Source organism: Gouania willdenowi, chromosome 6 (assembly GCF_900634775.1).
Source record: "Gouania willdenowi chromosome 6, fGouWil2.1, whole genome shotgun sequence".
Taxonomy (NCBI): Eukaryota; Metazoa; Chordata; class Actinopteri; order Blenniiformes; family Gobiesocidae; genus Gouania; species Gouania willdenowi.
The window spans coordinates 31,265,798-31,521,705 of NC_041049.1; the positions used below are offsets into that span (position 1 = coordinate 31,265,798).

General features: G+C 38.4%; 4 protein-coding genes and 17 non-coding genes across 25 annotated transcripts in view; 20 read left to right on the forward strand and 1 right to left on the reverse strand.

Moving 5' to 3' along the window:
- The first annotated feature begins 35,449 nt into the window (after positions 1–35,449).
- On the forward strand, positions 35,450–37,645 carry LOC114466183 (uncharacterized). The gene is made up of 3 exons (XM_028451748.1): positions 35,450–36,189; positions 36,349–36,631; positions 36,769–37,645. Exons 1-3 carry the CDS (start codon positions 35,903–35,905, stop codon positions 37,519–37,521), a joined length of 1,323 nt encoding a protein of 440 aa, XP_028307549.1. The 5' UTR covers positions 35,450–35,902; the 3' UTR covers positions 37,522–37,645.
- A 48,164-nt stretch (positions 37,646–85,809) lies between these two features.
- avpr1aa (arginine vasopressin receptor 1Aa) lies at positions 85,810–90,874 on the forward strand. The gene is made up of 2 exons (XM_028451756.1): positions 85,810–86,844; positions 89,565–90,874. The coding sequence occupies exons 1-2, from the start codon at positions 85,986–85,988 to the stop codon at positions 89,846–89,848; spliced, it is 1,143 nt and encodes a 380-aa protein (XP_028307557.1). The 5' UTR covers positions 85,810–85,985; the 3' UTR covers positions 89,849–90,874.
- An 18,580-nt stretch (positions 90,875–109,454) lies between these two features.
- On the forward strand, positions 109,455–109,595 carry LOC114466251 (U4 spliceosomal RNA). The gene has a single exon (XR_003674403.1). It is a non-coding gene; the product is annotated as a U4 spliceosomal RNA (small nuclear RNA).
- Positions 109,596–111,306: 1,711 nt separating this feature from the next.
- Positions 111,307–111,447, forward strand: LOC114466249 (U4 spliceosomal RNA). The gene has a single exon (XR_003674401.1). It is a non-coding gene; the product is annotated as a U4 spliceosomal RNA (small nuclear RNA).
- Positions 111,448–111,943: 496 nt separating this feature from the next.
- Positions 111,944–112,084, forward strand: LOC114466262 (U4 spliceosomal RNA). Its single transcript, XR_003674412.1, has one exon. It is a non-coding gene; the product is annotated as a U4 spliceosomal RNA (small nuclear RNA).
- A 1,879-nt stretch (positions 112,085–113,963) lies between these two features.
- Positions 113,964–114,104, forward strand: LOC114466252 (U4 spliceosomal RNA). The gene has a single exon (XR_003674404.1). It is a non-coding gene; the product is annotated as a U4 spliceosomal RNA (small nuclear RNA).
- A 497-nt stretch (positions 114,105–114,601) lies between these two features.
- LOC114466263 (U4 spliceosomal RNA) lies at positions 114,602–114,742 on the forward strand. The gene has a single exon (XR_003674413.1). It is a non-coding gene; the product is annotated as a U4 spliceosomal RNA (small nuclear RNA).
- A 1,880-nt stretch (positions 114,743–116,622) lies between these two features.
- On the forward strand, positions 116,623–116,763 carry LOC114466267 (U4 spliceosomal RNA). The gene has a single exon (XR_003674416.1). It is a non-coding gene; the product is annotated as a U4 spliceosomal RNA (small nuclear RNA).
- Positions 116,764–118,638: 1,875 nt separating this feature from the next.
- On the forward strand, positions 118,639–118,779 carry LOC114466265 (U4 spliceosomal RNA). Its single transcript, XR_003674415.1, has one exon. It is a non-coding gene; the product is annotated as a U4 spliceosomal RNA (small nuclear RNA).
- Positions 118,780–119,265: 486 nt separating this feature from the next.
- LOC114466257 (U4 spliceosomal RNA) lies at positions 119,266–119,405 on the forward strand. Its single transcript, XR_003674408.1, has one exon. It is a non-coding gene; the product is annotated as a U4 spliceosomal RNA (small nuclear RNA).
- A 1,879-nt stretch (positions 119,406–121,284) lies between these two features.
- LOC114466258 (U4 spliceosomal RNA) lies at positions 121,285–121,425 on the forward strand. Its single transcript, XR_003674409.1, has one exon. It is a non-coding gene; the product is annotated as a U4 spliceosomal RNA (small nuclear RNA).
- Positions 121,426–123,305: 1,880 nt separating this feature from the next.
- LOC114466255 (U4 spliceosomal RNA) lies at positions 123,306–123,446 on the forward strand. The gene has a single exon (XR_003674406.1). It is a non-coding gene; the product is annotated as a U4 spliceosomal RNA (small nuclear RNA).
- A 1,892-nt stretch (positions 123,447–125,338) lies between these two features.
- LOC114466264 (U4 spliceosomal RNA) lies at positions 125,339–125,479 on the forward strand. Its single transcript, XR_003674414.1, has one exon. It is a non-coding gene; the product is annotated as a U4 spliceosomal RNA (small nuclear RNA).
- Positions 125,480–127,356: 1,877 nt separating this feature from the next.
- LOC114466253 (U4 spliceosomal RNA) lies at positions 127,357–127,497 on the forward strand. Its single transcript, XR_003674405.1, has one exon. It is a non-coding gene; the product is annotated as a U4 spliceosomal RNA (small nuclear RNA).
- A 496-nt stretch (positions 127,498–127,993) lies between these two features.
- LOC114466261 (U4 spliceosomal RNA) lies at positions 127,994–128,134 on the forward strand. The gene has a single exon (XR_003674411.1). It is a non-coding gene; the product is annotated as a U4 spliceosomal RNA (small nuclear RNA).
- A 1,879-nt stretch (positions 128,135–130,013) lies between these two features.
- Positions 130,014–130,154, forward strand: LOC114466256 (U4 spliceosomal RNA). Its single transcript, XR_003674407.1, has one exon. It is a non-coding gene; the product is annotated as a U4 spliceosomal RNA (small nuclear RNA).
- Positions 130,155–132,045: 1,891 nt separating this feature from the next.
- On the forward strand, positions 132,046–132,186 carry LOC114466259 (U4 spliceosomal RNA). The gene has a single exon (XR_003674410.1). It is a non-coding gene; the product is annotated as a U4 spliceosomal RNA (small nuclear RNA).
- Positions 132,187–134,068: 1,882 nt separating this feature from the next.
- Positions 134,069–134,209, forward strand: LOC114466250 (U4 spliceosomal RNA). Its single transcript, XR_003674402.1, has one exon. It is a non-coding gene; the product is annotated as a U4 spliceosomal RNA (small nuclear RNA).
- Positions 134,210–134,705: 496 nt separating this feature from the next.
- Positions 134,706–134,842, forward strand: LOC114466270 (U4 spliceosomal RNA). Its single transcript, XR_003674419.1, has one exon. It is a non-coding gene; the product is annotated as a U4 spliceosomal RNA (small nuclear RNA).
- A 6,496-nt stretch (positions 134,843–141,338) lies between these two features.
- On the forward strand, positions 141,339–192,147 carry ppm1h (protein phosphatase, Mg2+/Mn2+ dependent, 1H). 2 transcript variants are annotated; one of them, XM_028451736.1, is made up of 10 exons: positions 141,339–141,678; positions 159,079–159,244; positions 163,075–163,431; positions 167,813–167,925; positions 169,587–169,671; positions 169,873–169,991; positions 176,586–176,649; positions 183,349–183,456; positions 189,006–189,157; positions 189,414–192,147. In XM_028451736.1, the coding sequence occupies exons 1-10, from the start codon at positions 141,446–141,448 to the stop codon at positions 189,571–189,573; spliced, it is 1,557 nt and encodes a 518-aa protein (XP_028307537.1). In that variant the 5' UTR covers positions 141,339–141,445; the 3' UTR covers positions 189,574–192,147. The 2 variants fall into 2 exon arrangements, with proteins under 2 accessions (XP_028307537.1, XP_028307538.1); XM_028451737.1 differs by lacking the exon at positions 183,349–183,456.
- Positions 192,148–202,601: 10,454 nt separating this feature from the next.
- Positions 202,602–255,908, reverse strand: part of mon2 (MON2 homolog, regulator of endosome-to-Golgi trafficking) — a 54,632-nt gene continuing 1,325 nt past the window's right edge. The window contains exons 2-36 of one of the 4 annotated variants that reach the window (XM_028449274.1): positions 247,123–247,186; positions 244,821–244,948; positions 242,980–243,111; positions 242,453–242,582; positions 242,229–242,326; positions 241,675–241,800; positions 241,398–241,592; positions 240,555–240,679; positions 240,159–240,298; positions 237,649–237,802; positions 236,912–237,102; positions 236,652–236,733; positions 234,834–235,015; positions 233,375–233,487; positions 231,103–231,207; positions 230,040–230,120; positions 229,888–229,961; positions 229,705–229,795; positions 228,737–228,838; positions 228,006–228,008; positions 227,014–227,124; positions 224,979–225,154; positions 224,733–224,895; positions 222,364–222,657; positions 222,069–222,267; positions 218,501–219,144; positions 216,422–216,565; positions 215,916–215,933; positions 215,326–215,454; positions 208,020–208,210; positions 207,881–207,941; positions 207,666–207,789; positions 206,544–206,751; positions 206,024–206,106; positions 202,602–203,301 (exon numbers count right to left, since the gene is read on the reverse strand). In XM_028449274.1, coding sequence (XP_028305075.1) covers positions 203,138–203,301; positions 206,024–206,106; positions 206,544–206,751; positions 207,666–207,789; positions 207,881–207,941; positions 208,020–208,210; positions 215,326–215,454; positions 215,916–215,933; positions 216,422–216,565; positions 218,501–219,144; positions 222,069–222,267; positions 222,364–222,657; positions 224,733–224,895; positions 224,979–225,154; positions 227,014–227,124; positions 228,006–228,008; positions 228,737–228,838; positions 229,705–229,795; positions 229,888–229,961; positions 230,040–230,120; positions 231,103–231,207; positions 233,375–233,487; positions 234,834–235,015; positions 236,652–236,733; positions 236,912–237,102; positions 237,649–237,802; positions 240,159–240,298; positions 240,555–240,679; positions 241,398–241,592; positions 241,675–241,800; positions 242,229–242,326; positions 242,453–242,582; positions 242,980–243,111; positions 244,821–244,948; positions 247,123–247,186 — 5,025 coding nt within the window. In that variant the 3' untranslated portion in view covers positions 202,602–203,137. The remainder of the gene's footprint in view (positions 203,302–206,023; positions 206,107–206,543; positions 206,752–207,665; positions 207,790–207,880; positions 207,942–208,019; positions 208,211–215,325; positions 215,455–215,915; positions 215,934–216,421; positions 216,566–218,500; positions 219,145–222,068; positions 222,268–222,363; positions 222,658–224,732; positions 224,896–224,978; positions 225,155–227,013; positions 227,125–228,005; positions 228,009–228,736; positions 228,839–229,704; positions 229,796–229,887; positions 229,962–230,039; positions 230,121–231,102; positions 231,208–233,374; positions 233,488–234,833; positions 235,016–236,651; positions 236,734–236,911; positions 237,103–237,648; positions 237,803–240,158; positions 240,299–240,554; positions 240,680–241,397; positions 241,593–241,674; positions 241,801–242,228; positions 242,327–242,452; positions 242,583–242,979; positions 243,112–244,820; positions 244,949–247,122; positions 247,187–255,908) is intronic. The other 3 variants (XM_028449275.1, XM_028449276.1, XM_028449277.1) reach the window with 3 other exon arrangements.

Here is a 255,908-nt window from a genome sequence, read left to right on the forward strand (position 1 = left end):
ATTTGCAGTAGTACAAAAAAGGGCCCCATGTTATATCAAATTGTTGTTTATTGCCTTTAGCTGAGCACATTATTTTCTCCAGTTTAATAAATGACAAAGCATCTCATAGCCACAGGGAGGGCACCTTAGAAGATTTCCAAAGAAGTAAAATATTAAGTTTTGCTATTAGTGATATAAAAGTTATTATTTTAGAGTGAGCAGGTTCTGTGAGTGTATACTGGAACCCCCCAAAACAGCCAACAAATGGTTCATGACATTTTGAGTTTTATGAACATTGGAAATAATCTTGGAATATTGGCTCCAAAAGTTGTTGAGACTCTGGCACTAAAAGAACATGTGACTCAGGTTACAAGGGCTGGCATGGCATCTTTCACATTGATCCACGATCTGTGGGTAGATTTAAAAAAGATGGGTTTTTGAGTAGTGAACCCTATAATACCTTAAATTGAATTAACTGGAGCCTTGCGGAGGGAGTACCGGTATGAATCGCGGATATCGCTTTTTTCCACTGTTGGTCAGTGTGCATACTTAACTCGTCTTCCCATGATTTTCTTTCTCATCTTTATCAGTCGATTGTATATCCAAGTCTATGCAAGAGTTGCCTGTATACCACAGATATAATTTACTTTTGATTGGGATCAAGGGACAGCAACTCTTCCCACGGATGGGCAGTTGGGAGAGAAGGATAGGATAAAAAAAGAGAAGATGCACAATGCCAAATATGAAAGTAGTGGAACAAATGAGTGAGTGGAAGTCCCCCTGCTGAGCATAGGTCAGATAAACTGAAAAAGGTACCATTTTTTATAAAGCTGACCAATAATAATACAGGAAATCAGGCAAAGCAAGCCCACCACTAAACATTATCTTTTGTAATAGAGATTTTCTCACTCTGGGGTTCTTGCCATCACATAAAAAAGATATGATAAGATGGTCGAGAGTCCAAAAAAAGTTTTTGGGCAAAAACACCAAAATACATTGAAATAGAAAGAGAAACCAGGGTAAAACGTTCATTTTAACTGTGCAGGGTGCCCCATCTTTGAAAGTCTGCTTTTATTTGGTTAATCAATAGGGTGATATTAGCTGTATATAAGGAAGGTAAAGTGCGGATGATGTTGATTCTTAAATATTTAAATCCAGAGAGGCTAAGTTTGAATGGAATATCTGTCTGGTTCAACCCAAGAGCTAACAAATTTACTGGATAGCATTCATACATTTTAAGTAGATTAACTTTGTATCCTGAGAGTAAACTGAATTTTTCCAACAACGATATAATCGAGGGAACACTAAGAGTAGGATCAGAAACGTATAAAAGCAAATTATCTGCATAAAAGGACAATTTAAGATTCACATTAAAACGAGAGATTCCTTGAAACTGAGGGAGCGACTGTAAGGATGTAGATAAAGGCTCGATGTTTGTGTGGACACTAGCCAGAGGTGAATCATATAATAACCAAATCCATGAAATAAATCGATTTCCAAAACCATATTTACCTAAAACGGCAAAAAAGTAGTTCCATTCCACTCGATCAAACGCTTTCTCAGCATCGAGTGAAATAACAACGTCTGGACTGATGGATCAGGGTTGAGAAAGAATCACATTCAGAAGGGTGCAGACATTATAAAACAATTGACGACCTTTAATGAAACCAGTTTGTTCCTCAGAAATGATCTGAGGCAACATTTTCTCAAGACAACAAGCTGATACTTTAGCCACGATTTTTACATTGAAAAGGGACATTGGTCTATTAGATGCACAAGATGTCAGATCTTCATCTTTCTTTAGAAGAACTATGATTACAATTGCATCCAATTGTTTAGCCATGACAGGATTGACAGTAGGTGTGGCAAGATCTTTAAGAAAGGAGTTCCATTCCAACTGACCAATTGTGGCTTCAGATTCATATAAAGATGATAATACTTTTTAAAAACATTATTTATAGCTATTAGGTCAGCAACCAATTTGCCTGTTGTGTCTTTAGTTTGAGTAATCAGTGTCAATGCTGCTTGACGTTTTAGCTGGTGGGCCTAAATTCAAGGTTAATGTTGGACGAGACAGTTTAGATGAGCCTACAGACACAATAAATTATGTAGAACATGAGCTAAAGGTACATGGGGCAATAACGTTTGGTAAAAGGTTAGTTTTACCCTACTGATGATGTGTTGTCGCAATAGTAATCCTGCAATCCTTTTGCGGATTGCGTTCACGGTCTTGTGGGTGTCACTTATTTTCTTTTCTGAAAGGTGGCAACCCTAGCTGTGAGTCAGTGACAGTTATCATTGCACCCACTACACTTAAAGCTGCAGTAATAAGCTGCAGTATGTAGAATCGTAAAACTTGTATAGAAACAACCATTTTAGTCGGGCAGCCAATAATAGTAACACCCGAAAACAGCTCATAGAGCACTCTTTTTGTAAAAAGATCTCAGTTCGGCTGAAAGCTCACATAATGCTTCTGGATTTCTAAACCCCATACACAGAGCCAAGAGAAGCAGCAAAATTGTGCTGTCCTTTCAGAACACTGGATTACAATATACTCAAGATGATTAGGAATTTTTGACCAAATGAAGCCAAAAAAACAAAACTGGCATACTGCAGACTTTGACTGTGACTTTAAGTAGACAAAAATGGCTAAATGTATGTAGACCTCAGTTGGTTTAAGTGAACTATGGATTTTTAATTCATCATAGTACATTGGCATCTCACCCCATCTGTCAGAGTTGCAGCTAGTCTGGCTCAAACCCTTTGACCTGGCTTGTTTTACCTGCCTAAACTTCTCAGGGAAACTTCTGTGAGACTTGGAGTGTCTGCATAGCTTCACTTTTAGCCAACTGTTGCTAACTCCAACAACACATCTTGAGTAGGGTAAAACTAACCTGTCTCACGACGGTCTAAGCCTAGCTCAAGTTACCAAATAGTGGGTTTACAATGTTTCCCCTCCAATCACAGACACAGCAGAGATATGCCCTGCCGCTGTGGAGGGAGAGATAATCACTCAGGAGTTGTGGGACCCCTCTGTCCTAACATGAGAGCTATTGGGGGAACATCTGGAAAGAATTTGAAAAGCTTCTCATCATTTGCACAGTCGGAAACATTGGCTCGCTGTCAGGAGAGTATAGCAATACCTCAAGTCTAATAAAATTAGAATCAAACTCAGACGACTGAGGGATGGATTGGGCAAATACTCAAGCATCCTTTGATATTTATTGAGCTAATAGTAACAATTACAATACATTTTACGGACGTAGGAGAGCAGAGACTCTCAGGTGTCTCCTAAGTGAGCCAGTATTATCTCCTGCTTTGGAGATGCATTATTTAGAAATAATTTGTGTTAATCCACCAGTATTATTGTTGTTGGCCTAACTATATAGTATCTATGAGCTTAGCATTAGAAACATAATAGTCCTCTATCTTCTTGTTTGTGCACCATATTCAATAAAGCCCAATTTGTGGACGAAACACAGGAATGCATGCCTGACGTATATAATTGCTCCGTGGGGGAATGTATTTTTGTAAATATTTCCCAAACAAAAGTTCTCATGACTTACAGACCCATTTCTAGAAACAAATCTCAGGCAACAGAAACATGCTGTCCAACTATTCGCACCTGTTGGGCAAAGCTCTCAGACTCACTGTGATTTCTATTTCTCAGGAAAAAAGCCATCCATCCATATCTCCATCTTACATTTATTTTCCAAATGATCAAGTGTGGAACAGTTTGCGTGTTTGCAAAAATGTGTTAGTTTGTGTTGGAAAACAGCTCCGTTGGCACCAAACACGTGTTAAACAGTGTACATAACCTTTCTTCACTTTTAGAACACTGTTTATATTGTTTACAATATTCTATTATCATAGTAATCATCATTATTATCAGTATTCTTTTGCTATGTAACTAATGTCTTTTGTATGTACATTGTTCTCTGTCATACATGCTTTGGCAATGTAAACCAGTTTGTCATGCCAATATACAGTAGCTGTTTGGAGAGAGAGAGAGAGTGCGAGAGAGAGAGAGAGAGAAAGAGAGAGAAGGGAGAGAGAGAGAGAGATTTGAGATTTTAATCAACTCTATTTGTCGCTCTTTTATCTAAGAACACATCTCAACATAACAAAAACATCCACATTGTTACTCCCTAGAATAAAAAATAGATAAATATATGGATGAATAAATGAATAAATAAATAGTTAATTTACATGAGCACATCTCCAACCTGCAGTGCGTGGTTTTCCACTGAACACAACACCTGATTAAAACACCAAACCTGAGTCCAAATCTCCTGCTGCTTTGTAAAAGTAAAGTCAATGCGAAGTCTGAATTTCATCATATTAACACACACAGTGACAGGTTCAGCAATAAAACCATCCTCCACCTTCCTCCTCCGGCTAAAATACACCGTCATCTTGGCCTTTAAAAGCCGACATTTGCTCTTGTGTCTGCGTGTGTACTTAAAACCCAGGATATAAGACTTCTTGGTAAAAACCTCTCCACATTTGGTAAAAACAGATTCTAAAAACAGAAACAAGGGTAAAAGACGAAGACATGATAAAAACTGTGAAACACAGTCTCTCTTTGGTCGCAGTAAGGACACTTGTCCTCTACTGCTGGGTTGATTGTGGACACAAAGGTTCACTGCAATGATTCCATGGAGGACTCTCCAATGAATGTCGGCATGTCTCTTGGAGAGTGGAGGCTTATTGAAGGACCTCCACTCAGGTCTGGCTGCAGGAGCCAGCTGCAGATGTTTCCTCCATGGGGTGTCAGCTCATTTGTCTAGTCTGTTTTCACCATTAGTCTGTAAAACGTTTTTCCCGTGGTCCCATCCAGTGGTACAGGGTGTATATATTCCATTAAAGGACCAGAACAGTCTTTAAAATCCGGTGGCAGGAAAATGGCAAGAAAAGGGTCTTGATCAGTCACCGTTTGAATAAAAGGGGAATTTAAAAGCAGGCGGCCGTGTCCCATGAGTCTTTGTCTCCAATGTTCCAAGAGCTTTTGTGTGACTCACACTGACGTCAATCCCAGCTGGGCAGCGAGTCCAGAGGGGTCATCCATCCGGGGTCCAGCCATTTCCACTACCTGCCCCAGAGTAACAACCCCTGCAGTCTGTAGTCTCGAGGCTAGACTCTGACCTGCCCAGCTGGGAAGGTCCAGACAGGTCCCCCACAGGACCGGCTCTTGGAGGATCCAGTACAGAGACTTCACCTGCCCCCTTCTCTCCTTCCTCAGCAGGTTCCACACTCTAAAAACACTTTTAGAAAAAACAGGCAGAGGAGATGTGCTCATGTTCGGTATATTCGTTAAAAACAAATTAAAACCATGACCCAGGCCTTTAAAACCCTGCAGAAACGGGACAGGGGTCTACACAGAATGTCCTTTGGTCCCGTCAGTAATCTCTGGATAAACTGGAGGCGGAAAGCCGCGCCCCGTCTGGCCAGATGGACCAGACCTTGCCGCCGCTGCAGCGGGCAGATCCCCGCCCGGGGCCGCCGAGGCAGGAGCCGCAGCAGCAGCGGTCGTGGTGCCCCTCCGCTCCACAACCAAAACATTTCATTGTCTCTGAGGAAGCAAAAACCATGTAATTAAAACCATCAACTTTAAATGAGAAAGACAGGTTCAGGTCGGTGTTTCTTTCTTTTAGGATCATGTAGACCTGTCTTCTATGACACACAAGACTTACACCCGAGAGAAACCATTTTTATCGGTGACACGAGCTGTTCATATCTGGACAGCTCTTTTCCAATGCAATTCATTTTTAATGAATGGGGGGGCATTAGAAATCATAATTTTCATGGCTGGGTTAACGAAAGGGGAGACAGCAGTGAAGGTGTCACGGATGACCACTCCCTTCTCCACCACATCAGCAACTTTAACTGTGCTATCTAAAAACACCACAATGGTCCCGTTCATCCTCGATGCAGACCTCACACAGTCATATCCGACCACCTTTCCCAAAGCCAGCCCGGCTTCCTCCACCGAGCATTGCACCACGGGGAAAAGTTTGATGGCATGTTTGCGAGTCAGTCTCTCAAACTCCCCGGGTGCAGCCTCTGCCACCGGCATTGTGCAGAGCACGCTGCCCTCACACACACACACACACTCACACACCCACACAAAACTAGCTTTTTTCCACAACAAATGATAAAGAAACAACTCATAAACACGCTCACACCGAAAAAAGCGACAACAGATTCAACATTCACGCTGATTGAATATTCCTGTTGCTATGTTGAATCTCTTGTTGATGATCGGCTGCTTTGCCGCACTGACTGGGCGACTCAGCAGACATGAGCAGGAAGCTACACGAAACTAAATTAGGATTTATATTTTGTATATGACATGTTGAATTTAAACACATGGTGCTCAAAATAATTGATTGTTGCTTATTTTAAAAAAAAATTTAAAAAAAAAAGAAAAAACGAGGGTGTCAATGCCTTAGTGTACTAAAGCGTGCACCTGTATCTACCATGAAATCACAATCTCTGCCCCCTGCATTAATAGTGATCATTGGCTCAGAAAACATTTCTTCATCTCTGGTCGGGCCCCGGAACCCTCATAGGGGCAGCATTTGGAGGTTTGGGGTGACCCGAACAAGACCTCCATGGTTCCCCTGAGGAGCAGGTTTGGTTTGGTCCAGGGCCACACTTATTGGCTCGTCTCCTGAAGCCCCCCCTGTTTGCACCACTGGGGGCACCTCAACCGTAGCCCCGACACGGTTGTACCTACCTCCCTGTCCAAAGTCAGGGCCATGAGAGGTTTGTGTAGGACAATCTCTGATCCAGTGAAGTGGGTCACCACAGATAAAACATCCCTGATCATAATCCTGGCCGGCATATTGTTCCATTTGGTATGCTTGGTAGCAAGGTGAAATACTTACCAATGTTGAGCTTGTTGAGGAGAAAGAACAACAGTTTAGATTTTTCTGTCCCCTTTCGTTTGGCCTCATTTAGTTGTGTGCAACCTTGTTCAAGTTGGACCCGTTTTAACTGTTCTTCAATGTTTTTCTTTTCCTTAAAGGGGACATATCATGCTAAGTCCACTTTTTTAGCCCTTAAATGCACTTTGTTGTATATTTAGAGTGTTTAGAAGTACAGAAAAAATCAAATTAGTCTCTTCAGGTGCTCCGTAGATATCTTTATATTCTGTTTTTCAATCTGTTTCGATTTTTCGATTCTCTATTACGTTTTTTGAACGTCACAGTATTTGCAGCGGAACTGCCAAATTAGGACATCGACTCAGGGCCCAACACTTCGAGCAATCCTCCATTTTTATTTCTCGCTGTGATTTTGTAATCCAAGCTCAAGGATGCCGAAGTTACGAGTGGACAAGTCAAAATGTTCGGTTGTTGGATGTAGTAACCCACACGCTTCATTACACCGTTTCCCAGCATCAGAACCTTTTTGAAGTGCCTGGTTGAGTTTTATTTTTCACCGAAATGTACCCACATCTGTGGGTAAGATCATTTTTGTGTGCGCGAAGCACTTCAAGGATGCCTGCTTCTGCAACCTCCGCCAGTATAAAGAAGGATTTGCCGAAAGACTTTGTCTGATTGAGGGTTCAATTCCTTCTATCTTTGGAGATGACGAACAGAGCACTTTGGTAAGCTGTAAATAACGCTAAAAAGTGTGATGATAAGTCATCCTTGTCATTGTTTTGTTAGCATTAGCAGTTGCACCGTCTTCATATGTTAGCGCTGTGTGCTCGTTTTAGATCCTTGATGATATGGCCTACGTGGTTTAATTTAAGTCTATTTTTCATTAGTCATTTCATTTTGCCGTTTTTGTCTTTGAAAAGACTGTATTAAAATGCATTTCGAGACGTTAGCTTGGCGCTAGCGTTAGCTTGGCGCTAGCGTTAGCTTGGCGCTAGCGTTAGCTCGATGCTAGCGTTAGCTCGGTGCTTGTGTTAGCTCACTTGTTCGGGTTCTGCAGGTTCATCATCTTCATTTTCATCTCGTTCCGCTGGGTCCAACTCTGGCTCGAACATGTAAGGCTGGATGAACAAGTCTTCTGTTGTTGACATTTTGTAAATAACCTCTGAATAAAAAGTTTATGCGCCGCTACATAGTCGTATCTCTTCTATCAAACTACAAAAATGGCCGAGCAGGGTGGAGTTGAACCGAGAGGGGGCGGGGTATGAAGTGTCTCATTTGCATTTAAAGAGACCGCACCAAAACGAGTTGCTGTCAGAAGCACATCAGAAAAGGGGTAGAAAAGGGGCCTGTGGAGCTATAATAATGAGGAATTCAGACCCAAGCATTGCAGTTCCGCTTTATATAGACCACAACTGTATGATTTATATGTAAAAAGGAAGGATTTAAAACCACGATACTGTATAATGAAACTGCAGTCAAAGAATAAAGTTGACGCTATTTATTACAAACACAAACAAGTGAGTATGAGACTATTCAACCCTGGCTTGTGAGTTCATTCACACAAGTGTTTCGGAAGCAGAAAGAGAGAGCAGTCCTGACTTTTCCCGTTTTTGTTTTCTTCGCCCCTCCTCGTTCGCTGGGCCCCCTGCCCCTGACTTACCCTGTGTCAGTGTCTGACCAATGTGATATGCACCACACCGGTGCATATCAGACCCATATGCGATGCTAAGTGTGCTATTTTGTGTTTGTGAGTGTGTAAATAATATCCCTCAGCTACATCATACAGAACTGGCAAAGTGTCCCTCTTCTGCCACCACCACAGAACAGGGTCAAACAAGATGGAAATAGATGGAAGGCCACTGTACATCTGTATTTCTAAGTTGAGATGCTTACCAATGTTCTGGGTCTCTTGGTGTGATATTTGCTGCATGTCTTGCTCCTCCTCTCCAAACAGCTCCTCTAGGGCCGTTTTACAGGTCTGAAAATTAAAAAAAATGCGCAGTCTGAATGGATTATTATGAATACACCATATGGTCATCATTATAATAAACTGTGATTACATAGCCTTCCTCCTTAACCTCATCATCACCAGCTTGTCTGGGCCTGTCATCATCCTCATGATCTAAAATGCATGAAACTGGAATATATATATATATATGTCGTAGCTCGGTTTTATTAATAAAAACAAAAAACAAAGCAACAGTGTGCCAATGCAGGATATTTAATGTCAATGTTAGTAGTTACCTTTGTCAATACAAGTCCCAGTAGAGGTTGTTTGGCTTGCAGCAGCGTGAGCACTCGTACGCAGCAGGCGGTTGAACACATGACATTCTTGGTACTTTGTACCTTGCTGGGTAGGGATGTAACGAATAATCGTAAGGCAGTTAAAAATCGATTCATAGGTATCACGGTTGATATCAATTTTCTGACAACTGAATCACAGTACTTTTCTTAACCAGCAGAGGGCGCTATCCGGAAGTGTTGGCGGCGGGCGGAGTCTGCTAATACTTTCTTTCTGGCCGCCTTCTACTCTTAAATATGTTAATAAATGATTCCTTACCCCTTTAGCACCAAAAGAATATCTGTAATATTACTTGAATATCTGTAAAAGTCACGTTTTTCTATTAGCTCTGTCTGCTAGCATAGCTTCTCTTCTTCACTGCAAGATATCTGCATGCCAACCGACCACTGGGTTACCAGCGCCCTCTGCTGGTCCAAACAAATATGACGTAAATCAGTGCAGTGACGGTTTTTTATTTTTTTTAAAGTCCAATTGTTAAATCACAAAATACATTTTCAGTTGCACTTTTAAAAGAAAAAGAACTATTATGCAGTTTTGCATTGTTTATTATAGAACCAGAATTGAAATTAATAGGCTTCATTTTCATTGTATTATTCCTTTATTTATTTCATTCAAGATTTATTTTTAGTTAAATTGCATTGTTTTGAATAGTTTATCCAGGAATTCTTTTGACAATGAAAAATAAAAGGAAAATAATACAGTATTTTCTAGTATCCATTTGTCTACAGTCCCATTTTGTAAATGAAAAAATCGTGAGAGAATTGTATCGTGAACCCAGTATCGTGAATTGAATCGTATCGGGAGTTGAGTGAATCGTTACATCCCTATTGCTGGGTTGACAAATGTTTCAACATGTTGCTAGTATTTGCACCCTTGCACGATACTTATTACACACGGCAGCATTCTCGTTTTATTTGGTAAAATGCAGCCAGGCTTTGGATCGCCTCCTCCTGTCCATTGTGCACATGGCTGAAGGTCTGAGTCGTCGCAGAGAGTGTGACGCAAATGTACCACAATGCAAAATTTCAGCAAAACCAAAAAAAGAAGGCACGGAATTGTTAAGAAGAATCAAGGAAGTTGGAGGAGAACAATTGCGAAGGAATTGGTCAATTCTAAGTCGGAACCGGTTCTTGATTCCCACCCCTACTTAGGCATTATGTTTCCTGCTGGCTGCACTGGTGAATGTCCACTGCAGTGACGTGCCGTGACCACTAGGGTTGGGTAGGCACATTGCAAATCGAGACCACCAATGACAATTTCATATGTTTCTGCTGGCAAGTGTTATATTTATATTACATATAATATAAGTGTTATATTTATAATTATATTATATTATATTTTACATTTTGCAAAATAAAATACTAATTCATTAACAAATATTACTTTACATTTCTTTTAACCCGGAAGTTGAGATGCACAGTTTCTCGGAGCGCCGCCTCTCCCTGTGTTAGTGCCTCCCATTTCATGACGTAGCCCTAGAGCCCTGGCAGCATGGGCAACAGGCACCAGGTTCCAGAGAATGCATTTCAAAAATAATTTACAAAGAAGTGAGTATGGCTAACATTTTGCTAGAGGTTTATTTTACTACTCTCCATCAATGGGTTTTATTGTGGGAATCACTCTGGTTTGAGGACAAATTTACTGGACAATCCACTTTGGAACTGGCCAAGGTTCACCAAGCAGTTTTCTGTAAAGTGACGGTCACGGACTAACGGATGATGGATGGTGTGTCGCTTGCTCTCAGAGATAAATTCCAACCACTTCTGGCGAGTAGACTCTTCTTTAGGAACTTTGAACAAATTCCGAGGACTTTCACAGGTGAACACACATTTTCGGTTACCAGACATTATAGTTTGGTACAATAACAAAGACTGTTTATTTTCCCTGTGCAGACTGGATAAGAAAGGACAATAACCATCCAAACAGATGTTCTTCGGCCATTTGCATGCCTCTAGCACAAGAGAGAATGGGCGTGTATGTTCACTGTGGAGGGGCAGCACCAGCAGCAGGCACTTCCTGGAGGGGATGGTTCAGAATTCTAGTAACTAGAATTTGAACCGCCCATTTTTCAGAAGAGGGCAAAGAAGCAGCTCAGAGAGCAGGATTATTGAGGATTTCTCAGATTTGATAAGGAATTAACATTGTAACAAGGTTAAAAGCTCAAAAAAGTTGATTTGCATGATATAGGACCTTTAAATTGGAGAAGCATTATTTATGTATCTGCTATTTGTGACACTTAATATTTAAATTTAAATTTTCTACTTGAATACAATATACATTAACCCAAACTGGCCAAGTCTGAGGAGATGGATGTTTGAATCTTCAATCATTTTGTATCCTATTTTCATTTCAAATTTGGCAGTAGGTGGCATTTTGGGTGAAAGGATACAATCCTTGTCATTTCTGTTAATCGTAAAAGAAACGTGATGACTTAAAGTTTGCCAATCACTGTAAACACACTGAGTCGAAAGATGATATGGATATATCTGAGATGATGCAATGAATAATGGTGTTTACGGTGTGTTTCTGAGATATCCCACAACGCTAAGGAGAGCTGACAGGAACCAGTAGCAGCTCTGCCGTGCTCAGTGGTACAAGGTGTTTTCAAACACTGGGTATCTCTCTTGGAAAATGTCAGCTTCTGGTGTGTAAACAGAGTTTGTCATCTTGATCATCTGGTTCTAATTAACCACAGTATCTGTGCAATTTATTCTGGCCTGGGTCGAAGGGCTAAGAAAGCTGGAGCCACTGCTAGCTGGAGGACCTGTGGTGTTAATCCAAAATATACAGTAACTTCCTGTGCTTTGTGTATGTTCATGTTTAGTGCTAGTGTAGAATACTTGGAAGGTTATATTTACAAGCTTCTTTATTTCCCTTTTACCCCAAGGAAAGTGAGTGCACTGATTATAGGATATTAACAATTTTTTCAGCGTCAACTTCATAAACAGTGGAAAAATATAAGTTAGACATTCCTAGTTTGTGTTCGTGCATTTGCAAAACATTTTACTCACAGACAACATAAAACAACACAATGTTAAAAAAATAAAAGTATTTAAATGGCTTTAAATAGCACAGCCTTTTGATTGAAAACAGCTGCTCCATCATTTTCTGTTATACTAATGGAGAAGCAATAACATTGAATTTCAAAGGAATCTTTCAAAGCACCAAAATTGGTAGAAAAACTCCTTAGACCTTACGCAGTACGCAGGCCACTTGAAATTCAAGATGGCCACCCATTTTCAAGATGGCTGCCATATGCAGTACCAAAATGGTATATGTTTTGCAATAAATATGCACAGACTTGACCAATTCAGATTCAGAATACTTTATTCATCCCTGAGGGGAAATTTGGTTCCAGTTACATGCTGTCCAAGAAACACGAATAAACAATCACATTTAAAATGGGAGTACAGGAGCGGAAGTACTACGGGTCGCAAGCCATTAAGGCAGCGCTTCGTATCTTAAATGAGATGTGGAAAAACATGAGGTAAGGAGAGGGAAAAAAGCATGTCCCAGACTGTGCTCCTTTATGGAGCACAGTGTGTTGGAGCAAGTTGGAGCAAGTTGTGGATCTGACTTGCCAACTTCCCTTACTAAAGAACCCACATTTAACTGAACTATCACGGCGATTAGTGCACCATTAACCCAACACGAACTACGGTATTGTACACTTTTGGTTGTAAACAGAGGCGAACTCGTTTCAGCTGCCCACAGCAATGGCGCCGGGTCGAGAAATGCCCGTATGTTGTGACGTCACGTGGGAACTATATACAGTATATATCCGAGCCTGTGGTCATGTGACTGCTGTAAAGTGAAACGTCCTCCAGGCATTCTCCATGTCACATGACATGGTGAAAGACGGTCCATCTGATCCAAACATACATAGTCGGCATTTCAAGAGGGCAGCCCCTCTCGGAGTATTGATACTGTCAAGCGCTGTATATTTGCCTGAAGAATCATTTAAAATAACTCATGTGGGTCAACTCTTTAGCTCAAAAAGTCCATGGTGTGCCTTTAAGTCCGATATGGCGACCAGGACATATAGCAAGGTTTATGTTTAGAGTACAGGTAGTTAATAAAGAACAGCTCTCCAACACCAACAGCCTGATGTTTCTGCATGGTTTCACTTTTATATGAGGTCTCCGGGATTTAACACTGAAGAAGAAGCTGCTTTCAGCTCTGGAGAGTAAGCATCTCCCCTGTCTCGCCCAACCACAGTTAAGAGATGAAAATAGGAAAGGTTTTAACAATATAATTACAACATCACTCAGTCCGTGAATGGATATTTATCTGTATTTGGCTTGCAGTTTTTTGGCATCCAAAAGTTGTCATTGGTTGCTATGACAACTTTTGGCAACTATAGACTGTTTACATAAACTGAATGGATACTACAAAAGTTAAGGGTACATTTTTCACTAGAAATGTCATCAAAACATTTCTAAATCCACAATCTATCTTAAAATAAAGCTTTTTGCCACTAAAATGTATGAGATGTCCTCTATGTTTTTCATTGAGGAGTCAGTAGTCACGTGACCTGACATCAGCCCGTTGAAAAGACTGGGTGGAACACGGGCCCTCAGCGTTGAAAATGAATGCCAAAGGGGTCCTGACCGATCGTCAATATGTGACGAGTTGGGGATCAGACAGTGTTCCTCAAACGTGATAGACTTGCGGCGCCCAGGCTTCTCAAAATTAGTGATAAGTCTCCACGCTTGAATCGATACTGCTGCTCATGTCTGTGTAAAGGATTAGCCAATCACTTAACTAGCTCTGCCTTTTGTGCTTTGATTGACAGACCAAGTCATTCTGCTGAAAAACGGCACTGTGAAATAAAAAGGCCATTTAGTGGAGCAGATAATTCCATGTATAGCCAGAATCGTTCACTTTGTGATACAAGCATTACATTTGTACATATACTCTTCAAACCCCACTCGTCTCAGAAATAACGCTGGCCATGCTACATTCCAAGATGGTGAACCCAAAATCCAAGATGTTCGCCCAACAATGTGTTTTTTCCTTTATAACTCGAAATGCATTGATTTTAAGTCCCAAAAATGTATTGACGTTGAATATAAAGTTGGGTCTTGCAGATATTTTGGTAGTGAATACATGTTTGCATCTATTACGGCTCTAGAGATACAGCATATAGATACTTGTACAGACTCAGGAGACCGAGACATTTGTAACATTGATTGTTATTAAGTGAATATGGTTATATGAAAATGTTATTTTCATAACCTGTTATTTTCAGCAGGGTTATTATGACATAACATTCTATAACCAAGATGGAGTCCAAGGAACCTGCCATTTACTTGAAGTATCATAATTTCAGAACAGTATTTAAACATTGATAAAAGCAGATATTTTGGTACCATGTGCATCTATTACGGTTCATAAGATACAGCATATGAGTTACGTCTCACAGTTGCAACTGCACAGACCTGCACACGTGAGACCCAGTTTATAGCACTTGCACCTGTCACAACAGCCAGATTTACAGCCACATTTGGTGAGCTGTCCGCAAGTCTTGGCTATTGGAGAGTTGGCTGTCCAGAAGACCTGCCATTCCTCACCAACCTTCTACCATCTCCAGTCTGCAAGGTCCGCTGCTTCTGGCTGACACTGGGTTGCCTGGGCCTACATACAACCAGCCTGGTAGGCAGCATGCCTGGTGTGTTGGAACAGAGCTGCTCTGGTTAGTGGGATTGACTCATAAGGCCTCTGCTTTCTGGCAAACATGTCAAGCCTGGCCTCATCCACAGTAACAGCTGTGCTGGATCTGTCATACATTAGGATGACAAACTTCTCCAGAATCTCTAGGTCACAATCCTCCACTGTGGGAGGGTAAATACCCAGTTTGGAGAATACAGGCAAGGCCTCTGGACAAATGTCCCATGTCTGCCAAGCAGTTTTCTTGCCTTTGTTGCAGAAGGCTGACATTGTGTCACATCCTGTAAAGGCATGAACGAAAAGCATGCCTTTGACCTTTTCCTGGCCAACATACTGAAATATGTCATGCACACTGATCCAGCGAAGGCTCTGACCTTGCCCAAATGCAACCCACATCTGCTGTAGCCCAGCCTCTAGGAGACCAATGGAAAAAAACACTAAGAAGAGAACATCTGTGTCATTTGCCTTTATCATGATGTATTGGCTACCATGTTCTGTAGCATGTTTGGCTTGCACAAATATGCGGCTGTCCTCTTCCACGTGAGAGCATTTATCCAGTACATCAAGACCAGTTCCATGAGTACTGAGGACAGCAGGTCCCTTTGTGACACTATTACACTGTAAACCCAAACAACCCTGCCAAATCAAAGTTATTTTATGAACAGCAATCAAAATTGGCTATCACGTTAACTCAACATTAAATGATTAAGTTCTCTGAACAAGTAACCAAGTTTTAATTTAAAGTAGGTTATATTAATTGAGTGATCTTCAGCGCTTTACTCAATACATTTGAAATGCGCAGAGACGTGGTACGTCATCGCGTCATGTTATCATGATGTTGGTGCTCAGTTTCTTTGCGTGAGCAAGGCAGCGAGTCAAACTTTAATGGCGTCGGTGAAGTGAGGAGCGAGAGGATTCAAGAAACCGGTATGTAGAAGGATTAACTATTTAACACAAAGTTGCATGGTGTTTAATTACACAAATATCAGAGCAGATTTGTATTTTTAATTCATGTGCACTTTGTACACACGTAGTTTAACACATGCGTCAACCTTTTTAAGCTGGTCTTCGGCGAGCATGTTTCAAATGGAGTGCAAAAGTAATGATGATAATTATTTAACGTGGATTCTATTCTCAATTTCTAAATGTTTGGTGGTAATGAATGTTGCACTGAAAGTTACAGTCCGAAAAAGCACAGATTACTTCTTTATTAACATTACCACGTGAACCGCGTTATGTTGGGCCTGCTGGGTGGACTTTCACCTGGGGATTTCACTCTTCCACGGAGCACACTTGCACTTTTTTCTTTATTCATTTTTATATTAAAGCTAATAGGTGCACATTTTTAGCAGGGATGCAACGAAGTGTATGTTTCTTGGCCAAAACCGAAAATAAGATAACCAGAAGAAATAAATATTCAAAGTATTTGTACAATTGCATTCATGGCTCTGAATGTGTATTACCTCAGTGAAATTAAAACATTGTAATTGTATAAATTGATGTCAATACTTTAAAGAATAAATCGATGTAAAATATTTATTTTAAACTGACATTCCCACAATACACAAAATAAAAAAGTACTAATAAATACAATTGACTTTTTTAAAGGGAAGTTATTGAAATGAGATAAAGTTCTTCTTGGTAAACTTTATCTCATTTATCTGACTTTGTATTTATTTACATTATTACTTAGTTTTAAAACATGTATTTATTGTAGAAATAAAAAGAAGATGCCAGATAATTAAATTCTCAAATGAAGAACAAAAAATGTAATTATTTTAATTTAATAATGTTCGCCGGTAATGCATGTGTGTACTGTGAGTAAACTTATTTCAATAAGTGTCCGCGTTACACAGTCAGTATTTTACGTTGTCGACCTGTGTGTATGTGTGTGCTAGCATGAAATGAACATGCTAGCACATGTTCAACACATTATCAACATAATGTGTTGATAATGTGTTATCAACACATCATTATGTTGATAACACACTCAACATAATGTGAGTGTGTTATCATGATGCTAACCAGGCCTGTGTTTGTATTTCTTCGTAAGCTCCAGTGTGTGGCTGTGAGATCATCTGTGTGTAGATTTATTGAAGCAGAACAGACTTTATCAAATTACTGATGTGTTGTCAACTGGTTGGTATAATCATGTTGCCCCTCATTCAAAATCTTACACAAATTTGAACTTGTACAAATTAAATTTTGGATAGCCAAAAGTGCAAAACAGGGTTAAAGTGGTTTAGACTTGCAAGTTGTGTTCAGCAACTTCAAATACGCGGGGACAAATATTTTGGCACTATACTGTGCTGCATGGCACAATATTCAAGAGTGTCCCCCCTGCCAAGTTTCTATGACAGTTGCATTTGTACTTTTCCATTATTTGAAGCGATTAAAGCTCATCTGTCAAAATCTCATAAAAATTAATGTAGAGTAGATGCAACTGAAGGAGCATGTGGTTTTTTTTTACATTTCCTTTGTGTAACTTCAAGCAGCCCTTTTCTGAGGAAATTCTATTTGGTCATTTGAGAAGTAATTTACGACTGGCAAGATAGCTGAGGAGCTAGCCAAGTCTATGAGGATTTATAACCTTCAGGTTTATTTTTCAGGTTTGGTGCTTGAAAGATTGTTTCAGTTAACAATCTTTCAGTTAACTGCTCCACTACAAGATGGTGTACACCCTGAACAGGACACCGTTCTGACAAGTCAGGCTTCTACACTTTTAAATCAAACTATATGTGTGCTGTGAGTCAGTGACAGTTATCATTGCACCCACTACACTTAAAGCTGCAGTAATAAGCTGCAGTAAGTAGAATCGTAAAAGTTGTATAGAAACAACCATTTTAGTCGGGCAGCCAATAATAGTAACACCCGAAAACAGCTCATAGAGCACTCTTTTTGTAAAAAGATCTCAGTTCGGCTGAAAGCTCGCATAATGCTTCTGGATTTCTAAACCACATACACAGAGCCAAGAGAAGCAGCAAAATTGTGCTGTCCTTTCAGAACACTTTGGATTACAATATACTCAAGATGATTAGGAATTTTTGACCAAAAGAAGCCAAAAAAAACTTGCATACTGCAGACTTTGACTTCGACTTTAAGTAGACAAAAATGGCTAAATGTATGTAGACCTCAGCCGGTTAAAGGTTAAAGTGGACTATGGATTATTAATCCATCATAGTACAGAGTTGCAGCTAGTCTGGCTCAAACCCTTTGGCTTGTTGGGCTTGTTTTACCTGCCTAAACTTCTCAGTGATCCTTGGGGGCCCTGCATAGCTTTACTTTGAATTTGTTTCGGCCAACAACTGTTGCCAATTGCAACAACACATCTTGAGTAGGGTAAAACGAACCTGTCTGACGACGGTCTAAACCGAGCTCAAGTTCCCTATTCGTGGGTTAACAACGTTTCGCCACAGCAGAGATATGCCCTGCTGCTGTGGAGGGAGAGGAAATCACTCAGGAGTTGTGGGACCCCTCTGTCCTAACATGAGAGCTATTGGGGGAACATCTGGAAAGAATTTGAAAAGCTTCTCATCATTTGCACAGTCGGAAACATTGGCTCACTGTCAGGAGAGTATAGCAATATCTCAAGTCTAATAAAATTAGAATCAAACTCAGACGACTGAGGGATGGATTGGGCAAATACTCAAGCATCCTTTGATATTTATTGAGCTAATAGTAACAATTACAATACATTTTACGGACGAAGGAGAGCAGAGACTCTCAGGTGTCTCCTAAGTGAGCCAGTTTTATCTCCTGCTTTGGAGATGCAATATTTAGAAATAATATTCAATAAAGCACAATTTGTGGACGGAAACACAGGAATGTATGTGTGACACATATGATTGCTCCGTGGGGGAATGTAATTATGTAAATATTTTCCAAACAAAAGTTCACATGACTCACAGACCCATTTCTAGAAACAAATACAGTAAATCTTAGGCAACAGAAGCATGCTGTCCAACTGTTTGCACCTGTTAGGCAAAGCTCTCAGACTCACTGGGATTTTTATTTCTCAGGAAAAAGACCATCCATCCATATCTCCAGAGAGAGAGAAAGAGAGAGAGAGAGAGACTTTGACTTTTAAACATCCCTTTATTATCTCAATGACACACCAACAGTTTGGAGGACTTCTCGAAAACAAAGAATCCGGAACCACTAAACCTAAGAAAAAATTTCAGAAAAGTCAAAAAGGAAGACAATGCACAATATAAAATACACACAACAATGAACTCAGACAACCACATCTGCACACATGCACATCACCAACAGTCCAGACAGAAAGACAATCCCTTAAATTTACCACCAGTTTGTAGAAAGCAAACTCAACTAGGAGTAGAGCATTCACCAGGCCACTGAATATCCTCAAAGCATCATCTGAGCCAGTGTTTGGCTTCTGTTTTGCCAAGAAAGCCAGATGTTCATCTTTGCTTGACCTCACAGAAAATAACAAGACAAACACTTCTACGCTGAGCTATCGAGTATTTTGGTCCAAAAATAAAGAGCGTATAATAGAAGTTGTGACCCAGCCCGACCAACCACAGCTGCAGCAGAGCATAGAGGGAGGTTACTCTCCTACAGCTTAGCCAGAGATGCTCCAGTGTTTCCTCTGACAAAAACCCAATATTTATCAGTTCGAGGATTGAGTCGTGCCACATGTCTGTTCGTGGCCACATCCCCATGTACCACCCTCCACCATACCTGTCAAGTTTTGGATTAGAAAATAAGGGAAATTTTCTAGTGCCCACTACGAGCCGTCCCACCCGCCCAACCAGGCTCCAGTATCCCTTATACTTTAAGATAGATGTACAAGAAATCTAAAATACCCACTTGTCAACCACTTACTAAATACAATTATGTGATTATAATCTGGTAGGTCGACCTTGATTAACATTGAACATATGAACATTCCTACTAGGGCTGGGCGATATGGACCAAAACTCATATCTCAATATTTTTTCTCAAAATGGTGATATACGATATAAATCTAGATAATTTTATCAAATAAAGTCTGACCAGAAAGACAATCCTGGGTTAAATTTGCTGATGCAAAATGCTACGCAGGGACATTTATTAATAAACAGCTGCACAATATGTGCACTCAGAAATTCATCTAACTGAGCTTTACATTCTGTTCTGAGAAGTAAAAGCAGCGACTCTTAAAACTAGTATTTTGATACATAATAAACTATTATATATATATATATATATATATTGATATATGAAATATTATAGTTTTTTTTTATCGCCAAAATAGAAAACTCGATACATCTTGAATCTTGATAGCCCTTTACACTTAGCCCAGGTAACCTTCGCTGAGGAGGCCTGTTCATATAAAGTGAGCTTATCTTGTAGTGTTCTATTGTCTGCTGAAGTAAGTATGAAAACCGTTATGTCATCAGCATAGGCTGACAACACAATGGTTCTCCCCTTTCCTGAAGGCGACAGGCCTGGCAGACTGCTCCGAAGTTGGTTTAAAAGAGGCTCTATAGCAAAAGTATACAACATCCCTGATAATGGACAGCCCTGCCTGATACCCGACTCAGCCCCCCATCAACCTTCATTAGTACAATTGCACTAGAATAAAACAATTTGATCCACAAGACAAACGTTTTTTTTTCCAAAACCAAAAGAACTGAGTGCTTCAAGTAAATAACGGCGATCAACTCTGTGGGTCAATGGAAAACAGTCCAATATTTAATTCTTGCGTTTTTCAAATGGCAATGATGACTCTTAATAAAAACCGATTTTCCATGATAGACCGTTTGGGGACACAGTAAGTTTGTTCCTCCAGGATGACGTCATCCATGCAGTCCCTGAGTCTGTTAAAAATGCATCTGGCAATTATTTTATAGTCTGTGCAGAGGAGTGAGACGGGCCTCCAGTTTTTTAGTAGACCCAGGTCTCCCTTCTTCGGTAGCAGAGTCAGGACAGCCCTCGTACAGCTCAGGGCCAGATTTTCAGAGTCTAGGCAGGAATTAAAAACCTCAAACAGGTCCTTCCCCAGCAGCGTCCAGAAACCCTTTGTAGAACTCTGTAGGTAGTCCATCAATCCCAGGAGACCAGCCACAGCTGAGCTGTTGCGTGGTATTCCTCCAAGGAGAAACTGGACGAATGAGGCTGAGACTGCCATGCTTCCAGTGTTATAGGCCTCAGCACTGAATAGGTTTGAGTAAACCTCTAAGCAGGGTCTGTTGTTATTTTTCCATCTTGATATTTGAGGTGGGTCATTATGTTATTTTTTCTGGCTTTTACTCTAGTTTGAAAAAGTAATGGGTTGGTGCATCATTTTCTTTAATGGAGGTTATCTGGCTTTTTACTAAAGCGTCTTTAGCCTTTAAGTGGAGAAAGTTCCCGTATGCACTTTTCTTTTCCTGTCTAACTTTACTGTTGCCTGTGCCACCGATAATTTACTCTTCAAGTGTGTTAAATTCTTTTTCAAAATGGGAGAGATGTGCTTTCTGTGTTTCTGTTTTTTGTGAAATGTATTGTATACAGAAAAGTTTGATTTGGGTTTTCCCATAACCCACCATTTGGCTAAGCTCACAAAGTCTGATCTCCTCTCCCTCCAGTAAAACCAAAACACAGCAAAAGCCTGACGGGAAAAAAAAAAAAATGTCCTGTATGAGCTGAGTATTGAACGTCCAATATGGGCGTGGCTGTATTCGTGTTGGTAAAGAAACTATGATAATAATAAATAAATAAAATAAATAATGATCAGAAAAACCAACTGGTGTGATGATGGACCTGATGAGTTGGTTATTGTATATGTTATTAATGTAAATTCTATCCAGTCCGGCTGCACTGACCCTGCCATCAGTGGCCTTTATTCATGTGTATTGTCTGTCTGTGGGATGAAGTATCCTCCAGGTATCTATGAGGTCATTTTCAGCTAGATGGGTGAGAAGTACAGATGCTGATGGTGGGTGTGGCTCATGAGAGTTTCTGTCGATAGTTGGATGTGTGGTGCAGCTTGAGTCTCCTTCCAAAACTATAACTGAGCTACTGTTCAGCTTTTTTTAATTTGGTGTTAAGTTTATGAAAAAGCTGGATGCGATTGGAGCCAGTGTTAGGGGCGTACATGTTAAGGAAGATTAAATTATTTTCATATATTGTATCCTGCACTACCTGGACCCTCACACGATGATCCGCCTGTGAAACAAAGGTCAGGTGAAAACAGCACTGCTAATCCTGCACTACAATTAGTTCCATGACTGAAGAAGTTTGTCCCTCTCCAGCCCACGAGCCAGTCTGTCTCAATATCTGCTGAGCTGTATGTCTCCTGGAGGAGGAAAACATCAGTTTTCTTTTATTTACTGAGCTGAAAAATTAGTGCTCACTTTTCTTTGTCTCTCCCTCCATTCACATTTAAGATGGCTATTCTAAGAGATTCCATAAAAAGAGAAGGGAGAAAAAACAGGACAATAAACCACCTCCAAGAAGAACAGATCACCTTTAAAGCAACGTTAATTATTTCATTTTTTGTTTTTTTTAACAATATCACTTTTAAGGTAGAGTTATTCCTCTCTTTTCTTTTCTCAACTTAGCCAGTATTTTCTTTTGTCTAAACCTTTTCTGCATGCTGAGTTCCTCAACGCTAGCACATTTTTTATGTTTGAAGACAGAGTTGATGAATTTATCCATGTCTGGAAAGAATTCCATTATGTCCACTGATCGTCTTCCATAAGTTTCATCTAAAAACGCACTTATTTCTTCTACAGTGTATAAGTTTGATTCATCCTGTGAAGGAGAATCTGAAAACTGGGAGAGGGTGTCATTATCCTCCACGCTTTCATTGTCTGAGTGTCTGTCAGTGACGTCACAACTGTTGGTTGCGTGTTAGTCTGTATGTGGGTTCTTTCTGTCATTGCTGCATGTCTGACTATTCTCTTCTTTAATACATATGTTTTTTATTCTTGTCAGTGTCTATTTCAACCTCATTTTCATGCTTTCTTTTATTACTTTTTTCATCCAAAACCACACCCTGCTCTACCAGTGCATAGGGAACCAAACCACTCCAAGCTGAACTTTAGCCTAAAGACCCTCTTTGTAACAGGATTAACCAAGGAGCCTGTTTCTTTATCACCAACTGTTTACAGAATACTGCTCCAGCAACTTTGAGGTGCATAGCTAACCCCACTTTGCTTCCTTTGAACCCAATAACGAAGCCAAGGAGACTAGCTCTAGCACTTTGAAATTTTCAGTACAGACTCCACACAGGGGGAAAAACCACCGTCTTCTCCCCTTTCACAAACAGATACCTTTGGGATGCTGTCAGATCACAGAACTTGTCCCATTGATCCCTGACCACCTGTGGTGAATTGTCACACAAAGATACATCCCAGACCTCCTCTCAGAGACTGGGTGGAGAAATACTAGTAATTTAAAAAAACTGTACTATGTTTGAAAAGTCACAACAGAAAACATTATTGGAATGGTTCCTGCAGAAATAAAAAAATGCAAATATTGTCTGTCCTATGCTACTCTTTTCAGGTAATTATTCACCAATAGAATGCTATTTTAAATGTTTCATCATTTAAAAAGTGCTTAAAATAACAGACATCATGAAAGTTAGTTTAAGGTATTTACTGCAACCATATAGTAAAGAAAAGGCATAAAAATATTTTTGACATTTATGTTTACATGTAATTACAAGAAAATTCATTAACTGGTTTCTGAAGTAATACTAGGCTATTTTCCAGTTGTGTTTGGTATCAAACTGTCTCATAATACATGACGTTTCAAGATACAATGTTGAAAAGATTATTTGAATATGCTGAACTCATTATTATGGTTTATGTGTAAATCTAGGAATCATCCTTCATGTTTGTCCAGGTCATTACATATACATATAGGCAGCCAGCTGAGATGCTGGCAACTTTAAACCAATCAATGAAGCCCATTCTTGGGAGGTGAGCCTCAAAGGTTATCTTTTAAAAGGAAGAAAGCCGCCCTTTAGTTTTTGGACGCTGGCCGTTTCATGCTCAACGCGGTTCCCTTCCCATCTAATCATTTATTTTAGTTTTAGTTGAAACAGTTAGATTTTTGGAAACGACAGCTTGCTTGGTTCTGACTAATCCAGCATAGTGATGTGCATAACAGCCAAAAAAAGCCCTGCTCGCAACCCACTGTGGGAAGCCAGGAGACATTCTCTAACCCAGCTGGGAAGGCCAGAACCGCCTGGATCGGCTGAAGGGGCTCTGATCAGCAAGCTTGATCCACTATAGATCACATACATACTTCGATAACTACACACTTACATACACTCACAACATGTTCCACACAGTTCATCTCATTCATGTTTGTTCGTTCTCCCATCTGTCTTCCCCTCTTTGTTGTATGAGCTCTCTTTATGATTTTATCTTTTTCGAATATGTATCCTGCATTTTTATTCAATATTTAGTAGACTAGCATTCTCCTAGAATATTGATTTCACTTTATAACATATAATCCTCACTTTTATTAGCCAAGAAATGCATTTTATCATGATTTATCATCCCATTCTAATTGGTATTTTGACTGTTAATTGTTGAATTTTGAATAAAAGGTAAATATAATCTTTGATTCTTGTGATTCATTAAAGCTGTGTATTAAGGTGTAAATGTGCTGTACCAATCTACTTCCCTGGTTCAATATTGGGTTTAGTCAAAAGAAAAACTTCGACATATTTCCTCTTTTTAAGAGGTGGCACCCCGGCAAAAGTTGAAGTAATATTAATAATCATAATTTATATTCTTATTCATATAACCCACTATTAATAACCCTTGTCTTCCTACAAGTGAGTGGACCATCTGTTCTCCCCTGAGAAAATCCACCATGACCTTGTTTATTTGGGAGCCAAACAGAATGTTAGCATGGTCCACTCTCTCATCTACAGCAAGGAGGACCCACTCAACAGCGTACTTGGGGTCAGCAACGACCCAAACCCCGTGTTTGATGGATAAAAGCGGCAAGCTGAGTCCGCCAACCAAACTGATAAAGAAGCTTTCTTTTTGCTCTTCTGATAAATTAAACTTCCCTTACCTTTGTCATGTGAAGCACCAGAAAGTGAGAAAACGTTTAAAAAACACTTCCAAATGTAATTCTAACTTCTCAGGACACTCCACACCTGCTCACGCACACACAACCAGCATGCAATGCGAGAGAGAGAGAGAGAGAGACTGCTGTACTACTACAATACTACTGTCTGATATCAGAGATGTAATTTTAGCCTCAACCAACTGGGTTTTATCTTTTAATGAGGCAGTTTGGTGGAGAAAAAGCAATGCTAGTAGCTTTGAAAATACACTTTTCAATGTTCCTCAATAGGACAAAAACAATGTAACCAAAATAGTTTTAAAGAGTATTATAGCAGCTGTATTTGTGTTAATAGGTACTTGTATTGGTACTTCTTTGGGTGAGTTCTGAACAAAGTATACTATACACTATACTATACCACTGGTGTTGTGCATAATGTGTTGCAGTGATTAATAAGAACTGTACATTTAATCTGGGACTATGCATGTGTAAAAGTGCAGTATGTCAATACCTAGTTCCATATACAGTATTGTATCGATGTGCTGACATATTCTAAACATAAACAAGTTCCCCTGGACATTGACGAGAGTACAGTACACCTTATACTGTATATTTTATAATTTTGTGTTGCTGCCTTTTACAATAAAACCATCATTAGTCTTTTTGGTCCACCAATTCTCAGAACTAAAGTTAGCAATCAACTATTGATACAGATGTTGATGATCACCTGTTTAATAGTTTTAAAGAAAATCATTTGCAAATAACTATTATTTGACCTTTTTTGATCAATTTAAGATTTATTTTCATTGTGTGACTTTCTCTACCACAAAGAGATCCATCCGTACTTCTAATATATGTTCTGAAGGTGTTTTACTTGTAAATATGTTGCAATTCTTTATAAAAGCAATAAAAGTGCACTCAGAGCTAATTTTTTGCTGTTAAAAATCGCTGGCTACCTTGTCACATAAATCTGACATTTCCTGAGGATTAAGTAAAGAAGCACCAAAAGCATTCTATCAATCCAGGTGTTTTCTTTCCAGAGCCATTTGCTGGCAAGTCAGAAGGATTATTATCTGGTCTGTAAATCTCTATTTTTTATCCAAGTCTTGGACCAAATTCAGCACAGTATAAATTTGCCGTCTTTATTTAGGAATAACTTCATAAATGGGTTCATATCATCTATCCACTACACAATAATCTGTCCATGTATTAAAAACCACTGTGACATACAGAAGGAATGCCTTTAAAAAGATAAACAACCACAGATTAAGTACTCATGTAAAATCTGTTAAAGGTCTGTACTAGGAAAAGAGACAAAATGTCAGTATATGGCTAAGATCTGTTGTGACAGGATGGATCAAAGGCATCTGACATTTCTTAGAAAAGGCTTTTACAAGTATAATTTAGTATTAGGATTAACAAAAACATTTACTGTTTTAAAGCATTTTATGGCGAGAAAAAACTCCCTGGATAAAGCCCATCACATTCAGCAGCACAAAAGCACTTTGTTGTCTATAAATTCAACTAGGATTGACTTGTGACTGCATTTTTGAAACAATGCCGAGCCATTGGAGAAAACATTTCCACTGTGATCTTACTTCCAAACAGTAAATATAACACGCACACAATGATAAAAGAAAGAGGTTCGCTGTGCACACATGGCAGTATACAGAGGTACTGAATGTCAGTGATGCTTCGACGGAGTTCCTCATTTTCTTTAAAGCCTGATTTAATTACAAAAAATGTATGAACTATTTTCCACAAACTTCACTTCAATGTTCAAGTGCTAATGTCTGTTTTAAAAATAGCCATTTTTATTACTGAAATGATGAAAGCTTTAATGGGGAAGATGCTGTGAAATTTTTTGATTGGGTGAAAATGGGTGTTTATTGTGGCTAATATATTAAATTGCCTGGAAAACATTTACAGCTGGAGACAATTTTCAGATATAGACATAGTGGAGCCCTCATAAATTGAAGATAATTTGTTAAAAATTGCCACTCAAAAATTTGTTTTGATCTCCACTGTAAACACTCCACTTATTGACATTATCAGAAAAGTTCATGCATTGCATTGCGGGTTGTGAAGTCCCATAGGCGGATGGATAAAAGTGGTTTTACTTCATTCTTATCGTGATTACTTGTTTCCTCCAAATAACACTGCCAACGTAACTTCCCAATACATTTATAATGATTTCATGGACTGACAGTTGTGGCAAAACAATTGCTGATGTTTTTTTTGCGATGACGCAGAAAGATTAAAATCCAGCCGAAATTCCGAAGTTGAACATCTCACGGAGTTAAGTTACATCACGGTTAATATTGCAAACTAGAACTAAAATGGTGTCAAGAAAATCACTGTCCTTGTCTAGTGAAGAATCACAATAAATCTCGATGGACATATAGATGGTTTTCACGGCGCAACCCAGAAGTTGCCATTTTGGAGATAAGCAGCTGGTTCACAAACAAGCAAATCCCAAATTTTGAGAGGAAATGGTGAACTATTGCCGTGTTTTTGGCTGTACTGATCAGTCAGACTGTGAAAAACGTGGAGTTTTAAATTTTACGTCTCCAATGTTGGCGAACAGCGCTGGTATGACACTCCACTGCTGCCAAGGCTGCTGCATGAAGTCTACAAAGCAGCGGAGCCTCGTACCAGCTGTGTCCACCAGCGGAGGGGACATAAGCGGTGTGATCAGCAGCAGGAGCAGGGCTAGCGACCAAGCTAAAAGCTAATCCTAAGAGACCGCTGCTTTCTAATGTCCGCTCCCTGAAGAACAAACTGGACTACCTGAAGCTGGATTTAAATACAAGCAAGAGATGGTGGTGTTTGCATATACATAAATAGCAACAGGTGCATCAATGGTGAGCTAGTCTCATGTCACCGCTCTCCTAATGTAGAACTACTGACTATAAAATGCAGACATTGTTCTTCCCTGATCTGCTATAACTTTTGGCAGTCTATAAAACTCCACGTTTTTCATGTTCTGACCAATTAGTACAGCCAAAAACACAGCAATAGTTCACCATTTCCTCTCAAAATTCGGGATTTGCTCGTTTGTGTGCTGGTAAACCGGCTGCTTATCTCCAAAATGGCCACTTCCGGGTTGATGACTGGCCTCACGGCACACGATTTTGGAGCCACTGGCGTAGAGGTTGATTTGCGTCACCTGGCTTTGACCCGCCTGGCCGCCTCTCATTGGTCAGCCCGTATATGGACCAATGAGGAGAGGGTCTCAGCTCACAGCCACAGGCAGATGCAGAAACACCATCACCGTAAGGGGAAATGTTTCCGAGGACCGTTTATTAGGTGCACCACCCGCTCCCCTCCCGTCCTGACTGCTTCAAACAGTTCCTAAACCACCCAAAACCCCGTATCTACACTTCCAAAAAACTATGCAAATCATCACTGTTTCCTAAACACAGAGCCACCACTTTACTCTGTCTGTGAAGTTTTGTCCGTTTTTCTTGCAGCGCTGCTCCATGAGAACATGAGCAGTTTCACTTGTGTTAACATCTCATCTGTGCTACACAACATCTGTGGATAAAGTTGTTTGTTGCTGTGAACAAGACCATTCATTTGTTGTTGTTTAATTATTACGGCCTGGAATGATGTCATCAGGATCATTTAAATTAGTAGAATTTAAATTAAGTTCATCAAAACTTCAATAATCAATCAATAAACCTGATCAGATTCAATAAACCACTGATCCCTGAGTGGAATTTGCAATTGGGTAATTGACACTAATGCTGTTCTCATACATCTTTATATGACATATAAATAATTAAAAAGGAGCAGTCAGTATAATCCATGTCACTACAACTTACTGTATATCTACCTTTAAGTTGTATCTTACTTTATTTTTGACACAAAAGGATTTAACAACAAAAAACGAAATAAAAAAAAAATTATGTGGAAAACAGAATTTATAGGCCTCTAATTATTGCACTATACAACTACACAAAAATAATTATTTTTTTAATGTACTACTCTATATGCACTCATTTCATAATACAAAATATATTTAATATTGTTTAATATATTTTGTAAATATATATTTCATGAGTAATATAGTCTTCATAACATTTTATTTGGCTTTCATAAATAATTATGCACATTTACATTTAATGTACATATGATATGAGTGATAACACGTGTTATAAAGGATATTTTGCACAATAGATATGCCCTCAGATTTTTACTTGTCCTTTGGTGTACCTTGGGCACAAAAAGTTTGGGAGAAAGTTTGAGAAAAATTGACAGGTTTCCAGATGTTTATGTTTTGCCAGATTATATTGATTTTGATGTTTTATTTTAATCGCATCATATGTGAATAAGGGGCTTTGACAAGCGGATATAGTGGTGCATTTGTATTTCTATGAGCATTTGCACATCTGTACATCAAAATGTACAGATGTGCAATGTATTGATCATTTCAATACATTGTTTTAGATATCTGGAAACATTTGCAGAAGCCATTTATGTTAAACTGAAAATGGACCTTTTTGTATCTTGTACATAAAACCATGTGAAAGCCATCAAGGCATTACTGTATAGCAATATAACTACAATACAACAAGGCATCAAACTAGCCAGGTTGAAATCCTTCTGTTCAGCACCAGTGACAGCATTGGCAAACTTTAAAAACTCAACTGAATCTTAGCCACAAAAGTCTGTTATGTTGAAGCTTAGATGTCCCACGCCACACACGCCAGTGTCCCCTGGGGTGAGTTGTGATATTACTTTTGACTACATGCAAAATTATGCAACACAACCTTTTTTGTACATTTTTTATTCTTTCCTTTGACCAAATATTTCCATATATATATATATATATATATATATATATATATATATATATATATATATATATATATATATATATATATAAACTTTAATCATAAAATATTTACTAGTTCTAGTTATTAAGAATAATGGCTTAGATTTACAGTATATAGCACTTTTTTCAAGGAGACTCAAAGCGCGTATAGAAGCTAATTATTATTCATTAAAACCAGTCACTCACATCAGTCATACCTATAATGTAGCCACAGCTGCCCTACGGCCCCTATGACCACCAGCAACATTTATGCACAATCATGCGAGGCAATGTGGGTAAAGTGCCTTGCCCAAGAACACAATGGCAATAACTTGGATAGAGCGAAATTTGAACCCCCAACCCTTTGGTTACTGGACGCCCTACTCTACCACTGAGACAACGTTGGCATGCATTAGCATGCATTAGATCTTTACAACTGCTCTCTCCACTGTCCTATAAAAAGCTCACAACTCCTTTATAACATTGGAATTACGTATCTTTCAGCTTTTGTTTAGAGAAGGAAGTAGTAGCTGCTGAGAATTGATCTAAGCTTCCAGGACTTCAACCTGCAGCTGCTGCCCAGAACAGGGAAAATAGACTGTTGGTACGGCCCTGAGAAAATAGGGCCAGTAATGACAGTGTGATGGAATGTCCCATTCATAATGAGACACAATGTTATCCCAAAATGCCAAGCTGCAGTACAAACTGTATTCTTCATTTTTACTGACACTCATCTGTTATGTTAGATCACAATAACCTGGCCCTTAAAAAGGTAGATCAGACATAATTGAATGTTGAACAGAGCACATTTAATTTGCAGTTATTTCAAAAAATTAAAACATGGTTATTAATGTGGTGACCCCTAAGCCCGCCCAACCCCCAAAAAGGATAACATTAATATATGATTTAAACAACAAAAGGAGGGAGATGGAACAGGATTGTTTTTCATTTTTAAAGTCATTTAAAGCTATGCTGTGATAATGAAATATTGCAACAATTACAGCACCTGCACTGAGGTCCTGTGTCATCTGCTCCAGCACACTCACAGTTTTAATAACATAGATGTTATTGTAGCACGGAAAAGATGAATGTATGCTCTATAATGATGCCACTGCTTTATTCAGAACAAATGTGATGCTTATTTCCTTCTGTGTGTGTGTGAATCTTATTAGTAAGAGGATATCAGCGAAAGCAAAGAGAGAAAAAAAACTCTGTACTCGTAATTTGTTCTGCAACAGTGCTCAGTGAAAACTTTAAAGAAAGTCTGATCAAAACTAAAATTTGACAGAACAGTCTCTGCGCATTAGTTAGATAAGTAGATTCAATTTTCCTGCCAAAATGGCCCTAAACAATTAAGGCATGGGGTGTGGAGATGTGCTAGCAGCAGCTATGGTATCTGCATTGAGATGCTTTAGGTCCTGAGAGTTAAGAGCTGGAACCGCCATTGCCTAGATTTGTTTATCATGGCTATACTCTAGGACAGGGGTGTCAAACTCAAATTACCTGGGGGCCACAGTAGGCAGAATCTGGGTGAGGCTGGGCCGCATCAGGTATTCCACAAAAAAACTTTGGTAAAAAAAAAAAATGAAATCTTCATAAACGTCATTAATAAAAGTTCTTTAAAGGTACGGTAGGCAATTTTCGAAAGCTAGCATGATTTTGAATGTAGCCTCCCCGACGGCTCTGCCTTTACCGTCTCACTCACATGCATGCGCACAGCTGCTGCAGAAGAGGAGCTCAGCTCATTGCTTGTATTGTGTAGAAATGTTGTCTCATGTCTCATTCAGCAGTAAGTAAACACTAAACTGTACCATCATAAAAAACGTGACCAAAAACTCTGTTTTAACTCATTCAGCCGTGACGCGCTTTCAGTGTGAGCTCGTGCATGTGAGAGATTGAGAACGAGCAGGGAGACAGGGAGACGTGATTGGTTAGAAAAATATTGTTTGTTTTTTTCATTGGTTGAAGTTATTACAGATTTACAGCTGCTACAGATGACAGATTTTCTTCATTCCTTTTTCAGTGTACATACGATCTTATTTTCTGTCAGGACATAAAGACAATTTCAACCCAAAACTTAAAAAGTGTATCTGGAGAAAATCGCCAACCCGAGCTTTAATTTCAGGCATTCCACTAAAAACTTTGGTTAGTAATCCTCATAAATGTCATTACTAACAATTCTTTAATTTCAATGGGTTCTTCTGAACTGCCCTGAACATGAAGGCAACATTGACAAACATGATCATTTCTTCTGAACATGGCTTCTCTTGCCTACTTCCTGCTGCCAGAGACCTGGCAGTGCTTCCTCTCACATAGCTGAGCTACATTTGACTTGAGGGAAGAAATAGTCTGTGCTCATCACCAACCTTTCTCTTCATTCCAGGCTTTGAACACGACATGATGTCAGCTAATTGCTGTCACTCTTCTAATAAAGATTTTCAAGCAACAAAGTTAAAGTCACGTGTTTAGCCAACCAGACGCACGGAGAACGTCATTTCCGCTTTTTACTATCCGTCGGGACATTGGGACATTAGCTTATAGCCAATATAAACCACTGGACGCAGCTACAGAGGCGTTATTTACTGGCTTTTATTTTCTATAATAACCTCATGAAATCAGCTGTACGTTCCAGCCAACACTGATGTTTTGTTGACTATAACCGAGGCGGGTAGGTCCCCTATGAGCCCCCAGCCTCGGAAGCGGGACGGCAGGTGCGAGCTGACTAACCTATTCAATCATCGACAAACCCCACTCTCCAAGCTCTGCACCAGAGGACAGCAAACAGAAGAGAAGCGAGGCACTATGATGTGTAGACTAAAAGGAGTGCAGAAAGCCTAATCCACATACACTCAAGTATTGGTACTGTATTGGTTCCAATGTGAAAGGTACCCATCCCTACCTGTAGTGAATTTTAATTGTAAGCTTCTGTAGAGCAGCCATGAGGAGTAAAATCTACTGGTCTATGAGACGGTGGCTTCCATTATACTCACCTCTGAAACTTGTAGTGATGTCATGATGTTGCATCAGCCCTGGTGGTGGCTTTGCTGAGGAGTGGGCTACATCTCTAGCGGTTTTTCATCCATCCATCCATTTTCAGATCCGCCTGTTCCTATTTTTCAGAGTTGCGAAGGTCTGCCGGTGCCTCTAGCCAGAGGTTTTTCCTCTAAATCGGCTCAATGTCCTTCCAGACTTGTCCCTCGGTAAGTCAACTCCCTGTCCTGCTCACTTGTGTCATACAGGTTGATTTCAGTCATGTCTCCTATGTAATTTCACAGTTCACCAAGACAATTCCTCATGTGTATTCAGTACATTACTTGGTCAATAAAGTTGATTCTGATTCTGATTCTAATTAGTGCAGCTGACTGCAGCAACAAGAGCTCACAATAACAGCTTCATACACGTAGGAAGTTGCTCCAACAAATGTCCTTGTGTTCTGCATCATAATAAAGAAAATTATTATAAATATAAATAAAGAGAAAAATCAAAGAAATCAGTTGGGACCAAATGTGAACACCACCAGAATTACGGACTTGGCGTCACATCTGGACAAACATGGCTGCTCCCCATGGATATTATAATGTATACATCATTCAAAAATACATAAAATGTGTTTCTTAATATGCACAAATTTTGTTTATTAGTAACACATTATCTACATCCACATTGCATATACACCTGTAGCAAACATGCTAAATGATTGTGTGCGGTAAACTAAGTGCATGACAGACACAATCATGATTGTTTGGGGTTAATAGGTGACCTGCAATGTCTACCAACTTGTGTAGTGACGTTTGCCCATGTTTTTACAGGCGCAAACCTTTAGTAGATCAGCTCTTAAGTACTTTATAATAAAAAGTTGCATCGGTCCTATTCACACCTATCCTCCCCCCAAACACATCCCACCTCCACTAAAACAAAAAAGTGCATAGTAATGGGTAAACATTCTAATAAATCACTCTAAGTGTTGGGAAAGTTCACTTTCTACATGAATTCCTTCATTGGTCAATAATAATAATTTATAATTAACTAGTTTAGTTCATTGTTCATTGTGCGTGTAATAATGGTAGTGATATGCTATTAATGCTGGAGGGGATAAATAATACAATAAATAATATACATACATAAAAAGAAAAGGAAATGTATATAGACATATATATATATGATAATTATTTAGATTTAAAACAAAACAAAACAAAAACAGGACAGTAGTCCTAAAGGTGCAATATTTTTCCATTTCAAGAAATTTTAAAACTGGGAAAAAAATTCACATCAAATTCCATTTCAGTCCATACTTGCCAGGTGCTTTAGTTCAATGTGGCGTTTCAGGTTTGCTGTTGACGTTATGGCGCGTTTGACACAAAAACGTAACATTTTTCCCACCTGGATTATCACTGATCTTTTCAAAAACATATTTTAAGTGGTTGTACGGCGATGCTGTTTTAATCTCGGCCACAGAATCTGAGGTAGACATGCTGGTGCTGCAGCCTGCTGCATCTATCAGAATACAGTATGTTTAGTTCATATTCACCCAAAATGTGAATGAGCTCATGAACGATTGTTCATTAAACCCATTCAGGCACAACACTGGAGGTTGACATTGAGCCCTATTAGGCACAGAGGCCAGACCCCACCACAGTGTGAGGGACTTGTTGATGATTCTACTGATGCAGCATGTAACCCCATCCCACTATGGGTGGTCGAACTCAAAGCACCAACCTGAGAAGCCAGAACCAACGTCTGCCACTGTAGAGGGATGCACTTTATACTGCTTGGTGCCAGACACCACAGCTGCTCGGATTAAACTCTTTGTTGGAGCTGTATATGTTTCAGCACTCTTCCATCTGTGATAAATAAAAATATATCCTCACCCCCTCATGACTACAGCTTTGTTTGAACCTACGCCTTTGTTTTCACCTTTAAACTCCACTCACTTCATCATCCTTGCTCCCAGTTGGGGGTACGCTTGCTTGCTTCTATGTATGCTCGTTTTTCTGTAAGCAGTGATGAGGTCAGCAGCAAAGCATGTACATATGCTGTACTCAGCCTAATCTCTTCCATGTGGGCTGGTTGACAAAGCTATCTTTACTTTGGCCTTTTTTGATACATTGAAAGGAAACCTGATCACTTGCGGTTTTCCAAGAATAGAATAAGGGATTTCTAGGAATTTAAAGGGTTTCCAGTGATGCAGATGGACCCTTCTGACACATGTATGTTTAGGCTCTGTAGAGCTTGGCTGCAGTCCATCCAACACATTTTCACCATTCTTTTTGTGTTTTTGAGGACAAAAGCAGAGAGTCCAGTTGGAGGGATAACCAACTGTGGACGAATGCAGAAATTCATAAGATTTTTTAATATAAATTAAAGGGGAAATGGCTCCAATAATTGGAGCAACTAATGATAATATTGATGATAATAACGATGCACTCAAAGTGCTTTACATTGCATTATTGACTGACAGAAGCATGGCTGCCATAGTGTGCCATCAGCCTCTTCGACCCCCACCAAGACCCACGCAAACACAACATTCATACAAGGTAATGTGGGTGAAGAGTCTTGCCTAAGGACCAAATGAAAGATACCAACGCAGTGTCTGAAATTAGGGAGGGCTATGCGCCATTTGGCCCTCAAATTTAGCCAAGAATGCTTTTTTTTGTCAAGCTTATTATTCTCCAGATGTATTTAAAAAGGTTGCAGAGCGCTGTTCACATGAACTCCAGGTGTGTATCGCCGCCCCTCCCGCTCCTCTCTCACACACAGACAGCGCTGCTCACTTTACAGTTTTTCTCGATTGCTAAAGCACAATTTCTAGATCTCTGAGCACAATGACCAGTTGCCTAAACACTTTAATAAATCTGGCCTCTAGTTGGCTTAACTATAAACACATTTCACCTCAATCTCCAATTTCACAAAACTCTGAACACATTTGCATTTGCCAAAACACATGTTGCAGAACTCTAAACACATTTGCACTGCTCTAAACACATTCACACTTATGCTAAACACTTTCACACTTGCTAAAACACACTTTTGCTCACACAATGCAAAATGGTAGACTCAGACATCAAAAGTTGAACACAATGAAAGCACGGGTGTCATTGCTTAAACACTGTGACTCAAAATTGAAGACACATGTGACACCATCCATATTGGCCGCTTGAGAATGCACAACGACTCAAAATTGAAGACACCTGCCAATGATGTGACAACACCTATATAGGCCAGTTTAGAATGCACAGTTTGCTGAAGGTGCCAAACGGCAACAGAATGTACAGAGGCGGAGTTCGTGTCAGAGGAGGGCGAGGAGCAGGCCAAGGAGGGCGAGGAGGGAGAGGAGGAGTGCAAGGAGGAAGAGCAAGACAACCACGTACAATCATCACAGATGAAATGCGAGCTACTGTCATTGACCATGTCATTGTCCATGGAATGTCACTGAGAGAAGCTGGACTAAGAGTCCAACCCAACCTCAGCAGGTTCTCAGTGTCCACCATAATTCGGGCATTCAGACAACACAACAGGTATGTACTGTAGTTACTTTGTCTAAATGTTTGTAGCCCACAATCTAAATTGGTTTCACCACATTACGTTTGCTTTGGGAGACTGGACATTTCCATTGATGTTTGTATTGTAGATTGTAAGTCTTTTTTTGAAGAGTGAAAGCATATTTGTTTCTATAGGGTTGAAAGATTGCCACATCATGGTGGAAGGGCTCCCCTATTTACAGCACAGCAAGAGATCCTCATTGTGGACATGGTCCGGGAAAACAACATCATCAGACTCAGGGAAATAAAGGAGAGAGTCATAGCTGACAACATAAATTTTGGAGGTATTGACAGAGTCAGTTTGGCCACCATAGACAGAGTCCTCCGTCGCCAGAAGCTACGCATGAAGCAAGCTTATAGAGTTCCCTTTGAGCGTAACTCGGACAGAATCAAAGAGCTACGTTTCCAGTATGTGCAAGTAAGTATACATACGGGTATACAATGTTGATTGTTCACAGTACAGTGGGTGTACAAGCTCACTGTACTGCACAGTAGCCCACAGTGTACTGTAGTACTCCTTCTGTGACACTACCCATACTCTATTCATTTCCACAGAGAATCTTGGGGTTGGACGCCATGATGAGACAACATGAATACATCTTCCTGGATGAGGCTGGCTTCAACCTCACCAAGAGACGGAGGAGAGGCCGTAACATAATTGGCCAAAGAGCAATTGTGGACGTTCCTGGCCAACGTGGGGGGAATATCACCCTATGTGCAGCCATGACCTCAGAAGGGCTTCTCCACAGGCAGGCTCTCCTTGGGTCCTTCAACACCCAGCGTCTCCTCACATTCCTGGGAGACCTACGGGACATCCTGATTGACCGTGAGCAGCAGAATCTGGTTCCAGCACAGCCTCCTCCCATCTATGTCATCATCTGGGACAACGTCAGTTTTCACCGCACCAACCAGATAAGAGAGTGGTTCAATATACACCAACAATTCCTCAATGTATGTCTGCCACCCTACTCACCTTTCCTCAACCCCATAGAGGAGTTCTTCTCATCATGGCGGTGGAAGGTGTATGACCGGCAACCATATAGTAGAGAGAACCTCCTCAGGGCCATGGACCTGGCCTGTGATGATGTGGGGGATTACTCAGGCTGGGTCCGGCATGCCAGAGCTTTCTTCCCCCGCTGCCTGGCGAGGGAAAACATAGCCTGCGATGTGGACGAGGTCCTGTGGCCTGACCCCACCCGACGACGTGATGCGCAGGCCCGTGCACAGTCCCCCGCACAGCCCCCCCCACAGGCCCCCGCACAGGCCCCCCCACAGGCCCCTGCACAGGCCCCCCCACAGACCCCATAGAACCTCTTTACTGTAAGAATTTGTGACATGTATCCCCATGTATGCTTTTGTTCTCTTTTGAAATTTGTTTTGGAAAAAGTATGTTTGTACAGGTTGTCAATAAATGAGGTTCCCCTAAAAATAATCTGTGACTTACTATTGATTACTATACAGATGTGATTACTATACAAATGATGGGGTACTGAGAACATCACACCCTGAACATTGTGTTTTCAATTTTTATTGAAGTGTGTGATAGATATCCAATAGTGTTTACATTTTTGCAAGCTGTGAGGACCATTTTGTTGTCAAAGTTTGGTTTTGGCCATAGGAGCAACAGTTTTGTGGTGAAAGTTTGGGTTTTGGAGTGAGAGTTTCGTTTTGTAAAGAGACTGCGAGTTTTTGTGGAGCTAGCTTGAGAAAAGTGTTTTGTGTTTAGAGTTTAGAGAAAATGGAGGGCAGTTTCCTGAAATGTGTCCTGACATTCGAGAAAAACTGTAAAGCCTACCTGAAGTTGCCGTGCTGCGACACATCATGGACCGCTGCTTGATTAAGACATCCACTCAGCAAATACTGTACGTTGACACAAATATACTCTGCCCGCATCAGTTATGAACTGGAAACTCATATGACTTGGTGGGGAAGAGACGGCAGTTGAGAAAATAATTTTCTGTATAGCACAAGCACAAGATTGGGCCAAGCACTAACGACTTTATTAAAAGAGACATATCATGCATTTAAATCCTTCCTTTTTTACATATAAATCATACAGTTGTGGTCTATATAAAGCGGAACTGCAGTGCTTGCGATTTGCTTATGTAAGAGTTAAAATTTGTATGAATGGCTAAAATTACATCAACTAACGTGTCAAGTTGCAATAAATGTTAGCATTAAAATAAAGTCACTGTATTTATCTGAAAATAAAGTCACTGTATTTATCTACCCCAACTTGTGAAACACCAAATACTATATCAGTACTGCTCTCAGTAGATTAATGTTTAAATCATCAAACTTGAAGTGATTTAATTAAATTAAATCAGAGTGATATTTAGCAAACATAACTTTATGTAATCCATTATCAGACATAAAATAAACAAAATAGTTGTGGTTCGTACTCGTTTTTTCTTCTTCTCTTATTTATGATTAAAAAATCCTCTTTGTCTGACTACAACATTTTTCTCATAGTTATATGAAAAACTAACATAGTGATGGAATGAATGAGTGTTAATACAAATTTCAAAGAATCTTATTTTGTAAATAAGTGGAATGAAACAGTAATTAGTTCCTCCTGAATACATTTAATTTGGTCATCTCCCACCTGGTATGGGACCAAGAATAACTCTTGTTCATGTTCTAATCAAGAAAATTTCAGTCATCATTAAGATGATTATCATCACTGGTTTATACTAAAGAGTAAAGACACTATTGTAGTTGTTTTTACTCTTCATGTAATTATTTTTTGTAAAAAAAATGTTATTATAAATAAGAGAAAAAAATAAAATAACACTAATAGAGTGATACACAACCTACTATACTTTTACATTTTCTGTTCACCGATGCTTGGTGCAATCAGATTAAACAAAAGGAGTTGATTTTATTTATTGATTTATTTTTCTTTGTCTGCACATGCTGTCTAAGGTCTACAGTACAAGAAGTGCAATCTTTTTAAGACAGCAATGCATGTTTTGTTATTACAATTAAATAAATGAATTTATTTTATTGCATAATTGTGACCATCACCAGCCCTCACTAAGGAAGGGTAAGAAACACTTTATTAAAGGGATATATAAAAAGAGAGGGCAGTGTTATACCGAGGTGAGGGGGGAGGGAACAGGTAGGAGAGACTCAAGGTAGGAATGGAAAGTGGGGGAGAGAGTTGATTATTTTTAAGTAGAGTGAGACGTGAAGTTGTAGTTGTGCATATTGTGCTTATTGTGTTGTGTAATCAAGCCAGTCTGGTGACAAGTGTGAAGCTTAAGTATAATGGTCGTGGCTGTGGACAGAGGGAAGGAGTGAATGGTAATACCTAAAGCAGGTATTTGGGATCAACGTGTCTAAAGTTAAGCCCAGTACGAGTTTTATTCCATAGCTCAAGGCATGCCAGTGCATCGTAGACCAATGTATGTGCAAGAACTCCTACTGCAAGCCAAAGCGCCGCCCCGGGCCCAAAGATGCTGCCAGGCCAGCATAAAGAGCGGGGGCTAAGAAGCCCCAGCCCACCCCCCCAACAACCAAGCAGTCCCAGAGAGCCTCCCGCCTGAGACCCCAGCAGAGGAGCTAAGGCTGACGCCCAGCAGACAGCCAGAGCCGTGCCAAACGGGCAGCCAGCGGGTGCTGGCCCAGAGCCAGCAGGGACCGGACCCCAGGCCGGAAGGACCCGAAATAGAAGCAGCACCGGCGGCAGCCCGCCCAAGGACGACAATCACATCTCCAGCCGTCTAGCGCACCAAGGGGATGCTGCAAGTCTCCATAAACGGCACACAGCCGGTGCGGTAGAGCAGCTCCCAGCCAAGGGCACCCTGAATCCACCCACCGCACCATCCTGGTGTATCTGTGACAGGCCCAAATGTGTGAACGTACCTACCACCCTGTTATGGTACCTCTCCATTCCCCAATGGAGAGGTACTTCCCTATCCCCTGTGTGAATGTGTGTGTTTAGTGAATGTATGAGGTGCAATTAAAAGAAAGGGGATGAAAGGGAGTGGTTCTCCGCACCCAACCTTTGTGTATATATGTGTATATGGTGCAATAGCTCCGTAGGGTGGAGGTGGTGGTCGGAGCCAATTTTAGATGCAGTCTAACACATGAAGCATGAGGTGTTCAACAGAATGGTTAAGCTTTTCATTATTACATACCACATAGCCAAGCATGGGAATCCCTTTGCATATTCCCCAGCTTTCATCAACCTTGAGAAGAGATATGGTGTGCATCTTGGAGATGCCTATAAAAATCCCAAACAGGCAGAAGTATTTACTTGGTACCTTGCTGGCGAAGTACAGGATGTGATGATCACCAGGCAAATTAGAGTCAAGATACATCAATATCCTTGTGGATGGCAGCTCAGCTTTGGAGAAAGAGTTTATGTACTACAGGTTTATGTATAACCCTATGCCTGTTATGGACTTTTTAGAGTAAAAGATACAGAGGGCACTACAGCTAATAGCATCCTACAGTGTCTCGAGTCACAGTGGACTTCCAAGTGATTGCTTGACTGGAAAGGACACCATGTTAGATTTGTTGCAGATGGAGCCACTGTCCAATTTGGGGGTCGTCGGCGTATCTATACAAAGCTACAGAACGAGATGTCAAGGCTGATGGGCATTAACTGTGAGGCTCATCCTTTAAAACTTGCATGCAAAAATGCATTCCATGGCACCTGCTTCAGCTCCAGAAGTTGATGGTTTCTTGTCCTTCTACACAACTTTTTACAGAGGTTCTGGGAAATTACGAAGAGAGTTGGACCAATTGGCAGATTTTTTTGCAACAAACAGTTATACCACCTACAAGACTTGATGGGGTTCAATGGTGGGACCATCGTAGGAGAGCACTTAAATCGCTGGAGCCCAATTTCCCTGCTTTAATAGCCCATTTGAGTGAAATCGGGAGTGACCAGCGCAAGGACATACAAAAATGTGGTGCAGCAAAAATGAGAGGTTGGCTCAACAGAATTAGAACTCAGAATTAAATTTTACAAATGGGATTCTACATTGATGTTTTAGCTGAGTTGTCACACCTCTCACTTACTTTACAGAAAGATGGTCTCTCTTTCTCCCAACAGCTGTGGAGGCAGTTAGTATCACAGGGCAAGTTTTGAAATACATGGTGAAGCATGATGGACAGACAGAAACAGCCATAATGATGGCATGTGAAACAGGTGTAGGGGCATTGAGCTTACAGGACAATACACTGAGGTTAAACAAAAAAATTAAATTTCCAGAGAGGACCTCATCAATGATCTTGTAACCTTCCTGGATGAAAGGTTTCAGTCAAAAGTATGTTTAGACAGTCCTTCAGGCGATGTTGAAGTTTAATACAAAGCTATGGCCTGAATATAATGATGATTTAGTGACATATGGCAATAAAGAGATACAATTGCTGCTGGAACACTGCAAAAAGATTCTCATTTTCAATGGATGTGATACAGAGTGCGTAACGTCTAGTAATTAAACTAGACTACAGGGGTGTCCCTGAGATCTCCCAAATCTAGTCTGAGCATACCTGTCAAGTTTTGGATTTGAAAATAAGTGAAATTTTCTGGCGCCCACTACCAGCCGTCCCACCCGCCCAACCAAGCTCCAGTATCCCTAATATTTTAAGTGTACAATAAATCTAAAATACCCACTTGTCAACCACTTACTAAAAACAATTATGTGATTAGAATCTGGTAGGTCGACCTTTATTAACATTGAAATGATATGAACTTTCCTACTAGGGCTGGGTGATATTTACCATAACTCATATCTCAATATATTTTCTCAAAATGGTGATATTTGATATAAATCTAGATAATTTTATCAAATAAAGTCTGACCAGAAAGACAATTCTGAGTTAAATTTGCTGATGCAAAATCCCACACAAGGACATATATTAGCAAACAGCTGATCAATATGTGCACTCATTAATCATCTAACTGAGCTTTACATGTTGTTCTGAGAAGTAAAAGCAGCGACTCCTAAAACTAGTATTTGATACATAATAAGCTATAATATATACATATATGTATATGCTGTATAAATATATGAAATTTTATAGTTTTCTTTATCGCCCTAATTCCTATGTTATAAAACAGCCAAAATAAAAACATAAATGTGTATATGAAGCACGTGTTTATTTAATATACTTACTGTTAATTTCACGTTGCTTGTCTTTAAGTTAGACGTTAACATTTTATTTTCATTATATATTTAATTTTAATTTCTCATGCTCACTCATGTGGTTCTCTGGTATTCACTAATGACTTATTAGACACATTTATTACAGACTTTACATCCTTTAACACTTTTTTAAAGCAGTGTATATTTGTGGAGCTTGTGATTGGCTGATTTTTCGCGGTGACTTACGTGGTTCCTTCCGCTGTGGTAGACGCTAAAATATCAGTTATTAATCTAACAGAATGTGTCCCATCCTGCTGCTCTTTAGATAAACTCTCTGTCACATTTTCACAATGTATTTACACCAGTTCTTTGTTTTTTTTCCCGCTGGAACGTCTTCATTCATCATCTCTGTTCTGAGTTGTTTCCGGGTTTGTTGCCATTGTCGGCACTAATCTTGTGAGAACTGTCACTCGGGCCATTTCAGGTGGAAGTTCTGGCGAGGCTAGTGACGGCATTCAGTTTAGCAAGGCATTTTTAAATTATTATTACATTAAAATACGGGAAATTTACGGGAAAATACTAATACGAGAAGATGTCGGTAAAGAGGGGTAAAATACGGGAGTTTCCTGGCCAAAACGGGATACTTGACAGGTATGAGTCTGAGCAGTTTTTTACTTGCTGAATGTCATTGAGATCATTCAGGTCTTGCCAGTGTCAACATCAAACGTTGAGAGATCTTTCTCTCTTCTGAAGAGACAGACTGGAGAATAAACCTCAAATACCATAGAAAATCTCATGCACATCTGTCTTGAAGGATCACATCAAGTAGATGCTACAGTAAAGAAATGGTCCTAAAGTGCACAAAGAAAAGGGTGCCCAATAACATTTCCATATGGAAAGTCATTGTATTTTATATATATATATATATTTACAGTCTGTTATATCTGACTGATTTCTGTCATAGATGCTACTTGCAAGCTTCTCTCTGAAAAAGAAAATGTGTATGTTTTATTCATTTGCATTGGCAGAAGCTGCTGTGCATTTTAATATATAAAAATAACCAAGCTCCCGATAAAAATGCTTTCCATGGCCCCCAATCATTTTAAAAATGCCCCCATTTCTTAGACTACCAGGGCTAAAATTGTCCCCCAAATATTTTCTTAATTGCAAACCAAATATTCGCTTGTGTCTGCACAATGCCTAATATCTCTTTTTCTACTGGGTCACAAAAAGGAACTGAATGCAATTGAGTTGCATTGAGGTGTGTTGAAATTTGGAAATTATCTTTACTACAGCTACTTTGCCACAGGCTTAGACTCAGGTCCTAGGCTGTGAGAAGTTATTTGCCAAAAAAACAATAGTGTTTTTAAGTTAATGCTTCACATTTCTCCTGAAGAAAATATCCTAGTGACATGCTGAGAGACCCTGTGCTGCAATCCTTGCTGTGCAGACGTCTGATAACTAATTTTACAAGGTGACAAACACGGCCTGGCAATCTCTGTACAGAGTCAACACTGATTGCCATAATGTATTTGCACAGGATATAGGCCAATGAACAAAAGGGGAACATTGAATATACACAAAGCCAAAGTATTAATTTGTTCTCACAGTAATATGCGGCTACCGTGATTACCTCGCTGATCAAACTGTGTCTTGCTTTATTATACAAGAACGTTTCATTTTATCTGATTATTTTTAAACTGAATAGCTGCAGTTTCTGAGACGGCTACATGCTGTCTGCAAATTCATTGTGTTCATTCGGGTCAATCTAGAACATTGGCTTTTAGGATTGTGATTATGCCTTTTTTAAGCGCACGCGTGTGTGTGTTATTGAGAGAGAGAAAAACATTAGTTTTTGTGTTGATTGAGGGAGCAGTTTGCCTTTCCTCCTTCTTCTTCCACACTTAAGTGTTGCCCATTTCCTGATTTCCTTTTCTCCATTATTTATGGTGCTTTGTCTTCTTGGTTATTTGATCATGATTAAACAACTCTCTAATTCCATTGACGAAAGAGCAGGTAGACAAAGTCAGGAATTAGACAATACTCGGAGATCTTTTCTGGATGTTAAATATAGTGCAAAGGAAGGAAGCGTAGCTTGGTTCTAAAATCTAAAATAACAAAAAAAAATTACTTCAAATACAATTGATGAATGAAGTAATAAAAGAAGAACAAGATGTCAGTCAATAACAAAATAAATGTTTATCGGTAAGAAAATTGAAGGGTTTTCCATAAAATATCCACTTTTGTCTACTTAATGGGCTATGAATGAGAAAAATTCAAGTAAATCTAAAAATTTCACTGAAATTTGAATAAACAGTCACGTAATCCATGTGAAGGTTGCAGAAAGTCTTTGTGGATTAGAGCAAAAGCCTCATATTTCCATGCTGTTCAGTCCTACAAAAATCATCTATAATTTAGACACGTCGACTTCATATTAATCAGTGGGACAGGCGGGCAGCTTGTTGACGTGAGGCCAAGGCATGAAAAGACAATTATTCAACATTCAGCCAAGACTAAATTGATGTTCAATGGTTAGGCGGAAGGAATAGGGTCTGACAATTTTTTTTCTCTTCTCATTCCTGCTGCTGTGAGCTTTAAAATTTAAGCACCAGCCTGGAGACAGAAATAAGAAAAAATAATAATAATTCTCCACTACCTCTTCAATCCCATTTTCAAACACTACACACACATATATATATATATATATATATATATATATATAAAGATATATAAAGAGTAACAAAAAATGCATGAAAAACATTAATTCACACACTTCAAAGAATATGTTTATTGCACTTGTCTTTTTGGAGAACATTTTGCAGCAGAGACAGAAAAGCCTCTTGTTTTTCTCTGAAAATATTAACCAACTCCTGGCAATTTTCTCACCATTAACCAATGTTTTCTTGAAATACTGGTGATGGCAACTCGTTCTATCACCCTCATTCCTTTGGAAAACAAAGTCAGGCGACAGTTCACTTGGTGCTTTGCAAACCAGCTGGGTGCGAATTCTCAGTCAGAATTGAAGGCCAATTAGCAGGGTCGGTAGAAAGAAGCATAGGCGGACTTTGAGATTCTTGCCAGGAGGGGCAGCAAAAAAAATAATTCTGTTCTGTAACATAAGTTTTGAAAACTGTATTATGTATCATGTTATAGGCTATAGGCTATAGGCTACAATATAGTGGTTTCTAGCTGTATTGTGTTTCAAATGAATATGCCTAGACATTAAATATTTACAATGTCTTTATCATAACTTACCAGACTTTAAGTTTGTCTGCTTTTGTGATTCTGATGGTCATTGTTACTTATTACACCATGAGCCTTCACTGTGCCTAATATATATAGTTGTTAGTCATTATGCTATACCACATCACCCTCCGCTGGATATTGAATCAGCTACAATAAACTATATCTTATCATTTTAGAATGCTAGTCATACTTCTGCAGTTATTTTGGTGAAAGTAACTCAAAAGTAACTCAAAAGTAGTGTAGCGCATTACAATTCAGAGGCAGTAATATTGTAATGTAACTAAATGACAGTAACTACTAATATGTAATGTATTACCGTAATTTCTGGGCTATAAAGCGCTCTGTTTTAATTGGCTGCATTACAATAATTTAGCAATTTTTTAAGAAAAATCCGCACAAATGCCGCAGCATAACATAGGCCGCACCCTATGGCTGATGAAGGTGCCCGTCAGACAACTCGGCCAATCAGAACGGGCAGGTTGTCGGGCTGCTTAAGTTTCACGGAAGTGTCTGTGTTTCAACAGATAGGTTTCCTTTACTACATGAAGTCTCCTCCTCACTGCCCCACGTCTACAAATCAGTCCATTTACAGGTTTTTATGGTCACTTTTTACTGGAACCAGACTGATACACCACTTCATCTGCTCTTCTTACCGTGAACTACCATGAAGCTATCACAGCGAGTCTGACTCTAAGTCAGAATACCAACGCGATCGCTTCTGTGCAAATCCAATGTGGTGATTTGGCAACTTCATGCTGTTATGCTACTATTACAAACTGGTTGATTTTTACTGTAGGTGGAGCAGAGATCAGAACAGCCTAAATACACCCTGTATCCTGGCTGTTCTGATCTCCGCTCCGTCTGTTCGTTCTCCTTACGGCAGCGTCTCCATCAGCTTCAGAGTATAGAGCAACGATCAATCCTGAACAAACCTAACATTTCTCCGAGTCCGCTGGTTCTAGGAACCGCGTATGTTCTACGTGAAGCAGTGTGCACCATGACAAAATTACTGATTAGAATGATTCTGTGCGAGCAGAAACGATTTAATGTTAACTATGTCATTGTTCCACCTGGTCTAATGTGATGGAGCTCAATTTTGTGTCGGCATGAAGCTTATAAAGCCGGGAAAATCCACAATTTAGCCGCGTCATTGTTTAAGCCGCAGGGTTCAAAGCGTGAGAAAAAAGTAGCGGCTTATAGTCAAGAATTTACGGTACATTTTGAAAGTAACTTGCCCAACACTGTCCAAAATGCAGCTTCAAATGTACAGCACCCACTGTAACTTAAAGAAGGACAGAGTATAGTTGGTCAAAATAAGCAGTGTTATTATTTATTATGTTCTACAATCTACATGATATATCATACAATACTCGATACATGTGCATTTATTTGGGGAATATTCTTTAACATAGAGGGATTGACTTGCTGGCAGTTGTAAATCACTAAGTTAAACAACAGGTAGGATATAATAAAATTATCCTTATGGATTAAAAGCATTTAAAAGTCCAGCAACGTAGATTATGGCATTGAAATTCTCTAACAACGTAACTCCACCTTCGCTGACTGTCTATGTGCTCCTGTGGCCGATGGATGCCGATTTTGACAGGGGGATGCGGGCGAGTAGATTATCACAGGAGCAGGATTTGGTAGGGATTCAGTTCCAGGCATTTCTCATGAAGAGAAGAGAACATTGTAATTAGTATACCCATGGTGTTTACAGCATTTCAAGTGGTTGATCACCATCACTCATAGCCAGTACTATACAATAGTCTTATATTTACAAAAGTGAAATGCAAGAACACACACACACACACACGTCTGAAAAGCCAAGTAAGTCTTCATCCAAACAATCAACAGACAGTGACAGTGGAGACAAACCTGTGGCTCTTCCTTGTGAGACTCCAGTACCATTTCTGGAGAGGCCTGTGTGGCTGTGGATGTACAGTACATGAGTCCTCATTCTGACTGATGGCCAAGGGTGCTTCAAAATATTTCAAAAGTGTCCCTGGAGTTATATTAAAATACAACAACTGTATTGTATTTTAATTGTAAGTAAGCCATTGTAAGTCCAATACACTGAACATGCATCACTTGTTATTGTATGAGTTAACTGCAACTTCTGTGGCAAAGAATGGATTGTCCAGTTGATCTTAAGCTTCAAAAACTTTACTGAGGGAATAAAACTGCATCATCTCATCTGTAAAAGTCACATTTTTTCTAGACAGTGGCTATCCAGTTGCCGTATCAATATACTAACATTCTATCTGTACGCAGTGCCCCTATTTGGCCAGTTTAGGTTGCATGACTAAACCTTACCCTAAACCTAACCCTAACCCTAAAAATTGTTGCGATATTGGGTTATGACCTAACCCTAACGCTAAACCTAACCCCTGACCCTAACCCTAAGGTGCTACGTACTTGTACTTTGGTAACCGTACCAATAGACCTTTTTCAAGACAACCGGATGTAGCGCCTCCTGGTGCAGAGTAACTTCCTGTTATTGCAGGTCTAAGGGAAATTGGCTCTTGTTTTTTCAACAGCATTTCTCAATTTGCCAGCTTTTTTGTTCGCTGATGCGGAGGCAATCGCAACGACGAATACCCGAACAAATAAACTTGATAAGGGGTATAAGTTATTCCATGAAGAATATATCCACAGCTAACAAGATAAGAAAAGAAGTAGCTTCGTGAACCAAAATATAATCATTGTAATAAAGAAACCTAATTTAGTCTTCTAAAATATTCAGACTTTTAAATGATATTTTAACATTCTGATATGTGTTTGTCTTATTTACCTGTGGGTGGATGTGCTGTAGCAGCTTCAGCCTGGCTAGCTTGCTGTATAGGACATGCTGCCATTTACCAGCGCCCTCAACTGGTCGAAACAAATATCTGGTCGCTACAACTGAAGGAAAACTATCGTTCCCAACTCTATAATAAATCTTAACATTCACAACATTAATTAATTCAATTACATTAAATAAACATTATCTTTAAGAAAGAGTCAACATTACTAACCCAATTAGAATGAACATACACTCTTTTTTGAACTTTTAAAATACACAGCACGATAGTTAAAGGTCCCGTATTATGAAAAACACATATTTTCTGGTCTCTACAGCTATAAACTGGTCCTCCCTAAACCTGCCAATTACCACAATGATGAAAACAAGCAAGCGATTACTGGATGGTCTCAGGCTGTTCAGATTTAGCGCCTCTCGTACGTCACCGAAGGACTCATTTACATTGGCCGACGTCCTCTGAGTGGTGATAGGAGACCAGACTGTGGTAAAGTTACCGCAGTGACATCCGAGAGGGTGGCGTTCATCCCCGAGGTGAAGTTTGGTGTGTCCAGCGGACTATAACCTTGAAAAGACTATTTCTGTAATCACTAGACGGGATATTGACAAGAAAGTAACTTAGCAGCTTTGGTAAGTGTTTGAAGTGTGTTAACTCCTCTGCTTCTGCTGCTGCTCTGGCTCTGGCTCTGCAGACATATAATGCTGGCACGCGGCGTGCACACACTTCATTAAACAGTGTATTTCTGACTCACAATCACAATAGCTGCTTAAATAGCCATGTATTTTACTGTAATGTGCAGTTTTTTGCTCTACAGACATGCCTACTCATGAAAATGCATAAGGATGGCAGCAAATCAGTCCATTTTCAGAATTGCTCAGGAAGTCACTTTTCAGAGGGCTTAAACTCCAGAAAACAGGCAAGTTTGGGAAAATAAACTTCAAATACTATGTTGTTGAAGTTCTTAGAACAAATGGGGATGGGTGAAAAATAGCATAATATGGGACCTTTATTAATGCCCAATTACCTAAGCATAACACACTCTATCACAATTAACAGACCTTACAAAATGTATATTAGATGTAATAATATAGACAGGTACAGACCAAAACGCTATTTTTTATAATTAAAAAGTTTTAATGTAAACAGCTAATTCATAATGGAACTAATAAAACTAATGGAACTAATAAAATAACGTTATAATAAATAACGCTAAATACATTATTTACCTCACTATTAGATTAAATCGGCTTTACACAAAAAGTAAACAAACCAACACATTATCTTAATCAAGCCCTAGACCTTGTTCTAACAAATGGTTTAGATATTGACCACCTCACAATATATCCTCAAAATCCTATTCTTTCAGATCACTTCCTGTTATCCTTTGAATTAAAAAAATCAGCCTGCTTAAACTCTGAGAGAAGAGTACACTATAGTAGATCACTGTCTGGAAAAGATGTAGCTAGATTTAAAGATTTAGTTCCATCATTGCTTACCTAATGTCTAACAACAGAAAAAATAGATCATCTTGTCAACAGTGCAATGTTGTCACTGCACACAGCTCTGGATGCTGTTGCTCCGCTTAAAAAGAAGACAATATATCATAAAAAGGTTGCTCCCTGGTATTATTCTGAATTGCGTTTTTTTTAAAACAGGCATCACAAAAACTGGAAAGGAAGTGACTCTCTTCAAACATGGTAAAAGTTCATATTGCTTGGAGAAAGAGTTTGTTAACTTGTAAAAAAAAAAAAAAAAAGCATTTCGCAAAGCGAGAACCTCCTACTACTCAATTTTAATAGAGGAACACAAAAATAATCATTAGTTCCCATTCAACACTGTAGCCAGGCTCACCAAAATTCACAGCTTTGTTGAACCCTCTTTTCCTGTCAACCTGAGCAGTGATGACTTCATCAACTTCTTGACTGATAAAATTCTAACAAAAAGAAACAAAGCTAATGCAGCTTTTATTTACATAGTTTTACTCCAATTGGTCTATCTGAACTGACCTCAATAGTTAGTGCTTCTAAACCAAAAACCTCTCTTTTAGATTCAATCTCAACTCCACTATTTAAAGATGTTCTCCCACTAATTAGCAATAATATGGTGAACTGGATTAACACATCTCTAGCAAGAGGTTATGTGCCACAGGCCTTTAAAACTGCTGTAATCAAATCTCTCCTTAAAAAACCTTTTGTTTCCAAAATTCTTGAAAAAATCATTGCAGGTCAACTATGTGATCACCTACTTAGGAAGAATTTATACAAGAGCTTTCAGTCTGGCTTTAGAGCCCATCACAGCACAGAGACTGCCTTAGTAAAAGTAACCAATGATCTCTTCTTAGCCTCAGACAGAGGGTTGGTCTCAGTTCTGGTGCTCTTAGATCTCAGTGCAGCTTTCGATACAGTGGATCATCATTTATTACTGCAGAGACTGGAAAGGGTTTTTGGGATTAAAGAAACAGTGCTGGGTTGGTTTAAATCCTACTTATCAGACAGAACTCACTCTGTTCATGTTAATAATCTATGCTCAGCGCATGCAAGAGTTAATCAAGGAGTTTCACAAGGTTCAGTTTTGGGACCAATACTCTTTACATTATATATGCTTCCATTACGTAACATTATCAGAAAACATGATATAAATTTCCATTGCTATGCGGATGATACACAGCTCTATTTGTCAATGAAATCAGACGAAACTCATCAGTTATTAAAACTCCAGGATTGTCTTAAAGACATCACATTCTGGATGAGCCGTAATATTCTCCTTTCGTGATTTTATTTGGTCCAAAGCACCTCAGCGATAAATTATCAGAGCAAATAGTGTCTCTGGATGGCATTACTCTGTCACCCAGCACCACAGTAAAAAAACGTAGCCGTTATCTTTGACACTGACCAGTGGCGGCTGCTGGTCTTTCATGCAGGGGAAGCTCATTTTCTGCCTACTTCAGAAAATGTATCTGTTTATTTAAATGTGAATTTTAGTAGAATTCACATTTTGTTGTCAACAACTATTTGTAGATTATCACACACGCACGCGCGTAGCTGCTGCGCGCTGGAGTGTGAGTGTTTGGTCAAAAGTCTCACAACACAAGTCTCCGTGTCAACACAGAGCAACGGACTGAAATATTTGAAAAACCCGCCTGTGTGCTTACAACGTCATACTCTCTGATTGGCTCATTTCGCTGTCAATCAAAATTGAATTAGCCTGAGAGAGATCATCCAATCATCATCCATTATTCCAGCGTCCGGAACAGACAGATCCAGCCCACTGCTCCATAGACCTCCTGTGAAGCCCGGCGTCCGATGGGCGGGACTAAGTGCGTCATAATCGAGCATTTATCCAATGAGCGTCTAGTTTGACTGCAGTGGATCAACCCCTAATTCCTCTCCCATTGAAGTCAATTGAAGCTGAACTTCACCACTGTTTATTAACACTGTGACGCTGCGGTAATGAATGAAGAACGTCACGCTGTCACTGTCAGTTTCCTGTTATAAGAAGCTGATTCTGAACTAAACATACATGTGTTCTGTCATATATTTAGTCAATGAAATGTACACACAACACTACATATTTGACCACTAATTTTAGGGGAAGCTGAGCTTCCCTTGTAGTCTTAAAGCATCCGCCACTGACACTGACTTATCCTTTAACTCTCATATTAAACAAATCACAAGGACAGCTTTCTTCCACATCCATAATATCTCTAAAATCAGGGATATTTTGGCCCAGAGTGATGCTGAAAAACTAATTCATGCATTTGTTACATCTAGATTAGATTATTATGACTCTCTACTTTCAGGATGTCCCAATAACTTACTAAAAATTATTCAGTTAATTCAGAATGCTGCAGCCAGATTATTAATAGGTACAAACAGGAGAGAGCATATTTCTCCAGTATTGGCTTCCCTTCATTAGCTTCCTGTAAAATCTAGAGCAGAGTTTAAAATCCTCCTGTTAGCATACAAAGCTCTGCATGATAAAGCTCCTGTATATCTTGGAGACCTGTTAGTGCCCTATCGTCTGGGCAGATCAGTTGGCTCTCAAAAATTCTGATGTAGCTGGTTATGATTTACAGTCTGCATAAACAGGACTGAACCATAACATAATCTAATCGCTAGAGCAGACATGGACTCATCTGTAAACAGTTGCATTTACTGGTTCAATAAATGAGAAGAGATGCAAATTCTGATGACAATGGTTATGATTTACAGTCCGCATGAACAGGACTGATTACATAACCAAACCGCTATAGTAGATACGAGCTCGTCTGTGAACGGTCACATTTACAGACCTTGGAGTCACTGTTAGCTTACCAATAAACGGGAAGAGATTCGTCACCTTTATGATAAGTGTTGACTAGGCCACTGGGAGTGAGGCCCAAGGCCAAGGCAGGCTGACTTGATAATACTGTATCATGTTTTTTCTGCAGTCAGTGCCTTCTCCTCACCCTTCTCTCTCTGCTCTGTTTCAGGTTTCGTGAAGCTGATGATGTTAGTTCCTGATCTGTGGTTCACGGCTCAACTAGTCTGGGACATGTTCTCATGTTCTATCTCTCTATCCTGTTCTGTTGGTCCTTCTGTCCACTAACCCCAACCAGTCGAGGCAGATGGCTGCCACCTCTGAACCTGGTTCTGCTGGAGATTTCCTCCTGTTAAAAGGGAGTTGTTTTTTCCCACTGTCGCTAAGTGCTTGTTCATGTGGATCTTGTTGGGTTTTTTCTTTCTTATTATGAATTTTATATTTTGATAAGCGCATTAAGATGACTGTTGTAAAATGCGCTATACAAATAAAGTTGAATTGAATTGATTTTTTGCCACACAATGCCTTCATCAGAGCTTGCTTAACAAGAAATTAACGTACAAGTTCTAGCAACATGACAAGAGCATTATTACCACTAATTCACGGAGTTATGGCTATCTGTTTCATTGCATACATGGTCACCAATTTGCATTAAAGATGACATTAAAGCATTATGCATACCTTTATATTTTGCCCTTTTCTCTTCTTGTTCTCTCCTCTTTCTGAACTCGTCACCTGATAGCTTTTTCCACTTTCCACACGCGCATCTCAAATATCGGGGACCAGCCGCTCTGACATAGTCCATGCAGGTGGCAGCTGACCTCAAGCAGTGTTGCCAGGTTGGGTTTATTTGCATCCAAATATACTTCCTTGGATCACGTTGGGCTGGAAAAACGGAATCTGGCTGGTTGACGGGATGACTGTCCGGGTCAAATTACAGTTCTTCTCTATACCCACAGGGGAGGCACCAAAAAACCATATCTGACACGGTGGGGGTGGCGCAAGTAATTTTATTAGTTTCTGGTATAGACATTTTTTCCCCCCTCTTGCGCAAGATGCGCCCTTTCGCGGATTGCTCCCTTGGCAACTGCCCACTTTGCCCATAGCAAAATCTGCCACTGGTTGTAGGGCTGGTTAGTTTTCGATTTATCGGGTTGGAATTTGGAAGGAAATGCACAAAAAGAAATGCTGACACAAGTAAAGTTTCCTTCAGGAATTGTATTTGATGGTTCTCTCTCTGACTGGATGACTGAGCACCTTCTTACTGGATGACCATGACTCAGGTGGAGATACGTCTCAGAATGTTATGGTTGGGCTTATTCCAAAAGTTTAGGTTTTGGAATTGTACCTATAATTAATTAGGTTACGACCAATATCAAAGTTCTACAAATTGGGAAAACTTTCTGTTGTACAATTGGATAAATATAAAAGTGTGTTTCTAAGTTTTTCAAACTAAGAATAACAGAATCAAGATTTTAGTGTGAAAGTGTCCTTGGGCAAGACAATGAATGAAAGATTAGCTCCCTGCATTGCAGCTTTGTTGCTCTTGAAGTGTGAATATTGCTGAATAAAGCAGTGGTGATAAAATGCTTTTTAAAAAAAAAAAAAAAAATATTAACTTTAAATTTTTTTTTTACACCATTTAAAGAATAAAATTGATGCTCCTTTATCAACAAACATGACCCTGATTCGACTGTCACTGCTCAGATGAGTGATTGCTGTTTAAGCACTTCCTGTCCACTCAGCACTCACAGCACTCAAGTGCATGAAGTGAGCAGCAGATGTAGGTCCTGATTATAAGAATAACACCATTGTTTGAGGGTCTTTCACTGTAACCCCAAGGCTTCTGTTCAGCTCTGTCATCAAGAGATTATAAAGCACTTAACTGAACATTTTGGAGGAGTAAATGCACAATTCTGCCCCTGAGGAAAAAAACATTTCTTTCCATTTTTGGGATCATTTTAGAAACTTTATTTCTGACTAAATGTCACAGGAGAAACTGAACATCGCTTTTCTGTCATCTAAATAGTTTTTTTTGTGTGTGTGTGTGTGTGTGTGTCATCTGCACTGACAAATGAAATGTTCTTTGGTTTCTTATATCTCACAGATATTAAAATAGCCTGAGGTCACAGCCGCTGAGATCTGCTTCCTGATGTTTATCAAATCACCTTTCTTTACAAGAAAAGGCCTTTGACTCAAGCTTTAGATAAACATGTTATTATATAAGGAGTATTGGGGCCATTGACACTATAACTCTTTTTTCTCATACCAAGCCCAGCACACATTTGTGATATGTAGCAGCTAACTACTCTGCACTGGTCACCAACCCGTAACACACAGACACAGTTATAGGCTCTTATCTCATATCTGTCCTTCATTTGACAGATTCCTTCTTATGCAACCTCTTTAGAAAGACAAGGTTGTTAAATGCCACATAAACCATGGATGAAGGATCAATATTAGCTGTTCTTTACTGCGTTTGGTAATTGACTGCAGGATATGAAACTGAGTTTGTTTTCTGAGATGTCTGTCCCAAGCTCTGGTGTCTGTAGGTCATAAATTGTGAGGTGAAAATCAGCTTTTTGTGTCCCAGTTTTAATTAGATCCATATTAAAATTAGTCAAGCATGCATGGCCAAGTTAAGAAACAACTTGGTACTCCAAAATCATGCTGTATTTACTATGTTGGATACGTGTCTAAATAATAACTCACTGAATAGCAACACAAATCAATTTTATTCCCAGTGGCTGACATGCCAATTTAAATAATCACCTCTTCGGCTGTCATATCATTTATTACCCTATTTCACAAGAGATGCATGTGTATTTTACATGCAAGCAGTGCCTGGTGCTAAATTATTTAGTATTGCTTTTTAAATTAACTCAAAGACACCTTGACTGCATCACAGTGTGGTGGTAATTTAAATGCAGTTCATTAAAAGCATGTCATCTGTGAGGATATGCAGGGATGAAATGTATTTAGAAAGCACTTGTGATGTAAAAGGGAAAAAAAATGGTTTTGATCACTTTACTTCCCCATGCCTCACTGCCTTCAATAATCATGATGAAGCTCAGTAGAAGCGATGAAATGAACCTCTACTCCAGGGGTCACCTGGAGTAGAGGTTCCCGCAGGCACCAGGTGGCCCAGATGGACCATGTGAGGTGCCCTCAGCAGCTCTAGTCAGCAATGAGCTTTCCAGGTTTGAAAATCACAGAGATTAATATATATGAGAGACAGGACACTGTTGATAAAGTTTTAGTATTAAATTAACCATCTTTAAATTATTTTCACTGAAACACTTTGACAAATGTTTTTAAGCATTGCAGATCTGGTGTATGGTCAGTGGTATGTTATATGTAATATGTGATAAATTCAATAAAATTAAAGGAAAATGAAAAAAATTGTACAAATTAGGAGAAATAACGTGTTTCAAAGTGAAACCGTGAACATTTAATATTTAAGAAGAGGTTTTCTAACTGGTAGTTCTTTGGACTAAACAGTATCTGTGAAGTAGCTTAGTAGCTCAGAGTTTCAGAAAGGTTGGTGACCCCTGTCTACTTGATTGATTAGCCATCACTTTCATTTAAAGTCAAGAACACAATTGGCTTTAGGCTGCTTTCACACTGAGATACTTCTGGTCATACTTGGGCTGAGTTGATTGCGAAAAACTAGGTATTATGTCACCTTGATTTGGCTCCATGTGGGTTCACAGCACACTTTGTCCTCTGTTCCAAAATGAGAGGAAAATCCTTGTCTGTTACAGAGCTGCTTGTTTTTGATGCACTATAATACAGATTGGATTGTACAATGTGGATATGACTCTCAGCAGTAAAAAGCAGAAAGAAGAACAGAGTGAAGGTAAAGTATGTCAGTGACTGACTCACTCGCAGCCACTTGTTCCTGCAGGCATCACTCAGGGAAAACATAGTTGCATTGTCTGCCTTAAACATGTAAGAACCTGGTTTTTGCGGTGCGCTTCTGAAATAACCAGGTTATTTTGATTGTTTCAGAATTCGCTGACGGAAACCAGGTTGTTGCTTTCCGTCTGCCCATGAGTTGTTTTGAGGGACGGTTTAGGGGTATTAAAACGTGTGCAAACATCACTCCACGCGCAAATAAGGGGTACATGAATATGTAAAGGAGGCGGACCTTATAAGGGACGCAAAAAAATGGGAGGAGGAAATGCAAATAAATTAATACAGTGGGCGCAATGCAATTCATCAAATCTGGAACTGTTTGCAGTGATTGTTTTAGCACCGGAAAATAGTATGACTGACAAGCAGGTACAAACACATGCAGAGATCATCGCTGCACTGAATGTTGACACAAAACACAGCGATGAAAAAAATGCTCCAGTTAACCTTTCTAATATAAGAAAATAACGACTAATGTGCGCTGATTATTTCTGAATGTAAGAAGTTAATAAAATCAGGCTTTCCACACAAAATCATTATTCTGTCGTTACTGTGAGGGGAAAAACAGATTATTTAACTGTGGCTCAGACAGAAAAATGAGGCCGATCTTCACTGCAATACATTGTGACTTGTCTTTTGGAGCAGCCTAACGAGCAGCATCTTGACCAGATCCTGTTTCTACACAAAAACCTAGACACTCCAAAACACTTGATGAACATTAAAAGTTTCAGTTGACTAACTTCAAAAAGTTATGCACAAATTAGTTTTTTTTGTACATGTTGTTTACCTCCTTTCTGTTGGAGGTTTTATTTAATTTATTTCAGTATAAATAATAATAAATCTTGATAAATCAATGAATGTCTGAATGTGATGTGATGTGAATTGTTTTTTGGAACTGTGACATATTTCTAGAAGTTTAGGATTCAACTTATGTGTTTGGATAAGGACAAAATTGTGACAATCGTCACTGTAGAATCATAATACTTGTAAAATCAAAATTGCAATTTAAATCAAATCGGCACCCAAGAATCGGGATTAAAATCGAATTGGGACAAAAGGCTTTTGTCTCAACCCTAATTGACAGAATCTGTTGCAACAATAACTCAAATCAATGGCATCGTGTTTGTGCAGCAGACAGAGAAGTCCACCTGCCTCCAATTGAACTTCTGCAAATGTCATTTTGTGCTTCTGTGCACTAACCTCTCCATGTTAAACGAGCAAAATGTCCATTTAAATAGGACGGTCTCAACCACGTCTATACGAGCGCCTTTAAGTGCTGCAATGTTATTGAATTCCCCACAGCAGGTGAGCAAACAGCGCTACCAAAGGATTTAGGGACGCATCTGGTTTAACACCCTTTATTTCAGATCTTAGTGAATTCGCCCCCTATTGTTTTATGGTGTTTTGTTCATGTTGTTGTATTCATCCATTGCAGCGATCCAGCTGTCAATTCAACTGCAAACACACAGAGACTGGCCAAAACAAATGTTCTGTTAGTGGTTCTCAATTTGGGTTCATGACTGACCAATACTCCTTTTAAACCAGTTATGACTAAAATGGAGGGATTTTTCCAATACTCAAATGTAATTATTGAAATATAAGTACAGGTAGAATTTCAGTTCTTTGAATACTAGTTTGAAAACGTACATCTTAGAGAGTTCAAAGTCGGCAGCAGTTTTAACCCATATATAATACATTAAAACTAAACGTGAAATAAATAAAATTAAAACTTAATTTTTCTGTAAGTGAATACTGCAAAAATATTGTTTTTGAAAGTTTGCACCAAATTATACAAATGTAATTTATTTTTAGCACAAATACGTAATGAGTCCCTGCAAATGTTTCCATGATTGGAAGCCAACTGTGTACCCCTATGGCAGGGTTCTCCAACCACTGAGCCACAAACCAGTCCTGGCCTATGGACCATTTTGTACCGCAAAGGATTAATAAAATAATTTGTTTCATTTTTCTGTATCACAACCCCTTCACTTGACACACAGCCACAGCATCGCAGTCTTTTGCTATAGATAGTATTTAATCGTCTTCACAGCCCACGTGACCACACCCCCAGTCGCCCTTTTCAGGGGAAAGCAGCATTTGCTGTTTACCAGCAAACAAATGACTTGTGTCTTAAAAGCTGCTAAACACCTACGGATGAGCAGAATGTTGACACTAAATAATGCTGCTAATTGGAGGGAACATTTTTCAGTTTCAGGACCAGAAGTCAATGGAACTCTGTGATTTAGCAGCTGTTTCTTATTCAGACATTGTTAGCTACTAAGTAAACACTGGCTGATTTAAAAGCTTACAAAATCCTTGGAAGATTGAATATGTACAGGTGCACTGTATGCATAATGTATGTTTTTGAAAAGCATGTTGTAGTATTTGTTTGACAGAACATTATAACTTACCTGTGTGTTTTCCGTGATCTTTTCATGACATTTTATGTAATTTTGGCTAATTTTCACATTAGACCCTGTGGGCTACCAGAGCTACAAAATAAAATAATTTATGTGCAAGTATAATAATGATTTGGGTTCCTTTGTCTGCTTTTCTTGTCATATACAGTAGCACATATACAAAAGGATTCCAGTGTAGAAAGTAAAGTCCCTTTTCATCATCTGAATTACATGCTATTTTAATGGAAATTGATGGTTTAACATAATTTTGCTAATTCAGTAGCACATTTAACCAACACCTTTATTATCACTCGAGGCTGAAAAATTGTAGAAAATAATAAATCAGGAACTGAATGTGAAAAGTTAGAGGTGATATATTTTCAAAATTTAGTTTATTTTCCCTAACGTTTAAGATATTCTTAATTAATATAAAACAACATCTTGTATGTAATTGTCCACAATAGACTTATGTAAACTATGGTTTTAAATATATCTAATTTTCAAAAGAAAATCTAATGTTTAAAAATATTTAAATTTATACAGTATTTAACATCTCTTTTTTCACATGTAAACATCTTGTCAAAAGTTACTGAAAACATGTTGTTTTACATATATTTATGTCTTAAATGTGAGGAAAATTGGGGTAATTGAAAAAAAAAAGAAGTAAATATTTACTTACAATGCGAGAGTCTATCTATAAGTGCTTGATACCATTCCAGCCAACAGAGGGGACTTTTTTATTTTATTTTATTTTTTTGGGTGGGGGGGTTAAAGAATAATAATAATAATAATAATAATAATAATAATAATAATAATAATAATAATAATAATAATAATAATAATAATATGGGTTTTTTTGTCTGCATATGCTGTCAAAGGTCAACACTACAAGAAGTGAAGGAAAAAAAAGAAATGAGTGGTGTTTCCAGGCTGACTTAGCAGGCATGATTCAGGGTTATTCCGAGCCTCTGTGTGTAAACATTCCGTTTGTGTGCTTTGCCAGCTCTTAAACCTCTACATGAATCTGGATTACATAAATCTTCGTTATCACACATATCACACACTGTAACTCTTGGATACACAATGGAGTGTTAAACCAACAAAGCTTGGGTTCAGAGCACAGGCAAACTGTCTATAAAAGATCAACCTGTTATCAGCAGACAAGATTAAAACCTTCCATGAAAGATTAAAAAAAAAAGCAGTGATTGGTGCAAGTTGAACCTTTCAGTCAACACAGAGGATCGGCTCTGTGAAAATACAGCTGGTCTGGGCTTTATCTAAATCAATAAGCCACTTTCAGCGCATGTATACCTCATCATTGTACAGAATGGAAATCCCAAAACCATAGTGCTTGACTTTAAAAAAGAACTTCGGATGCATTAGAGTTAATATAACTGAAAAAACAATGCAGGTAGTTAGGAGTAATTACTGACCAAAAGTCTATTCAAATATACGATAACTCCAACTAGAAAAGCACATCAAACGTCCAACAGGGACACGACCACTGACAAACTGGGAGAGGATGACAAAGTAAAACACTCTGGGCTATGAATGGAATGTTGCTGATTGGTCTCTAGGTAGCCAGTATAGCAGCATCCAGTGTTCTCTGCATCTGGTCCTGCTTGTCACAGGACCAGATGAGCAGTTTTGATGGGCTTTGTTGCTGTCAAGTAAAGACAGTTTGGCCTGCATGGAAATGTGGATGGACTCTTAAAGCTTCCATTGCCCATCACGCACAAAGATCCAACACAAACTGGGATATTCTACTTGAAAGAAGTGTCTTTTGCTTGAGTAACATCAGTTCAGGTAAAGGCAACACATATAGATCCAGGCTTGTCGGAGGTTATGGATATTGTGACTGATGGCAGGAGGGGCAAGAAGGCCTAAAACCCTTCTTGACCAGGAGAAACGATCCCTTAATCCAGTTGTTTGCTGATGTGTTATCATGTCATAAATCCTCCACCAATAAATACCTTGCCTCAGTTGATAACCAGCTTTGTAGTACAGCTGCTCTGGGTTTGTGAATGTTTGGTTCAGTGAAGAATGCTAAGGGAGCGATATCTCAGATACATTTACTCAGCTTCATAGTGTAGGCGTGAAATGACTGGTTGTATTTGTTTCTACATATAAAGGTGGGTTGAATAGAATTGAGTGAGTGTGCGTGTGACTTTTTACCAGGGTTTCCTCCACCTTTCCTTCTAATCAGCTTTGCTGCAGACCTGAAAAGTTTTTTGTTTCTACTTCCAGATGTTTCAATAAAATGGGACCTGTAGGATGGATAAATCCTCTGAAACGGCACCTGTGCACCACATATTTCCTATTTAGCATTTTCCCTGCAGCAGACTTTTCTCTAATTGGGAAAGCTCATCTTTTTTTTTTTTTTTCATCAGCTTCTGGTAAAATCTTTATCGAATTTTCAGTAAACAAATGAATCATCCTTTTATAGATTTGTATTTTTCTCTTTAAGCATGCTGTCCTCTGAACTTCTGCAGATGTAAGCCAAAAAGCTGTTAAGCATCTTAAAAAAAACTCAACCTCATCTCCATCTTTAATTCATGTGGAGAGACTATTAGTGCCAATATGTGTTTGAAAGACTGGAGTACAGGGCTGTACAAAAAGATAATACAGAATATTATTACAAAATAAGTAAAATATCTACTACTTTACGAGTCAATCCATAATCGGCTGCTTGTGTGTGAGGTGGAGGAGCGGCTGTGACCCTCTTACTGTCCTCACAGCAGTGAGTGATACGTGCTTTCATGTCTCTAAAACATCTGAAAACTCTCCAATGACAAAAGAAAAAGTCCCTACATTTGTTACTGCTCTCTATGAAGAAAACAGTCACAAAAGGTTCCACAGTGTGCGTGTTCACAAAAAGACCAGTAAGTTTCATTCAGGAGGGGAGGGGGGAGCGTTCCATACTGCAGCTTTAACTAGTCATCAAAACAATTTTACGAGGTTACATGTATGGCAGTCACACCATGTCACTGGTTAACTAGTTTCATTATCTTTACTCCAACTAGTTACGTACTAACTTGTTCATATTTTTAGATCCATCTAGATCACATGTTGGGTCCATCTAGTTTAGTAGTACGGGCAAAAAACTAGTAAGCATTTCAGTCTTCATTAGCAAACTAGTAACATAAAATTATTTTCACTAGTTAACTACAGACCTAAATTCATGATTGACTAGTTAACATGCCAGAGTTTTTTGCTGCTGACTAGTGAGCTAGTGTGTGTTTTTTACATGTGATACCAAGGATATCTAATAAATAATCACTCTTTCCATATGCATGCTTGGAAAAGACGAAAACACATTTTCTGCAGCGCTTCCCTCATGTACATTAGTTAAGGAAAAGGTTCAAGTCATTAACATCGGTAATAGTGGAAAAGTCTATTTAGATCACTGATATGTCCTTCCTGTATCTGTAAATCAGGTTAGCCTCATTTATTTTTAATGTGATTGATGTTCTTTACATGTGATAGAGAGGAACCATTGAGAGGAACAGACATTTGAGATGCTTAATGTGGAATGTGTGCTCAGTTTGACAATATTTCACTTAACCTTAAATCTGAAACGTATTTATTCTGTTCTGAACAGACAAACTACAGCTAAGTCATCATGTTTTCATTGGCAATCTTTTCTTTTACTTTAAAAATGTCCTCCCTGGTTTTTTTTATTACATGAACACACAGCAGAGGATTTGACTCCCAACAGTGAAATCTTTGAAGAATGTATCACATGAATCCAATGTTTCCTGATGGATGGTTTGAATGTTGATGAGCTGTTAATCGTTTGCTCCATCACCTCTGTGTTCATGCACCATGAAGAAGGTTAAGACATCTGCAAAAGAAGAGAGAAAAATGTCCTTGTCAAAATACCAACTGACTAGATTGATTATAGTGAACACAATTAAATTACATTTTGAATATTCTATACTACCAACTATTCATTAGCCACAGTGAAATCAAACTACAATTTTGTGTGCTGGTATATAACTAATAAACCTAATAAATGAAATTTAACCACGTTGTTTCAAGAGAAATACAGCTGAATATAAATTCCATTAAATAGCGGCAGGCTAAATCATACTGTGTGCCACTGCACATATAACATGTAGCAACTAGCCAAAATAGTGTTTCTGGTGTAACAACCCACAATATACCCCCAAGCTAGAATATACCCGGGGTATCATCTGGCCTGGGGCAATTCACGTGTACAAGGTTCAGACTAGCGGTTACAGTGTGGTCAACTGCTGCCTCATATTTATATGTTATTGTTATTGTGCTCTTTTTTGCAGTTAATTCTGCGATTCGCTAACCGTCATTTACTGGCAAAGACTAAATAAAAAAAACAGACAGAATAAAGAAAAGCTTGTTTGTGCCACAATTGCATGATGCTACGTTCCTGGTTGACAGGTTGAGCACTATATTAACCGGTGATGTCCTGGAAAAAAACAGTAGTATAGGCTAAAACAAAAAAAAGTAGAAGGCTAAAACTCGCAGCGAGAAATCACTGCGGCAACGGCGACTCAAATTTTGCAAAAATGATGCTATATAGTAACTTTTGGTGCATTATGTTTGTAAAACTGTGGCTTTTCTCTTGTCTATTTTGTAGCACTTTTCTTAGCATGAGGTATTTTCTCACCTAGTTTTTGTTTGCATGATGCATTTACAAGTTGAAATCGCTAGAGGTGAAACACACAACAAAAAATGTGTTTTTGGCTAGGGGCCAAATTGCTCCCGCTAGAGGCCACGGAAGTTTGGTGTGCTTCAGCAGCAGGGTCGGGTTTATGCTAATGATGGCTCCATTACATAATGCGGCTATGATTTCTGACCCCCCCATTAAATCCTGAACACAGAAATTTGAAATTTGAAGCCTAGCACCACAATGAAATTACAAATGGTTGAATGACTTTTTACATGTTTTAAGGAATACATTTATGACCTGTTTAATGTGTTCAGAATAAAATTGCTGAATTTGCTTCACACAGCCTGTAAAAAAAAGAACGCACGATATTCAATTTCATAGAGAAGAATTAAAAACTCCTTCAAAATCTACTTTTTGCGTGAGATGAACTCTCACAAGACTTTGCGCGAGATTCAGAAAATGGCCATCGAAAACAGCGTTGCAAAAGTTGCTCAAAGTGTGGAAAACTTCAATCTTTCATGGATTTTAACGATTCTTTCATGCTAAAGGGACAGAATAATTTATGAACATGTTAAAAGAGTAGAAGGCGACCAAAAAGAGAGTAGTATGCGATTACGCCTGCCACCTACACTTCTAGACATCACTGATTAACACAGCACACGTGTCATGTCTAAATTCAGTTCACCTAGCCTTTCTATTGCCATTGGCCAAAAATAGAAAGGACCTATCCATGCAATAAGAAGGTTAATGCATGGCTCAGAAATGCAGTTACTTAATCATGTCTCACAAAGTACATGGTTGTTGTACACCAAATCTGTTGGAAGATATTAGCAAGTATACTGTGTAAATGCAATCAAAATCTGGCCTAGGCTATTTTACACACCAGGAATTATCTGGGCAGGGGTTCATTTGGCCTGCTACACCTGGCTAAACTGAGCTAAATGAAGGCTGACTTAGACATAACAATGCCTGTGGTTTTCAAACCATTCAGAAACAAGTTTTTTTGCCAAAGTGTGTCAAATCACATTAAAAGTTAAGCCTGCTGTCCACACAGGGACAACCAAACTGTTTTAGGATGTTTAAGTGGTTCTTTGTCACTGTTGTGGGGGTTTTGGTAAACAAGACAGAGTCAAGCTTTAGGGTTGCTGGTCATATGCGGACACAGGATTTATTTGGTCAAAGGATTTTGGGGAACAGACCTGTCTAGGATTAGGGGGTAAATAAACTTTCAGCGTGTGTGCCTCAGTGAATCTGCTGCTGCTCAGTGCTCTCAGGGTCATGTATGTTGCTGATAGCAGTAGTCATAACGTAATGGAGCCTCCTCAGGCAGAGACCCTGGTGTGTGCTATCAGTGTACAATGGTATGTGGCCTGCTTAGTGCAGAACCAGGATAGTGTTCTGTAATTACATATCAGTCACTGTTGTTCAATCTGATGACCAAAACATTTGCATACATGCATTTTGAATACGTGTGTTGTTTTGAGCACCTCTCATTTACTACATTGAACAGGAAGTCTACTGTAAACATCTGCAAATGTCAGTGGTTTGCTCTTCTGCAAAAGCATCTTCATTATAAATCCTGTATCAGATTTATCTATGATGTCTGCTTCACTTTTACAACTGTAAACCTAAATGTCTTATTTACTGAAGTACTGTTTTATGGTCTCACTAAGGAACATATATGATCCTTGGTGTATACAGTATGTGCAGCTTCAGTGGAAATCTCGCTCAAAGTAAGCATTTATTATATGTTTTGTTTGTCCTTGTGCTGGAGTTGTCCTGGAGACAAACAGATCCGTTCGTTAATGATGAAAAAAAACAACTCTGCTCTGTCAACCTTTGACGTTGTCCACAGAGGTTTATTCCAGGTCTTCCTTTCAAAGGTTGTTTTTTTGAAAAGGCTCCCGTTCACCCACACATTCTTTATGTCAGTGTGTTTAAAAAACAGCCTGTGCCCAAAGGCGAGCATGATGAACACACACGGCATTATAATGCAAAAGGTGTTGAAGACATAAGCCAGACGGAACACTGTACAATCTACAGGCTAGACAAAGTTCCTGCGACACAAGTAATGCACAGCGTTAAGGGTTGTGTACAGTATGCTGGTGAAGGAAGAAAAGTAACACCATGAAGTTACAGTAAAACATATTTGTGTTGATAACATCTCTGCATTTAAGGGGACGTCTGCGACTTCACATTCTTGATAACTACTTTTCTTGTTTATAGATATGGATCACTGAAACCATATGGTTACATTGTAACCGTGGTTCTCTGAGTGAAGAGACTGTCTCTCCACACAATTACATATTTCATCTGTATATAGCTGGAGAGATATAGATATAGAACAGTATATGCTGCACAGGTTCACTACAGGGCCAACACACACCATGACAGACACGCACACACCCACGTACTCCTGCAGTCAATTCAGAGCCTGTCGCTAACCTAACACACATGTCTGGACGCTCAGCAGCTTAATATGTTCAGCTCTGGCTGGTTTGACACATCATGTAGTCTGTGATCCCTCAAGACATGCAGTTTGTAAGCATGTGATGCCTAGTATTTCAGTCTTTATGAAAACACCAGGCGTGTGCTCAAGTTGTGCGAACATGCACTGGAAAACACACCCCAATGGATGGGGATTTGTTTGATTTGTTCTGTACTAACCTGCAATGTTAATAACTGTAAGGGGAATGTAGGGGAGGGGAATGACACTGCATGAGTCACCTCAGGTTTATGACAAGTGGCTGCTTCTTGCATGTAGAGTCCTCTAAAAGAGCAACAAAGTGGGCAGTCATAAGGGACCCCAAAGCTACAGGAAATTTACAGAAAGCTGCTGGAGCCAATAACTAACTGTGGCAGGTCTGCTGACCAGGAGAGGATTCAGAAGGCATGCTCACATACAGGATTCCAGGGTTGAGCTGGTTTTCATTTTCTATCAGTTCACTTTCTGTCTTGTTAGCTTCAGCAAGCATTAGGTTCATACGCAGTCTGCTCTGCTACAGACCGATCCTTACCCTGGATTTCCACTGAATCCGTAACTGCTCCATAACTGCTGCGAAACAGCAAAGCAGCTGATAGGTTTCCATTAAAGTTAATGTGTCAATTTCGACCGCATGCGAATCTGCTCCAGCACAGCACCGTAACTGCTGCAGTCCTCTGCTCTAAATATGCAGAACTTCTATTTCTGCTGGACACTGGAGCTGTGCTGCAGCAATTTAACAAAAATAATGCACTACTACCTGTGTGGGACAGGTAGTAGTGCATAGACACAGAATAAAATATTCAGATTATTTTCAAAATAAAATACTCAAGGCGGATTGTTCAAGGCGGATTGTAATTCTATCCATTGATTCATTTGTACAAAACAGGGGACGGGACCTAGATAAGCAAACTGCTTCTCTCGTCTCCTTTTTCGGCATGTACAAAAAAAAAAAAAATGTAAAAAAAAAAGTGAATGTAACCATGTCGGAAATAAACTGAATAAATAAATAAAATAAATAAGGTTACCCCTGGTAGAGGAAAACACCAACCTTCTAGGACCTCCAGCAGGCCCAACACATACAGGTATTCGGACTCAGGAGAATAAAACCTTCTGCTGATACCACATTTTTGAAAAAATTACCACTTTTTTTCAGCCCGAAAATTGTGCCTTTCGGCTCTAGCGGGCGCAATTTGGACTCAACCCAAAAAACCAAGCACATATTTGGACTCATATTCGTTGTTCACATATAAATATTACATTTATCCATGGCTGTATCACACACGCGATTACACATGAATTGGCAGGATCTACTGAGTCCTTGCTGCAACAGACACACAGTAAAACAGGAGGCGGTGGGGATTGCTGGACAGCAGATTGCACTGCAGTAACACAGCAGATCAGTGGAAATCCAGGGTCAGCTTCCTTGTTGCAGCCACTCATTGCAAGATGAGGGCAGGGACTTGATCAGTTGAGTAGCCACACCTGAACTAATTAACCTGACAGTTCCCTGACCCACATTCCCCACAGATTAAGGCTGTGTTCGAAATTGCATACTACGTGCAAATTGCGTACTACTCATATTATGTCTGACGTCAGAATTAGAATATAGTGCATTCACATTAGACAATATGAAAAGACTGAGTAAGTGAGAAATACCCGTTTGTATACTATATGGGGACATTTAGTATGCACAGTGGGCACACTAGTCATACTCAATTGCCTCATGATGCATTACGGGCAGAATGTGAAATCGTCCCAGGACCGGCTTCAAGAATCCTAAAGAATTAATAAAAAAACATTTTTGTCGAACGAAGCGTTATGCTATGATCAGCAGGAAACAAGGGAAGGCTGCAGTGATTTTGGTGACGCTGCAGTGAATACCAATAATGTTATTAGACATTCTTGTAGCGTCTGCTTTTGTGTCTGTAAATGGAATTAATCTTCAGCAGATACCACATTACTGCTCCCTAGTGGATGGTGGTGCTATACACACGTGGATCAGCAGCTCTGTGTGTGTGAATCTGAGCGAAGCTGCGTTACCACTAGGGATGTAACGATTCACTCAACTCCCGATACGATTCGATTCACGATACTGGGTTCACGATACGATTCTCTCACGATTTATTTTACAAAATGGGAATGTAGACAAATTTTTTTTTGGGAAAAAAATCCCTTGATAAACTATTCAAAACAATGCAATTTAACTAAAAATAAATCTTGAATGAAATAAATAAAGGAATAATAGAAATGAAAGTGAAGCCTATTAATTTAAATTCTGGTTCTATAATAAACAATGCAAAACTGCATAATAGTTCTATTTCTTTTTAAAAGTGCAACTGAAAATGTATTTTGTGCCTTAACAATTGGACTTTAAAAAAACAAACCGTGATTACACTGATTTACGTCATATTTGTTTGGACCAGCAGAGGGCGTTGGTAACACAGTGGTCAGTTGGCATGTAGAAATTCTTGCAGTGAAGAAGAGAAGCTATGCTAGCAGACAGAGCTAATAGAAAAACGTGACTTTTACAGATATTCAAGTAATATTACAGATATTCTTTCGGTGTTAAAGGGGCAATGAATCATTTATTAACATATTTAAGAGTAGAAGGCTGCCAGAAATAACGTATTAGTGGATCTGAAAAACACCTGTGAACATTTTTGAGACAAATTTATCCGCATAAGAATTAATTGATCAGCTGCGTAATTTACGCAGCGATGACACATTGTTCACAAATGAGAGTGTGCGTGACAAGCGCTGCTCAGGAGCTCTGACCTTCTAAATGATGCTCAGTAGATCATCTTCAAATGGTGCAGACAGTGACTGATTGACAGACTCTGTTGCAGCATTAACTCAGATCAGTGGCATCAACAGATCAATAGGACGGTTTCTGTCCAAATCTTCCTGTTTTCCATGGACAGATAAGAGCAAAGTTACAGGACCTGGTGGAGCACCCACATTAAATTAGGGGGGATATCTCATTAGGTTTTACAATTATTTTAAACAAATATCTGTAATTGTTTATTTAGTTTTCTACAATATTAAATGATTGTGCTGAAGACAGAGAAGTCTGCCAGCCTCCAATTTCAGTTCTTCAAATGTAATTTAGTGCTTCTGTACACTCACCTGTCCACATTAAATGAGCAAAATGTTCATTTAAATAGGGCGGTCTCAACCATATATCTATACGCGCACTTATTAGTGCCGCAATGTTAGTGAATTCCCCACAGCAGTTGAGCAAACAGCACCACCAAAGGATATAGGGACACCCCTCGTTTACCTCTCTTTATTTCAGATCGTAGTGAATCCGTCACAATGTATTTATCTGTTGTTTTTTAATCATCACCAGCAGCATTAATGCAGTTTCAATCATGATTTTTAATCACTATTCTTTGTGAATGAATTCATGCTCATACACACACTCATGCTCAGAGAGCACAAACCTAGGTCAACTCCAAATCTTCTCTTTGCCAGATATTGGTAGTTATTTTAATCAATGATCCTGATCATTGTTCAATGATCATTCACACTTTAAAGGCTTGGAATAAATTTGTATCCCCAATAATAAAAAAAAATAGAGTAGATCCAAATGTATGGGCACCCCTTTTTTCTCTCGAAAAGTCACAATTAAATGCCTAATACAGATCTGATCCACATTAAACTCTGTGAGGTAATAATTGAGGAACCAAGACGACGTAACTGAGTCAAATTAAATAAAAATCAGTCATTATAAAAAAATAATATTATGCCAATGAAGATAGATAAGGATCTTTCCCATTTCTGAAATTGATACAGAATCAGTACATTGATCCGTATCCCCCCTGAAGAACAAAAAAAATTAAGTGGAATCATCCATGGCATAAGGTCTGTTTTTGGTTAAAATTTAGTTAAAATCCAATTAGTACTTTTAACATAATCATGCTAACAGACAAATTAACAAATAAACAAACAGTGGTAAAAATATTACCTTCTTAGCGGAGGTAAAAATGTAGCAATGCCCACAGAAAATATTGACAACTAAATAGAAAAATAAAGTCCATGCACCTAAAGAATTAAATAAACCCCAGAAATTTCTCAGGTCGTGCAACCGTGATAAAGTGAGTAATTTATGTGTTCAAGTCTGCTTTGTTTTTTGTGCTTCAAACATTTTGAATAGAGTTCTTCATCCTTCCACAGACTCAAACACTGACATATCATGATCTACAATCCTCCCCACTTACTCTCTGACATTCCACATTCAGAAAACAGGAGCTCAGAACCTTTGATCACAGAACCTACTGTTTATCTTCGTTCCAAAAGTCTAAAGTGAACTATGGACAACAGCTTTACATGTTCAGCTCATCCTGTGTGGAACAAACCAAACAAGGACCGAAAACTCAATGAATTAGGCACTTAGAATGTTTTTAAAGCGGATGTTGGCAAATTTAGAGGCATTTTCTTCTGGAGACACGTTTACTTTGATGTAAAATCGTTAATTGTGGTGATTGATTATAGAAATGACCTTGTTTAAAAGTGAGTCTTTTATGTTTCTTGCTGCCTTTATTTCTGATTCCAATCCCATGATTCTCTGGTGAAGACTTACTTGCTGCTGGCGTTAGAGAACACTGAACAGGGTCTTCGTGTTCTGTAGACAATGAGACAAATCAAGCCTGGAGCTGTAATAACAGCACAAGACATCTCTGTCGAATGCAGCAAAATACAAGAAATGAGGCAAATGTAGTTCAGCCCAGCGTGAAGGGAGGCATCTGTCATAATGTCCTTGAAACCTCCAGGACGAGACACCATGGAGCTGGACAGATAGAGATCAGACATTTACTCAAACCCCTGCACAGGGAGGCCATGTCTGTGGTCAACAGCAGCCCAAGGCAGAAGAAATGCTACTTGCTCTCACTCTGATGGGAATATTATTAGAGATGGAAACAAGGATAACTAAGAAAACTTCATTAGAGCCTCTCAGCGGAAAGTTTCAATACACCTAACTTAGTGAGAGGTCAGAGGGAAATGAAAGGGAGCAGATGTGCAGAGGCTCCTGAGATAAGCATCCTCTCGATCAGCACATGGAACAGCAGGACAGCAATCACACTGCCACTGCACACAGTGTGAGGCCCTGTGCCTGACAGCGATCAAGCATCATCAAACATAAGCAGGGAATTGATCCCAAAGCCACTGAAAGCATTAGGGCAGGGGCCAAATAATGATCTCAAACGGGCTGCAGATTATAGGTAGGGAAATTAGCACTTTCAGCAGATTTACAGTCTGCATAAACAGGACTGAATTATAACATAATTTAATCACTCGAGCAGACATGGGCTCGTCTGTAATCGCTTGCATTTACTGGTTCAATAAACGGGAAGAGATTCAGATTCTGATGTAGCTGGTTATGATTTACAGTCTGCATAAACAGGATTGAATCATAACATAATCTAATTGCTTGAGCAGACATAGGCTCGTCTGTAAAAGGTCACATCTTACAACCAGAGTCGCTGTTAGCTTACCAATAAATGGGAAGAAATTCGTCACCTTTATAATAAGTGCTGACTAGGTCACTAGGGGTGTACTCAACTGGGGCCGTTCCAAGCTCACAGCAGGAATCCCCCCCTCCCTGTCCCTTTTCTGGCACGGTAGAACAGACGTGATCACCAGCTCAACTCGGTTCCCACAGAGAAACACATCATCACGTTAATTTATGACACACGTATGGCGTTACGTCACCATTAAGCGACTCTGGGTTTGTTGTTGACAGTACATTCTGTTAATTTCATATTTTCTGTTGCGTAGGGTAACTATAAACCAAGATTTACCCAGACACGTGCTCTATTCACGGACTGGGTTTCCCAGGGCCCCTGAACGCATCACATTAATTTAAATGACCGTAACTCTGCTCATATTTGCTCTATCGGAGAAATTCCACCAGTTTATGAAAGATAATAAGTTGCTCTTTACAGCCAGTGTCGGTACATTGCGGTAATTTTACTCACACGTAACGGAAACATTAAAGATGCTGCTTTGTTTTGACGAAATCGACCCAAGGAACAGAGAGAACCAAGTGAGTGAGAAAGAAAGAGATTAAAACAGACCAAATAACAGTGGATTTATTAAAAATGAAAGACTCTCTCTGACGATAAAAACCACCATAAATGGAGGTTCAAATGGATTTGAAAACAAAGGAGGAAACTGAGCCTATAAAGGTAAGATCAGTTTAATTTCTGGATCAATAAATGTCGTTCTGATTATGTGGAGCTAGTCTTTGTGTACATTAATATAAGTGTAAATAGATGCTTTTAATGTGTGAGACAGTTTAGGACAGAGTATTTGTGTTTGTTTAAACTTTGTGTGTCTGTGTCCATCTGATCATATTTATCTCCATCACATTCAGTTTTCCTTTTGATGAACATGACATGATCTAACTCTTCTTTTATTTCTTCTTCTTTAAGTCCATGCAGAGTGGACACGCCCCTCCCTGGACATCAAAACCATGAGCTGATCCTAGTTTCCATCATCTGGTTGAGATCCATCACTTCCACAGACAACAGACAGAATAAAGCTCAGAGTCAACATGGGATGCACTTATTTATTAAAATGTATATTAAATGATTATTTAATTTTCTGTAATTTTATTTTTTAGATGTTTTTAATTGTTTCAATAATTTAGAGACTTAAGGAACAGATTGTTTTAATGCATAATAAAGGTGATTTACTTGAGTCATCACTAATTTCAGATTGTTTTTAAGTCTTTGTATAAAAATACTTTAACAGGACAACAATGATGTGCAGAGCTGCAGTAATGTTGGCTTCATACAATAATAATAATAACAACAACCACTGATGGTGACATTGAGATCTCAATGTCACCATCAGTGAACTTTTTTTTTTTTTGTAAATTATTCACTGGAAGCTTAGATATTGTGTGACAAAGATATCAAAGTGTGTTGTTTTGAGTATAGTCATATTTATGATTAAAAGTTATGATTGTATTATATTCTAAAGTTTAGAATTATCTGGCTCATCTTCCTTTCTTTCTGTTCGCAGCATAACTTTATATTTATTTCTAAAAATGTGTTTACAGCTAATTTTACTGATTATTGTTACACATAATCCTGCATGTGCATTATATACAGTATAAATGTGTAGATTTAACCAACTGTTGGAGAAACCATTTTATTAAATACAAAGGTAGAAATAGTGTATTTAAATTATGAAATTAGTGAGTTGTTAAAGTGCTGAGGTGCAGCGGAGGGTCTTCTTCTGCAGAGACGTGATGATGAGGGGTCTGAGTAAAACCCAAAATTCCATGGTAATTTTGAGGGTATAAACATGCATATAAACACATTACTGGTATATTAACCCATATAAACCAAAAAATATAGAAATGGGACATTTTACGGCTGCAAATGTGTAACATATTACTGGTATTTTGAGAACAGGACACATGTAGATTTCTGAGCAATTCATTATAGTTAAGCAGACTAACAGGAACTCCACATACTGAAAATTGGTATTGCCACATGTGCACTAACACGACACGACCTAAGAAGAGAACTAAAATAAGATTAAAAATAAATAAATAGTTGCAACATTTTGCAGTCTTGTTCCAGGTTCTGCTGTCATAATATTCCCATCCTTGTACTTCCAATGTTTAAATGTTTTGTTTTTAAGGTTCATGTTACATTTTGAAAAAAGGTTGCACTTTTTTTCTGGCTTATTGATTTTTGTTTGGAAAATTATTACCCTTTCTTTCAGACATTTCATTTATTTAGGCTTGTATTTGTGATGTTCTGTTTTTGGTTACATTTAGATGAATAAATTAATACACTACATTTTGCTCCCGAAGACACTGTGTTTGTTTTCATTCTACAGAGTTTGTGAGTATGTGTCCCAGAACACTGAAACACCATATATATATTTATATTATTTATACATTAGCAGCAGTACAATGTCCAATTTCCATTTTTTTCTGGGTTATATAATAGCCAACCACATGTGTCCTGTCCACAAAATACCAGTAACATGTTACACATTTGCAGCAGTAAAATGTCCCATTTCCATGTTTTCTGGTTTATATGGGTTAATATACCAGTAATATGTGTTTATATGTATATTTATACCCTCGGAAATACCCGGACATGATGATTAGCTGCTACACTCTGTTACTGTCCCGCTGTCGGCTGAACAACGAGAAGTCCTGACGGTCATGTTGTCCTCTTCCTCCATGAGTTCTCTGTGGTGTTGTTCATATATATATCAGGTAACGCCAACTCTGAACTTTTCATCAGGTAACGAGCACTTCTGACACCGCTATCATTGCCGTAAACCGTCGCGCGGTACCAACGTCATCACATTTTGCGCGCGGGTCGAGTCGAGTTGTGCGTGCGCATGCACGGCCAACCGTGCCAGTCTGGCACGGTGTTTAGACCACCTCTTCTAGCAGGACCATCGGGTCGTTAACCCCCCTGCAGTGCAGTTCACACCTACGCAGGCCAGACAATGGCCCCCCATGGTTTCACACATGCACAGAGCTGGTTAGGAATGGCCCTGGTTGCCAGTGTGAGTACACCCTAGTAGTGAGGCCCAAGGACAAGGCAGGCTGACTTGATAATACTGTATCTTCAATCAATCAATCAATCAATCTTTATTTGTATAGCGCCAAATCATAACCAATGGTATCTCAAGGCACTTTACAGTAGAGCAATCTTAAGGACGGACTCTTCATTTTATGGATACACACATATGCATAAATACGTATATACACATACATATGTATCCCACACCCAACATGAGTTCATCATGGCGGCAAGGAAAACCTTCTGTTAAGCAGCAGGAACCTTGTGTGGATCCCATTCCTATGATGAACAGCCATCCACGTTATGCTGTGTTGGGTGTGTGCAGAGGAAAGGGTGGAGACAGAGCCACTGAGACTCTGTAACTCCACACTGAGGATCCCACGGACCTGCAAGACAAAAGCCAGAAGGAGTACAGGAGCAAACACACAAGGGAAGAAGCAGACAGAGGGAGTGTTAGAGAGAGGAATGGGACCCTCTCCGGTCCCTCTCTAACCTAAATGACCTCTCTCTTAACGCCCTCTCCAACCTCTCTCCAACCGAGCATGCCAGACCCCCCCCCCGGCAGTCTATGCCTATTGCATCTTAACTATGAGCTATGAACTGGTTCCTAACTAAAAGCTTTACCAAAGAGGAATGTTTTGAGCCTAACCTTAAAGGTAGAGAGGGTGTCTGCCCCCCGAACCGTGGTTGGTAGATGGTTCCAGAGAAGTGGGGCCTGATAACTGAAAGCTCTTCCTCCTATACTACTTTTAGAGACAAATGGAACAACGAGTAGTCCAGCGTTTTGAGAGCGTAGTGTTCTGGGGGGATTGTATGGCACTACAAGCTCCTTGAGATAGGCTGGTGCCTGTCCATTTAGGGCTTTATAAGTGAGAAGAAGAATCTTGAATTCTATTCTATATTTTATGGGAAGCCAATGCAGAGAGGCTAATACAGGAGTAATGTGATCTCTTCTCCTAGTTTTAGTCAGTACACGTGCTGCAGCATTTTGAACCAGCTGAAGTGTCTTAAGCGACTTGCTCGGGCAGCCTGCTAAAAGAGAATTACAATAATCCAGTCTAGAGGTAACAAAAGCATGGACTAGTTTTTCAGCGTCGTCCTGAGACAGGATAGATCTGATTTTAGCAATGTCACGGAGATGAAAGAAGGCAGTTCTTGAAGTTTGTTTTATGTGAGAGTTGAAGGATAAATCCTGATCAAATAGAACCCCAAGATTTCTAACAGTTGTGCTTCGTGCCAGGGTAATGCCATCTAGGGCAGTTAGGCTAGCATAGGTTTCTCTAAGGTGTCGTGGGCCCAGTACAATGACCTCAGTCTTGTCTGAGTTGAGAAGAAGAAAATTTTGGTCCATCCAGGCCCTAATGTCCTTTAGACAGGCCTCAAGTTTAGATAGCTGATTTGTCTCACCTGGCTTCATTGATACATACAGTTGGGTATCATCAGCATAGCAGTGAAAGTTAACAGAGTATTTTCTCATAACATTACCAAGGGGGATCATATAGATACAGAAGAGGATTGGACCTAGCACAGAGCCTTGAGGAACCCCGTAGCTTACTTTAGTGTACACAGAAGACTTATTATTCACGTGTACAAACTGGTACCTATCAGATAGGTAGGACTTAAACCAGTTTAGGGCAGTCCCTGTGATTCCAAGTAATTTCTCTAATCTCTCTAGTAGAATATAGTGATCTATAGTGTCAAAAGCTGCACTAAGATCTAATAAAACCAGCACTGAGAGTCGTCCTTCATCTGAAGCCCAGAGTAGATCATTAGTTACTTTAACTAAAGCAGTCTCTGTGCTGTGTTGAGCTCTAAAATCTGACTGGAAGTCCTCGAACAGGCTGTTGTTTTGAAGAAATTCACAGAGCTGAGCCGCCACAACTTTCTCACGAATCTTTGAAATAAAAGGAAGATTAGATATAGGCCTGTAGTTTGCTAAAGTGCTGGAATCAAGAGTTTTTTGAGAAGGGGTTTGATTACAGCTACTTTAAAGGACTGTGGCACGTAGCCTATTGATAGGGATATATTTATTGTCTCCAACAAAGATGGGCAGACCAGGGGAACAACTTCTTTAAACAGCTTAGTTGGGATCGGATCTGAAAGGCAGGTCGATGGTTTGGAGGATGAAATAATAGAGTTAAGTTCCTGAAGTCCTGTATGTATTGTTTTTCTGCAGTCAGTGCCTTCTCCTCGACCTTCTCTCTCTTCTCTGTTTCAGGTGCAATGAAGCTGATGATGGCTCAACTAGTCTGGGACACTCTCATGTTCCATCTCTCTATCCTGTTCTGTTGGTCCTTTTGGCCACTAACCCCAACCAGTTGAAGCAGATGGCTGCCACCTCTGAACCTGGTTCTGCTGGAGATTTCTTCCTGTTAAAAGGGAGTTGTTTCTTCCCACTGTTGCTAAATGCTTGTTCATGTGGATCTTGTTGGGTTTTTTCTTTCTTATTATGAATTTTATATTTTGATAAGCACATTGAGATGACTTTGTTGTAAATTGCGCTATACAAATAAAGTTGAATTGAATTGAACTTAACTATATTGTGCTCTAGTTTGCACTTTCACGTGTTAATATATAAATAACACCAACAATATCCAAGCAATAAATGACAGATTCACATAAACTAGTTATTTAATTAGGAGAAAATGTGTGAAACCATTTGAAGAAAATTACAAAACTGTGGAAACATTGGAAGTTCTTTCAACAATTTGAGATTAAAAATGCCATCATGTGATATAAGTACAGGAAAACTGCGCCCTGTAAATACAGTGAATTGTTATTGAATTTGTGTGTTTGAAGGGGCTAAGATACAGTTGGTAAGTTGGGCCTAACTGGATTCTCTAAAGCAGAGCTGGCCCTAACCAATTTGCTGCCCGAGGCAACATCTCATCTGATGCCCCTTTTATTACAGCCATTTCCTACACAGACATCAATTTTTACACACTTAAATACAACTGCATTACAGCTTTATGTCTTACAGATTTTCTTTATCTCAAATTTAAAAAATAAACACTTTAAATGAATTAAAATAAAATACATTAAATTAAAAACGAAAAAAACAACAGTATTGCAGCCAAAAATATAACTTTGAACTTAAAGGGGACATATCATGCTAAATCCACTTTTTTAGCCCTTAAATGCATTTTGTTGCATATTTAGAGTGTTTAGAAGTACTGAAAAGTTCAAATTAGTCTCTTCAGGTGCTCCGTTGATATCTTATATTCAGAGTTACTGGCCTCTAATGGTTGAACGCAGGCTATTACAAGTGAATTTTGCTAATGGTTAAGACAGATTATTGTGACCATCGCGCATCACCAACTTTCGCTATTGGCCCCGCCCCTCCTATAAAAGCTTAGAGGAGGGGGGAGGGTTTCCTCCAATCACAGTCGTCAGTGAGCATTGATTGACAGCCCCAATGCGGAACTCCACTGCTCCGTGTGATGTTAGTGACTCTGTGCTTCTATAAAGAGCAGATTGAGCGCATCATGTGTGTATTCTGTCTCTGTGTGTGCTCGAGGTGGTGGGAGAGTAGGGCTGTTTGCCCCTGAGTCGTGTCTGTGAGGCTGTGTGTGAGCTGTGATTGTAGGGACACATCTCAGCTGTGAACTCACTGTGCAGAGCTGACTGGCAGCCTGACTGGGCGTGTCTTACTGCTACAGGAGTAACAGCCACAATCAAGGCATTTTTTAAATTTCCCTCCTGCTTTAAGTGCCTCTAGCATTTGCCTATACCACGGGCTGGTCCTGCTCTAAAGGGTATAGATTTGGACACAGGGCTTGAGTTTGATATATCCAAATAAGTGAGAATGATTTAGAATCATTCATTTGCATTTTCTGCTCTGGAAACCAATCAAAGGTTTTTCATTTGGTCAGATTATTCTCATTTTACCTGTATTTTCCAATTTTTCCGAAAAGCTTAGAAATGACACATAGTTTGGTGACAAATAATATCAATATTTTCCTTTGCCCTTTCTTTCCCAATGACTTTATACTCATTTAAGCCACTATTCTGATATTCTAACCCCTCTTTCATGGCCATGGCTATTTAATTGCATTTGTAAAACCTGTGGTGAGAATGAAATTTGATAAATGTTTTCCCCTATTATTGTCTGACTAAACCTGAAAGGAAAAGGGCTGTGATGCAGTTATTAAAGATAATAAATAATAATGATTTCCTTTAAAACAAAACAAACATCTGAGTAGTCCGACAGTGGCGCATCAAAAGTAGCATCAAAAATATAAAGATTAAATACACTTTATTTTCAAAAGCAAATGTAGTTACCCATGCAGTTCTTTCTTAATGATGGTGTTTTTTCATCTACTTGTGGTAAATTTGGAACAATATTTATTTAGTTTTCTCTTATAATGGGGAAGTGGCTAGTGTTTATTCAGTATATTTAAGCTGTTTGGAGTTTATTTTTGCATCATGTTTTTGCTTCTTTTTTGTAACAAATGTGATCAAATCCAAGTCAACAAAATCAGGAAAAATGTCCACCATAAAAAAAACAAACACTTCCATTTTGAGATAAAAGTCTTCAAATATAAACAAACATCAACTTTGAATAAATTGACTATTTCGTTTTCTGTTTTCTGTTTTTGAGTTGAAAAAGCATTTCACTTAGTTATACATCCTGCTTGGGCAGACCTACTTTTTAGTCTTGCCTTCCATCAATAGATGATGAAATTTATGTCCAATTTCATAAAAACCCCCTCAGGCACATTGGGTGACATTAGTTACACTACAGGAATGGATGATTAATGGCATTCTCTAAACCATTCGTTCTCAATTATTACGGCTAGTTTTGGAACCTTAAAGCATCCGTTAAAAACCAGCTGACCTTACAGCCCAAATTTACAGGGCGAATCAAAACCAGGTTCGCTTGTAGAGAATAACCTCTACATATTTTTATTGATTGCCTTTCATTTTTAACTAACAATTTAACTTAGTTAGGCAGCAGATTGTATTGCACAGTCGTAACATAGTTGCTAACTCTATCACATACATTGGGTTTGTTGACAAATGGTCAAAGTTTTGTGCATTGGATTGGGGGATAGTAAACCACATAGAAGAATGCCAAGATTCGGCAAGGATAGGCATAGTCTGTGCTGACACAGAGGAAGTGAAATCTATTATTTTCTGTGGTTTTACCGCATGTTAAATAAAATGCCTCACCTCATCACGCTAAATTTACGACACACGATAAGACTACGATGTTTGAAGTTATATTTCTGATATTTAAGAAGGGGGTTACTTCATTCCTACAGTGATTTCTTGTGTTTCTTCACCAGACAACAAAGACAGTGATTCGATTGATGCCACTTCTGTTCTGGGTTGTTTATGATATTCACCATGACGTGAAAAAATTATTACATTTCTGCCATATTTGGGAGATACTTTAAGCAGAGTTTTCACTGACATTAGAAGTGGATGAGAACAACTTTTTGATTATATAATCAAAACAAACTAACTTCTTATGATCTATGCACAAAAGTATGTGTTTTCTTTGGTGCAGACAAACTACACTAAAACTGAGGTAAGGGAGGTATGTGTTCCACAGCCATTTTTACAGTCCATCAGAGCGGAGGCCCTGATTTAGGCATCACAATGGTTTGGGACGGCTAGTGTGGATTCTGTTTTTCTTAAAGTTCCCATGTCATGCTATTTTTCACCCATCTCCATTTGTTCGAAGAACCTCAAAAAACACAGTATTTGAGGTTTATGTTCCCAAATTCACCTGTTTTCCAGAGTTTTAGCCTCTGAAAAGTCACTTTCTGAGCAACTCTACAAACAGGCTGATTTGTGGCCTACTTATGCGTATTCATAAGTGGGCGTGTCTATAGACGGGACACTGACTTCCCTGTATGTCTCGCTCTGTTACGAGGGGGATCAGTAATCACCAAAGCAAATGTGTTTTTGCTATCCACACACAGCTGTGAATGTTTTCTGCCAAAAAAAACTGCACATTACAGTAAAACACATGGCTATTTAAACTGCTGTGGAGTGTGAGTCCGTCTCTCCTCCTCACATGGTGACGTAGGGCCAGAGGACGGCCCGCCCTTCTCTCACCCACTCCGTAGCTGTTTACATGTCAGTCATGGCAGAGAGCTTCCTGGAGGTGCGAGTAGTATCCAGCTGCACCCCCGGAGCGGAAGCCCCTGTTACCCCTGTACCAGTAACCCTATTCACTGTTCTGGCAACTTTGCAATACTTATCTTCCTTTTTTACTAACCCTAACCGCTAGCGCCTCCACTTCTTGGCTATACATACCTTCCTTTTTAACAAACTATAACCGCTAAGGCCTCCGCCCTCCTGGCTAAATTTGAGGTTTGTTGCATTGATAAATAGCTTCTGTACATAAATTCTAATTTAAAAAAAAAAAAAAACATCCCAGTTTCTTATTTTGGAAAAACGACTTTATTCTGCTTGTCCCTGAAAACATTGAAAAATTAGTCTGCACTGAAACTCTTTACACTGTTAGACCAATTTATGTTAATATAATTTAACTCATGTCTTGACCCCGGTATGCTATTTTTGATACGTTATTAGTGTTACTGGAAAACATGTGATACTATTCTATTTTACTTTTTTTTATTAGTAGTATTTTCTCATTTATCTCATTTTATTCTCTACCACTTTTCAATAATGTATATATGTTCAAATTGTGAAGATTGCATGCTTAAGTTGTTTACGAATATGTGCCTATGTTTGTTTGTGTATAATGTTCATTAAAAAAAAATTGCTTCCGCTGGCACGTCAGGGGCACTTCCGCCCAGCCAGGGGCTTGTTGTTCGTCAGGAGCTTCCACACAGGGGCTGCAGCTGGCTATACTGGCGAGACGCGGCTTCTCTTGCTCAGTGTCGTGTCAAATTCATCATCAAAGTGGGAACGCGTCATCAAATTAAAGCGAGGTGTTTGGCTCGCCCTGCAGTAAGAAAGGAGCAAATCACCCTCTAACTAACGATTGAGGGAATCAATGAAAAAATCCCTTTAGGCATGTGTATGAAGCCCTAATAGCACTTTTATGATGTTTAAAGCACAGAAAAGTTGATTTAGCTTAACATGTGCCCTTAAATGAATATTCACTAATACAAATTTCACGGTGGACTGAGGGGGAAACAAGCAAATAAAACACATTTCTTTCAATGCGAGCTGGAGATATTAATTGTTGAAGTGGACACACGCAGGAGAGCGTAGTTTGGTGACACAGTGAACATAATGAATGCCAGAAAGGCAGATCACGTTGCGTTGCCTCAGAACGTTAGACTGTGATTAAGGTGAAAAAGAAATGGTCAGCCATAGAAGCGGAGGAGAAAATGTGTATCACTCTCCATATGAAGAGAGTCTGTTCAACAGGTGGAGGAAAGAGCACACCGGAGCTCAGCCTCCGACAAAAAGCTGGAGGATCATTGAGGAACCCCTCTGTGTTGTAACGGAGGCTGAGGAGAACACAGATGCACTATATGTATCAGAAGCATAGAATTAAATTGTATTTCCTTGTTTGAAATAATAAAAATGAACAGGTGGTAAAACATAGTACTGCAGGCATCAGTATAATTTTTTTCTCCTTCGTTTTTGCAAATAAATCCTTCATATATAATATGTGATGTGAAATGTTCAATGTGTTTGATTATTTCACACAAACTCTATTCATTTCTCTAGATTTTGTGCGTACGGCAGGGTTAGCGCTGCTGTGGAGGTGCGCACATTATCTCGCCAAGTTTCTTTTTTTTTTTTTATAAGTTCCGAACGTTGCTTATATGTGGTGTACGCTTTCTTTTGTACGTACGCAGTGTTTATAAATGAGGCCCCAGGAGAACGGGGGTAGGAGGGCATAGCTTTGGCCTTGGTCTGCAGCTGTTTTTTGTGTGTGATCTCATGCTGAGTACTCAAATAAACTCACCCACAGTGCTGATATTCAAATCTGCCTCTTCATCTTCAACTCGTCTCCTCTCCGTACAAAACCACCACAACAATACAGGTACAGTTTTAAAATTGTAAGAAATAATCTTCACCAGCAGCTTAGGTACAACGTCACCCCACATGCATAAGGTAATCTCCTTCAAAATAAAATCACAATGCAATATTTCAAATTTTGGGTCAAGGCAAAACCTTAAGACCCTGGAAAAGAAAAAATCAGGTCAGAAAATGGATGGATAGATTGATAGATGGGCCAAGGATACTCCTACGCCGCACTAAAAACTGACCCCGACCCACAATTTAGGAACACTATGTCATTCAATAAACATTTTCTTTAGGCTGTGGTTTGAGTGACTGTTCAATACAGAATGGATCCCTCTAATGCAAAGGTTCCCAAAGTGGGGTACGGGTCATAGAGGGTTCGTGAATAGAAATGAAAAACATTGTAAACCCTAATTAATATAAATAGAGCACCAGCCAGGAGCCTCCATGCATTGCCACAAATGACACATTGGCTTCCATAAGACTGCCCTCTAGACCAGTGGTTCTCAACTTTGGGGTCAGGACCATTTGGGTTTGCGAGAGACTTGGAGGGGGTCACCAGATGCCTTCAAGAAACTAAGAATACTTTTTATAGAATTTTCCAATTTTGTTTATTTTTACCCTTTTTCTACACCAAACAAACCCTATTTTAACCTATTTTCATCACTTTTTAATGCATTTTTACTACATTTATCCCATTTTTGACACTTCTCCGTCAAATTTCAATGCTTTTTCTGCACATTTTTTCCACTTTCATGACATTTTCAGCATTTATAAACCCTTTCCACCACTTTTCCACCTAATGTCACATATATGTTGACCCACTTTTTTTTTTTACCTCTTTTTATATTATTTCATGCTTGTTTTTGCTAATTTAACCACATTCACGAATTGTCATGCCCATTAATTACCAGTTTAAACACATTTTTCCTACTTTTTAAATGACATTACCCAATCTCCAATGAACCTCTTACATTAGAGATTGTTTTTCAATGGAAATGCCCGTAGGCTAAATATCTGATAATTCAAAATAATAGTTATTTTTAAGAGTGCAGGAGTTGGGGGTACATTGTTTCAGGTTAAATGTCTGAAGGGGTACGGGACTATGAAAAGTTTGGGAACCACCGCTCTAATGGTTAGGATCATTTAAAACATGATTACATGATATAGTGATAATAAAGAAAATGCAATGGTTGTGCTCCCAGCCTCCCTCTATGCAGCAATCCCAGTTTGCACACAAATTACAGCCGTGCCTGGTTGAGAAACTCACTTTAGATAAACAATTTAGAAGGGGTGCACGGCATTGCGCTGGACTTGCAGTGAATGCAAACAACATTCCAGTGTTGGTCAAAGAATTCAAGCCAGATCAGACAATATATTATGACCACTGACAGGTGGGGATAATAACACTGTATGGGACTAGTGATGAGCAACCCTGTCTCCAACAAATTAGAATCCAATGAGCTCCATCTAAAATCTGATTTCCTTTCATGCTTTAAACCCACAAATATAAATAAAGATAACAGATGGAGTCAGTGCTTAAGTAGAATTACATACTGCTACACTTGTTTTTTTTCATTTTGTTGAATTAACCTTCTTCACTGAAACATTGTCTGAAATGTTATTAAGTGGCACAGATTTTTAGATATGATTTTAAATAACGCGAAGTGGATTTTTGTGAAATATTACATGTTCAATTGTACAAATGTGACATGTGTTAGGATTAGTTAAAAGCAGTTGTAAAAGTGGCTCTTAAAATAGGAACATGAGGATTTTCTGTGAAATGTTATTAAAATGAAGCAATTGCATAAATTAGGAGAGAAAAGTGTTAAAACTTACAACCTTTTTTTTTTATTTTTTTTTTTAAGTGCTTCCTGATAGCTGTGGCCTTTTTCACTATGCTCCCCAACACGACACAAAAAGGATTCAGGAATGATTTGAGGAACATAACCAATGTGAAATGTTGACTCAGCCTCCAAATTCCACTTTGTACTGAAGTCAATGCCTTGATTGGTTGAAACTGTGTGGCATACCAAGAACAGGCAGGAATTCAGGATGTGAAGGTAAATCAGTGTGTTTGCAGGGTCCTCCCTATAAGGGTGTGTTACTGTGTTAGACTTTGTGTGTAACTGCTTCAGAGAGAAGTCTGGTGAGTTTTTCTGATTACTTTTAAGATGTAACTGAGCAGAAAACAAAGTGACCTTCCTCTTGCTTTCTGATTTGCTTTAAATATTAATAATCTATGAATAATTGAAATTCCAACCCAAAGCCAATTATCTGACTACAAATTACTCTAAAGTCAAAGTTCAATATAGGTCTATTGTGAAGAAAAAAGTTGAAAAAACTTTAGTGAACAGTCAAAAACTCCCTGACGTGCCAAAAAACTCTGGAGCTGTTTGGAAGCCTTTGAATGTGGTTTCCAATGTGTGTATAGCAGCCTTTTTAGAAATATTAGTCTATGTCAGTGTTTCTCAATCGTGTACCCCTATATGTACGCAATGGCATCACAGGGGATACTTGAGAGAGAAAACGGAAAATTAACATATGAAAGCATGAAAATACATGAGGTTCTATAATGTTTATTTTTAGTTAAAAATGATAATCATAATAAAGATAGAAATGATCTTCATTAGAAAATGAAACTGAAAATAGTAATACAAGAGTCAGTCTTGGTCCCACACCAGACAGGAGATGACAGGAAATAAAAACTATAGAATACATCTATTAAGGAGGCATTAAATACTGTTTCATTACACGTATTTACAAAAAGAGATTATTTAAGTGTGAGTTATCACTCATTCTTTCCATTATAATGCTCTGGAGTTGTTTTTTCACAGTATTTTGAGCAAAATGTTGTAGTCGGACAAAGGGGGTATGGGTTCAGAAAGGGGGTACTTGGGCCCAAAAAAAGTTAGAGAACCAATACTGTAAAAGTTACAATTCGTTGAACTGCAAATAAGGAGTTGTGATCAGTACCAGACCCCCACAAAGGGCTGCTGTCCTATTGAAATATCTCTGAATTAGGACTTCTATTACTAGTTTTATGACATTTTTCTAATATTAAGTAGTTCTTTATCTAATATTTATAGCTTTTGTATCTCAATTTTTATTGTGTGAGTGGGGGATCAACTAGCCATACTTTTTACAGCGTCCCCACCTTTTATGCGCAGGAGGTCTGAAATCTGAGCCACGTTTAAAAGCTGCGGGAGCAGCAGCCAGAAACCACAGAGCAGCAGGTTCCAGTCCGTGCGCACCAGATCCAGTTGTGCACGCCTCTCTGGCACTGCATCTACACCAGCGCGCACAGAGTGGAAACGTTTCCTTGACTTTCAGTCTCGCTGAGGACTCTGTGCTGATGGAGACTATGTGGAACGGCAGCGTCCCTGGGAACCACTCGGACCCTTTTGCGAGGAACGAGCACGTGGCTCAGATGGAGATCCTCGTGCTGAGCGTCACCTTTGTGGTCGCTGTTGTCGGTAACGTGAGCGTCCTGCTGGCCATGCACAACACCAAGAAGAAGATGTCCCGGATGCACCTTTTCATCAAACACCTGAGCCTGGCGGACCTGGTGGTGGCCTTCTTCCAGGTGCTGCCGCAGCTCTGCTGGGAAATCACGTTCCGCTTCTACGGACCAGACTTCCTCTGCAGAATTGTGAAGCACCTGCAGGTGATGGGCATGTATGCATCCACCTACATGATGGTGATGATGACCTTGGACCGATACATCGCCATCTGCCACCCACTGAAGACGCTCCAGCAGCCCACGCAGCGCTCCTACATTATGATCGTCTCCACGTGGATGTGCAGCCTGGTGCTCAGCATACCGCAGTACTTCATATTCTCCCTCAGCGAAATTAAGAACGGCTCGGAGGTCTACGACTGCTGGGCCAACTTCATCCAGCCGTGGGGCGCAAAGGCGTACATCACCTGGATCACTGCAGGGATCTTCCTGGTTCCTGTGGTCATCCTGATGACCTGCTATGGCTTCATCTGCCACAGCATTTGGAAGAACATCAAATACAAGAAGAGGAAGACGACGAACAAGAGCGGGGTGTTTGGGAAGGACTCAGTTAGTAGTGTGACAACGATATCCAGGGCCAAACTGCGTACAGTGAAGATGACGTTCGTCATCGTTTTGGCTTACATTGTGTGCTGGGCACCGTTTTTCATCGTGCAGATGTGGTCTGTGTGGGACGAAGACTTTCAGTGGGATGGTGAGTACACTATTGGTTCGAAATCTAGCATTGAACACACGGGAAATGGCCAATTCATTCTAATAACCCCATGCGTAATAGCCATTTTACGCACGAGCTTCGTGCAAAACGAATGAACTTAAAAACAAACGTCAAAATTTGCTTTACCGAATGTGCTATGAACACACCACTGTGAATGCAACAACCATGATGCAGCAAAGCTAAGAGTCTGATAACATGCCAATAGTCTGTAAACACTTCAACAAGTGACATTTCAATAATATAATGTTGCTTTCTGAGAGAAACTCAAGAATTCCGATAGACACAGGGAGAAATGCATTTAATAAGGAAAACAAATGAGAAATGGTTTTCTAAAAAATCAAATAGAAAAATGCATGTGCACAAGTGTTTTTGTTTTCCATTGGATTTAATATTAGGATATTTAAGGGGAGGGGGGGCTCTCTGGACCAAATCAGAGTGTTTATTTGGCTGGGTATTTTATGTTTGAAAGTCTTCAGTAGGGTTGTACCAATCCGATATTAGCCTGAAAACAAATATCGGATTCAAAATTCCAGATTTTTCTATTTATTTTTATTATTTTTTTTCCCAATTAATTTTTTATTTATTACATTCAATTGTAGAATACTGTAGATATTATGTTGAAGGTTAGAATTTATATAACCAATTGGTTAATAATAAATGGCTGTTTTTCTCATACCTACTGTTACTGACTATTATTCTCTGTTTGAGTGACATCACTTGATCAAGCCTCTAACATTCCATTCTACAAAATAAGTAATTATTAGGGATGCACCAAATATTCGGTAACTAAATATATTCGGCCGAATATTGCAGAAAAAGCCACATTCGGCCTTCGGTGGAGTGAGTTAAAAGCGAGGTAGAATAGTAGCGTGTGACGCAATGATGCAATCAAACAACGTGCAGTGTCGTGGTGTCCGACACACAGATTTCTTAAGCATTTTATTTGGGACTTGACATACACAGACAGAATCAAGAAATCGACCAAAGAAAACGGTTAAACGCGGAAATGGACAGAATCGGGCAAAGAACTTTTTTTTTATGGAGAAATGCTTCCGGGGACCGTTTATTAGGTGCACCACCCTGTCCTGGCTGCATTAAGCAATACAAATCATCACAGACTTCTAAATACAGATCCACCAGTGCCCGTTTAACTTTGCTGTGCCTGTAAAGCTCCGTCCATTTTTTGTGTAGTGCAGCGGTGCTCTGAGAGAACGAGATCAGATTTAATCATCTTCCCCTGCTCAGTGTTCGAACTGTTGTGTCTGGTTAACTAAGAATAACTCAGTCCGTGTCGTCTTTTAGTTCTTTTTATTCCAGCCTCGCAGGTACACATTCACAGTCAGCAAGCTACCTCAAGTACAACCGTTTCAGTGGGAACTTATGGTTTACAAAATAAAAGTTAGTTAGAGCATCGTTATTAGAATGTTACATTCAAACAACATCTCATCAGAGCTGCAGAAAATCCATGGGACAAGTTGTTGTGACCGTCGATGCCAGGGATTGTAGAGTCTTAAACATCGTAGGTTAATAATAACTTCTGATACTGTAGAATATTCTGATTTCTAGTTATGAAAAAACTGATGATTCCTTGTGTCTATTTATTTTTGTTTAATCATTAGGGTCTGGAATGATGTCATCAGGATCATTTAAATTAGGTTAATTTAAACTAAGTTGATCAAAACTTGATCAATAAACCTGTTCAGATTCAGTAAACCATTGATCCCTGAGAGGAAATCAGGTGACATTAATGCTGTTCTCATGCATCTTTATATGACATATAAACAACTAAAAGGAGCAGTCAGAATAATCCATGTCCCTACTCCTTATATCTACTTTTTTGACATGCATTTTAGTTTAATTATTATTATTATTATTTTTTTTTTAATGTATTAGTATTTATCTTGTTTCCTCACAGGAGTTAAAAACTAATATTTTCTTTAAAAAAACAAAGATCAGTATTTAATTAAAAAAAAAAAAAAAAAAACGGAAATTTAAAAAATTAAAGTGGAAAGCACGGAAGTTGGGGAATAATTTTACGGAATTTGGAAAAAAAATGAAACAGATTTTATAGGGCCCTAGGTTTATGTTATTAACCTATCTACTGTGACTAAGCAGACTTCTGCCAAAAGGATAATAATTCATTTCTTGTGGGTTTATCCACTTTAATGCGCCTTAGTTTTTTTGGAATGCATGTTTTGTTTTATTTGAAGGACTAATATAAATGAAAAACTTTGTTGTGCTTTTTTTGAAAAGCAAAGGCTACTGGAATATTTTTTAAAAATGTCAGAATATTCAATGAATATTTACTTTCTTAAAAAAAAAAAAACATGTCCAGAAATGTATACTCGGCTATTTATGCACTATAAAAAAAGTAGTGACAAACTTAACCGCAATTGATATCCAGTATTCAGCCAAGCGTTTATATTTTTTATTCGGCTTCGGACACAAATTTACATTCCGGTGCATCCCTAGTAATTATCATTATTTTATTAAAGAAAAAAAAGTAAAGAAAAGAAAAAAAGTATGTATGATTTATGCTGGTATCTGATCAATATCGGTATCGGCCTATATGCAAGGCTGCAATATCTGTGTCATATAGGAAATGAAAAAGTTCTATGGGGACACACCTAATGAAAAGCAGCCTTCATCATCACATTCGTCACCCTCTTCGTCGTTCCTTCCTTTCTTTCTTTCTCCAGACTCTGAGAACACAGCAGTGACCCTGTCGGCACTCCTGGCAAGCCTTAACAGTTGCTGTAACCCGTGGATATACATGATCTTCAGTGGTCACCTACTGCAGGACTTTGTGCACTGCTTCTGCTGCTGGCACAGAATCAACAAAGACCTGAGGAAGGAAGACTCAGACAGCAGCCTACGTCGGACCACGCTGCTCACCAAGAATACCAACCGCAGTCCAACTGGAAGTGTGGGTTACTGGAGAGATGTGGACAATTCTCCCAAAACCTCCCTACAAGCAGAGTGAACTGGCCTGGTACAGAAATGCATCATATCTTCTGTTAACAATAGAATGAAATGTGTCCGAGAAGGAAGTGCAAAGCCAAGATGAGAAATAAACAGCAGTTGCGACACATTTTTTGAAATTCTGCCTAAGTTATGTCATAATTTGCACATATGATAGTAAACTATGTCTGGAAAAACAATCACATAATCTTATGTTTTCTCATGTTTTATTAAATTCAATGCTGTTTACCATCAAACAGCAAACTGTGCAAAGTGCCCCTTTTTTTTTTGCATACTCCCAACATTATTTGGTTTCTTTTTTTCATGAGAAAACATTATTCCTGGAATGCTGAAATGTTAAATGATGTTTACGTCTCCCTGCAGAGCTGCTGCAGACCTTTTCCGGTTCCATGTGTCAGAGATAAAAGCTAAGTGGTAGCCATGTGGTGTGTATCGTGCCATAGGCAAGCTATTCTCCACACTTGGAGTCCTTGCGTGAGTCCGTATGTGTAATGTATCCAAAGACTTGCTCTCAGTCACAGCTTATGTGTTCTGTGTGTTTTTTTTTTGAGTTTCTGTAAATTACATCCCCTAGGAAACAGCTTGACATTCCCACACAAATGCTCTCACACACATGCACTCTCTCTCACAAACACACACACGCTGGTTGACAGTTGAGTAGGGAGAAGCTTTGACTAGGTGAGCACCGCTGGGTAAGCCAACAGAGCCCCTTTCACTTTGTTTTTGTGGCTTTTCCTCAAGAAGTTCATGAAGAAAGTCACACATTCTTCTCTTAGTACGTCAGCCAGCTTCCTATTTTCTCCCTGATATCCTGCACCATCAACGACTTTGTGTTTGGGCTTCATTTGGGGCTCCAGACTAAAACAATTTCCTGTAAATTACCGTGATGTGCAGCACTATAATGGTTGTCAGACCCTGGGAAAACATCCAGGTTGTGCATATGTACTGTGTAAATATGCATAAATGTGTCCTGTGTTCCCACCTGTATAGTTTATCTGTATATAAAAGTCACCCAGATGTCTGTAAATAGGAGTAATATATGTAAGGTTGCTAACATCTGTATATGTTCTTGCACTAAATAATCACAATATTCTATTCGTACTTTATTATGAATACAAATGTTAAAAAAAAAAAAAAAAGCCTCGGTCTCTTGTTTTCCAAGCACAGCATGACTTCTTTGTCACTTTAGCATTGAACAGTCTGCAAAAACCACAGAAATGTGTTGCATGTTATTTTTTAATGAAAATTAGCCAATCGTTCACCTTTTCATCCAAACAAAGCACTTCGTAGCTGCCAACAGCAGGATTACACAACAGGATGATCTGAAAATAAGGTTGAGAAAGTTTTGCTCCTTAAGTCACTTCAGGATACACTGAAAGACTGTAATTTATTTGCATCGTCAAATTCACTTTAATCAAACCATACAGTACCTGCTTTTTCAGATCCAATGTATACACCTATTACATCAACTTTATCCTTTATTTTTATATTTTTTTGTCTAGGAAATAAGTACAATACTTTTATACTGTATCAAAAACCAGAAAGTTTTCAGAGTTGAAAACTTTGCTCCCAAAGCTCTGTGATAATACATCATGACAGAAACTGTAAGTTTATTCATCATATTTTATTCATATTTTAGAACAAATCCACAAAAATATTCTGGTGTGTTACTTTTTCCTACAGTTAATTCTAGTCATAAAGTATAAAAATAGTTGTAGAAAAAGAATATTGACTGAGATATTATTATATATATTTTTTTTAAATCAAGGCTAACTAAATTTTAACTCTGAATTGATTCACATACTGCAAAGACAATGCTCAAAAGGCTGTGTTAGACTTAATAGGAAACACAAGAAAAACACTTGATGTTGTGCAATCGCCTTCAGTGTAATTTAAGTGTAATTTTTACCAAACGTTTCCACGGACTGAACATATTCAAATACTAATTTTTGGCAGCTTTAATATTTGTTACTGCTCCAATCCAACACACACAAATCTATTCAATGAGGTATCATATTTTTTTACAAACATGTGGGATGGAGCAGCAAGACATCAGAAGCCTCAATGGAAAGTTTGTGCATGTACTGTACAAGATATCAACCACAGAGAAAAATATTAACTCTGCTATGAAAAAAACATCCACTTTTCATGGTTGGTCTGAAGTAAATACATAAATACCCATACTATGGTGTTGGGTTATATTCTTTACATATGCTCTGGCCCAGTCCCTAGAGGATCTACACACATGATGAAGTCAAGGAATGGATTTAACACAATTTATTACAGATACGATTTACGAGTGAGTGAGATACTATTCGGCGCCGGCTCTGAGTTCCTTCACCATGCAGGGATCCAGAAGAAGAGCGTGAGCGTTGTCTTTCTCTCTGGCTTTATCTCCTTCGTCCCTCCTTTTCCGTCGGGCCCCCCACCCACGTAACCTGCATCAGTGATCAATGTGTCTGGGACGGGTGTGTCGCACTTAGTTACATGACTTGCTTTATGTGAAGCTAAGTGTAGTGTGTAAACAATGTCCCTAAATATCCCTCAATGCACACTGTAAGACATTTCAAGTCAGTTAAACTATCAAATGAAAGTCCACCTGCTGCCTTAAAGACGCATGTCAACTGAACTTGAGGTTAATCTTTGTTTGAACTCTGAAATTAAAGTTTAAAAAGTTGATTGTACTACATTGTTGTAGTTGACACAACTATAGGTTTTCCTTTCTAAAACTTGTAAAGTTGCGTTCAAAATCCAAGCCTTGTCAGAGCTCTTTGTATTAAAGAGAGATAGCAAGTGTACATAACTAAACGGGGCTGCAATGTTTTACAGTGCATTTGCAATGCTGTGTTCAGGGATGCACCTACCTCAGGGCGACCAAACTATCCATTGCACACTAAATAAAATATTGTGACATGCATTTTTGCATGTAAAATTTTGTTGCATAATTGGGGTATCAAACTGATTTTAGATCAGCTGTGTTTTTTGGCCAAGTGTAAATGCAACTGGGCCCGGCGACCAAAATCCGGAATATATATATATATATATATATATATACAAGCGTGCAGCTTGTCAAATCTGCTTAATAGAAGTTAACAACGGGAATCAGCATCTGATTGGGAGCTTATTAGTTTTAGATTTTCAGCCACACGTGTGGCTTGTTTGTTTTGGAGAGAAAGTTGTGACTCCAAAGGTTACTAACTGTAATTGAAGGTGCAACAAATCTATTAAGAAAGAGGAAGGGGACAAGCAGTTCAATCACTAAAAGATGAAGAATGGAAAGGTAGCCAAACTATCACACAACCCTATCATCACATCAATATAACAGACTACAATCATGAAATCCTGTCATTGGATATCTTATACTGATTCATATCTGAATATCCTCTTGACCCAGGAAGAAAAGTGTGACAGCTTCATGGAGATGTATGCATGAAGCTGGAAATCCTGTAGGAAGTTTTAATGAGATTTTATTGTGTACATTAGGTCAAGATCTGCCATTTAGCAGGAGAGTGACTGAGATCTAACTGAATATAAGCTGAAGGCTGTATACAGTGATGCTATCATTGCACTGCAATCTAACATATGTTGAACTTTTTTTGCACCTTAAATGTTTGCAGAAGTATTGCCCAGCTTCTTGTAGGGCTGTCGTCAACCAAGGAAATGGTTTGTCAACCAAGACTTTGGCACACATAGCGATTAGTCAACCAAAAAAAAAAAAAAAATTGGACAATGAATGAGCAGGTGCAGAGGAGGACAAGAAGAAAAAAAAGAGAAACAAATATTTTGTTTTGGCTTTTTGTGGTGCTGATTTGCTTTTAAACGCAGACCGTTTATGATATGAATCTTATTCAAGCTTTGACCAGAACCCGACCAAGCAAAAGTGAAACCTACAGGTCCGACAGACATTTGGTATTTATATCAGAGCCCGACCTGAAACCGGCAAATAAAACCTATTTGTTTCCTCATACAAATGATATATTTGCATTTGTTTTAGTGGTAAGCCTGCTTTTATTAATAAAGTGTTAATATCAACATCAGATTGGCGCACGTCAAACACAGGTGCACAGAGACAGCAGTGGATCTACATAATCCACGTATCAAATATAAGAATAATCCATGTTATTGTGCAGAAAAAGGGATGATTCAATAGCGGATGCTTGTGCGTCAAGCAGTCATTGACACTTTCTTTTTTTTTTTTTTTTTTTGCAGCTAGCACTCATTCACACAACTGTTGCTGGATATAGAATCATGTTTAGGCGTTAAAGAAATTACATTTGATATTCAATCCTTATCACATATGTAAGTACAATGCATTTTTTTCTTTTTTTTTAAACGGTATTGAAACTGATACCGTTGCTGGTCGACCAATGAAAATCTTGGTCGACCACGACAACATTGACCATTTAATCGACTAAACAACAAAAGTTGGCAGCCCTAGCTTCTTGTTACCATTATTATGAGTGATGTCATTGCTAAAGGAAAGATGTGATTATGAAGGTTTGTCTCTCTCAAGCATGTGTGACAAACTTTAGGCCTGCAGTTCAAATCCAGGCCATCACTGAATGTATTTCCTGCCTTCAGGACAATCGCGGGAAAATACCCATCATGTGATTAATCTGAAAATAGTTCCCTTTCATAAATCTGTAAAGTAATGATATTATTAGATATTGTACATGTGTAAAAGCTAAAACTAGGGCACAATAATATTATGAGTAAAAAACTTTTACTTAAGTAATGTCTTGAAATAAAAAAAATATTGAAAACTTATCTTTTGTTAGTTCGTGTATGTCAGCGGATGCATCAAAGTCTTTTTCCTTCATTCCTACTGGTCATGGTTACATGATGTTTTTAAATTCTGATTTAGTTATTCCGAATTAAATCATTCGGAATTAAAGTGTTCTGATTCATGTTTACATGGAAATAGTAATTCCGAATTATAGTTTACATGGAAAACCGATTTATTCGGCTTTATTCAATTCCGCTTCAAATCTGGGGGTTAGGAAGGCTCTGATTGGACAGTGGCGAACATGACGTGTCACGTCTATCAGGGAAAAACCACAACAAACCTTTTATTTTCAGCTATACCACAGAAGACCACACATGAGAACTGTTTTCACTTTTATTGTGACTAGTACAGTGCCCGTCGGAAGTATGCATTCATGTGGGTGCATGAGGGTCGAGGGTGCATTTTTCCTGGTTAAATTCTATGGGACATGTGCATGACTTCATCATCACTTTTATAATTTTTTTTTTGGTGTATTTTTCTGCAACGTATGTTTTTTGGAGTCATGTGTATTTGTGTATTTTTCTTTTGTCTTTTTGTGCATAAATGTTTGCTTTTTTTTTTTTTTTTTTTTTTACATTTTTTTTGTAACGTATGTTTTTTGGAGTCATGTGTATTTTTGTATCTTTCTGTTGTGTTTTTGTGCATTTTTTTTAAATTATTATTTTGTTGCCATTGTAGTGTGATTCTAGAGTCAATTTATGTGTAAATATTTAGTTTTATGTATTTTTAATGTAAATATTGAGTTTTGTGTATTTTTAATGTAAATATTTAGTTTTGTGTATTTTTAATGTAAATATTTAGTTTTGTTGTATTTTTCTGTAATGTATGTTTTTTGAAGTCATCATTATGTGTATTTTTTTATCTTTCTGTTGTCTTTTTGTTGCCATTGTAGTGTGATTCTGGAGTCATTTTGTGTATTTTAGTTTGTTTTTTTGGTTGTAGTTTTGTGCATTTCCGTTGTCATTTTAGTGTATTTTTTGTATAAGTATTTAGTTTAGTGTATTTTGAGTCATTTTCATATTTTTGTTGTGGTGTATTTTTCTGTAATATATGTTTTTTCTCTTTCACACACACGCTGCAGAGAAATGTGTAGCTTTCAACACAGCAGCCATTGCCGTCAATCACTTCCGGGTGAGGTCCTTCCGGTCTAAATATCGAACGGTCAAACTAACGTTTTGAAATGACATCATCACCAAATAAAAAAAGGGGTTAATTTTCGGGTGCAAAATAAAACAGCGTGTGCGATGTCCCTGGTTTATATCTATAGGACATGAACATGATAAATGTGTTTGTTGTTTTTTTGTTTTTTTTTTTATTCACTTTTATATTTTTTTGTTTGGTGTATTTTTCTGTAATGTATGTTTTTTTTGGAATCATTGTGTGTATTTGTGTATCTTTCTGTTGTGTTTTTGTGCCTTTTTTGTATAATATAGTTATTTGTTGCCATTTTAGTATGATTCTGTTGTAGTTTTGTGTATTTTTTGTATAAATATTTAGTTTTGTGGAGTCATTTTCATATTTTTGTTGTATTTTTTTTAAATGTATGTTTTTTGGAGTCATGTGTATTTTTTATTCTTTCAATTGTCTTTTTGTGCATTTTTTGTGTTTTATTTTACTCATTTAGTATATTTAAATAAATAAATAAATACTGTGTGTGTGTGTGTTCCGTGAAATGTTTGAGACGCTGATAACCAAACTCCATAGACATTGTAGGTAAATTAAAGTATTATCTACAATTCGGCTGTCTTTTTTTAAAAAACTAAAATATTTTTTTTACCTTTGAACCGAGTGGTCAGAGCTTAGCTTCCATGCACGGCACTACAGAGAATCCGCAGTTTTCCAGATGGAGAATTGAACGGGTTGGGAAACATGTCTGCAAAAGACTCACCAGTGGCTGACGGTTTCAAATGATCTATTCAGAGAGCTCCTGTGTCTCGGTCTAAACTATCTTCTTCTCTATCGCTCGTGTGTTTACAGTCCCTGTCTGCTTTGCTGTGTGCGCAGCGATTGGCTCTGGCCGCACACGTGACTCTTGCTCGGGTGAGGAGCTGTGCAGTGAAATAGATATTGAAGGTGTGCTACCGCCCCCTCACACGTGGAGGTCAAAAGTTGAATAGGTTTCATTTCGGGGCCGTCCAGAAGTGAAATTAAATTAAAATAAACATTTTTAAATGACCAAATTACTCCAAAATAACAGATACACACAATTGGGGTATTTGGAACCCGTTGACCAAGTTTCAGGTCGAACTCGCACCGCGTCGGGGAGATATTTGCTCCACACACACACACGCACACACACAGACGTCCCTTGCTTTTATAGGTAGATTGTAGTTTTGAAGCAGCAGCTCAACAATAACACAGTTTCACTTTGGTCCACAGAGCTGAAGGAGATATGAACTAATCACTGTAAATAAAGCCCAGTAAAACACCAGAAAATAATAACCAGGAATAAATAATTGCTCCCTGGTAAAGATAGTAGCTCTAACAACTGGTACAATTATAAACTTATTACAGTCTGTGAATGCAGTACGGGGACGCATTTACTCCGTCTCCAGGTTTTAGTATAACCCGTCCGATGAAGCCTGTTCCATTTGCCGATTTCCGTGTGTGTGCATTAAGGCCGTGTGAAAGTCTGCACGTTTATGCTTCCGTCCATCCACTATTTTCATTATATCCATGTATTCCAAGGCTCATTAAATAAATAGTCTTGGCTCTAGTCCGGGCCGCCATCTTGGATTATGTCAACACCAGTGCAACATCAGGGCAAATTGCACATGTGCAGAATAACTGCAATTAACTTAAAGCGGAATTAAGTGTTTACAAGATAGAAAAATTATTTAATTCAGAATGAAAAACGGAATAAACCAGCCACCTAATTCGGAATTAAATATGCATTAGGAAGGTAGTGTTTACAAGGTTAGTTTAAAGAGGATTCTATTCTGAATTAAAAAGGAATTAAAGCTCACATGTAAATGAGGCCACTGTGGTTTCTTGTGTTTCTTAGGACACAGAGAACAGTGATTTACTTCATACCATTTTTGTTGTAGTTTGTTCCAGATTCGGAACTTTCCACGTAAGCTCTAAAATAAAAACACACCAACTTGGATTGTGGGAGGAAACTGGAGTATCCAGAGAGAAAATTATCTGCAGATAAGTCCCAGGAAGTCTTGCTACCTGGGCATCGCACCCAGACCTTGCTGTGAGGCCTGGTGCAAACCACTGCTCCACTATACTGACATTATTTTTCTTTTAGAGCACTAGAAAAAGAAAACACATAGACATTAGTTTGCATTGTACGATAAGATGCTGAAAGCAGCTCTGTGTCTGAAAATCTCCATTGTGAAGGAAATAAACATCTTTCCTCGAGTATTCCAGCTGTTAGGACTTTCTTTGCTTTAGTATTTGATTTTCTTGCACTTTATGTTTCCCACATGTTTGAAGCTACTCATCCAGTTTATACAAGTAGTTTGCGTGCAACACTTTTTTCTTCACTTGGTTCTTACCCTGGTTGGCCAAGGTGGAGCTAATTATAAACAGTTTAAAATACAAAAAGTTTTGGCACAACACTTGACTAAGGCTTCCAAAACCCAGTCTTGTAAAACTTCTGAACTGAATCATCTAAAGTTCTCCTTCACACGAACCAGGTCCAGGCCTTAAATGCAACCATTAGGGTGATTTGAAAATGTAAATCTCAGGAGATGCATACTGATGGTTCCAAAGATTTTTTTAATACAGCATTTTATTATGGATTAATATTTAGATGTATTAAAGCTGAAAGGTTTTAAACAAGTATTTTATTACACAACAAAAGCTCTTCATTCTGAAGGCGAGTTCAGACCTTCAGTTTCCACTTTCTTGCATCACCTTCTTTTTATTTTTGATGACTCGATCAAATGACAACAAAGGTTTGAGTATGCTTTGTGTTATCCATCAATGCCTTGGGTTGATAGATGCTCTGCTAAGCAAAGTTCAGTAGAATTGTGAAAGCATAAACATTGTTCCCATACTCCATGCTCAAAACGCCTTTCACAATTTCTTCACTCAACAATAATACAATAGAATAAAGCTTTAAAACAGTGATCCCCAACCACTGGTTCACAGCCTGATGGATGGGGACCACTGTGTTAGAGCTAATGATCTGTGGACTATTTGATGCCAGGCCGAAAAGACAAAATAAAGTTTTTAGAATATGTGTATATATCTAATTTGAAGGTGTTTTATTTTGAAAAATTCCATCTGTACTTCTGTGATTGATGCTGCATGCCTCAAAACCACTTTGATACACACACACACACACACACACACACACACACACACACACACACACACACACACACACACACACACACACACACACACACACACACGCACACACACACACACAGACACTTCTCAAACAAAATACCTCTTTTAGTAGTTTTTCTGGCCATTTTTCATTTCAAACGCCGGTTCCTTCAGTACAATTACAGTAGATACAAGTCTGCTGTTTGCTGTATTCTCAGGTACACGTGTCAGCTAAGAAAAAACTCCATGATTCCATTCATGGTGTATAAACAACTACGATAATGTTCGCCTTTCAGAGAAAGAGTTATGTTTTGTTGTTATCTTGCCAATTGTGTCCACAGCTGACTTCCCTCCACCTGATATTGTGACCTTTTCCTCTGACCAGAACCAAAACTGTGAGATCGGACGAATGTAAACATGCTAAAAACAATGAAGTTTATTTGTGATCTATGGAGGAATGGCTGGCTATGATAGTACTGCGGCTGTATTCCACAACCCAAAAAGACGCATGTTGACAGATTGAAATAAAGAAGGTTTTGGTGGAAACAGAAGATGAACAAGAACGAATGATTACGTTCTGCAGCTGCTTTAGTTTTTAAAACCGTGTGTGGTTGATTAGAGTTGCAGGAGTGTGTGTGTGGGGGGACCGCAATTGTCTGCTATGATCTGACAGATGGCAAATGAGTCTTTCTCCATTCCTACACAGCGTCTTCTTCCTGCCCCATTGTTTCCTTAATGACCTTGAAATTTGGTCAAGTTCCTATTTACTATTGTGAGGTTTTTAATTACTCTCTTGGGGTCAACCATTGCATGTCAATTCTATGGTTTTCCTAATCAAAAGGCAGGGAGAAGAAATATTGTGACTAATAATCATTTGAAGATGAAGAAATAAATATGAAGGAATTTACAACATTTTTTTTTGCTTTCTAAAATGAAATATTGCCCAAATTCCATGGCTTTAACCCATTATATGTTTACAAAAGGTTTATTCAACTGTTCAAACCTGCAACAGCGTATACTTCCATCTCTATGTGTCAGCCTAAGGCTACCATAATTCTCTTATCCGGAAATCCCGGTTGTCAAATAGCTGGGAATTTTTAGCAACCATGAACTAAATCGGGGAAATTTCTGGAACATTTTCAATAGCGGTGGCTTAACGGTTAAGTTAAATTGTAATTGGAGAGTCACCAGTTTGAATCAAAGATGGGTCATCACTGTGGGATGTTGAGCAAGGCCCTGAACTCTAACTACTCATGTTGTGCGTCGCTTTGGATAAAAGCTAAATGAAATTATAATTTGTGAAAACACTAATTTCTTTATAGAGTACTTTAACTTAACCCCTAGGTTTTAGCTGATGTGAGTGCAGGCTGGAAATTTAAAAAAAGGCCTTAATCCTGGAGCAGTTAAAGGTCCCATGTCATGCTATTGTTCACCCATCTTCATTTGTTCTAAGAACCCCAAAAACATAGTATTTGAGGTTTATTTTCCCAAACTCGCCTGTTTTCTAGAGTTTTAGCCTCTGAAAAGTAACTTTCTGAGCAACTCTACACAAACAGGCTGATTTGCGGCCTACTTATGCATATTCAGGAGTGGGCGTGTCTATAGACGGGACACTGACTTCCTCCTCCCCACACGGTGACGTAGGGCCAGAGGACGGCCCCCACCTCCTCCCACCCTCTCCGTAGCCAAGCTCATGCTGCTTTATAAACACGAGACAGAGCGTGGGGGGATGGGGCTTTTGCCGATACATACATTGTAGAAAATACATACTGTACATAGCACTGTGCGAAGGACGCTGAAATGTTCACCTTCACTTCATGGGCGTGTCTGTTTACATGTCAATCACGGCAGAGAGCTTTCTGGAGGCACAGCTTCTCCAGCTCAGTGCTGTGTCAAATTCGTCATCAAAGTGGGAACGTGTCATCAAATTGTAGCGAGGTGTTTGGGCTCACTCTGCAGTAAGAAAGGAGCAAATCACCCTCTAACTAACGATTGAGGGAATCAATGAAATAAACACTTTGGGCATGTGTATGAAATCAACATAGCACTTTTATGAGGTTTAAAGCACAGACAAGTCAATTAAGCATAACATGGGCCCTTTAAGAAGAATTCTGTCAATTCAACCCACTCCACAGATTTTAGAGTCCACAGGTGCGAGTTTTCATAGGAGGGGCGTGGCCAACAGTGGTGGTAAATGGTTTTAACCTGTAGAGGGCAGACATTTTACATTTTAAAACAGAATACATCAAATTGAAATACTTTGACTAATTCGTCAAGAGTTGAACTAGTATCAATCAACAACATTACTTCATACCCAAATACATTTATTTTCATCAGACAAAAGTGGTTTGGGGGTTTAGTCACTCTTTAATGATAGATTAAGAAAGTTCTGAACTCAACTCTACTTAATAACATACCTTTTTCCCATTTCTGGGATTCATTGGTAGACCTTGATGGAGTGTTAATCAAACAACTAAGACCATTAATATTATTGAACTGTATGCTTTTATCTCGACAGTGATTTGTCTGTTAGACTGAAAAACATACACAGCTTATAAACAAAAACTCTGCGACTTCCACAGTGGGAAAGTTTTCAAGGACTCAGAATGCCCCCGAGTCCAGCTTCCAAGGAGGAGCTAGGACTCTTCTAAATTTGCATGTTCCCCAAATGTTTGTGTAGGATTCCCAGGGTACTCCGAAACTTATCCAATCAGCGGAACATTTATAGGGTGTAACGTCCCCTTATGCCTGATGTAAACTGGGATCGACATCAGTGGACATCATGAGCCAAAAGTGAGTCACTGACCAATTTTTACTCAACCGACAATGACAAGAAGAAAAAAAATAATTTTTTTTTGTTTTTAAGGGGTTCTAGAATAGCATGCTATCACATATGGAACTATTAGTAATTGATCAATTTTCTTTAAAGTAGAGTGTGTTAAGTGTCTACTGACCAGGTGTATAAAAAAACTAAAACTGTTGAATAAACTTGTCAAAGAAGGTTTACATTTGTTCTTTTAGTATTTGTGTATGAAAACTGCTGATTAACCCTAAAATGTGTACGCAGTTCAGTGTAATCTGGATTTAAAACTGTACTTTTGAGGCATTCATTGTACTTTTTTAATAGCCGTAGCTTACAGAACTGTTATGTACAGAAAGTAATATTACTTTCTGTTTATTTTTAAATATACAAGTCCAAGCATTAGCACCTGTTACATATTAGGTTTCTCAATAATCTTTGATTTAGGTCCTGCTGTAAGGGATAAGCAGGTATAGAAGATCCATGGATGAACCATCATGTAGTAATACATTTGTTATGGAGCTTTAACTGCACAGGAACTTCATTCTTTTTCACACATGTAGGGCTTTGATCACTTGTGAAAAAAGTCCCAAATATGCAGTAAGCAGGAAAAAGCATGGCTCACTAACATTTAGGTGGAGCAAATATTGAATTTTAATTGCTAACTTCGTCTTAAGCTTTGATGTTATACCTTCACGTGCTCTCATACGTTACATTTCCTCTGAAGTTTTCATCAAACAACAGCAAAGGCCATTTCCTTGGAAGTTCAAACAGCTTCTTTAATGCATTGTGGGATCAGAGCGTGGTCTGGTTTGAAGGCCGTATATGGATGATGGATGTATGTTTGAATGTCCAACACAGAGATATCAAAGACAGACCGAGGGGAAGAGCTGTGATGCTGCTGGCTTCTTCTACTGCTTGTTCTTGTATGCCATCGCAAATAGATCTACACTTATCAATAGGAAGCACAATACCTTAATTATACTGATGATCTCATTATTATGTAAGCTGCCAGTGAGTGGGATATATTAAGCAGCATGTGAACATGTTGTCCTTTGAGTTCAGCAGAAGTTATCAATCCCTTCATTGGCACCAGCTCCCTGACAACAAAATCACAATCATTAATACAAATATTTACTGTCCTCTTGTAAAGAATCCACTTCTTATGTCACGCTTCTGCAAAAGTAACTATACAGCACACACAAATTTCAATGTATTTTTCTCGGTCTAGGCTTTAGATCCAGAAGTGTGCCACAACCAAAAAAAATATTTTATTTTCTAAAAACCCTACTTTATTTTGAAGGGAATTTATTAGGGCAGAGCATTATTACTTCACACTTCTAACAATAGATGACAGTAATCATTTCCATAATTACTGACTGTTGAGGTAACAAGAAAAAGAGAGTAATTTCAACTGTAAATTTTAAATGAATGTTTTTATTTGGTTTACTTTGAGTTCAATGATAAATGTTGTTGCTATTTAGACATTTATTTAGTTTTAAAAAGGCTGAGTTATCAGATAAACCATGTTGAGTAGTGCACTTGTTTTTTTTGTCTAAATACAGTGTTACAAGTAAGGTGGGAAAAGCATTTCACTTTCCAGCATTATTACCTGCTAGACATGTCTTTAATTTTGTTGTATTATTTCAAGTTACAACTGTTTAACATTGTATTGAATAATTTGGAGAAACTAAAAAATGACTTGGTTTGGGTCACAGGTGGTTATTAGACAATAATCATTGGTCATAAAGCAGAACCAGTTGAGTCCACTATTTAAACTACCATGAGGTTACTTTTACCTGATTGATGATGTGTTGGTGAACAGAAACAAAATTGCCTAATAAAAAAATGGATTTAGCAAAAGGTGTGAGAATAATCAGGTATGATCAGTCAGTCAGTCAGTAGCACAACCAGGTGGTTTGTAAAGTATTTACAGCACTAATAATGCCATTTATTTTGGCCTCATGATACATTAGATAAGAGATCCACCATAGATTAATGTGTTCATTGTTTTGGGCCCATGACTTTTGACAAAAGAGAAAAGAACAATAGCTAATTGACAAACTTTTAATGAGAATATTTGAATCAAATGTGCTGATGCCAGTTGTCCTAGTGTTATGATTGGACTTTATGCTTTATATGTAACATGCTGAACAGATATTGAAAGGAAATACATTTTACAGTGTAATACAAATATTAATTTGTGTCTGGAATGTCAGATGTTTGGAAAGCCATTGGCGCGTACATTAGAAATCAGTGATCTCAACCATAGTTAAGCTCTACTCGTACTCACTTTTAGTTTACTAGTCACGAGTACACTTTACTAGTAATGCAAAGTGTCACTAGTACTGCTACTGATATAAAATTGTCACGAGTAGTAGTAGTAGTGAAGCAAAATGTGTCAATGGAGAATTATTTGAGCATAAATTGGATAACAGTGATATCGGCCATAGTAAAGCTGTACTAGTACTCAAATTTGGAGAGCAAGTACTCAATTTCTCTTCTTCTGCACGAGTACACTTTACTAGTGAAGTATAAAGTGTCGCCAGTAGCACATAAGCAAAACGTGTCACTAGTATTCCTATTTAGCCTCATAAGCTAATGAGGGGGCAGTAAAGAGCAAATTCAGGCAAATATTTTACCTCCCACTTCATCTGCATTAGGTCTACTATTACTACTAGGAAAACTTTTGGCTTTACTAGTTCTGCCAGTTGACTGAAAACTGTCTACTAGTACTACTAGTGAGATTTTCAGTTGTACTATTGAACAGAACTTTTGTTTTACCTGTAAAGGTTTTTTTTCAAAATTGTCTAATAGTAGATGATCTTGTATTACTAGTAGTACCAGAAAAGCTTTGTGTTTTTACTAGGAACATGTTTTAAATCTACTAGTAATACTAATGATACAAAAAAATGTCTACTAGTAGATTATGTTTTGCTACACTTAGTTTTGAATTTGATTTTTTTGAATTTGAAATACTTTATTAATCCCTGAAGGGGAATTACATACTACTAGTGACAGTTTTCACTTCGCTAGAAAGAAAGTGTACACATGTACTCCAAATTTGAGTACCAAACTCGTAGAGCTCATAAAGCATGATATCACCAATATCAAACCATGAATCAAATGTAAAAGAGCTTGATTTATATAGTGCTGTTATGACTACACTAAGTAGTCCCAAAGCGCTTTACAATATCACCTCATTAACCCGTTCACTCGCCAATGGGACTGAGCTGTCATGCAAGGCGCTGGTCAACCACTGGGAGCAACCTAGGGTTCAGTTCATCAATCCCCCAACATCTCAATCAGAAGACGACCCCTCTACCACCTGACCCACGGTTGTCACACATGCCCAAAGCTTCTATTAAGTCACACTCAATAGAAGTGCCTGGCCAGGAGTAAAAAGATAAATGTCTTCATATGAGGGTTGATGTCTGGAAACTAACCCAGTCTCTATGGGATGTGATTAACGGTCTGCTCAGCTTCCTTCTTCAGGCAGGTCAGCGGAAGCATGAGCTTCACTATCAAATCCCAAACTCAGTAGAGGATGAGGTGTTGATTTTAAGGATGTTGTTGCTTTTCTTTAGCCTGTGTTAAGCAATGACATCTGATTTCTCGGTAATCAATTTGTACAGAAATGAGAAATGTACAAAAAATGTAAAACTCCCCCAAGGTATTCTTTCACAAACATATGGTTTGCTGCAATCTGTAAAATATATGGAACCTAAAGTAATAGTGTATGCTGCATGTCTTTACAATTTTTGCAAATGTGTCGAGTCAATGCATGTTTCAGTCATTGAATTTTCTGTTTAGAAAAGGAAATGATAAAACAAAAAATTAGTGGTGTTTTGATTTTTGTTTTATTTCAAAAACGTCCACTGAAATTCAAGATTTACTGTTATATGTAGAAATAGGGGTAGTTTTGTTTTCTATTAATACATAGTGAACAGCTTCACATTTCTATCATGGTTTTAATTACAAACAAATCATGTTTACAGTACAAAGATCCTTTATAACATAAATCACATAAATCTCCAGTTTATCCAGTGCACAGACAGAAAGCTATTGAAATGTCACACACGTGAAATTGAACATTTGTATCTTTTGTACTAATCGGTAAAACTAACAGATTTCTTCTGATGCACATTTGCTCATTATTCTGAAGTTAGCCTTTATTTGCAATTTAATTATTATTACAATTGTGACACTTTTATCAAAATCGATATTGGTTTTGAAAAAATAAAATAAAATTAAAAAAAACTCATGCTATGGAAAGCAGAAATGTTGGTTTGACCACTTTCTATAAGTGTTTGTTGTTCTGTAAAAGGCTGCCCCCTCGTGGGGAAATGGAACAAGTGTTTCAAAAAGACAATTTTGTCATTAAAATCAGTACACATTAGGAAGGTAAAGGTATTGTAAATAAAACGTGTTGATTCTTTTGGCATAATTATGTTATGCATTAATATGCATTAAAGGTTGTGCTGTTGTGGTTGTGCTTTTTAAAGGCGTGTAATGAGGATATTATTGGTAGTGACGCAGGCTGAGATATGTTAGGTAGGAACAAAGATACTTACAATTTCGGTCGGATATAGCAAAGTATGTATTGTAGCATGTTGAAAAATGACAAAGTAAAAGGCAGTGTGGTGGATGGGCATGCATGGCTGCTAGTGGCACAGTGTCACTGGTGTTTATTGATGATGTGACACAGGACAGAACCAGTCAGACGAATTCTGAGGCGTTCAGGGACATACAGTCTGCTGAAATCCAGCCAAATGCAGCCAAATTGATTGGGCTTCACATTACAGAAAGACAATGACCCAAAACACAGAGCCAAAGGAACCCAGGACTTTATTAAAGCAAAGAAGTGGAAAATCCTTGAATGGCCAAGTCAGTCACCTGTTCTCAACCCAAATCAGCATGAATTGTATCTGTTAAAGACTAAACCTCAGAAAGAAAGGCCCACAAACAAACAGAAACTGAAAGCTACTGCAGTAAGGGCCTGGCAGAGCAATAAAAAGGAGGAAACCCAGTGTCTGGTGATGTTCATGAGTTCAAGACTACAGACAGTCACTGGCAATGGCAACAAAGGGTTTTCAACAAAATATCAGGCTGCGTCCGAATAGTCCCTCCTATCTCCTTTACTATCCACTCTTCCTTCACCCCCGGAAGTGTTTAAGTGGTGGCCATGATAAAGAGCGTTCAAGTTGTCTTTAAGCTAAGGAAAGGAGGCTCAAAGCTTTCTTTATAACCTCCTTTAGCCTTGGAAACCCTCATGCATCCTTTACCAAAGTAGATGAGATAATGCTTTCTAGGGTTGGGCATTGTTTTGAATTTTAACGATTCCGATTCCGACTATTATTTTTTATTCATATTCTAAACGATTCGCGATTCCGATTCCTTAAGTTGTGCAGGTCGACAGGTCACAGATTTCACAGGATATTTTTTTCTTTTGAAAAAGCCTTTACACAGGCCATTTTAAATTCATTGACTTTGTTGATACAGTTTAATTTAATTGTTGTACTCTAATTAGGGTTTTCAATTACTAGGGTCCCCTACTGTAAGTGTAAAACTGAAAATGAATAACGCTACAAGTTGGCAGCAGTCTAAAAAACAAAGTGCTGCAGCACAGGTGGATGTATATGAAACAAAATAAAACAAACCCAAACCCTGGAGCAGTCGTGACAAATCAATCAATAGTTCTTGTTGAGGAAGATTATTATTATTATGGCAACTATAGGTCCTGCGCCACGTAGTCGCTTAAAGTTGAAATTTTGGTCACATTATGTTTTATTCAACATAATTCATGTTTCTGAGTGGATGGTGAGTGTGAGCAACCATTCTCAATGTGACATTATTTTACTTTCACTTTTGCTCCTCATAGCATGGTAGCCTCTTTTCCTTTGATTTACATATAAACTTTGCGATATTTGAGATTATATCATCGAAGAGCGTTATAAATGTGCTTTTAGTCCATTTTTCCACCATGACAGACGTAACTAACCTTCGCGGCCGTCAGATTATTCCGTCACCTAGTGGAAGTGTGTCTTTGATTGTCAAAACAAACGTGATGGCCTTTTCCTAACTCCTCTCCTCACACCTTTCCTTAACCCCATGATGTCATTTACGGGGTTATGGAAAAGTGGACAGGAAAAGAGATAGGAGGTAATATTCCAAAGCAGCCTTAGAAAAGAACATTTTATCTTCAGTTATTTAATTTGTCCAATCACTTTTGTTCCTCAGATTTGTATGCAATCCTTTTGATCAACCCACTGAGTTAAAGCTGAAAGTCTGCACTTCAGCTGCATCTGAATTGTTTAATTTAAATTTCATTTTTGTATTGTAAATGGCCGCTTTTTTCAGTATAGTGTAGAAATGAAACAACAGACAAAAAAGTTTTGAACAAACATATATCCACTCGAAAATGAAGCAAGATCTCTGAATTTCTGCTGTCACCAGTCCACCAGGATCCTGAGCCACACAGTGTTCCCTGTCAGTGTGTCTTGGATTTAAAATAATTTTTGTAAATTCATATCATTTTATTATACACATTATGCACATATCATAAGACATTATATCATGAATCATACATTTAAAAAAAAAAAAGGTTTTGTACATTAACATTTAAAATCCCAGTCCTAGAACTCTGTTCTCATTGAACAAAGAAGTAACAGAGTTGAAAATACCTCTGAAACTGTTTGATTAAGATTTGTTCATTATAAAAGTAGTCCAGACTACTAAAAAAGGCCCAAATTTAACGTTTGATTTAGTAAATTATTTTCTAAATGGGGTAAAATAGGGAGTTTTATGTATTTTTAAAAAATATATTATAAAATCAAAACAGAACCAAAAAAATAGTGGATTAGTTTTTGAGTGTATATTATGCATGCTGATCTAAAGACTGCTGTCAGTGGGCTAATACACTGGCTGATAGAAACTATCCAATAGGAAATGTAAATGCATACGCCCAGGTCAAAATCAAGAAGTTTACAATATAACAACACAAATGATGGAACAAAGAACAGAGTCCGGGAAAACAACGTTTAAGGTTTGTATTATTATTTTTTATTATTATTTTGATGCGTTGAAAGAATTAAGAAAAAGAAAAAAAGATTTCGGGGACAGCTTTAGCCAGGGAAAGGTAAATAAAACGTCACTTCCGGGTCATGTCGCGACAGCTCGTTGAAAACAAGGATATTGATCGTGTTTGCTGCTAATTTACGACCACGGAAGATTAACAGTAAAGTCCTGTAGCTTTGAGCAACTAGCAGACTGAAAGCAGCAGATGATAGAAGTGTGTGTGTGTGTGTGTGTGTGTGTGTGCTGCGCCATGACCTGCGCAGAAACCTCACATCCGGTTTAACTCCCGACCAACATAATAGTAGTTTTATAGATTGTGTTGTATGATGTTAAAAGATATTGGCAAAGTTCTAATTGAAAACAAGCATAAATCTAACATTTGCTTGTTAATGTGTGTTGTTTATGTTCTTTAAAATTTAAAAATGTAGTCGTAGTAGACAACCCCTATCCCATGATGCACCGCGCGTTGGTTATATTTTTAGTAACAAAAGTTGAATATTAGTCAATAACCAGTTAAATTAATGATTGTAGACTGTGAACACCGTTAATGATAGATATCATAGATTAGAACCAGCTGATCATCTTTAATGTGAATTTCTAAACCGTAAGTCAATATAGTTTCGTCATGAATCACTTCCCTGATCAGCGCGTCTTTTCGTCAGCTTTGCGCAGTGGCAGTATCGTAGCCTATGAGGTTTATCCGAGGCGCGATTATTGCTAGTTGAAAACTTTACCCAATACCCCGCCATGACGGCTTGAAATATAGCCGGCTACGGCAATTTTTGACGGTCTCTACGGAGACTAGCAAATGGTGAAAAAAAAGCTGTTACTATCCCTGTATACATTTGTTATATCATATCTTGATCCATTTCATCGATCTTTCTGTAATACTTGTATTAAATTTAATACGTATATAGTTATACAAAAAATGTCAATGTTGTCACATTGGGTTTGTTTACTGTAAACAGAATGACCTGTTTTATTTTGGTGGATATGCAAACGTTGTATCGTTTCAAAACCAGATAAAAAAAATACACTGTGTGATTATATTTGTTTTATTAGTTTAAAAGAGAAACACAAACAACCAGGTGAGCAGCGTTTTTTACTGTTTTAAAATACAATATTTATGGCGAAATCATGTTTTGTTTGTGTGATATTTGTAGTTACCGGGTTCAATTCCCTACAGGAGCGGCTACTGTCATCAATAAAACATTTGATTTTTAAACACCACATTTTTCATTTAACAGACATTATTCCACATATTTTAAGCTACGCGCTCTTCAACATGAGTTCATGTTTAGTTCATATTTGATTGTGTCAGTTTGAAACCATACAACCATGTAGTGTAGTCGAACAGGAAATCAAATCCCAAACAATAGATGAAGCAATAAATGACAGGTCTCAGATACACTTCATTTTATTGACCACTAGATGTCAGAAAATCACTGTACAGTAGTTGTCTATCCTGAGGTCTGTTACCCTTTGTTAAGGAGGTTAAAAGTGACCTAATATTGTATGATGTGCAAAGCAATGATAGATTAAATTTTCTGAGGAAGTGTTGTATAAATTGTAAACTTACAGGAGAACATCAGTGTAACCAACAGGAGACTGTATCACTAAGCATTGGATGAAGTTGTGTTATGATATTATCATTATTGCCAATCACAATTGTTGATTGACAGGTTAATGGATCAACCCCCTCCACTATTAAGAATCTCTGACCTTCAGAAAAAATCCTTAAAATCTATGATTATCATAATTATGCTATCATTAATCTGTTATGTTAACCAGGTTCATTTAATGCACACATTTTGACACTTTGTTCTGCCATAAAAAAACATTTAAAGTTCGAAAAACTGTATTCTGACTGAGATTGAGATACCTTGTGATCATAATTGTAGTCAAAATAATTCATAGTGTCTGCCAAATTTGACACTAAAACAAGGCACAATATCATGTAAATGAGGCATATAGACTATTATGTAAAAAAAAGTGTTAAGAAGTAAAATAAATACAATTTAACTGAGCATACACTTAACACATGTATTTATTTAAGTAACAGTAAGTGAAGGTGCAATAAGGACCAAACACTAACAAAAAACACACTTATGTATACACTGTATTTACACAAGTAACAAGGAGACATACAACATATGATAATTAAATAAACTCTCTCTCTCTCTCTCTCTCTCTCTATATATATATATATATATAATTGTATTTAAATTTTGTATATATTATTATAGATAAACATGACAACACAATTATCCTAAATATTATGATAATAATAATGATAAAACATCAAAAATAACAAGACAATAACGCACGTTAGTTATATCAAAAGTTGGATATTAGCCAATAAACAGTCAAATTAATGAGTGTAGGCTGTGAACACCGTTATTATTCATATCACAGATTAGAACCAGCTGATCATCTCTTATATGAATTTTTATACCGTAAGTCAATATAGTTTCATCATGAATCACTTCCCTGATCAGATCGTCTAATCATCAGCTTTGCGCAGTGGCAGTATTGTAGCCTATGAGGTTTATCCGAGGCGCAATTATTGCTAGTTGAAAACTTTACCCAATACCCCGCCATGACGGCTTGAAATACAGCCGGCTACGGCAATTTTTGAAAGTCTCTATGGAGACTAGTTTATTTGTGAGATTAAATATGTATGCCTAAAGGTGTGTGTCATAGAGTACCATGTTACTTTATATTGTTCTCGGAACCAGAATTGTGTTCAGTAATTAATTTAAGCTACATTCAATCATTTAAACAGTGTTTTTATATGCATATTTAGTGTTTAATTTTCTTAGATGGCTAAATGCTTGTTCATGTGGTTCTTGTTGGGTTTTTTCTTTCTTGTAATGAATTTTATAGTTTGATAAGCGCATTGAGATGACTTTGTTGGAAATTGTTTTATACAAATAAAATTGAATCGAATTGAATTAACACTTGCCAGCAGAAACATATGAAATTGTCATTGGTGGTCTCGATTTGCAACATGCCTACCCAACCCTAGTGGTCACAGCACGTCACTGCACAGGGTAGAACCAGCTGATCATCTCTTATATGAATTTTTATACCGTAAGTCAATATAGATTCGTCATGAATCACTTCCCTGTTCAGATCATCTGATCATCAGCTTTGCGCAGTGGCAGTATCGTAGCCTATGAGGTTTATCCGAGGCGCGATTATTGCTAGTTGAAAACTTTACCCAATACCCCGCCATGACGGCTTGAAATACAGCCGGCTACGGCAATTTTTGACGGTCTCTACGGAGCCCAATTTAGTTGTGAAATTAATTATGTGTGTATTACAGATTCTCTTGTTACTTTATATTGTTCTCTGATTCAGAATTATATTTAGTAATAAATTTAAACTACACACAATCATTTAAACAGTGTTGTAATAGTCATATTTGGTGTTTATTTTTCTTAGATGGCTAAATGCTTGTTCATGTGGATCTTGTTGGGTTTTTTCTTTCTTGTTATGAATTTTATATTTTGATAAGTGCATTGAGATGACTTTGTTGGATATTGCTTTATACAAATAAAATTTATTCGAATTGAATTAACACTTGCCAGCAGAAACATGAAATTGTCATTGGTGGTCTCGATTTGCAATGTGCCTACCCAACCCTAGTGGTCACAGCACGTCACTGCAAAGGATAGAACCAGCTGATCATCTCTTTTATGAATTTTTTGCACCGTAAGTCAATATAGTTTCGTCATGACTCACTTCATGATGCAGCCTTTTACAGTTTTTAATATAAAATATTTATGGTGAGATCTTGTTTTGGTTGTGTGATATTTGTAGTTACCAGGTTCAATTCCCCACAAGAGCGGCTACTGTCATCAATAAAACATTTGATTTTTAAACACCACATTTATCATTTAACAGACGTTATTCCACATATTTTAAGCTACGCGCTCTTCAACATGAGTTCATGTTTATTTCATATTTGATTGTGTCAGCTTGAAACCATACAACCAGTGACGTGCTGTCAGGGTAGGCAAGGAAGGCAGTGCCTACCCAAAGGGTGAATTGATATTTTAATTATTTGTTTTAATTTTAATATAATTATAAAAAAAAATTTCATTTCCAATAGCCTACAGTACCTATAAGATTGAAAGTGTCCGCATTTTGTGCGTTTTATAGAACAAATTACTAAACAGCGCTATTTCCTGGAACAGCTCCACAGTCTCATTCCGCTGTACGGCAGAGGGAGGCCACGCCCCCTCCCAAAGGCAAGTTGCTCCACTGCCTCCGTTTCCATTACGCGTTTTTACGTGTTTGCGCATGCACAGTCAGGTCCCCAAGATAACAACCATTTAAGTCCAAAGGCAGTGTAAAGAGCTGCCTTTGGACGTAACCACGCTATGCTAAATGCTATATGTAGGTTCACAGTGCATTAGTGAATAGATGCCATGTGACCGCTGCTGCTACGTTCTCTAGCTAGTGGGTGGGATAACACTACAGTCAGGATGACAGCACCAGAGATGATAGAGAAACTTTTTTTTGAGGAAAAACGACAGCTTTTAAAAGATGGGAGACAAACACCTGAGTTACCAGAGCTTCAGCAAAGGTAAGGTCAGAAAATGTTTCATACTTTCCACAGTGAATGGTACTAAAGGAAGGATTGGCTTTGTGGATGCTACTCACTGAGGTTGTTCTGAGTTGTTGTTGTCATATTCTCCGTGTTTCTGTGTTTGCAACACAAACAACAGAGTTGCTGCCGTGTCATGAGATATATTTGGTTGGGAGAGTATGGAGGCTATATTGAATAATTGTTTATGTTTCTTTTATGGTGTTTATGATGTTTATTTTTCTTAGATGGCTAAATGCTTGTTCATGTGGATCTTGTTGGGTTTTTTCTTTGTTGTTGTGAATTTTATATTTTGATAAGCGCATTGAGATGACTTTGTTGGAAATTGCTTTATACAAATAAAATTGATTTGAATTGAATTAACACTTGCCAGCAGAAACATATGAAATTGTCATTGGTGGTCTCGATTTGCAACATGCCTACCCAACCCTAGTGGTCACAGCACGTCACTGCACAGGGTAGAACCAGCTGATCATCTCTTATATGAATTTTTATACCGTAAGTCAATATAGTTTCATCATGAATCACTTCCCTGATCAGATCGTCTAATCATCAGCTTTGCGCAGTGGCAGTATTGTAGCCTATGAGGTTTATCCGAGGCGCGATTATTGCTAGTTGAAAACTTTACCCAATACCCCGCCATGACGGCTTGAAATACAGCCGGCTACGGCAATTTTTGAAGGTCTCTATGGAGACTAGTTTATTTGTGAGATTAAATATGTATGCCTAAAGGTGTGTGTCATAGAGTACCATGTTACTTTATATTGTTCTCAGAATCAGAATTGTGTTTAGTAATTAATTTAAACTACATTCAATCATTTAAACACTGTTTTTATAGTCATATTTAGTGTTTAATTTTTGTTAGATGGCTAAATGCTTGTTCATGTGGTTCTTGTTGGGTTTTTTCTTTCTTGTAATGAATTTTATAGTTTGATAAGCGCATTGAGATGACTTTGTTGGAAATTGCTTTATACAAATAAAATTGATTCGAATTGAATTAACACTTGCCAGCAGAAACATATGAAATTGTCATTGGTGGTCTCGATTTGCAACATGCCTACCCAACCCTAGTGGTCACAGCACGTCACTGCACCGGGTAGAACCAGCTGATCATCTCTTATATGAATTTTTATACCGTAAGTCAATATAGATTCGTCATGAATCACTTCCCTGTTCAGATCATCTGATCATCAGCTTTGCGCAGTGGCAGTATCGTAGCCTATGAGGTTTATCCGAGGCGCGATTATTGCTAGTTGAAAACTTTACCCAATACCCCGCCATGACGGCTTGAAATACAGCCGGCTACGGCAATTTTTGACGGTCTCTACGGAGCCCAATTTAGTTGTGAAATTAATTATGTGTGTATTACAGATTCCCTTGTTACTTTATATTGTTCTCTGATTCAGAATTATATTTAGTAATAAATTTAAACTAGACACAATCATTTAAACAGTGTTTTTATAGTCATATTTGGTGTTTATTTTTCTTAGATGGCTAAATGCTTGTTCATGTGGATTTTGTTTGGTTTTTTCTTTCTTGTTATGAATTTTATATTTTGATAAGCGCATTGAGATGACTTTGTTGGATATTGCTTTATACAAATAAAATTGATTCGAATTGAATTAACACTTGCCAGCAGAAACATGAAATTGTCATTGGTGGTCTCGATTTGCAACGTGCCTACCCAACCCTAGTGGTCACAGCACGTCACTGCAAATGATAGAACCAGCTGATCATCTCTTTTATGAATTTTTTGCGCCGTAAGTCAATATAGTTTCGTCATGACTCACTTCATGACGCAGCCTTTTACAGTTTTTAAAATAAAATATTTATGGTGAGATCTTGTTTTGGTTGTGTGATATTTGTTGTTACCAGGTTCAATTCCCCACAAGAGCGGCTACTGTCATCAATAAAACATTTGATTTTTAAACACCACATTTATCATTTAACAGACATTATTCCACATATTTTAAGCTACGCACTCTTCAACATGAGTTCATGTTTATTTCATATTTGATTGTGTCAGTTTGAAACCATACAACCAGTGACGTGCTGTCAGGGTAGGCAAGGAAGGCAGTGCCTACCCAAAGGGTGAATTAATATTTTAATTATTTGTTTTAATTTTAATATAATTATAAAAAAAAAAATTCATTTCCAATAGCCTACAGTACCTATAAGATTGAAAGTGTCCGCATTTTGTGCGTTTTATAGAACAAATTACTAAACAGCGCTATTTCCTGGAACAGCTCCACAGTCTTATTCCGCTGTACGGCAGAGGGAGGCCACGCCCCTCCCAAAGGCAAGTTGCTCCACTGCCTCCGTTTCCATTACGCGTTTTTACGTGTTTGCGCATGCACAGTCAGGTCCCCAAGATAACAACCATTTAAGTCCAAAGGCAGCGTAAAGAGCTGCCTTTGGACGTAACCACGCTATGCTAAATGCTATATGTAGGTTCACAGTGCATTAGTGAATAGATGCCATGTGACCGCTGCTGCTACGTTCTCTAGCTAGTGGGTGGGATAACACTACAGTCAGGATGACAGCACCAGAGATGATAGAGAAACTTTTTTTTGAGGAAAAACGACAGCTTTTAAAAGATGGGAGACAAACACCTGAGTTACCAGAGCTTCAGCAAACGTAAGGTCAGAAAATGTTTCATACTTTCCACAGTGAATGGTACTAAAGGAAGGATTGGCTTTGTGGATGCTACTCACTGAGGCTGTTCTCAGTTGTTGTTGTCATATTCTCCGTGTTTCTGTGTTTGCAACACAAACAACAGAATTGCTGCCGTGTCATGAGATATATTTGGTTGGGAGAGTATGGAGGCTATATTGAATAATTGTTTATGTTTCTTTTATGGTGTGTATGATGTTTATTTTTCTTAGATGGCTAAATGCTTGTTCATGTGGATCTTGTTGGGTTTTTTTCTTTCTTGTTGTGAATTTTATATTTTGATAAGCGCATTGAGATGACTTTGTTGGAAATTGCTTTATACAAATAAAATTGATTTGAATTGAATTAACACTTGTCAGCAGAAACATATGAAATTGTCATTGGTGGTCTCGATTTGCAACATGCCTACCCAACCCTAGTGGTCACAGCACGTCACTGCACAGGGTAGAACCAGCTGATCATCTCTTATATGAATTTTTATACCGTAAGTCAATATAGTTTCGTCATGAATCACTTCCCTGTTCAGATCATCTGATCATCAGCTTTGCGCAGTGGCAGTATCGTAGCCTATGAGGTTTATCCGAGGTGCGATTATTGCTAGTTGAAAACTTTACCCAATACCCCGCCATGACGGCTTGAAATACAGCCGGCTACGGCAATTTTTGACGGTCTCTACGGAGCCTAATTTAGTTGTGAAATTAATTATGTGTGTATTACAGATTTCCTTGTTACTTTATATTGTTCTCTGATTCAGAATTATATTAGTAATAAATTTAAACTACACACAATCATTTAAACAGTGTTTTATAGTCATATTTGGTGTTTATTTTTCTTAGATGGCTAAATGCTTGTTCATGTGGATCTTGGTGCGTTTTTTCTTTCTTGTTATGAATTTTATATTTTGATAAGCACATTGAGATGACTTTGTTGGAAATTGCTTTATACAAATAAAATTGATTCGAATTGAATTAACACTTGCCAGCAGAAACATGAAATTGTCATTGGTGGTCTCGATTTGCAACGTGCCTACCCAACCCTAGTGGTCACAGCACGTCACTGCAAATGATAGAACCAGCTGATCATCTCTTCTATGAATGTTTTGCGCCGTAAGTCAATATAGTTTCGTCATGACTCACTTCATGACGCAGCCTTTTACAGTTTTTAAAATAAAATATTTATGGTGAGATCTTGTTTTGGTTGTGTGATATTTGTTGTTACCAGGTTCAATTCCCCACAAGAGCGGCTACTGTCATCAATAAAACATTTGATTTTTAAACACCACTTTTATCATTTAACAGACATTATTCCACATATTTTAAGCTACGCGCTCTTCAACATGAGTTCATGTTTATTTCATATTTGATTGTGTCAGTTTGAAACCATACAACCAGTGACGTGCTGTCAGGGTAGGCAAGGAAGGCAGTGCCTACCCAAAGGGTGAATTAATATTTTAGTTATTTGTTTTAATTTTAATATAATTATAAAAAAAAAATTCATTTCCAATAGCCTACAGTACCTATAAGATTGAAAGTGTCCGCATTTTGTGCGTTTTATAGAACAAATTACTAAACAGCGCTATTTCCTGGAACAGCTCCACAGTCTCATTCCGCTGTACGGCAGAGGGAGGCCACGCCCCTCCCAAAGGCAAGTTGCTCCACTGCCTCCGTTTCCATTACGCGTTTTTACGTGTTTCCGCATGCACAGTCAGGTCCCCAAGATAACAACCATTTAAGTCCAAAGGCAGCGTAAAGAGCTGCCTTTGGACGTAACCACGCTATGCTAAATGCTATATGTAGGTTCACAGTGCATTAGTGAATAGATGCCATGTGACCGCTGCTGCTACGTTCTCTAGCTAGTGGGTGGGATAACACTACAGTCAGGATGACAGCACCAGAGATGATAGAGAAACTTTTTTTGAGGAAAAACGACAGCTTTTAAAAGATGGGAGACAAACACCTGAGTTACCAGAGCTTCAGCAAAGGTAAGGTCAGAAAATGTTTCATACTTTCCACAGTGAATGGTACTAAAGGAAGGATTGGCTTTGTGGATGCTACTCACTGAGGCTGTTCTCAGTTGTTGTTGTCATTTTCTCCGTGTTTCTGTGTTTGCAACACAAACAACAGAGTTGCTGCCGTGTCATGAGATATATTTGGTTGGGAGAGTATGGAGGCTATATTGAATAATTGTTTATGTTTCTTTTATGGTGTGTATGATGTTTATTTTTCTTAGATGGCTAAATGCTTGTTCATGTGGATCTTGTTGGGTTTTTTCTTTCTTGTTGTGAATTTTATATTTTGATAAGCGCATTGAGATGACTTTGTTGGAAATTGCTTTATACAAATAAAATTGATTTGAATTGAATTAACACTTGCCAGCAGAAACATATGAAATTGTCATTGGTGGTCTCGATTTGCAACATGCCTACCCAACCCTAGTGGTCACAGCACGTCACTGCACAGGGTAGAACCAGCTGATCATCTCTTATATGAATTTTTATACCGTAAGTCAATATAGTTTCATCATGAATCACTTCCCTGATCAGATCATCTAATCATCAGCTTTGCGCAGTGGCAGTATTGTAGCCTATGAGGTTTATCTGAGGCGCGATTATTGCTAGTTGAAAACTTTACCCAATACCCCGCCATGACAGCTTGAAATACAGCCGGCTACGGCAATTTTTGAAGGTCTCTATGGAGACTAGTTTATTTGTGAGATTAAATATGTTTGCCTAAAGGTGTGTGTCATGTTACTTTACATTGTTCTCGGAACCAGAATTGTGTTTAGTAATTAATTTAAACTACATTCAATCATTTAAACACTGTTTTTATAGTCATATTTAGTGTTTAATTTTCTTAGATGGCTAAATGCTTGTTCATGTGGTTCTTGTTGGGTTTTTTCTTTCTTGTAATGAATTTTATAGTTTGATAAGCGCATTGAGATGACTTTGTTGGAAATTGCTTTATACAAATAAAATTGATTCGAATTGAATTAACACTTGCCAGCAGAAACATATGAAATTGTCATTGGTGGTCTCGATTTGCAACATGCCTACCCAACCCTAGTGGTCACAGCACGTCACTGCACCGGGTAGAACCAGCTGATCATCTCTTATATGAATTTTTATACCGTAAGTCAATATAGATTCGTCATGAATCACTTCCCTGTTCAGATCATCTGATCATCAGCTTTGCGCAGTGGCAGTATCGTAGCCTATGAGGTTTATCCGAGGCGCGATTATTGCTAGTTGAAAACTTTACCCAATACCCGCCATGACGGCTTGAAATACAGCCGGCTACGGCAATTTTTGACGGTCTCTACGGAGCCCAATTTAGTTGTGAAATTAATTATGTGTGTATTACAGATTCCCTTGTTACTTTATATTGTTCTCTGATTCAGAATTATATTTAGTAATAAATTTAAACTAGACACAATCATTTAAACAGTGTTTTTATAGTCATATTTGGTGTTTATTTTTCTTAGATGGCTAAATGCTTGTTCATGTGGATTTTGTTTGGTTTTTTCTTTCTTGTTATGAATTTTATATTTTGATAAGCGCATTGAGATGACTTTGTTGGATATTGCTTTATACAAATAAAATTGATTCGAATTGAATTAACACTTGCCAGCAGAAACATGAAATTGTCATTGGTGGTCTCGATTTGCAACGTGCCTACCCAACCCTAGTGGTCACAGCACGTCACTGCAAATGATAGAACCAGCTGATCATCTCTTTTATGAATTTTTTGCGCCGTAAGTCAATATAGTTTCGTCATGACTCACTTCATGACGCAGCCTTTTACAGTTTTTAAAATAAAATATTTATGGTGAGATCTTGTTTTGGTTGTGTGATATTTGTTGTTACCAGGTTCAATTCCCCACAAGAGCGGCTACTGTCATCAATAAAACATTTGATTTTTAAACACCACATTTATCATTTAACAGACATTATTCCACATATTTTAAGCTACGCACTCTTCAACATGAGTTCATGTTTATTTCATATTTGATTGTGTCAGTTTGAAACCATACAACCAGTGACGTGCTGTCAGGGTAGGCAAGGAAGGCAGTGCCTACCCAAAGGGTGAATTAATATTTTAATTATTTGTTTTAATTTTAATATAATTATAAAAAAAAAATTCATTTCCAATAGCCTACAGTACCTATAAGATTGAAAGTGTCCGCATTTTGTGCGTTTTATAGAACAAATTACTAAACAGCGCTATTTCCTGGAACAGCTCCACAGTCTTATTCCGCTGTACGGCAGAGGGAGGCCACGCCCCTCCCAAAGACAAGTTGCTCCACTGCCTCCGTTTCCATTACGCGTTTTTACGTGTTTGCGCATGCACAGTCAGGTCCCCAAGATAACAACCATTTAAGTCCAAAGGCAGCGTAAAGAGCTGCCTTTGGACGTAACCACGCTATGCTAAATGCTATATGTAGGTTCACAGTGCATTAGTGAATAGATGCCATGTGACCGCTGCTGCTACGTTCTCTAGCTAGTGGGTGGGATAACACTACAGTCAGGATGACAGCACCAGAGATGATAGAGAAACTTTTTTTTGAGGAAAAACGACAGCTTTTAAAAGATGGGAGACTAACACCTGAGTTACCAGAGCTTCAGCAAAGGTAAGGTCAGAAAATGTTTCATACTTTCCACAGTGAATGGTACTAAAGGAAGGATTGGCTTTGTGGATGCTACTCACTGAGGCTGTTCTCAGTTGTTGTTGTCATATTCTCCGTGTTTCTGTGTTTGCAACACAAACAACAGAATTGCTGCCGTGTCATGAGATATATTTGGTTGGGAGAGTATGGAGGCTATATTGAATAATTGTTTATGTTTCTTTTATGGTGTGTATGATGTTTATTTTTCTTAGATGGCTAAATGCTTGTTCATGTGGATCTTGTTGGGTTTTTTTCTTTCTTGTTGTGAATTTTATATTTTGATAAGCGCATTGAGATGACTTTGTTGGAAATTGCTTTATACAAATAAAATTGATTTGAATTGAATTAACACTTGTCAGCAGAAACATATGAAATTGTCATTGGTGGTCTCGATTTGCAACATGCCTACCCAACCCTAGTGGTCACAGCACGTCACTGCACAGGGTAGAACCAGCTGATCATCTCTTATATGAATTTTTATACCGTAAGTCAATATAGTTTCGTCATGAATCACTTCCCTGTTCAGATCATCTGATCATCAGCTTTGCGCAGTGGCAGTATCGTAGCCTATGAGGTTTATCCGAGGCGCGATTATTGCTAGTTGAAAACTTTACCCAATACCCCGCCATGACGGCTTGAAATACAGCCGGCTATGGCAATTTTTGACGGTCTCTACGGAGCCTAATTTAGTTGTGAAATTAATTATGTGTGTATTACAGATTTCCTTGTTACTTTATATTGTTCTCTGATTCAGAATTATATTAAGTAATAAATTTAAACTACACACAATCATTTAAACAGTGTTTTTATAGTCATATTTGGTGTTTATTTTTCTTAGATGGCTAAATGCTTGTTCATGTGGATCTTGGTGCGTTTTTTCTTTCTTGTTATGAATTTTATATTTTGATAAGCACATTGAGATGACTTTGTTGGAAATTGCTTTATACAAATAAAATTGATTCGAATTGAATTAACACTTGCCAGCAGAAACATGAAATTGTCATTGGTGGTCTCGATTTGCAACGTGCCTACCCAACCCTAGTGGTCACAGCACGTCACTGCAAATGATAGAACCAGCTGATCATCTCTTCTATGAATGTTTTGCGCCGTAAGTCAATATAGTTTCGTCATGACTCACTTCATGACGCAGCCTTTTACAGTTTTTAAAATAAAATATTTTTGGTGAGATCTTGTTTTGGTTGTGTGATATTTGTAGTTACCAGGTTCAATTCCCCACGAGAGCGGCTACTGTCATCAATAAAACATTTGATTTTTAAACACCACATTTATCATTTAACAGACATTATTCCACATATTTTAAGCTACGCGCTCTTCAACATGAGTTCATGTTTATTTCATATTTGATTGTGTCAGCTTGAAACCATACAACCAGTGATGTGCTGTCAGGGTAGGAAAGGAAGGCAGTGCCTACCCAAAGGGTGAATTGATATTTTAATTATTTGTTTTAATTTTAATATAATTATAAAAAAAAATTTCATTTCCAATAGCCTACAGTACCTATAAGATTGAAAGTGTCCGCATTTTGTGCGTTTTATAGAACAAATTAACTAAACAGCGCTATTTCCTGGAACAGCTCCACAGTCTCATTCCGCTGTACGGCAGAGGGAGGCCACGCCCCCTCCCAAAGGCAAGTTGCTCCACTGCCTCCGTTTCCATTACGCGTTTTTACGTGTTTGCGCATGCACAGTCAGGTCCCCAAGATAACAACCATTTAAGTCCAAAGGCAGCGTAAAGAGCTGCCTTTGGACGTAACCACGCTATGCTAAATGCTATATGTAGGTTCACAGTGCATTAGTGAATAGATGCCATGTGACCGCTGCTGCTACGTTCTCTAGCTAGTGGGTGGGATAACACTACAGTCAGGATGACAGCACCAGAGATGATAGAGAAACTTTTTTTTGAGGAAAAACGACAGCTTTTAAAAGATGGGAGACAAACACCTGAGTTACCAGAGCTTCAGCAAAGGTAAGGTCAGAAAATGTTTCATACTTTCCACAGTGAATGGTACTAAAGGAAGGATTGGCTTTGTGGATGCTACTCACTGAGGCTGTTCTGAGTTGTTGTTGTCATATTCTCCGTGTTTCTGTGTTTGCAACACAAACAACAGAGTTGCTGCCGTGTCATGAGATATATTTGGTTGGGAGAGTATGGAGGCTATATTGAATAATTGTTTATGTTTCTTTTATGGTGTTTATGATGTTTATTTTTCTTAGATGGCTAAATGCTTGTTCATGTGGATCTTGTTGGGTTTTTTCTTTCTTGTTGTGAATTTTATATTTTGATAAGCGCATTGAGATGACTTTGTTGGAAATTGCTTTATACAAATAAAATTGATTTGAATTGAATTAACACTTGCCAGCAGAAACATATGAAATTGTCATTGGTGGTCTCGATTTGCAACATGCCTACCCAACCCTAGTGGTCACAGCACGTCACTGCACAGGGTAGAACCAGCTGATCATCTCTTATATGAATTTTTATACCGTAAGTCAATATAGTTTCATCATGAATCACTTCCCTGATCAGATCGTCTAATCTTCAGCTTTGCGCAGTGGCAGTATTGTAGCCTATGAGGTTTATCCGAGGCGCGATTATTGCTAGTTGAAAACTTTACCCAATACTCCGCCATGACGGCTTGAAATACAGCCGGCTACGGCAATTTTTGAAGGTCTCTATGGAGACTAGTTTATTTGTGAGATTAAATATGTATGCCTAAAGGTGTGTGTCATAGAGTACCATGTTACTTTACATTGTTCTCGGAATCAGAATTGTGTTTAGTAACAAATTTAAACTACATTCAATCGTTTAAACAGTGTTTTTATAGTCATATTTGGTGTTTCTTTTTCTGAGATGGCTAAATGCTTGTTCATGTGGATCTTGTTGGGTTTTTTCTTTCTTGTAATGAATTTTATAGTTTGATAAGCGCATTGAGATGACTTTGTTGGAAATTGCTTTATACAAATAAAATTGATTCGAATTGAATTAACACTTGCCAGCAGAAACATGAAATTGTCATTGGTGGTCTCGATTTGCAACGTGCCTACCCAACCCTAGTGGTCACAGCACGTCACTGCAAATGATAGAACCAGCTGATCATCTCTTTTATGAATTTTTTGCGCTGTAAGTCAATATAGTTTCGTCATGACTCACTTCATGACGCAGCCTTTTACAGTTTTTAAAATAAAATATTTATGGTGAGATCTTGTTTTGGTTGTGTGATATTTGTAGTTACCAGGTTCAATTCCCCACAAGAGCGGCTACTGTCATCAATAAAACATTTGATTTTTAAACACCACATTTATCATTTAACAGACATTATTCCACATATATTAAGCTACGCGCTCTTCAACATGAGTTCATGTTTATTTCATATTTGATAATGTCAGTTTGAAACCATACAACCAGTGACGTGCTGTCAGGGTAGGCAAGGGAGGCAGTGCCTACCCAAAGGGTGAATTAATATTTTAATTATTTGTTTTAATTTTAATATAATTATAAAAAAAAAATTCATTTCCAATTGCCTACAGTACCTATAAGATTGAAAGTGTCCGCATTTTGTGCGTTTTATAGAACAAATTACTAAACAGCGCTATTTCCTGGAACAGCTCCGCAGTCTCATTCCGCTGTACGGCAGAGGGAGGCCACGCCCCCTCCCAAAGGCAAGTTGCTCCACTGCCTCCGTTTCCATTACGCGTTTTTACGTGTTTGCGCATGCACAGTCAGGTCCCCAAGATAACAACCATTTAAGTCCAAAGGCAGCGTAAAGAGCTGCCTTTGGACGTAACCACGCTATGCTAAATGCTATATGTAGGTTCACAGTGCATTAGTGAATAGATGCCATGTGACCGCTGCTGCTACGTTCTCTAGCTAGTGGGTGGGATAACACTACAGTCAGGATGACAGCACCAGAGATGATAGAGAAACTTTTTTTTGAGGAAAAACGACAGCTTTTAAAAGATGGGAGACAAACACCTGAGTTACCAGAGCTTCAGCAAAGGTAAGGTCAGAAAATGTTTCATACTTTCCACAGTGAATGGTACTAAAGGAAGGATTGGCTTTGTGGATGCTACTCACTGAGGCTGTTATGAGTTGTTGTTGTCATATTCTCCGTGTTTCTGTGTTTGCAACACAAACAACAGAGTTGCTGCCGTGTCATGAGATATATTTGGTTGGGAGAGTATGGAGGCTATATTGAATAATTGTTTATGTTTCTTTTATGGTGTGTATGATGTTTATTTTTCTTAGATGGCTAAATGCTTGTTCATGTGGATCTTGTTGGGTTTTTTTCTTTCTTGTTGTGAATTTTATATTTTGATAAGCGCATTGAGATGACTTTGTTGGAAATTGCTTTATACAAATAAAATTGATTTGAATTGAATTAACACTTGTCAGCAGAAACATATGAAATTGTCATTGGTGGTCTCGATTTGCAACATGCCTACCCAACCCTAGTGGTCACAGCACGTCACTGCACAGGGTAGAACCAGCTGATCATCTCTTATATGAATTTTTATACCGTAAGTCAATATAGTTTCGTCATGAATCACTTCCCTGTTCAGATCATCTGATCATCAGCTTTGCGCAGTGGCAGTATCGTAGCCTATGAGGTTTATCTGAGGCGCGATTATTGCTAGTTGAAAACTTTACCCAATACCCCGCCATGACGGCTTGAAATACAGCCGGCTATGGCAATTTTTGACGGTCTCTACGGAGCCTAATTTAGTTGTGAAATTAATTATGTGTGTATTACAGATTTCCTTGTTACTTTATATTGTTCTCTGATTCAGAATTATATTAAGTAATAAATTTAAACTACACACAATCATTTAAACAGTGTTTTTATAGTCATATTTGGTGTTTATTTTTCTTAGATGGCTAAATGCTTGTTCATGTGGATCTTGTTGGGTTTTTTCTTTCTTGTTATGAATTTTATATTTTGATAAGCACATTGAGATGACTTTGTTGGAAATTGCTTTATACAAATAAAATTGATTCGAATTGAATTAACACTTGCCAGCAGAAACATGAAATTGTCATTGGTGGTCTCGATTTGCAACGTGCCTACCCAACCCTAGTGGTCACAGCACGTCACTGCAAATGATAGAACCAGCTGATCATCTCTTCTATGAATGTTTTGCGCCGTAAGTCAATATAGTTTCGTCATGACTCACTTCATGACGCAGCCTTTTACAGTTTTTAAAATAAAATATTTTTGGTGAGATCTTGTTTTGGTTGTGTGATATTTGTAGTTACCAGGTTCAATTCCCCACGAGAGCGGCTACTGTCATCAATAAAACATTTGATTTTTAAACACCACATTTATCATTTAACAGACATTATTCCACATATTTTAAGCTACGCGCTCTTCAACATGAGTTCATGTTTATTTCATATTTGATTGTGTCAGCTTGAAACCATACAACCAGTGATGTGCTGTCAGGGTAGGAAAGGAAGGCAGTGCCTACCCAAAGGGTGAATTGATATTTTAATTATTTGTTTTAATTTTAATATAATTATAAAAAAAATTTCATTTCCAATAGCCTACAGTACCTATAAGATTGAAAGTGTCCGCATTTTGTGCGTTTTATAGAACAAATTAACTAAACAGCGCTATTTCCTGGAACAGCTCCACAGTCTCATTCCGCTGTACGGCAGAGGGAGGCCACGCCCCCTCCCAAAGGCAAGTTGCTCCACTGCCTCCGTTTCCATTACGCGTTTTTACGTGTTTGCGCATGCACAGTCAGGTCCCCAAGATAACAACCATTTAAGTCCAAAGGCAGCGTAAAGAGCTGCCTTTGGACGTAACCACGCTATGCTAAATGCTATATGTAGGTTCACAGTGCATTAGTGAATAGATGCCATGTGACCGCTGCTGCTACGTTCTCTAGCTAGTGGGTGGGATAACACTACAGTCAGGATGACAGCACCAGAGATGATAGAGAAACTTTTTTTTGAGGAAAAACGACAGCTTTTAAAAGATGGGAGACAAACACCTGAGTTACCAGAGCTTCAGCAAAGGTAAGGTCAGAAAATGTTTCATACTTTCCACAGTGAATGGTACTAAAGGAAGGATTGGCTTTGTGGATGCTACTCACTGAGGCTGTTCTGAGTTGTTGTTGTCATATTCTCCGTGTTTCTGTGTTTGCAACACAAACAACAGAGTTGCTGCCGTGTCATGAGATATATTTGGTTGGGAGAGTATGGAGGCTATATTGAATAATTGTTTATGTTTCTTTTATGGTGTTTATGATGTTTATTTTTCTTAGATGGCTAAATGCTTGTTCATGTGGATCTTGTTGGGTTTTTTCTTTCTTGTTGTGAATTTTATATTTTGATAAGCGCATTGAGATGACTTTGTTGGAAATTGCTTTATATAAATAAATTGATTTGAATTGAATTAACACTTGTCAGCAGAAACATATGAAATTGTCATTGGTGGTCTCGATTTGCAACATGCCTACCCAACCCTAGTGGTCACAGCACGTCACTGCACAGGGTAGAACCAGCTGATCATCTCTTATATGAATTTTTATACCGTAAGTCAATATAGTTTCATCATGAATCACTTCCTGATCAGATCGTCTAATCATCAGCTTTGCGCAGTGGCAGTATTGTAGCCTATGAGGTTTATCCGAGGCGCGATTATTGCTAGTTGAAAACTTTACCCAATACCCCGCCATGACGGCTTGAAATACAGCCGGCTACGGCAATTTTTGAAGGTCTCTATGGAGACTAGTTTATTTGTGAGATTAAATATGTATGCCTAAAGGTGTGTGTCATAGAGTACCATGTTACTTTATATTGTTCTCAGAATCAGAATTGTGTTTATTAACAAATTTAAACTACATTCAATCGTTTAAACAGTGTTTTTATAGTCATATTTAGTGTTTAATTTTCTTAGATGGCTAAATGCTTGTTCATGTGGATCTTGTTGGGTTTTTTCTTTCTTGTAATGAATTTTATAGTTTGATAAGCGCATTGAGATGACTTTGTTGGAAATTGCTTTATACAAATAAAATTGATTCGAATTGAATTAACACTTGCCAGCAGAAACATATGAAATTGTCATTGGTGGTCTCGATTTGCAACATGCCTACCCAACCCTAGTGGTCACAGCACGTCACTGCACGGAGTAGAACCAGCTGATCATCTCTTATATGAATTTTTATACCGTAAGTCAATATAGATTCGTCATGAATCACTTCCCTGTTCAGATCATCTGATCATCAGCTTTGTGCAGTGGCAGTATCGTAGCCTATGAGGTTTATCCGAGGCGCGATTATTGCTAGTTGAAAACTTTACCCAATACCCCGCCATGACGGCTTGAAATACAGCCGGCTACGGCAATTTTTGACGGTCTCTACGGAGCCCAATTTAGTTGTGAAATTAATTATGTGTGTATTACAGATTCCCTTGTTACTTTATATTGTTCTCTGATTCAGAATTATATTTAGTAATAAATTTAAACTACACACAATCATTTAAACAGTGTTTTTATAGTCATATTTGGTGTTTATTTTTCTTAGATGGCTAAATGCTTGTTCATGTGGATTTTGTTTGGTTTTTTCTTTCTTGTTATGAATTTTATATTTTGATAAGCGCATTGAGATGACTTTGTTGGAAATTGCTTTATACAAATAAAATTGATTCGAATTGAATTAACACTTGCCAGCAGAAACATGAAATTGTCATTGGTGGTCTCGATTTGCAACGTGCCTACCCAACCCTAGTGGTCACAGCACGTCACTGCAAATGATAGAACCAGCTGATCATCTCTTCTATGAATGTTTTGCGCCGTAAGTCAATATAGTTTCGTCATGACTCACTTCATGACGCAGCCTTTTACAGTTGTTAAAATAAAATATTTATGGTGAGATCTTGTTTTGGTTGTGTGATATTTGTTGTTACCAGGTTCAATTCCCCACAAGAGCGGCTACTGTCATCAATAAAACATTTGATTTTTAAACACCACATTTATCATTTAACAGACATTATTCCACATATTTTAAGCTACGCGCTCTTCAACATGAGTTCATGTTTATTTCATATTTGATTGTGTCAGTTTGAAACCATACAACCAGTGACGTGCTGTCAGGGTAGGCAAGGAAGGCAGTGCCTACCCAAAGGGTGAATTAATATTTTAGTTATTTGTTTTAATTTTAATATAATTATAAAAAAAAAATTCATTTCCAATAGCCTACAGTACCTATAAGATTGAAAGTGTCCGCATTTTGTGCGTTTTATAGAACAAATTACTAAACAGCGCTATTTCCTGGAACAGCTCCACAGTCTCATTCCGCTGTACGGCAGAGGGAGGCCACGCCCCTCCCAAAGGCAAGTTGCTCCACTGCCTCCGTTTCCATTACGCGTTTTTACGTGTTTGCGCATGCACAGTCAGGTCCCCAAGATAACAACCATTTAAGTCCAAAGGCAGCGTAAAGAGCTGCCTTTGGACGTAACCACGCTATGCTAAATGCTATATGTAGGTTCACAGTGCATTAGTGAATAGATGCCATGTGACCGCTGCTGCTACGTTCTCTAGCTAGTGGGTGGGATAACACTACAGTCAGGATGACAGCACCAGAGATGATAGAGAAACTTTTTTTTGAGGAAAAACGACAGCTTTTAAAAGATGGGAGACAAACACCTGAGTTACCAGAGCTTCAGCAAAGGTAAGGTCAGAAAATGTTTCATACTTTCCACAGTGAATGGTACTAAAGGAAGGATTGGCTTTGTGGATGCTACTCACTGAGGCTGTTCTCAGTTGTTGTTGTCATATTCTCCGTGTTTCTGTGTTTGCAACACAAACAACAGAATTGCTGCCGTGTCATGAGATATATTTGGTTGGGAGAGTATGGAGGCTATATTGAATAATTGTTTATGTTTCTTTTATGGTGTGTATGATGTTTATTTTTCTTAGATGGCTAAATGCTTGTTCATGTGGATCTTGTTGGGTTTTTTTCTTTCTTGTTGTGAATTTTATATTTTGATAAGCGCATTGAGATGACTTTGTTGGAAATTGCTTTATACAAATAAAATTGATTTGAATTGAATTAACACTTGCCAGCAGAAACATATGAAATTGTCATTGGTGGTCTCGATTTGCAACATGCCTACCCAACCCTAGTGGTCACAGCACGTCACTGCACAGGGTAGAACCAGCTGATCATCTCTTATATGAATTTTTATACCGTAAGTCAATATAGTTTCATCATGAATCACTTCCCTGATCAGATCGTCTAATCTTCAGCTTTGCGCAGTGGCAGTATTGTAGCCTATGAGGTTTATCCGAGGCGCGATTATTGCTAGTTGAAAACTTTACCCAATACTCCGCCATGACGGCTTGAAATACAGCCGGCTACGGCAATTTTTGAAGGTCTCTATGGAGACTAGTTTATTTGTGAGATTAAATATGTATGCCTAAAGGTGTGTGTCATAGAGTACCATGTTACTTTACATTGTTCTCGGAATCAGAATTGTGTTTAGTAACAAATTTAAACTACATTCAATCGTTTAAACAGTGTTTTTATAGTCATATTTGGTGTTTCTTTTTCTGAGATGGCTAAATGCTTGTTCATGTGGATCTTGTTGGGTTTTTTCTTTCTTGTAATGAATTTTATAGTTTGATAAGCGCATTGAGATGACTTTGTTGGAAATTGCTTTATACAAATAAAATTGATTCGAATTGAATTAACACTTGCCAGCAGAAACATGAAATTGTCATTGGTGGTCTCGATTTGCAACGTGCCTACCCAACCCTAGTGGTCACAGCACGTCACTGCAAATGATAGAACCAGCTGATCATCTCTTTTATGAATTTTTTGCGCTGTAAGTCAATATAGTTTCGTCATGACTCACTTCATGACGCAGCCTTTTACAGTTTTTAAAATAAAATATTTATGGTGAGATCTTGTTTTGGTTGTGTGATATTTGTAGTTACCAGGTTCAATTCCCCACAAGAGCGGCTACTGTCATCAATAAAACATTTGATTTTTAAACACCACATTTATCATTTAACAGACATTATTCCACATATATTAAGCTACGCGCTCTTCAACATGAGTTCATGTTTATTTCATATTTGATAATGTCAGTTTGAAACCATACAACCAGTGACGTGCTGTCAGGGTAGGCAAGGGAGGCAGTGCCTACCCAAAGGTGAATTAATATTTTAATTATTTGTTTTAATTTTAATATAATTATAAAAAAAAAATTCATTTCCAATTGCCTACAGTACCTATAAGATTGAAAGTGTCCGCATTTTGTGCGTTTTATAGAACAAATTACTAAACAGCGCTATTTCCTGGAACAGCTCCGCAGTCTCATTCCGCTGTACGGCAGAGGGAGGCCACGCCCCCTCCCAAAGGCAAGTTGCTCCACTGCCTCCGTTTCCATTACGCGTTTTTACGTGTTTGCGCATGCACAGTCAGGTCCCCAAGATAACAACCATTTAAGTCCAAAGGCAGCGTAAAGAGCTGCCTTTGGACGTAACCACGCTATGCTAAATGCTATATGTAGGTTCACAGTGCATTAGTGAATAGATGCCATGTGACCGCTGCTGCTACGTTCTCTAGCTAGTGGGTGGGATAACACTACAGTCAGGATGACAGCACCAGAGATGATAGAGAAACTTTTTTTTGAGGAAAAACGACAGCTTTTAAAAGATGGGAGACAAACACCTGAGTTACCAGAGCTTCAGCAAAGGTAAGGTCAGAAAATGTTTCATACTTTCCACAGTGAATGGTACTAAAGGAAGGATTGGCTTTGTGGATGCTACTCACTGAGGCTGTTATGAGTTGTTGTTGTCATATTCTCCGTGTTTCTGTGTTTGCAACACAAACAACAGAGTTGCTGCCGTGTCATGAGATATATTTGGTTGGGAGAGTATGGAGGCTATATTGAATAATTGTTTATGTTTCTTTTATGGTGTTTATGATGTTTATTTTTCTTAGATGGCTAAATGCTTGTTCATGTGGATCTTGTTGGGTTTTTTTCTTTCTTGTTGTGAATTTTATATTTTGATAAGCGCATTGAGATGACTTTGTTGGAAATTGCTTTATACAAATAAAATTGATTTGAATTGAATTAACACTTGTCAGCAGAAACATATGAAATTGTCATTGGTGGTCTCGATTTGCAACATGCCTACCCAACCCTAGTGGTCACAGCACGTCACTGCACAGGGTAGAACCAGCTGATCATCTCTTATATGAATTTTTATACCGTAAGTCAATATAGTTTCGTCATGAATCACTTCCCTGTTCAGATCATCTGATCATCAGCTTTGCGCAGTGGCAGTATCGTAGCCTATGAGGTTTATCCGAGGCGCGATTATTGCTAGTTGAAAACTTTACCCAATACCCCGCCATGACGGCTTGAAATACAGCCGGCTATGGCAATTTTTGACGGTCTCTACGGAGCCTAATTTAGTTGTGAAATTAATTATGTGTGTATTACAGATTTCCTTGTTACTTGATATTGTTCTCTGATTCAGAATTATATTAAGTAATAAATTTAAACTACACACAATCATTTAAACAGTGTTTTTATAGTCATATTTGGTGTTTATTTTTCTTAGATGGCTAAATGCTTGTTCATGTGGATCTTGTTGGGTTTTTTCTTTCTTGTTATGAATTTTATATTTTGATAAGCACATTGAGATGACTTTGTTGGAAATTGCTTTATACAAATAAAATTGATTCGAATTGAATTAACACTTGCCAGCAGAAACATGAAATTGTCATTGGTGGTCTCGATTTGCAACGTGCCTACCCAACCCTAGTGGTCACAGCACGTCACTGCAAATGATAGAACCAGCTGATCATCTCTTCTATGAATGTTTTGCGCCGTAAGTCAATATAGTTTCGTCATGACTCACTTCATGACGCAGCCTTTTACAGTTTTTAAAATAAAATATTTTTGGTGAGAACTTGTTTTGGTTGTGTGATATTTGTAGTTACCAGGTTCAATTCCCCACAAGAGCGGCTACTGTCATCAATAAAACATTTGATTTTTAAACACCACATTTATCATTTAACAGACATTATTCCACATATTTTAAGCTACGCGCTCTTCAACATGAGTTCATGTTTATTTCATATTTGATTGTGTCAGTTTGAAACCATACAACCAGTCACGTGCTGTCAGGGTAGGCAAGGAAGGCAGTGCCTACCCAAAGGGTGAATTGATATTTTAATTATTTGTTTTAATTTTAATATAATTATAAAAAAAAATTTCATTTCCAATAGCCTACAGTACCTATAAGATTGAAAGTGTCCGCATTTTGTGCGTTTTATAGAACATTAATTAACTAAACAGCGCTATTTCCTGGAACAGCTCCACAGTCTCATTCCGCTGTACGGCAGAGGGAGGCCACGCCCCCTCCCAAAGGCAAGTTGCTCCACTGCCTCCGTTTCCATTACGCGTTTTTACGTGTTTGCGCATGCACAGTCAGGTCCCCAAGATAACAACCATTTAAGTCCAAAGGCAGTGTAAAGAGCTGCCTTTGGACGTAACCACGCTATGCTAAATGCTATATGTAGGTTCACAGTGCATTAGTGAATAGATGCCATGTGACCGCTGCTGCTACGTTCTCTAGCTAGTGGGTGGGATAACACTACAGTCAGGATGACAGCACCAGAGATGATAGAGAAACTTTTTTTTGAGGAAAAACGACAGCTTTTAAAAGATCGGAGACAAACACCTGAGTTACCAGAGCTTCAGCAAAGGTAAGGTCAGAAAATGTTTCATACTTTCCACAGTGAATGGTACTAAAGGAAGGATTGGCTTTGTGGATGCTACTCACTGAGGCTGTTCTGAGTTGTTGTTGTCATATTCTCCGTGTTTCTGTGTTTGCAACACAAACAACAGAGTTGCTGCCGTGTCATGAGATATATTTGGTTGGGAGAGTATGGAGGCTATATTGAATAATTGTTTATGTTTCTTTTATGGTGTTTATGATGTTTATTTTTCTTAGATGGCTAAATGCTTGTTCATGTGGATCTAGTTGGTTTTTTTCTTTCTTGTTGTGAATTTTATATTTTGATAAGCGCATTGAGATGACTTTGTTGGAAATTGCTTTATACAAATAAAATTGATTTGAATTGAATTAACACTTGCCAGCAGAAACATATGAAATTGTCATTGGTGGTCTCGATTTGCAACATGCCTACCCAACCCTAGTGGTCACAGCACGTCACTGCACAGGGTAGAACCAGCTGATCATCTCTTATATGAATTTTTATACCGTAAGTCATTATAGTTTCGTCATGAATCACTTCCCTGATCAGATCATCTGATCATCAGCTTTGCGCAGTGGCAGTATCGTAGCCTATGAGGTTTATCCGAGGCGCGATTATTGCTAGTTGAAAACTTTACCCAATACCCCGCCATGACGGCTTGAAATACAGCCGGCTACGGCAATTTTTGAAGGTCTCTATGGAGACTAGTTTATTTGTGAGATTAAATATGTATGCCTAAAGGTGTGTGTCATAGAGTACCATGTTACTTTATATTGTTCTCGGAATCAGAATTGTGTTTAGTAATACATTTAAACTACACTCAATCATTTAAACAGTGTTGTAATAGTCATATTTGGTGTTTATTTTTCTTAGATGGCTAAATGCTTGTTCATGTGGAACTTGTTGGGTTTTTTCTTTCTTGTTATGAATTTTATAGTTTGATAAGTGCATTGAGATGACTTTGTTGGAAATTGCTTTATACAAATAAAATTGATTCGAATTGAATTAACACTTGCCAGCAGAAACATATGAAATTGTCATTGGTGGTCTCGATTTGCAACATGCCTACCCAACCCTAGTGGTCACGGCACGTCACTGCACAGGGTAGAACCAGCTGATCATCGCTTATATGAATTTTTATACCGTAAGTCATTATAGTTTCGTCATGAATCACTTCCCTGATCAGATCATCTGATCATCAGCATTGCGCAGTGGCAGTATCGTAGTATTGCTAGTTGAGAACTTTACCCAATACCGCGCCTTGACGGCTTGAAGTACAGCCGGCTACGGCAATTTTATGACTTTATCTACGGAGACCAATTTATATGTTAAAATAATTATGTATACCTGAAGTAATGTGTTATTGATTACCTTGTTGCTTAATGTTATTTTCTGAATCGTAATAAGAATTAAACTTACATTACACTCAGTCATTCAAACAGTATTATTGTAGTCACATTAGGTTTGTTTACTGTATACAAAATGATTTGCTTTATTTTGGAGTGTATGTAAACGATAGGTACCGTTTAAAAACCAGATCAAAAAACAAATACACTGTGTTTATTTTTGTTTTATTATTTTAAAACCAAAACAGAAACACGAAAACCAGGTGAGCAGCGTTTTACTGTTTTAAAATAAAATATATCAAATCCCAAACAATTGATGAAGCACTAAATTACAGGTCTCAGATACACTTCATTTTATTGACCACTAGATGTCAGAACATCACTGTACAGTAGTTGTCTATCCTGAGGTCTGTTACACCCCCGTCCAGCAGAGGGCAGCAGTGATGTGATACTGAAACAGTCTCTGAACTAAACACCGGAAGTCATTGTAGTTCTAACGCAAACAAATTGATGTATTTTGATCTTCTGTTTTCGACACATACAAACGTTTGGATTACGGTGGCTGGGAAGTGTCAGGTGAATGCATTTACAGAAACTAACACAAATGCAAACAGGTCACAACACGAACGCAAACCGGCTACAACGGAAGTGTTTCCGACGGACCGGTATTAAAGACGGACACGTTTCTGGTGGATGTTTTTAACCCACCAGAACAGAGAAGAACAAGAAGAAGACATCGAAACGCGTATGAAAGTAAGTGAAAGTTGATTAGGATACTCTTATATTTTTCATATCAGGCTATCATATCATAATACCCGTCCGACTGTAATACCGGTCCGTCGGAAACACTTCCGTTGTGGCCGGTTTGCGTTCGTGTTGTGACCTGTTTGCATTCGTGTTCGTTTCTGTAAATGCATTTACCTGACACTTCCCAGCCACCGTATTTGGGTCGATCAAAGTGTTTTAGTTAAAATATTACAATTTGACTCACATATTTGAGTGTTACCCTTTGTTAAGGAGGTTAAAAGTGACCTAATATTGTATGATGTGCAAAGCAACGATAGATAAAATTTTCTGAGGAAGTGTTGTATAAATTGAAAACTTACAGGAGAACATCAGTGTAACCAACAGGAGACTGTATCACTAAGAATTGGATGAAGTTGTGCTATGATATTATCCATCCATTTTCAAACCCACTTGCTCCTGTCTCACAAAGTCGCAGGGGTCTGCCGTTGCCAATCTGCGGCTCTCATTGGGCGCTGGGCGGGGGTACACCCTGGACAGGGCGCCAGTCCATCGCAGGGCTATGATATTATCATTATTGCCAATCACAATTGTTGATTGACAGGTTAATGGATCAACCCCCTCCACTATTAAGAATCTTTGACCTTCATAAATAATCCTTAAAATCTATGATTATCATAATTATGCTATCATTAATCTGTTATGTTAACCAGGTTCATTTAATGCACACATTTTGACACTTTGTTCTGCCATAAAAAAACATTTAAAGTTCCAAAAACTGTATTATGACTGAGATTGAGATACCTTGTGATCATAATTGTAGTCAAAATAATTCATAGTGTCTGCCAAATTTTACACTAAAACAAGGCACAATATCATGTAAATGAGGCAGAATCAGAATCGTGTTAAGTAACAAACTTAAACTATACTCAGTCATTAAAACAATTTTATTGTAGTCACATTAGTTTTGTTTACTGTAAACAAAATGATCTGCTTTATTTTGGAGGTAAACGTTCCCTGTATCGTTTGCTCTTTGGATAGGTACCGTGCAATAAGGACCAAATACTAACAAAAAACACACCTGTGTATGCACTGTATTTACACAAGTAACATGTAGACATGCAACATATGATAATGAAATAAACAATATATATATATATATATATATATATATATATATATATATATATATATAATTATAATAGATAATTACAACATAAAGTAATAATGATGATAATAATAATAATGAAAATCAATAATAAATATCAACAAAGTGAACGAGCTTGTTTATGATTTTATACCTCTCGACCTATGACCTCCCAAGGTCGTGCATGCGCAGTTCCAGAGTGTGAAAAGGCTTATACGGATAGTGTTCATGAGTTTCAGCTATGATCTTGCTCCGATTATTCGACGCAGTTTTGATACACTTCTCATCGTTTTGCCAAAAAATCCAGTATTTGTTCTCTTTTTATAGATACCAGGTGCATATAGCCTGTTTTTGATGGTTGTTGTCATGTTTTCCTCCTTTGAACTGCTGGAAGATTGTATATTGGTAGCAGCCATCTTGGTTGTTTACATGTGACTCACAACTGTAGACTCTCGACCAATGAGCGGCAAGAAGAGTCCACGGTGGCCTTCACACTGGTGGCGCATACATCACCATGATGTATATTTGTAGAGAACTTAGTGTCAACATTGTTATCAACTCAAATCCATTTCCTTCGCCTATTACAATCAAAACAATTAATTTGAGGTAAAAATGATCATTCAAGGACACAAAGCACTACATAAGAAATAATTTTCTACATTTTTAAGGAATTCCACCAACAAGTTTAATTGTAGACACTGAAAGAAGGTTAAGGACATTAGCTGTACATTAAGTCTGTGTGAAATTTGCATTTTCCCATAATATATTGAGGTTTGGGTACAGTTGCTTAAAACCAAAAACACTGTCTCCTGCCCTCTGTGGCAGATTGATTTTCCAATAAATGCTGTTTGACCTTAACTGACTCATTGCCAGATAAGGAGTAAACAGAATTGTTGCTCATCAAGATCAAACACATACAAATTTGGGTTTTTTTGTTTTTCAATTTTGCACCAAAGTTGTGACTTTTCCACCATAAAACAAAGTTTCTATTTCTTTTAATTCTCATTCAACATTAACATGATAACCTGAGGAATATGGAAGCAAAGTCTGCAGTAAATAATACCCTACATAAGGTACACAATTACAGATATGATTCTTCAGGTCATTTTGATTCAGATTTTCTTTAAACAGGTTTCACTTGTAATCCAAAAGGTTTATTAAATTCTGAAACTGACTAGTTGGAAATCTATGATTAATACTGTGATGATAATTGGTTCATTTTCTGACAAATTAGAATAATAATGTCAGGTGCACTTTCCTCACTCACAAATGGACTTGTTTGACCTCATTAGGTACTGTTTAAACCACCTTGTGAACAGTTTTTTCAGCTGCAATTTTCACTTGAGTATTGTCCGTGGGCTAGAGTTAGTACTAGAAAGAGCCAGATTGGGCCTCAGGGCTGTACCTTACTACAGTGGTTCTCAACCTTTTCAGCCCGTGACCCCCACTGTACCTGAAGGTGGTTGAACAGAGACATGATCAAAGAAGAACAGTCATGTGGAGACAGAGCCATCTATAAGGAGGAATAAAGAAGATAACTTTTTGGGGCCCATCAATAAAGTAAATTGTTCCATAAATCTGTGATAACCACATTTATTTATTTATCTAAATAATATCCACTGTTATCCAGAAAGTATATTATTATTTGTGCCATAGTATATAGTGGTGAAATGAGATTTTAAAAATTACATAAATTGGTTAAAAGTTGCAAATTAGAGTGGTCAAAACGGACAGAACGTGGAGAGGGGGGCTGGGGTAATGTAAATTTAAAAGTAAGAACAATTTGTTTAAACTATCAAACAATGGGCATGAAAAATTGTGAATGTGGTTAAAAGTGACAATAATGGGTCAACATATGCGACAGTAGGTGGAAAAGTGGTGGAAAGGGTTTATAAGTGCCGAAAATGTATAGAAAATTGAAAAAACGTGCAAAGGCATTGACATTTGATGGAGAAGTGGCAGAAATGGGAGCAATGTAGCAAAAATGAATTAAAAGGAGCAAAAATGTGGCAAGAAAAAGTGATGAAAAATAGGTTAAAATATGGCAAGTTTGGTGTAGTTTCAGAAAAAGGGTAAACAATAATCAAAAATGGGCTGAAATTGTTAAAAAAAAAAATGATAGTTTCTTCAAAGCATCTGGAGACCCCTCCCAGTGTCGCTCGAGTCGACCCCAAGGATGAGAACCCCTGCCCTACTAGAAAAAAAAACAAAATCAACGATTGGTTAATATAAGAATAAAAATAAAGTGCACAGTGAGGATTATGAACCTGTTTCTCTGTGACAGGTTCATTCACAGCCTGCTGTGATCATTCTAGAGTAGTGGTCCCCAATCTTTTTTGTCCTGTGTGCCCCTTCACATTTTTGTCAAATCATGTGCATCCTCTTCATATCATAAGTACCCTCTCTCCATAATTTCATATGCTTTTTTCATTTGTGGAATAGTGGGCTCTTCTAAACCCCTGATTATGTATCAAACATTGGTTCCCTAAGACAATCTACAAATTCAAAACAACGATTGGAATTTATAGTAGAATTTAGATAAACTACAACTTATATGTGATTACTTCAATAGTGAGTATAATAACATAAGTTATTTGTAAAATGTAGCTAATTATTGTCTCCTGTTGTCAGAAGTGTGATAAAATGGCCTCAACAGCATCAAATAATTCTGTTTCAGCAAATTGCAAGAAAAAATAGAAGTTAATTGAGCAATGGTACTGTTAGTTTGTGGTGAATTTGTCCAAAAAATAGCCTACAAAGGAACTGGGAACATTTCCCGATTATTTTTACAGTTTTTTTTCTATTGCTAACAAGCATTGGTCGAAACTGAGTCACATGTTCAAAACTCTTAACATAGTCTGCATGTCTTTCAGGCATCTCAGCTCAACAGTAACTCTCATTCCCAAAAGTGTTTCTCACCAACAAAACACTTCATACACGTCTCAAATGAAGCTCATTCAACCACAACACTAGCAAATAGTCTCACTTTGGAAACACACAGCGTCACTCTGAGCACACTGAACTACATGAGAATTACATAAAATACATCTTATCGTTCAAGTATCAATGATTTATTACACAATAAGATCTTTGCACTTTGATGGTTCTAAATTATTGTATATGCTGTAACATATTGCAACAAAGCTGAATCAGCTGGGCAGCAATTTACAGTAATCAAGAACGTTTGTGCTTTTGGACTTCAGTGTTTCAGGACCTTACAAAAAACATAAAGATTACTGTAAACAATTATAATCTCAGAATTCCTTTGCATCCTAAATATACAGTACAGTAATATAAAACACAAAATACAATAATCAATATATTTCCCAAACTTTCAGCTGATGTAAAAACATAGATTATTTTATTTTGTGAAATCTGGCTCATTACAGTAATTGTTGGATGCATGTCTTACTGTAACTGTTGTTTTGCAGGAAAATTATAGTAATTGAAGCAACTGTTGAATGCTGAATGTTTGGCTGCACCTTAAAGCTGATATCCAGAGTTTCTGAGAAACATATCAATGTCCTGCCCTAAACCTCCTCTCTTCCTTCCCTGCCTCTGCAATCTACCTGAAGCCACGCCTCTACTTCTCTGCACGCGCATTGCGGAACATAACAAGGTCGCATCAGGTAGCATTGATATAGGTCTATGGGTCAGGTAAGAGCCAAAATCATATTTACCTGTTTGCTGTTGTGACGCATGGCCTTGTTTTCGTGCACAGTTCCGCATTCACTTTGATTGACAGTCTCAAAAACAGGAAGTCAAAGCCTATTGGCTGGGTGCACTCAGCGATTGTTTCCATTTGTATAGTGGTCTACAGGACAAAGACAGGACTTATATACATTAATGTATATGAATGACCACCGGCAGGAGACCATAGTAAAAGACTAATTAGGTATTTTTTCGCATTTTAAAAGAATCATACATAAACATAGATTTCTCAGCTTTAAACCACTTAAACCAGCCTCTATAAGAGAGATTTAGTAAATAGTCACTCACTGTGGGCCTGATTTTATCAGAGAACACAGCTCTTGGTCTTCCTCTCCTGGCCACTCTTCTGTCTTTACCAACATCACCCACTGCTCTTTGATCCATACTTGCAAAAAAAGATAAGAATCAAAAGCCACTCCTTTGTTTTTGATGAGGCCAAACACTCTTATTTTGTCAACATTTTGATAAAATTTTCAATAAATTTCAATGTGGCTGCAGCAGAATTTCACTATGTTTCCCCAACCTATCATTCTGTTTTGATTGTGTTTTGAACAAAGTGTGTTAGCGTTTGAAAAATGTACTGAAAAAGTTTAGTGTTTAGCATGTGGTGAATGGTGATTGTGGCACTGAATGCATTTAGTGTAAAAGCAATGAAAAGTGATTCACAGTTTAGTTCACATGGACTTCTGTTTTGCAGGTTGTGTTAATGGGAAAAAAATGTAAATGAATTGTTAAATGTTGGGAACCTATAGGTCCCAGAGGGATTAGAAACTTCTGACCTCCAGCACAGTTAACACTAATCTGCTCACAATCCACCAGTAGCACAAGCACCCGGTATGTCACATGACCGCCGCGAAGCGTGTGTGTGTGTGTGTGCGTGTTTATTTCCGTGTAGTCTGAGCCCCGCTCCGCTGCTGCCTCTCACGCCGCTGATCAGGACCGCTGTGCGGGCACCGTCACAGACACACACTCCTCTCCTGGACCGCAGCACCATGCTGACCCGGGTCAGGTCTGTGGTTTCCAGTTTCATGGGAGGTGTGATGGCCGGAGGCTCCAACGGAGAGCCCACCGGAGGCTCGGATCTGCCGCACCGGTTCTTGTACAGCCGCCCGGAGTTCCTCGGACTGTCGCCGGATGAGATCGAGTGTTCAGCGGATCACGGAGCGAGGCCGATCCTGATCCTGAAGGAGAACCGGCGACTGCCGTGGTGCAGCGGATACGCGGAGTGAGTGTGTGTGCTCCGAGCATCCCTTTATTTTTACACACACACACACACACACACACCTACCTGCCTGCCTGCCTTTGTCTGTTTATTCACGATGAAAAGCAGAAGAGGAATGTGGATTTAAACCAGGCATCATCTGTTGTGGTGGGGGTTGTTCACAAATCAGGGAAAACATTAGGAGTTCATCAATGGAGGTGTGCTTTGTTATCTGCCACCAATTCCTCCTAAGGCAGGGGTTCTCAAACTTTTTGGATCCAGGTCCTCTTTACAGGGCAGAGCATGTTTTTCGAGGACACCCCTGTAATCCTCATGTCAATTAATCACAATTCACTATTAATGCTATAGATCTATACTTTGAGCGTTTCAACTTAAATATTACTCCAAGAGTATCTAGTTTTCTATATAACATAAATGTGTTTCAACCAATAAACAAAATATGTGCACATTTATTTGAAAAAATAAAATAAAATGAAGTACTTTTTTTGTATGATTTTATAGCCATTGACACACAGCATCACAGGTGTGTGTGCTCGTGTGTGTGTACTATCTACAGTATATACTATACATGCAATTTAAGTATGTTGGTTTTATTAGTAGGGCGCGTGGGGGTTTGTGGTTAGCATGTCCACCTCACAGCAAGATCGTCCTGGGTGGACACTTGGGTCCTTTTTTTGTGGAGTTTGCATGTTCTCCCCATGCTTGTGTGGGTTTCCTCCCACTGTCCAAAAACGTGACTGTTTCTAAATTGCTCATAGGATTGAATGTGAGTGTGAATGTGAGGGGTTGTCTGTCTGCATGTATGCGAAGGACTGGTGCCGTGTCCAGGGTGTACCCCTGCCTAACGCCCATTGAGAGCTGGAGGTAAGCACCAGCAGACCCCCACGACCCTGAAAGAAGGAGCAAGCGTGTCAGAAAATGGATGGATGGTTTTATTGGTGCATTGGTCCCCACATGTAGTTATACACTTTGTAATGATACCACAAGAATATTAGTTAAAAAAAAAAATATATATATATATATATATCACGGACCCCCAAACTACGGCCTCAGTTTGAGAAGCACTGCTGTAAGGATTTTTTTTTTTCTCAAGTGGTCTGACTTCAGCACTCATAGAACATTTGATTTGATTTTAGAACAATGAGTTTTTGATGAGGAATTCTGGAGTTCAGGATGCTGTTTTTTTTTAGCTAAAAAGGTTAAGATTTCCTCTCTAATTATCCGGGAAGGTGTATATTTTAGCACATCCTCAGGTCTCAGCGTGAGGTATCAGGAAAATTTCTGACATTTGTCAGACCAAACGGACGCACGTCTCAGCCAAACCTCCGTCAGATGAAACGGCGACACTTTTCAAACTAAACGCCGTCAAATGAACCGTCTTCAGGGTTCAACATAACAGTCATCAGACTCAGGCTGTAAAACAAGACAGGAAGTACACATGACAAAGTAAAATGAAAAGCCGGTCCTTCCTTTCATTTTTTAAAAGTTTAGGTATAAACGTATTGTTTGATTAATAAATACATAGTTCAATGAAACGTTGATATATTATCGTAACCTTAATAATAAATAGAAGATAACAGCTTTCAACTTACCCTCATATCCGAAGCAGCACATATCGATGACGTCATGTGTTTTTCCGGTTTCTTCAAAATACTTCTTTTTTTTTTTTTTACGGCCTGAGGCGGTTTTATTTAAGTTCTTTAGTCTGATGACTTTTATTTTGAAGCCTGAGGCCTTTTCATGTGATGGAGTTTGGTTTGACAAATGAATCTGTTTGGTCTGATAAATGTCAGAGGTTTTCCATGTACCTGATATCTCACTCTGAGACCTGATCATGTCCTAAAATGTACACTGTAATCCAGACATTTTTCCTGTTTTTTGTCATGATATCTAGCTACGGTTCAGGTTTCGCTAAAGAATTGGCATCTTTTGCACCTGAATGTGCATGATTTATTTTGGAACTCGTGTTATTTGTCCAAATGTGTGTGCAGTTGACTGATGTTCTTTAGGTATATTTGACAAGTCAGACCTTATGTCAATCAATCAATCAATCAATCTTTTATTTGTAAAGCGCCAAATCATAACCAATGGTATCTCAAGACACTTTACAGTAGAGCAGTCTTAAGGACGGACTCTTCATTTTATGGATACACACATATGCATATATACGTATATACACATACATATGTATCCCACACCCAACATGAATTCATCATGGCGGCAAGGAAAACCTTCTGTTAAGCAGCAGGAACCTTGTGTGGATCCCACACATACCCTTATGTAGAGTAGTATTGTTCAAACATCTTGTGGTTTTGCAGTCATTAGGCAGACAATAAAGCATTTAATCTGTGTTTCTTTTTAATGGTTGGGGTACAAACAACTGCTGCTGCTTGGTTAAGCAGCTGTAAACTGAACTTGGCTGAGGATGAAAACAAAATGTTCCGGCTTGATGAAATGTTCATGCCAAAAAACAGAATCTGAATTTGCATGCAGGTGCATATGAAATGAAAATCATGGCTTTGAAGGGGGAAAAAAATCTGTTTGCTTTTTATTGTGTGCGTTTTATATTCTTCTTTAGCAAGCACGAGTCAGAAAACACCCTAAACATGTCAGACAATGCTTCATCTTAGTGACCTGGATTCACAGCTTCACCAAAACGTTGCTCCAGTGTGTTTTGCTCTGACACAAAGTCTTCTGTTCATACTAATGTAAGAGGAGCACTTGATTCCTCCTCCATATATTGTATAATCAATGATAATCAGCTGCTGCCTCAAGCAGAAACACTCAGTGCATCTCATGTGTCAGGATGAGCCTCACTTTGCACTCTGCACAGCTTCAGATGTCGCAATAAGATTATCCCACAAGCTTTTAGATAAATACAGACCGGTGCATGAGTGCCATTGAGGATTAGACCTTTATGTAGACCCTTTCCAAAAAAATTGAATATCATGGAAAAGTTGTTTAATTTCCATAATTCCATTCAAAAAGTTAAACTTTCATAGATTATAGATTCAGAACCCAAGCTGCTTGAGGTCCAGTGTGAAATATCCACAGTCAGTCATGATTTGGGGTGCAATGTTCTGTTCCTCACCCGTCTTCCTCCAAACCCTTGGACCTTGATTCCCGAATGAAAGGCACACTTTACTTTCATCAGAAAAGAGGACCTTGAACCACTGGCCAACAGTCCAGTCCATCTTCTCATCTTTTTTTTTGTTGCCAAAACTGAAAAGTAAATGGTGATTTCTTTACAGTATTCTAATTTTTTGAAATCCTGTTTTCATGGGTTTCATGAGCTGGAAGCCCAAATTTTGTAAAAATAAACAAATTAATACTTGAAATTGTTTAAATTGTGGGCCCTGAATCTATAATCTATGAAAGTTTAACTTTTTGAATGGAATTATGGAAATTAAACAACTTTTCCATGATATTCTATTTTTTTGGAAAGGATCCGTATTAGTTGTATTTATTTTTTGTCTGTTGTTAATTTGTGATATTTCAGACTTTAAGCTTAAAATAATTATTAGCTATACATTCTTCGATATTCAGGCCTCACCTTTGTGGTTCTAAAACGTAACAGCTGCTGAATACATCTGTACAAGGTTTTTTTGCTCCCTGAAGGCTGTAGCACTTCTGGAAGGCTGCTAGTTCTCCTTCATGCTTCTTTTTTTAAATTTACCGTGAATCATTTTTAATCCCACGACTAAAAAGGAGGAATCCTCAGACGGCCGCAAATGCTTCAAACACTACATACATCAATATTTTCCCCCCATATCTATATCTGTTTCATTTTAAGAGAAATTATGTTTTTATTGCTTAAAGACATAAGGTGAAATAGCTTTATTTTCATGTTGGAAGAAGATGGGGCTCTCTTGCCAGGACTGAGCCCTACTGGGAATTTGTCAACAGCTGGCTGACCATAAGGCGTCCTGTTATGGACTATTGCTGCTAGCTGGGAAAGCCCTTTTCCATTGGAGAGGTTGAACAACACTGTTGGATTACCCAAGATTCTACTAAACACAGAATAAAATCAAAATAATATCGAAATGTAAAACATTTTATTAATTTTAGGATGAAATAATTAAGATAGATAATATAATAATCACTTTTATATGTATATATATATTTATAGGCACATGCTAGGACTGGGTGATTATGGAAAAAATCATTTACAATTAATTAAACCATCTCCCTCGATTTCGGCTAATGCACAATTATTCCACTCTCAACTCAATTTATTGTTTGAATATTTATTAAAAACATATTAATAAGAACGCGGGTACATTTACTGGCAGGCAAACAATGAACTTGTTGTCTTATGTGCAGCCAGAGATGAAATGTAGCCAGTTGTTCATTTAAAGCAAACCATAATAACAGACACAGCAGTTTTACGTCTCAAAGAAATGCTAAATGTTGGTTTTGAATTTTGAATATTTTTTGTTTAATCGCCCGTCTCTAACACACAGATGTACTCACATGTGATATGTCCTAATAATGATATAAAGGCCCTATATTTTAGAGAATATAATATGATGGACCTGGTGTTGTCTAGGTCAGCTGCTGGTGACAGTCTCTAACATTTTAATAACACAAATAAAGATACAGTGTAGGCCTCATTGATTAATAAATCAAAGGAGTTTCTTCTGAAAAATAGTAGACTTCACTTTCAAACAATTGTCAAATGTTGAAATTGCTGCTTGTAATATTGGTTTTGACTCCATCGCAAAAATTGGGTTTGTTGATAATCATTCGTGGGATTGGAATCCCTTAAAGGTCCCATGTCATGCTATTTTTCACCCGTCTCCATTTGTTTTAAGAACTCTAAAAACATAGTATTTGAGGTTTATTTCTCCTGTTTTCCAGAGTTTTAGCCAGCTGATTTGCGTCCTACTTATGCATATTCATGAGTGGGCGTGTCTATAGATGGGACACTGACTTCCTCCTCCTCGCATGGTGACGTAGGGCCAGAGGACTTCGGATTTCTTGTGTTACTTTGCCAGACAACAAAGAAAGTATTTGCTTGACGCTATTTTGTTTTGTTTGTCTATGGTGTTCCCCGTGTTCAGATGTCACTCCGTGAGATATTTCATTTCAGTTGTTTCCATGGAAGCCACAAAACAAAGTTTAAGCAAGGATAGATTTCGCAACTGCTACGGCACCCAGACATGAATCTCTCTAAACTGGGCCATAGTCATCAAATCCACAGTGATCTTTAAGCAATTAGCTCCTGCTGAACTCTCACCAAGTGACAGTGGGTGGGTAAACTAGGCATATAAAGACAGGGACATGAGCTGTCTCACTTCTGTCCAAATGTCACTGAAAGGGCTGGAGAAGAGTTGCTATATACCTTAGATGGCAACTTAATTTCAGAAGCCAAGGCCCTTTGATTCATGTGTGGCAGAAATAGGCGGTGATGCCGTTAAAAGACGCTACACAACTGTCTTTTGCTATTGTTATCATGGCTTTTTGGTTGTTTTTCTAAAGAAAGCAAGCAAGAGATTGGCTGACCAGCAGAGCTGAAAAGTCAAATTATAGTGTTGGATAGCCAAAGATGAGTCACACAGCTCTGTTTATTCTCCTTTCACATACAAACCTTTCTCCTACTTGGTCTCAGTGAAACTCAAGGGGTCTTTGTGGATTGTTAGATGGCTTCGACTAGAGACAGTGGGAGCAGTGCATCTTCATAATGCATCATTCTTGAATGAGTGTGTTCTCTGGTTCAGTGAGCAAGACCGTTGCAATGGATCACTGCGTGTTCCTCACATCTTTGTTTTACATTCACTGCAATTGTTTACACATTTCACAGTTCCAGCCTTTAAACATGCTGATTTCTTGCAATATTTACTATCTACGTCTTAAAGTATCTTTCTTTCGCATGAGTGTTGATTTATGTTGCAGTCTTTGCTTGGCCAATTTATCGGTCAATAATTGCTTATTTCTTAACAACTTTATTATTGTTGACCTGATAACAAAGCCCCAACCCTTTACCCTTTTGACTCTGTTCAGCCAGCGTCGCGATGTAAGTCTCATTAGGGGTGTGAAAAAAAAATGATTTCACAATATATCGTGATTTTTTTTTGGGTGCCGATTTTTTTTAATCGATTTAAAATATCTAAATATATATATATATATCCTCATACTTTTCAGATCAGTATGTTCAGTAACATAGAGCACATATACAATATATATGCACAGATCAGTGTTCAAACTGACACAATAAGATAAATTTGTACTTATTTTTGTGCATTGTCAGTAACTCAGGATACTTTATCCTTTATGTTCTCACTTACAGTTGTTACAATGCTTTCAATGTGTTGAAATTGTTACTTGTTGCGCTTTATTTTACGATGGCAGTGTTTAAAACTGCATTTTCTTTTTTTTCAGTGAAAATGTGCAAAAACTCTAATAATAAATAGGATGTTTTGAAGCAAATAGTTTTGACTCAATTTGTCCTCTGAATGATCAATATCTTCTGATGAACATATACAGCAACTTGATTTTTCATCTCTACGTATAATTTTGACATTATATCGGTAGAATATCGCAATATATCGTGGTAATATTGTATCGTGATACGTATCGTATTGCAGCATCCTTGCCAATACTCAACCCTTGTAATCATTCATTGCAGTTCTCATCTTTACAGTGAGACCGATGCATCTAAGTATTGGTCACTGGCTGGATTGGAAGGAAATCTATATATGTGCATCGCTCTAATTAAAAAAAAGTATTATTACACTATTATGAATTCAATATAAATAAATGTATAAATCGTGTAGTTGCACATTAAATATATCATATTTCAATTAATATATGCAAAATCTATTTATTCAAAAATTCAATCGAAATTATTAGTTGACAAATTTAAAATGACAATTTGTTCTTTCTCAAAGAGTTGAAATAAATTAAGGTGTGATGCTGACAAAAGAGGGATTACATTATTTTTAAAGTAACAATGTAACTAACACATGGGCTCTGGATGGAAATCTCAGGTTGAATAGAAACTTTCTACTATGTTGGCAGTGCATGTTTTCTTGCTATGTTCTTCTTGCAGCTCTATCCTTTTTTCTTTTCCTTCCACTCTGTGATTGGCACAGGGAGTCATTGGGTGAGAAAGAGTGGTGAATTATCTAGATTTCCCATTTAACAGCTTTTGTTTTTTTCTAATCACCACCATGTCATCTCAGCGGCAGCATTACCCAATCGATGTGTGTCTACAATTCAGTTACTTACGCAAAAACAAACTGTTGCAGCATAGCAGATACAAAGAGTAAAAACATGCTTTTGAAGGAATAATAATGTGTGCAACTGAGTGTCAACACTTTCACTGTGCTTATTTGTGCGAATCAAACAGTCAGATCATCAAATAAGTTTGAGCATCAGACCAAGAAAATCAGAGTAAATCAAAAACAAAAACCTCTAACTTATCCCCTTGAGGCAGCACTTCACATTTTCACAAACATAGAATTGGTTTTATTTAAACATGCCGGTGGCGACCCCCATCATGTCTTTTACACATACAGACAAAGACATGGGGCGGATTCATTAAAGGTTTAGGGGTATTAAAACGTGTGCAAACGTCACTCCACGCGCTAATGAGGGGTACAAACTCCAGGGAATCAGGACTGCGCTTCTTCAGTGCGTCACAATGCGCCCCCCCCAATCCATTTAGTGTGTTTCCCTCTGATGTAAATATAATGTAGGCGGATCTCATAGGGGCGCAAAAATGGGAGGGGGAAATGCAAATAAATTAATGCAGGGGACGCAATGCCATAAATCAAATCTGGAACTGTTTGCGGTGACTGTTTCTGCTCCGAAAATAGTACAACTCACTTTCAGGTGTAAACTCACACACAGACATCATGGTTGCACTGAATGTTGGCACAAAACACAGCAGAGATGGGAAAAAAATGCTCCAGTTAACCTTTCTAGTATAAAATAATTAAAATAAAACAATAGTCAATATTTAACAGCCACTTATTTAGAAATTGCAGAGTAAAGTGTGTTTGAGGGAGAGAAAAAGCTGATCCATGGATGTCACTATGGACGCACCGCTCCAGTGATGTTTTGATCGTCAAACTCTTGTCGCGTTGATGGAAGGAGCATCAGGCCAAAATCAGCTGATCAGATGCATAATTTATGCAGTGATGGCACAATGTTCACATATGAGAGTGTGGTGACACAGCGCTACTCAGGAGGTCAGACCTGCTGGATGGTGGTCAGTAGATCATCTTCAAATGGTGCTGATCGACTGATTGACAGACCATGTTGCTGCATTGACTCAGATCAATGGCAGATAAGGAGGACAGTTTCTGTCCAAATCTGTCTGTTTTTCATGGACCGATCAGAGCAAAGTTACAGGACCCGACAGAGCAGCCACATTAAATTAGGAAGATAAAAATATCATTAGGTTTTAAAGTTGTTTAAAAAAACATTTTATTTGTTTATTTAGTTTTTTACATTATTCAATATTTGTGCAGCAGACAGAGAAGTCAATCTGCCTCCAATTTAACTTCAAATATCATTGTGTTCTTCTGTGCACTCACGTCTCCACATTGAAATAGGGCGGTTTCCACCACTTCTGCACATGCGCTAATCATTGCTGCAATCTTAGTGAATTCCTCGCAGCAGGTGAGGAAACTGCATCACCAAAGAATTTAGGGACGCAACTGGTTCTTAGTGAATCCGCCCCATAGTGTAGGCCTCATTTCTTCCCCAAAACAAGATGATTTACTCAAACAAAGGTTGAAATAGATTTTTTGACATTTGATCATGTTAATTGAATTTTGGAAAATACATTGCATTGTTGGAATGACAGTCGTGTAGAAGAATCCAAAGCTGAAAGGTTGACAGACTCGACAAGAAAGAGAACAAGTTTATTTCAAAAGTGACTAACGCATATGAAATGCCTCACACTATAAATTTACGTAAGGCTCAATTGTAATGTTTGAAGTTACATTTCTGACGTTTAAGTGTTTTTACTTCATTCTTACTGTGGTTTATTACGTTTCTTCACCAGACAAGAAATACAGTGATTCACGTCATTTTTGTTGTGGTTTGTATATGGCATTCCTCGTGTTATCACGTCACTCCGTGAGACATTACATTTCTGCCGTGTTTCGGCGTTTCCGTGGAAAACAAAAATATAAACATCCGCCATGGTTTTGGTACAACTTTCTTTTCTTTTTTTTCTTTGTCTACACGTGATTTTGTACAACTTTCAATACGTGAAATTAGCAGAAATGTGTTTGGAAGTCACTTTGGCAGAAATGAATGAGAACAACTTTTGGATTAGATAGTTTTTAAAAAGTAGGGGATCATCACCATCTGCTTTAAGTACAGGTTCATTTATGATTTTACCTCATTCAACTTGACTTTTACTTCAGATTGGTTTATTTATCACCATATCCAGTGTCTTGTAAGTCACCATTATAATTTTTTTTTGTTCTAGTCAGATTTTTCCTATACTCAAACGTATTAAATGATCTAAAACCTTTGCTTGGAGATGATGTATTTTCATTGCATTTCACACTGAGCAGTGAACTGGAGGTCATTCCTTGATAAAGCTTTGAGGAAAACATAACCTCCCGACCACAGAAACCACCTCCTCCACCTCACGGCTGTGCCAAGAAACTCTGACCGTAAAAGCTTTGAACAGATCAGTGAGTGACACACTGATTTACTGCTAGTTACATGGATTAAACCCCTGCTCTGAAAGGCCTTTTCTGCTCAGAGTAACACAAACAATGAAGGAAGCAAATGCATTTTACAGCTCAGTTTTCTCTGCTCGTCTTCCTCCTTTGTAAGTAAGAAAAAGCAACAGAATGTTAAACTTTTCTGTGCACACGAGTGTCCGTTCAAGCACTCACATCAGCTTCTCAGTGCCCAGTCACATGATGCAGGTCATGTTCTTGTGTGCTTTCTGTTAAATCAACATGAACTGCTATAATCCTACTCCAGTATCCGCCCACATTCCCTAATCTGCCAATGAATTATGAGGAACTCCTGCAAAAAGTTCTGTTTAAACCATTTTAATCCAAACAATATCTTAAATGTTTTAAGTGCTTTTGTGACTTGATTTATGTGGAAGGAAAAGCAGTTGATGAACATGGGCGAACAAAATCTGTCAAAGGTTCAAAGAGAGGAACACACACACAATGCTCAAATTGTGGTTCAGAAGAAAACCATAAACCTTTGATGTGGATTTGTTTGAATGCAAGAAAAAAGGAATGAAAGGGGCGATAAATCGTTCAAATCCTTCAAAAGATATGGTAGTCAGCAGCTGAGCGGAGAATCTATAATTACTGGCATTTATTGCCTCCAGGTGGATTTTTTTTAATTCTTTTAAACTTGGAGTGATTTATGAGCGCTTAACGTTGTGCAACAGGTTATTGACAGCAAATGATTTAAGCAGCTGAGGAGATAATAAAGCTATTATTAATAAATGATACTCAGTCTATAATATTTGCAAAGTAAGGGGTATAAAAATGTTTTACCTTTTTTGCTGTAATCCTAAACATTTTCAGCTTAAGACTCAAGAATCAAGATGAGAAGAAATCAAACCAATTCAGAAATATTTATTAGAGCCTTTTTTGTTTTGTTTTTTTGCCGATTCCGGTATTTGGGGTTTTGACAATCCGATATTCAATGTTTCTGCCACAAACTGATATATATTGGCCGATATATGAAATTGGAACATTGATGCACAAAGGATATACTGTACATGAAAATACATTCTTATATTACCCAAAATATGATTCAAGACAAAGAAGCAAAACACTACTAAATTAAAATAAGAAAACTTAGGATGTTTCGGTCCATCAGGACCAGAACCTAAAGACACAAAAGCAGTTTCTTTCCATCTCCACTTGGCAAATAAAACTTTTCTCCCTTGTATGTTTGTGCATGCAAAGGAATTGACAATAAAGCTGACTTTGACTTTGACTTTGATAAAGCCCCTGATTAATAGGAAAACAAGATTGCGCAAACTTTATTTCCAGAATACAATGTAAAAAAAAGTCAAAGTCAAATCCCAAATAGTAAACATTGGAAAATTTAAATGGACTAATGTAACTGTAAACAATGAACTAGTGACTTCTCTCACTCATTACTGCTGATTCAAAAGTGGCAGCTGATAATGCAGAAAGAACAGCACAGAGCTACATAATCTCCACACAGCAAAAAGTTAGTACATAAGTTACATTAAGAGGCATTAAAAACATGTCTGTTCGCCAGAAGTGCCTGAAGCCGGTTGTCATGGCATTGACGTGACCAGATCGTTGATCTGTCTTTGTGGAATTTGATCCCAGTCGGTCAACAGTACGTGTTGGAGCTCCTGGTGAGTTGTGGTTGGCTGATGTCACTGACTAACTCTTAATTCAATCCAGAACATCCCAAAGATGTTTGATTGGGTTCATATTGGGTGAGTAAGGAGACCAGTTTAACTCATTTACTGCCAGCCCTTTACAGAGCAGCCATCCCCATATTGCCAGGCGTTTTAGATAATTTTCATTGAGTTTTTTAAGACCCACAGAGTATTTTGTACTATGACAATCTGAAACCAGATTCTGAAAGATTAGACTCTCTAGACTCACAGTTCTGAGGGATCTGGCTGTGTGTGTTGAAACATTATTGAGCATGAAGATCACATGACAATGTTGGTGGATGCTTGAAGCAGTCGTGCTATCTTTGCTTTTGACAAACTAAAATTTTTTAGCAGGCTTTTAATAGCCAGGGGTTCCAATTGAGAACAAGCAAACATGTTTTGATTTCACGCTCCTCTGGATTATTAATGCAATTGCTAAAGTATTGCACTTGTGTTCATGCCACGTGCTCACACTAAGATTGGACATTTAGTTTTACTCAGGAGAAATTTGTGCTTGTTGTGTTTTCAATGCCTCTTAGTATATTATAGCCCGACCGATTAATTGACCGAGCTATTGACCAATGTTGATTAATCAATGATATATAAAATCAGCCCAGTTAATCGGTTGCACTGATTAATCAGTCAGGTTCTAATATTTATAGAATATTTATTAGATGGCACATTAAACCAATGGTTTCAACTTCTTTACTAACTGGTCAAGAACCTCAAGTATGTTATGGTTCTGTGCCCAAACCTAAAATGTAAACTATATTGTGCTTTTATTTTTAAGTGATTTGTCGATGAAGAAAATTGCTATTCATTCTCAGTTTCAGCAATAGGTGGGACGCTATTGTGTAAAATCTCAGAACTCTTTGTTACCTTACTTTTGGCCTAATTCTCAGAGGCAGTATTACAGGGCGATGTACTCCAAAGCGAAGCAGAAACACTTGCAGATCAAAGCTCACACAGGCTAATTAGGGCTGTTCCTCAGAAGTGAAAGGAGGGGAGTGAATGTGACAGCTCTGCTCTCGGACACGGTGTGTGCGCCTGGAGCTGTGGATAACATTCCTGCTTCTCCATTATCAGAGATAAAAGGCTCCAAAGATCAACTGTCAGTCATGTGATCTTTCAGGGTTGAATGAATGGCTCTCCTATCACAGTTGAGTTTTGCTTCCAACTTTATATATCTAAAGTTGTATTTCTTTTTTATCAGATATTGGAAACCATCTCGCCATCTCTGATAACGGATTTTTGACGTACAGCTGCTGCTGGAAGTTTAATGAATATTGCCAAAGATAAAGATGAGAGTGGACACTCTCGTCTGGTTCTCCTCTGCAGTGTGAAGCTTTGAGATGTTATTTTATTGGTGGCTATTTTTGCCTTTAATATATAAGGTGGAGATTCACTGGATTTACCAAGAAATTTACCAAGGACAGCAATAAGGGAATGACTGTCTGTTCTTTTCCTGCATCAAGTGACAGAATTATTCTTTCATTGTTGGAGTTCTGTGCAATGTTAATTAAAAACTAACAAGTCATCTGACATTGTTTGTGGAGTGCTTTTTTTCATTAGATCCTATTTGGTTCTCGTAGATGATTGATTGCAATACTTTTTATTATCTGGAAGTTTGTACTTTGGAGATCATTTTGATGTCTGCGTTAATGAGTGAAATAGGTGGGTAGCTCCGAGAAGGTAACATGGGTTGTTTGTCTGGTTTAGGTAATATTCATGTGGTGTCCTACATACATTTCATTTTTAATCTGTTACTACCTTGAAGAAAACTGGAGCCAGCATTTACCAGAAGTGTTTCAGGAATTCAGCAGGGAACCTATCTGGTCCAGGTGCTTTTCCTGTCGGCATACAGCTTAAAGAGGCAGTGTGATGAAAAAAATCACTTTATAATGGTTTTGTTACAGTGATAAACAGTGCATCCCTTTATCCTCATTCAGAGTGCCAAAGTTAAAAAAGTTCTGTTATCTTCCCTTGTTATTCCACATTTTGTAAAAAGTCAGCTCCAAATGGGCGAGTTGGATTTTTGCCCCTTTATGAGTCATAAGGCGGAAACTCCTCCTACCCTATAAGAATGTGAGTTCCTCCCTTTCAAACTACTTCACAGGTAAAACAAACATGGCGAAGGCAGGTTGACATCACAGTTAATTTATTTACCTACAGTATATAGATAATCCGAAGCACAGTGTGAGTGCTCACAATCAGTTTGACTTTAAACAGATATTATACTGCCTTGTATTGTCTTTAACATGACCCAACACGATGCAGCGGTAGGACAAAACAATGGACTATCATCTCAAATGGATTATTCCTGTAGTCAGAACAAGGGAGGAGGAGAAGAAAGAGACTGAGCAGCTCCGGTGAGTGTTTGAAATATCTGACAGTTGAGAGATTACTTCCCAGTGACGAAGCACATGCGCTCGCAATCAATTTCACTTTTAGCAGTCGTTATAGCGCCTCGTATCACCTTTATTGGAGGATCTGACTATTGTCTTAAATTGACTATTTCTGTGGTCAGAAGAGGTGAGGAGGAGAATAAAGTGACTGTTAATGATTTACTCTCCTGCTGCTTATAAATACACATCCTGGAGCGGAGTTTGTCGGACTCACAATTACAATATCCACTTAAATAGCCATGTGTTTTACTGTAATGTGCAGTTTTTGGGCTGAAAACAGTAACAAGAGTGTGTGGATAATACACTGGATAGCAAAAGACAATCGCTATGGTAATAAAGCTGTGGCGTAGAGTTGGCGTTCACAGACATGCCTTCTCATGCATATTCATGATTGCCCCAAAACAGCCTGTTTTTAGAAGCGGTCTGAAAGTGACATTTCAGAGGGCTTAAACTCCAGGGAAAAAACATGCGAGTTTGGGAAAATAAACCTTAAATGTTGTTGGGATTCTTAGAACAATTGGAGATGGGTGAAAAATGGCATAATACTGGACCTTTGATGTGTTTTGTAATTCATGTAAGATTAGTGGGGTTCTACGGCAGGGTTTTCAAAGTGTGGGGTGCCAGAGATCTTCTTGGAGGGCGATGCTGAGGTATTAGTGTTAGCTTCGGGAGGTTCAGGTTATTGAGGAACCTCTTAACATAATCAGGGTTAGGTATTAAGGTTGTAAGTATAGTTTTTTTTTGGTAATATGGAATACATTGTTGATTTCCTGAGTCAAGTGTGAAGGTTAACCCGATTTATCTAAGATTGCTGCTAAAAGTTTTTTATGTTGTGTTTAAGCTGGTTTGCTAGGAGTGTGTCTTTAGTAAAATGACTACAGGTCTCCATTGCTGTCAGAAAATGTTGACCTGCTAATATTGTTGAAAAAAACATGTCCATATCTTAAATATTGGCTCTATGAACTGTTCTAGTTTGATGATTTAAAAAAAAACGCAGGATTATTTGTTTGAAGAATGTCATAATGATGACATGATTTGGTTTAAATTTTGGATTGGCGTTGAATTGAGAGAACACTCTGTTTTGCAGAGACACTTTTATCAATGTAAATAGAAAGAAAATATTTGTTATTTTTGAAATTTTATATTTACTGGAGTCAAAAAGGTCATAACTAGAGTAAGTATGTAAGTGTGCCCAAAGTTTGACAAATAAAAGCACTGTTATTTTTCATACTGCAGTTGATTGTATTGTAATTTGTCCCTTTCCAAGACTATTATCTCGTAGCCTTATCATGAGCCCAGTATTGTACATCGTCTCATCTCATGAACTTTGTATATTCTCCCACCGCTGATTTTTATAATAACAAGAATTATGGTTAGGATTTATTTAGCGCTTTTCATGACACAGCGCTTTACAGAAACCTTTATTCATTGACATTAGCCATATATTTGGACTCTGTGTGAGTTAGGACGGAGACTGTCTTTCATTTAGCACAAATAAATAGTTTAGACTTCAGACACATTATTGTGTCTGAAAGAAAATGGAATGAAGTTTACTCATTTCCATCACCTCCACCATGTACTGTAGTTCCTGAATATTTGTCTCTCCCTGTTTTTTTGTTTAAAAAGAGGGTGCACCATCTGGTGTCACATGTGTAGTAAATCGTCATTTACTTCTAACTATTTTCAGGTCTTAGGTGTGCAAATGCACGTTCCAGCATTTTATTTAGTGCACATTGGCCATTTTAGTCAGACCTGCACACCACTTACAGCATTACAGCAGTGGTTCCCAAATGTTTTGTGCCCAAGGATAAGTAAAAATCTGAAGACAGGCACACCTATTGTGCAAAATAGCCTTTATAACACGTGTTATCACTCATATCATGTACAATATCTGTAAATGTGCATAATTATTTACTAATGCCAAATAAAATGTGACAGACAACTATATTACTCATTAAATATTTATTAACAAAATATATATTAAAAAAACAAAATAGGTATATAGTTTGCCTCTGTATTATGAAATGAGTGTATACAATGTAGTAAATTAAAAAATAGATATTTTTGTGTAGTTGTATATTGCAATAAATGTATGGTTGTCACAAAATCCCACGACACACTTGCCTGGTGTGCCATGTCACACCATTTGGGAACCACTGACTTACAGTATGTGCAGCCCTGGGAAGAACTAACAATGAGGCTGTTTGGTGCTGAATGTTAAAGAGCGGCAGACATAACAGTTGTATTATTTAAAAGCTGCTGGTTATCCTTGGTTTAATTAGACCAAACATCTCCTACAATTGGGCAGAATCCAGCATGCCTCGAGTATTTTTACACCGCGTGTGGTCGTCCATGACGACAGCAGTTCACAGCGGTCGTGCACCATCTGGCAGGTGTTATTTATGTGTCTCTGTCCTCTGCCCTGCAAGCCTGGAGGCTCAAAAAATAATGTGGCCTTTAGTCCATGTTGCACTTTAGTCCACTCCTTTGATATATCTTAATGTAGAAAAATGGGAAAGTATTGCATTTTATTAAGTTAGTAAAATATTATGTGGAAGAGCTTGAAAGACCTTTAGAATCAGAATCAGAAATGTTTTAATGGCCAAGTACAGTTTTTAGGACAGTACAAGGAATTTGACTTGGTAGTCGGTGCGTGAAACAAAAAAAACAAAGAAAACAAAGAACAAAGAAACAAGCCAGCAAAACAAAAAACAAAGAAACAACCCAGCAACAATAATAAAAATAATGATAAATATAAAGGATGAGGGAGAAATAAAGGATAGATAGAGAATAAAGGATGCATTTTATATATATATATATATATATATATATATATATATATATACAGTGCAGCAGGTAATGTCTTGGAGGGAGGGCAGATTGCAGCCGATTATCTTCTCTGCTGAGTGGATGATACGCTGCAGTCTGGCCTTGTCCTAGGTGGAGGAGGAGCAGAGGATGGACTGGATGATGGAGCTGTAGAAGTTCACCATCATCTTTGTTGGCAGACTGAACTTCTTCAGCTGCCGCAGGAAGTACATCCTCTGCTGAGCTTTTTTGATGAGGGAGCTCATGTTCAGCTACCATTTGAGGTCCTGGGTGAGGATGGTCCCCAGAGCTCACTGTAGAGTCTCCCCACAACTGCAACACACCTGTTCTTGGTGTTCCTGGTCTGCTGTAGTCCATATCAAAGTATCTATCAAAGGTAATCCAAAGCTCATTTTGATTTTGCTATGGCCACCAAAGCCCACCAGACTACTTAACACCCAAATCAAATCGCTTGCGCCTTTAAACATCTTCTGTTCACATGCCTAACATACAGCTCCTTTTTAAGTTTTATAGTCATTATACTACCGTATGTATATTTTTTACCATTTATTTGTATGTATTACTGTTTTGTATATTTTTGCTTTTGTCTTTTTTCCTTATATTTGCTGCCCTACACACTGGATGACCCTAATACCCAATACTCTAAATGGCCTTTTCCACCTTATTTATATTGTCTGTTACGAAGGACAAGTTTTTCATAGTTTTCAAACTTTAATGATAATACATGTTATATAATAGTGCTTTCAGTGTCATCTTCACAGTGTTAAGTCTGGATTGTATGATTTTTTTTATTGTTTCTTCTTTAAGGGTCATCAATGCAGGAAAGAGCACATTAAATGAGGACCAAGCCTGCTGTGAAGTCTTGGTGGTTAAAAGGCGACCTGCTGAAGCCTCCACTGCCAACCACACCCCCCCCACTAGGAGACGCTCCTCTTTACCCAACGGAGAAGGCCTGGGACACCAGGAGAGTCAGGTAAGACAAAACCAAATGAAAATTCTTCATATTTCCACTCTTACTGAAAGTTACAAAATAAGCATAGCCATGCATGCTGATCAATAGTTGACTCAACCGGCATAGCATAGTTTTGTATGAAGTAAAGATTGACAGTGACTTGACATATGATATTTGCAAAATGTTTTCATGTTATTGTTTTAGTGTCAACATTAAGTTTTTTTTGCAGCAAGCAGTGGCTGAAATAACAGGTCATTTATTTTATATAATTTTAAAAGAAGACGTAACAAACACTTTTTAAATAACAGCAAAGCATAACAACAGGTTACATGGATTCTGTTTTTTTATATTGCAGAAATGCTGTACTTGAATTAAATTAACAGTAGCATAACCAACTTAGCCTCTGCATTGTTTCTCCCCATGGAATTAAATTCAGCTCTTATAGTGGGGTCTCCTAACCCTCTTCCCCTGGTCCAGGGTCTGCAACCTTTACTCTACAAGGAACCATTTAACCTCATCTCACCTGGATTAAAGTCCTCCTGGAGCTGAAAAAATACCTTCTTAATAAAGACAATACAGTGTATTAAATTCTATACAGTTAAAATTATGGGGAATAATGTTTGATTTAATTTAATTTAATTTAATTTATATTGATCATGTAAATGGCAACTTAAAAACAGTTTAAAATAAAATAAATTAACATCAAGAAATAACAACAAAAAAGTATCCTGCATCTTCAAAGTATCAGACATCTCAGTTTACATGAACACAATGTTATGTAAAGAAGATTCTGATGAGGTCCTCCTCAGTATCAGTGTGAAGACTGGCCCTCATATCTGACTTCATCCATTTTTGTGTTCAGAAGCATCTCTCGCAGACTGCACTTGATATTGGGAGCTGCGATGCGCGTGTACGCTCTCTAACTCTGCTCGGCGAGCTCTTAGTTGCTCCATCCTCTCCTCTGTCCCATCAACAGCCTATTGGAGCGTGCATCCCAGCATCCTTCATGCTCTGGAGATGCTTTTGACAGCACTGGCTCACAAACAGGCTTCAAAGTCAGACACGTTTTAATCTAAAGTGCACTCTGTCCGAGGCAGAGCAAAAAACACAATGGTCACTCCCATAAACGCCCTGATCAGACACTCTCATCTCTCCCCGCTGGAGCTGTTTGGATTATTGTTTGATAAAACACGCCCCTGATCTTTCAGCTGTCTAAGGAGACAAAGTGTTCTAAGTAGAGCCAGGCTTACTGTTTAAACCTGCTTTTCCCAAGTCGTCCGCAACCATGCTGGCTTTTCCTTATTCATCAAACTGTTCTCAGCTTGAAGAGCAGCAGCTGAGCCAAGCCAGCTGACAGTGACAGATTTAATAATCAGAGACGTAAGGGCGCATGCGCTGCAGCCTTCACTCTGATTAAACACCAAATAGAAACCGATGCTGAGACTAACAGGATGTGACGTCATCTGTTACTGAGCAGTGAGAATAAAGGACGGAACATGTTTGAGAAATATGTGTTTTAAACATTTTAAAAGTAGTAAAGGGTTGAAGTTGGTTTGAGTTTGTCTGTCAACGTTTTAGAAAGATGATGCTGTAACCCACAATTAAATGATATGTAATTTATGAGACTTGTGAATGTTTGATGAATAGTTTCTTGGAACTCAGCATTAAACAGAAATGAACAGAGGGAGCAGCGGTGCTGTGTGACGATGCTGGATGTCACGTCCAACACTGCAGATGCTCCCGGTGCAGAGTGCACTAATGCCCCATGACTGTGCCTGAACAGCCTCTCCCTCCCTGTATTCAGTGCTCAATTTCTGGATCCTCAATGACCTGCCATGTGATAAACGGAGGTGATGAATACGCACTTATGTTCTTATATAGGGCACGATTACTATTGCAACAACACATCATCAGTAGGGTAAAACTAACCTGTCTCACGACGGTCTAAACCCAGCTCACGTTCCCATGTGCCATTGTCCTTATTTTAACCCGTAAGTCTGTGTGTGGTGGGCGGGGTTTGTACGAAATGGGTGTATTTTTAACTTTTTAAAATCACTTTGAGCTGCATTTTTCTGTATGAAAAGCACTTTTTATAAATAATGATTGATTTGATTTGTTTTAATATAGGCAATATACTGATGGTTTAAAACACATGGAGACTGTAATTATCTCATTACAAAGTATGGTACACAAAATAAGATTGTTCTACAATCATTGGATCAATTTAAAATCGTATTTAAACATTTACCATGATGTTCTGTATAATTTCCTTTTAAAATACCGCATTAAAGCCGTAGATGATGAGAAAATGTAGAACAGAAGTCTTTTTCACTCATTTGTCCTTTTGTAGATCTTTGAGTGTTTTAAAGCATCATATAATAACATCTTTCCAAAGATGTCATTCTTTCATATAAGTGCATTTGCAGCCTGCAGCAGGTAAACCAAGCCTGGTCAGGACCACGGACTGTGTTAACTGTGGCAACGACGGTGTTTTCTCTTTGATGAAATGGCCGTTCCAGTTAGAACCCATTTTACCTGAGCCGGACTCTCAGGTTAAACCTGGACTTAACCCTGGGCTGGGTTTGATGATATACCCCCCAGGAAGTACAAGTTTTTATATAGGAGGGCGGGGCTAGCAGACATCAACAAGTCACATACCACCATTCTAGGCTAATGACAAAATGTGGTTGTAATAGCTGTGTTTTAACCCATAACGGGCAGTCACTATTACATTTTCACAACAAAATACACCAAATTCCCAACGACTTTGAAAAAAGGAGCAAACGGGTCAGAAAATAGATCTATGGAATACTCCAAATTGAAATAGATAATTGAAAGCTGACAAATAATAATTTGACTAAAATGTCAAGAGATGGACTAGGATCAGCTAGGAACATTTTTACTTATGCACTCAGCTCAAAAAAGTTTTCATTGCCTAAGTTACAGGAAACCGCCCGGCTTTTAAACGTGTAGTGTCAAAGTGACTCTCAAACTCCACGTTTTCTATTAAAAGTGAACAAGTCTAGTTTAAAGTGTTTTGCAAAGGCACAGTAGAAATTCTGCAGCATCCTATTACATACATTAAAATACAGCAGGCTCTCAGTAAGTGCACATGTGGTTGAGTCTTAGATCCCACTTCGTCAGAATGTCAATAACAACTCCGTGGTAAGGGTTGTGTGCAAGTTGTTTTGCTCTTCATTCCTTTTCTTGTTTCATGACCAGTTAAATCAAGCTACATTAAAGAGAGAAAACCAGCAGCTACGTCATGTTTGGATGCTTCACATGTGGAATTATGAGCTGAATCTGAGAATGTTGGCAGCTGCATGTGTGCACACATCTTTTGGTAGTGGGTAGATTTCAGTGACCCTAAAAGGTATAAACTGGCACCGAGGTTGGATGATAACCGATGACTTTATCTATAAAGCACTTTAAAGAGTAGATTCATTCTGCTTTGACATTTCTAAAAGAGACCGCAAAAAAATTGAAACAAGAAACTGTCAAAAAACAAAGATTTAACATAGAATTAAAGCCTCAAATGAAGTGAACAAACCAGAAGAATAACAAACTGGAGTGCAGTTTAGAAAAGGAAACAAAAATACTCACACAAAACAATCACATGAAAAAGTAATTCCTGACTAAAAATGTTTTTATACTTTACAGAGCCTACATAGCAGGTTTTAGCCAGGACTTAAACCAACTGTAGGTACTGTGTATTTAAATATTAACACTGATTTTGAACCATGTAAAATAAAATTGATATCAAATCAGCATGAATGTGTTTTTTTCTAATTCAGTTGTGTTGCTGTAATGTTACAACCTGGAAACTCCAAAATACTTTTTTCCTGCTCCAGGGTCTCTCTGAGGATCTGACCTTCCACTACTGGGGACTGTTTGATGGCCACGCTGGCTCTGGGGCAGCCGTCGTGGCTTCTCGTCTTCTCCACCACCACATGGCCTTGCACCTTCAGGAGGTGATGGAAATCCTCGGGTCTCCTGACCTGTTGCCCCCCACGTGTCTTGGCGAGCAGCCCATCAATCACCACCTCAACGCCACGTCCCAGCGTGCTCTCACCAGGGCCGCGTCGCTCCGAGGAGCTGCAGGAGCGCCAGGTTCTCAGGGAACGCCGGTAATACGCTTCTTTACTGAGAAGAAAGTGTCACATGAGAGCCTGGTGGTCGGAGCCATCGAAAACGCCTTCAAAGACATGGTGAGGGCCATGTAACACACTTTTAGTCAGAATGGAAAGTTTGTTGGCACTTTTAGAAATCTTTTAAACAAATTCTTCAATTTTTTATATATATTCAGCACATTTCTTCTCCAAACTTAATTACTCTCCAGTTCAAGCTTTGTGTTTTCCTCTCTTGCACCACTACTGGAACCAATACCAATAGGAAAACATGGACAGCTTGGTGAAGTAGTGGTTGGAAAACGCTCAAACAAGTCACATATGGATTTTTGTTGGATACATTTGTTATGCAGGAAATATTTTTGAATGAGGGTGAAATTGAGTAATTCTACCTAACAGTTTACCTTTTAAAAAAAATGTGTGCTTTGTGCCTTTGGCCACTAGGTAGTGGTGTGGTGCAAGGAATAGTAAAGTAAGGGGATGACTCTTTATCTCCTGGCCACAACAATATTTGTCAGACTCTACACTCATTTCAGCACAGATATTAGAAATATGACGATGATTACTAAAAAAAAAGAAAGGATTTTGTTTTTCTTAAATTGAGTATAGTTATTTTTTGTATTTTGCAATACAACAGTCTGAGTGTTAAACATTTTATAAGCAACAATCAGTTGAGGAAATCACTGCCCTATACTGAACAATGAACAAACAAACAACAATCAGGATGGACCAATATGCACATAATTAAAGCTACTAACCCTGAACATTTTTATTTGAAAAATGAAGACTTAATGTTGGCTTCATAGATCATCAAATCAAAGGTATTTCTTCCGAAAAATGGAAGACTTTAATCACAAACACATGGGAAAGGTTAAAATTGCCACTTGCAAGTTTGCTTCTCACTTCTTTATAAACAATCCATTGGTTGACGATTAGTCATGTGACTTGAACTTTGGGAAAGTTTTGCGCAATGGTCTTTTGTAGAATGTTTGACATTACGTTTCTGATATTTAAGAAGTTTTTTTTCTGAGATTTCTTGTGTTTCATCATCAGACAAGGAAGACGGTGATTTAGCTTGAGGCCAATTTTGTTATGGTTTGTTCCTGGTGGTCTTTGTGATATGATGTTACCTCGTGAGACATTAAAGTTTGCTTTAAAGGAGACACATCGTGCATTTAAATCCTTCCTTTTAACATATAAATCATACAGTTGTGGTCTATATAAAGCGGAACTGCAATGCTTGGGTCTGAGCTCCACAGGCCCCTTTTCTACCCCTTTTCTGATGTGCTTCTGAGAGCAACTCGTTTTGGTGCGGCCTCTTTAAATGCAAATGAGACACTTCATACCTCGCCCCCTCTCTGTTTAACTCCACCCTGTTCGGCCATTTTTGTAGTTTGATAGAAGAGATACGATTATTTAGCGGCGCAGAAAACGTTTATTCTCACGTTATTTACAAAATGTCAACAACAGAAGACTTGTCCATCCAGCCTTACATGTTCAAGCCAGAGTCTGACCCGGCGGAGCGAGATGAAAATGAAGATGATGAACCTGCAGAACCCTAACAAGTGAGCTAACACAAGCACCGAGCTAACGCTAGCACCAAGCTAACATCACAAAATGCATTTTAATACAGTCTTTTCGGAGACAAAAACGGCAAAATGAAATGACTAATGAAAACTTTAGACTTAAATTAAATCACGTAGGCCATATCATCAAGGATCTAAAACGAGCACACAGCGCTAACATATGAAGATGGTACAGCTGCTAATGCTAACAAAACAATGACAGGGACGTCTTATCACACTTTTTAGCATTATTTACAGCTTACAGAAGTGCTCTGTTCGTTGTCTCCAAAGATAGAAGGAATTGAACCCTCAATCAGACAAAGTCTATTGGCAAATCCTTCTTTATACTGGCGGAAGTTGCTGAAGCAGTCATCCTTGAAGTGCTTCGCACACACAAAAATGATCTTACCCACAGATGTGGGTACATTTCCATAAAAAATAAAACTCAACCAGGCACTTCGAAAAGGTTCTGATGCTGGGAGATGGTGTAATGAAGCGTGTGGGTTACTACATCCAACAACCGAACATTTTGATTTCTCCTCTCGTAACTTCTGCATCCTTGAGCTTGGACTACAAAATAAAAGTGAGAAATAAAAATGGCGGATTGCTCGAAGTGTTGGGCCTGGAGTCGATGTCCTAATTTGGCAGTTCCGCTGCAAATACTGTGATGTAATAGTTCAAAAAATGTAATAGAGTATAGAAAAATCGAAACAGATTGAAAAATATGACCAAAACAGAATATAAAGATATCAACGGAGAACCTGAAGAGATTAATTTGAACTGTTCTGTACTTCTGAACACTCTAAATATACAACAAAATGCATTTAAGGGCTAAAAAAGTGGATTTAGCATGATATGTCCCCTTTAAACAACAACACATTCAACAAGTAAAAAAAAAATACAACAAAACTTGTTTGGTGATTCACACCAATCAGCAGTATTATAGTACAGTTTGGAAGCATATTGTATACAAAATAGTATAAAAGAACTTAAAATAGCAAAGCAAGAATACATACATGAGAACCTGCATGGGACTATTTCTGCAGTATGACGACAGAGATTATGTTTTCAAAGGCTTTAGGTTGGGATGGAGACAACCGCTCTGCGGAAGAAGGTGTTTGGCAATTGTTTCCAAAGTCCTGTTGGTTCTTTCTGAAAGGAGACGGGCCATGTCCTGGGTGGCTGGGTCCCTGGCAACACTGCAGTCCAGTTTGGGAAGCTGTGCAGCCACAATGTACTGTATGGCTTTTACTCAGATAGAATGCTTTCTATCAAGGTTCTGGAGAACTTTCAATATCTCTTTAGTCTTGGATTGCTTGTTTAAGGACAAAATGTATTATAAAAGCAGTATTTCTGACAATAAAACATATGATTGTTGGTGATTGAGCATCGAAACTGAGAAACAATAAAATGTGAACATTTGAATTAATTAGCTAATGCTAGATGGCTTTTACTTTTGGTAGAAATCCAGAATCCAAGTTTTTCTCTTTGTTATTGATGCTCTTAACCTTTCACCTGTTGTTTCCACTATGAAAAGGATTGGACCTTGAAGTGGTTAAGCGATTTTTCAATGTGTGTTATTGACATCAGCAATTTGTCTACCTCACTCTATGCTTCTAGCCTGCCATTCAAAAGTGCTGATAACCTGAAAACATCTGCTTTCAGCTTCCTGGGACTCTCATCCTATAGAAGATTTTAAAAATAAATAAATAAATTCAGCCCACAGGGCTTTTTTGTTGTGATTTAAAAAAAAAAAAGAAAAGTGACTGTTTGGGTAATTACAAATATTGATCATTTCAGTAATTACCTGCCTCACCATCCATCATTAGCTCTCCTTCTTTTATGGAGTCTTTCCACTCTGGCCATTTCCATTTATTTCCAGCTTCAGGCGTTTTTGTTTGGTGTAGTGTTTGGGTCCTTCTGTGATGATGATGATTATGATGCCTTGCTTGGTGGGAAGCCTCCACACAGGCACAAGGGGGACTCGCCCGGGCAGCTTTCTGCCTTGGTGTGACAAATGACCTACCAAGGGGAGTGGGGCAATGTGGGGTCAAATCGTGAGGGGAGATGCCCAAGAATCCACCGCCCACAACAGAGGGGGAAGGAGCCAGCCAACCCAGACCCCTCTTTAAAAACCATTGCAAAGTTCACCACCAGAGGGGCTGCATGGTGTGGGATCCTGTGTGTGTGTGTGTGTGGGGGGGGGTTATGTGCAAGTCATGGACGGGGACCGACGGCCCAAAATGGAATGGGAATGGATGATGATCATGATGATGATGATGGCTTTTTTGGCACAAAAAACAAAAGGGAACTTCCATCTTCTAATCTATATGCACACCCAGTAAGAACATGCAAACTCAGCACAGAGGAAACAGGAATGTGAGCTTCTGTCATATCACAGCCTCGCCAAGTTTACTGTGGAAGAAACCTAATTACCGCAATTAATTGAAGCTCAATTAAACATCAATTTAGTCCGTGCACACTTTAACGTGTACAGGGTTGTGGGTGTGGGATCATGTAAGGGTTACACATAAAACGCGCTCTTTGCTTCATGTTTGCAGTTCAGCTTGATTAATGCAGTGACAGGTTAATCATTCATTTGGTTAATATACAGTATATGTGGTTTGAATCCTTGCTTTAATTAGTGCTAGATTAATCTGCTGTTGATTAATTGGTGTAATAACCAGAAACCCTTTAAATCGTGGGCTTATTTTATTACTGCTGCTTGGTTTATGTTGCCTTTGATAAATTAATTAATTCTGCTTTCATAATTGACTAAGGCAACAGGGTAGGTTTTAGGCATCAGGGAGAACATTTACTGTAAGCATGAGAAATGAATCTGTGTGTTGTTTGGGAAGAAATGATTTCTGAGAGTAGTCCCTCTCGTGTGTGTACAGGATGTGCAGATAGACAGGGAGAAGGAGGTCTACAACATTTCTGGTGGCTGCACTGCACTGGTGGTTGTGTTCTTACTGGGGAAGCTCTACGTTGGCAATGCTGGGGACAGCAGGTAAGACACACACACACAACTTGAAATACAGGTATAATTTGAACAATGTCAGGGATTGTCCCCATCTACTTTAACATTTAGTAAACAATGTTGTCAAGAATAGTTGAATAAGAACTAATGCTAATGAGTAATTAAAAAGTCTAAATATATTTCTTCACCAACTCTGCACTGAAATAGGTCTCACCCTTCCAACTTTCAACTAGTTCTCCTCATACCTCACTAACAGGTCTGAGTATGTCAGCTTTGGTAAGGCTGAGTCTAGAACTGTCCCTGTCTCCTGTGGTGTCCCACAAGTGTCTCTTCTGGGCCCTCTTCTTTTCATCATGCACATGCTGCTACTGGGCCGTGTCATTAAGCAGTATGGAATTTTCTTTTACTGCTATGCTGATGACATGCACCTGTATGTATAGACCCAAAGTCAACTTCGCCATTACCGTCCCCTCTTCCAGTTTTCATTGACTGGAGAAGGTAAAGGCATGGATGAGCATATAGCTCTGTCAACTAAACGGCTCCAAAATAGAGGCTCAATGGGTTGACACTCCCCACCAAGTCTATTCACCCTCTCTTTCTCCAGGCAACACTTCAAATACAGTGACCAAACTTGCACCCTCACCTCGCCGTCAACAACCATGTCAAATACCGGTCTAAAACGTTTTATTCCACCTCGAGAACATTTCTAAACTCTACCCCCTCCCTCACACTCATGAATGTCATTGTTTCCTCCAGACTTGACTACCGCAATGTCCTGCTGTTTGGAATCCCTGGCAAAAACCCATCAAAGCATTCAAAACACTGCTGCACAGATTTTAATGAAAGCATATAAACAAGAACCTCTATAAACCTCAACTGGCTCCCCATCACTCACAGATGGGGAGAAATGGAACCGTGGGAGACGGGGCCTTGTGCTTAGCTGTCCCCAACGTCCCTCCCTGATGACTTGAGGATTTAAAAAGCAACTGATGTTCTTCAGAAGCAGCTGAAATTCCATCTTTTTTAATAAGGCTTATCCCAGCTCTCTACTTTGAACTGTCTGGAGCTTACTGCTATTACTTTACTTCTGTTTTATTGCTACATTTTATATCCTTTTAAGTGGCACTTTGAGATTTTGTTCCGAAAGTGCTTTTCAAATAGAATTATTTGTATTATAATCATTATAGTATATTTCTTTAGTTAGCTATGTGATCGGTGAACAGTATGGGCTTGTTACATTTTCATTGATAGGTATTGGTAAATATACACAATATTAGACTTCAGGAATGGAACAATAAGATTACTATCATCATAATAGCAATACTAAGTATATAATATACTAATAATGAGTAATGTTACATGGAAGTTTAGTTTTTTTCAGATGGTTTTAGAGAGACTATTGTTGTTCATGTTGACAAACTGGCTAATGATTCCACACCACTGCTTAAATCTAGTGGGTGTCGGTGTGAATTGGAGTTCCAATACTGCTACCTGTGTTAGTTATAGAGAAATAGGACAAAGACACATCTTTAGTTCCATGCTGTTGTTTGGACCAAACACTGTTGTTTTGATCAGTAATTGCTTGACTATGTTCAGCATTTGTAATTTTTCTTAGCTGTGAGATGGACTGACCGTGTCTATGATAAAACAAGCCTATACATTGAATCATCTCATTCTCGTCACTCATGCAGAGCCATTATTATCCGGTCTGGAGAAGTCATTCCAATGTCAGCAGAGTTCACACCGGAGTCGGAGAGACAGCGGCTGCAGTTCCTGGTAACTTCCTCTCCTCTTCCTCTTCCTCACTGGTAAACACAGCTGTCACGTATTAGCTGGACAGGCCTCTGTCCAGACGATGCTTGACACGCTCTAGCACAGCCTGCTCTGTCTGGTACTTGCATAATCAACTGTAGAATTATTTTCTGATCCCAGGGCCATGTCAGACCATGTATTGTTCTTCCTTGTCTCCTATGAAAGGCCTACATGCAGCCTCAGTTATTGGGAAACGAGTTCACACATCTAGAGTTTCCAAGGAGAGTGCAGAAGAAGGAGGTGGGGAAAAGAATGCTGTACCGGGACTTCACCATGTCAGGATGGTAGGTGGACCGAGGACATGAGATCAATATAAAATGTGATGCATTGACTATGATCAGTTTTTAATGCTCTTTTTTCTCTGTTCTCTACTGTTAAATGATTAAAAACAGTTTGAATGACTGGGTGCTGAACATATACATATTTTTACAGGACTAGTGTAAAAACAATGCACAAATCCTACTATTGACTGTAACATTGTGATTGTTGAACATGACTCATCAAGATTAAACACAGAAAATACATATATACAGATTTCAAAAGTTATTGTTGCAAAGTGGTAGTGAATATTTCGGAGTTATTTTTAATTCATTTTCAAAATGTTTCCTTCTTTATTCTTTAGCTGTTTTGTCTTATAAATGCCATGGAGGAAGTGTGCAGGGACAGACAGTTACTTGAGTTGCTGAGAGAAAAAGAAGTGGCTTCTTGATGAGGGATGAGCTGTATTTTGTCTGACACCTTTTTGGAGCAGTTGTTTGGGGCTGGGTTCAGCAGATGTAGGTCAGGTGGCGGCTGGAGAACTTCCAGCCTGTTGTCTGAATGCCCTCTCTGCAGCACAGACAGACTGCCATGTATTTTTAATCATCTTCTAACCACAATTCAGGTCCCCCTGTTTCACCCGAACTCGGTCTCTGCCTTAAATAAGCAGGCAATACCTAACTGTGTCACTGTGTGCTCAGATAAAGTGAAACTTGCATATTATATTCATTCATTACATACAAACTGATATATTTCAAATGTTTATTTATTTTAATTTTGATGATTATAACTGAAAATCCCAACAAAAATTTGAATATTACTTAGGACCGATACAAAAAAAAGATTTGAAGAAATGTTGGCCAACTGAAAAGTATGAACATGAAAAGTATGAAATGAAACGAAACACAGTGGACCAACACCAGCACATGACATGGCACCCCAAACCATCACTGACTGTAGAAACTTTGCACTCAACCTCAAGCAATGTGGATTCTGTGCCTCTCCTCTCTTCCTCCAGACTCTAGGACCTTGATTTCCAAAGGACATGAAAAACTTACTTTCATCAGTCATTTTTGGCTTAAGCCCAGGCAAGACGCTTCTGACGCTGTCTCTTGTTTAAGAGTGGCTCGACACAAGGAATGCGATAGCTGAAACCCATGTCTTGCATACGTCTGTGCGGTGTGATTCTTGAAGCACTGACTCCAGCTGCAGTCCAGTCTTTGTGAATCTCCTCCACATTTTTTAATGGGTTTTGTTTTACAATCCTCTCCAGGGCGTGGTTATCCCTATTGCTTGTACACTTTTTCTACCACATCTTTTCATTCCCTTCACCTCTCTATTAATGTGCTTGGACACAGATCTGTGAACAGTCAGCCTCTTTAACAATGACCTTTTGTGTCTGGCCCTCCTTGTGCAAGATGTCACTGGTTGTCTTTTGGACAACTGTCAGGTCAGCAGTCTTCCCCATGATTGTGTAGCCTACAGAACTAGACTGGAGACCATTTAAAAGCCTTTTCAGGTGTTTTGAATTAATTAGCTGATTAGAGTGGGGCATCAGGTGTCTTCGATATTGAACCTCTCCACAATATTCTAATTTTCTGAGATACTCATTTTGGGGTTTTCATTAGTTGTCAGTTATAAGTTATAATCATCAACATTAAAATAAATAAACACTTGAAATATGTAAGTCTCTGTGAATTAAATGTATACATTATACAAGTTTCACTTTTTGAATGGAATTACTAAAATTAATAGACTTTTTCACAATATTCTAATTTCATGACCAGCACCTGTACAGGTGCACGCAAATAACCTTCAACTAGAAGTTCACAGACTTTAGTCTTATCAAAAAACACGAGGGAGAAAAAAAGACCTTGAATTATCCTGAATTAGATAGATAGCACTTTTTTTTCATAATTAATACAAATACAAGTACTCAGATTTGTGTACTTTCTGATACCATGTACTGACACAAGTAACGATTGATACATGAATAATGAAACTCAAATTTGATCATATTGCTCTTATCACTTTGTCACTCTCAACAATCCCAAAGTATTCACACAAAGCTGACATTGTTCTTTCACAATCAAACTGCCTTACTGATCAACCAAATCGGATTGGTTGAGGCTACAATTGCATGGTACAGGACTGTGGTGTTCCTACCTAAAAGCAACACCACGTAAAGGCACAGACCACACATGATGTCCCACTGGACATTGGTCAATAAAGACAGCTTTTTAAAGATCCCTTCATCTTAAAATGACACCCATAAAAATCATCTACATACGTTTGCAGGGGTGAAAACACGCTGGCATTAGTGTTCTAGGGTAAATGGCTGTAAAAAGGTTTAAAATCTGTCCCGATTACAAATGTATATGAATATATATACTGACCAGGTCTATAGGATCCTTTTATGTCTCTCTGTTCCCCCATTCTGTGTGCTGCATCTAACATGCCTCTGAAGGTACAGCATGTGAAATATCTTAGTGTGTGGATTGACTCTGCTCTTACCTTTAAAACACACATTGATCATATCATTAAAAAAGTAAATTTGAGTGCTGGTGTTTTATACCGCTCTAAACACTGCTTCACATCCAATATTAAAAAGAAACTTGTTTCACAACTCATATTACCTATATCTAAAACTGATCTTCATGCCTTTAATGTTTTATTTAATAGACTCTGCAGATTTATACTGGGTTGTCCTTTTTTTTTTTTACACATCAATGTACAATGTTAGATACACTCAGCTGGCTGCCTCTTACTGTAAGATGTCAATTTCACTGGTATCAATTTGTTTTCAAATGTATTAATTTTAACTATTGTTACTGTCTTAAACTATTTTTTTTGTTATTTACACACCATAGTTCCCTCTGTTTCAAAGGAAGTCGTTAAAAAAGCTTTTATGTTTTGTTCTCCTTCCGATGACAATAAGTTTCCTTTAAATCTTCGTTCCTTGTCATCATTTCACTTATTTAAAAATACTTAGTTTTCTTATCTTCAAAATGATTGTTTATGCTTTTAATAATGTCAACACTGTTAATTTCTCTGTGTATCGTCTGAACCTCTCTTCTAAAGGTGTCTAGTCTAGAGCTGTAACTGTTGTAGTTTCAGTGCTGTATCTGTTCTCTGTTGCATGTATTACTTTGCTTGTTTTGTCTGTAGTGTGTTATGTTTTGTCCTTTCATTACGATGTTGTACTTATGTATTTGTAAATATGTTCTGGGACCTCCTTGAAAAAGAGGTGATACATGTATTATATATTGGGCTTATCCCAATATATAATACATTTCAATGAACATGTAAAGGCTGCTGATGACTTTCTACAGGCCTGCAGCACATACTCATCATTTATTTTACTTTAGGTTAAAACAGAGTAAAAGCTGCCTCAATACCCAGATTATAATCTGTGTTTAATTAAGGTGGTAATAGAAGTTGAATTTATAATTACTAGTACAGTGCCCGTCGGAAGTACTGTATGTATTCATATAGTGGGAGCTTAAGTAGAGTTGTTAATTATGGTCAAATGAGTATGTGTTTGAAGGTTGGATGTATAAAGAGGTGTACTTACTCCGTACTCTGTAGTGTTTTAAAGGGATTTATTTGCGGGTGCAAAGTAAAATAGCGTGTGTGATTTCCCTGGTTTAATTCTATGGGACATGAACATGATAAATTGATAAATAAAGATTGCACCAATGTTCGCTGGACTTAAGCAAATGGATATTAAATGTCATCCCCTGTCCTTAAACCAGCTCCTTTGGCAAGGAAAAACTAAAAGAACCCAGTGGGAAAATTAATTACACACAAACATGTCATGTACATCTGATTCCCTGGGGTTTTGTACCCCATTTTAGCACGTTTGCACACATTTTAATACCCCTAAACCTTTATAGAATCTGCCCCTATATGTTAGGGTGACACACTATTCACCTGAAAAGTGTTAGTTTTTCTGTTAGCTCTGTGTGTGTGTTTCCTCCCTCAGCTTGGTTTAGAACTGCTGATCTCAGCAGTTTCTTGCTCGCCTAAGGTGGAAACAGATGGTCTCTCTCAGTGAGGGCAACGGTGATGTAGAAATCCTCATAGTTCACTCGTGTCAGCTGTGCAGCAGCTGAAAGTGATGGGCTTGTGTCACAAACATTTAATTATAAATCGGCCTCTTTTTAAATATATTATTATGATCAACAGGATTTAGTAGCCACGTTCTCTGCAGGTCTCAATGCACTGCTAAGATATATTACTGATTATAAATGCAAATTGCTTGACAGCAATGCTGAGACCAACAGGACGTGACATAATCTGACTGAGCAGTAGAGCTGGGCAAAAAATTGATTTAATCAATTTATCGAATTTGTAGATAAAAACAATTTTTATTTTGCAAATTCGAGTTAAAAAAAAAAAATAAGAATATTAATTTTTTTTCCCCACCAGTTTTTTTCGAACTTTTTTGCATTCCGTCCGCGATGTGAGCCAGCCCACTCTTTGTTTACATGTGTTTACCCTATATATGTTATAAATTATCAGAAAAGTGAAGCTACCATGAAGTTGCTGTTGCACTTTTGCTTAAACCTGGGTTAAAGCTTTAAATAGTGGAATGACAGAGCCTCATTTACTATTTATTTTGGGATTGTTCTATGCATTTTAACTATTGAGGACAATCACAGCAATAAAGTTGCACTATATAGTTGACAATATATCTGATATCTGCAGTCATTTTAAGTGCATTGAAGAAAAAAAAAAAAAATCGAAAATCGAATCAAAACTTGATTTTTTCTCTAAAAAATCGGAGATTTTTTTTTTAGGTGAAATCGCCCAGCCCTACTGAGTAGTGTAGTGAGTGAGAAGAGGACAAAGACAGAAAAAGAGGAAAAAAAAAGGTCAAACACGTTTTAGAAGTTGTCGTAAATGGTTAAAGTTGGTGTTATTTAGTCAGTTGATCCATGTCAGTTTGATGAGTTTACTGTTTTTTTTTTGTTTTTGTTTTTTTTAAATATGATGCAGTAACTCAGAATTATATATTATGTCATTTATGAGACTTGTGAGTGTTTTGATGAATAGTTTCTTGGAACTCAGCACTAAACATTAAATTCAATAGAATGGTGAGAGCAGCAGTGCAGTTGGATGCTGCTGGATGTCACATCCAACTGCAGCCGCTCCCTTCAATGCACAATGCTCACCTCCCGGAAAACTGATACTGTTCATGGATTTTGCCTTCACTGTGCCCTGTGACTGTCTCTGAACAGACTCTCCCTCTCTGTGTATTTAGAGCTTTATTATTATGAATCTCTGGATCCTCAATAAACGGACCTGCTGTTGTAAACAGAGGCGTATCCTTATATAGGCATATTATTACTGATGGTTTAAAACTCATTGAGACTGTGATCATCTCATTGAAAAGTATGGTACACATTAAACATAATAAGATGACGATTATATCATTATTTGTATAGATTTAAAATCATAATTAAATAATTACCAAGATAGTCTGTTTAATTTCCTTTTGACCACATTAAAACTGTAGATGGTGAGAAAATGTATAGCAGAAGTCTTTTTTACCTCGTTTTCCTTTGTTAAGTGTTTTAAAGCATCACAAATTAAATCTATCAGTGTGATGACGTACTTTCATATGAGTGCGGCAGGAGGTAAACCAAGCCTGCTGCTTAAACGTGGTCAGAGACAGACACTGTGTTTCCATGGCAACTAATGTGTTTTCTCTTTGATGAAACGGACGTTCCAGTTAGATCCCAGTTTAACTGAGCCAGACTCTCAGGTTAAACCTGGAAATAACTCTGAGCTGGCTATGATGAAATACCCCCCAGGGAACACAAAAACACAAGAATCAAAAGATGATGTACAACCATGAACTCTAATACTATATACTGAAGTTCTCCAGTTTACATTTATATATTTTTTTTGTATGACCACAGACGATAATGTATTTATGTGTTATGCTTCTCAGTTTTTTTTGTTTTTGTTTTTGTTTTGTTTTGTGGATATGAATTGAGTAAATACAGCACTATAAAATGAAGAAAGAAGGGTAGGATTTCTTGGAACTTCCACCTACTCCTTTTGAGTGGCAACTTTGTATTATTTTTCTTCTGTAATCTTTGTTTTATTCATATGCTTCTCAAAATAAAATATATATATATAAAAACTGCAAACTTAAACTGCACAGAGATTCATAAACTAGGACTGATTGAAGAATAACTTAAAGAGGACAATAAAGGATGTGAAAAAAGCATAACAGTGCAGGCCCTGACAGTTTCATACACTTTTCTTTGTTCTTTAAGGGCGTTGTGTGTATTTGTGTGGTCGTTTTATATATTTTTCTTATATATTTGTTTTATTTATTTATTTTTGTTGTCTTGTATGTTTTGGGAGTAGTTTTGTGTATTTTGTTGTAACTTTGTTGTCCTGTTGTGTATTTTTGCTGTTTTGTGCATTTTTGTCAATACGTGTATTTTTGTTTTTTTGTGTACATTTATGTGCATTTAGTTTTTGGGGCCGCACAAGAGAGCAGAGACTTCTCCCGTTCTGCACCTTAAAAGCACAAAAGGCACACATTTGCTGCCTGTCGTCAACAACAACAGTCTATTAAAGCGTCCCTTTCTTCTGCACAGGGCCTATAAAACCGTAGAGGAGGACGACTTGAAGTTTCCCCTTATCTATGGCGAAGGGAAGAAGGTAAGGACTAGTGCACTCTGACACTTTTACTCCCACAGCCTGGAATCAGAACTCACTAGGACAGCTTTATCACAGTGTGCAGCTGCCAGGCAGACAAAGGCACATAAACACATTCCAGTCCTGTATTCTATAGGGAAACCACATTCATGTATATTGCACTGCAGGTGTCTGCTGCTTTCACTGTCAAAAGAACTATTAAGCCAGAAATGATTTAAGTTGAGCCAGATTTGAAAGCTAAAAGTAAATTAAAAACAAATGTATGTATTTAAGAAATGAACTCATTATAAAAAAGTAATTAGAAAAATACAATTTAAAAAAGCTGTAACAGAGAAGAACCTGTGGACCTTATAAATAATAATAATAATAATAATAATATATCTTAAAAAAGCATAAACGAAATATAAAGTTATTTCCTCTCACAAACAGTAAGTTAAATGTGCTGGTACATCACTAAAGTGTGAATAAAATATTAAAGTACATTTAATTCCCTAATGTCAGGTTAAACCTATTTTCTTTGTAAATTTTACAATTTACATGTATTACTTATTGTGCTTTCACTCTCTTTACTCTTTTTTTTATTTTGCTTTGTATATGTGACAGAGGCATACAGATCACTTGCATTTTGGATGAATATATAAAAACCACAACTATCTAGAAAAAAAGGGATATTTCAGTACATATAAAGGGGTAGATTTTATTGATTTTTCACCTCCACCAAAGAGGTAATATTTTCACTAGCATTTATTTATTTGTTTGTTTGATTGTTGGCAGGATTACATTAAAGTACTTCAAACTAAAAATAGACCATTCAATTTCACAAGGGAAAAAAAAAATTAAAAATTCCAAGGGATCCAGATCTGAATGTGGATCAGTTTGAAAAATGGAAAAATCCCTCTTTCATCATTGGTGAAATTTCAAAAATTATTATCTTGGTTTGAGATTTATGAGCGACTTCTCCGCTCCTTCAAATACACAAGATATAGACGCATAGACAAATGGGTTACACACCTAATTATCACCTGACTCCCATTCTAAAGGTGAATATTTAACCCAGTGTGTGTGGGAGAGCAGAAAAGGTTGAAAGTAGAAGCTTTGTACACTGAAGTGCCTGTGCAGATTATTGGGTAGATTAAATACATGCAGACATGTTCATAAATCTGGACTTGTTTCTAATATCAGTCACATTTAGTAAAAAGGAAAACAAGCTATAAAGACTATGAAACCTTTTCTAACCTGCTTGTATTGAGTTGATTTATTTTCACTGTGGCAGAAACTGGAGGTTTCATGTGACATTTCGAGTCATTTTGTGTATAATTGTTGTTCATTTGTGTATCTGTTGTCATTTTGTACATTTGTGTTGTCGTTTTTAAATTCTGGAGTCATTTTGTGATTGTTCTGTGGTGGAGGGAGGAGGGGAAGGTTTAACGAGAGGTAGCACTGGTGTTTCCCAACCACTACTTGTGACTACACGTACGTGAGCAGATTGCAGGGGGTTAGTGGACACATTAGTGAAAACTACTAATACTATAGACTTCTAGTCCACATTTTAGTTTATTAAAGTATACTTTATAAGGTCATTTTAAGTTTACAAAAGTACACTTTCAAGTATACAACAAGTACACTCATCTATATACTTCTAATATACTGTATTGAAATACACTTAGAGTTGACTTGTTGTTATACTTTAAGTATACTTGTACATTTGTTTAGCATATTACTTGTAACATACATCTATACTTGAAATATACTTCTTAAAGTATTCTTAAAGTTAACTCATACTGTACGTACACTAGACTGCAATGTGTTTACAAAATCACAAGACAGAATATTGACAACAACTTTGATATATTTGTATAACATACCATACAGTGTATTTACAAATACCCACTTAAATCATTAAAGATGTGCATTTCGAAAACAAAGATCCTCTATGAAATCAACTCCTTCTTTGCTGAAAAAATGAAAGGAAAAAGTGCACATTTGCATGTAAAAATGTAAACATAATAGTCTCCCCAAGATCAAGTCCATCTTTGTCAAATATAGTAAAGGAAAAAGTGTGCGTTTGCTTTTAAAAATGTAAATAAAATAGTGTCTCCAACTGAGAACTGAAGTTCTTTCTTGTCAAAAAAAATGTTCACATCTTTATAACAAAAATGAATAACTACATAAAGATAATCCATTTGAGCACACAAACTATTTACTGTAAACTTTTAGACTCTAGCACTATATGATCTTCAACATGTAAGTTTATAACAGAGGTAATACCTCAAAGCTAATGTGTGTATCAATCAATCAATCAATCAATCTTTATTTGTATAGCGCCAAATCATAACCAATGGTATCTCAAGACACTTTACAGTAGAGCAGTCTTAAGGACGGACTCTTCATTTTATGGATACACATATGCATATATACGTATATACACATACATATGTATCCCACACCCAACATGAATTCATCATGGCGGCAAGGAAAACCTTCTGTTAAGCAGCAGGAACCTTGTGTGGATCCCATTCCTATGATGAACAGCCATCCACGTTATGCTGTGTTGGGTGTGTGCAGAGGAAAGGGTGGAGACAGAGTTGTTGAGACTCTGTAACTCCACACTGAGGATCCCACGGACCTTCAAGACAAAAGCCAGAAGGAGTACAGGAGCAAACACACAAGGGAAGAAGCAGACATAGAGGGAGTGTTAGAGAGAGGAATGGGACCCTCTCCGGTCCCTCTCTAACCTAAATGACCTCTCTCTTAACGCCCTCGCCAACCTCTCTCCAACCGAGCATGCCAGACCCCCCCACCAGCAGTCTATGCCTATTGCATCTCAACTATGAGGAATGTTTTGAGCCTAACCTTAAAGGTAGAGAGGGTGTCTGCCCCCCGAACCGTGGTTGGTAGATGGTTCCAGAGAAGTGGGGCCTGATAACTGAAAGCTCTTCCTCCTATACTACTTTTAGAGACAAATGGAACAACGAGTAGTCCAGCATTTTGAGAGCGTAGTGTTCTGGGGTGATTGTATGGCACTACAAGCTCCTTGAGATAGACTGGTGCCTGTCCATTTAGGGCTTTATAAGTGAGAAGAAGAATCTTGAATTCTATTCTATATTTTATGGGAAGCCAATGCAGAGAGGCTAATACAGGAGTAATGTGATCTCTTCTCCTAGTTTTAGTCAGTACACGTGCTGCAGCATTTTGAACCAGCTGAAGTGTCTTAAGCGACTTGCTCGGGCAGCCTGCTAAAAGAGAATTACAATAATCCAGTCGTGAGGTAACAAAAGCATGGACTAGCTTTTCGGCGTCGCCCTGAGACAGGATAGATCTGATTTTAGCAATGTTGCGGAGATGAAAGAAGGCAGTTCTTGAAGTTTGTTTTATGTGAGAGTTGAAGGATAAATCCTGATCAAATAGAACCCCAAGGTTTCTAACAGTTGTGCTTCGTGCCAGAGTAATGCCATCTAGAGCAGTTAGGCTAGCATAGGTTTCTCTAAGGTCTCGTGGGCCCAGTACAATGACCTCAGTCTTGTCTGAGTTAAGAAGAAGAAAATTTTGGTCCATCCAGGCCCTAATGTCCTTTAGACAGACCTCAAGTTTAGATAGCTGATTTGTCTCACCTGGCTTCATTGATACATACAGTTGGGTATCATCAGCATAGCAGTGAAAGTTAACAGAGTATTTTCTCATAACATTACCAAGGGGGATCATATAGATACAGAAGAGGATTGGACCTAGCACAGAGCCCTGAGGAACCCCGTAGCTTACTTTAGTGTACACAGAAGACTTATTATTCACTTGTGTAGTAAAAAAACATTTTTATTCTGCTAAATTAAATGTAAGCACAAGTCAATGATTTCACCTTATTCTGTACTTGGATCAAGATATACTAAATATTAGTACTTTGTGGCAGAAAGAAGTAAATAATTATACTAATGTACAAGTATAAGCTTTAGTGTTAATAAGTGTAAGTCTAAGTATTAATGTACTTAGTCTTAGACTATTCTTTATACTTTTCAGTATGAGCCAAGTATACTTCACTATACTTTTCTTAAGTATATAAAAAGTACACTTTAAGTATAATGCCTCAGTGTTGGTACAAAATAAGTGTACTTGTAGTACAGTTGAATAAACTACTTTTTGCTAAGACTACCTAAATGGCCTAAATTCTTTGTTCCTGATAATAATAATATTAATTCCTTGGATTTTAATAGCGCTTTTTCACAGAAACTCAAGGCACTTTGCATTGATGTGCATCATTCTTTCACACCACACTTAGTGGTGGTAAGCTACTATTGTAGCCACAGCTGCCCTGGGGCAGACTGGAAGAAGTGAGGCTGCCATAGTGAACCATTGGTCCCTCTAACCACCACCAACACTAGTGTGCATTCATAGTAGGCAATGTGGGTAAAGCACCTTGCCCAAGGACACAATGACTTGGATAGAGTTCGAACCCCCAACCCTTCGGTTATTGGGCGACCCACTCTATCACTGAGCCACAGTCGCTTCATTATAGGTGATTTGACAAAAAGTCTACGAAGGTACATGAAACAAAGGTTAGGAACCACTGCTCTACACGTGTCTATTCACTGACATTATGTGTGTTTAATGTCAAAGGCAGAAGTGTCTCTTCTCAAAGAATCAGCAGCTTTTAGTTAAGTTAAGTCAGCATTTTTCATCGTTCTCTGAGCCTCAGGTGCTGTCAGGCTCATTCATTTGCATTAGGCAGAGTGAATTATGTTGGCCTGCAATGATCTCTACTTCTGCCTCTAAAAATGGATGCTGGAACAGGATCTGGAGAGAACTAGGCTAATTGAAGTTACACAGCATGCTGATGAGGGCAAACATGGTGTGGCCTGAATGAGCTCAGAGGGATCAGTGTGCTACTTCAGGGAAAGACACCAGAATGTTGTTCAGTGGCTGCAACGCTTCACCAGTAAAGGATGGGAAAACATTGTGGGGTTAAAGCTGCCGGTGAGGATCCCTAATATTTTTTTTAAACTCTACCTGTAATTGGGCTGTGGGATAAAACTCATACTAGGCTTAACCTTAGACACGTTGATCCCAAATACTACTACTGTTCTAGGTATTACCACTCACTCCTTCCCTCTGTCCACAGCCACCACCATTATACATAAGCCTCACGATTATCACCAGACTGGCTTGATTACACAACACAATAAGCACAATATACACAACTACAACATCACATCTCACTTTAAAATAATCAACTCTTCCCCACCCTTTTCATTTCCCACCTTGAGTCTCTCCTCCCAGTTCACTCCCTCAGTTGTTCCAAAACAATGGAAATAGTTGATTTTATGGCTTTCCACGAAAAGCACCCGAACGCAGCCGAAATGTAATGTCTCGCAGAGTGAAATCATATAGGAACAACATAAAGAAACCAGAACAAAAATGGCATCAAGCCATGATTTTTAAAACTACTTGGATTGATTGGCAACGTGCCTTTCAACTATCCTAGCTCTCTTTTTTTGCAGAATCTATCATGGAACTTTTCCACTTCTGCAGTATTCCCAATATAACAACACAATGTGTAAAACTTTTCCGAAGTTCAAGTCACATCACTATTTGTCAAGAAACGCAAAATTTGTGACGGATTCACAAACTTCCAAGCGACAATTTCTCGATTTTCAGAATACCTACAAGTCTACAATATGTCTTAATCTGTGTTATTACATTTTTTTTGTGATATTCGCCAGCAGCTTTAAATATTGACACCTTAGATGCAGGATGTACTTTGGGCATTGAAGTACCACAGCATTCCACTGCCTCACACAAAGCACCGCTCACACTTTAAAGAGACTACACACAATGTGGATCCCTGACTCAGTGTGCCAATACAGCCCTGACATATTGAGGCATGTTTACCTACACACCTCTGAAAGTGTGCTGTGGTTTCTGTGATCAATCTTTTCTGTCCAGGGAGTCAAAGAAGTGGAGCCTCCAAGGTGTAACACTGTCACAATCATGCATACTGTATAATATGCAATATTATCTTTTTAAAAATACATGAGAAAAGATGCATCTTGGTTAGGAAAAGATGGCACTATATGGAGTGTCAACCTAAGGCGACAAATGCAGACATGGACCCAAAAAAAAAGGAGTCTCCATGGATCAAACTTCCTTGTACAAAACATCCTACAGATCTGAGAATGTACAATACAAGTCCACGCCTCAAACTGGTTGTTGTGTTCCTTAAACCATTCATACACAACTTATTTTCTCAATAAAACCTGTTATGTTGTAATGTTATGGACAAATTGAGTCACGGCTCTTGCTGTTGCAGCTTGTCAGCCTTTAGCAGGAAAATACAACCACAGCATGATCAGAAAAGGCATTAGTTCTTAATAATTTACTCCACATTAACTGATGCTAACTCCCTGCCTGCATCACAATACTGCTTATAGCTTTTAGCTTTGAGTGAAGTTGTTGTTTCCAGAGCTTTGCAATTTATTAAGTGAGAACTGGACGTTCATTGCCCCATGCCTGTGTCTCCTTTTATTACCCAAATGGGTCACATACACTACTCTGCTATAAAGATATGACCACGTGCCAAATATTGTCTCTGTTGCATTTTAGTAATATTTACAGTTAATACAACTCTAAATAAAACTAAAGTTGGATAAGTATCATAATGAAACCTTATGGGGAATTAATTCTTCTAACGCAGGGTACTGGTTATTTTTGCAGGCCCGTGTGTTGGCAACTATCGGTGTGACAAGAGGTCTCGGGGATCACAACCTTAAAGTGCACGACTCTAAAATTTACATCAAGCCATTCTTGTCCTGCTGTCCAGAGGTACGTAAAACCCTGACCCTATTTTAAATGAGTCAGTGTATATGTAAAAGAAGAAATAACATTTCTATTTGAGCTCTACTTGTTTCATTGTCATGCACTCTGTTTTTAGTTCTTTATTTCTTTTTCTTTGTTCTGTTAATTTATTGGCAGTGGATGTCCGTACGGTTGCCGTATCAATATACCGACATTCTATCCTTACGCAGCGCCCCTATTTGGCCAGTTAAGGTCACATGACTAAGACTAAACCTTACCCTAAACCAGGGGTCTGCAACCTGCGGCTCTGGAGCCTCATGTGGCTCTTTGACTTTTTTTGCAATGGCTCTTTGTGGCTTTAAAACAAAAAATTAAATAATGAATTGTTATTTCTTACAGAGGGTGTTGATGATTAATGATATTAACGTCAAATAGAATAATGATAAAACAATTGGTTAACCTAAAAATAAATTGCATTGTGCAATAACTCAGCCATCTTCCTACTTCAACTCCTACAACCTCTACAGACCATCAACTGTCCTTGAACCTGTAGGTATCCTTAAGTTTTAAATCCCTTGTAAGATAACTAAACTAACAAAAAGACTATTTTGTGTGGGGAAAGATGTATTGAATTGCCAACATGCCGCCTTAATATGCACGTTTAATATGTTGCAAGAAATTAGCAATTAGCATGTGTTGACCAAGATGATCATGTGTTCTCAAATTCAAATAATTTTTTGTAGCCCTTCAAATCCATTAACTCATAAAATTATTCGATATTATTTTAACTGTGTAGAATTGTATACACTGTATTGTCCTCATTGAGAAGGTTTTTTTTTTTTTTGGCTCCGGAAGGACTTACCGTAAACCTAACCCTTAAAATTGTTGCGATATTGGGTTATAACCTAACCCTAGCCCTAAACCTAACCCTAAGATGCTACGTACGTGTACTTTGGTAACGGTACCAATAACACCGGGGGTTGTTTGTACGGCAACCGTACAAATAGACACTTTGTTATTTATTTGATTTTGACTTTAGAGTTGCAGTTATGTCCAAAGAGAGTTGACCTAACAAGTTGTTTTACATGTAACCTTTTTTATTTTATTTATTTATTTTTTTAAAGAGCAAATGTTGAGATTATACACTTCCCCAGAGACCGCTACATAGGGGTGGGAATCTTTAGGCACCTCACAATTCCATTACGTTGATAGGGACTGTGATTTGATTAACAATCGATGCATCTCGATGCACTTTTTCTAAAGCATTTCTTAGTTTGTCACCGTGACCACTGATGAATTGCTGTTTTTAAAAACATAGCAATAGTATTCACCCTCAGGAACATCAAGCAAACCAGCAGACTAGGAGCAAAGGTTTCTGATTGGACTATAGAACCATCCTATATCTTTAACATATATTGGAGCTTGAAGAAATTTCCCACTAATTTAATTTGATATAGTCTTAGTACCAATGCACTATTTTAGCCACTGCAGAACCACGCAGAAAACATGTAAACTGTGTGCAGATTTTCATGGTTTCCACCGACCTGCTGAATTACTCCCATATCACTAAAATTCCTCATGGGTGTGAATGTGAGAGTGAATATTTGTCAGACTGGCGGCCTGTTCCTTTCATCCGTTGCTGCTCACCCGATATCACCTTTCATCCAGTGCAGCAGCCTGGCATCGCTTACAGATGTGCAGATAATTTGAAGTGGCAGATTTTCACACAAGAAATGATTTGATGCAGAAACAGGTGATGTGAAGATGTTTCAATCCAATAATTAGCATATACTTAAATTCATCCATCCACCCACCCATTACTCCCAACAAAGAGAGCCAGTCTCTCCAGGGAATCCTGGGAAAACTCTGTGGTCTCATCGGGGGTGACCAGTATCAGATCCTTGAGAACTGCCTGTTGTCGATGGTATGAGGCTGAACTTGTTATGGTGTTTCATAGAGTGGTCATCGGCACCATCAGTTAATATTAACTTTCAAAGTACAAATAAACATGTTACTTGGGCCAAAAAAGTGTTATTGAAGAATAAGATAAGATAAACCCTCATTCATCCTATACAATGTGAACATTTACAGAATTACAGTAGCAAACAAGCAAGTGTACAGAGCAAACAAAATAACAAAAGGGATATATAAAGATATGAGAATTGATTAAGTTTAATTAGTAAAAGATTATGTACAGAACACTTTCATTCTGAGAAATATATACAAAACCATACAAGAATGAAATGCGTAGGAACACATAAAATACATACAAATGTTTACTGAGGTTTAAACTAATATACTGATTATTTACAAGTAGTTAAAACATACTATATTATAATTTCCCTTAGACATTTCCCCAAGAGCAGTGGAAATCACAAGGAGTTTGGCAGGAATGATGGTGAAGGACTGACGATAGAGGAGTTTTTGTCGTCACATTTAACCTTTGCCTGTATTCTCGCCTGAACTTTAACAAAATAATCCAAAGGAAACGTCACTAAAACACCTAAAGGTCAGCTGTTTGATGATACGTCAAAATCAGAAAAAATAAATTATCGGATCGGGATCAGCGATACTGGTCCTGTATTTACTTGGTATTGGATAGATACCAAATCTTGCAGTGTTGCACACCTCTAGTGCCCACTGACTCAAATTATGGCACAGACGTGTTTATGCACAGTTACACACCTGACACATCTGTCACATATGACAGAGCTGTGATACTTCGAAACACAGACAGGTGTGGTCTTTAAATATAACCCCTAACCTTCCTGTCAAAAGATGTCAGTTCTAAACCCATGAGCTACAGGTGCATTGCTAATGAAAGCCAGGAGTGGAAATTGCAATGATTCTTGTTGTGGGACTAAAGTGAAGGTTCACAATAAAGCTCTGTGCTATGTGGTTAACAAAGTGTAAGCAGGAGGCTGTCATGAAGCAAAATGGAACCGTGGACCCTAATGCAATCAGAGTAATTCCCACATGTGAGTGATGATGTAATGAATGCTCCGCTGCACCTGCGGCAGAGCTTATGAAGACATAACAAAGATTTTCCAGGTTTAAACATTCTGGATTAGCGCTCTAGTCCTTCCAACACACTCTTTGGGGCAGATTCACTAAGATCTGAAATAAAGGGTGGTAAACCAGGTGCTGTTTCCTCACCTGCTGTGGGGAATTCCTAATATTGCAGCACAAATCTGTGCGCGTGTAGACGTGGTTGAGATCGCCTTATTTAAATGAACATTTTGCTCATTCACTGTGGAGAGGTGAGTGCACAGAAGCACAAAATGACATTTGAGGAAGTTAAATTGGAGGCAGATAGACTTCTCTGTCTGCTACACAAACATTCAATGATGTGGAAAACAAAATGAATAAATAAAAGTGTTGTTCAATAAGCTTTAAAATCTAATGTTATTTTTCCCTCCTAATTTACTGTGGACTCTCCGTCAGGTCCTGTAACTTTGCTCTTATCAGTCCATGGAAAACATCATGCAGCAGGTCTGAGCTGCTGAGTAGTGCTGTGTCACCACACTCTCATATGTTTATATTGTGCCATCGCTGCTAATTCTGGCCTGACGCTCTTTGCATCAACGCAACACGAGAGTTTGAGTCAAAACATGTTGATGAAGACACAGGAGCTCCCTGAAGAATCCAGCACGTAGCCACATCCGACTCTAGCTGTTTCTCTCCATCACACACACACTTTACTTTGCATTTGACACTTTACTCTGCATTGACTATTGTTTTATTTAAATATTTTCTTTATAATAGAAAGGTTAATTGGAACATTTTTTTTTTATCTCTGCTGTGTTTTGTGTCAACATTGAGTGTAGTTGTGATCTCTGTGTGAGTTTGCAACTGAATGTGAGTCGTACTATTTTTCTGCACAAAAACAGTCACCACAAACAGTTTGTGGTTTGATGAATTGCATTGCGTGCACGGCATTATTTATTTGCATTTTCTCCTCCTCATTTTTTGCAACCCTTATTAGATCCTCCTACATAGCTCGACACTGCAACCAAATTGGTCGCATATGCGACTAGTTTTTCAGTGTGTGCGAGTGAAAATTTCATCTGGTCACATCTGTGCGAGTGCGTGGATGACCTTATTTTGGACGGAGCGGTAGAGCGCTTCGTCACGTCCCACAGAGTGCACTTTTCTCTCTCTCTCGATCTCGCTCCGCGGGTGAGAAGACATGCTAACGCGTCTTGGTTGCGGGTAATGCAACGTGAATGCGCCGAGTATAAACACCAATGAGCTCTTTTGGAGTGCGCGCGGTCCACGAACGGAGCCAGGCATAACGAGCCCTTCACTGACAGTGCCCGCTCACATTGAGGGCAGCAGTAAAAAGGAAGAACGTGCCGAGCACAGCAACAGAGCATACACGCTCATTAGAATCAGCATGGAGGGACCAGAACTGATGGACTATGATGCCAGGACAGATGTTCAATTGTGGTTCTCTCAGGGCAGGGGTCTGCAACCTGCGGCTCTGGAGCCTCATGAGGCTCTTTGACTCTTTTGCAATGGCTCTCTATAGCTTTAAAAACTATTGAAATAAAGAGTTTTTTTTATAGAAGCTATTAATGATTAATGACAAATAAAATCAAGATATAACAATTTGTTAACCTTAAATAAATCACGTTGTGCAATGACTCCAAAAACTTGCAGAAAAACTTAATATTGACACTAAAACCTGAAAACATTTAGCAAATATATCTCGAGTCATTGTCAATCTTTACTTCATACAAAACTACAGTGCGCCATTTAAGTCAACTATTCATCAGCATGCGTGGCTATGCTGTACACTTGAGTGCAGGGTTTCTTTTTACTTAATGAGTAAACTTGGATAGAGTTCAATCTAAACAGATGTTTATCGCCCTACAGCCACTAAAACATAGAAACTGTCCTTGTCTATGCTCAGGGTATCACGGCAAGAAAAGTAGAATTAAACATGAACTGTATGTCAGAGGATTAATATTATTGCTATTGAAATCTCCCAGAGGACTCTCAGGGTTGGTGAGCGTCACTTACAGTATGTTCTTATTAGCAAGGCTTGAATTCTTTCAGGGTTGCCACTCATGACCCACTCCTTCCTTTCCCTCTGCAGCGTCTGTGCTGCTTTCACAGTCCTCTGCAGTAGGTTGGCGTTTGTGTTGTGAAAAAGCAGCTCCTCCACCCAGCTGACAACAGCCAACTACAGATATCCTGCATCCAAGGCTGCAGGATATTTGTTCTTGTTTGGTTTTTCAGAGAACGTTTCTTTGTTTCGACCGAGTTGCCACAGTAACATGTCTTTGATTCAGACAGTCAATTGTTTGCTAAGAAATATACAAAGAAAGAAGAGGATAAGGTTGGACAGATTTATAGATATAGCCATAATGTGATGGCAGCTCAGGGTAATAGCCTTGACCCTTTGTTTGTCATGAATAGATGTTTGGTTCTATTCTTTGAATGGAACCACACAGAGCAGGTGTAAAAGCTCTCAAATGTTTCCAGCAGCCTGTCCTCACAAGTTTTGTGTGAATGATGGAAATCATCCTCTGTTAATGATTTGTTATTGTTTCCTCCATTGTTTCCCTTAGGTCAGAGTTTACCCATTAGAGCAGTGCAAACATAGTGCTGATGATGTTTTAGTGCTTGGAACCGACGGCCTGTGGGACGTCCTCTCCAACCAGGAAGTGGCTGAAGTAGTAAACGGTTTCCTGGCAAACTGCGACGCAGACGACCAGCACAGGCACGTTCAACTTATCGCACAGTCCCAGTCAGTCAGGCCTGAACTTCCTCTCACTGATGTCTCATTGGAGAGAGTTTTAACATTTAAATACATATCTTCACTGACATAATGTATATAGATGCTGATGCTCAGAATGTCAGCCTTTTGTCAGTTGTTTTTTTTTGTTTTTATTGAGCTGCTGTAGAGTTACTGTCATAAATGACTAGACTGATCTTTTTTTTTTTCTGAAAGCTGCGCATGCCTTTTATTGCCTCAGGTACACGATGGCAGCTCAGGAGCTGGTGATGAGAGCCAGAGGTGTGCTGAAGGATCGAGGCTGGAGGATTACCAATGACCGATTGGGTTCTGGAGACGACATTTCTGTGTTCATCGTCCCCCTCATGTACGGCAACAAGCTAAACTCACTGAGCACTTAATCTTCTATTTGCTTTAGTATACTATTCAGTTTTTCCTCAGAGGTTTCAGTTTTTGCCAGGGATGGCATTTTTCTTCATTTTTTCCAATTTTTTTTCTCATCATTCCGAGAATCTTGTAACATTCTGAAAACCAGAAGAGCTCCTCAGCTCGGTTGGGTTATGGCAGTGGTTCCCAACCCGTTTTTGGGTCGTGACCCCATATTTATATCACAAATTTCTGGCAACTCCAGAGACATTTATTTTTCAAGAATTACAAACCTCCTGCATGAGGTTAATAATCTCATGCAGGATTACTATTGCAACAAGACATCATCAGTAAGGTAAAACTAACTTGTCTCACTTCAATCTGGAAGAAGCTGCTGTGAACTTCAGCGTGGTGCTGAACTTCAAAACTGAATTTGCCGTTCTTCCACTTTTATCTGGATTAGAATCAAACTTCCAATGTTTCAAGCAGGTGAGGTAATGTTTTGAGTCTTTCCTGACAAGCAATCACACATTCAGGATGAAAGTACACCCGCACGAGCTTGTCACACCTTAATATCCAGGCACTACCGAATGTCCCTGAGTTGTTTAACTTGTTAAAAAAGCTTGGTTGCTCTTAATCCATTAGCTAGAAATCTTTGTTTGAAAATGTCTGGTCAAAGCAATCAACTGCAGCATAACCTAAGAAGCCATAAGCATCATTTGCATGTTGAACAGTTGAACAGTCATTTGTAGAAGACAGAAAAATTATGGATCCACTGCACAGAGGCCTGATTGGCCAGTGCTGCCATGTTAGGTGCAACATGAAGTCATGTTTAATACGTCTGCATCTTGTAGTTTGTAGATTTTTTGTGTTTTTTAGAACTTTAAGTACTTTAGCAAATATGTGTATTTTATTGTAGTTCAGTATTAGGTCTTGACATGGTGAGGCCAAAATGATTGGGAAGGGGAAGAGGTGGTGATTAACATGTATTCTAATGATTAAAAGCCAAACCTTTATCAGCTTTTCCACAATTCCTGCCTCTCCAGTTGCCTAACTTACTCATACGTTTCTGAATTTTATGGAGGTTGTATTAAAGTAAGTTTTATTTCTCTGTAAACACTACATAGTAGCAAAATCTGACTTTTTTCAAATACAGATTTCCTTTAAACGTTTATTAAATGATTTCCTTACATAAGTGAACATCATTTGTCCACTGTCCACATCTTCCCTTACATTAGCTACTTTGGCCACAAGCCATCCATCCATTTTCCAACCTGCTTGCTCCTTTTCAGGGTTGTGGTGGTCTACTGGTGTCTATCCCAACTGTCATTGGGCGCTATGTGGGGGTACACCCGGGACAGTGAGCCAGTCTATCGCAGCATTGGCAAGAACTTAAAAAAATGAAAATAAGGGTTGAACAGCACAGCAACTGTTAAAACAAAATACAAAACATTTATCTGGTTAGTTACTCATTAATTTTCCTTCATCTTTGTTTCTACACTAGTTTAAAGTCCCTGGTCAGAAGTCTTTCATGTGTAACAGATGACACCATTAAACTGCTGCCTTCTACTTGTGATGATGCGTCATGTATGGACTCTGTTGCTTTGGACTCCAATGCTATTAAAAAGATGTAAATGAAAAAACTGAAACTAACTAGTCAGTCATGCAATCAAGTCAAACCTTATAGACCCACATCACAAGTGAAAGAAGACAAATACGATCATTTTCTGCCTCGTACCTTAGGTCATTCCTGATCAATTCCCTGCAATGCTGTCAGTCCCTCTGAGGACCTGGGGCCTCATGTACCAAGACTCACATGGAATTCTTACTTAAAAATCATGTACGCTTAAATCTAGAAAATGTACGCACAACAACAACAACAACCAAATGTTTGAATCTGTGTAGATAGATCGAAGTACATTTCCCTTCAACGTAGAGTTGAACACAGATCTTGGAGTACCCAACCTCAGGGCCCCCTCCCTGTCCATGCCCAGGTTAAAGGGCCTATTTAACTGCCTGGTCAGAAAACTAAAACCCTTACCATGAGTAACAATGGAAAGAAGAAAAGGTTAAGAGAATGTGAATTAGAGACGCTCCTCACTGAGGTGGAGATGTGTAATATTTTACTGCTGTATGGGTTGTTGTCCAGACCTCAGAAAAAAGGGCAGATCAATATGTCAACCCAGGAAAAAAGCACATGGTTAGCCCTCCCATCGCTCATCTGCAACCCAACTTTGCTGTAATGTTTAGCAACTTTTCAGACCCAGACCTAGAAACGCCTTTTTCAACAAAGCAGGTAGCGACAAATCTTTCAACCTTTTGTTGTGTTATTGGCCCCCGTTGGATCAATGTCTGCAGAAACATATATACGTACACAATCAATGCAGTTGGTGAAAACCACTGCACATATCCATGGTCATTTTCCTCTTGAAACTTGTTGAACTTTGTTCTGGAAATGGACGAATGCAACCTTTGTACACGCGGCCTCTGGTGTCTGTTGAAATGTTCTCAAGTCTACTTCTTGGACTTTACCATGTGTAATATCTGAGACTATTTGTACCTCCATTGTAGGAAACTTTACTGTTTTTACTATTTCGTATTAAAAATGTTTCATGTGCAGCTTTCTGTCATTTTTCTTTTTATGTTTACATAGTTATCTTTCTAAAAAGCAAGGAACGTCTGTGTGTGTGTGTGTGCGTGTAGCAAATATCTCCCCGACGCGGTGCGAGTTCGACCTGAAACTCCGTCAACGGGTTCCAAATACCCCAAGTGTGTGTATCTGTTATTTTGGAGTAATTTGGTCATTTCAAAATGATTAATTATCTATATCCCAACCCGTTCAATTCTCCATCTGGAAAACTGCGGATTCTCTGTGGTGCCGTGCATGGAAGCTAAGCTCTGACCACTGATTTTAGTTTTTTAAAAAAAGGCAGCCGAATTGTACATAATACTTTAATTTACTTACTCACTCATGTAGTTTGGAGCTTTATGTTTTGTTTTGCGCAGTTTTGTTACTTTTCTGATTGGCGCTACAATGTCTATGGAGTTTGGTTATCAGCGTCTCAAACATTTCACGGAACACACACACAGTATTTATTTATTTATAATAAAGATATACTAAATCAGTAAAATAAAACACAACAAATGCACAAAAAGACAACTGAAAGATAAAAAAAATACACGACTCCAAAAACAAAAATATGAAAATGAGTAAAATAAAACAAAAAACTAAATAATATTTATACAAAAATACACAAAATGACTCCAGAATCACTCTATAATGGCAACCAAACACAGTTGTATAAAAAGACAACTGAAAGATAAAAAAAATACACGACTCCAAAAACAAAAATATGAAAATGAGTAAAATAAAACAAAAAACTAAATAATATTTATACAAAAATACACAAAATGACTCCAGAATCACTCTATAATGGCAACCAAAAACAGTTGTATAAAAAGACAACTGAAAGATAAAAAAACACACATGACTCCAAAAAACATACATTACAAAAAATATAAAAACAAACACATTAATACAAAAAATGCACAAAAACACAACAGAAAGATACACAAATACACATGACTCCAAAAAACATACATTACAGAAAAATACACCAAACAAAAAAATATAAAAGTGAGTAAAAAAAACAAACACATTTATCATGTTCATGTCTCATAGAATTAAACCAGGGAAATCACACACACTATTTTACTTTGCACCCACAAATATACACCTTTATAACACTACAGAGTATGTACACCTCTTTGTACATCCAACCTTCAAACACATACTCATATGGCCATAATTAACTCTACTTAAGCTCCCACATGAATGCAAACTTCCGACAGGCACTGTACTGGTTCAGTTATATGAGGGCTCTGAAACCAGGTGCCATCAATCTTATGAAAACCCAAAAATTCACACCCACTGACTGTATGTGATGGCTCCATCACACTGGTTGGTTTATCTGGTAAACTTTAAGTCATTCAACTGGAACTGCTTGGAGTTTTTCTACAAGACAATTGACCTGTTAACCAAGAGAAGTAGAACAACTGAAAGGAAACAGCTGCATCCTCTGCTACCCTTACTGAACCCTATGTGTATCATCTGATCCAGCCTATCGACGGTCATGTTCACTTTTTCAGTCTTTTATTACAGACTCCATATTACTTACCAAACCCAACCTCTGTCACATGAAGAAATATTTTACGTTATTTTAAAAGTGTTTGAAAGTCCACTTTTTACTCTATTCAAATGTTGGTTGTAACCAGCTTGTTTATGTATCTATAGTGCAACCAGGCCATGAGTAAAGTAACACAGGAATATGTTTCACAGTGCACTGGGTAAAAAGGGGGGTATAAACACCCATTGCCTGTACTTAAAAAAAAAAAAATACATTATGTACATTAAGTATTTCAATTGTTCAGTTTAAATATATTAATTTAATTTGATTATTAATATTGTTTTATTTACTTTCATTTGGTATCAGTTTTTATATTTGCACATGTACATTTACCTAAATAGTTTTAGAATGTTATTAAATGTGTAAAATATTAACTCTAATTCACCAAATTTACATTGTATTGTTTATGTATTTTAATATTTAATTATGTTCTACTCAAATTCTATTATTTACTAGATGTATTGTTGTTTAGGTATGCTCTAATATCTACTGTAATTTATACTGTAATACAATTTACATGGTTGAATTAACAAAAATGTAGCTTTTTTTAATAATTGACTTACTATTTACAGTATTTCCTATAAGTTGTTTGCTAAATTATGGGTGTGTCTTTGTGTATTTAATAGTAATAATGTATCACTAATAATGAACTGATTAGAATGACTAATAGTTGTTTATAGGGTTTGATAGTATTATCTTGATAATACAAAGCAAAAATGGCACTAATTTTTTTTTTTTTTATTTAAATCTAAAATATGTTGTTTTATTGGACACAAATAGTAACTCTTTGTAAAAGAAAAAAGCTGTATTGGCTCACAGAAGAGGTTGATAAATGATGGAGAGTCAATTTCAGGGAGTGTGACATTACACTGAAATAATGCGTGCAACACCTGGATACCTCCACACAAAAACACTGCCCTTGCATCTCACATTAATCAATACATGAATGAACAATGACATCAATGGGAGGATGGAGGTGGAAGGATGAGGCGAAGGAACAAATTTGCTTTTCAGTGAAGTTTCTGCAACTCAACCCTGTTGAGGTGATGCGATACCAAACCCTGGGAATACCTGAGAGACTGAGGGTGTAAATGAAACCCTGAGGTGATCCTCCCTCCTCCATAACTCAAACAAAGGAACCCCAGTGAAAAGCTGAGTGAGGAGGTAAAGAGAAACCTGAGCAGATACATGGACGGTCATTAATAATTCAATAGATCAGACTTTTGACAAAGGTCCAATCCTTGTTACCTCACTGGGACTGTCTTTGTACCATCACACAATGAGGTTCTCATGCTGATGTGTGAGTCTACCATTTAGTTTTCAATGTGTGTATAATTGCAGTGGTTATATTAAGTATTTACTGTTTTAAGTATGATTTTAAACTAAGCTCATTGTTTCTCTACTTGGCTTATGACATAAACCTGTAGTTGTGTCCAAACATCTTGAACTTGTGATGAATTCTTCAAACAGCTGGGTCATTGGGATCCACCGTTGTAGATGGAGAAACCCATGTATGACTGGCATTGCATTGGCGTTTCCATCCATGGTGCAGCCTTACTTCTCCTCCCTTTAAGATAATCTTATTTCTATTTGACCTAATTGTATATAATAAATGAATAAATGGACTTAAATAGAGATACATAATATTTCAACCTCTTCATAAGTTGTGACTGTAAGTGAGAAAAGTATTAAAACAGAAGTGGAGAATAAACTACTGCAGGAGTTGTGTTGCCAGGTTGGGCTTAGAGTGTCCAAAGAAGGTGGTGTAGGCTAAGGACAAACAATAGATAGATTTGCGTGACGTCACACAACCGGGACATTTGACCTCGTAACTCGCCCCGCCATTTTGAGGGGTGCCAACAACTACATAGTTACTACTACTGAAAGCGACACACAAGCTCTCACATTTCTCTACCTTTTTGAGCCCCTGTAGAATGTCTATCATGCCTAAAAGGTGTGCTGCTTTTGAATGCGGCAAGGTATCGTTTTTCTTGTTCCCAACAGAGTCGGAAAAACAATCGAAATGGGCACAAGCTTTGAGAACAGTCAACACCGACGGAACTCGATTTGAAATGACTTATATATGCGTCAATGACAGTCAATGAGTTAAAAATAGCCATGGATTTTAGTTTTACCTCACAAAAAAGATGTATGCCTCAATACTTTTGTATGTTTCTCTTTTGTAAACACACCAGGAGACTCGACCAAGTACTCGTAAATAGCCAGCCACTCCAGATGAGGCCACCCAGTTGGGTTTTCTTTCCACGAACCAAGAGGAATTTGGTCCAAACCGAGCAAGGACAGCTTCTTTTCATACTTCAGTCTTTCTGGGGGATCTAATCCCAGTCTATAGTCGTAAAACATGGCATTTATTCACCTGAGTCGAGTGTGTTGCTAGCTTGTTTGTTGGCACCTCTCAAAATGGGAGGACGAGTTACTAGGCCAAGTGTCCCGGATATTGACGTCGCTGTGAACGGTTCTATATGACAGATCATTAGATCGTGAAGAATTAGAATGTGATGACAATCGGCCATAACACAGATGGTAAAACCCTCGCTGTGCTGCCAAATCGCACCATTTGCTAGTCCGCTTCATGACGGCCCTACACAGACACACTGATGAACCAATCAGAGGGAGCTGTAGGGCACGGCTTGGTTTCTTTGCCTTTTTGATCCTTAACTATAGAGTTGATAATAAAAGTGAAATAAAAAGTTGGGGCCCGCGTTCTTCAATGAAGGTATGAGAAAAATAAACGAGAAACATTTGTGGTAAACGTTAGTCCACAGAGGGGAAGAATTAAAGTGTTATGGTCACAGCCTCTATCCACATCTTTAGAAGCTTCCTGCCTCTGCTCCTCAGCTGGGTTGAGTTAAGGCAGTGGTTCCCAACCCGTTTTTGGGTCGTGGCCCCATCTTTATGTCACAAATTTCTGGCAACTCCAGAGACATTTATTTTTCTAGAATTAGCTTTTGACAATATTTGTTACAGTGTGATAAAAATGCAGAGTAGGCCCAGCTTAGTGCACAAAGTGATCAGATGTGCCAGCTCAGATAGTTGTATTTATTTGAACTAGATTTATATTTAAGAAAGTGAAAGTATAGAATATAGCTCTTTAATATTGTGTGCAGTGTTATAATTTGAGAAAGAATAATAAAAATTTGTTTTTAATCTTTTTTTTTCCCCCCTCGCCAAATAATAGATATTTCAGGTGACCCCACATGGAGTCACGACCCCAAGGTTGAAAAACACTGGGTTTGGGTTAAGGTGTTGTGTCATGTCTATGGGGGCGGACAGTAGAAGTGATGAAGCTGTAATAGTTGCACTATTATTTAAGCCAAGGTTTGTTAATGACATGTTATTCAATTTGGTGTGTGGATGAATTATTTGGACACAGTGTAAATAGTAGGTTGGGTAACACTTTATATTAAGGTACACCTATTCACCATTCATTAGTTGCTTATTAGCATGCTAGTTAGCAACATAGTGGCTCTTATTTAGACATTTTTAGGTATGTATTGCCTTATTATCACAACCAGTTTCCTCAACAATAGTAGGTTGATATAATAGGATTTTTTTTTATTAGTCCTACTTGTGAATAAATTGAGTCAAATGTGGCATAATTATGTTTGTACTGAAGTCTGATTTATTGAATACAAGTGAATCCTTTAACATGCACAATAGAGTCATTCTAGGGACTTTTCAGTTAAATCATCTGTAAAAGGTTATTGTAAAGCTTTATACCATGTAAAGCTGTAATTACAGCATCTCATTCTTATTCAAAAGGGCTGTAAAGTGCTGCCGTAGGAGTCTCACACTCCTGGTTCCTCTACAGGAGCAGGAGGACCATCTGGTCCCAGCAGGCCAACACTGCATCCTCCTCCAGTCCAACCAGCAGCAATCTGGCACTGCTCTCCCATTAGCGCGTGTTTGTGGTTCAGATTAGATGACGCAACGATGACACAGCCGTTTCTGTGGGCGGCTTGTTTTTCCAAGGTCACAGCACTCCCACCCCACCAACAGACAGATCCTCTTCCCAGTGAAACACTGGGTAAGCAATGCAATATAAAGAGAGCAGGACACATATAGCTGGTTCTTTTTGTTTGTTTTTATTAAGACTTTTTTTTTAGGAAATGGTTCACAAGATCCAAACAAAAGCACTTTAAAACATGTATTATCTTGTAAAAACGTCGGTGTCGTCTGGCTCTTACTGTAAATGTGATGACTTGCTGATTCTAGGTCTCACATTAATTATGAACCAAACAAAGAAAAGCTGTTGCGTGTCACGCTGCACACGTGTGAGGAGGCAGATGGTCTCTGTTAGGACCAATGTGCATCAGGTGCCCCAGGGGATGATTTATCTGGCTTAAACACTCTCCGACAGTAGATGGATGGAGTTATTGATGCACATTGCATCAATAGGCTGGATTATTGCATTTCTAACAGCAAACAGATGATTCCAGGACAAACCGCTGCGTATTTTCAGCCCAACAATGAAACATGTGAGGTGAGCTCATTGCAAATGTTCTCAAAATTTGGGTCGGGACCTACAAGTGGGTTACAGACCCATTCTTATTTTAGCAAAAAGGGTAAAAACTAGAAGTCTTGTGCTTTTATTTTGAAAGGGACATGCATTGAGCAGAATGTCTTCTGTGAAACATTTATTAAAACAAGTACATTTTTCTGATCGTTTTGTTTTTTACCTTCTGACTAAGGGTGCAAGAAAAAACATTGATTCTGCAATATTTCACTGTGTGATTATCATATCGATCAAGAAATGTGCAAATTCTGTGTTAACTTATGCATAGCACGTAAAAGCCTGGTCTATAGGTGTCAGAACCACATCACACATTCTTCAACTACATCATTCCGAGTCCTCAATGCATTTCAGCTTAGAATTCACTTTGATTGACAGACTCAAAAACAGGAAGTGAAAACCTATTGGCTGTGCGCACTCGCTGATTATTTCCATTTGAATAGGGGTTTATAGGACAAAGGACACACTTATATTGTAGGGGTGTCCCGATCCGATATTAGCCTGAAAACGAATACCGGATTCAAATTTGCGGACTTTCCGATTATATTTTTCAAATTAATTTTTTTATTTATTTAATTCAATTGTTGAATATTGTAGATATCATGTTGAAGGTTAAATGTATGGAACCAATCTGTTAATAATAAATGGGTCAGTTTTTCTCATACCTACTGTTGCTGACTATTGTTCTCTGTTTGAGTAACATCACTTGATCAAGACTTTTCTAACATTCCACACTACAAAATAAGTAATTAGTATTTTTTCAATTAAAGATTTTTTTTATTTAAAAAAAAAAAAAAAAAAAAAAAAAAAAGCATGTATGATTCATGCCGATATCGGATCAATATCGGCATTGGCCGATATCTAAGGCTGCAATATCGGTATCATATCGGAAATGAAAAAGTTGCATCGGGACATCCCTATGATATACATGAATGTATATGAATGACCACCGGCAGTAGATCATAGTAAAAGAATAGTTAGGTATTTTTGTGTATTTCAAAAGAATGATATATAAACATAGATTTCTCAGTAACTCCTGATATCTATGCACAGCCCTACTACTGACTAGTTAATCAGAATAAAAATGCTTTTTGTTTTACTTTAACAAAAATACTAATCAAATTCACACACAAAAAAAGTGAATGTACTGTAATGTTTGTTCATGTTATAGTCAGTGCTATCAAAGGGCAATGGTGAGTACTGATCCCAGTCCAGAACCACTGAGTTATGGTATCCAGTTAGAGCCTAGATGCTGATGTGCATGATGAACATCTGTTCTCCATCGTCTGACACTATCTGGTGGGATCTCCTCAATATGGAAATGACAGTGTTGTAGGAAGGTTAAAGCAGGATTCAGCCTGTCTGTGATTGGCTGCTCCATGTGTGCACATGGCTGATATTCACGCACAGCCTGGAGGTGTCAGGTCACATGACCAGCGCACACACATCTGTCTTTGGGACTCAATGAGATGGAAATTAAAAAATCTGATGCAATCACAAGCCACAAGAGGCGTTCAGGGGCATCCGGAGAGCACGTCACTACCTAACCTATAGGATTACTGCTGTAGGCACGTGCATGAATGAACGACTTATTAATATTAGTACATCACAAACACAATTATGCATGCGCTGGTTTAGGCACAACAATGAAAAAGTTATAGGTGTAAAAATGAAGCATGACTGTAATAAGGTGAGGAGCAGTACCTGCGGGTTCAGCAGCGGAGGCACCGGCACTAGCAAGGCAGTAGCTTGCGCAGTCATCTCCAAAGCGGGTACAGTCTCAACCCGACCAACAGCACAAACTACTACCTCAGCCAGTGCACGGTGTAAAACACACGGTGCTCGGAGACACAGCGGGACGCAGAGAGACACAGTCCGGTCTGGAGTCTGCAGAACTAGAGCCGGACACGGTCCTGATAGCACAGCACGCCTGAAATACGATAGAAAACCCCGCCCAGACAGAGGCTCCTCCCCCTCCTCCTGCAGCACAGTGCATGTGCTCCTGGACTGAACCATTCACTGTTCATACCAGCACATCTCAGCCTCTCTTTAAGCACATGCACGTTTGGATTCAAAGTAACACAAGGAAAATAAATAGTTTAAAAAATAAATTCAAACTGTTGATTCAACTCAAAGGTTAAATTCATATTCAAGGGTGTGAATGGAACAATAAACACAAACACAACCAATAACTTTCGTTGTGTGACTGTGCGACCATTAAAAACAACTTGTCCTGCTGTTTTATTACTTCTTTAAAAAACACTATATTTTAATTATCATCAAAATCATTCAGGCCACTGCACTTTCACAAGTGAGATGTTTGATCCTTTTATTGTTGAATTAAATGTATTATTGTTGCACATTAAATTGCCTTGTGTATGAATTGTGCTGGACGAATAAATTCGCCTTGCCTTTCAACAAAAAGCTATAGTACAAAATAATGATGAGGATCTAAATAATTAAAAATATAAAAAAAAAAACATCATAAAATTAATTGAAAAATTTGATAAAATTATTCAATGAAATTTACAAAAAAAAAAAAAAAAAAAAGTATTCGAAATACAATCATGATAAAAATTAAAACTCGTCATTAAAGTAACAATGGCTAATTAAAGTAGATAAACTGCATATTGTATCTATGAGGGTACACCCTGGACATGGCGCCAGTTCATCGCAGACATAATAAAGGTATTCATTGCAAAACCTAAGTTCAAATTTAAACAATATCAAAGTAATAAAACAAAAGGATATTTTTTTCATCCATGAATATTGCTGTCCCTCTTGTGTGTCACAATGGTTTGGTCCTAATAGTGTCCTGGTGTCTTTTGGTCTCAGTGAGTGAACGTGTGCTACGAGTCCATAGCTGACAAGTTCCTCACACTTCACCAATTACTATTATTATTCTTAATAAAACATGTTTAAATGGAGCATACGCCCCTTTGTACATATTTGTTCTATGAAGTTGATACACAGGTTTTGACTGTTCACTGAGTAAAGTCTCCAGTATTTTCACATCCCTGATCAGACTCTGTAAATCTGAGATGTACCTCAATCCATCACCAAGCTGTAAATGCACACCCATCCTTAACAGTGACACCTATGTCTGAGCCCATTGTTTTCAGTCTGGGGTGGGGCAGGATCCATCATGTAACCCTGCATGCTGTCCTCCATCACTCAGCCCAACCATCACCAAGGAAACCTGTCCATGTCCTTTGTCTCCCTTAGTTTGGTCAGATCCCTTCAAACAGTGCTGCAGGAGCATTAATTGCACTTCAATGACATCACAGCAGCTTACATTTAACACTTTGTGCAAGAGCTGTTTTCTCATCATTGGTGCACTCATGCAATTTATGTAAGGTTTCATTATTTGATTCAGCGGTTGTTTTTTTTTTTGAGCTGGTGTTAAAGCTGCAGTATGTAGAAAGAACTAGTATAGCAACCACACTCCACCCCTCCCTGTTTTGCAACCTATCGTCCCTTACTGCTGCTATCAGCTCTTCTCTGCCACAAGTTCAAACAGGTGGCTGTGATCTCAGCTGCCACTCAGAGCAGAGTGACAACCACCACTCTGCATCCAAACTGTAAATTAATTGTGTCTGTTCTCTCCACCTTGGATACGTTTCTTTTAAATTTACATGCAATTTATTCCATCTGTTCTCACTCTCCCCCAGGAACCAGTACGTGGGGCAGACCCTGCACAATCTCGGAGGTCCGTGCGGGCCCAAACTGGACCTCCGTGGAATCCGTTTTTCCCGAGTATGTTTGTACCTTTAGATTGTAGCTTCTCCACGTCGGTCTTCTTTTTTCCGCTTGCTTTACCGTGTAACTGTTGTGCCCAACGCAATGGGGACTTCTCCTGGAAAATCCTCCAATGTACTTTTACCACAGAGGATGTAAACGTGCATCATCTTCAGTCAGGCAGCCAGTAGTAACACTCCAAAACAGCTCATGAAACACTGTTTGTAAAAAGATCTCTGATTGGCTGAAAAGTCATGTCACACTCCTGGTTTTCTAAAGCTCAAATACAGAGCCAAGAGAAGCTGACAAATGTCACTGTCCTTTCAGAACACTTTGAATTACAACATGCTTAAAAGTGATTATAAATTTTTGACCAAAATGAAGCCATAAAATCTTACATACTGCAGCTTTAACAATAGGCCATAGTATGTCCAATTAAAAAAAATACCAACAATTTCCTGCGCAATGCAAACTTGTGTGTTCCATTGCCACCTGACACCAACTGCATACAGGACAGCAGTCCCTCAGTACCATAGTAAAGCTGGTAAAATGACAATATGAACTTACTGTAATGCATGCAACTTCAACATTGAAGTGAAAACACTGAGAGCACAAAGCTGTCCCATTTATTTCATACAGACACATACATTCCTTCTCTGATGGCTGGCTAATGATGACATGGAATGTTACAGTAAGATTTGTGTTTTTTTTTTTGCATAAAAGTCTCACTGTGTGAAAATGATGCAAAAGTATTAAATTTAAAGATCCAAGCTCCAGTTTTTCTTCATTACATCATCGACACAATCACCACACACTGTACATCAACGCAGCCTATTCAGTTGAGTAAAACAAACTAAATTTGGGGGCAACACCGCGATTTGTTTTCAGCTTTGTGTGGGTAACAGGTGAGAACAGTCAATCAGTGTGAGAATGGAGAAAGTTAATACCAAATCAGCTGGCGTGAGAAGCAAACGAGGATGCGTTTGAAGGTTCATCTCCGTTAGTTCAGAGTGGGTTGATTCATGTGAACCGTCGATGGGGCTCATGTGGAGCTCACATGGAAGCACACAAGTCAACAGGAACACATTCAACATTTCTTCATCTTAAAAAAACCAAATCTGGATACGACAGCGAGCCTCGTCAGGACTCTCCATTCTGGACTTTGGAGATAGGTGGCTGCATAAAGTCTTTAAAGGGTCCCAGCGCCTCCTTCAGGGCACAGCTCACCTCGGACGAGGAGCAGGTGATGCACTCCACCAGGGTTGGATAGAGAGCGATCACCTGAGCCCATGTGTTGTCGTCCACTGCAGGTGATCAACACAAGACAATGAAGAGAGGAAGAAAGATTAACGTAAATTACATTATTCAGGGGAATTAATTTGCAGTCTAGCAGCTGAGAAGTTTAGAGACTAGGCAAAATTAGTTTTTTAAAGTGTAAGATACACCCAGGTTTTTGCTGACCTGCCATTAAGGGGATATTCAAAAAATGCCTTGATAATGGGCGTTACTACTGTAGCAGTAAGACACGCCCAGTCACAGCAGCCCCTCCCCCACAGCGCTGCAGTTCCAGATGGAGCTGTCAATCATTGCTCACTGAGGGCTGTGAGAGGAGGAAACTAGTCCTTCCTCCCATCTTTCATAGGAGGGGCGGGGCCAAAAGTGATGGTTAGTGAAATCACTGATCCAAAAAATCATCACTGAACTAATCTCAGCAAATAGCAAAATGTGAAGAGTGGGACTAGGATCAGTATATTACTTCATACCTAATCATAAATGTATTCAGCATAAAAAGTGATTTTAGATATACTTACAGCTTAAAGCTGCTGGAGACATTTGTTTTTTAGATAAAGACATAGTGTAGGCTAGAGCTGAAGATTGGCTCAGGCGCTGCACAGGTGCAGCACGGTAAATGACTGGTCCAGTGATGAATGTTGATTAGCGTGAAAAAGATGTACACATTTATTGTGAGGAGGTGAATCTTAGCCTAACCTCTGGAAAATGAATAAATTACCCACACAATATTTTGTACAATGACAATCTAAAATCAGAAACCAGATTCTGAAAGAATACCCTCTACTTTCATCAGAAGAATTTTGTCTCTAGCTTGTGTCATTCTTCTATAATCAGCAGTTGAATATAGGCAAGTTTCACACAAACACCAGTTTCTGAACAAAAAGCTGAGAAAACAGCCTTTTTCTGAAAAAACCTGTCAGTGACTTTAAGGCTAATTTTTTTTTTAGCTTCAGTGACACCTCAAACATCTCAACATTGGTTTCCTTCTACAAAACTACAAAAATAACACAGACCGGGCTTTTAATGGCAAAATTATTTTTTTTTGCTATCTGAGTCAGAGTTGTATGGTTCCCTTACCAAAATGTTGGCCTTCCTCCAGGTCTCCCTCCCCCCTCAGTTCCCACACACGCAACTTCCTCCTCCTCCACGACATCCGAGTCTACCGTTTGACCCGGTTTGTTGATCGGTTTCTCTCACCATCGAGACACTCTCAATAGTCCACTTAGTTTCACACGTGCTCTGCTTGACTGTGAGCTGTTTTGAGCAGTTGAATACTTCACAATATCCCTTCATACCGCCATTTTCTGTCTTGTAAACTCTTTTCTTCTGCCTCTGACCTCTGCCCATCATGGCTAATCTCTCATCCAAAGGTGCGCTACTACCACCTACATGCCACGAGTTGGTCACTACATCATAGTACAAGGCTGATATTCAGAAACTCCGTCACATTGTCTCTTAACAACACCAGTCAAAAAACACAATTGACGCATATATGCGTCAATGGCAGTGAATGAGTTAAAAGCACATAAACAGCTTGTTCGGGAGCTGTGTGTGTGCACACATTGGAATAGTGTTGGGATGTAACAAGTTCGGGCTTCAAAAAATCTGATAATTTGACTTTGGACGAGTTCGGACTGTATTGTATTAGGCTCGGGCAGTGTCGGGCCCAACATTTTAGGCCTAATTCAGTTTTAGTGTCGGGCTCATAATTAAAATAATTGAAGATCATTTGCTCGACAAAAAAGATGTGAAAGGTTGAAATTGCTCTTTGAAATTTTGTCTTGATCCCCACTGGTTTGTTGACATTGTTAGAAAGGTTTGAAGAAGTGTTTTTACTTCATTCTTACTGTGATTTCTTGTGTTTCTTTGCCAGACAAGGACGACAGTGATTTACTTGACACCGTTTGTGTTCTAGTTTGTTCCCAGTGATATCACCTCACACTCCACGAGACCTTCATTATTGGCTGAATTTGAATGTTTGTGTGTAAACCCCAAAACAAACATCTGCCATTGTTTTGTCATGAAAACAACAGAAATGTGTTGAGAAGTATCTTTGAAAAAGTTTTTGAGGTCAAACACAAGAAATCACAGTAAGAATGAAGTTAAAAACACTTCAATTCTTCTGTCTGGGACTTCACATCCCACAATGCAATATGCAAAACTTTTCAGAAAATGTTAATACACTGAGTTTATAGTGGCAATCAAAACAAAATTCAAGGAGCAATTTCAAACTTTTACATATTTTTTTCATTGAAATTATCTTTAATTTATTGATCTATGAGGCCGACAATATGTTTTTATCTGATACATTTATTGTCTCCAGCAGCTTTAATTGTTAATGAGATAAGATTAACAAATGTGAAACAGCCATTTCCACCTCTAGAATAATAAATATATTTCCATGGTAAATCATAAATATGAGATAAAAAGTCATAAATCTATAATTAAAAGTCAGATATAAACCTCGTAATAATTATTTCTTGAACGGCAAAACCTCTCCCTGCTGCTAATCCTTTAAAAGATGCATCTTCATTCGAATATATTTCATTATAAAAAAGAAAAAAATGACATAATTATGACTGATAACTTAAAAAAAATATTATGATTTTTTTCCCTCTTGCAATGATGACTTGGCATAAGAATGGCATTTATTTCCCAATGGCAGAAACAGGCTCAGCTTGCTCCCTGTTGCCAATGTGAAAAGGTATTTATTAACAAAGTTTGATTACGCACCATTTTCTGGCTGGGTCTTTTTAAGGGAATCCATCAAAGTGCTGATTGCTTTCAAAACAAAAATGATCTCTGTCACTTGTTGCCTGGAAACAAAATGAACAAAATGAGTACATTAGCGGGTAAATGGCACAAATAAATTCCAATAAAAGAGGAAAGATAAGTATCAAAAACCATGCAAGGATGTCAGCTGTAAAAGATTATTCAGTAACAAAAGTCAGTGACCTAAAAAAAAATCAATTAAAAAAAAAACGAATGAAATGAAGGAAAATTAAATCAAGTACTGTGGAAGTAGGGAAAACAGATGGACAACACACACACACAGGTCACAACGTTTCATTCCAGTTTTTAAAATGAGTGCATTCCACATCCTCCGCACTGCTGCTCATTCTACAAATTTGATATGTTTTGCTAGAAAATATGTAAAATGTATAACTCTGAGTGTGTGATCTGGGCAAATTTGACGCACTCGTGATATTTTGTTATAAAAACTTTTCAGGCCAAAGTGAAATGACTTCCATACCGCGGCAGAGGGCAGCGTCCACTCAGCCTCTCGTCCTCTACGTAGCGCCGGAGGACATCTTGCGACCTCTTGAGGAGCACGGAGAGTGCCATGCGGGAAATGTAGCCCTCCTGAGGGGTGGACACCTTACTGCTGAAAGAAAACTGCAACAGGGTTTCGAAGCACACTTTGGAGAACTCCTCCCTCATCCGCTGTTCAATCTCTGCCTCTGTGGAGAAGAAGCCATCCAAACATCATTACACTGATCCATGACCATCAACTTCTGTTACACAGCAGTGCCCGAATTATTGCTCTCTTCTACACAGCACCATACTCAAGAAAACTCTTACTTGGAAAAAAGCAACTTCCATTTGCACAAAATAAACAAAAAACTGGATTTTTGGGGGGGTTTCCAACTTTTCTAACAATTCATTGATTTTGTTTTAAGAAAAATAATTTTGTTTTCTAGTTTTACATATCCCTTTTATTTCCCTAAAATGAAAATCAAATAAATGGTAAATTTACTTGATTTATATAGCGCTTTATCCCCACACTGAAGCAGTCTCAAAGCGCTTTACATATCAGCTCATTCACCCAATCACACACCAATGGGAGAGGACTGCCATGCAAGCCGCTAGACGACCACTGGGAGCAACTTAGGGTTCAGTGTCTTGCCCAAGGACACTTCGACACAGTCAGGTACTGGGATCGAACCCCCAACCTCTCGATCAGAAGACGACCCTCTACCACCTGAGCCACGGTCGCCCGTGGAAACTTATTTTAGTTTTTTTTAATATCCTATTCTGAACAAGAAAATCCAATGAGCAAAACATACAGTGATACATGCACAAACATACACTGACTGTTTTTCCTGTAGTGCAGAAGGTAAATGTGCTGTCTTACTGGAGACTGTGAAGGAACTCATATCAATGAGCAGTCCCACGTTTTGGTTAGCTTAGCATGTAAAAGCTTTGGCTGACTAGGGTAAAAGGGGTGGGGCCATGATACAGGGGTGTCTTATGGTTGAGTTGTTTTATTGGGTAGATAAAAAAAACAAAAAAAAAACACCATTGTCGACTTATAACCAACATGCCTTCCTAACTCGGGCAGGTTACAGTGAAAGGTCAGATGGTAGGAAGTTACCTGTGAAAGAGACAGGCTGGGAGTGGATGGAGCCTTTATTGAGCATTGCCATAATTTGAGCGACAAAGTCTTTGGGGATTAAATTGGAAAACGGTAAAATCTCTGTGCTGATTAACTTGACCACCTGAAACCAAGAAGACACCAGAAGGTTGACAAAACATAATTCATAAAAACAGATAAGCTGAGTTACAGTATTCGTGGAAATAAATGCTGACCTCAACATCAATAGCTTCATTCTTCTGAAATTCCTGGATGGACAGATTATCTGGAGGAGTGCTGAAATCAAAGAGAAACTATCAATTTGCCTGAAGAAAAATAAGAAAAACCACTACAACCCACACAAAAGATTTTTACCTTTTGGTGAAGAGGAAGTCTTCAAAAGCCTTGGCCAGCTCTGGCCACATGGTGTCAAACTTTCCTGAAGAGGCATGTTGGCGTGCCACTGGTAGACCAATAGATAGGACCTTTAGTAACGAGGAGACAGCGAGCTTCCAGGTGCTCTCCGATGGGCAGGCGTACTTCAAACCCAAGGGAATCCTTAAAGTCTGAAGAAGGCAAGAAACAAGTATAATGAAAAACTTCAAAGCTTAAAAAGACAAAGTACTAGGTAAAAGATTGAGATATCTGCATCGATTGTTACAGATGACAATTAGCAAAATTTTCGGATAGCTTGTTATTTGTTTACCCTTCCTTTTAAAATTCTAAATGAACCATGAACACAAACGCAGCAAAACCAAGCAAACATATGATCAATAAACACAACAAAAGTCCATCAAATTGCAAACATTACATTAAAGGTTGTACTGCAGCTTGGCATTGTGAGGAAGCGGATGTCTCCGTCTAAATGGGAATAGCACCATTCCTTCTTTTATACTTTAATCTTTGTTGAGTTTTATTGTGGGTCTTTACCAAGTGTCTATTTCTCATTAGTGATTATTTATATATTATTATTATTATTATTATTATTATTATTATTATTATTATTATTTTTATTATTATTATTATTATTATATGCTGACATTGCCCAGTTGGATAAAAATGAAAAAAAACTACAGAATCATCTCACAAAATAGTTTAAATGCTTCAATAAACATCGACTCATACACAATTTAAAAAAAAAAAAGTTGTGCTCAGCAGATACTAAATAACTGATATTAGACTTGTAGGTACAAGGATAAAACAAGTAGGAATGTTTAGGTATCTCTGCAGCCTGCTGTCTGAGAATGGACTGATAGACTTCGAGATCAATGAAAGAATCATGAAGTTTTGGCAAAACCTGGGATTCCTCTATAAGCTTCTCAAAGAGAGACATGTTCCAGTAAAAGCCAAAAAGATTATACAGACGGGTAGTGCTGTGTTCAAGACCACACTATCCGAGACCAAGACTTGCCCGAGACCAGAATGCACCGAGACCAAGACAAGACCAAGACTTTCGGGAGCCGAGACCGAGTCAAGACCAAGACCGAGACAAGCCGAGACCAAGACCAAGACCATAAACATTTTTTTTTCAATTTAAAAAAATATATAAATAAATAAAATTATGACAAGGTTCGACAGTTAAAAAACATTCTCTCTTTAATTTTAGTTTATTTTAAATACATTTGACGGACAAAAAAGGTGCCTGCAAAAAATTAACTAAAATATTAAAACTACTACTGCTACTGATAAATTCACAATTATTCTACATATTTGAAAACAAGATTTTTATGTCAGCTGAATGTACAGCAAGTGTTTAAAAGCATTTCTACCAATAAATAATGATTCTTGATTCTGATTCTTTCAGTTGTTCAGGTCAACAGGTCACAGATTTCACAAGATAATTTTTTAGTTTGAAAAAGCCTTTACACAGGCCATTTTTATTAATTCACTTAGTTGATATAGTTTAATTTGGTTGCTGTAATATAACTAGGATATTCAATTAACAAAGGTTTCCAGCTGTAACTGTAAAAGTGAAACTTTCTGAAATAAAACTACAAACAAGTTGTCAGCAGTGTAAAAAACATAGAGCTACAGGTGGATGTGAAACTAAATAAAACAAACTCAAACCCTGGAAAAGTCATGTAACAAATTAATCAATTGTTCTTGTTGAGAATTATTATTATTATTCTGGATACAGTGGAAACAGAAACTATACAAAATAATTATATTGTGAACCTGTTTATATTGTGGGGAACATATTATATACATAAATGTAATTGGAGTCTAAAGACACAAAAAACACCACTTTAAAAAGATAATAGACTAATATAAGACCTCTTTACAGTTATTTGACTCATTCTATGCTAGTGCAACTCTGCGGCGATGACGCGCTGGTGACGATATAAACCAAGATGGCAGCGGCCCGGACAACAGCCGACATTATGTAATAAAGCCTTAAAAGACATGGATATAATGAAAAGAGTGGATGGACAGATGCATAAACATGCAGACTTTCACACGGACACACACAGACTTATTAAACACACACGGACTTATTAAACACACACGGACTTATTAAACACACACAGACTTATTAAACACACACGGACTTATTAAACACACACAGACTTATTAAACACACACAAACTTATTAAACACACACGGACTTATTAAAAAATTATTAGCTTAATAATATAATTACTTATATTATTTTAATCCTTAAGCCTTGGGGTGTAACTTTTCATTGTGTGATTTCTCATGTCTTCAACTTTAACTTGTCTTCACTCCAGGTCAGAACGCCTTGTTCCCAAACAGCCACAAGGCTACACACACTCACATAGTCACATGCACTCCCCATACACACCCATTCACACACACACACACGCACACACCTCCGTTTCCATGACAATCAGATAACGGGGAACGAACTGTTTTGACTTAAAGGAGTAAACTGTCTCCTTTTCCATCCACTGCCCTCCCTCCTCCCCCTGTCTCTATCCCTATCTCTCGGGGGGGAGGAGGGAGGGGGGGACTAAGGGGAGATATACGTGGCTTTAATATTGTGTCTCGGCACTCTGTCTTTGGATCGCCTGGCAAGGTGGTCACCATTTTTTGTTTCCACTCTGTATTCTTTTATTTAGTTTAGAATAAAATCATTTTTTATTAATTCACCAACTCTTCAGTCTGGTCGTCATCACTTGCCAACGCAGAGGGTGTCATACAGCCAAAATGAGGTAACCTTCCTTTTTTCCACCCTAACAGGACTTATTAAACACACACAGACTTATTAAACACATACAGACTTATTAAACACATACGGACTTATTAAACACACACGGACTAATTAAACACACACGGACCTCAGTAAACACAGTAAAAACAGGCTTCACCGCTCGGCTGGCACTAGGACCCAGAAGCAGAGTAAGTGCGTCCCCTATCCAGCCTTCACAGGCTGTAATATCATCAGTTTATCATTTTACCAGTTGTTAAAGCTACTGTCTTTACCAGGGAGATAATATTTATTACTGGTGATTGTTTTCTGGAGTTTTACTGGGATTTTTACCGGTGATTAGTTCATTTCTCCCTTGTGCTCCGCGGTCCAAACTGACACCGTAGCCACACACGTATGAGTGTGTCACACACGTCACTCAGTCACATTAAGGAAGGTTGTGGTCATTATACGGGGTGGATTAAATAATGAATAAAGGATTATTTTATCCCCTTCTTCTCCGTGTTATTATCACATTATAAAAAAGTTTAAAAATAGCAGGAATTAGTGCTGGTCTCGAACGGTCTTGACGGAAAATCTTGAGTCCGGGCAGCCCGAGTCCGAGACAAGACCGAGTCAAAATGCTTCAGAGTCCGAGACAAGACCAAGACCTTTAAAATTTGGTCTCGAGACCAAGACCACCACAACACTACAGACGGGAATACTGGGCCCTATCCTGCTTTATGCTAGTAAAACATTTAACATCAACAAAAAACTCATGAAGAAGATTACAGCCACAGATGTGAAAGTAATGCATAGGATAAATGGTTAAACTAGAATGGACAAAATACCAATTGCTAATAAGATTAAGAACAGCCAAACAAGATGGTTTGAACACCTACAAAGAAGACCACCAGAGCATTCCATCTCCATGGCCTACAACTACACAGTGGAAGGTACTTGACCAACTGGGCGGCCAAGGAAAAGATGGTTCGAGTACGTGAATGAGTACCTAAATGAGAAAGGTACAAGTCTAGTCGACGTAGAAAAGAAGATAGGACTGAATGGGACAAACTGATAAGCGTTCCTGACTGACAGGCATCTGCCTACCTGGAGTTTGGTAAGAAGGATCTTTTTTCCCCTTTTCATTATTGTTCAACAAAGGTTCTTGTTTTTGAAAATACATGCAATTGCTACCTGGCATAAGCATTTCAAAGTTAATCATTGGTGAACTTTTTGATAAAAACAGCAACCCCGTTTTCATATGAGAGAGCTTCAAAACGGTTGTGCAGAGTTTTCTGTGTTATTCTGTCATCTATGTCCGCGGACAACTACCTCAGCCCACGATGGCAGGCGTGGTGTGGAACAGGACAGTCCTGGACCCGGATTCTCAAAGGGAACTGTGTTGTTGTCACATGAAATATTATGGAGGAAGGACGACAGCGCTACTGACTGCTGTACGACCGTGTCTGTATGCTTGGTGAGTAGTACATCTTTCTTTTTTAGCTTGTTAGAAAGGAGACAAATCTTTTCCCGTAGTTTGGTAATGTCTTTGTTGGCGTTTAGTAGCAAAATGTCTTTCTCTGACGGCAGGTGAGGAGCAGCGTCTCTGCCGTCTGTAGATGCGTTTGTAGATGCGGCCATCTTGCGGTGTTCAGTCAAAATGACAACTTGTGCTGCTTTGGGTTGCTCTAAAAATCAGTAAAAGTTAAAAAAGTCGATGTAAACCTCTTTTGTTCACCGAAATTTGATAAACAAAATCCGTGAGTTGAAAAAATCTGTGACCGTAGGGGGGCAACAGTTTCAACTCTGTTGTTTTGCAGACGGCATAGAAGAGAACTTTTACTGATTTTTTTTTACATTTGTAAAAACAGTGGAGGATCCTTTAAAGCAGGTATAGTGCAGATGGTCCAGAGTCTAAAGCTCTGCTCCAACAACAAAGAGATATAGTGTTGGGTATTACTCTGTCAGCTCTGAATTAATAACTACGTAGTTGTTAGTTTGCTCACGTCCCGCGCAGAGATCATCAATCATTCTACTTCAAAAAATAATGGTTGTAATTTCTAGCTCAGTTGTTGTAATGTGTAAAATCAACCCATTATGGTTTATCAAACTCATTTAAGCTTCCGCTGATCCTCTTGCTGTTGTGATCAAGCTTTAATCAAACAAATGAAGCATAGAGTGAATGTAATGGAACATTTTGCAATAAAACTGGTGAAATAAATGATGGTGATGTTTTATCTGAAAAATAATGTAGCATTTATTCATTCTTTCTTTTGTGTGGTACAGATTGAGTTTTAGCACATTTTAAGTCAAACACACAATATCAGTTTAATACCATGATTGTTACTTTATACCAAATACCTGATTTATCTTAGATTTTATGTTGAAATTCATAAAATATAGTGTGCTCCCTATTACTAAAGGAATACATTTATTTTACAAGTACTGTACCCATTCAAAGGTTATTGCAGTTTTCTTTATAGTGTAGTATATTTTAAATAATATTTGACAATGTACAGTAGTTTTAATTTACATCTGTTGATGCAATAATAATACTGTTATTCATTGCTTAGCATATTTACAATGTACACATTACATTATATTAGGGTGGGAACCTCTGGGTACCGCACAATACGATACGCGATAACGATTATCTCATGGTATGACGATACTGCGATTATCAATATATTGGTCAGAAATCAATCTACGATAATCTATGACATAAGAAAAAAAAAAGATTAAGTGAAAAAATAAAATTCTTACTTTATATCTCTAAAAGACATTCAATTGAAAAAGTGTCCTATGAACAGTGACACTATTTTAGTGCAACATTTCTGTAAATAAGTGTCAACATACCAATGTAAACAAATAAGTATCTCCAATAGTGCTTTGTGTAAACAACAAATAGGGTCTTTCTTACCAGTGACACCATTACAGTGCAATATTCCAGTAAACAAAATATTGGTTAATTCAACAGTGACACAATTTCTGTGAAAACCTACCTGCACATTTTAGCGAAAAAGCAGAAAAGGTTTTGAAAAAAAGAAGAAAAAAAAAAAGAAAAAAATCCAAAAAATAAATAAATGAATAAATAAATAAAAAAATTAAAATAAAAATAATAATCGATACTTAGCGCAAGCATATCGATAATCGATCGTTCGAAAAAAATATTGCGATACATATCGCCGGATCGAGATATCGTCACACTCCTACATTATATATACTGTACATACACGACTTGTCTGAGTGCAAAACTGGACAAAAATGCATCAAAACAAATATATCCATGATCCTTCTATGAGGGAATTCCTTTCACTAATTAAAAATGATTTCTTTTTGTGTCACAGACAGGCACCAACCAGGCACCACATTTTGGGCCCTGGGCACAAACCATCTTGTTGGGCCCCTACTGTAAGTTATGTAAACTTTTTTTTTTTTTTTTTTTGCCCAAAAAACTGAGCATTTTATTTAAACTAGATTTATATTTGAAAAAGTGTAAGTATAGGATTCATTTATTTGATGTACTGTATAATAATCATTCTTTTTTAAACCAATAACTAGACATTTTAACCCATTTTAATTTCAGGTGACCCCACATGGGGTCCTGACCCCAAGGTGGAAAAAAACTGCAATAACCTAATTACTCCATATTGCTTGTACTGTATTTTATAAATCTATTCTACTATATTTGAGTGGTTTATTGAATACTGTGTTTGTGACATACTTTCGCCACAATTTAGGAGCAGCTGTTATTATTTGGTCTTCAAAATCATTTTTTTTAAAAATATAATTTTATTAACGAAATAAGATGTAAACGTGCATAAGATATGTTCCAGCATTTAAATGTGCTAAAGAGTGTACGTAGTTCATTTCAAACTAAACAAAAAGACAGTCATCAACATCCCCCACCAGATTAGTTGTCATTATAACTCACAACCTTTTCTTAAATGTCCTAAATCTAAGAACTTAGATGTATACATAAGAAAATATTATCACATGAGAATATAAAATTACTAACTATCTTAAACGGTTTCTGAGAAAAGCTGTCCCATTTAACTCGGACGGACGGGCACACGGAGCTCAAACCTATATCCCTCTTCTACACTTTGTGGTGCGGAATAATAATATACTGCCTCAAAATATTGTGTTTTAAAGCTCACCTCTGAAGAATTGAGTTAACAGTTGCTTTCCCTCATTTCATCTACTCTCCCTCTCCTTTTCATTTTTTTGCGTTTTTTTAAACTGTTAAAGTGGGTAGTAGCTAGGGTCCTGATGCACCATGAATAATTGTTTTAGTGCAAAACTGTGCTTAACAACCAGCTTATGTTGACACAAGGCCCTTTTCATTCCAATATAAATAATCTATAAATGTTTAAAATGCATTTTCGTACATATATATAAAATAGACTTCTGAGCACCCCCCCGCCTTAGGCCCTGGGTACTCAGTACCCGTTACTCCCCCAGTCCAACGCCCCTGGCACCAACTAGATACAAAGTCCCAAATAGTTTAAGAAGAACACGAGATCATACCTTGATGATATTCTGCAGGACCTTCTCATTAATGACAGCCTTGTGACATGCCGTTTTATGGTACAGATCCTCCATCACCTCCAGGGACCGCTCGGCAAAGGGCACATAGTTTAAGGCAACCCATTCAGCCTGTGAGTGTAGAAAGAAGAACAAATAAAAAAAGGAAGACGTGGTAAATCAATCCGCGAGAAAAACTGTGCACAACTGTTCGGCAGAAAAACACCAAAAGCAGGTTTAAAGGCACACTTTGTATTAATAAAAGCATACAAATGTATTAAAAAAATGTTAGGCTGTTTTCATGTTTGATTGAGTTGAAATGCCAGTGTGAAAGAAAACAAACCAAAACTTGATTATACAAAGTGTGTCTTAACACATCCACGATTGTGAACATGAAAAATCACCAAAAGTCACAAAATCAACCGAGCATGAGCTCCACAGGGATTGTGCACACAGAGGCATAACCACCAGTTAGTGGCAGGCACGGAGGGAGAGCAGGGAGTGAGTGAGAGATGCGAGAGCCGACCATGCGGAGCGACATCTCAACACAGCTTAGAACATCTACAGGAGGGGGAGGACGTGAGGACACTCACCGGAGCAAACAGCTGGATCTAAAAAAGGTGTTCCAGGAAGTAGATCCAGGACACAGAATGAGAGAAGATGCAAATGAAAGTGTTGGTTTCACCCTGTGTCCAATTCATTGCCTTATTTAAGATATGACTGTTTATTCTCAGTCCCACTCTTTTCTTAGGAGTGTGAACACTCCATCTATAATCAGTCAACAATATTTTCCTTTGTCTGTCAACCATTGGACGGCCTGTTTCACATCACACCTCCCTCCATGAGCAAAGCCACGCGTTATGACACGAAGGTCATCAATTCAATTTGTCTCACTTCAGAATAATTCCTGCTCGCTTTCAGGAAGCTTTGTCTTCTGCTAGGCAGCAGTAAAACATGATTTTTCTTTTGACATGGTTATATCACAATTGTCTTAAAGATCTCTACAAATAAAACTTGGCTTGTTAAAGCAGAAAATAGCACAAATAAAAAGTGCTAAACTTCCCATAAAATCCTACAGATCACCTAGCTTGGTGCATACCTGGTTGTATTTGGCGTTGGCCACATGTTTGGTGTCCATTCGGCCATACTGAGGAGGCTTGCAGGAGAACTTCACAAAAAGTAGCAGCTGTTCAAAGATGGCCGGGTACATGACCTGCAGGTTCTCTGGGCCCACACAGATGGCCTGTAGCAGGGAGGGAACAAACACTGCTGACATACGCCATGGGAGACCACGTATTGCATCATTTAGTACGCTGCCACAAAAATAGCAGTATGTATACTGTGAGCTGTCTTAATTACAAAATAGTAATATTGTGATATTAGAACATAACAGATCCCCCATATGTGCTAAAGATTTGCAATTTTCAGCAAAATGTAGTCCCAACACTGAATAAACTTTTGTACATTTAAACCTCCCACAGTTTTTTTTTCCTAAAAGGACACCAAACTTGCCACAGCGTATCTTCAGACTGTCCTACAAAAACTATCCACACAGATTTTTGATTCAACAAAATTGATCCTACAATGCACCTAAATGTTTGACTTTAAACAGTTTTGTAAAAACATATTTACAAATTTTTTCAAAAGATCTTTTAGGAGTCATGATAGATGACGTTTGAATGAATGCAAAAAATTTAAATTTTAAGCATCAGTTTGGAGCAAATAAATAAATATTCAAACCCAATTACCAACATCTTCATGCCATGCCATCTATATTCAGAACTTTTACTTAATAAGTGCATTTTTGACAGTCATTTGAAAAAAGTTGTGTAAAGTTGTTTGTTTTAAGTTTAGAATGTGATTAAACTTTTGCTTTCAAACCTTTTTCACCAGGTCATCGACATGGCAGCAGACAATTAAGTCTTATTTCCTAAATCAGATAATCTCCTTGATGTTGCAACTCATAATGTAATAATGGCTCACAGTGTGAATAACGACTCATAATGTAATAAAATCATGAACACTTAACATAAACAGCTGTGCAAATAATGCAATAACTTAGCATTTTTAGTTTAAAAACCTTTATTAATTAGGTATTAAAGAAAAAATTACCTTCTAAAGTGTGACGTTAGCTCATAATGTAATAACAGCTCACAATATAATGTTTTTATATTCTAAGTTATTACGTCATGAGCTGATTATTACACTATGAACTATCTTTATATTATGAGTTGCTACCGACTTCATCATCCTCTCTACCTGCATCCCAACCCTGTATTAGTTATTGTTCACTCACATGCTTAAGTTTCCCATGCTGCTGTGGAGGTTTTAAGCGGTCTCGTGCAGTTTAAGATATGAGCGAATAAGTGATGTAAAACATCTATCAATCTATCTATAAATCAAGGAAGGTCTCTCTGTGTGTGTGTGTGTGTGTGTGTGTGTGTGATGAGTGCATATATTCCTGACGCAGTGTCTGAACGACCTGAAACTTTAACAGTTTGCACATAGTCCGAGTGTGTGCATCCATTATTTTGGACTTATTTGGTGTTGCAAAACGTTTATTTTAATTTTATTTTGAACGCGGGTTAGACCGGACATGAGAGGGGGGAGGGGCATCCGGAAATTCTCTGGCTCTACTGTGTGAACACATGCCACACACATGCGCACCTTGGATGTACATGACATGTTGTGTGTAATTAATTTTCCCACTGGGTTTTTTGAGTTTTTCCTCACCAAAGGAGGGTTTAAGGACAGGAGCTGTCATTTATTATCTATTTGCTTAAGTCCAGCAAACATTGGTGCAAACTTTAATAATTTATCATGCACATGTCCCATAGAATTACACCAGGGAAATCGCACACGCTATTTTACTTTGCACCAGCAAATATACCCCTTTATAACACTACAAAGAGTATGTACACCTCTTTGTACATCCAACCTTCAAACACATACTCATTTGGCCATAATTGACAACTCTACTTGAACTCCCACATGAATACATACTTCCAACAGGCACTGTACTAGTTGTGTAAAAAAAAAAAAAATCCATCCATGTCCACTTGTGAATGTAAATATTTAAATACTATAGAAAGAGCTGAAACAGGACACATGCACTGCATCATGATGTGTTACTGTATTTCTTCTTCACTCCATTAGTTTGACCTTTTTCAATTCCTACCTTTTGCAAAACATCCAGTGCAGTGAGCACGGCCTCTTGCAGGCTGGTGAGCACGGCCTCTGTGTAGGACGGTAGGATAAAGGGTGAGGCGTCGCTGCTGATAGGCACTGACACGGCCCCTTGAAGGATCACCCCCAGCTTCTTCAGGTCCTCCATGCTAAAGTTGGATTTGATGTGCTGGTAAAGTGCCGGGAAAATCTGGATCAGAGCCGTGAGGAAAGGCTGGCTGGGGATGAAGGAGAGTTTCTCAATGGGGCCTGTAGGAGGCCTGGTACTGTCCGTCCCGGTTCGATACCACGTGTTCCATGCTGACCACCACAAAGCAGAGTCCTCCAAGGCAGACTCCTCGCCTGGTGGGGGCACCTGCAGTTCTGCACCGTTGTAACGCGTCAACCTCTCGATGAGAGAATCTGACCTTACCAGGGGTCTGCCAGGGCCGGATGCAGACAGGGGGTCAATGAGCACGGGGGGGACAACCATGGCAGCAAGGGTGTCCACTACTTTGTCTGAGTCTTTAACAGGTGTGACGATCTGTAAAATCTCCTGAAAACTCTTGAGGGCAGCCAGAGAGACCTCGTTGTTTTTGCTGAGAGCGGCGGATTGGATGTGGTTGAGGAGCACCTCCCACGCCTCGAAGAAATCACCTGCACACATGCAAGGTGGGACAGTGTGAGACTAACAGTTCCACAATGAGTCTGATAAACCTTCATGTGTGGGAGAACGGCAGTTTGATTAAAGGCTGGGATACACTGTGCGATTTCGATCGTTGCACTCAGCTCAGCTCAAACTGTGCGACTCAGACGCAGGGCCCGAATGTGCGCAGCTCACGATTCATATTCTCACACTGTACGGACAGACACTCTGACTGCTCACACTGTACGTTCATACACAACACGTCTGGGTCTTGTTTCCGGAAATGCAACGTACAAATTAGAAGAAGAACACTGAAGCGTCGCCATTAAAACAGACGAAGAAGAAAAACCCAGAAGTGGAGAGACACTCGCAAATCTCAGCAAAAAGAGCTTTAAAAAAGAAAAGACGGCGATGTGATGGACCAGGAGCTGGCTGGACAGACGTGGGCAGTACAGTTTTATAGCCGTCCTACGGTGTTCGCGCATGCGCAGTGTGAGGGTTTACGGTAAGCCGGTCCGTGGCACTGCTTCAACAGTGATACCCTCACGAGGAGCGACTGGATTTCAAACATGTTTGAAATCCTTACAACCTACGATTGCTGACAGGGAGCTGGTCATGAGGTGTTAATCGCTTCTCCTCACCCGATGTATACTACACGATGCACGGTACACGATCCAGCAGAAACTCGCACGATCCCACAAAATAGTCGTACGAGTCGAAAATCGGCTCAAAATAAGCCAAAAATCGCACAGTGTATGCCTGCCTAAAGACAATGATTCTCACACTTTTTTGGGTTTCCCCCACTTTGAACAAAGGTGAACTTTCAAACCCCACCTGCACCCACTAACCCCCAAATAATCCTGAATAACACAATTTCAAATTCATTGAATTAACAAGTAAGATCATAATAAATCCAAAATCCCAAACCAAATTAAACTAATTACCTAGATAAAGAATAGAGGTGTCCCACTCCGATATCAGCCAGAAAACAAATATCGGATTTTATCGGACTGCATCTAAAATCTCTGCGATATATTGTATTATATTTACTAAATTGTAGGATACTGTAAATATTATGTTGAAGGTTAAATGTATGTGACCAATTGGTTGATAACACATGGGTCAGTTTTTCTCATACCTACTGTTGCTGACTATTGTTCTCTGTTTGAGTGACATCACTTGATCAAGCCTTCTCCAACAATCCACACTACAAAATAAGTAAGTATGATTTGTAATGATATCGCAACGAATCGATATCGGTATCGGCCAATAATCAAAGCTGCAATATCGGTATCATATCGGAAGTGAAAAAGTTGTATCGGGACATCCCTGTTAAAAAACAAATAGTGGTCAAAAACAGGAAATAAAAATTGCGATCAGTGTCAAAAAAGCATAAAAAACAATGATGGTGTGAATCCAGGACAAAGATAGATTTCATATTTTATTTTTGCTTTTCTTTTTTGATGACTCAGGCTGTCAGTGTGAGGGCGCTGGCACGCAAGCATTTGTGTTGTCCTCGTCACAAATGTATCCATACGTCTGAGCTATTAAATGTTTATTTATTATTCGCTCAACTTCAAATGCTCACCTCAATCATTACTTTTGCACTTTAGTTCCATGTTACACTTTGTTCCCAGTTGCATATCTAATGCATTATTTCATGCTCTGTTTATTTCTGCTACATATTAGGCTTCTCATTATTACTTACTTTGTGTGTAGGCGTTTCATGGTATTAATGATCTTTAATGTCAATGAAGAAAGGTTTTTAAGAAGAATGGCATCACATTTAAAATGTCCTTCTGGGGGGTGCACACTACACACTTTTTAAAGCACTGGATTAAGGTAACAAATCTTAATGCAAATGTTCTCACATGCATCACAAGTACAATTTGATATTCTCTGGTAGAGATGGGCAATATTATCGGCCGCTATCTGCCAAAAAATGTAATATCAGTGGACATCAATTTTGTTTTTATCCACAGATATTGAAAAAACTTTGTGTTAATGGTGTTATTTTGTTTATGGTGTTAGAGTGCCCACCAGTGGTGGAAAAGAATATTGTTTGGGTTACCTGGCCTGACCTTTCTATATGGTCCATTTCCTGTCAAAACCGGAAGTCACATAACGTATTCCCCACAACGCGACCAGGACCTACTGAGGAAGGCTTGGTAACCTTCATTCTGTGCATTAAAGCAATATATTTAACAGTTTTCAGTGGGTAGACAGTGTTCATGATGTGTTTTCAGTCATTTTGTGTAGTGATATAGTTTCAATTACTGAAGTAAATGTCCTGACCCCACTGAAAATGAGTCAGTGACCCTTTTTTGGATAGTGACCCAGTTGAGTGTCCGTTCTCTATAGCAGTAGCTATAACACATTTCAATCATTAAATAGAAATAGAGAAATAGGGATAGAAGGCTAAGATGATTTAGTACTTACTTTATTTATTGTATGAATGTTGCCATTATTACAAGCTTTACATTTTCTGTTACTTCTGTCCCGTCACACATTTTCTTTCCCATGATTGTTCCAACTCCAGTAACTAACAATATAACTCTGTTGTGGGATTCACACTATAGTTTGTTCAGATTTCCTGCTAAGAAAGAGCAGGTTAAGTTAATTGCTTCATTCAATGAGATTGTAGGATTAAAACTGTATATATATCGCTCCTTATTTATTCCCTTTGGATTGTATGAATTTTTATGAATATATGATTATAGAGCATGTTTGTTTTATTTCTTTTTTACTGTAAAGCCCTTTGGTCACCACCTAAGGTCTACAGTGCTATACTAATGAATAAAAAATTGATAGAAGTTAAATATTGAGACGTTAAACGCTGAGATGAACGATCAAAACCAGGAACTTTTTTAAATCATGTCTTAAGATTTGTTTCCGTGTGTAGCCCAGGAAAGACTGCAGGTCAGTGTGTGCACACCTAATTGTTGGAGGAGATACCGCCTGGTGTTGAAAATGCGAGCCACACCAGCTAGCGTCAGCACCCACGTCTCTGCCCACTGTTTCTCTGCTGTGTCGCGAGAGTGGTGAATTAGGATGTTTCCACCTCCAGACTCGATCTTCTCCTTGTCTGCATTGGTGGAAGACGTCCTCACACAGTCCAACAGTTGGAATAGGACCTAGAATCGATAGCGGGTTTTTTGATCAGCACTGATCTTTATCCTACAGAGCAACAAAGCACACAAACAAAAAAAAACCAGAGCCGTCTAGTTTACCTTCCAGACAACAATATGCCAGGTTGGCTGCTGCAGCAGCGTCCCGTGAGCAGCAATAGTGGAGAACAGCGTCTGCCCTGCACTTTTACGCACAGCAGGCCGCGGGTCCACACACAGCTCACCAAGCTTGGCATACAGACACAGCCAGAGGCAGTCAAAGGGAGGGGCGGGGTGGAACGGTCTGTTGAGGGTCTCGCCTTGTTCTCGAGCCTGCTTCTGCATTAGCTCCTCCTCTCGCTCAAGCTCCTGTGTGATGGCTTCTCCTCTCTGGAAGAAGTAGTCTGAAATGTTCCACTGTCGGAAATGAAAAGAAAAGAAATGGGCATCAATTTCTGACAAACTGTAAGAGCTTTTGATATAACACCCTCTGAGAATTAACCCTTAGGAGTCCTAAACACATAAAAAATTTAAGACAACCCCACAGCCTCACAAGTGTCCATTTAAAATTATGTTGAACGTGAGGCATAAAAACTATATACCAGTTATTAAATGATCTTAGTAGTCCAAGTAGAACAATAGTCATGATCGATTAAAAATGTTGCACTTTTACTGATTATTTCTGTCGCGTTTCTGTGAAGAAACAAACTGTAAAGACGGGCTGTTGTGCCTTCTCTCGCAAAATGAAAGTGTTTGCAAGCAAAAAATACACCAAGTGTTAGGCCTGTGATGTGTCCCTCTGTCTTATTATTGGACAGGAACTGTTTCTTGCTGTAGCACAAATAATTTGTGGCATGTAATCGTGAGGTTTTGTAAAAACTTGTATTTGATAATTTGGGAAAAACACCATATAGCTTGTTTTTTGTAAACTTGTACAAATGTTTTTGATAATTACACTTTATATTTGCATTTCCATTTATCAAATCAGAAAATCCTACTTGGATTTGGTGTTTGTGTGTGATTTTAAGTCCACTGTGTTTATACAGTACGTCAAAATGAACAATTAACAGGAACATTTTACACCTGAAGTTGTGCTGAAAAAACAAAAAACAAAAGGCAAGCTAAAGAGTTTTTATGGTGAGATATAATGATGAAATCAAAAGTAGTCAAAAATGGCCAGTTATACACTGGACTCCAGAGGGTTAAGGGGAATCCTGCCTATGTTCAGGCTGAAATATAGAGAGCATATAGAGGACTTCACATTGCACAACGTTGGCTAACCAGCACTGACACGTTGTTAATTTAATTACATTCAACCTGATAAAGATCAGTGTCTGAGAAACAGACAGAGAAGAAAGACATGGTGGGAAGTTTATACTGAGAACGAATTGTAATTGATTTTCAGGGCAAAAATAATCATTGTCATTTTAATTTATTTGAAAAAAATGGCGGTGATCTTAATCTTATTTGAGTTGTAATTGAACATGAATAATCTAAGACGTATTTTTAATTGAAAAATGTAACTGACCTCAATCCTGCCAGCAATGCTGGTAAATAGGGTTTTACATCATCACAATAATATATACAGTATATTAGGGATGTAACGATTAATCGTAAGGCAGTTAAAAATCAATTCATAGGTATCACGGTTGACATCGATACTCTGAAAATTGAATCGCAGTACTTTTTTCAAACAGCAGAGGGTGCTATCTATTTATCCTTCTCTTGTCCAGAAGCGTAGGCGGTGGGCGGAATTGCCTACTACTCTTAAACATGTTCATAAATGATTCCTTACCACTTTAGCACCGAAATAATATCTGTAATATTACGTGAATATCTGTAAAAGTCAGGTTTTTCTTTTAGCTCTGTCTGCTAGCATAGCATCTCTTCTTTACTGCAAGAATAACTGCATGCCAAATCGACCACAGGGTTACCACCGCCCTCTGCTGGTCCAAACAAATATCTGACGAAAATACAGTGCAATTTTTCATTTTTTTAAGTCCAATTGTTAAGGGACAAAATACATTTTCAGTTGCACTTTTAAAAAGAAAAATAACTATTATGCAGTTTTGCATTGTTTACTATAGAACCAGAATTTAAATTAATAGGCTTCTTCATTTGTATTATTCCTTTATATTTTTCATTCAGGATTTATTTTTAGGTAAACTGCATTGTTTTGAATAGTTTATCAAGGGATTCTTTTGACACTGAAAAACAAAAGGAAAATAGTACAGTATTTTCTATATATATTATATTTTTCAGTCATCATTTGTCTACAGTCCCATTTTGTAAAATAAATCGTGAGAGAATCGTATCGTGAACCCAGTGTCGTGAATCGAATCGGGAGTTGAGTGAATCGTTACATCCCTACAGTATATATATATATAAAAGAAAAAAAAAAATTATAATGTGTATTGTATATACACACAATGCCAGCATGTGATGAAATGCATTGTCCCACAGCGTCATAAAGTGAAGCTCAAATATCTCACCAGTAAACCAATGGAGGTAAGGCTGATGTTCAACTCCTGGTTCTGCAGGCCGAAGCTGCCCGCTACATCCACGACAATCTGGAGGCAAGTGCAAGGCATTGTGGGTAGGAAGTCCGTCACCACCAGCTGCAGGCACTGAAAGGCTGTTCGGATCAACGACTCGCTGAGAAGACAGAAACAGATTTGTTGCGTGTTCCTTCAGCAGACTTTGAGTCTGGTTCTTAGTTTCCTCTCCTGAGTTCTCACCCCTGATCATTGCGGATGGCTCCTATGACTGCTAAAACCAGGGGCCAGCCGGGCCCCAGGCAGTCGCCCTGACTCTGCAGGATCTGCAGGACACTCTCCAGCTGCTTCTGCCGAATGTCAGCATGCAGCACATTGGACAGCTCCTTCAGGGGATTCAGCAACAGAAGCTGCAGCCGCTTTGGGAATAAAGGAAGAATGGGGTTATTTGTTTGGTTACCATCAGCAGCACAGAGGGCTTGGATTGTTCAGTTGCATCCAAACAGGATTAAAGTACCTACATGGACTTATGCTGACAATTTACCAAGGAACACATATATAAAGTAGAAATATTTTGATTTCTCATGTCTTTCCTCTGTGAACTAAACACAAAGGATATGAGTTCTCCAACTGCTTTTGTGTTTTGGGCATTCTCTGGTGTTCCTTGGGCGGAATCCAACTCCTCTACGGAGGGACCCTCCATGCTGACCCTTATTAACGCATTCATTAAGTCTGCATTTAAAGCACTAAAGAGTGGAAATGACAAAGTGGTTCTACAACAAAACTTTCTATTTTTTGTTGGCCTGTCACCTCTCGTGCATTATTAAGAACAACTACAAAAAGATCGGTGCATTGTGACCTATCATAGATGAAATGACTTAGTTGCATTAACTTTCAAAGGTCACTTGTCAAGTAGGGCATGAAGGACATCTAAGCTAAGCCATATATTAGTGATGGAAATGGCTAACCATTCAGTCATCAATGATTATATAATACAGTGGTTACCAAACTTTTTCGTCACATATAAGCAAAGTTTTGGATTTATAAAGAAAAAACCTGGAAAGGTAATGTGCGCACCTTCACGGCAGCTCTGACCCTGCAGTACGCACAAAATCATAAGAAACAAGAAACTCAAACACCAACAGGAGAAGGATGGAATTAAAGACAGCTTTGTGAAATTAATAGAAATTGTGTGAAATAATCAAACACATTGAACATTTCACAAAACATTATTTGAAGGATGCATTTGCAAAAACGGAGGAGGAAAAAATTATTCTGACGCGCGCAGGGAGTGAGTGACGTGCGCACGCCTACAAATACAGTTTTATATTAATAATAATATCAATAATAATAATTATTATTATTGTAATCAAAATCACATGATCATTGCGCAAAACTGCCGATCAATTGGCTACAACATCGGTAGCTGTATAAAAAGGAACACACTCTAATGAGTAAAAACGCACAATGGCTTATTTGGCATTGCTGGAGGACGAGGTGCACGCGAGACTCTGGAGGGGAGGATCTACAGAAACCACCAATACCTATGGGCAGGACCCCCGTGAGGACGAGGTGCTGTGGAATGGGAGGAAGACGAGCTGCTGCGGAGTTTAATCCCATGTTTTTGGTGCATATATAGTGCATCTGTGTGTGTGTCCCACCTCCATTACACAGAGGGAATCCCCAATCCCCACTGATCCTCTAGCATTTTGTGAGGCTGAGCTCCGCCCCTTTCCTCCACCTGTTGAACATACATTCTTCCTATGAAGAATAATCCATATTTTCTCCATCGCTTTTACGTGTGATCGTTTATTTTTCACCTGTCACAGTCTGATGAGGCAGCGCAACGCGATCTGCCTTTCTATCATTCATAGTGTTCACTGTGTCACCAAATTACACTCTCCTGCGTGTCCACCTCAACAATTATTACCTCCACCTCACATTGAGTGACATTTGTTTTATTTGCTCATTTTCCCTTTCGTTTCACCATGAAATTTGCATTAGTGAATAGTCATTTTTTATTGGCACCAAATGGGCGGAACAAGGTGTTTCTTCACATGCGCCAACCTTCAAGTTCATTGTGATTTATAAACGGAAACAGGCGTGGGATGTACGTGCGCCCTCGTTTATAAATCGTAAATAAAGATTTGTACGCACTTCCTGGTTTTTTGCGTATGCCAGCTGAAGTGTGCTTACTGTAACTAGGCGCACTTTTATAAATGAGGCCCCAGGTCTTATATAAGATCCCCATTTCATGTGGATGCAGTGACACACCGACCTGGTTTTGGGCCAAAGGAGGATCATGTTTATATGAAAGACCAGCTTTGATGAGAGCCGTTAGGGCCTCGGCCCCCCACTCCCTCATCCTGGAGTTTGGGTGCTGGCAGACCTGCAGGACACAAAGCAGATGAAAAACAACAAACAAACACAAACACTGATGATCTGAAGCAGAGAATCGGCCAAACTTTCACACTGGATTAAAGAGAAGCTGCCAACTGGATGACATAGGCCTCTGTGATAAGCAGTATAAGACAATATCAATTAATGAATAAAGATACACACAGACAGATGGGTCGAGCAGACAAAAGTACACGTGGGATACAAATCCTGAGAAATTAAAAAGAAATTGTCCCAATTGTGAAATGTTGGTTTTGAAACAACATGAAACATTATACCTGTAATTTTAAATTATATTGAAACTATTTCATCATTTTCTGCACTATTTTTTGTCAACCAATGCTGGAGGACTAAAACAAATTAATATTGAAAAAAACTAGATTAAAAAGCTATTGAAGACAAAGAAATAACTTTGTCCAATAAGTAGATAAATTAAAGGCAGTAGAGAATTCACGTAAAGTTGAGTCATTCAGAAGTAATCTCTGTATGATATTAAATCACAACAACCCCAATTAAATAATAAGTAAATCAATAATAAATGTGAAAATTTGTAATTTGGTTAAAAACTAAATCAAATAAAAATGAAAGCTGATGACTACAACTGAAGAACATTTTCCATAAAAACTGAGACGAAATCATAATTACAGCTTGAATCCTAGAAGTGATGGCATGAAATGTTGGTCATTTAATTAAAGTAGTGACTTAAATAAAGAATCACAGAAACAGAAAACATGTCTTAAAAAACTTGATTTACGATGAACAACAGTGCACAGTGAGGCAGGACACAGAGCACAGCACTGTGGACAAATCAAAACACACTTGTAACTGAGGAGACATCGAGGACACAGAGATAGAAGTGATGACATAGCTTACCTTCTGCAAAACAAACAGGAGTGCAAAAAGAGAGAGGAGATAAAAAAAGAATGAAGAGAAAACTTTCAAAATATGCATTTGAGCAACAATTTAACAACATATAAACACACGACTGTTTGAGAAATGAGGAGCTAAAATGGGAAATGTAAAAAACATGTAGAGGGAATATGGAAATAAGTTTGTAAAGTTTATTTTTAGCCATAAATAAATACATGCACAACAGAAGAAAGTGGAAAGTTAACTCCAAGGCATTAACTGTTTCACTGGGATTACAACCGTTTATAGCCATTCATGCGTCACAATAAAAAGAGAAGTTCATGCAGCGAGAGTCAAAGTGAGTTTGCTAGAAATGTGTTGAACACTGAGCAAAACGTGCTTTTGTGACACTGCATAAAAGTAAGAAATAATCAAGGTTTAAGTTTCTTCATCGACCTCATTCATAGCTATCATGAGGTAATCTGAAATGGTGGTGAAATAATCACCAGCTGGGTAGTGACGTGCACAGAATCAGGATGTAATGCAGGGAAAAACAGCAACTATTGTAGAAAACCACTTTTGGAAACCAGAGAGGTTGTGACAGAAAGTGGAACAAGCCATGTGTTGCTCAGGGACTGAGGATGTAGAGACCTGTTACACACACTACAGTGAAACGTCTACATCTCGCTCATCAATTGTTTCAGTCAGTTGACTAGATTTCCATCTTTTCATTGCAAGTTTGAAATCAATGTTACCTCCAACAGGTGGCCTGTCAGTGGCCTCCACAGGATCTCTATACGATCCATGTTGACCAGGCCGGTCTCCAGCAGCTTGGCAACTGCAAACAGGGACGGCTCCTGAAGAACGAGCAGAAAACTGTCACTAGATGTGAACAAAACTATAAAAAATACAGAGAGGCATGATAATCATAAAGGTGTGTTCACACAGAACGCAATTTCAGCGACTCTGGAGACTAGATTATGGCAAAATCAAAGTAAATGACGCGACGTCAAGCAACCTCCCTTCAAGCGAAGCGACTCACGCAACTCAATCAGTTGCTGGAAGTCGCTCAAAGTTAAAACATTTTAACTTTTCAAGCGACTTCGAGAGACGCTGTGTCGCATCATCAAATCGGCAGAGAGTATCTCCCCATGCCACTCCCCCGGTCGTCACGTCACTGGGGTAGATGAAGCGAGCAAAAAGCGTGACTATGATTCAGCAACTATAGTCGCTGAAGTCGCCTTCGGTGTGAAAGCACCTCAAGTATGAATGCTAATTGGCCAATGACATGTTTCGTTAACACTTTACTTGAAGTTTTATACATAAGGCTGACATTATGCCATCATTAGCATAAATAAGGTGTCATGAAGGCGGTCATTAAGTGTTGCTTGCTAAATCATGACACCTTTGGAGCTATGTTGACATTTTTGGATTTAGGTGGAAAATCTAGTGGGGTTAGGCTAAAGGTTAGGGTAACGAAAGGACACATAATGACAGGCTTCATGACACCTTATTCATGCTAATGACAAATATCAGGTCATAATAATGGCAGTGTAATGTCAGCCTTTATGTATAAAACTTCAAGTAAAGTGTTACTAACATTTCTTGTATTATAATCGGTCTAAGAGAATTTAAACCAGTAAGTCTCCGTTATAACATAGCCCAGCCTGTTCATCATTTATCCCTGCTAGGCTAACCAAAACATGTGAGACACCCTTCTTACCTTGTTGTTTCCATAGGCCAATTCCATGGCTTCCAGAGAGAGGGAGCAGAGGCCATTGATCAGGTGATGCAAGGACACATCATCCAAGTACCTGGGTGACAAAAATTCATTTTCGTCATTTAAATATCAATAAGTGGGTTTTAGTTAAAAAAAAAAAAAAAAGAAAAGAAAAGAAAACCTTACTGGGAGCTTTCAAATAATCTGGATAGGATGTTGGAAATTATGGGCAGGTCCGTCATCACGGCAGTGGTAAGCACCTGATGTGATCCAAACATTAAAATAAGCCACAGCATATGATGCACGTTGAAAAAAAAAAACAGAAAGACGATACCCACCGTACTGGGACCCTCTACAACTCGGCCAGGCTTTAGAGCACCACCCGCACTTGGTTTCAGTCCCAAGATCCACACCAGATGCTAGAGAAACCAAAGTAATGCAGAAATACGTCCAACATCTGAATAGAACCATTGCATATGAAATATACTACTAGACCAGCTTTCAGCACAAAGATCTACAGCAAGGGGGGTCCAAATTCAGTTCAGGGGGGATGAAATACAGGTTTTAAATTGTGTAATTGTACACATACTTGTAAAACATGCTCTGATACCACAGACATATTATAGCCTGCATCAATGATGCAGTTTGGTTTTGAAAGAACTATGCCAACTGTGTAAAAATATGTTATGGTTGTTAAGTGTGAGGATTCTAAGGTGAACTGCAGCTCGTGCAATGCTAAACTGTCCAGAGGAAGTTCAAATTAAGGTCATCTAATAACTAAAGATGAGTAATGGTACAGGGAAAAAGTGTTATCTATGGAAAGCTGAGTGAGTGTTCATTATGTATCCTTGATATCAAGAATGTCAAAAAAACACACTAGTGAGCTGCAAAAACTCAGATGTTAAACATGTTAATCATGACTTAAGGTCTCTAGTTAACTAGTGCATACATACAGTACTAGCATAGTGTATTTCATCAGTTCATTAGTGAAGGCTTATATGCTTGCTGGTGAAGTAGTTCAGGCCCTTATTGCCCTTGATAGTAAACTAGATAAACTAAACATGTTCACTAATGAACTAGTAAAAGTAATATATCTACTAGTTGACTAGTAAACCTTTTTGCAGTAGCACTACTAAATTAGTGGGGCTAAAATGGTTTACTAGTGTAACTAGTTATCTAGTTACAGAAACAATAATGATGAGGAGCGTACAAGTCCAAAATGAAACATGACAACCACTGAATATCCCATTCTTATTTTAAATGTGTGTGTGTTGTGGAACAGGTAAACATCTCAAACCTGCAGGAGTTTGGACACCTCTGACCTACACAATACTGTGCAGAGGCTTTTAATGGTATGTATGATTACAATTTTTGCAGTGTGTGTGTGTGTAGCTGTACTACCTGGAGTGTAGCCAGCACCAGCTGCCAAGAGGTGCCCAGCACGGCTCCGTGGCAGTGAGCCAGGTTCAACAGGGTGCGCATGCATTGGATGTTCTTGGCAGTCAACTGACAGAAATACATACTGATTTAGTACCACACCAGAACAATGCACAACAAAACCTAGAGTAAAACTATGAGAAATTTAGTAAAAAAAGACCTGTACATTTACCACAATAATTAATGAGGCATTTTGAAATCTATAGTTAGTTTGATTAAACTGGAGAAGAGAAAAAGAGAAATAAATATGCAACCATCTAAGAAACAGAGAATAATTTCCTCTGGTTAGGTTCCCTGCATGCTCATGGGTTTTAAAAGGCTCTCAGGGGAAATGTAGATGTACAATCTATGCAGTCACTGTCCCACATCAAGATAAACAATGCCATGAAGAGGGCATCATACCTGAGTGAACCTTAGAACCAGCACTGTTAACCTGTCATATAAATCTATGAGTGACTTAGCTCGTCTATTATCTTTCTGTCTGTGAGTCAGTCCACTGCTTAGGTGGCAGTGAATAGTGCTTGGCTCTACCCTCTGCACTCATGCTTGAAGTTCATACAGTCTGTATAGTCATGTAGACTCCTGTGTGACCTTTAGCCTTCATCAGTCTCCTCATCGTCATCTGTGTCTCCATTTCCACCTGTTTGACACTAATGAACATTCTGATCTGTGTTACGGCCATGGGTCTCTGCACTGAAGTTAAAGCCTGATATATGGTTCTGTGTCAAATCAACGCAGTAGCAGCTCGTAGCTCTAGATGTAGACCCCATCGCCATAACCTGACGTGCACCTCTAAAAAATCCTGACTGCTCGTCGAGGCAACGCGAAATGTAAGGGCTGTGATCGATCCACTCCAAACCTCAGCCCTGATCCCTGCTTTCCCGGTCAACACCGCCATTTTTCTACTTTTAGCTAGCAATACAAGAGTTGTTTCTACAGTGGATTGAGTCAAAGAGAGAACCGAGACGAACTAGTGCCAGAGTCTTATTATTTCCTTTCATGGCTGCAGCACGTGAAGCACCGCCAAACGGGGTCAATCACAGACAAAAGGTGTGTGTTTACTGTTATTATCGCTACTACTGCCTCATCTCTGTACCTACAGTGTGTGTTTCATTAACAGTAAACAATGACCAATATGCTTTGGAGGCGGCCAGATGACCATATATGAGGTTATCTATAAAGCGAGTTCCACAGCGCCGCTCCGCTGCCAACTCGCCACTTCCCGGGTGCCTTGTTGTTCCCTCGCCGCTCTACGGTGGGGTCGGGGCCCCCTCGCCCCCAGCGTGACTGTCAACAGTCCGCTCGATACACCTTTGTACTTTGTATGTTGCATATGTTTATATTGAAAAAATAAAGCGCATGTTTTGAAACCGTTTCTTTCATGTTTGTGTCCTACAAAACACAGTTAGGTGGGTAAGTAATAATACTGAAATTAATTACATTTTAAGATGCTTAAAAAACATAAAACATTGTTTTCTGCCCTTGTGAAGATAAACAAGGGCATTTTAATGCTCCTCTGAAACCATACAAAGCCACAATCCCCTAGTGCAGGGCTATTCAACTCAAGTCCTCGAGGGCCGGATTCCTGTGACTTTTAGATGTCCCTCTGCTCCAACACACCTGGTTGAAACCAATGTGTTGTCATTAAGCTCTGCAGAAGCATGATAACGAGTCATTAATTTGATTCAAGTGTGTTGGAGCAGGGACACATCTAAAAATCTCAGGAATCCGGCCCTTGAGGACTGGAGTTAAATAACCGTGCACTAGGGGGATGGCAGCCAATCCCATAGCGATGCCTTCTCTCGATGCAGAAGTACAGTCCTCTGCGTCACGTTGACAGTGTAGGTCCTGACGCAGAAGCATATACCCGGCTTAAGTCTTTCTGCTTCAGTCTGGGTCCTGACACACTGCATTCAAGTATATAGCTTGAAAAACTCTCATAAAGCAATTGTAAAAATAAAGAAAGACCACACATAATGAATGAAAGAAGTATATGTACAGTATCTTGTTCAAAAATTGTATAATAATTACTTTATAATTTGTAATAAATACATGCAAATGCATTGGCGGAATTTTAGGACACATTTGTTTTTAACTTTCAAATTGGAAAGAAAATATTGGTTATTGTATTGGTAGGAATTCAAAATCCTTATTGTTGCATCATTAATAAACACACACATATATAGCTGAAAATAAACTTAAACTGAGAAGAACTGAATCATGTGTGTGTTCTTACCACCACTGTTCCCTGAGGCTGTGCGGCTAGGGGCTGCCCAACAGCCACCACCTGTTGATGAGACTCACTGGAGGGACTGATAATCTGCACGGTCTGGCCCTGGATGGAATAGGCTATAAACAAAAAACACAAAACACTGCCATTCCCACAGGAGTCAAGTATTTCCATAAGGTTGTGTGACTAGCATGACATGCAAGAAAAAGTTTGCTCATTAACTCCACAGCAAACATCAATAGTAACAAAGAGCCAGTACGTCTGCTTCATCTCTGCACGTCAACAGTGAATGTCTGAGCAGCGGTGTGAAATAGTAGGTGTGTGTACAAGGCTACAGTGATCCTAATGAGGAGCTGTAGAATAGCGTGATGGGAACAGCATGCCAACAGTTACAGAGTGCGTCATATGGGATGATTGTGTGTGCAGTGGTATTTATTTATGCACTGCTCATCAACAGAAAGAGATAATCAGCCTATTGCCATTTCTGGTTGTCTAAATTGTTGGTTTCACTAACAGGCTTATTGCCTGTTAGTGGGTTTTTCAAAAATGTTTATCTACTGGGACTGTCACCCAACCATTTCCTGGGTTTCCAAATAATGGTCTAATAAAGGGAAACGAGCCAGTGAGCAGCAGCTCAATGTTCCAAAAGATAAAAGATCAGCAAGTTTTTAACAACCCAAGTCTCTAGAAATCCATCCCTGAGCAACAACGTGTTAAACCATGAAGCAGCAGAAGACCGCATCAGGTGTTACTCCTCAAACTGAGGCTCCAGCCAAACCACCAAAACTGAACCATCAAAAAGCTGGAGAAACATTGGCTGGTCTGATGAGTCTGGAGTCAGATAGTTTGTTCAGATTTTTGTGGAAACAAAATAAAATCAGGGATATCTTGTGAATTTTAGGCTTGTGGTCTTTTAACTAAGTTAAACTGATGGGCTGTTGAATCCCGATGCTTCACTCATAAAACAATGCAAAGGATTCAAACATGGATTCATACAGTTTACATGCGCTGAAAATCTGAAAAAGTGCTGCACCAAAAATGTTCTGATTTATCAAACCTTGCTGAATACACCTGCATGCACGTTTCCCTTTAGCCCAGCTAGAAGATTGTGCATTTCACGTGCCGTCCATGACACACGATCCTTCAACCATAAATGATCAAAGGACCTTAAGAGTAGTTATTGCATTGAAATGAGCTGCTGACCAATGGGATTTTACGCTCAGTCATGGCAGGAAATTAAATGAAAAGGAACTTCAGAAAAGGAAGAGGAGCTTTTGCGTGACAGGCCTGAAAAAGGATATATTTATATACAATGATGATCCAAGTGGCATCAATATTAAATGAAAAGCAAGTCATATACAGCAGTCGTCAGTGCTGCAAACAGTGTACATACTGTATAAGAGCGACGAAGCAGAGAATGAGAAGAGCATGTATCATAACCAGCCTCGACCACTATTTGCTCTACCTTTGTTAGAGAGGTTTGTGGCATTGCTGCTGAGAACAGTCAGGGCATAGTGAGGCGGTAGAGAGGCCTTGCAGATAGCTGTGATGAAAGCGTCACGAGGCGTCACCAGGCCGAGACGGCCACACAGCGAGGCCATGGTCAGCTCCGCCTTCAGGATGTTCTCTGTGGCTGTCTCATCAGTGCTGTGGATACAGACACACCAGGGAAAATGAAATCATATGGATGTTTCTTTCATCTAAAAACACAGGATTTGTAGAAATATAAGACAGTTTAATAATAATAATAATAAAAAAAAATAACTTCTAAGTTTTGCATTTTGACTCCACTCTAAAGTCCCCGAGTTACTGTGTATACGTAAACCGTGACGTAAAAAACAGCAGCAGAAGAAACATGTTGTTAAAGCGTCAAATGCCTAAAGAAGGTAACATTAAAGGGCCTATGTTAAGCTAAATGAACTTTTCTGTGCTTTAAACATCATAAAGTGCTATTTGGGCTTCATACACATGCTCAAAGTGTTTTTTGATTGATTCCCTCAATCGTTAGTTAGAGGGTGTTTTGCTCCTTTCTTACTGCAGGGTGAGCCTAAACACCTCACTCCAATTTGATGACGCGTTCCAACTTTGATGACGAATTTGACACGGTGCTCAGCTGGAGAAGCCACGCCTCTAGGAAGCTCTCTGCCATGATTGACATGTAAACAGACACGCCCACGAAGGTGAGCATTTCAGCGTCCTTCACACAGTGCTATGTATGTATTTTCTACAGTCTATGTATGTACCGACGAACGCCACGCCCCCACGTCTGTCTCGTGTTTATAAAGCAGCATAAGATCGGCTACGGAGTGGGTGGGAGGAGGGCGGGCCGTCCTCTGGCCCTAGTCATCGTGCGGGGAGGAGGAAGTCAATGTCCCATCTATAGACACGCCCACTTATGAATATGCATAAGTTAGCTGCTAATCAGCCTGTTTGTGTAGAGTTGCTCAGAAAGTGACTTTTCAGAGGCTAAAACTCTGGAAAACCGGCGAGTTTCGGAAAAAGAACCTCAAATATTATGTTTTTGGGGTTCTTAGAACCAATGGAGATGGGTGAAAAATAGCATGATATGGGACCTTTAATGTAGAGTTTGTAAACATTATATGAATACATACATAAATCAAAGACTGAATGAATTCATGGGTGCTGCAGCTTTGAACATGACGGAGGGTGACCGCTTTTTTGGTTATGGTATTTTGAATTGTATGTGGTCCTGTTTAAACATCCTAAGTCCCTCCCTCACTCGCTTTGCCATGTAGCGGATCCACCTGCACGTATGCAAAAGCTAGGTTACTGGAACTCAGACTGGGCAAAAACGACAAGACCTTATTGCATAGATCTGTTCCTGTTCAAGTTAAATAACTGAAAGTACAAAACTATAATCAAATAAGGCAGCACATTGGACAAGACTTTGGTAGTATTTTAATGGTAAAACAAACACCTTCTTGGTGAGCTTATAAGGCCAAATGATCAAACAGAAACACAGACATGTGTTATATATAACACTTAATGAGATTTGAGTGGTTGATAATTTATCAATAATAGTTAGGTTTTCTAAGTAAAATCTGAACTTGCCATTTGAAAAGTAGATTAGATGGTTTTTGATGCCCAACATTATAAGTGATCTTTGAAAGTTAATGCAGAGCCCTGCTTTTATGTGGGTTTGCCCCCAAAATTGGGTTGCAGAAAGAAAAAAAACATGCATAATTGAATGTTGAGTTTATGTAAATGTACATTTAGAAATGGATCATGTAGATGTGACATCAGAGCACAGAGAGGTATTTACCTGGCATCCAAGAGCAGAGACAGAGCTGCAAGGAGGCCACACCAGCAGGCACTGACCATCTCCTCCCAGACCAGGTGAGATCCTTAAACAACAGAACAAACAATAAACCTCTTTGAAGAAAATATTCCTACTAGTTTCAATATTCTACTCTTTTTCCTGTCCCTAATTCCCAGACATCTCAGTAAAAATAAGTCTTTCCTGGTAATGATGTTGCAGCACCCATTCCACTAATGCCATGTACTTCCTCCCTTCATCCTCACCCGGCTGTGGCTTCCACTCTTGCTCAGGATGGGCCTCTCTGAATTCAGCAGCTTCCTGTTCTTCTGCTCCCAGTTCTCTTTCGATCATGGAGGTGATGCCTCTCACCAGGTCTAGCAGTGCGCTGAAAGCCACAGACATGGCGTAGCCCTCGGGAATAGAAGGTGGTTCTACCTTATCCAGCATCTCCAAACTAAAGGAGAACAAAAGCAGAAAACAGCTTTTTACATTCACAATGAATTAAGAAAAACTGTCATAACAGTAAATCTGAAAACAGGTTAAGTCATATCCTGTTGGAGCAATTTTATAATTACCCACCTAATCATAAAATGACTTAATTTGCTAGAAATCAGCTGAATTTAAGGCACGAGTTTCACCAACACTAAAGTGGATATCACTTACCGGTATGTGCCAGGTGTGAACCACACCCAAAAATTAAACATCTGTTGGCTCAACAGACGACGACAGGAAAAATCATTCCAAAAGGTATGTTTGTATTCTGACCCTTTGTTTCCTGTAATCTGCTGCAGACTAATGACAGCAGCAGCTTTAGTCTATAATTTCAGAGTGGCACTAATAGAATGCCAATCATTATAATATTCCTGTTTAGTGTGTTTGTGTTGTTTAGTGACATAAAAATCAATCAATCTACACATCAAAATCCACATACACCTGGAGACAACAGGTGGAAAACAGTTGGAAAGCTGACTGTAAAGCTTTGGTGTGATGAAGTCCTTACTAGGTGGCCTTGGCACTGCCTTGGACACTGACAGCCATTAGGGGGATCCAGGTGCCCCGGTACTCAAAGGCAGCCTGAGTAGTCATGGTGCCACCAGCACCTCCAGATCCCTGCCCATTCTGAGCTGTGCCTGGGGTCCCTGAAGCAGAGCCACCTGACACACAAAGGTAAGAGACAGGATATGAAACGAGTGAATGGAAACAATTCCTTCTTCTTCTTCCTGGAAAAGTGTTTGAGAGGGTACTCGTCTCAACAAGAGCTTTTAAATCAGATTTGGTTACAGATGTATAAGTAGAGAATAAGTGTTGTTTTTTTATTTCACTTTTTATTTCATTTATCTTAAGTTACTGATTATGTTAGTTATGAAATTACTTACTGAAACGTAACTAGCATTAAGGGTGTAAGAAGAAATGTATTCGGCGATATATCATAATATTTCACCATACAATAATCGCTTCGATCCAAAAAATGTTAAAAATCAATTTTCTTAATCATGTTTTTAAACAAAAAAAACCCCATTAAATTGCACTAACATGAATAGCATGTAAACGCCCAGTCAATAGGTGTCAGTGAACCGCATTAGACCTTGTTAAACTACCTCACTCCTCAATGCATTTTAGCTGGAAGTTGATTGCACTTTATTTTCATTACTGGACACTTTATAGATGTATGTGGTTACTTTTTTTTTTTAAAAGAATTTAAGAACTTAACAGAATCAGAATCTGTTGAAGAAGCAAAAGCCTTTTTTTGAAAAATGTAATTTGACAGTTTGTTAAACATACCATTGTTTTTGATATTGGTACTTGAATTAGAGTTAATTTAAAAAACATGAAATAAATTGTATTTCAAACCATTTTGTAGTTGTAAAGGTGAAATTTGCAATTATTGATATCACGATATATCGCAATGTATGATGTATTGTTTTGTATCAGGAAATATCACATTGTGACATGCAAATTGTATCGTATCGTCAGAATCATGGCAATGCACAGCCCTACCCAGCATAGTGTATACAATTCTAATAAGTGTAGTACTTTCAAACAGGGTGACTACAGGTAGGAAGAAGTTATATTTAAGTCTTTTTAAGACCTTTTTAATACCACCTTAAAGAAAATGCAAGACCAAACTTACAATAAAAAATACAGACCAAAGGGAAATATATTATTTTACAATTAAAGGCATTGATGTCAGGTAATAATGTACAATAAGGAAAAATGAAACTAATCAGTTGTTCAAGAACATTCTTCAAATGAGTTTATTAATGTGGAAAGAGAACAAAAATTATATTTATTGTAACACAATTCTCACAACATTTAATATCAGTGGACAATAACCCAGAAATCTAAATTGACTGAAACCTGTGAGCCAATGTTGTTTTTGGCAGCCTTTTTAGTTTAGTCAGTCTTATGGACAAAAATGCTTATTCGTTTTAGTCACATTTTAGTCATTTCAAAATGTGATAGTTTTAGTCGATGAAAACTCAAAAAGGTTTTAGTCTAATTTTATTTTCATTTTTTTATTTACTTTTTAAGTATTAGTCTTAACATTAATTTAGGTCAATAAATGTTTGAAAGTGGAATGAAGGTTTACAGGCTGTACTGAAAGTTTAAGTACGTGGCTCCTTTAAGGCTTTAAGAGAATGAGAGCCCTGCGTGTGTGTGCGAGTGAATGTGGCAGGATGCGAGAATTGATTAGAGGAAAATTGTTTAGTTTAGCTGCAAATGTTTAGTCAGTAACAGTTAATGTAATAAAGGCTGCAGCATTTCTCAGACAGACCCGTGTGCTGCTCTAACGCTTCTACTTAAGTGAAGGAGGTTAACCCTGGAGTGAATGACAGTAACTTCAGTCCTGTAGAATCAACCTCCCTATGCTCTTTGACCACCGTCAGACTGCTGAACAGGAACGGTTAAACATGGCTCATTTAGTCGCTTCTGACCACCAACACCCTTTGTTGAGGCTGTTATTATGCTGAAAAAATTGAATTAAAATACTCAATTGCATGATGTGTGACTAGTGACCTCAGCGGTGGGTGTGACCGAACAAGGCATTGCTGATACATTGTTTTGGCTTTTGACAAACAGGTTACCCCCACAACAGGTGGAAATGTCATGCATTTTGAACGTCTGACAGGTCAGTCACTGATGGTCAGGTTAGAGTACAAGGAGGAAGCAGACTTCAGTCTGTGCTAACCAGAAATTATCGTGGTGACGTGACTAAAGCACATTTCAGACCTATCTGATTTGAATTTAAGACAATTTAATACTTAAGGGCCCGCGGTCACCCTGTCAAATATATGTCTACATGAAAACATTGTTGGGACTGGAGTTCAGAGGTCAAAATCAAAATATCAGTTGGAATCCAAAAATTGGTCAAAGGCATTTGCTGTGTAAAAAAAAACACCCTTTGCTTTTATTTTGTAGGAGATTTTTAATCTATTTAGGTCACAGCTTGTTAATGAAGGTTAATGGTGCAGACAAACCAGTTCAGAAACACTTCCCTGAACAACTCACCAGCAGGTGCACTGACAGCTGCCGAGTTGCCAGCATTGGGCACAATGAAGAGCGACTGGATGAAAGATCCCAGAGCGTTGACAATGTCTCTGAAGACCTTAGTGGAGTGCTGCTTCATGTCGTAGGACTGACAGAAGGAACTGGATAATAAAAGACAAAAGTCTGAGTGGATATAGGAGCTAAGTGAAGAGAAACTCAACAATCAGATCTGGACGCGTGCATGTTTAGTTTGAATATGTACTTCATTCATCTCAGGAGGAAAATCCTCTTTACAAAAGCAAATAAAGAATAATAAGTAGAATGTTGCGGTTGTTTTAAGAGGAGCCAATAAATATTTACTGAAAACATTATTAAACAATTACTAAGAATTTGCACCATGCAGTTGTGTGCGTGTACCGTAATAAATGGGGCTGCACACAGAGCCGATGGACAGACTCCACTGCCACTGCTCTCAGCCACTGAGGTTTCTCTCCATCCAGAAACTTCACCAGCAGAGACAAGAAGATCTCACACTCGGTCACCTGCAAAAAAACATTCACATCCAACACTTGTCTGAGAAAATAATGACCAGGAAATTCAAAAAATGCCTTGATTCTGATTCTGATTATGGGCGTTGCTCCTCGAGTAGTTGACACGCCCAGGCACAGCAGCCTCGCCCCCACAGCACTGCACAGTTCCGCATGAAGCTGTCATTCAATGCTCACTGAGTGCTGTCAGAGGAGGAAACCAGTCCCTCCTCCCATCTTTTATTGGAGGGGCAGGACCAAAAGTGACGGTTAGTGATGTCACTGAGCTAATCACAGTCAAAAGTAAAATCAAATTGTAATAGCCAGCATTCAACACAGAGGGCATTCACTCTGACATTTTACAAAAACACAAAATTTAAATACTTTGACTAAAACATGAAGAGTGGGGCGAGGATCAATAAACGATATTACTTCATATCTAATCATATATGTATTCAGCAGAGAAAAGAGGAACAGAGAGCCTGATGAAGTCCAGGCCGCAGAGGTTGTGACTGCATAGTTTAGGTGTCATGTAGATAATGTAAGGACAAAATGACTTGAATGATTTACGATTGAAACATGACATGGGCATTATATATTAAACATTGCCATTGCCTGTTATTGTACCTGCAATGCAGAACCAAGACAAATAGCACAACATAAACCAACTGCTAATCAGACCATGACATGATTTATCCAACTGCCAAAACTTCACTGCAGATCAGCCTCTTACCAGTAAGCTGTAGAAGTGCTTGATGAGGACTGAGACCACACGCAGCAGCCTCATGCAGATAGGAAAGTATGGTTTCTCCACAGGTGCTGGTGATGCTGAGCTGCTGCTTCCCTGCCTGAACTTGATGTTGGGGGAGAAGAGCTTGATGACGAGGGGACAGACTCTTTCTTTGAGCAGAAAGCTAAACTCCTGGTGCTAAAAAAGAGAAAAGAAGACACTGATGTGACATATAGCATTGCAACTAAAAATAACACATTAAATTTATCCTAAAGTGTACCTGGAGGAATACCCCAGGAAAATCATTAAGAACCGACTCCAGGAGCTCCAGGCCAAATGTCCGTGTCATTTCTGTCATCCCAACAAGCCAGTAGGGAGCATCAGCATTAACCAGCTGGCACAAGTCCTGCAGGAGGGGCAGAAAGCAGTCAAACAGAAGCTGAAATGTGCATGCAGAGAGTGCGGGCCCCTCGCCCCCTTCCTCTCTACATCTGTCAGACTAATACACTTTTGTCTTTTGCATTTATTTCTCCTGTCTCTGTTTGACCTTGTATTTGCTATATTTTATCTTTATTTATCCTCTCTATTTTTGGCCTTATAAACTCCTGATCAAAATTTTAAGAACTTTGAGGAAGGAAACATTTTACCTCTAAAGAAATGTTTTATGTAGTTATTAAGGTAATTTTTATTTTCCTCTTATAAACTAGTGGTATACTGTATGTTCATGGTCCTCTGAGTATCGTACAAAATGAAACTAGGTGTAATGTTTGAAATTCTACCACTTTCTGTGAATGGTAAGGTGTGTGGACAGCTGCCACCCCCTGGTGGACCAACCTGGAACAGCATGTATGCATCCTTTGCACTGGGTCTCAAGGTACTGACGGATCTTCGGTTGCTATTTCCCTGCACAGGAGGAGGCTGCTCCACAATGCCTTTTCGGGGGGTAGAGAAAGAGGGGGAGACAATATTTAAGCTATTCTCATAGCTCAGCAAGAGCACATAGAATATAACTGGATGCTCACCCCTAAATACTATTTTTTTTTTTTTACAAATGTTACCTTTGAAACGCTCATCTTCAGCCACCATCCGCTCAAACACCACAGTGACAACCTGTCTGACGGTGGCAGCTGCTGTGTTGTTGGTGATGTTGTCTTTGGTGAAGTGAAGACGGAAGCAGAGGACAATGGCCTGCAGGAAGGGAAAAATACAAAAAAAAGAGTCACACAAGATGCAACTGAACTTTCATCAGGGATGAGAAAGTTTAATTTGTAAAAAAAAAAGAAACAAATAAAGAAAATCAGTACTAATAAAGAACTTAAAGGCACATTTGAATGAAACTACTCATCAGGATTTAAAATATAAATAAAAATAAAGAAATATTTGATGTCAAAGATAAATGTAATAGTACAGTTTAAGATACGAAGAACGAGTCGAGACGGCTGCTCTACTGCACCTCAGGCAGCTAAGCAAACGTCTCCTGGCTTTCAGCTGGTTTATGAAGACCAGCAGGGTGAGTGCACAGCTGAGTGATGAGAACATTAAGATGAACTGTATATATGGATTTCAGAGTGCGAGTTCTCCTTACCTTGGACAGTACATCGTCATGAACGACCGTGTTGGTGGTGAGCAGGACGAGCACAGTCTGCAGAAGTTTCAGCTCCTCCAAACCGTTCTCCATCAGCTGCCACAACATGTTGATGATGTTTCCTGCTGCTGCCTGGTGGACACACCAAACACACGTCTTTAGTTAAAGTGCAGATAAACTTAGATATAAACACAATGCCCAACGAATAACCCTGGATCTGCAAACAGACTGGTTTGAGCACCTGGTGATTTGATCCTCTGCTTTAGAGAAGTAGTTCCCAAACTTTTTGTACCCAAGTCACACCAAAAGACAAGTAAAAATCTGAAGGCACATCTATCGTGTAAAATAGCCTTTATAACACGTGTTATCACTCATATCATGTACAATATCATGGGCGACCGTACAAGAGAGCTCTCCATTTTCCCTCTCACTGTTTCTCTGTTTTAATGTTGTCTTACAGCCTTTGTCACAGTCTTATAATTCCCACCTATGCAACCGCGGGAACAGCGAAATATTGTGTTCTCTCTTTTTTTTTTTTTTAGGTATATAGTTTGCCCCTGTATTATGAAATGAGTGCAAACAAGGTAGTAAATTAAAATATAATTATGTTTGTGTAGTTGTATATTGCAATAATAATGTATGTGTCAAGTGTCTTTATAATTTAAATATACATTTTCATCAAACAAGGTAAGTACAAAAAAACACAATTTCAGGCAAGTACATTTAATTTGGCAAGAGCATATTTTAAACTTTATTTTATTAAACCCACGCAGTAATCGGTAAAATTAGTTATTAACCAAACAGAAAACAAAGTCTACTTTTATAACCATACCAGGCCATACCAGCCTGTCATTGCTCGATCCCATTAGATCTCGGAAGCTAAGCAGGTCTGGGCCTGGTTAGTAGGTGGATAGGAGACCACTGAGAAGTCCAGGTGCCACAGTGGGGTGGCAGTCACCTCAGTGGTATCTGTCATTGTGTCCTTGGGCAACACACTTCACCCACATTGCCTAGTATGAATGTAGAGTGTGAGTGAGTGTTGGTGGTGATTGGAGGGTTCGATGGCGCACTTTGGCAGCCTCGCTTCCATCAGTCTGCCCCAGGGCAGCTGTGGCTACAATAGTAGTTTACCATCACTAAGTGTGGAGTGAAAGAATAATCCCTTAATTCTGTAAAGCGTCTTTGAGTGTCCAAAAAAAGCGCAATAAAAAATTAATGCATTATTATTATAACCACAAACCATTTTCCTTATGGTTATATCAATTATAGATATTACAATTTCAATTTTAATTTCACAATTTCTCAACAGAAATACTTTTATATTATACTATTTTCATACATGAATGAAATATGTTCACTCTGAATTTTATGAAAAAGAAATTTGCTATATTTTACAGACTAACTTAAATACATAAACAAGGTTTTAAGCAAATTTTAACTTTTTTCCTCTTCTCATATAAACAACTTAATTAACACAGCAAATAATTGAGCAAATTAATTATATAATGATGAGTTCACATTTTAACAGTCCAGTCCTTATGAGCTCACCAGTAGCCCTTCAATTGGTTTCAGTCCTTTTCCAATGCATATTGTGCAGTGAATGTTTCTGGTGTTCTCAGCTCCGTTGTGCACAGCCAAAGGCCGTTTATAGGGGGACTTTCTCATCAGTGCGATTGCGCTCAACTGATGAGATGCACCGTGGAGAATTCAATTGAATTATTCTGACCTATACGTTGTCTTGTTGTTTGTACATTCTGTTGGTGAAATGATTTAATATGTACAGTCAAACATGTGACAATAGCAGCAGGAACATGGTGATAGATGTGACTGATGCTCCTTACCTCAGACACCACCTCATGGGACATGAGCCGCTGGATGGCAGCCAGACACAGCTGTGTGATCTTTGGCTCTTTGGTACCACAGCCCATCAGGAAAGGCTGGACCACCTCAGAGCTGTTCTCTTTCAAAGCTGCAGGAAAACCACACAAACGACACCATTATTGTCGACTTTCAACGTGTGAACATGGAAGTAATTTTCCCATTTTCAATTCCTTTAGTGTGAAAACTAAAATAATACACTGTACTTTGTGTAAATGGAAAACACTTTTAAGAAATTTGTCAAAATTAAACTTTTTGACCACAATACTATATAGTTTAAAAAAGTGGGGGAAAAATAAAAATAAATAATAACATCCAGATCAAGTTTAAAAAGTCACTATCAAATTAAGCAGCACTTAATTCATGCTCCTTCATCAGGGTTTTCTCTAGCTCAATTTTAGGCAGAGGTGGGGCTGATCTGATCACATACAGACCATCCTCAGCTGGTTCAAACAAACTTTCAACACACGACACATTTTGTGCTTTAGAACCCCTAAAACATGAATGAAAAAAATGATTAGTTACCACTAAAATGTTGCCAACTCCTCAATAAGGGAAGTGGACATTGGCTGTCCCAAAAGTGGCTAGATGACATCGACATCAGATCCACTAAATCTATTTTGTCAGCTGCAGATTGCGCGTTCCTTTCTACACAATGTAAATTAGGAAATAACTCTGTCCAAACCCAGAGCTCACACATTTATCCCACGCTCTACAGTCTCATATATAGAGTTTTTAGACTTTCCAGATAGTGGAGCGGAGGCTTTAAACCAGGGGTGGGCAAACTTATTGGCTCAGGGGCCACATGGACTTTTAAAAATTGACAGACGGGCCGTGCCAGCACCTGATGCATACATACATTCTTCTTCTTCTTGTCTAAAGTTCAAATTTATAAAACTTCATAACAAATCAACCATATGCGTTACAGATTTGCAACTTTCACCCAAATTTAGCCCCAATTCTAAAGAAACGTTTGTACATTTAAGGAGAGACAGGCCTTCAGTAAAAAGTATTTACTTGTCCATTCATTATTAAACACTCAGCACTCACTGTTGACTCCGTCAATCTCCACCTGGCTAGCAAGGTAGCATAGCGTGCCTTGCGAGCCAGGTGTATTCACGCGACACCAAGAGATCCCACAATAAAACATCAACAAACAGCATACTTTGATTATCCAATGTGGAAAAACTGTTTGTCTGGCCAGCTATCCAAGTTTCCGCTTCTACCATGAGTAAGTTGTTGTTGTTCTTCTTCTTCTTATTATTATTATTATTATTTCTGGGTGTGTTATGGCAGCAACCAATTTAACTCTGCTTTCTTCCTCATCTTACGTTTTCTGTCCATACCGAGCAGGATGCCAGGCATCACAGGACTAAGTCAAAGGAATGCAGTCATAATTATGATATTGTAACAGACTGAGTCCCAATGTTCCACATGTAGTTTATTCAACGAGTGTTGTGGTTTCCCATGGCTGTGAAGGCATCATTGTTACGTGCAGCTTTCTCTGCCAATGTTCGTCTATGTATACATGTGTTCTGGGTGTTGATTGGCTGGGAGGCTGGAAAAGGGCGGGTGTAAGCGGAGAATGGGAGAACATTTGGTTCCCACGGGTGTTGAGGAGATAAACAACGGAGTAAGACGGTTCATTTTGTGTTTTAATTGTTTATTTTGGCTTTGGCGGGCCGGATTAAAAAGACCAACGGGCCGGATGTGGCCCACGGGCCGTAGTTTGCCCACCTATGGTTTAAATCTATATACAGACAGGATGCCCAATAAAGGCTGTAAATAGATGGTTCTGATGGCTCTGATGATGGGACCAAAAGGGGGATTTAGTAGTAAATTGTAAATTTTTCTCTTCCTCTCACTCAATCTCCTCACTAAAACACACCATCAAAAACCCATGATTAAGTCCATTTAGTTATTGATTAAACAATATGTGCATTAAAACAAGTATATTATATTTCATTTATTGAAAATATTCGTAATTTACTTACTTACCTGTGTTCTGCTAAACTCCCCAATATTTCTTCATTTTTGCATAATTGCTGCATGGCGTCACTGGTTGTAATGCCAGTTATTGCCCAGCATCCCCCCACTTTGTTGACAGTTTCTTGTGTAAATTATACACATATTGAATAGTATTTTACAATTCACTGAGTTGGTTTTGCCAGCACTCCCCTGTTTTAGCAGCTTGATGTTTTCTCTCTACAAACCTGATAATGACAGCTGGTTTGTCACTGGTATTCCTGCTGGTTTTTAACTCACCTGAAAGGATGTCTGTATTCCGAGCTGCAATGGTCTTAATTTTCACAATCCCAGACTCTGCAGCCTGAAGGGAGACATAAAGGTATTTGGGTTAGTAACCACGTAAAGAGCACTGGAAGATGATGTTGCAGGTTCAATATTCCATGGCCACAAGAGCAGTGAGGAGGAGAAAAGTGGTAAATGTGCTTCTCACGAGCTTCAGCTGGAGATGGGATGTGTAACAAACAAGTGTATTTCCCCAGTGAGGAGTAAAAGATGGGAACAAATACACAGGGGGCAGGAATGGACTGGGAAAGCTGGGAAGACTTTGGCTGTGTTTGAAATGGCATACTCCAGTCCATACTATGCACTACAGTACAAACTCAATGAGTATATACTGACTACTATATACTATACGAATGATGAGCATTCCCATTGAAGTATACTTCCAAATTTCCCAAGATGCATTTTGAACCTACAAAGAGAAAAACCTGAAGCACACAGAGGCTAAATATCTCCACTGATTCTCCAACTTTGAAAGTTCTGAAATTATTATAAGTGAGAAAGTGACCAAGTAGAATATCAACATATGGTCATTTGATCCATAGAACACAGAAACTCATTTCATGCTGACATTTTGGAGATTTTTGTTAACCAGCCATCGTGCTACTGACTAAAGTTTCGGTTAACTTTAACTTTACAAAAGGGTTAAAAAACTAATGGAAGACAAGAAGAGATGCTTTTATTTTGAAAAAGGGATGTTTGACTTTTAGCTTGAAGCTGGTCTCAGGACGATTTTACGTTGCGTATGACTCGTGTGCTCACCGTGCATATTTAAATCATGTCCTGATATAGAATACATCCGGATACCGGTTATTTCTTGCGTACTCAATATTTCCATACTATTTATTGTGAATGCACTACATATTCATTTTTATGTCAGACATAGTGTGAGTAGTATGTACAGTATACTTAATATGCAATTTCAAACACAGCCCTTTTCTCTTAGTCAACTTTGAGTTGATGAGGCTGATCTTATACAGTTTCTCCACATTTTCAACCAAAGTCAGTGCTAACGTGTTCACCATTTTATCTACTAATAACAAGAGTCAACTTTATCTACCAAATTAAACTGACATTTTTTTAATTGTAGCTATATTTATTAACTGTGGATTATAAATTGCTGCTCCAGAAATGGATTATTCTATTGTTCATTGAGATTACATCAGTTAAGTATTTTTAGAGCAACATCGTTAAAAAATTACGCAGTAGCTGTAATTTCATGATTATGCATGACTGCCCTGTGGCCTACTAAAAAGACTGAGGTTATTGTATTGAAATGTACTGTTGTTTTGTATCCTGCATTTTTTTTTAATAGTAATCTTTGGAGCATGAGTTTGAATATTTTATTATTAGCACTGCTCATCATGTTGGTTTACCATTCAATCCAGATTTTCATTAAATAACTTATTAGATCAAATTAAGCATTGTCAGCCATTTAGGCCAGTTTTTTTTTTTAAAAAACACACCAGTCGAGAAACACTAATCTAAATTGTATAATTATGTGTGTGATACAGTAATGCATAATATTGGGAGGGAAAACAGAAAGAATCAACTGTTGTCAGTTTTCTTAATATTTCACGACACCATCATTTAATTCAACTGATTACATTTAGTAAGCTGTGTTTTTTTTTTTTTTTTTTTTTTTTTTTAATAGAATGATACCCTTTTGTCCTGATTCGATTTAATCCCAATTCTTGGGTGCCGATTCGCTTTAAATTGAAGTTCCAAAAACAATGCACATCACATCACATTCAGACATTCACTGATTTCTCATTATTTATTCAGTGATTTATTAGTATCTATACCAAAATAAATAACAAAATAAAACCTCTACCAGAAAGGAGGTAAACATGATGTACAAAAAAACTAATTTGTACATAACTTTTTGAGGTTAGTCAACTGAAACTTTTAATGTTCATCAAGTGCTTTGGAGTCACAATGCATTGCAGTGAAGATCGGCCTCATTTTTTTGTCCGAGCCAAAGTTAAAATATCTCTTTTTTCCCTTCATACTAATGACAGAATAACGTTTGTTTGTGTGGAAAGCCTGATTTTATTAACTTCATACATTTAGAAATGATCAGCGAGCGCACATTAGTCGTCATCATAATCACAATCAGAATCAACTTTATTGACCAGAATACACACGAGGAATCAATGTTACACTTGCTATTTACTCTGTAGTGTGATCAAACTGTGGCCTTACGCTGGACACTTGCAGAGCAAGCAAACTGTGAGGACTTTACAAAGACTGCATGGTTTAACTCTACACCTCGAGTATGTCACACGTCACTGCAAGTCTCTCACACTGTTTGTTCAGTTGTGTCATCAACCACATCCAAAACAAAGTAGGAGCACATTCAACTGAACTCAACTCCTTATGGTTACAAGCATTTAACACATAAAAGTAGATTTTTAAGTTATTTAATATTTTTATCCATGGCCACCCCAGAAACTGGTCTCATTCCACCTGCATGTAAACACTAAGGGATCTATTCTCCCATGTGTCTAAGTCCAAAAATCCGTGCAGCGGCGCTGTGTGCTATTCTCCCCAGCGCCTTCATCCTAGTTACGCACTGTGGGTGGAGCAGCCCTGAAATGTGGGTGTTCCCATTCAAATCTGGCTTCACGCGCATTCTCCGGTGTGAGTAAGTCCTTTTCCTCCTACGCGCTTCTAACCCTGGAATAAGTGCAGTGCCCCGATAAGGTGAAACGTTATATTGCACTAGAAATATGGACCTAGTTAGATTTGAAGCCACACAGACTCGTGCGTCACTCAGCTGCTGCTGCGTGATCAATTAAGACTCTGACAGACGCAGACTTCTGTCCACGTTGGTCAAAGTAATTCAACTATTTTCATACTATGTCCAACGTAAAGTCACAGTTTGATCCACTATAGAGTGAAACAAGCTGTCATATGCAGATAAGGATGGACCACAAACTGTTCCCACACATATTTTAATGAGGCTCAGCTCAGGTCACTTTAAACTATTTATATTTAAAACTGCATATTATGGAATAAGTTCTGTTTCACTGCAAACATCACCCTGTATTAAAGCAGGACGCTCTGCTGGCAGGTTACAGTGATGATGATGATGACAACGACGATGATCAAGTTTATCATTTTCAAGGATTTCAATGACATTTACAAGCGTTGGGAAAACTCCAGGTTCTATGACTTCTAGACATCCCAAAAACATGACATCACCGCCTCCTTTCTTTCAGCCCGCCTTCATTCACAGACTACGCGCTTTTTGGCTCCTTACATGCAGTGGGCGTGTCAGCAGCCTGGACCGGAGAATACGCATAGGAGAGAAGCGCGTAAATGCAGGCGCGCAAAAAAGTGCTTAAATTCAGACTGGAGAATAGACCCCTAAATACTTTAGCTCCTCCTTTAGCACATCCATCTTTGCAGTTTTCCTCTTCTTCTCTCCTCTCCTGACAGCTCCATCCGCAGCATCCTTTGTCCAACATAGCCTTCACTGGACAAAATAAATCCATCCCAACTAAATGTGACATGATCATCTCTAATGTTCAACCTCAGTAGAGAGAGCAGGAAGAGCTATGGTGCCTTTCCTTTCATGTATAGTGTATGAACTACATTGAGACAAGAAAAAGGGTATTAAAGAGAATGTTTCAGTTCTCCTTTGAAGCTGTGTTTTTCAGGATCTAAAAGCAGAAGTGTCTTCAAAACAGCATGAGCCTTTGCTAGCAGCCATAGTAGAAAAGCCTCTGAAATGCCCTGAGTGTATACTCAGCAGTTTTCCTCAGCCTGACTGAGTTGATTGTGTAAAAGGCTTTCTTTAGTCAGGACTAGCCCTGGGTCTCCTTTTATCGATTCACTAAAATTACTTAGTTACAGCTTCAGCAAAAAGAAACCCAAGAACATTTACCAGGTTGTACCTTGACTTTAGACTGTAGTGTAAAGTCACAGTGGCAGAGGTGTAAAAGTACTGATATATCATACTCAAGTAGAAGTACTTTTACTTGATTGAAATTGTACTCAAGTACAAGTAAGTCATACATAAAGTAAAAGTTACTAGTTACATTCACCCCCCATGTTTATTTTTGGTAATAAATCTTGCCACGGTTCCTTTGCACACTCATTTATAAAATCTTGCACAATTGGAACTTATTTTATTTTCCACAAAGGCATCTGTTTAAAATAAAAGGTTTGTCAAAATGTGAAATTATTTTAAAAATAAATAAATAAAACAACACCAACTTATTTAATTCAAAATAAATTAATTAATCAACCAAAACTCACCAAACAAACCTAAACCAGGTTTGACACAAACTTTTCCAGTGGTGGCACTGGTCGCACCAGCACATAATTTGGTTGCACCCCTTTTTTTAGCGTGGGGGGGGTGTTTACAGCTTAGCCATGCATGCTGACGCATAGTTGACTGAACTGGCGTACCGTAATTTTGTATGAGCTGAAAATTTAGCATCAATATTAAGTTTTTCTGCAACAAGCAGTGGCTGACGCATTTGTGTTTTTTTTTGTTTTGGGTCAGTGTACAGTTATGGTTAAGGTCTATGGATATTGTTTTGCGAATCAAATAACATTATTTTGTTATGTGTTTTTGAAAGTAAATGTACACACTTTTTGAATGTGATTATCCTGTTGGGTAAAAATTATGCATAAAACACTTTAAGAATAGAGTTTATCATCAGTATTTGCTAGAAACAATTATAGCAACAAATAACAGAATAACTGACAATGAAAAGAAATGGAATGTTTGCTTATGGAGTTAGAGATATAGTTATTAGGTGTACTTTCTTAAAGGTGTGCCATTTGTTATGTTATAAATGTTTGGTAATTGTGTTGCATTTGTTTATTGATTTTTGATTAGTATTATTGATTTTATTTGATTTTTCATTACGTTAAACATTTCTGTTTGCTTTGTGCGTACGTTTTTATTTCTATTCCTATTTCTATTTATGTTTTGCTTTCCTGTCACACCACTATGAATGTGTCCGTTTTGTTATTTTATTCTGTAAATAAATAAATTAACAAATAAAAAACAAGCGGTGGCTGAAATAACAGGTTGTTTTTTTTTTTTTGTTTTTTTTTAATATAATTTTAAAAGAAGACCTAACAAAAATATTTTATATAGCAAAGCACATCAAAAGGTTACATGTATTCTGTTTTTTTTATTTTATTTTGCAGAAATGCTGTACTTGAATTAACTTAACAGTAGCATAACCAACTTAGCATCTGCATTGCTTCACCCCATGGAATTCAATTTTTGATTTAATGTTGCCTTTAACTCATTTAGTGCCAGCTATTTTAAGATCTTCTACCCCCCTCAGTGCCAGCCGTTTTTGAGCATTTTGACTGGTTTTTAAAGAAATCTGACACCAGATTCTGAAAGATTGAAGCCTCTACTTTCATCCAAAAAAAAAAGAATTTGTTTCTGGCTCGTTTCATTCTTTTGTAGTTTCAGAACAAACTACTGTGAACCGATCACCATCTCAATGGCCACAGAAGCAGCACATGCAACAGATGACTTCATCTAATGGTGGTTACTTGTAGGGGTGTCCCGATCCGATCTTGATCTAGGATATTGGTCTGATATCAGGCAGAAAACGAATATCGGATTTTATTGGACTGCATGTAAAATATTAGATATATATTACATTTATTCAATTGTAGAATACTGCAGATCTTATGTTAAGGGTATAATTTATGTAACCAATTGGTTAATAATAAATGGGTCAGTTTTTCTCTTACCTACTGTTGCTGACTATTGTTCTCTGAGTTACATCACTTGATCAAGACTTTTCTAACATTCCACACTACAAAATAAGTCATAAAAGTATGTATGATTCGTGCTGATATCGTATCGGATTGATAAGTTAAAAAAAAAAATAGTTGTATCTGGACATCCCTAATTACTTCTCACAAGAAAACATGGAGTGAGCAAACTGTGCATTACTGTAGAATTATACAGCAAAGTAAGTCCAGTCGGACAAACACACAATCAGCAAAGGCCTGTGAAAAAGTGATGTCATAGAAGCCAGACTGACTGTCCTTTCTGTGTAATTATGGCAACACCCACACTCTCAGTCCAACACAGAGTCCTTCTTTGTCATAGGAAGGCAACACAGTGTGGAGGTCCATGCTTGCCTCTTCTCTCCTGGCCTTTGTGGGTGTCTATCGGGTACTTCAGTTCCCAAAATGTTAAAGCAGGCAAGCTAATTGGTGAGATTCTGTAATACATGTGGTAGTAGTAGGTTACTTTGTGTTGCCCCCTATCATTGACTGGTGACTACTCTAACACTGTATAGAGTAACTGGTTCCAGAGCTCAGACCCATATGTGTGAATGGGAAAAACGATGCACTACAACACAATGAAAATCAGGTAGAGGGCACTCAGAAATCATCACTGCCATTTAACAGGCTCGCAAATCAGTGAAACAACATGCACAAGCCAACAAATCCATTTGTAGGAAAGCACACTTTGTTGCATGTCAATACAGATCAGCAAGCAACAAAGTGTACTTTCATAATGTGTTTTTGTAATGAGTACCTTGAGATGACGTTGTTATATTTAGGCGGGCTATATAATTAAAGTTGAAAAGTATTTTATCTTAAGAGGTTTTCTTCACCAGTTGTAGCACCTGACGGTTATCCATCCTAATATGTTAATGTATAATTCACAGTCATAACCGGCAGATAAATAACATGAATACAAATCTTAATGAAAAAGCCACTTGGACAAACATAAAAAAATGGCTTTGATAAATGGAAGGTTAATGCCATCTTTTCTGGGTTGGGGTCTATAGTTTTCGCAGCTTATTTAGGAAGTAAAGTAGCGTAGGTCTTGAACATGTCTGCAGTTTAAATTTAGGGTCAACATAAACAAATAAGACTTAAAATTAACCCAAATTAACTCAGACTTTAATGAACCAAACATGCATGTTTTGGCTTGTAGGAGAAACCTCTGATGTTGTAACTACAAACCTGAGATCTTTAAATACAGCTTTGCATCAGGATGACTTTTCATCCAGCAGCAATGGGAGACCATGCATGCAATGTTTCTCTCTTTATTGAGCATATCGTGTCCCGAGAGCTACGCCCACAACCACACCACTTGGTTATTCAATGTGGAAAACGTTTTAGGAAAGTTGCCTATATTTTGAGATTTCAGACTAAATTGTCAAAAAATAATAAATCTATCCTATAACCACGTGTTAATATTTCTAATATTTTTAAAAGGCAGATTTAAGACTTGTTTGTGCCACATAATGCCTTAATGTTTTATTATTGAGCTTGCTTAATGCCTTTCAAGTCAATCACTATGTGTAGCTGTCCTCTCCTTGACTCATTCAACATTCCTTTAAGCTTACATTTTGTATCGATTGTTTTGACTTCTGTGAACAGCTGACATCTTTTTCAACTGATGACTAAGGCTGAGACGATATATTGTACGACAAGATATCACAACATTTAAATGTTACAAGATGTGTTGTCGATGGTACAAGTAGTATCTACTAATAAATGAGTAACAAAAACACATGATTGGCTATTGATATCCCCTCTACCAAACCTGGCAATGTGGCTTAAAACACAGAGATGATGGAAAAAACTCTCAAAAGTACTAAAACAACTTTAATAAAATTGAAAGTGTAGCAAAATGTACTAATTACTAACTAATTTTGTAATGATTATAGCACTGTCCCTATACAACTTTTTCACTTCCGATACAATACCAATATTGCAGCCTTGCGTGTTGGTCGATATCGGCCCGATACGATATCAACACTAATCATACATACTTTTATTACTAATTTTGTAGTGTGGAATGTTAGAAAAGGCTAGATCAAGCAATGTTACTCAAACAGAGAGCAAAAGTCAGCAATTCAAGTTCCCTTCAGTGTTTTTTTTACTGTCAGTATATGGTGGGAACAACTGAGGGCGGGGACAAAAACAACAAAAACTTATCGGAGTGCTTATATCGGAGATTTTAGATGCAGCCCAATAAAATCTGATATTCGATTTCGGTCCGATATCAGCCAGAAAACGAAAGGCAGTGAAGACGCACTCATTCGTCAAAGGCAGCTGTTCCTCTTAACACTCGTCCTTTATCCCGGGTGTGACCGGACGGCAGTGCATTGACGGGACAAGGAGGAAACACCCGCGGTGACATCAGCGGCAGCAGCAGCACACGCACCGAGCAAAGCGTAAAAAAAAACACATTCTCCTTACAACCAGTGCATAACATCAAATCTCTCTCACTCACCATTAAAATATGAACAAAAAAAGCTTTGCTCTTTTCCTGAGTTATGGTGAGAAGTTGCTCTACACCACTGGTTCCCAAACTTTAATACAATTCATAATGATGAAATTAATGAGTGATAATACACATCTTAAAGAATCATATTTTGTAAATAAGTGGAATAAAACAGTATTTAGTTGCTCCTGAATAGATTTATTTCTATAGTTTTTATCATTTTGTGTCATCTCCCCCTAGTGTGGGACCAAGACTGACAATTTATTTTCAGTTCATGTTCCAGTCAAGTTCATTGACATCATCATGATTATAATTTTTAACTAAAAATGAACATTATAAGACCCATATCTATTTGTTAATCTTCCAATTTCTCTTATTTTTTTGTTGGAAAAGCACTTTCTGTTAGCGTTTGGAATTTTGACTTTAGGAAAAATGTGAGTGGCAGAGTGAATTACTTTAAGTTGTTATTTTCATGTGAATGAAGAATTAAATGATGCACTTTTTT

Excerpts from the sequence above, each read along its gene's own strand:
- ppm1h (XM_028451736.1), top strand. The coding sequence starts at position 141,446 with ATGCTGACCCGGGTCAGGTCTGTGGTTTCCAGTTTCATGGGAGGTGTG. Across the intron at positions 169,672-169,872 it reads GACAGCGGCTGCAGTTCCTG|GCCTACATGCAGCCTCAGTT; the intron begins GTAACTTCCTCT and ends CTCCTATGAAAG. Across the intron at positions 183,457-189,005 it reads TCTTGTCCTGCTGTCCAGAG|GTCAGAGTTTACCCATTAGA; the intron begins GTACGTAAAACC and ends TGTTTCCCTTAG.
- LOC114466183 (XM_028451748.1), top strand. The coding sequence starts at position 35,903 with ATGCACAGTTTGCTGAAGGTGCCAAACGGCAACAGAATGTACAGAGGC. Across the intron at positions 36,190-36,348 it reads GCATTCAGACAACACAACAG|GGTTGAAAGATTGCCACATC; the intron begins GTATGTACTGTA and ends TTGTTTCTATAG. Across the intron at positions 36,632-36,768 it reads TACGTTTCCAGTATGTGCAA|AGAATCTTGGGGTTGGACGC; the intron begins GTAAGTATACAT and ends TCATTTCCACAG.
- avpr1aa (XM_028451756.1), top strand. The coding sequence starts at position 85,986 with ATGGAGACTATGTGGAACGGCAGCGTCCCTGGGAACCACTCGGACCCT. Across the intron at positions 86,845-89,564 it reads CGAAGACTTTCAGTGGGATG|ACTCTGAGAACACAGCAGTG; the intron begins GTGAGTACACTA and ends TTCTTTCTCCAG.